Raw genomic sequence first — 288,358 nt, 5'->3', positions numbered from 1 at the left:
CTTTTCGATGAAATCCAAAATAAGATTTTTGTACACACACGTATGCCACTTCAAGCAAAGTAAATTTACATAAATTATCAAAATACATAAATGTACACATAAAGCTTGTTTCTTGGGGGAAATTGTTAATAGTTTGCCGAATAGACTGTCATGTATTATGATTTTATATTTTTAGATGAAGCACTATATCGTTCACATCTTGGCTTGTAATAGTTTCGCAATAATGGTGCCCCCCCAAAAAAAGAGGCATCACAAAACAACGAACACTGGCCTTCCCGCCTGTAATTCCTGCCCAGTCCTTTAGGGGGATTTCCAAATTATAGCAATTCAGAAAGGGGCATTTGAACGCATTTTGAGCTTGTTACGGGGGCATTTGAAAAAATCAGAGAACTTTTTTGGGTCCCCTCAGAGGTGTTTGTGAATGCAGCCTAAGGAATGACATTGTGAATGATAAGCGGCGTGCTCATATTCACAACGACATACGAACGCCGCCTTAGAGATGCTCTCTCAAAGTAAACTACACTACATTGTCTTTGCTACAAATAAAGTGTATAGTATCATCTGAAAGAAAGCATATCGTGTTATTCTGTCGGTAACATTTTGTCATAACTGTTTCATAGGCAGCGGGCTAATTTCCATAGAATCGCAGAATACTTTCTCGCCACAAGAGGGCACCCTTCAGAGGAAATGCTCTCTCGGGGTAAAGCAACAGTTCAATAACATTCATCCAGAATTGCACAAGGAAAGTGTATCGCATTTTAGGGCACTTCCTTTGATATCTGCGACATGTTTCTAAAGAATATTTGACTATGAACATAGATATAGTACATGGATAAACGGAAGGGTACTCTTGATATTGACAAGGCCAAAGGGTAAAAATCGTGAGACAGAAATACAACACTTTTTATCATATCGTTTGTCAATACATTTGACAAACGCAATACATTTTATCGATTACCAATTGTAAATAAGGTGTGTTTCAATGTTTCAATGTATGCTCTCCTTTGCAGAGCATGTGCAATACTGTGATTTTTAAGAATACCCATTGCTTCTGTTGTTCGTTAAAATAAAACTTTCTGGTACAAATTAGTTACCTTTTGCCACTTTACACTGTAGTTTCCACCCTTCTCCACTAAAGTCTGATGGCAAGTAGAGCTAACGAAGCGTGCAGAAGAGTTCTCAACACGTCGGTCTTGAATTTTATCGAAATATCGGTATCGAAATTTCAGCTGTCAGCGCCCTTTGGGTCAAACATAACAGAACTGAACTGTGTACCTCTTTCATGCACCACGCCTACTGTCCGATGAACGGTGAAGTCATTCTTCTAGTATTAGAGCACAAAGATTGATGAAAACTAGGTCAATATGAAAAAGAGAAAAGGTAATCAGTAAATAGATCAAGTACGATATGATTTGAATCTGATATGCCAATCCGCACAATTATAACTCTTGACAGGTGTAAACTTCCGAATACCCGAACTGAGAACTGTTGATGTTGCATTGTTAGCTCTTACAGAGGTCATTCACTTTGACGTCAACTTTGCTATTATTATGTAGTGCCTGCACTTGTTACCTAGTGAAAAGTAGGTCAAGAACTCATAAACAAAAACATAAGATGATATTGATATTGACGTAGCAGTGAGAGCGGGTTTAATTACATGTTATATCCATAGTTACAGAGGATGAGACGAGTTTACATTTCAATTGTTTGCAAATAACCACTGAACAGATTGTATAAAGGAGGTGTCTTTGCCAACGCAAAAGGTGAAGAGAGTAAGGGACAACACCTGCCAATATGTAACATCCTTGTCTAAGATCTAGAGAATGCAGAGGCGGAGAAGGGGGAAGGATAGAAGAAAGAAGGGACAACACCTCGCACTATTTAACATTCATGTGCATTTATAAATGGTGTTAACTTTGAAGACTTAGAGCCACTACTCTGTTTCTGTATCCCGACATCCTCTCGCTGACTATTCCCCGAAGTGAGAGGGTGAGCTGTAATACATGATGGAGAATCCGGGTACCTCTCGCTGACTATTCCCCGAAATGAGACGGTGACAAGTAATACAGCCAACGTGTCACTGAATGGTATATCGAGGAAACAAAATCTAGCAAAAGGATTCCACAGTTTGAGACTATGGTTTGGCTATGAATAAAAAGAGACACGAAGATTTTACTAGAAATCCGGGTTTCAAAATTTATTTTTATTCGAAAGATATTTTTTTCTGATCTTCTTCATGTGTTGCCGCCCGACCCCGATTTAATGTTTGGCCCTTTCTCACCAGTACTCGATACTTATCTAATGTCAATATACAGACATGTAGAAATGCATTGTTCTTGTGCTTTATTCAGAGTCTATGTCTTTCAGAATTCCTAAACTGCCATCATAACGTCATACTGTTCTAATGAAAACACACTAAATCCAAGAACATCTAACAAAAACAAAGAATACGTTGATAGCAGGGTCCTAAACAATTCAGGAACATCATCCTTTGGCTTGTTTACTGACCTCAGATATTCCACTCGCGCCTGCCAAGTACACGCACATGCAAACACACAATGCTTGTCTTGTGAAACTTAATTCTTCCGACGATACAAAACATCCAACTAAAGAAATCTTATTTCAAAAGATCTACTTCTGTTACGTTAATTTTGGATGGATTACAAGTTTCCACTGCCGTAGTCGTAAATTCGCAACAGTCTTCAGCGGTTATAGTTGGACAAATGTTTGCCAACAGAGATTAGTGGTATGCCGCCTCTTAGTACAACATTTCGCATTGTCATCATGACACACAACATATTTTAAGTATGCCTACTCCTCAAACCAAAACAATTATCTTCATTCCTATCATATAGATAACTTTCGGAACTAATATCAGTAGCAAATAGAAGAAAGTATGATAGAACCTAACTTGTCAGTTTCAAAACTTCAACGGGACAATAAGGTTTCATAAGGGAAACCTTCTGTAATTACCCGGGGAGGGGATTCCCAGCAAGAGTCACTTACCAGGGGAGGGGAATCCTAGCAAAGGTCACTTTATATAAGAAACAGTTCAAGGGAGCTTACTTTCCAACAATAACGCATGATGAAGTAGGCATCGCATGATGTATTTCCCGATGCCTCATCTGATTTAGTGAAATTAAATCACGCCTACGGCCGAGTGGCTGTTGCTCTTTGACGAGAAATACGAAGACAACTGTATCTGTTCTATTAAAATAGATGGTAGAATGCATCACGCCATAGCGTCATTCACTCTGATTTTAAGGTCTTTGTGCGTTTGTGGTTTTAGATTTTGTCACGAATGCCTCGTCATTACGAATGCCTCGTCATTAACAATGCGCAGTTTCGTAAGTAAATGTAGATAAGAAAACACTTACGAAAATACATACATACATACATACATACATACATACATACATACATACATACATACATACATACATACATACATACATACATACATACATACATACGTACGTACGTACGTACATACATACATACATACATACATACATACATACATACATACATACATACATACATACATACATACATACATACATACATACATACATACATACATACGTACATACGTATGTACGTACGTACGTACGTGCGAACGTGCGTGCGTGCGTGCAGGCGTGTGTGCGTGCATGTATGCATACAACCGAATATTCACAACAATTGAGATGTTTCAGCCAGAACTATTACATATACTTTGCCTTCTAGTGATTAATTCATGAGCACTTGGTATATTAGAGATATATATCACATTTAACTATGGATTAGTATCGTAGGAAGCAAACGAATATGGAATCGGAAATTAAAAGTCATAAAAACTACAATAGAAAACAAAGTAAATGATAAACGATGTGAAAGATTGAAAAAGCTCCGATTACGTCGGAGACAGTCACGATTGTGTCGCATTGACTTTAATGTTTCATTGCTGTTGCTTCGGAGGGAGAGACGCTCGCAAGTAGAAGGAGAATGGCAAGATTATCATGAGTTTTAAAGCATTTAGTCTCTTATTATACACGATCTTAAATCTTGGTATTTTGATTTAGTATGTACCGATAAAGATTCATTAACTAGACTTGACTCTCTGAGACAGCCAATCACAGATGTTGAATTTATCACGCAGTACTGTTCCTCATAAGACTCACTTCGAGTACATGGTTGCATTTTTCTGACATGAAATGAGCACACATACAATTACCACATACCACATATGGACAGTTATCTAAGACAGATAAAACGTGTTTATTGTCTGCACCTGAAAGGCGTAAGGATCACATTTTCTTTCTCAAAGGTTACAAATTTACTTGCATATTATTACTATCATATCTTCCTATTAAGAATAAATGTTAACAAAGCATCTACTTCCTTGGTCTCTTCGGCACCGAATAAAGAAATTCAATTTTGCCGTCATGAAATACAGTAATAATCATACGAATTTGTGCCGAGGGACGATTGTAAGGAGTATGCTAAAGTAACCCAGCCTGCATTTCAAAAAGTTCGAATGATTTACACCAGCGGATGTGCATTGTTGAAGCCTATGGAAATGGACATTATAAAAATTAAAATCATAGTTGATTAAGAAAGAAAGAAAGAAAGAAAGAAAGCAGGAAGGAAGGAAGGAAAGGGAAAAACAAAGGAAAATAAAGATGAGAAGAGAAGGAAAGGAATGAGGAAGGAAAAAGCCTATATTGTTTTGTTAGGCTCCAGCTAGTTTCCGAAGTTATGAGACAACTGTGTTAATTTTGCTGCATCTTTGTAAAGGAGATAAGACCCTTTAAATAAAAGAAAATATTATCTTTCATGAAAATATAGGTTGTTTTCAATTGTCCTTTAGGTCGCTCGTTGTAGCAAACGCCTTGAGCGAAAGCTTGTTTGGGAGTGCCCGCGCCACCCATAGATATTCAGACAGTATTTGACCGATGTTAACTTGGCTTGTGACAAGATAGTTAAATAATAACACACGCCAGCAAGGGCAAGATCACGATTTGTTGCCCGCCCAAGGGCTGGTGCCCGAGCCAAAGGCGAGGGTATCATCAATATTACCGTCATGAGCACCAGCCCGAGGGCAGGCAACAAATCGTGATCTTGCCCGAGCTAGCGTGTGTTATTAATTTTATTACACCGAACAGACACTTGTTTTCGAAACTTTGCTCAGAATGCAGTCAAGTGTCGATCGAGACTCGCCACAGTGAAACGTTCTATTTGTTGCTCTATCGCAATGCTACATGAAGTTGAATTAACGTCTAAAAACGAAGACAGTGTTGTTCAAGATTTTCTCATTTAATGTACTAAACGTCGTCGTGAACTTCAGGTCGAGCTAATTTCTTGAACCTTTACAAAAGCCATTGCTTTACAGAAAATAGCAAGCAAATTTACGCGATGATGTGGTACGCGCAGAAAGTACGCGCGGTATTCCAGAACGTGGTAGCGGGCTATATCACTGCACGCGACAGGGCTATATCAGCGCACGCGACAGGGCTATATCCACCTTAGCCATGTTCTATCACTTTTTGTTCTATATCACGTGAGTGAGGCTCAGCCAATCACAGTACCTGAATTATACGTGAGGTGTAATAAAACTCAATGAAATCATTTTGTGTTAAACCTCATCACAAAGCAGGAACTTGATGAACATAATTTCGCCAAACTTCAGACAGATTAATGGGCATATTTTTGTTTGTTTCTTTTTTGATCTATGGCAAATTTTAACAGAATACATTGCGAGATGACAACGCATCATATGTGGGATATTCACCAAACCTATGTACAAATACCCTGAGTACGAGGCGTCTGTACTCTCCTCTTCACTGAAATACTGAAATGTGTATAACCAAAGAGTCGCAGAAAGATCATAACTTACGTCCTGCCCACACATGAATATTATAAAGGAAGCAATACTCAACGAACGTTTACTGGGCAGCGTGCATTTAAGCATGAATTATTTGCAGCTTTTCTGATGAGCAAAGTATGTATCTTTTCTTATGTTAGTCGTACTTATACAGATGATTATAATTTCGTTCGTGTTGATTTCATTGGTGATACTGCAGCGTGTGATATAATTGGTTTCTTTCTTCGTTTCATCTGAAATTTTCCTCAAGCAAAATATAAAAGAATCAGTATAGAACAGGAAGTAGTTGTTAAATATTTGATTAGAACAAAAGTGAATTTCAATTGGGCGTGTGAAATTCAATAAACTCGACGTGTTACTGCTCAGAACTTGCATTTTTGCATAAATCAACTGCCTATAAAATTCAACCCGAAAAGGTAGGTCTTGGATCGTTCTTCTCTCCCTTCACTTGATCGGGTAGACATCGCGAACGTTGTTCGGACTACAATGGGTCGGCTAGCCATTGCCGTGATGCTGATCGTCATTCACGCGTTGATGTTCAATGGGGTGCTTGCGTGGCCAGATATAAACCAGTGTGGAGAAGTTTGCACAGCGTGTATCATTTGCCAGAAGGATGTCTCCAAGAGGTCTCCCAATGCAGGAACGCTTCGCATTCCCGGCGTGGCCGGCAAGCGAGGTACTAATAAGTTCGGAGTGGAGAACGCAGAGAAAATACTCTTCGATTCTGAAGCGGAAGCTCCGGCCCGAGGTAAGTCAAGTTATTGAACACAACTTTTCAAAGTAAACAGTGCAGATCGAGAGTTTGAACCGCTAGCAATGTTCATACAAATTTGATTAATTCTTTGAGCGCTGTAACTTTTTCCCCGCCAAAATTTTAGTGCAACATTTTAACCAACTTGTATGAATTTTTCTGTAATTTTTTGACAATTTTGGACCAAATGGACATCACATTTCATTGGCTACAGTTTGTTGCCAAAATTTTAACAAAAATCTGAAAAAAAATTTAGTGGAGTATATTTTCTTAAGGTGAGAAAACTTGACTTTGGCGCTCAAAGAGTTAATTCTTTTTAATCTGCATCGTTGCGTTTTTCGTTTGATAAAGTGGAACTAGCAGGGAAGATGAATGTTGTTCTTTAATAAGACAAAATCCATCATGTACAATTAGTTTGGCATAGCACAACTGTTATCACGTCACAACTACAAGATGGCGATATCTCAAACACGATCGCTTTAAAGAGTGAACTCTTAAAAAGCAAGAACTTATATAACGACTTTAGGCAAGTTTGCAATTGTGTTTATTTTACATTTTAGCGGACCAGGAAAAATGCGCTGGAGAGATATTCGGATTCTCAAACTTTTACAATACTGTTTTGGTCTGCCACTTGTAGTGGCTCATGTCGCAGCTTATCGAATAAATGAAATTTCACTGGTTTATTTTTGTGACCGATAATCATATTTTCCCAGAAGAGTTCACACAGGTATTTGGCATTTTGAGTTTGGAGTGTTGGTAAATATTTGGTAATACATTTGTTCCTAGAGTATCAAATTTTGCAAAGTGATTCCTCATTTATATTATGGATTGTAAAAGGCAACGTTTTGATGTGGCATTGCATGTGACCAACTCACTTTTTAAACCTCCACATACCATATACTTTTGAAAGTACAGCCCTTATGTTTTATATGGTTGCGGTACTTTACTCAAAGGATGAAAGGCCATATTTAAGTTAAAAGTGTCAATGTTGGTGCTAATGTTAAAAATAATTTAAGTAAAACATTTTGACGATGTTTTATGAATTCAATATATCCTTATACTTTGTACCTTGACTTTATGCAGTAAAATACGGGCAAGTTTGTTGTGCGTAATCGATCCTAATTCCGCAAGGGTAGTGATTAAAAGTTTCAGTCTGACGTTCAAAAAAGTGAATAAAATCTCCCGTTCTTTTGAAATGTTGAAAAGGCAGAGAAAAAGAAGAATGGAAATCTGGTGATTTACATGCATCTAAATACATTTGCACTTTTTACCCAACTTATGACTGCTTAACTTCCTTTAAGATAAATTCCACTAATATAACAATTTTAGTTTAAATTTTTGAATGTTGAGCAAAAATGTGAAGAAGTGATACAGGGCAAACACACTATGTCTTTTTGGAAAGTTTGAGAAAAAGTTTAAATCTTTGAATTTCAATGCGCTACATATCTTCATTTTGAGTGTTATGTTAACCCATGCTAGAATAGAGATTCGATGTGCCATCTACTGAAGCACGAGGATTGTTATGAATAAGAGACGTGCGGACGGCATCTTTTCGTTAATCATTTTCCTGTCGGCGAAAAAAATCTGATCAAGTTTGTCTCTCAATAAATATTTCAACATTCAATTAATTGGCAATATGAACGTACGAATGAGCTATGTTTCATGAAAATTATATCTCAGAATAGCTAACATTTTTCTCGAAGTGTTACCCTTTTCGGAAGGTGCAAATTTGTACCATTTGTGTTTGACCTGATAAAAGTGTAAAGGAAAGCCTGAATTCCGTAACACAGATATCAGACGAGTAATTAACGATGCATTTATCTATTACTACACCACACTACACTACACTACACTACACTAAGGGACGGACCATTAGATCTTGGAGGGGGGTGGTCAAAAACAGAAAAAAAAAAATTTCAGAGCAGAAAGTTAGGAAAAAAAAAATCTTCAAACTAGTTTGCAAAATAAAAAAAATAAATAAGAAGACAAAGGCGTAAAAAAAAAATCTGCAAAAGTCTTTAAAATTGGAAATTTTTTAGATTTTACCGACAGTAAGCAACTTTCTGTATTTTTAATACATCCTCCCGGCACATTTTTAATTTTAATTTATACATTTATAGTGACTGTATCCCTTATACTGGAAGTTGTGATTATCTTATCTTTTCAGGACTTTTGTATTCTGATCACTTGAAAATTATGAAATTATAGAGCCTGTTTTCTACTTGTTTCCTGCGTACAAACCAAGCAGGTACACTAGGTAAAACATTGAAACTATGGTATGGTTGTCAAGACAGAAAGTTGTATTTGCCTTTTAAGATCAAGGTAAACAGATGCAGGCCACATCAGTTTCATTTTTTTCACAGCATTTTATTACAATGATGAATGCAAGAATTGGTGAACAAGTAGAAACACGTCAATAATGATAAAACAACATATCAAGTCATTATATATTATTTTGCTTTTAAAAAGGCATTTTCAATTCTTTTTTCTCAAAAAACAGCCTCAAATAACAACAGCAACACATGTTTTAACATTCAACAATACACTACGTAGAATGCCATCTATCCAACAAATCCCAACACAAAAACACATAAAAGGGTTGAACTTTGAAAGTTTCGATAGCAATTACTGAATAAATCTGCATGGTTAATCGTTTTTGTGTAGCAAATTTCAAAGAATTGGACAAGCCCTTTCAGAGAATACAGATTTTTTGACCATGAATGGCATAAATTGCCCAAAAAGACAAATATTGAAATTTCAACACATCTATACACATCCAATCAATTTGGACATGCTGCTACAGAGAAATAGATGTTTTGATCAAAAAGGGCAACAATTGCTCTAAAAACACAAATATGCAAATTTCACTATATTATTTACCTTATTTTAGCTTCTCAGCTTGTCAAAATCAATTGCAAATCATGAGATATGCATGATGTTTGGTTGGGTGAATGTAGGCATTTCACCACGCAGTAGTAAGGGAAGCCAGGAAACCAAATAGTCAATTTTCAAAAGTATACGAAGCTACTGAGGAGCAAGAAGACCATGTTTCAGAGGAAGATGTGTAATCCGAAAAAAATGCTCCCAAAGTGCCACCAAATAACACCATTTTAATCTCTATTTTTCAAAGCTCCAACGGCAGGAGGGGGACACCCCCTCCTGACCTCCCCCCCGCAAAAATACTCCCAAGTGCCACCAAATAACACCATTTTAATCTCTATTTTTCAAAAGCTCCAACGGCAGGAGGGGGACACCCCCTCCTGACTCCCCCCCGCAAAATACTCCCAAAGTGCCACCAAATAACACCATTTTAATCTCTATTTTTCAAAAGCTCCAACAACAGCAGGGGGACACCCCTCTCCTGACCTCTTCCCAGTGTCCGCTTGTGTGGCCGCTTGTGGTGCTTGGCACCACATGTTTGCCCTCTTTATCTTCAGACAGCGACGAACGAAAAAAAAATTATAAATCTGAAAATTTACTCTGAAAAAAAAAATTTGCACAGCTAATCTCAATTGGAAAAAAAAATTTCAGAAATTTACAATAGTAAAAAAAAAATTTTCACAATTTCATTGTGACCACCCCCCCCCCCTCCCAAGGTCTAATGGTCCATCCCTAAACTAAACTAAACTACACTACACTACACTACACCATACTACACTACACTACACTACACTACACTACACTACACTACACTACACTACACTACACTACACTACACTACACTACGCCACACTACACTACACTACACTACATTACACTACACTACACTAAACTACACAACACTACGCCACACTCACCCAAACAAACCACACCACACAGCACAAAACCACTGTATCCTAGTCGATACTGCCCTGCACTGCATTACGGGTACTAATAGTAGCTTACAGCTGATGTGACTCAATACGCATGCTATTTCTCACCAGCGTCTGAGACAAAGGACGCCAATATCTGAACAAATTTAACAACCAAGTGAATTGCACTTTGCAAAGTAATAACACGTGATTTTAAACTTTTTAATTACACTTGTCAAATATATCATACAGCTGTATATCAAGCTGTTCTTTTTTGCTCTCAACAGGTTTCATCAACGGCTTCCTTGAACAAGCTTTAGCAAGAAATAACGAAGAATACGGAGTAGAACATTAGGATCATACACAGCAAAGTCAACGGACAAGACCAAATACGGAACAACTACTGGAGAAAGCGGGAATTATCTTATCTGTTCTGAAGGATCAAAGCTTAGCGGTGCAAATTGTCCATAGCCAGAAGGGACTCTATATATTTCCATTTTACAATCAATCAATCGATCACTGAACCAACAAACCAACCAACCAATAAAATGGTTTGGTTTTCTAAAGCTGAAAACTCGAATGCAAAGTAATGTTCAATGGCGCTTTATATCGTCAGAGCAAAAGTCAGGTGAACCTTTAAACATTTCTATAATCAATATGGTTTACTCGTATATACGACAATGTACTTTTACGGCTTTGATAAACTTGTAAGTTCTAGCTAGTATTAATATTCTTATGGCGATAACATCACAGTGCCGATTTACACACAGTGGGTATATGTGTGTTCGTCAAACATAGGAAAACATAAGAAATTTATCGATGTGTCTGCTGCTTTATAATTACATTACCAAGGTGCATTTGCCATTTTTATATGATTATTATATGCTGGCGTTTTCATGTTGGAGTAAAGCTGAAAAAGCTTAATCCTCGTATGTATTGTCTTCGAAATTTCAGATCTTTTAATGTCAGGAAAGAGATATTTCTTAATTTTATAATGCCGTTATCAGCAGTGAACTAATAATTATCCGATTTTCTGTTGGGGTTGTAACATCCTGAAGCAAGAGAAAGCCAGGCTTGACAAAATCATGAAAAGGGCGGAAACAGTCCTTGGAAATTCATTGCGTCAAATTGACCTTATTTACTATATCCGACTTAAAAACGAATTAAACCTCATTTTGACCGACAAGACTCGTTCAAAATTTGGTCGACAAACGCAGTGTTAGAAACGGCAGACTGAGGCCACCGATAGCTCGTACCAAGCGCTACGCAAACTCTTTTATCCCACTAGCTGTTAATCTTTTTAACACAAATTTTGAATCGTAAAAACTGAACAGCAACTTTCGTTGTTGTTTTCACTTTTTATTGCCTTTGAATCACATATATATATATATATATATATATATATATATTATATATATATACATATATACATATATATATGTATATATATATTATATATACATATATATATATATATATATATATATATATATATATATATATATATTGTATTCTATTGTATTGTTTGTACTGCATTGAATTGTATTGAATTGTATTGAATTTTATGAAATTAAAGATTACCTGTGCAAGAATTGAATATTTACGTAAGCATTCATTGTGATATTGCTTATGATGGTGCTGTTTACAGCGGTGCTGGCGATTGTTGTGCTGCCGCTGCTTATTGACTGTGCGTACATGATGATGACGATTGATGCTGATGACGATAATGATGTCGATGACAAACGACGACGACGACGACGACGATGATGATGATGAGTGATGATGACGACGACGACGACTACAATGATGATGACGATGATGATAATAATGATGATGATGATGATAATGACGATGATGACGATGATGATGATAATGATGACGACGACGACGACTAAAATGATGATGGTTGTGATGATTATGATGATGATGATGACGATGATGATGATGATGATGATGATGATGATGATGATGATGATGATGATGATGATGATGATGATGATGATGATGATGATGATGATGATGATGACAAACGACGACGATGATGATGACGATGATGATGATGATGATGATGATATACAATGAACACGGCAAAAAAGAACTTACTCCGCCAGCTTTTATATTAGAAAAGTGTTTAAAGTATTAAGTTAAAGTACTTAGTTTAGTGCCCGACAACTCTCTTCGAGATGCATGTTACAAATCGTTGAATTTATATGTCGCTCAAAACTTTACAGGACATTATCATGTAAATCACTTCTATGGCCGTATCTGTCTTACGCAGAGAGTGTTCGAATGCACTGCTATAGACCTGCACTCATTTTGATACAGAACAGGTCCCAGAGAAATCTTACGTACCTTTAATAATTTCTATATTCAATGACGCAATCTGACAAAGACACATAGATATTAAACTTTAACATGGACAGACCTATTTCTGAGCTAAGGCTTCACGTAGATGCGAATCTAGCAAGCTCTAAGACGACGTATATATTCCTTTTGAACATTTTTACTGTACGATACTTTCAAAGACACGATTGAAAACAAAAAATATAACTGACACGTGGAAAGTCGTGCCGTAAAACGTTGACGTGAGTATATATGCCATAATTGATCTTATTGTTAATTTGAATATCGTTCGATGGCCGCATCATTCTTTGGTGTCAAATTGCAGATAAGAAATATTTAAGTATGAGAAACACTAAGGGTAGAATCAGAACTCAGGGTTTATCTATGTAGACACTGTAGCTGATTGTAGAATACTCTTGTAAGGTGTTGATAGGCCTGCATAAGTGCATTTGTGTATCACATCGGTTAGAACTTGCCGACCACCCTTCAAAATTGGAAAGAATGAAGCGCCTTGTACTTGACGTAGATTTGATTGATTGATTGATTGATTATTATTCATTCATTCATTCATTCATTCGGTATACAAGGCATTCGGCCCTTGAGACAAAAGTTTACATAAGCAAGTATACACCATCTTGATTTAGAAATACATATTTCAAGCTTGCAAAAACTTTTCTCGTTTTTGAATGGCAAAGTAAATTAAATCTACTCAGCTGATTCAATTGACTTTCTGTGATTCCATGTAAAACTTATAACGAACAGGGGGATCATCAAGTACAATGGAATAAATCATTTCCTTGACTCTGTATTCTGGAAATACTAAACACAAGTGGCATTCATCTTCCACCTGTCCATTGTTACATATGGAGCAAAACCTTTCAGTCCTGGGTACTTTTGTTCTTTTCCCATCTACACTGTTCAATACGTAGCGAGTGGCTAGATAGTCGAAAGCGACACATTGCAACTCAAAATATATTTCTGTTTATCGTATACAAGGCATCCGAATTCAAATGAGCAGCAGTACTGTTTATGAGCTCATGAGTTTTGAACAAATTTGCACAGAACCAGAGCTCAGCTTGTTTGGGGAAATTTTCGATTAAAACAACAGAACAACTCACTATTGGAGAAAATATGGGTATTACTTTACAGCATCGGCGAGCTCGTATTACTGCGTTTTCACGACAAATTTCATGGAGAGCGATAGACACCTCAAATAATGTAGATTTCACTAAATAAAATCGTTCAAGACCAGACTGTAATGGACGTCATAAGAATTTCAATGCATTAAGGAATAAGCCTTGGGTATTGCCTTAAAAAACACTTGAAAATACCGCTAACGGTTGATTACAATTTTTTTTGACTGCATTCGCATGGCCAAAACATTTAAATGTTTCGTTATCATCCCTGGTGTCATGCGAAATCAACAAAGGACTTAATTGGACGCCGCGTGTCAAAAGGAATGCATCGGAAACATGGTGTAGAAGCAAAAGTAATAAAAATATATGTGATCACACGGTTTACCATACATGCTTCTTATCATGGTCATAGTGTTTTAGTTGAACACGGGTGAATGACGCGTGCCGTTCGAAAATCAGCACATTCGGTCATGATATGACCCAATTATAGAATTTAATAAACTATACAATAAAATTATCAATTGTCCTCCTCATCAAACTTTCAGCGTTAGAAGACCTAGATATGCTCAATGGGTGGCAGAGATCTGATCAAAATAGGCACATTCAGTGATGATATATAGCCCAATTACAGAAAAGTAATATAATATGCAGATGATGCAATATTTAAAAAGTTCTGATAATCACACTTTACAGCAGATGGAAGACGACAGAAAGGTTTTAAAGTTAAGCTGAAATTTACACGCAAATCTTTTTGGGTAGAAAATTGAAACCGGTGAAAAAATGTAAAGAAAAATATGACTGATTAATACAAACGAATGCTTTTAACCCACACGGGTCCTTGAAAAGTCTTGGAGCAGGTCAATTCTTTGCAGGCAAAATTTTGATAAACAAATATCTGTAAATTTACATATATTTTTTATGAAGCAGCTTACTGAAACTTTGTTGAGTAGGTTTGTCAATTTGGTCGTCAACTACGCAAAGCATTGTGTATTTTCTTCGTGGGTCGATTCAGTAATGATGATGGATGACTGAAATCAGTGTTAGCTTACGATGTAGTTCAATATTTAACAGTTTCTGTTCGTTTGTTACATTTTGAAAAAAATCTGTTATTTTGTATAAGACTGTAGAGAACCACAGGTAGTACAAGTTTTTTCCTAATGGCTGTAAAGATCTGATTTCTTGAATAATGACATATGTAATCAAGCAATGTAAATCTTGATGATGGAAATAAATCTATATAATAAAAATAATAAAAAAGAGCCAAGTATCTTCCATGATTAACAGAAGTATGATCAAAAGTAGCGCATCCAGTACTCACAGATAGCAATTTACAGCAATTCATTAAATATGCAAATGTGCCAATAATTGCATGTCGTGCTCATCAAACTTCAGCATATATAGAAGACGAACGATATACAGCTTTCAGAGGGTCTGACAAAATTATACACAATACACCCGAGATGCTTAAATCTTCTAGTCAAGAGTAGGAAATTGAAACGGCAAAAAATAATGTTTAGTATGACTTATTCTGATCCCTTCCCCTCATCAGTAAATTCATGCACGTCGTTTCACAGCTGGATTAAAAGCTTTCAGTCCTGCAATCAAACCAATGAAGATATACAAAACAATTATAGGACAAAGTCTGTGAACGCAACAGAGACGACGCAAATACATGTCATTCCACAGCGAAAAAACTATCATAGTCTTGATTTCTGTTAAGAGATAATGTTTCTATGTGATAAGAATCATTTGGGTTATTTGAGATGAGATTCTACGGAGTGCGAAAATCACGGACTGCTATGAAGCTTTCTTTTGGCAGTTCTGAGAAGATTTTGCGTGATTGCGGCGATCATGAAGAGCTGCATATTTATTGGAAAAGTCACGAGTTCACATTTGCTGTAAATGACGTACCTTCAAACCCCACAGTTCTTGTTTTCCGTTTTTATCAGAATACCCAGCAGCTAGTAAACTGATATGGTGTAAGTTTGAGTCAGTACTATCGAGTACGTGGAAGACTTAGTTCCAGATTGCAACATGGCTAAGTTTCTTTCAAATATTGATCATTATATACTTATCAACGCCTGAGGTAATAAAATGGAAACCCTCACCCACGACAATAGTACGTTTGCGTGATACAAGAAAACTGTCATAAATGTCGATTCAGCCACGTGGGGAACAGGGTTTGGAGTTTCGTGATGAAATCATCTGTTTTCACGTGTTAACGTTTCCAGCTTCGTGACACTTATTTAACTGGGAATAGAGAAACAGCAGATCTATGCGTTTCACACCCTGTTCATCGCCTCTGTAAGATAAACTTTGCTTCAGTATATGATGATTTATTTTGACGCTTTGTCGTTTAGCCTTTGTTCAAGACACATATAATTCATGATGAGCTCCAACAAAGTGAACGAAATGGTATTCAATATGTAAATTTCGTTGTCACCAAATATCAGTCATAGATTTTTGTATTTCTGTTTTCTTTCTTTCCACCCACTGATTGTAAAAATGCCCTTTTACCAACTTACCTATGTCCATCATCTAAATACCCCATCAATCCACCAACCCATCGACCCGTCCACCTTTCTCTTCCCTCTATATCTATTTATCGATCTATCTATCTACCGATCTATCTGTATATCTATATAATATATAACATGTAATTAGATCGAATATAGACCAAACTTTAGTCATAACTAACACGGATCTTATTAGATCTTATAAGATGACAAGGATCTTATAAGATGACAAGTGAAATTCAACCTGAGTTCTACTAGTCAGTCATCTGAAGATAGGGTTAATCCATGCAACCCTGAGTTGTGACGAAGTTTTTATCTAATCTCTCTCTCTCTCTCTCCTCTCTCTCTCTCTCTCTCTCTCTCTCTCTCTCTCTCTCTCTCTCTCTCTCTCTCTCTCTCTTCTCTCTCTCTCTCTCTCTCTCTCTCTCTCTCTCTCTCTCTCTCTCTCTCTCTATATATATATATATATATACAGAGACAGAGACAGAGAGGGGCAGTGATAGGGGATAAATAGATAGATAGATAGATCGATCGATAGATAGATAGATAGATAGATAGATAGATAGATAGATAGATAGATAGATAGATAGACAGACAGACAGATAGATAGATAGTAGATAGATAGATAGATAGATAGATAGATAGATAGATAGATAGATAGATAGATAGATAGATAGATAGATAGATAGATAGATAGATAGATAGATAGATAGATAGATAGATAGGTTTCGATTCATGCATCTAGGAATCGTCTGAACAGATCATGCGTAAACGGATGAGTCCAATATATACCATTACGATACTACTGAAAATGTGTTTCAGATGGTGTGAAGAAAGTGGTAAATATCTTCCGCTGTCAGTGGGCTTAACATAGAGATCTCTTTCTACCTTACCATATATGATACCTGTAGTTACGTAGTTACTATACCTGGTACATCAACAAATGTTAAAAGCAACCTAGAGACACCAGATGTTATCTACAACTTTCAATGATCCCACTGAATAATATGTCATTTAACTGCAGGAGAAAGATCGACCGCTGGAGGAGAAATTTGAATCTCCAGCGTGATGTCCAAGACTCTAAACCAAGGAACCTAAACCTTGGCATTCTTGTGGACTCCCTAAGATACACAAGAAGCATACTCCGCTTCGTCTGATTATCCAAAGTGTACAGCCCTCACCACCTACCTTGCAAACTTTGCTCTACCGATATTTTTAAATTTTCAACATCGTCGATAAAGAAAACCAACCTTCACCTTAAGTTACATTCCACGACAATGCTATTCCACTCACCATGGATGTGAAATCTCTTAACGTTTTATTCAATTTCGACCCATGACGCTGCTCTTTACGCCTTTTTGACGGGCTGACTCTGGTATTAGCAGACGACAGTGACTGCCTCAACACAATTGAAAATCAGGCAAGCTGAAAACAGTCATCATTATCAATATCTTTCGATTTTGCTGTACAAATCCAAAATGTCTCTCAAGAAGTCTCTCCAGTTTCATGTATGAGAGGACGCCATCGAAAACCCACCGACAGAAAAAAAATGTGCAGACTATAATCCTACTCCTTACAACACGGAGAAAGAAGACTTGGAGTCTGTAAATCATATAACTTTTGATGGCGTCACATTGTCGGATAAACTGGATCCATATAAATATATATATATATTATATATATATATATATATATATATATATATATATATATATATATATATATATATATATATGTCCGTGTCTGGGTCTGGGTCTGGGTCTGTGTCTCTGTCTGTCTGTCTGTCTGTCTGTCTGTCTGTCTGTCTGTAATTAGGTTACCCCACATTTTCACCACAGTTTGTTGGTTCGTATAAATGAGAATGCAGGCCACATCACACATGTTGAAGACGATGTTACATTATTCTAATAAACTGTGCGCATGAAGATCACCGTTGTTTAAAACAGCTTGTCGTGATCATCTAGCTGCAATGTGACCGTTCCATGTGGTGTTCCTACTGTACTTCCACAGAGGATTAATGGAACCAATACCACGACCTTCAGAAGTTCAACGGAATCTGTGTACCCCAGTTGTGGAAAACGAGTACACGGACATATTGTAGGTTCAGAGATTACTTTGATGAAGTTGAACTCATGATTAAAAATGCGGTTAACTCATTTTACGCTAGTGTTAATCGATTTATTCATTTTCAGGAGGAATTTCGGATAGCTGCATGTACTTTTATTCGTCCCTGGCACTTAGTTTAGAAAATATTAACCTCGTTGAACCCTACGGGCAATCAAACAGTATAGCTTCATATGTCTACCAAGTCCTCTTGGGCATTTGACAGCAAAACATCTGTCTACGTCTCTGTCTGTCTGTGTGCTCTCTCTCTCTCTCTCTCTCTCTCTCTCCTCTCTCTCTCTCTCTCTCTCTCTCTCTCTCTCTCTCAGAGAACAAGAGATACAAGATTCTAATGTGCTTACTTTAATAGTTCTAAAAGTCTTTTAATTAATCATTCAACAACATTTTAAATGCATGAACAATTTCATTATTGTTGCATTTCATTGCGCAAGAATACATTCAAATGTAAGTCTTAATGACATATTCATTCAAGGCAGTGTATTTGCTGATAATCGATTGAATGTTAGCGTGTTATCATCACATGAGATGGCCAGGGACACTTAAGTTAATCGTGTCGAAATGATTATGTTCCGCTTGTAGGATCAGCTCTGATAAATGCTCGTTCAACCTATGAGAGTTATGTCGGTTTCTTCAGGTTTCTTCTTCGCGATGAAAGTGGAAAGCGTTAATTTGCCCTTTTCTTTACAGCACATTTCACCGTCTTGAAAACAGCACATCTGAATGGATAAGAATTGAGAGGCAGGTGTTAGTATAAAGTTTTCACTAATTAATATGTCAGAAGACGTGTATATTCACGGGTTCTCAGTTGTTCTCAATTGTAGTATGAATAAACTAAGCTTATGTTAAAATACAAACTGCAATGTTGACAGATAATACGATTGGAATTAATTTGGGATAATTGGATCTTTGTATTTTTCAAATTTCTCAAAAGTGTTATGTGCCCTATAGCTGAATGTTTCAATATTACAAATTACTCATAAAAACAAGTGTATAAGGTAAAAAGAAAAGCAGATGAGCCTACATTTGCATATTAAACCGAGATTACTTCACTATCCAATTATCCCGAAATAGTTTCATTCGTGTTAGATGACTTTGTAAGAAAATTGATAACTGAATCCCGTTCTGATTGAAATGCCAACTTAGGTACTTTACCAGATCATGGTCCAGACGGTCGGACCGTGGCCACATGAACGTCACAAGCGGCCACATTGACCGTATTCTTTCACTGCTAACACGGAACAACGTACGCGTGCGTAGGCCCGTTCGACCTGCGCTCTGTCGTCTCACGTATAGTTCTTTTAACCGGTTCCATTATGCAGTGTGCTAATAGAACTTCTCAGCCGTAGGGTACACGCAGGGTATGTTACACATTGAACACTATGGCAGGTTACACCTTGACCTACGTTTTCGATGGATGACAAATGCACGAGACATTTTTAGCACAGCAAATTTGCGGAATTCTTGTATATCAAACCGTTGTACAGCTCAAAATTAGTATGCGTTTGTTGTTTTGAGTGTGTACACGATGTTTGATACAGCCACAGCGATGCATTGCGGGATAACCGGGAAAAGGTCAATTGATACATATAACAAGGGTATGCACTGAAATCATTTCAAGACAGTGTGTATTTACCGATGATATGGGTCGAACACATTTGCAAAAACGAAGTATGAAATTTGAAATAGCACAGTAACAAACTTTGAGTTGTGAAAATGACAGAAGTGTGGTTGACATATATCACTGAGGACAAATGTTTCGCTGATCCTGGATATGTGCGCAGCGGGTATAGGGATTCAAAGAGATTATAGAAGGACAGATATTGTGGCTAAACAGACTGATGCAGATAAACACACAAACATAAGCTCAGATTATTAGAAGCGCACACGATAAAGTTTACACCACTGCCTAAACTTGACAAATACCAGCGTTTGGAATTTACTACTTGCGGAAGTTTTCAAACCGAAGAAAACTGTAAAAGAACGATAAGGTATGGGACAAGATAACTATATTTATATCCGATGTCATGGAATTGTTCACAAGCCTTTATTTAGTTTTCTGTATATTACTTTTGCCAAAACAAAAACAAACAAGAAAAAAGACTAGTGCATTCAATTTTGAACTCCTCAAAAGCAGAAATGTTCATTTATCAAGTTCACTTTGACAGTAGCTGAAACCTGAAAGCAAGCCATTGCTTTGATTTTAGCAATAAAAGTGACAGAAGAAGTGAGAGAAGTAATCAACAGACAGTCTGCGGAAAAAGAAAGTCATTGACATGACAGCTTTTTCCCACACAGATCTAGACGTGGCCAGATGTGATTATCAGAGCCAAAAGTCACAACTGACCACTTTTCGTAATATTCATAAGTTTACTTTACCTCTCTGCTATCACACTAATAACATCCGAAAAGTCAAAGGTTGGCTCTTATGTTAGATTAGTAATACTCAATAAATTTTAGCTGACAACATGTTCCATTACGAGAAAGCTTCATTAACTTAGGAATACCCTACTTCCCTACTTAGTTATCAGAGGATCAATTTCACAGACCTGCCTTTCCTACAATGGTACAACAATGGCACCAGCTGGAAGAGATAAATATAGCAATGGAACATTAACACCTTTGGGGGATTAAAAGTCTTCTGTTTGTCACCCGAGTTGGTCAGGCAAGGACCCGGGTTTCAGGTACCATGCAAGTTAATGCAGTCTTTCCCTAATGTTCTAGATAAACTACCAAAACAGAATTTCCTTTACCTAGCAAATTAAATTGCATCGTGGACCTGCGTCACAAACCACGAGGTAAACAGCATGTCAGAAAAAGTTATTACGATCACGTTCAGCGCTACTAAAAACTTAAAGTAATTGCATTGGGATTTTCCAACCCTACAATGCGACCATACAAGAAACCGCTCGAAAAACATTTGCTTCATGGGGATTTCTCAGACACTCGTCTTGGCCAGCATGGTGGTGCCTGCACAGACAAACAGAGCCCACGACAGGAAGTCAGTACATTGTCAGCTCATAGGTTTTTAAAGCAGTCAGTTTGCCATGACGTCTCAAACAAAACTTTGTAGTAGTGTAAGGCGTTTTTATACTTTAGAAGACATTCATTTGCAACATCATGTCTAACACTAACACCTGACCGGTACATAGGCCCGGGGGTGACACAAATGGTCAGAACAGCCTTTTTGACCAACCAGGTATCTGTTTCGGGAAAAGTATCGAGAGCATTGGGCTGTTCTAACATTTGTGAAGAAACATCGAGAACAGTGGAATCAGTGGATGTGTTATCATCAGTACCAAGCCAGTTTCTGTGTGGGAAAAGTTGGAATTGGGGTTGACAGACTAGACAAACAGATACAGAAAAAAACGGAAATATGCCATGATTAGAAGTGAATTCAGCTTTCCTGGTGAAAAATTAATCTAACCTTTGGGTATCCAATGCGTGACGCTTGATTTCCACAGGTAAATGGAGGCATGGAAATACGGTCCTCGGTATCGCACCGGCCGAAGTCAATCTCATAATTCATTTTACAACACTGTTGGAAGAATTGTTGATTTGCTGTCAATTACATCATAAAATCACAATAAAAGACAGACATCAAACGAGAAGAGCCTCGTTGGCGAAGACCTTTACTTTGGTATTGTTAAATTTCAAGAGTTCTTACAATCTGTTTCACTCTCACCCATGTTGTAATTCTTTATAAATTATCAAATGGACGTCAATGTTGATCGGGAGATAGGAATTACGATCGCCGATACGGTTCCATGACACAGAGAAAAAGGAATTATGATCACCGATACGGTTTCATGCCCAGTGGCATATCACTCCATCCGGGTCAAAGTCATTTTAAAGTTGTGAAAATCAGCTCAAACGTATCACTGTAGAATACTAAATGAATGTGATTAAGTCCGTGTAATATGCGCTTCGAAAATGAAAGACTTAAACTTTTGCTCAAACTTTCAAAAATTTCAACCATACTCGCCAGGACCAAAGTACCCTAAATTTACCGATACTTGAAATTCACAATGGCCGCCATCCCTGTGTTAACTCTGTGGTGAAAAGTACATTTTCGAAAAACTATGAAAGTGAAAATTTTACTTACTCCGAGAGTTTTAAAATGAGCCACCACAATTGCTAGATCAGAAGAGAATTGTAAAACTTTGAGAGTCCAAATATCTGTCCCCGAGGCGCATTCTACCCTAACACGTACTCAGGGACTCGGAAACGACCGAGAATCGATTATCAGTTGTCATATAAAGAGCTTGGCTTTGAATGACCTACGGAAGCGTCTCTTGTTAACGTGTACCGCCTGATCAATACATTTTTTGATAAACGTGGCGATATGCCGGTTAAAGGGAGAAAGGGGTGACCGTGGTCATACGTTTCAGCATGAACTCTCGACCTGCAACATGCAAACATGACAAGCATTTGAACTTGAAATGGCAATTTCATAAATGGATATTACTTTGGGTGCATATCATGAGCCATGAATGTATGTTGAATCTATTATTATTTCAAGAGCTAGTTACAGCGAAATGCTAGTAATGTCCAGTACAATTTACTTCATGTTAAACACTACAAGGCATGATCAACGGGAACTCATGACTTTTAAATCTTGATATTTTATTGCGTTATTTTCGTTTTAATAACAATTATTGCACATGGTATATCGTTGTCAACAGTGAAAGGCTTCTCAATCAAGTCCATCTGATTTCGATAAAGAACAATCACAACGCTTCGGACATGGAGTTTTGATCCGGTGATAATTTATTTCATTTTCATAAAATAATAATACTCATGTTTGAAGACGCATGGTTACAAACCTAGGCATACAAAAGAGGCTTTACTCATGTACCCATCCGTTACTAAAGCGCTAATAACTCTTTTAGTTACCGGTTAGCAATGCGATATACATCCAGTGTCGACTATTCCTCACGTTTGCCTAGTGAAAAAATTAGTAATATACTTACAATTATCGATTCCACTGATGATCCGTCTTGACCCAGTGAGATAATTAGGAAAGAGAGTGCTACAAAGTTAAGCGATCTGCTCAGACCTCTGATCATTTTCCTGTAATAGATAAGGTCATCATTGTTACTTGTCCAAGGATCCAAGTGTTGGTTTGTTATTTATCCAACAGGAATCCCAAATATATTGAAGTGGTATACGTTATGTCTCATGTATCAACGGAATTTCCCGAGGTCAGCCTTGGTGTAGAACCTACAGCATGTTGAAATACCAAATATGTCGCTTGTAAACGTAATATATGTGTAAAGTATTTTTATTTGACTTGACTTTCATTAGATTCGTATCTACAATAACGATGTATGTGACAAACACGCAAAGGACATTCAGAATACATAACAAAATTGGATTTTAAGAATCTTTTATGAAGCAGACAGAAAAGGTATACTTTATGCATGGGTATCGATCATACATGAAAACTAAACTAAAAATTGCAAAACGTTACTGCCATAAGGGGTTCAGTTCCTACTCATATGTCATGAAGGCAATTTACAGTTTTCATTAAGTCACTTCAAAAGTTGTGCGACTGACTCCTTTTCAATTGCCATTCGAGTACTTTTCAACATTTATGAGAAGAGCCAGATACTTGGAAACAATTTGCCAGGAGATTGGCCAGGATAAACAGTCTTCTTTAAAAATGTCATTGATGATGACTATGTTCTTCTAACATAATTGAAAATTCAATGAGGTGAATCTGCGTTAGGAACATAGTTTAATTTGCATGTTTACAAGGGTGTTCGCACTGTGCACTATTGGCAGGTGGAAATCTCAGCATACAGTATAACTGAACGCGATTATCGTTTGGAGTTGGCTTCCCCGGACAACTCTCTCTATGCTGTAAGTCACAGAGCTATTCTTTAGTATTCAAAAAATGGAGTATGATCGAAGTTAAAAACTTTGTTTTCTTTAAACTTGACCGAGCAGCTGACAGGATTTGAACCCGCACACTTAGAAACTCGTTAATTCGTTAATTCTGCATGTTTTGCTGCACGGTCACTTCAAGAAAGAGTGACTGTGGTTGTCTGTAACACGAATTATATCGTCATCGTAACTAACTTCATAGTTTCGGGTCGGTGTCACGGACTGAACTAGACAACGGATTAAAAAACTGACAAATCTGTATGTTATTGTACACGATTGTGGAGAGAAGTGTGCTTACTGATGACAAAGTATTATCAAACTAACCTTTAACAACAAGAGTGCACGTAAATAGCAATGGTGAAATGTTCATGGCTTTACGGTCCAGGGTAGAGGTACAGTTACCGTAATAACCTTCGAGAGACTTTCGTTGTCCGTCCGGCATTGGAACAAGGAAGAGTTTATCTTTTTTGGCAAGTATTCTATTCTTGAAATTAAAAGACAGGACTCATACAAAACTATGATTGTTATCGGAGACTTGAAATGAATGGAGAACCTTACCTTCCGAGAGTAATTCACGCCCTGTATTGTCGACAGCACTATGCCGCACTTTTGTGTCCCGGTCTGTCCCAGATATAGTCTGTATTTATCGATTTCATTGACTCTTAGTTTGCCTGGATTATGGCACTTTCATCAAAATTAGTTATTAAAAGTGGTAATATTCATTGCCAGCCGTGATAAAGAAGCTCTTACTCGCACTCTGTTGACAAAGTGATTTTGAAGATTGGACTTTGTACTCGATAATTGTCTTTCTTGGTGTTAGGGACAATATCCGGACCAGCTCAACATCATCCTGTCTTTGTACCACAAGGGACCGAGAGGTGAGGGAACAACTGCCATGTCAGAATAAAATCATAAATATCGTAATGAATTATTTGATGACCTTTTTGTCTGAACTGATTACTTTATAACGGCACTATTAAAGAACTTCAAATAATTCATTGAGTAAGAAGGGTTTTAAGCTACCACTTACAGACCTTTTACGTGACAACTGGGGAGTACTATTTCATTCAGTGACTGCATATGTGATATTTTATGTAATAGATATGATTAAATTTATTGCACTGTCTAATGAGTGATGTGAACTATTAAACATAAATCATTGTTGAAATCAACTTCAATAGACGACTACATCAAGGAAGACTATATATACATTATATATTGTAGTATTAAAGTATACATATATTCTCGTGAGAAATTACAGTGCTCGATGCTAAAAAATAGAGCGTTACATATATATACATATATATATATATATATATATATATATATATATATATATATATATATATCATAATACAAATTGTCGAATCAAAGAAAAAAGACATATGGGCTTCAAATGTAATTTATTTATTTATTAACTTATCATTTGACGAACAGATACACCAAAAGTGTCAATGAGACAATGATACCTACCATGGAAGTGCTTAAATGTAGACACAAGTCGTTCTCTTGATCAACCTGTAATGAAAAGTTTGCAATGCATGTGGAGATATATATATATATATATATATATATATATATATATATATATATATATATATATATATATCCGCCCAGTAAATCGATGTATTCATTGCTTCGCTTCGATAAAGTTTGTGTGAGCGATGTATGATAGTATGTGTGCGAGCGTGAATGCTTCACGAACTCTACAGCGAGTGGAGAGGGCGCAGTCAGAATTGTAACGACTTTAGGTCGGTTATTGAACCAATCTTTTTTTGGGATTGGGGATTTAGCCGACCGGTCTAGTCTGTTGCTTTCACCGCTAGGTGATTGGGTACCTTACGTTGTGAGTTCGAGCCCGATGAAAACCATCGTGTGTGTGTGTATATAAATATATATATATATATATATATATATATATATATATATATATATATATAATATATATATATATATATATATATATATATATATATATATGTTTGTGTGTGTATATGGAATTGCTTGAATTTAGACATATATGTGTGTTTATGTATGTCATATATGTTATATATCTATATATCTATATATCTATCTATATATCTATCTATCTATATATCTATATATCTATATATATATCTATATATATATATATATATATATATATATATATATATATATATATATATATATATATATATATATATATATATATATAAGGGTAATTCCTTCAAAATGGGGATGATATGGTATGACGTCTGGGCGAGAGACACATATCTGAATGAAGCACTCTATTCACGCTAAAGTGGAAGAACCGGAGCTGATAATAAAACATATAGCGGTGAATTACAATGGTCTTGTTTTGATGTGATCAGTTCATGAACAAACATCGGACAGACGTCTGTAGTTAGACACTGACAATATGGCTTACTTTATGGATATGGTTACCGTAGTGTATTTTCAATCAAAGGCCACGCCGATATTCATAAATGTGTGTTACTATAAAGAATTGTCAAGCTTGCGTAGACATTTTGAATTGCAAAATTGAAAACCTTAAATACTACAACAGAAAACAAAGTAAGTGATAAGCAATATAAAGAGAATAAAACAGCAAGTTGAGGAAAAGGTCAGCTTTGTATTGAATCTACAGTACTTTAGACGTTATTGATGGCTCTGTAACAGTTAACATGGAAGAAGAAATATACAATGGCAAAAGCACAATGGCAGTGTTTATTTATTTATTTATTTATTTATTTATTTATTTATTTATTTATTTATTTATTTATTTATTCATGACAGAAAGTCAAGGGTCTTGGCAGACTGTCGTCCGTGTAACTACTTCCTAAATTAAAATAAAAGATAAAAATACTAGGGCAAAGAAAAACAAAAATTATAATAAAAAAAAGCCGCCAGCCCTTTCAACATTTTTTCCAATATAGAAAAACTAGATGAAGTCCAGGTTTCATTTATAAGATAGGTAACGACTGACAGTGTAATGCGGGTAATGGCAAAAAACCTGAAGAATTTAATGCCATCAAGATCAAAGACGCTCTTTATGAAACGCGTGTAGCGAGCACAATACTGATGCAATGTTAGTTGTACTTCTAGCGGCACGTGGTCGGGTTCAATTCTACGTGTTAACCAACTTTGAAATCCACAACATAACTAAAGATGTCTAGTGAAACTAAAACATAATCTACAAGGCTTGTACCATTGTGGGCAATACATGCATAAGTTCCCTCCCTGCCTGAAGTTTTGCGACCGTTCACAAGTCTAAGAGACGCTGCTTTACACAAACTACGTAAATTATAACCTCCTCGTTTGATTTTTTATCACAAATACGACGATCACAGATATCTAAATCAACGTTGTAATTTTCCAAAAATGGCGCATACATTTCAGTGTCAGTGCAAATGAAATCTTTCAATTCCACAGCTCATTAACATAAATTTAGCATTTGAGTAGTCCTCTGAAAGACAAACTATGCCACTCTCAATTTCAGCAAACATAGCCTGCATCCACTTGAGTAAGGTGAGCCAACAGGTGGTATGTACAGACTTATAAAACAAGGCCCTCTTTTTTGAAAATCAAATCTTATCCAAAAGATATAATCTGATTTTCTTCCCCTTACGTTGTCTGCTTACTGAGTAACTACAATAACCATCACGTGAAAAACTCATGATTCATTAGCAAAGGTTTCAACCGAATCTATGACATCAAAACCTCTAACATCTTCTATATGTGTCCGTGGTTATTCCATTTATTGAATAAGCCTTTCACATTCAACATTAAAGAATTGGAAATCCTGAATTCTGATACCGTTTCTTTATATCTAGAACACCCCGACAAATCGTAATCTTGAAGAAAGTTAAGGCCTTGGCCTGAACCCTATTTATTAAGTTTTCAATAATCCATCGCTTTCCAAATCATGCATGGAAACTTCATCTTCAATTATTAACTTGTCGTACGGTAGTATACATTCCTTTTCTTTCTTTCTTCGCTTTGTCAATATATGGTTTTCAGGTTCCAATTTAAGAGTCACTTTGTGAATGTTTTTGTTTCAACAGTCTAACAGTATAGATAACCGTTTCCCGTTGTCGAATTACGAAAATTTAACAAGCTATAAGTAGAGAATTATCAAAATATATACGATATTAAAGGCGAAGGACGGGTCGTATGAAATGAAATGGTCGATCCTATCCGATGCACTTGCTTACTTAAAGGCCCGTTTCACGATCCCTGGGATCGCCTTTGTTCTAGTATGTAAGGGGATTATGGAGGTGTGATAACCTTTTTTTCCATTGAAATTGTATTCTGGTGGGTATATTATTGGATAAGACAATCCGGCACCAACACAGGCCTTTAAACGCTGCCAGAAGATGCAATCTGTGCCCGGCTGAAAAGCTACCCACTATCAATGCAGATGTATCAATGTAATACTTCATAAGGCGTTCGGAACTAATCCCTTAATTCAGGTATGAAAATAAACATTACCTGTCGAATTCCCGTACCGCCAATTTATCAAGTATTCACAAGCAAATGCAAAGGACCGGAAGTTCAAACACAAAAGAGCTCCTCTCTCTCTCTCTCTCTCTCTCTCTCTCTCTCTCTCTCTCTCTCTCTCTCTCTCTCTCTATATATATATATAATATATATATATATATATATATATATATATATATATATATATATAGCGGATGAATAAATTTGCACACGTCTACTGATCTGCTTGTATATTTTCTGTTATTCTGTTTGTAATTTTGATACAACGTTTCGTCCTAAAAGTAGGACTTCATCATGTTGAAGATGTCTACAAAAGGAGAATACAGACTACAGACGAATACAGAACAATGTAAGGCTAGTGTTGATCTTCAATAAATGCTAAACGGATTTTATAGGCTGAGTAAATTAGAAAGTTACAAGGCGTAGAAGATACAGGGTATGACAATTCTTACCGTTTACGTGTGGCGCAGATGGAAAATGGCAATTCAAAATTGGCGGTAATGGTTATTTATAGTGCCTGTCCGAGGGCGCTGTGAGCAATTGTTATTTAAATTACTTTTAGCTAAGAATGTTGAGGCCGTTTGGTGACAATGTACCCAGGTTTGAAATCCAGATGGATTCTAACTTCTGGCGTAGCGTGTCATCTAGTTTATTTATTCTGATAATCACTATTATTGAAACGTCGTGAATGGTGTGTTGATTTTCGTTGAAATGAATCGCGATGGGAGTGTTAGTTTTGAGTCTTATGGTTGATAGATGGTTATTGAACCTGAGGCGAAATTCTGTTTTAGTTTCTCCAACATACTGTTTATTGCATCTGTTACATGTGATTAGATAAACAAGGTTTTTGGATTTGCAAGTAATGTTATGTTTGATGGTGTAAACGGAGTTTGTTACGTGACTTTGAAATTGCGTGGCGTTAGTGGAGTACTTGCAGATGTTGCAACTGTATCACCCCTATTTGTAACAATCAAGCCTATTTGTAACAAATTTAATTTTCAAAACAACTTTGTCGTATATGTTGAAATATTAATAAAATATGCATATTTGTATGTTTGAGGGCAATTTTCTTTTTTTTTCCTTGTCAAAACTCATTTTTCCGAAACTGCTTTTGTTACAAATTGGGGTGATTGTTACAAATAGGGTGACATGTGTCACCCTATTTGTAACAATCAACCCTATTTGTAACAAAACCTAAATTTCAAAGAAACTTGGCCGTATTTGATGAAATCTTGATGAAATATACATATTAGTGTGTTCGGGGGCAATTTTCTTTGTTTTCCTTGTTGAAACTCATTTTTCCGAAAATGCTCGTGAGATTAAATTTCGTTGTGCAGGTTCCTAGGAATAAGAGCCCTACTTGTAAGATATAATCGAGTTGTGCAGATACATGCTAAAGGTTTGTTTCGGGGCGATTTTCACCATTTTCGTCAAAAAGGTTAAAAATCTTGTTTCTGACCGAAATCATACTAAACCTATATGGGGTTAACTTTGTTACAAATTGGGTTGATTGTTAAAAATAGGGTTGACGTGTCAACCCTATTTGTAACAATCAACCCTATTTGTAACAAAATTTAACCAACTTGAAACAAACCTAATTTTCTACAAAACTTGGCCGTATTTGATGAAATCTTGATGAAATGTACATATTAGTATGGTTTGGGGCAATTTTTATTTTTTCCTCGTGCCGTTAGATTAACTTTCGTTGTGCAGGTTGCCTAGTATAAGAGGCCTACTCGTAAGATATAATCGAGTTGTGCAGATAGGTTTGTTTCGGGGCAATTTTCACCAATTTCGGTCAAAAATGTTAAAAATCTTGTTTTCTGACCGAAATCATACTAAACCTATATTGGGTTAACTTTTGTTACAAATTGCGTTGATTGTTACAAATAGGGTTGACGTGTCAACCCTATTTGTAACAATCAACCCTATTTGTAACAAAATTTAACCAACTTGAAACGAAACCTAATTTTCTACAAAACTTGGCCGTATTTGATGAAATCTTGATGAAATGTACATATTAGTATGGTTTGGGGCAATTTTTATTTTTTCCTCGTGCCGTTAGATTAACTTTCGTTGTGCAGGTTGCCTAGTATAAGAGGCCTACTCGTAAGATATAATCGAGTTGAGCAGATAGGTTTGTTTCGGGGCAATTTTCACCAATTTCGGTCAAAAATGTTAAAAATCTTGTTTTCTGACCGAAATCATACTAAACCTATATTGCGTTAACTTTTGTTACAAATTGCGTTGATTGTTACAAATAGGGTTGACGTGTCAACCCTATTTGTAACAATCAACCCTATTTGTAACAAAACCTAAATTTCAAAGAAACTTGGCCGTATTTGATGAAATCTTGATGAAATATACATATTAGTATGTTCGGGGGCAATTTTCTTTGTTTTCCTTGTTGAAACTCATTTTTCTGAAAATGCTCGTGAGATTAAATTTCGTTGTGCAGGTTCCTAGGGATAAGAGCCCTACTCGTAAGATATAATCAAGTCGTGCAGATACATGCCAAAGGTTTGTTTCGGGGCGATTTTCACCATTTTCGGTCAAAAAGGTTAAAAATCTTGTTTTCTGACCGAAATCATACTAAACCTATATGGGGTTAACTTTTGTTACAAATTGGGTTGATTGTTACAAATAGGGTTGATTGTTACAAATAGGGTTGACACGTCAACCCTATTTGTAACAATCAACCCAATTTGTAACAAAAGTTAACCCAATATAGGTTTAGTATGATTTCGGTCAGAAAACAAGATTTTTAACATTTTTGACCGAAATTGGTGAAAATTGCCCCGAAACAAACCTATCTGCTCAACTCGATTATATCTTACGAGTAGGCCTCTTATACTAGGCAACCTGCACAACGAAAGTTAATCTAACGGCATTTTCGGAAAAAATGAGTTTCGACAAGGAAAACAAAGAACATTGCCCTAAAACATACTAATATGTACATTTCATCAAGATTTCATCAAATACGGCCAAGTTTTGTAGAAAATTAGGTTTTGTTTCAAGTTGGTTAAATTTTGTTACAAATAGGGTTGATTGTTACAAATAGGGTTGACACGTCAACCCTATTTGTAACAATCAACCCAATTTGTAACAAAAGTTAACGCCATGTGGGTTTAGTATGATTTCGGTCAGAAAACAAGATTTTTAACATTTTTGACCGAAAATGGTGAAAATCGCCCAAAACAAACCTTTGGTATGTATCTGCACGACTCGATTATATCTTACGAGTAGGGCTCTTATCCCAAGGAACCTGCACAACGAAATTAATCTCACGAGCATTTTCAGAAAAATGAGTTTCAACAAGGAAAACAAAGAAAATTGCCCCGAACATACTAATATATATTTTTCATCAAGATTTCATCAAATACGGCCAAGTTTCTTTGAAATTTAGGTTTGTGTTACAAATAGGGTGATTGTTACAAATAGGGTTGACACATCAATCAACCCAATTTGTAACAAAAGCAGTTTCGGAAAAATGAGTTTTGACAAGGAAAAAAAAAGAAAATTGCCCTCAAACATACAAATATGCATATTTTATTAATATTTCAACATATACGGCAAAGTTTTTTTGAAAATTAAATTTTGTTACAAATAGGGTTGATTGTTACAAATAGGGGTGATACAGCAACCCCTGTTTGAAACATATTTTATACATCTAAAGTATACGTATGTATATATATATATATATATATATATATATATATATATATATATATATATATATATATATATATATATATATATAAGAAATTTTACGAGTCTTGCCTTTATTTTTTCTGATATTGGAGGGAAAATTTGTGTTCTATAAGCCATCGTTTCAGCATTCTACCAGACTCCTGATCCGTTTGACTAACTTCGCAAAAATTGAACATTGATCTAATAATGCCAACAGACAGCGTTTCTCTCCCATGCCTAAATATACTTGGTAAGTTTTTCCCAGAACGGAAGATAGGCAACAAGTGCTTTTCCAAAGCATTACGGTATTTGTACCGTCATACGGAATAAGCAAAACCAGGGCACTTCGTAGATAGCACAGCTTATACGGATTTCTGTTCATGATACCAAATAAGCAAAACCTGCTCAAGACTACTTCGTGTATAGATAGCACAGCTGAAAGCAAAGTGTGAGCTTGACGCTACATCGTCATCTGTTATGACAATTTTGAAATTGCCATCTGTCTTTTGTAAATAAATAATAGGTACCCTGCATCAAAAGATTGTCTTTTATCCCAAATATCTCGTAGTAGTGAACTGTACAATGAATATCTATAAATAATAGACTGAGCAAGCCAGCTACAAATTGTAAAATGCACCATTAATAATATAACAAATCCGAATTCACATACAATAAGCCCAATTCACATGTTGTTTTTTATTCATTACTTTATACTTATTTTCTCCAAAGTCAAGGTGTGTTTGATTGTTATTGTTAATTGGAAACACTCCCTGTCAGACTGAACTAGATGCCTGCTCCTGATAAGGCGTCAGTATTCCAGGAAAAATAATGAACTGACCTAGATTTCTATATAAGGGGAGCCTTTATGGAATATGTTAAAACCTTCAGTAGACGTGCTTTGATTTACGGAAAACATGGCTTAATTATTTATCTTCTCTGCAGAAATCTAAGTTAACTCACTGGCATACGTTTTCTTTACTTTCTGTGCTGAACACAATCTTGCTTCTTCATCACTTGGTCAGTAACCAGTCTATGTTTTTTATGTTGGAACCGCGTCACTGGTGGGCGTGAAGCGACGATATAGAATAGAACTCCATTCTAAAAGAAACTGTTCATTGTCAACTCTGCACTTCTTCCGGGCCGGAGTTTGTTGTAAAGCGTTCTAAGCTGCAAAAAAGTCAAAGGGCAAGATAAAGTTTCATGTCATGAAGTCTGAAAACGCGAGACCAAAACATTGAATTATTTTGACACTATGTTCATTTTGCTCTCCGCTACCAACAACATATTAACTTATTACAAAACCTAAAGATAAATAGAGAGCGTAAACCCCAAATATCACATCATGTGATTTATGAAAGTAGTCATTGCGAAGCACAGCTCATCTATCAAAATTCAACATTGCCTCAGAATATCATAAGGGATGATCCCATAACATTTCAATAAACAAAACAAAAAGAAAATAGGGTTAGCGTTTTCCCGGACCCTAACCCGGACAAGTTCAAATCTAATCCGTTCCATTGTGATCCAAAAGACAGAAAGAGTGCAACCCATGCTACGTTGTTCAAAATATGGCTGAAATTTAATGAAATTTAATGTCAAACACTCAACAACTGACCCTTTAAAGGGACGTTATTCATGAGAGGAGAACTAACAAATATTTGCAATGACCATGACACACAGTACAAATTGAATTTTTTATTGCTCCTTCCTCCAAAAACCGGGGGAAAAGTTTGATGAGCGCCCATAGACAAGACACAGCTGACCAACCGCAAATTTCATAGTATTGATCTTAAATGTATAGAAATGTTCCGTCGACGTCGGTTCTCTTGTTTCCATGAATGATTAGGGAAAATATCTAACCACATGAACGTGACAAGTGGCTTGTTTTCCAACTGAAGCCAAGTTGCGCTGGGGTGTGTATGTAATCACGTGACCAAAAAACGTTGTAATCGTGTTACTTTACAATTGACTGCATTTTTCGGAACTTGAAAACACTTTGACAGTCGACTAGTGCATATACATGAACCACGAAAACTCCCTGAATGTACGCACGGTGTAAAATGTGACTTCCAACGGTAAATTATGTAGAACCAAGCGATTCGCCAAGACATCCTTTTTTCGTTTGGTCAGGTCCCCTGCCCAATTTCTACCGCTGGCTGCGCTGCTCACGAAAATAGGGACCGGCGATGATTAGCGCCACCAGTAGCAATGCTGTAAATTCCGACACAGGTGAGTATCACATTCCGCCATATTTTATCAGCAAGAAAATTGTGAAAAAAGGGCAATTTCGAACTGACTCTTTGCACCTGTCTTTCGTTCGGCCAAAGTTACTGGACAGTAATTTACAGGAATCGTACCTTGGCCACTGTCCCTCCATCCACGAGTAGGGTTATATAGTGGTTTCCCGTGCAAAAAGTTATCATAGCGGGCTTCACTGAACATCATTACGTTAGGGAACGAGCACAATTAACGGCAGGGGGGCTGGAAGAGAAAATATGAGGTGCGTATATTTTTACAGCCCCTTCCCCTAACACCGGCAAAAATTTTAGTGCCCCCCCCCCCCAATCACCGGCAACAAATTTTTTGTGGCCCCCCTCCCCAAAAAAGAAAGATGACATAGGTTCAAAGTTGTACACATATATATAATCCTTATAACTTTTAATATATGCTTTAGTGAAAACAACATTCTTGCATTCTTGAAATAAATAATAAACAAATAAATATATAAATAATAAACAAACAAATAACATATGTTCAAGCTTTACTACTTGTAACACCTACAGCTACTTTTCAGTATTGTGTTGTGCTGATGAAATTACCAAATACCTTATAAACAATCTACAAGTTCATTCAGTGCTGTTATAACCAGTTTCAATAATAACCAGTTTCAACCTAGCCTCTGTATCATTACCAACCATTATTATTGTTGACAAATGAAGTCAATTTTCAATAATAATATTGCTCATTTTACACATAACAACTGCATTGTGAGGTTTAAGACTTGGTATTTCATCATGCTACAAGAAGTTTAACAAGGAACTCCAGCTTCAACAAGAAATGCTGAAAAATATTCTCTGTCTGTCATGGCGTAAAAAATTTTGGTGGTCCACCCCTTACCTTCCCTGGAATTTTCATGGCCCATCCCAAGAACACTCATGTTTTTTCGTTGCCCCCCCCCCCATTTTCTCTTCCGCCCCCCTGCCGTTAATTGTGCTCGGTCCCTTACGCAAGATGGCGTAGCTTGAGCTTCACTGAATCATTGTGTCCCGAGATTCAGTGACTGAATGCAACCATTGATGTGAATTGTTGCAGTATTTATGAAGTCCGCTGCGTTATGCCATGGATATATAAAAATAGCATCCATGGTTATGCAAGCAAGCACTTCTTCAATCTACGTCTGGTATTATTATTATGCGGATGTGAGGCATTGATATTCAAACTTTCGGGTGGCAATGTGCTCCTCGAAAGTGAAAGACTTAAATTTTTGCTCAAACTTTCCTTATGGAATCGTTAAACCATTCTCTTTCAAAATCAAGAATAAAAATAGGGGGTCACCGCGCAAATTTTGGTACTACAGAAACAAATAACTCAAGATTCACCGATATCTTAAATTCAAAATGGCCGCCATCCCTGTGTTAATTCTATGAAGAACAATACAATTTTCAAACTTCGAAAGACTAAGCTAAAAGTTTTCTTTCACCTAGAGTTTTAAAATGAACCCCATAAGTGGTATATCAGACACGAATTGTAAAAGTTTGAGAGTCCGAATATCTGTACCCAGGCGCGTTCTGCCTTAATGATTTCTATATGTATTAAATCACACGGATCACTCTACAGCGTCATACCGCTGTGTGAAATGCCTCGTAACGTACTCAATACAATAAATCAAAACGTAGTGGCAAAAATCAAGCGCATATTTTGACCTGTACTTGTGTTGATGTGTACGTTTTCCAGTCATGAGTCTTGAACGACCTTACACATTCTTCAATATTTATAAGCAGATATCTTATATTGTAGGGCTCTCAAAATATAATAACCTAGTTACCGATATCTGCCGATTACCGAGGTCTTCACGAGTATAGCTCCCATTCTGTTTCTGTTGACTTTTAAAACGCTTTCCGCATTAGAAAGATAGCTGACCAACTATCATGTCTGCCCCGTACCTTTAAGTGGAGTAAATATCAGTTACGTTTCAAAGATGTCTGAAAGAATCATACAATCTTTATGATAATAGTCAGTGCACACAATGAAATGCCAGTACCTATGCGACTTTGTAAAAATCTTTTCTGAAAACGCGAGGGGGCTCGCTCAAATACAGCTGGAGTGTACTGTACATCGGGGACAGACATTAAGACTCCCGAACTTTTAAAATTCTTTCTCGTCTACCACTTGTGGGGACTCATTTTGAAGCTCTTGGAGTAAGTAACATTTTCACCGTCTTAGTTTTTCGAAAATAAACACTTTTATTTTTCTCCATAGAGTTAACACAGGATGGCGGCCATTTTCAATTTTAAATATCGGTAAATGTAAGGTATTTGATTGTCTAGTTCCAAACTTTGCAAGGTGACCCCCGATTTTCATTTTTGATTTGGTGAGAAAATGGATGAAAGTCACATTGAGATTTTTGAGCAAGAGTTTTAAGTCTTTCACTTTTGAGGCGCATACTACCTTTATCATTCAGTACAACGAACGGCGCCACCTGTAGGCTGCCGTCTCAGTTGAAAAGCTCTGTAAACTCATGGTAAATGTTGGTGGTTCCATAGCCTAGTGGAAGTTGAGAATGTTTGTACATGTCCATGAATATCTCAAAATTTTGAACATATTTCTCTGGATCGTTTCCGTGCTGTATATCGTAGGTAAACTAACTTTTGAAAGACCTGAGAAGATGGACAGAGCTGAAAATAATCACAATAGTACCATCTTGAACTTGAAGGGAAGGCTTTGTCATTCAAAAGAGGTAACTCATCACAATAGTAACATCTTGAACTTGAATAGTAGACTATCATATTCAAATGAGACACTTCAAGCACTGAGATCACCTGCAGAAATCCCAAATCATCTGTTTTGCAAATTAAAAAACCTTGGCATTTTACGAAGATATAGAAGGAAAAGAGGTGGCAGAAAACACAGAGACAGACCCTGGGATGTCAATAGAGGAGTGAGGTTTTCAAATCTTTGCTATCCTAAGATAAACACACATCTGAAATGTGATGCTACTGTAGCTGGTGCAAAATTTGCTTTGGTTAATGTGCGTTCAATCAGGAACAAGGGAAATGTTTTCTGTGATCATCTTCTGGAAAACAACATAGACTTGTGTTTGTCACGGAAGCCTGGTTACAAGAATACGAAACAGCTGTAAAGTCGGCGTGTTGATTTCTACTCTACGAACACGATTGGAACTAATTTGGGATAATTGGATTTTCATATTTTGCAAATTTCTCAAAAGTGTTAGGTGCCATATAGCTGAATGTTGCAATATCGCAAATTACTCACAAAACAAGTGTGTAATATAAAAAGAAAAGCAGATATGATACCAGTTGTAAATTAAATCGACATTACTTCATCATCCAATTATCCCAAATTAGTTCCAATAGTGTTCGATATAAAAAATCATACAAGACATGAGCACATTACACTTGTCAGAAGACTGAGGAGACGTGCAGAAAGAAAGTGGAGGCTGCATCAAACCGTAATCAGCAGACAAACTTTTAAACAGTTTAGAAATCATTTTTGCCGGGAGCTTGATTTTGCTTGTTCTGAATATTACAGAAACAAAGTCAATGACTGTCATGGTAATCAGAAAAAGCTTTAGAGTGCCATTAACTCATTGCTAAAACATAGGCGACTGGATGCCGTATGTTGTGAGTTCGAACCCGATTGAAAACTTGCCGTATATTTTATTACACCTTCACCAGATCACTCCACAAGTTTTGAGTTAGCTAATAGATTCAACAGTCATTTCCTAGAAAAAGTTGACAAAATCAGAGATGATTTTGATTGTCAAATGGGAAGATATGTACCGACAGAAAGGTGTACTTCTAGAGTAATTACTCAAAAAATTTGAAGTTTTCCAATCAGTCACGGTGATGAAGTAAGGAAGTACATATTAAGATCACCATCAAATCATTGTAAGAGTTACCCCATTCCAACCCGGTTGCTCAACGAGTGCGTCAAAGAATGACTTCCTATTATCACCTGTATGTTAAATTGTTCTCTTCAAAATGACATTTTTTCTGATAGCTGGAAAGAAGCTATTGTAATGACTGTTGAAAAAAAGCCAGGTGCTGGTACAATTCTGTCCAAATACAGACCAGTCAGTAACTTAAGCTTTGTATCAACTGTGTTTGTGATATTCAGAATTGGATGTTGGAACATAGGTTGAAAATTAATGATAACAAGACAGAAGTTGCGATTTTGGTACCAAACAACAGCTCTCCAAATTAATTTGTGACCATGTTCAAATTGGTATTGAGAGAATAAAAATTGTTAGCAAGGTTCGTAATCTAGGAGGGTATCTTGATTCAACCTTGTCGATAGACCACCATGTCAACCAGATTTGTAAAAAAGCCCGTCACAGCTTATACAGCCTCTGACGTATTCGTCAATATTTGAATCAAGATACTACTGCTTGTTCACGATCCCATTCGCTCCCATCTCGACTACGCCAATTCAGTCTCATATGGCATACCAAATCAGCTTTTTAATAAATTACAACGTGTTCAGAATGATGCAGCGAGAGTGGTAATGCATCTGAGAAAGTATGATGGTGTGACTGACTCACTGATCCAACTACACTGGCTTCCAGTAAAGGCCAGGGTTAATTTCAAAATTATTTTGCAGGTCTTTAAGGCTTTAAATGGTATGGCACCACAGTATATTTGTGACTTGGTAGAAAGAGTCAGGGTCAGTAGGTATAATCTTCGGATAAATTCCGGTATGAATCTTGTAGTACCAAGATCTTTCAACAAGTATAATGATCGAGCATTTGCAGTTTGTGGTCCAAGGTTATGGAACTCACTCCCACTTGAATTAAAGTGCATAACAGAAATTCAACCTTTTAAATCCAAATTAAAAACATTTCTTTTTAAACAATTTTATCAACCGCACTGATTGGTTTTAATATTATTGTGCATTTTATGAGATTTCTGTTTATATCTTTTTAAAGGGTTTTGTATTTTTATTGACTGTATACTTTTATTGTTTTATTTGATGTAAAGCGCTTTTGAATATTTTATTGTAGAAAAAGCGCTATAGAAATCTATAAAAAATTAAACATTACAGCAGCCCCGCTTGCTAACACGTATTTAAATCAATAATACCTAACATATGCTGCGGCACAGGGACTGTGACTGCCGGAACACTCCCTACATTTATGCCCACGACTCGATTATCTAACGTAGTGAATAGCGTCATTATATTTGAAAAGGGAAAGTATGGAATATTTAAAAGTCGACAAATTTATCTGCCATGGAAGTGTGAATACGGCCGCTTAATGATCGAACACCTAAAAAGTGTTCTAATATCTCCTGCAGAGCTCTACAATATAAACTGGCAACTTCTGTTTCACATTTTATGGTTGGATAAACTTGTTTACGTTCTATTAGAAACCAATCAGTAAAACTCCAAATGAATACAAACTCCTCGACAACAACAGCCACCTGTTTCTCTTGCATTCGTTTGCAACATAAATACCCTTTGTGTCCTCAACTGAAGGGACCAGCGGCTGTAGTTTGTGATGATTTTCTCACCATTTTTACTTTCTATGTCAATGAGTTCTTGGTCTACTTTCCCAAGTATGCTGAAGCACGTGCCATTTAACTTTTCAATACAGCGTCTGTAGGCGTAAAATTCATTGTCATGTTTACATTGAAATGCGCGTCCGGACCAGAATTTACTCGTCAACAATAACAATGCCGTTTACACGTGTATAGGCTGAGTTGACGGGCTGAATACTGTGTATCTCAACATACTTTGGATAGTCCAACAAGAAACTGTTGCAGTAGTTGACATCACAAACAAAATATAGTGAACAAAAGTCATCAACAGTTAAAGATGGCCTCGTCAAAGGAAGGCTTATGTTAAAGGGACATAAGCTGTAACTTGTGGCAAGTTTTTCAGTATTCTACTTCTGTATGTCAACTATCATGTCTGACCCTAATCCGTTTGTCATGCTGAAATTTCGAGTATTCTTTTTGTCAACACAGCTTGCACATGTGTAGTGATCATTGTTTATTGTTTACAAAGGAATTCTAGTCCGCACTTGAATACAGTTTGTAACAATAACAATGGAGATTATACTCATATAGGTTGTGTTGATATGCTAAATACTTGGCATTAAATTACAGTTTGGGGATTCAATGCAGAAAGTGTAGGGAAAGCACAAAAAAAGTCCTGAAAAAATAGCAAAAAGATACAGCTCATTCAGCTTTAATGCGAAACGTATAATAATTGTGGAGTGTACGTCAGACGTCGACTTTGCCTTCTCAAAACAGAAAGATTTTGTCCTAAAGATTCAAAGTTCTACGGTTGAAGATTGATGACATGCGTCTGTCAGAAATAGCTTTACATCTTTGCAATCTTGATTTGTTTGCTTGTTTGTAGACTTCTTTGTTTGTTTGAAAGATTAAGAATTCAATTTCAAATAATATATATGAGTTCGGTCTGTAGTGAGTTGAGTCTGCGCAATTGATAGAAACATGTCTGCTCAAGGTAGTTCGCTCCTCGAATTTGACGGAGACTTTAACTCTTGCTCAGATTTTCTGTAAAAGAAGCTGAACTTACTCCCTCCTGAAATCACGAATAAAAATCAGGAGTCAACGTGCAAAATTTGGTACTAAAGAAAATACCCAATATTTCTCGACATTTGAAATTCAAAATGGCCGAAAATTTCACGGGGAAAAGTCCAATTTTCGATTTTCACAAAGTTTCTAAAAACTAAGCCGCGGAAACTTTACATACTCCGTGAGCTCCATAGCAAGTCCCACAAATGGTAGACCAAAAACATATTGTAAAAGTTCTAGAGTCCAAATATCTATCCCCGAGGCGCGTCCTATCGTAAAGTGTGAATCGTGTTGGCCAGTAGAAGAGTTGCATCTGGAGTTGTTTGGCAACCAAATGGCTACTGAGCATAAAAATGAAAAGAATTGTGTCATTCCAAATTAAAATTAATCAGCTAACTTAAATCCAGCCCAGATATCCGTACAAGTAGATACGATTTTGACTTTGAATGTCACACATCGAATTTGAAACCACAGCATTCACACGTCCACTTGACTCCTTGAACGCTATTCGATCACGACGCAATACAAACACGTTTAAATTGACGTCATATTACACCCTATTTAAACCTCGAAGAGTCGTCTAAGTCTCATCACATGGTATACATTTAAATCGAATAAGGCTTTTAGAAATAAAATAATTTGTGGTAAAAAATGTCATTTTATAAGCTTAAGCGTGTTTTCGTTTTTTTAGCGCGCCAGTGAAACGATTCGATAGAAAACCCATTAAAACGGGTGAGGCTTAGGGCAAGAAAAGTAAAAAGGTTGTTTCTCATCCTAGACATATTGCAAATATGATGCGGTGACGTCACGCGGCGGGTCTGAATTGACGCGCTTTAGGATGAGAAACAAACTTTGTATTTTTCTCGGCCTTACATAGACGGTATCAATATCTGTTTTCCTTTACTGTACATAATATTTAGATTTGTGAGAATGAGGTCGTTTCCAGGGACACAGATGGTAGTCACAGCTTTCCTCTCGGTCTGGTGAGCAGGGAGCTCTTTTCTGAGTGTGGTGAGTTGGCGCATTAGTACTTTGATGAACGGGACGACAAGCACGCTGATATTTTATTGTAATGATGGCGGTGAAACGAAGATTCTTGATGACGCTAATTGTGTGTTTTCTGGGCTTTTATGCTGCTTGTCTGGTGTTTACGATCCAATTCAGCGAGTATCTTCCTGTCACACGTCGGACATGGCTAAGAAAAGCCCCATCGGTGCTGACGAGATTGATACCCATGCGCCACACCACAAGATGGGATCAGATTGACATTCGAGGTGACTACAACGAAACACTAAACTGGTCGATCGTAGTCCTAACCATGAACCGGCCGGCAAGTCTACGAAGATTGCTGAATTCCCTGCAAGAAGCTGAATACGACGGCGACACCGTGCAGTTAGTGATCTGGATTGACTATCGCGACGAAGAGGCACACGACGAAACTCTTCGCATCGTGAACACCTTCCACTTCCGACATGGGCCGAGGCTGATTTACGAGCGGAGGGAAAGTGCCGGCTTGGCGAGAGCATGGTTCGACGCGTGGGTGCCGAGGAGGAAAGACGAGCACGCAATCGTCATCGAGGATGATTCTGAAGTTTCGCGTTATTTCTACAGATGGTTGAAACAAGCCTGGGCTGCCTACGGGACATATCCTGGAATTGGAGGTATGTCGCTTAACCGACAAACAGTCAGGGCTATCGTCACTCCCGGCCCCAATGTACCGATCACAAATGACTACAAGCCCTTTCTTTACAAGTTGGTAGGAACCTTCGCATTCGCGCCACATCCTGTACATTGGAAATCCTACGTAGAGTGGGTGAGGAGATCTTTCTACACGATGGAGCCGCTGGTTGACGGCTTGAGAACGACTGACTGGTGGCTGAGGATCAACAAAAATGAGAATATCTGGGAGCAATGGTTTATCTATTACTGCTATCAGCACGACCTGTTTGTACTCTATATGCCTTTGCCGCACAGACAAGCCCTGGTTGTCAATTACGCTGAGCATGGCGAACACCACCCGAGTAAAAAAGCCGGCGGGAATAGATCGGTTGCTGCGTATGAATGGAGTGAATACCTGCAGACCTTTCCGAAGAAGCTGGTGCATTACGATTGGGACACGTCACCAATGACTTGCCCTAAAATTCCCGAATGCAGGTATTGGGAAAAACCACCCATTAAGCAAGATTGACACTTCATTCAAAAGACACTTGATGACAATGATATAGTTTATTTTGTTTGGGGTATTTTTGGTGTGTTTTTTTTTTTGGGGGGGGGGGGTGTACAACCTTTGACCGCAAGCATTTGTTCAGGCGTGCGATGGTATCAAATAAAGAGCGCATCGGGTAAATGTGCATGACACATAGAAGCAGGTTTGGAGATTCAACATTTTACTGCCAATAATGTGTACTCTTTTCATCCAGTATAGGATATCTATATTTCTATTACCAAGTGTAGTTGTGCATAATAAAACATGGCGGTTCTTATTAACGCTCCATATTTTTTTCAAATTTTTGTTTTGTGGTTTCCCTACACTTTCTGCATCGAATCCCTAAACTGTAATTTAATGCCAAGTATTTAGCATATCAGCATAACCTATATGAGTATAATTTACATTGTTATTGTTGAAAATAGTGTTCAAGTCGGGGCTAGAAATCAGTTGTAAACAATAAACAATGATCACTACACACTTACAAGCTGTGTTGACAAAAAGAATACTTGAAATTTCAGCATGACAGACGGATTAGGGTCAGACACGGTACTTGATATACAGCAGCAGAATACTGAAAAACTTGCCACAAGTTACAGCTTATCTCCCTTTAAGGTAGTTCGCGCCTCGAAAATGAAAGACTTAAACTTTTGCTCAAACTTTCCTCAAGAAATCTTTCAACTTTTCTCTTTCAAAATCAAGAATAAAAATCGGTGGTCACCGTGCAAATTTTAGTACTAGAGAAACAAATAACCAAGATCATTCTATCGATATTTGAAATAAAAATGGCCGCCATCCGTCTGTTAACTCTATGGAGAAAAAAATAAAAATTTCGATTTTTGAAAACTTACGCCGATGAAAAGTTTTCTTACACCAAGAGCTTTAAAATGAACCCCCAAAAGTGGTATATCATAAAAGAATTGTAAAAGTTTGAGAGTCTGAATATCTTTCCCCGAGGCGCGTTCTACCTTAAAGCAATGGAAGTTTATGCACTTTACCTGTCAGTTCTATAAATTTAAAATGTCATGTTATGACAAGTTTTGTTGTTCCAATTTTTGCATAGATACTGGTTTTAATCGCTTTCACGTGATTTGACACTCTGCTCCACACCTCGTGATGTGTTACGTACATTTAGGGACCGTGGATAATGAAAACACGCGTATAGTCAACGCAATTTCTGTTTTTAGGGGGAAGGAGTGTGGCTGTGTTTTGATTACAGTGCGCAAAAAAATCGAACTACATGATTTTATATCACAATAGATCACTACACGTTTGTATGTATCGCAAAATATCGCGCTATATTGTTTGGCATGTATGAGGCAAGTGCCGTGTGCGATAACGGCGCTATCACATGCATTCTTTTGATATAGGCCTACATGTAGTTGAATGCATGTGTAAAATAATGTAACAGTCGTTTTGGATATACTGATTCAATTCAGTCATTCTGATGATTGCGACATTGTCAAGTTGGCATAATCTGTGTAAAAAAGGAAAGAGTTGCAGGTGATTCGTCAGATTAGAAAGATTCGGTGTGTTACCACATTGTTCTAATTTGTTGCAATTTCATAGCGACGTAATTACCGATTGTGGGTGTGCTGATAAAGAATGAGGCTTGGTTGGATTTTCAGACTTCCAAACTTTCGTTTAGGGGGGGGGGGGGGGGGGGGGGGGTTGAGGCCAAACACAATTAGCTGCTTTTACCGTGCGCGTGCTTTAATTATCTACGGTCCCTTACCGCTATTGATTGCATTGGAACAGTTATGTTGATAATGTTTCTTTCCTTTGCGACAAAACGTCTCAAATACTCGATGATCAAAAGCGAAGGTTCTTTATCGGCACATTAGGCCTATAAATTTGATAAAACTTTTAATGGAAAACAAACAATTACTAAGTTAATGTTAAAAGTGACGAACTGAGGCGGGGAAAGATGATTGAGGTACTCTGCGCCTCGAAAGTGAAAGACTCAAATTTTCCTCAAAGAAAATCTCATCCATTCTCTCACCAAACTATGAAAAGAAAATCAGGGGTCACGGTGCAAAGTTTGGTACTAGAAAAACAAAATCACCCATCATTTACCTATATACGAAATTCAAAATGGCCGCCGTCCCTGTGTTAACTCTATGGGGAAAAATACAATTTTCGATTTTCCAACAACTAAGACGGTGAAGATTTTTCTAAGAGCATAGCATCAAAATGAGCCCCAACAAATGGTTAGTCGGAAAAATGTAACGAGACGCATTCGACTGATGATTCATCTATCCTCTTTTGTGATTAGATGCATCTTTAAATTATAAATTTGATAACAGTGCGTGATTCAATGTTTTGTGGCTTCAACTTTTTCTAAATAATCAAGTCCTGTGTATTAAACAACTATACGTTTGGAAAAAAAGGGAGAACTGAAAAAAAAGGAAAAGGGCGATTAGAACTATATCGTAATGATGAACCCTTCAAAATGTGGGGGAACTATCCTATTAAGGTCCTGATATTTCTTGTTGTTTGCTCCTACTTCCACAAAATACATGACAACCAGTTTGTTATGTCAGAAAGTTTACTTGCTTCACAGGATGAAAATTGCTCAAACGCTGAAAAGGGGAAGACAGCATGGTACCAGCATTCAACTTTTACAAAAGTCCGTACAGCCTGCTGCATATTATTACTTGTGTTAGTTCATTATCAAGCTTGTAGAATATATGAAGTTTTTGACGGCTTTTCTTGTGAAAATTGAAAAATTATTTCTCCTCTCGAGTTGACACGTGGATGAGAGTGGTTATTTTGGATTTCACATTTTGGTTGATTTTATCAGCTTTTCGTTTCTCCGTTAATACCAAAATTTGCAGTGCATGGTGACCCAGTGTTAAGGTTGATTGTTAAACAAAATAGTTTAAAGTTTTTCTTGAAACTTTTGAAGAAAGTACTTTCGGTTTCGAAGAGTGCAAATTAGGCCTACACGGTTAAAGGTATACAGTCGCCAGTGATCTAAATATGCCCATATATGGTCAAAAGGGACTTCCTTGGTATTCAAAATGCCGATGTGAGGGCGCTGTTTTTAAAAAGCAGCCGCCCGCTTAAAATCTGTGATTTGTTAGATTTTCTCTTTCCATGGTAGCTGTGGCAAAATTGGAACAGGTGACAGTATACCTTTAAACACAAAATGTTTCATTTAAGGCCACAATAGCTGCGAATGCGTAATAAATGAATCTCACAATATACTCAGTTTTCAAGAGTTGTCTTTGAATAAGACCATTAAAGACTGAAAAAGTGAATAACACTGTCATAAGTGTTCAAAAAGCATGCAAATTCAATTTTTTAACATTATTTTAGATTTTCCAACATTGTCAAAGACTAATTGTGTGGCACAGAAAATAGAGATTAAGAAAATAAATGTTGACAAACGTGTGTTGTGCATTCAAGTAGATGGTATAATGCTTGTTTCTTGTATGATCACGATGTATATGTGCCTAATTTTACGAATGCGGCACCCATATTTAACCCGTCGAAACGTGTATAGGTATGGTCCAAATCAGCGAGCAGTGATACCTACATACATATTCAGTCAGCACATCTACACGAACCAACTTTGGTTTGAAAATAAAATCAAGATGCATAAAATTCGCAGCTATTGTGGCTTTAAAGTGGAACAGTAGATCACTCAGACATTTCTTACCACCAGACATTTTAGAGGATACTCCGGTGACAAGGGACTATATAGTGCTAAACTTAAAAACATATGCTGCATAATAGCATAAATTGCAAACGTGTGCCAGTAAATGTGTTCACGAGAGGGAACTAACCATTTCAACAAATGCATGAAATATAATTAATGCAACACTGCATTGGGGACATGATAAATATGTACACGTTGAGAGCATCTTGGCTGTTGTTATGGCTTACTGAAATGCAGCTTTCCACACCTGGTCGCTTCGCTCACGCATAATAATAACGGTAAGGTGCGCCCGCTAGCGGGGGCGACTGAAGCTAACCGACGAGTCGTTTCGTTCCTCGCCATGTCTGTCGTTACCACTAGCGGCGCACTTCGCCTTCGGTTAGCGATGCGATGAGATTTTGAAAGCAAGTCAGTTGGGCCATAACTTGCAAAATATTGTGTTCGCCAAACAAAGAAATATCAGAAAAGATGATATCTTAACGTACAAGATATAAACATTACAACAATAATTCAAAAGAATATGTTAATAGCCTGGTGTGTATCATTATTTGAGTTGATGGAAACACATTGAAAGTTATTAAGTTTTCTATTAAACGTGACATTATCTAACTCGTTATACTAGGAGGAATCGTTCACCTGTCGTTATTGAACTGAGCTGGGTCATTAATGTGTGAGCAACTCCTGTACAGAGTTTGCTTATCACTGTGTCTACTCAACATTGAAATCGTGCATGTGGCAAACAGAGCTCATTGCGACATGTGGGAGGGTGTTAGCACCACTTAACGGTAGAACGCGCCTCGGGGACAGATATTAGGACTCTCAAACTTTTACAATTCTTTTCTGATCTACCACTTGTAAAAGTGGATTTTAAAGCTCTTGGTGTAAGAAAACTTTTCACCGGCTTAGTTTTCGAAAATCGAAATTTTATATTTCTCCATAGAGTTAACACAGGGATGGCGGCCATTTTGAATTTTAAATTTCGGTAAATCTCGGGTCATTTGTTTTTTTATTACCCAAATTTGCACTGTTAACGCCGATTTTTATTCTTGATTAAGGAAGAAAATGGCTGAAAGTTTCCTTAAGGAAAGTTTTAGCAAAAGTTTAAGTCTTTCACTTTGGGCGTGTTTTAATAAACCAGTGTTAACGTAGTGGCAGCCACATTCTGAGCAGCGGAGGTGCATGCATTATAATTGTAACACGGGCGATGTACGAAACTCATTAAATTTACCTCAGAGAGATTCACTCGATTTGAGTTAACGTTCGCAAATTTCCACTCACCATATGCGTCATGGTTTGACTATGCAAACCATGTATTATCAATCTTTTTTGTTCTGAAATTAAAATGCCTGTAGGCAGTGTAAAATTATATGCTTATAGAACTTGAAGATCCTACTCCCGCACCATTCCACAGTGGCATAGTTGTATGATGTTCGAAGCATAATTTCGTCGTGGATTATAGCACTTCAATCTCTCGTGCATTGGGGGATTTGGACTCAAAAGTAATGAGTTACCTTTGCCATTCATGTGATGCAATTATCACTTGTCATCGGATCGTACGTGGCCACTGAAACAATCGAAGCGTAGAGGGCGCATTCGTAGCATGCGCAATGATTTCGCGGTATTTTGGACGGCCGACTTCTTGATAGGCCAAAGACGTCTGTAGGTTTTAGGTTCGCTAAGGTCACGTACCACAGTATAGGATTTCATTATTTCAAAGTAGTTTTCTTGCTCGTAATTTTGGCTGCCCGATGGTACAAGTTGACCACAGTGAATCTGACACTAATTGAACTAAGCATGGCTCACGAAAGGTGTAAACTGTCATGCGCTGAATTAATTGGAATAAGCTCAATGGTATGTAATCCACGTCCTTATTAAGGTAATAGGCGCTTCGAAAGCAAAAGACTTAAACTTTCACTCTTTCTCTTACCAAATCAACAATAAAAGCAAGAGATCACTGTGGAAAGTTTGGTGCTCAGAGAAACAAATTACCTGACATTTACCGATATTTGAAATTCACAATGGCCGCCATCCCTGTGTTCACTCTACGGGGAAAAATAATATTTTCGATTTTCAAAAAACTAAGACGGTAATTTTTTTCTCACTCCAAGAGCTTCAAACAGACACCTCACAAGACATGGATCAGAAAAGAATTGTAAAACTTGAGAGTCCGAATATCTGTTCTCTAGACGCATTCTATTTTAAAAGTTAAAGTTCCATTAGCTGTTACGTCGGTTGCATTTTCCATATTTTTATTTTTTCTGTTTGCATATGGGATTGAGGAAATAGGCACGTTTCCAAAAAGTCACTTGTCCTTCTTCAGTGCATACACTTAATCTAGAAGAAAGACACAAAAATATGAATATGATGGAATATGATGGAATATGAAATATGAATATATGGAATATGATGTCGAGGCTGTTGAAACTCCCTGCGGAAGAAGAGAACTTCCTTACAAGATGTAATTTAGTCGCTCTGCTTCCATGATAAACATACAGAGAACAATAAGAATGACAATCATCGAAAATAAGAGTCCGTGTCCCTCTAGGATGAAGCAGGCTAGATCAAGAACAAACTTATCTTAAATGCTACCCGTTAAAGGATTTCATGTAGACTGACAGAGCCGTCGCTTGAGGGCGCTCTCTACGGGGAGCGTAGAGAGCGCCCTCGAGCGACGGTTCTTCCAGTCAAGGGTTTTTGTACCGTGTTTAATACCAAACAGTGGCCTACTATTACGACGACATTTTGTGATCGTATCGTTATGAACATAAATGAGGTAAATTGGTCAAAATTTAATGCACACTACATTGTTGAGATTGTGATAGTTTTCCGTTTTTACACCAATGAAGTAAACTAAGTTGCTCAAAAAAAAAGATTCGAAATAATTATCTTGTTCTAGTTGCAAGTGAATCAAACTCAGAACGTGTCTGTACAATAATCTCAACATAGAAAAAATATCAAGCGCTCTTCGCTAAATGATTGAGGTTGCTTTCGGCGTCGGTGTCAGCCTTATCATTTGAACTGACTTCAATTTATTAATCAACCCTTAGAAGGTTTATAATTGTGATGGTACAACATGAAATAAACGATCAAACAAAACGTCACACTTTGAAAAGAAAGTGCATGTTATATACATGTTTGCAAATGTAAAAAAAATGTTCGGTCGCCGTTGGTTCTCTATTGTCTCCATGTTTGGGGAAAATATCTAAACACATGAACGTGACGAGTGGCTCGTTTTCAAACTGAAAACCAAGTTGCGCTGGGGTCTGTATTTAAACACGGGACCACAAAACTTTGTATTCGTGTCACTTTATAATTTGACTGAATTTTTCGGAACATGAAAATACTTTCAGAGTCGACAAGTGCATCTACACGAACCAGGAAAACTGCCTTGAATGCACACACGATGTAAAATGTGACTTTTATCGGTAAATTACGAAGAACCGAGCGATTCGCCAAGACATCCCCAGCTTTGAGGCTTTGCCATGATGCTATATGATTAGCGCCACTTCCGGCACAGTTGAATATCGTATTCCGCCATGCAAATTTCATTGCAATTTAATAAGCGTGTACGAGAAAAGTGTGAAAAGGGCAATTTCGAAGTGACTCTTTGACCTGTCTTTCGTTCAGCCAAAATTACTGGACAGTAAGTCACAGGAAATCGTACACTGGGTCACTGTCCATCCACGAGTAGGGTTATATAGTAGTTGTATCCACAGTCACCTGTGATCTATTCAGCTCTGGGACTATTCACCTATAGACGTGTGTACATATGCCTGAGAAAAACCATGCATATGTACACACGTCTATAGGCGAATAGTCCCAGAGCCGCATAGATCACGGGTGACTGTGTTGTATCATAGTGGGCTTCGCTGAACAACCAAGCAAAAACATGTACATTACGCACGATGGTGTCGCTTGAGCTTCACTGAATCATAGATTCAGTGACTAAATGCAGCCATTGTTCTGAATTGTTGCAGCATTTAAGAAGTCCGCCGTGTTATGCAAGCAAGCCCTTCTTCAGTCTACGTCTGCTATTGTTATGCGGACGTGAGGCATTGATATTCAAATTTTCAGGTGGAAATCCGACGGGTGGGGTCAGCGTATCAATGAATGTCACTGTCGCTTTCAAACAGTGTGGAACGTTAAACAGTGGCCGTACGTTGTGTTCGTAATCAGTGTCCGTGTGTATCGTATCTATCAGCGCACCTCAGCTGACATTGAAAGGTAAGCTATTCCAGGAATATTTTAGTCTTCATAACCGAGGTGATACTAGTATGTATGCGACTGCGTAAGACCAGAAGCCGACTGGCAGCCGCAACATTTAATGGGAAGTGCGTTCGTTGCATAGCTTAACAGGTGGCCTGGTGTGTTGGTACAAATAGTGTGCGCTGCCGATATCTAACTGTAATTATGTAATTGCTATGTCTGTAATATCACAGTCCCTCCCTGTAGTGATACAATTGTAATGCTACTACTATACATTTTATACGTGGCGATGCGATCCTCGCGCCACGAGTTCCGGAACCGGAGTTGACAACCAGAAGCCACTCAAATCGTCGCACACCATATATCGCTTCTGTCGTAACATGGCGTCGTAACATAAACAGAGCACAGCGCACGTACGCGTCTAAGCAGCTGTGCACGGTCGATCTCGCACAATTCAGGCGAACGAAACCGGACAGACGCTTTCGAATGTCTAAACATCGACGTCGATGTGTAGTGAACGGCTTTGATCAAAAGGTCATACCATCGTGGTAGAAGCGAGACCTTCACGGCTGTAAGCGTTCTTTCTCTATTGTTCCGCATACATAAGTAAGATCGTCGGATTTAAACCCGCCTACCGCAGACCACGGTATATGGTTCGCGCTAATATTTATTGCAGGAGTCATCGTGTATAGCCCCTTTGCCAACTGTAGTAAGTCTAATATATGGGGCAGGGTCGTACACAGGATAAAAATTACCATAGCTTTCGATGAAACCCTTGAAAAGGTGACCCAGATGGCCGTCGATGGCGGCGAGTTATGTAAAGGTCGCCGACTGGTGTGAAAATTGCGTTTGTTTAGGGCGTAGGTAGGATCAGTGTCAAAACTAGAGGTAAAAATAAACCAGAAACATCAAAATTTGGTTGCATTGTACACACAGCAAAAGCTCCACCAACAAAACAAGAAAATGTATATTGCCTTGGCAAGTTGTTCCTATTTTTGATAACATTTTGAAGAGAAGCCAGAAAGGTTCGGGCGGGAATAGCATGACTTTAGGCCAGATCGTTTTGTCCAAACAAATAATATATTGTCTGCTCTACGAATTGGTCCCTCGTAGAAAGGCCTAGATGAAAACATTTATCATTATGGCAATATACAATAACGTCTATTGTGTGAATAGAAACATGTTGATATCACAATACATAAAAAATATCAGCCGTTATTAAATCCAAGGTCTATTGTATGAGATCTGAAAGTCGTTTGTCAAAGGAGCGGCGGATCGGAGTTGACTGCATACAGTGTGTCAAAATCTTTATCCTTTGAATCGACATCGCTTCCTCTGAATACGTGAAGTAAGGACAAGTGCCAGTTTGTGTTTACATCTCAACACCTTAACATAATATGACTGGGGCCGCTCATCGTTTTCTGTGTTTATATTATAGGTACTGTGTAGTAAAGTGTAGAATACGAGAGAGAGAGAGAGAGAGAGAGAGAGAGAGAGAGAGAGAGAGAGAGAGAGAGAGAGAGAGAGAGAGAGAGAGAGAGCACAAATCCTGACTCTGAGATACGGGCAGTTAAAGACAGAGGAGGACAGAAACAATGCCAGAGCTTCCCCTGCCCCACTTTCCTTTAAGCTTACAGAAGGTGGTTTTCTGTTTGCGTCACATCATGACAACAGTTCAATACATTCCTTCTTTGTGAAGCAAAGCTCTACAGTAAATTGTTCATAATGATACGATAGACGTTGCGCTTCAGGGGATACTTTCATTTGTCTCGATTCTATGGGATAATCTATATTTAGAAACTTGCGTGAGGCAATTAAGTCTTTAGCGAGGGCGGTCTCGATGTGAGTTGAGTCGATGTTACGACACTGTGAAAACTTCAGTGCGTTTGATCTCACAGAGTTTGAAAGCGAATGTTCGCCAATCATCAAGATATCAACCAATTTTATGATGAGACGTATTTAAGTTATGTGTGATCATTAACGAGTCGAAACAAAGGCAACGATTGGAAGTTGAGGCCTATGTGGATAATTTATGTGGTGATCAGAAGTAGAAAGGGGGTCTCATATATTAACCACCTAGCTTTCCTCTAAAAGTACCGAAGTATATCAGTATATGTTCACAGCTATGTGGACACACGACTATAAGCAGGCTGGTTAATTATGGATACTTCCTTGCCATATTTTCTCAAGAATTTTTGTTGCATTCATTGATGATATTATGAACATCCATTCTGCTTGTTAAACCGATGCCACATACACAGTACAGTACTTTCCCAACTTGCATACAAGAGAACATATATACATACTTTTTACATATTTTGTACTTGCGAGGTTGACCTTCTGATGACCCGCATAGACGCACGCTACCCCGCCATAGATAGCTGCGTTTCCACAGCTAGCATGCATACATCCTTCCATCCATCCAACCCTCCATCCATCACCCATGCATACATACATACATGTACATACATACATACATACATACATACATACATACATACATACATACATACATACATACATACATACATACATACATACATACATACGTACAGGCAGGCAGGCAGGCAGGCAGGCAAGTAGATAGACAGGCAGACAGACAGACAAGCAGATCAGACAGATTGATTGGCTGAGAAGCATAGGTACTGGACAGTTGTGAGATAACGTAATATTATAATATCGTATAACCATGGTTCGATTTAATTTTTCAGCGAAGACATGTCTACAGTACGCAGCAAAATTAAGAAGAAACGGAGTCGTAATGTTAAAGCTCTGTGCGTGGCCCTCAACGTCCTCTTGGCGGTAAGTGAAAAGAACCCTCGAACAAACAAATCTTGATACAGCTGTTTTCCTGTCTTTACGAATAAAATCCTGCGTAGTGATGAGAATATTTTCATTCTCACATACAGATCTGCATACTTCACATGAAACGCAAAATAAATACAAGAAAAGAAAACTACAATAAAGAAAAACTTAGACTACCTCAGCTTCATTTATATTTCTGTGATGGAAAAACTGAAAGGAAAAAAATACATAAAGCTCAGAAAGCTTGTATGTAAAATTGTAGTTGATAGACTCGCGTTTGAGATCACCAAGGCCTTACCAATGGAAGTGAAACTCGTGCATATACGTGACAGTGACAGTGAATAGCTTCTCAATGGCGATTGTACTGTTATTGTGATATTGTTGTTTGCATATGAACAAGACCTTGTAAAACCCCTTTCATGGTCTTTCACGAGGACGAGAGACAAGATTAGCTTTGTCGTTTCTTTCTTGTTCATGACATAAAAATCAATGGTATGACTTGAAAACAATGTCTATTCTGTCGGTACAAAGGCGCTAATTTTAAGAATGAATGCGTAGAACATGGGTATTTCCTTTAAATGGTCATCAAGTTGTTTTACAAGGTCATCGGCATTCATAGGGTTTTGTTCATGCGGCGTTTGAATGGAAATGAGAGAGAAAGAGAGAGACAGACAGACAGAGAGAGACAGAGGCAGAGAGAGACAGGGACAGAGACAGAGACACAGAGAGAGGGAGCAGGAACAAGGGAAGGGAAGAGTTTTAAATCATTTGTTCATGAACAGAGAATTGACACTTTGGAAAGGAAATCGCATGCTAAAAGTTCGGTCAAAGTCGCTTTTTCTCCGTCAACAATATAAATTAAGAAATTACAGTTTTTTAATACTTTGAGAATTATTTAGAAAATAAAAGTTCTTTAGTAATACACGCATTTGTTCTCTCCGTCAGCTGATTGGAACAGCTGCGATAGTTGTAGGACTGTGGATATGGTTCACGGTATACAATGACCCATCAGGCAACAAAGTGCTGGTTTTCGTCGATGACACATTTTGGATAACAAACTTCCTTTTCGTCGGTATCGGGGCCTTTATCGTCATCATGACGTTCATCGGATTCTTTGGTCTTTTCAGGGAGCATAAATGTTCAGTTCTTGTGGTAAGTACTGGACTGTCTTTTGATTTCTATTCCCTGACATTCCTTGCTATTATCCTGCATGGATAAGGATGAAGTGTGACGAATTACGAGAGGTGGTCAAATATTACGAGTGGTTGTAATCCGTCATACCACAGGGTATATAACACTTTCTTTGAAGGGTTTCCATCTACTTAATAATATAATTGATAAAAAAATTCCGCGTAAAATAATGATGACAAGCAAATCACGTTTTGATGATTTAGGAAGAATGAGCGCAGCTATGGCTACTAGCCCTCTCACTATGTATGTATGTATGTATGTATGTATGTATGTATGTATGTATGTATGTATGTATGTATGTATGTATGTATGTATGTATGCATGTATGTATGTATAGTTACATGTCCAACTTGTTCCATGGTTGCCGTTGTATTAATCATCGATATGTGTTTAGCTTTTTAGCAATGCACAACCAACACCAAGTGAAGTATGCGGACTGATTTTAACGAGGCAAACACGTTAGGTCGTCATACACTTCAATATTGGTCACATATGCCATACTTGTATATTTCCAAGGATATTTGGGTCATGAATTCATGACTAATTTATAACCTTTCTCGTTGCAGTATTTTTTTCTTCTGTTGCTGATATTCATCACAGCTATTGCATTTACCACCATGGCCTTTGTATTCTTCTTTCAGGTAAGTTAGCTAGAGAGATTGTACTTCCCACGTCTTAATGATTACTTTTCAAATAACTAATGTAAGATGATGAGATAACAAAATGAAATAAGCCAAATCTATTGTAATTGATTGCCTCCATCCCCATCACAGAGTGGAGAGGCCCAGGTCATTGCATTGACAAGTAACGAAGGTTCGCCATCTCTGTATCTGATTTATTAGCTATAATCACTCTGCGTTCATATATTAAAGGTATACAGTCACCTGTAATCTAAATATGCCCATATCTGGTCAAAGGGGTGTTCCTTGGTATTCAAAATGCCCTTGTGAGGGCGCTATTTTTAAAAAGTGGCCACCCGCTTAAAATCTGTGATTGGTTAGATTTTCTCTTTCCATGATATCTGTGGCAAAATTGGAACAGGTGACAGTATACCTTTAATAAGACACTCATCTTCGAATTCTTCTGTCACACAGTTAAAAAGGGATCTGTCCCTTGAACTTACTAGCGGTGTGTTACAATACTACGGTACCAATGGAAAAGATGACGTCACGGAAGCGTTGGACACGATACAAATCAGGGTGAGTCAATTCATGTGATAATTGGTAGTTTAAGAAAATCAGACTGAGAATATAGTATTTCAAACAATCATTCGCAAAGAAACTGCTGTCTCAGAGGCACGTGTATGGTTTTAGTGATTGTTTTCTTATCTAAGTGTTTTTATGTATATATAGAGACAGACAGACAGACAGACAGAGGGGAGAGAGACATAAAGATAGATAGATAGATAGATAGATATTGGTGTCCTCACGGCAAAATACAGTGCTCGATGCTAAAAGCAGACCGTGAATGAATAATAGCACCTTGCAAATTACTTCAGTACAAAGTAATTATATTCCTTACTTAAGTTTCATGAAACTAGCATGAGTCTGATGATTGCTAGATGCATGGAACTAAAAACTCAAGTAGAGATATAATTACTTTGTATTTGAACTATTTTTGTATATATATATATATATATATATATGTATGTATGTATGTATGTATGTATGTATGTATGTATGTATGTATGTATGTATGTATGTATGTATGTATGTATGTATGTATGTATGTATGTACGTATTTATGTATGTATGTATGTATGTATGTATGTATGTATGTATGTATGTATGTATGTATGTATGTATGTATGTATGTATGTATGTATGTATGTATGTATGTATGTATGTATGTATGTATGTATGTATGTATGTATGTATGTATGTATGTATGTACGTATTTATGTATGTATGTATGTATGTGTGCATGTATGTGTGTAATTCCTTTTAAAATAAGTTCGGCGTTTTGCTTGTTTTTTCAGTTTGATTGTTGCGGGGAATCCAGCTACTCAGAATGGATACGAAGTGAATGGTACGAGAACGAAAAGATGAGATATTTCACTGACGACGAAAGGAAGCCCTACCCTCGATCGTGCTGCACCGTGCACCCTGATGTCAGTAGGACGAGCTCAGATACTGGTACCGTACCCAGGCTTTGGAACGCGACGGCGTGTTATTCAAATGCCACGAGTAAATACATAAATGGGAGGGTAAGTTGTGATTGGTTCTGACAGGCCATATGTTTTACTAAAAAGGAAACCCCCCGTTTGAATAGAAAATAAGTATTGCTTGTATATGGCCTTTATTTTACTGTATAACTCTGGTCAAAAAGTAAACTAGACAATTAAGAAAGACAATCAGAGGCAGACAGAGACACACAGACAGACAGACGGGAAGACAGAGGGGTACAGACAGACGGGAAGACAGAGGGGAGGAGGGAAAACAAACTGATAAAGAAACGGAGAAGCAGAAATAAAAAGAGAAAGAAAGACTGACTGACACAGTTAGAAAGACAATCAGAGGCAGACAGAGACACAGAGACAGATAGACGGGCAGACGAGAAGACAAACTGAGAAACAACAAGAGATAGAAATAGAAATGAAAAGAAAGAGAAAGACAGACAGATAGACAGAGATAGACCAACCGGGGAGATATACAGGCAGGCAGGCAGACACGCTGACAGACGGGCCGACAGAACAGGTAGGGAGACAGACAGACAAGTAAACTAGGAAGAAAAGACAAAAACAAAATGAGATAGATTCACAGGCACTGACACACACAAAGACATTACACGTAAGAGACGAGATTTGTTATACACCCTCAAGGCGTTTATAAAAATGGAATAATTTCGGTTTTACAACGCTTGTACATGTTGAATCAATAACATTTTATGTTTTCACCCTTTCTGAGTTACAAGAGATTACACCATCCCATTCCATCTACATGCCTCTAGATTTCCCTATATTTCGAATTTCACAAAATTATATCGTTGAACACTGAAGTTTCACGATGAACTGCAAAATGAGTCCCGCCAGTGAATGGCTGACCAAAACACTATTGTAAAATTTTCAGAGTCTGAGTGTCTGTCCACGAGACGCATTCAATTATCACAGGGTATAAGACTGAGTGAACATTTTTGGTAAAACTTTCAAAGCAAACTGGTAATTATCCAGGTTATCTATTGAAGTAAATCATTAGATCTGGACAGTAGTGATCACCTCATACTATCCAGTATCTCGTACCATACAGAGTGTCACGTGTTAATTATATTCAAACGTGAAATATTGTAGACTATTATAACACTTTAACAAAGTTTACCCGCCTTTTTTGTAACCTAGGGATGCTTCGATGTTGTGTATGAATGGATATATCCATACGTACTTTTATTCGGCGGTGCAGGAGCGTTTCTTCTACTCATGTTGGTATGTATTGAATTCAGCAGATAGACCGGGATGACAACCTTGGACTAACACAGCCATACTGTTATTTTATTTATTTATTTATTTATTTATATATTTATTTATTTATTTATTTTTGGGTGGGTTGGTTGGTTGGTTTTGAGTAATTTATGATCTCCATTGTCTTAATTTGTCCCCTCGACGTAGCAGTTTTGAACCTCGTTCCGGGCAGTTTTTTTTGGATGCCTATACCATACTTCAACGATCACGCTTATAACCCGATGACAACTTTGAACCTGAGCTTGCGTTCAACGTTGTCCGTTATGGTAATGAGAGTGCGTGGTACAGAGCATTCATCAATTTCTACCCGGAACGAGTCCCCCAGGTTAAATCAATGAACTCCCAAAGCAAGGTATTGCCGACAAACACAACGACGTTGAAGTTTCTCCACTTTATTCAAACTGATCAAAGTAGGGCAACTTTCTATCGCATGCATCCATATCGTAATTATGTTATTACCAGCAAATTCAAATCTTCCCTGCATAATGCTGACATTTCCCGCACGCTCACCGACTCTTTACCTGCCCTCGAAGCCGCTGCAATATTTCGCTGCAGATTGTTCGTTAAAGCCACTCCAATATTCTGTCGCTGAAATATATTATCTAAATCTTCCGATATATACACATAAGCAATGCATATGCAAATTAAATAATAATTACCAACAATGCCTTTCGCTGCCAAGAAAAGAGAGTGTGTATGACCCTCAGAATCTATATGTTGTCAAAGTTAAGTTTATTTTACACCATAGTTTTGCATTCTTCCAACTCTATTTGCCCTTGACCTTCTTGCTCAGTACCACCTGTTTTTTTCTTTCTCTCTCCTACCAATTTTCTAGCTTGCCGATTTGCTCGGTTACATATTCCTGCTTCGCAAAGTGGATTTCGACGACGACGAGGCGGAAGAGTACGGCGACAGAGGCTCCTCCCGTCACGTGGACAGGCAGCTTCCACCTCTGGACGACGACTACGCCGATAACATAAACATGGAGCACATGAGAAAGTCGGCAGTCCCAGCCATTGACTTCACCATGGCTCGGAAATGGTGACGTCATGTATGACGCGAGTCTCGCAAACCATACAGCACGTCAGGTTTCCAGTCACGGCGATTCAATGTGTTGAATGTGCAATGTGGAGTTTATGGATAAATAAGTTTACTGTATGTTTGTGAACGAGATCATACAAAACTATCCCGATGTTGTCATGGCAACTTACGTGACGTAGTGTGTGACAATGCAAGACAATCTAATGCAATAGGACATAAAAAATACAAGAAAGGAAAGCAACCGTCATGAACGTTTAAAAATTACCTGTTCTAGGAAAATGTTTTTTTAAGAAACACGTACTGTATGTTGTAAATATCTTTCTTATTTCGTCCATGTTTATTTTCTTTCATTCAATCTGATTTAGTATGTCGGATATTTGTGATTACTTACAGCTTTTACGAGCTATATTACTCTTTTTTGCAGGTTTGTAAATCAATTATTCCTCTATTAATGATTTTGGAGGGGGGAGTGTATTATGACGGAGTCCCAAAATCGGGCAGTGCGAACCGATAAGGTGTAATGGATCTTTGTAGTATGAGGGCGCAACTGTGAAATTGTGTTCCCACCATGCTAAAGGGAGAGTACTACAATTATAGTTTTTCACTGCAATTTTCAGTTTTGCTTCTGAGTACTCGCGAAGACGGCTTTTCGATATATCTTACTTTGAATCAAAAAATATTATTTTAAGTAACGTTTTAACAAAATGCCATGTGACAGACACAAAGCAATACCTTGAAGAAGTAGGTCAATTTGTAAAAGTCAACTTTAACTTATTATCATATTTATATTCCTCGTCCTTAACGACGGGTTTCCTGCAATAATCATTACAGTTTCAGTAGCAACTATTTGCACAGTCAATAGAAAGGCGATACAAGATGAACATTTTCATTTACTCTGTCAACAACTTTTGACATACAATACCGTAAACCGTAGAGAGACTGTCTGTGATTTGACAATAGGTGTTACTTGTCGTCCGTCCGTCAGTGTTTTGTCTTCTCAAACCGCTGACCCTAGTCGCTCACATTTGAATCACAGTTAACTTGGAATAACCTCATTTAGATACATTGAAATTGTGATTAGGAAATTTGTGGGATAGTAGGTCGGTCTGGTGGTGTTGATTTGGTAAAAACTTGATCGTCTTCTCCGTAACCGCGGCGGTCCGATAGTTTTTGAATCTGGTTTGTGAGGTCCTAGGGGCTGATGTCATTCGAATGACGATAAAATTTGCACTTTTATGTCGTTTAGATTTACATTTGAAGTGAAAAGCAGTTTCTAGCTTCAGAAGGTGTCCCTCTAATAATTTAAATTTTGATGTGTTGGTTCTTTGTATGACTTAATATTAATTCCAAAATTGACCGAAAAACGATATTTTTCAACTTGAAGTCTACAATATTGCCTGATTTGCTTTAATCATCAGAATACCGTTTTACAAAAAGGCTAGCGCTGACCCCTGGCTTTAATTTTTGTTTGTACCTTCAGGATGTTCCTGTAATTTTACGACAATAGTGACTAAAATATCCTTTTTTTTACTTTTGAACTTTTTTATCGATCAAGAAATAATTTGAACAACGATTCCCAGCCTCGGTTAATATTGTACTTGTAAATAGGCGATTTTCCGCCGTCAAATTCCATGAAATAACAAACACTAGTATTTCTCAATGAATATGATCAATAATTAGCATTTTCTGTGATTTTTTAAATTCGGATAGAACTTGGTCTATTAAGTTCACCCATATAAATGTGAAATACAGCAGCGGACTGTATCAGCGGCTGCTGGGCTCGTTTGTAGATTGCTGGAGAGGCAGGTCAAAGGTCATTTGTCGCCTTATGTGGGTGAAAAAGAAGGGGTACGAATCACGCTGGCGTGGTACAAACACAGACGGAAAGGGTATTCATCGATTTATACCAGGGTTGGTTGTGAGCAGATAAGTATTTTGATGTCTAGCAATTTCAGTTAGTGAAATGAAAGAATAACTTTCTTTGACATATATGTCCGTAATAAGCTCATTGTACTTTTTATTCCATTTTATCAAGTTAACTGCGCCCATATGTGGATCTTCGAAGTTCTTTTATTACTACAAATAAAACAATATAAGATATATTATCAATAATATTCTTTCACTGTTCATTTTAGCTGAACGCTAAGCCTTGGCAAATTATTCATAAACTCATTAAAGTTATTGAGGCATTTGCACCTCTAGATAGAAATATTTAAAAATCTTGCTCTTTTTATATGATCTGTTCCACAAATAAGAAAAACTTGGGTTCATTCCGTACTCGCCAAATAGAATATTACATCTCAAATATTCGGCATTTCAGATTCCACTGTGACCGTGACGGTAAAAACTTGAAACTTGTTTAAAACAAAGACGGTGAAATCTTAATCTCACCGAAAGTTCAAGCTATAGACGACGTTGAAAATAATTCTGAGCTGAGTTCGGAAATTTGTTTTCGAGGAGCATTCAGTTTAAAAGACAGCAATAACGAGGTTTTCATGGCACGGAGCTTTACAAATGAAAGTTTATTTTCACCAATTGTATCGGCTTCTCAAAATGTACCATACTTCACCTGTGTTACTAGTCAAGCGTAAATCACCGCGGATATTCAGTTTTCTAGTATTTTCACTTCAACGCGACCAGATAGAGAAATCTATGCTAACTTTTGCACATGCCCCGGCTCTTCTCTGTAAGTCGTAGTCCCACGGGGAGTAACGAAAGTTTCCGACCTACAAATAGCAACATCTCATATTTTCGAGGAAAAGAAGTGCAACGGGAAATAGATTGTTGTATTCCCGGTCTCCGCCTTCCATTTTTATCGGCTTTGTTGAATTATCATCTTGAAAATAACAAAAACAATAACAAAAAAGCAAATGTGTAGAATGGGTTCGATTCGGGGATACGATCCTCACCGATTAGTTGTCTCTGAACGTTTTAAAGTGGTCAATTTAAGTGTTTAAACTTAAATCCTATGCATTTTTCACTCAATCTGTAAAAACAAAAGTCAATCTCAGAATTCTTTTGGGGGCGCACTAATAGTACTCCCTGATTCACAGAATGAATTCAGCAATTTGTAACTTTCATTCAGTTTACCTGTTCATTTGAGAGACCGTATTAAAGAAGTGTCAACAAAATGGGTTGTAAAGTATATTTCATCAGTACCCACGTTTCCGGGGGTGCCACAGCGTTACTATATCTTGGCGTTATGTAAGCTATTTCAATCAGCTGATTTTAGAGGCAACATGGCGTCCAGTGTGCCCAAAGTCAAGCTGCATGGAGGTCTAAACATTTCACGTATTCTGAATGGAATGTGGCAAGTGTCTGGAGCCCATGGGGCGATAGATCCGCAGAAAGCTGGTAGGTGATTATCAATTCAATCGTAAACTCATTTACCCTCCCTTACCGGTCTGTGTGTTCAGTATACTATCCCTATAGCCATAGCTCTGCCATGGTGGTGGTGGGAGGGCTGTACGTAGCTGTAGTGCTGTAGCCACAGGCGCGCAGGCGCTCCTTAGCTTGGTATTCTGCTAAGGAGATCAATTTTCGGATCGATCTATTGATCCCGTAGTCGATATGCCCGCCACTGCAACCTAAATACTCAATTAAGGTTGCAGTGGCGGGCATATCGACTACGGGATCAATAGATCGATCCGAAAATCGATCTACTTAGCAGACGACCCAGCTACGGAGCGCCTGTGGAGTATACTATCCCTATTAGGCTATGCATAGCATAGCCATAGCTCTGCCAATGTGCCATGGTGGTGGTGGGAGGGCTGTGCGTAGCTGCAGTGCTGTAGCGCAGCTCAAGGTTTTGCCTGGGTATTTTGGTCGGACAGCAAACCTGGTTTTGCCGTCTGACTCAAATACATTGTACCCAGACAAAACCTCGAGCCACAGCACTGCAGCTAGACTGTGTGTTACCTATAGCCGATAATACACAGGCCTGCCACGCAGAGCTACTCTATTCACAATCCCTCCCTCACAAGGAAGGGGGATTGGGCAGTGGAAGCATGGACGTAAAAAAAAGTAGGAGGGAGAGTATTTTTCTGTCGTTACTCAGTCTTTTCCAAAGCACAGGCGTAGCCACAGACAAGCAAAGAACCTGGAGAACAGAAGTGCACAAGCGGTACGTACACACCGAACGTTTCCAAGTTCGTTTTCTTACCCCATGCTACCTCACTCAATGATGCAAATGTTATTGTTTGTACGGCCGTGATTTGATAATGTCGTCTGCTCTTAATATGTCCACATAGGTCACTTTAGTAATCAGTTGTTGTCATTTTGCAGTCAGGAGGGGCTATTCCCTAAATAATTACTAACATTGTATTTTAAAATTTGCATACATTTACAATTGTAATTCCCGTGACAGTGTTTGTAATCACAGAGGGACTGTGGTTCACCCATAGACCCAGGAGGGTCTATGGTTCACCTACAACCTTGCAATTATTTTTTAGAACTCTTCATCTTTCTTGAATTGCACAGTACCAGAGATGGTGAAGTATTATGACGCTGGTCTGACAAGCTTTGACATGGCTGATATATACGGTCCCAGTGAAAATATGTTCAACCAATTTCTACAGAAGGTACACAAATAGCCATAATAATTTCTATTCTTTGACTTCACCTGTTGTATGACTTTATCAAATCTTGTGTTGACTTGGTTGACAAAGTCATATAGCTTTAATACCTAACACTCCATTTGATGGCAATACTCTTGCAGAAGGCTTATAGCCTACTGAAACTTAATACCAGAATTGGTCATTTAACTCTTTAAAAGCCCCAAAAGCAAAGCAATGCAGCACAAAATACTCAATGAAAATGCTTGTGTCTAAAATCGAAAATGTTATTAAAATTCATAGCTTATACATCATCATTTGGAAAAGGTGTGATCTGATTTTTGTATACATTTGTGCAGTAGACGGTGGCTGGAAGGAACCTTTGTAACAGCGCCCTCACTGTGTGGAGTTTGATAACGGCCATGTCAAATGCTTCAAACCAGCACATTTGCTTGCGTGTGAGCCATTCAAAGGTACAGGAAAGGCCCTGATACAACTGTTTAGTCTCCATTCATCAAGTCTTGCATAGAAAAAAATTAATAAAATTGAATAAAAGCTTGCTCGGAGAAGAACCCTGAAATTCGACGCAATTTTACCCTGGTCCGTTTTCTCCCCAGTTCAAGAAATGCAGCACTACCTTGATGCTGGTTTGACGACATTTGATATGGCTGATCACTATGGGCCTGCTGAGGAGTTTTATGGAGTATTTCTCAAGCAGGTATAATGAATAGTCAATTTTAAGTCGTAGAACTTTTCACAGGTGACTTAATCCTCCAAAATATGTTTATTCTGTGAACTGAGTATTCTTTCATTATTTACATTCCATTTATGCTTTGTACAAATCATGCAATAATTTTCCAAGTAAGTTCAATTGTCAGAATAGTCCAGTTGTGTGTAGAGTTGAAAGACCATAGCAATAAATACAAGAAATCTTTTTGCAATGTACTGTAATTAAATTTTGCAATTACCAGTTGTGAAATCTATAGAAATTAGAAATATTTGAACTATCGCCTCTTTGAAAGCAAAGTTCATCTTACCATATTATCCAAGTAATGATATGTAGACTTGCTTTTGACTTTTCACTTATATTAGTGACTGTTTCTGTAAATATATCCTTTGCTACTGTGCAGAGAGTCTTTTCTGGTGTGGTTTACCTTGAACTACCTGATACTTGCATTCACCATCGTGAAATACTTCCAACAGTACACATTTCAGATTCTAGTATATGATTTTGCTTAAAATGACTTATTTTCCAAGAATTTTTAAGTGCCTAAGCCTTCATTCAGCTGTATAAATAAGAACACTATGAATGCATTGTGAAATTTGCATGGGTAATGTGATTGATTGTAATCAATGTTATTTCTTTCAGTTGAGAAGAGAACGTGGTGAAGACAGCGTGAAGTCTGTACAAGGACTGACAAAATGGGTTCCAAGGCCTGGACCAATGACAAGACAGGTTAGGAAAATCTGGTTTCTTTTGTCTTCACCAAGTGAGGAGAGAGAGACAGAGAGAGAGACAGAGAGAGACAGAGAGAGACAGACAGAGACAGACAGACAGACAGACTCTACCAAACCAGACGAGAAGGCAAATACCTGGTAGTAAGAGTTAGAGAAGGCCAAAGTAAGCTAGGAGTACCCAAGTTTACTATTACAATGTATCAAATTGTACAAGCTAAATTGTGGACCCACTTACCTCATATGATTATCTTCTCATAGATAGTGGAACAGAATATTGACCGATCTCTGCACAGAATGGGAGTGGAAAAACTTGACTCACTTCAGTTCCACTGGTGGGATTATAATGATAAGAGATACCTAGATGCTCTGGGACACATGGCAGATTTACAGAATGAAGGAAAAATTGGTAGGAAATAGTGATATTTCACACTTTAATTCCTCTATCTCTTCAACCTTATTGCAGTAAATATTTATTTATGACATAGAGAAATGTTCCCCTCTCGTTGTACTTTTGAATACCAATATTTTTATCCATAACATTCATGGAATTTACTTTTGAGAAAATCTCAAGAAATAAGCATGAACTTGAAAAAACTTTAGTACAGAAATTGAATAGGCTGAACAGGTACACAGGAAACTCAACCAGGACAAATAATAACATGAACTATGAAAATGTAATGGCAATCCAGTATGGGGGGTAAGGGTTGGGGTTTGGGGGGATAAAAAAGGAACATACCGTCACTTTCACAAATTTTTACTAATATACATGTATCTCTGTGTTTATGTTCAGTGGTTTGTACAGTAACATAATAACGTAGTAATATGGCCTGACATGTGTTTCAGCATTGAATTTCAGGGCTGCTACAGAGTTGATATGATAAATCTCCAAGTTTTGAACATTCTTAGAAATATCAGATCTGTTATCAAACAAAGTATGACAAGTGACAGCCATGCACAAATTTCAGATCCTAAGCTTTCAAAAGTCAGTCTCCGCAGAGCCGAGTGCTGTCATGTAAAATAGTTACTGATATCATCAAAAGGTTCAGACACTGTTACACACTTGTGTGTACAGAACTGCACTATGTACACTCGGATATCTTTACCGCACTGCTACAGCCTTGTGCCATCTTTGCTCATACATAACCCTTTAACACAGCTCAGGGTCTGGTACAGTAGTGAATTCTTTGCTGTTCAGAAAGTAGAAACAGTTCATCTCTTTCAATTATTGACTGTGTATCCGTGATACTGTTTTCTCTTTCTTTCACATGATTTATATTCATCCACAACCCTTTGATTTGTCAACCAGGTGAACTGGCACTGACTAACTTTGACACTCAGCGAATGAAAGAGATTTCCGACAAAGGTATAAGAATTTCAACCAATCAAGTGCAGTATTCCATCATTGATAGAAGACCCGCTGTCAAGATGGCAGAATTCTGTCAGGCTCATGATATCAAACTACTGACATATGGAACCATAGGTAAGTAAACCTGTAGGCGCAAGGTTCATGCATTGACTCGAATACCTTTTGTATATGTGTCACCTTTGACCTGACCTCAGATGAAATAGTTACGACCTTTGACATTGCAAGTCGCAGGTGCTCATTGCTTGCAGGTAGAAGAAAATGTTATGCAAGCATGTAAGAATATTTTTACAATACATGACTCCAATCCTTTGATGTTTATTGTGGAACTAACTCCTGTAATCTGACATCACACTGACTGTCAATTGGTGTAACAGCCAGTGTAGCTAATGTTACTTTGAAACGTTTTCTCTTAGTTTAATTTGGAGAGTTTAATATTGAGTCTGTGTTTCATGTACAGATAGCTATCATACCAACACATAAACATATCAAGTTTTTATATAAACCCTTTCACCTCATTGAACAATATTTAATTAGGTTATGTCTCTGAACACTTCTTAGCAGGTCACAGTAAGCTAATAGACTGATTTCAAGACTTAGAAAGAAATTAAATCTCCACCATCTTGTTTTTGTGAAAAATGTTATTAGTTCCAGAGACCAGCTCTGGAACTGTTAGTTTTTGCTCACTTTCCTTCTTTTCTTTCTTTCTTTCTTTCTTTCTCTATTTCTGGTATTACTACCATAAAACATGCTATACACAAATTTTACCTTCATTACCCAGAATGCATTGCAACACGCTCATGACGTCATCGCTCAGCTCGGACCGGTTTCACGAGCATTTCTTGTGTGTTTATTTATTTATTTTTTATTTTGAATTGCACAACTATCATATTGCGTTCAGTCATTAATAATTTTAGCTTTCTTTTGCTTTGTTTTTCGTTGCTTTTTGATTTTTATTTTTCTCTAAATACTCGCCTTATGTGGCACTATTCTTTTACATCATACGCCTTCCATATGGTTTAGACTCACGCTGGTTTTCGCCCGAGTGCTCATGGGTTGAATGAGATTAACAATGGCGGCGGATACGAATGCTTCCCTCGCATAGAGAGAAAAGTAGGTTTTGCGTAAGTTTACAAGCGCGGCTGGGCACATCGTGTACCTAGGTGAGGTGAATGTGCTCGAAAACGAAGATCAATGCAAGTTTTGGATTCAAAATCGGCTGTTTTCGGCGGATAAACTGCCCGCTGTATTTCTAGGAGCCACCAGCAGTTTTTTCTATATCAGTCTGCAGGGCTGTGGTGGGAGGTCGTTTAACACTGGTAACACACAGCCCTGCCATGCAGAGCTAGGCATACCATAGTGAACTGTCTGTCACCACACCGGCATGCGTTGGCTGCACGTAAGAGCAACTCAACTTTCCAAGATCAAATGGTCAGTATCTTGTGAAAACAGCAACATAGCAATGAAAATTGTTTTAGTCAGTGGTAAAAACTCTAAGAAGCATTAATTGAAAATGCATTATAATGGCCTCGGTTTTCAAGTTCAACAGCCTTGGTCCGATGTCTCCTCTCGTCTGATATACATTTCCATGTGTTGTCGCCCCGGTATGTATCTCTTTCGTTTTTCAACGTACATGTAGGCATTTGTAATCTGTGTACTGTAATTCCCTGGACTGCCTTGCTTTGAGTTGTATTCTGTGTTGTATTCTGTTGTTACTGCTATCAGCCCTCACTATAGGTACGTGTTTGCATATTAAAATCCCAAGCACTCTTTCATTCTGCACCAATCTTTGTCACACATTCTCTTTTCTTCCACTGCTTTGGTCTCTGGAACTTCACTTTTGCTAGCAAATGCTTTCTACTTTTACCCACAGAGTTGAGAGAAAGAATGGTGGCTATTTTGAATTTCACATATTTGCAATTTTGTGGTTAGTTGCTTTTGTAGTCCGTTTGCACAGTGACTTACAAGGTGAACATTTAGACTTCATTGCAAGATAACAGTTTAGCAGTATAGACAAGAAACTCACATTTTCATGAGTACTACTATCTGTTTTATATTTTATGTTTACATTACAGGTGGTGGCCTAATAAGTGAGAAATATCTAGATGTTCCAGAACCTGCAGGAAGGCGAGAACTCAACACTGCATCTCTGGGTAAATACAAACAGATGATAGATGCATGGGGTGGTTGGAAACTCTTCCAAGAACTGCTGAAGGTGCTTGACGGCATCGCAAAATCTCACAATGTCAGTATTCCCAATGTAGCCACCAGATACATCCTGGACCAACCAGCTGTAGGAGGCGTCATCATTGGCTGCAGACTGGGGGTCAAAGGTGCTGAGCACATCAGTGACAATCTGCGAACTTTCACCTTTGACCTGACCCAGAGTGACACTGAGAAGATTGAGGCTGTCTGCAGGAGGTCACAGGATCTCTTTGCCAGGATAGGGGACTGTGGGGATGAATATCGGTAGGCGTGAAGTGTTCAAAGATGTGATCAGTACCTGACTCTGAAATGGATTTCTGTGACACTGCATTCATAAGAAGTATTTTTGTTGACCGCGTAGTTGCCTAGACCCTATACATCGCTTACAGCCTCCGTGCCTCCAACCCCACTCCATCTAGCCTCGAGGTCCACTCTAGCACCGTAGCGTTTAAAAACAGGTCATTTGAATGTGAATGGTCTCCAGGAGAGACGATGATGTCACTGGCGTCCCTTTGAAAGTCAATCAGCCCAAATGTTCCTCTCATGATTGGCCAATGACTAAATGGGTGTCGCTCATAAACTAGCTCATAAACTGAACGTTCTCTGGCTAGTTTATAAGCAACACCCATTTAATCATTGGCCAATCATGAGAGGAACATTTGGGCTGATCGACTTTCAAAGGGACACCAGTGACATTATCGTCTCTCCTGGAGACCATTCACTTCAAATGACCTATTTTTTTATGCTATGGCGCAAACCGCGTAGAGGCTAAAACAAAAAGATTAAATGAGGATAAAATGGCACCTACACAAGGAAAATATAATTATGTGAAGTGTGATCTTCATATTTCTAACATAAGCAAGTATGTTTACACTAAATAGCTGTACATGGTATTTATCTTATCTGTACAAATTGAATCAAACTAAGATTTAATTGTCACTTGGGTAACTTATCTTCTACTATGAATACATGTACTTATTTTAATGATCAGAAAAAAAAAATTTCTCTGTAATATGGCAAATTTTCAAGTCTAGTGAAAAGTGGTGATGGATGTTGTACTGTAATAACCTATTTCCAGTAAGATTGCAGTAATATTGCACTTTTGTGAAAAGATTGAAGGGGAAGTTCACCAAGGATGGTTTCGTACATACGTGCTAGCTTTAATGTCACTTACACTGGAAAAGCTACTTTTGCCATTTATAACTCGTGCAATTTTTTACAAAAAAATGATAAAAATAGTACAGTAAGTTGCATGTTAGGGCTTCATCAACTCCATGTAATTTGAATCATGGCGAAAAAAGCTCCAGGCTTGAAGCTTGCATCATTTGATATGGAAGGGCCCATCTTCCGATGGTTATATGGCATTGTCCACTCACCCATGCTCAAACCAGGGTGTGCGTATTTACATAATTGTTTATAATAAACTGTCCACTGTCAGATTTTGTGTTGCTGTTTACTACTAACCACCGAATCTACCACAAGCTTCAGGAATATATGGTTATAGGAATATAGTCAGAACTATCACTCCACTCCATTGTTAAAGGCTGGGAAAGCTTGTGGTAGATTCTGTGGTTAGTAGTAAACAGCAACACAAAATCTGACAGTGGACAGTTTATTATAAGTGATTCATCGTTTATGCAAGGATACTCAGTATAAACAATAGTTATGTAAATACGCACAGCCTGGTTTGAGTGTGGGTGAGTGGACAATGCCATATCCATAATATAATAATAAAATATAATGGCAAAAATAGTTTTTCCAGGGTAAGTGACCACAAAGCTAGCACATATGTAAAATCTTCCTTGGTGAACTTCCCCTTTAATTAAATGAAGGTGCTATAAAATCTCAAATCTTGCATTTATAAATGTAACTTTCTAATTTTTTTCATTAATTTTTATCTGTGTTGACAGAATGTGTTGTATCTGAAAGAAAAGTACCTTACTTGTACCAGTTACAAGTTCTTGATGAATGAAGAGTGACAAGATATATCCTTATGTTTGCATACTTGTTGACCTTGAAAAATCTGCATGGTTGTCCACAGAGTGCGCTGTTGCATCAGCCTTCATAACAATCACAAATGAATGTTGTGTAATAATTGGTGGAATCGTCAAGAACACATTCATGATGAAATCATTAGACCCAATACTTTGTCAGAATCTTGTAAAACAACCACTTTTATTTAAGTGTAAAAGCTTGTTTCAACTGTATGCTTATAGAAGCATAATAGGTGCTTCAAGTTGTCCAGAGTATCTATTTTCAGGCAACAAAACGTTAGGATATATCTTGTCATCATTACTTTGAGATGCGCCTTTCATGTCTTTTTCTCTTTACCTTCAGAGATGTGTTCAACAAAATCCTTACCACAGTCTTCTCACAGTTCACACAACCTAGATTGTTCACAATAGAGTATCATTGATCTGAATAGACTCTGAGAGTAAATCTGCCTCACTTTAATACTTCTGAAGAAGTGATAAAAGGGAAAAGAATGTACTATGCAGTCCTCAAAAGTGTTAGTGTTGTGGTATCAGATTTGTAACAAATTAATGAAATAAATACAATTAAAAAGTTGCACCTTTTCCGAAAGGGGGCCTTACATGCTTGAAACAAATTGGGCAGTCAAAACCTTATTTTCTCTATGGTTTCTCGTTGGTCAAATGCCAGAACAGAAGTATGAATTTTGATTTGGATAATTTCATCACAGTGTGCCTTGATGCTGATGATTGTTGCTTGTCATGTTTTAAGCAACAGCACACTTCTCCATTGGAGGTTCTACAATGAATAAAACTAGTCACCAAAATATAAACACACTAACATAGAGTGATGAGGACCTTTTCCCACAGTCATGTGTGTCATGTCCAAGGGTATTGATGAAAACTAAACTACAGGACTAGAATTCATCCACCAACAATAACACTACACTTTAACATGTCACAATATGTTATGTTTGTAATATACATCTCAGGATATGCAGGTAACTTCGTAAAAATTATGTTGTACACACGACTGTTGATTCGCTATGCTCTAGGTGTAGAGATGAGCTGCTTAGACCAAATCAAATCTGCAATCACTTTTAATCATTGGACATTACTGAACCTTGCAAAATCACTCAAAAAATTCTGCACAAAGTCTCAAAAACTGCTCAATTCTAGGATATCCCTACCGAAAAGGTGAAGCATCTGCTACATTATATATTCAGTGCAAATATTCTGTTTGGAAATGCAGAAAACAACTCATTGATTTGTTAATGAATTACACTCATGTTTTGATATTGGCAAATCACTATCAATTGTGAGATACTGGGTATCAAAGTTCCTTAAATTTGTCTGTGAAGATGCACCAAAAACAGCTGAATTCTATTTCCTCATGCATTAGAGAAGAAGTGACATCAACTTAGCCTGCTTTTCATTCAAAACATCAGCAGTACATTTAAGAATGAACCAGTCATTGTTTTGTAGGGTGATGTACACTTTACGGTCATTCATTGTCATGCTTAAGTGAGAATTAATATTAGTGCATCAAAATTTTGAACAAATTTCAATATTTTTATGCAAGTCAGACACACATCATCTTGATGTTTCTGTCTACTTAGAATATACTACAATTTCATCGCCATTTGGTCCATCAACAGCAATTCTATCACCGTTGGCGGTCACTGCTATGTGCCAGGGGTCTATTAATTCATGTTGGAATAGATGACGTTTCCATGCTCCATCTCTACTCCACATCGAAATCCTATTATTGACATAATCACAAACATATACATTGTCAGCACCATCAATAGCAATGCTAAGTGGGTGGTACAGCTGACCATCGCCGGGACCTAGCTGACCGTATTGGTACAGATAATTGAACTCCGTATCAAAACACTTGATGCAGTGATTCCAACAGTCAGACACCATGATGACATCCCTACTGTTGACAGCGACAAAGTAGGGGTGGTTGAATTCTGTTTGGCCATCACCTTGACCACCAACCTTTGCAACATACTGTCCCTTCAGGCTGTACTTGAGGACACGGTGACCTTTGACGTCTGTGACTATTACAAAACTCTTGACAAGAGCAATGCATGAGGGTTTTGTGTCTCTACGTAGAACAATTAGTCTTATAATTTTATACTTTTGATCGAAAACAACAATTTGCAAATTACTGTCATCAAGGAGGAGCAGCAGATTGTCCCAAGTGACCACTATACACTCTGGCCAGACTTGTTTGGCAAACTCACTACCAAAACCACTTGATAATATTAACGCTTTTTCACATTTGTAATCACGGTTCAGTATCTGTATAACACCACTCTCCTTGTCACACACCAGAAGTTTATCGTTGTGGAAGGCCAGACCGCATATTGTTTGAACTTCTCTTGCCCTTGATAAACATTCACATTTTTTCTTGACCAGTGTCCTGAAAGGTCAAAGGTTAAACCAGGATAGGTGTTGCACTGAAGAATGTTAGGTAGAAGCAGGTTGTTCTGTAAGATGTGATATATTGTAATCCAACCGTAACTGATGGTATTGATATGAATAAAATTGTACAGCTTTTACCATTCATATTGCAATTATTGTTATTATTATTATTATCATTATTATTCCTTTTAACAACTCAATTTATACAATTAAAAACCCATAAATTAATTACTTTTTAAATTTGTAACTATGACAGATTTCTGCATGTGCACATCATATTTTTACGCTCCCATATGCATATGTATATATGCAAATGGGAGGTATTCATATAAGGTGGCAAAATGGCGTCTGTGTGTATGTATGTATGTATGTCTGTTAGTCCGTCCACATCAAAAACTCCTAAACCGTAGCACCTACTGTCTTAGTATTTGGTGTACAGGTGCACCTAGGGGTGGAGATGTGAATTTGTTCAAATGAACATGTCAGTGCCAAAAATATGCAAATGAGGGGGAGAAAAAGGAAAAATCCTGCAAATGGCTAAAACTCAGTAAGCATTGGTCAGATTTGGTTGAAACTTGGTATGCAGATTTCGTTAGGTATTCTAAATTATGTGTGCAAAAATTGGGATGAAATTTGCATGTTTGTATTTTTAGGGTATTTTTTCCGTTTTTAGTCAAAAAATCTTGTTCTCTGAAATCGCTCGTCTCATTGCTATGAAATTTAATATTCATGGTCCTCAGAATGACCTCATTCATGCTTGTACAAATTGTATTAATATTGTCATATTTGTAATTTTGGGGCAATTTTCCCAATTTTGATAAAAAATTTTTAATCCAAAAACTACTGATTTGATAGCTTTGATACATGCATTTGGCATACAGGTCTCTAAGAATAATCTCAATATAATGTATTGAAGGTATGCTGAAACTGGCAATTTTTTTTATTTTGGAGGCAATTTTGCCTTTTTTGGTCAAAAATTTTTTCTCCTAAAACTTCTGATCTGGTAGCTATGATATCTAGTGTACAGGTTCCTAGAGTTTATGTTAATTAGATATATTTAAAATTAGGATGAAATCTGCAATTTTGTATTTTGGGGGGCAATTTTTCTCATTTTTGGTCAAAAAATTTGTTTCTCAAAATTTACCAGTCTGATTGCTTTGATATTTAGTAAACCGGTCCTTAGGGTTTTTGTTAATAAGATATATTGAAATTAAGTTGAAATCCGGAATTTTGAATTTTTGGGGCAACTTTGCGAAACTTTCAGTTTTACTGGGATATCTTTCATTTTGTATTTTTAAGATTTTTTTTGGTAATTTTATACCTACTTGAACTAAGAGTATATAATGTTGTGATTTAGTAAGCATTTGATATGGTAAACTGTATTTGGTGTTGAAATGCGTTAAAAAAATCCTGGCAGATTTTGAAAAAATTCCGAACAAATGCCAATAAAAAATTCAGCCAGAGAAGGTTTGACAAAAAGAAAAGGTGGGAGAGTGGGGAAAAAAGAATGTACAATGGATCGGATAAAAAAGATAATGTACCTCATCGATCTTCCAGACACCATCCCTTATCAAATGGTCCACCCCGATGTATTTTTGTGCACAATTAACCATGCAGTGTATTTTAGTTTAAGATGTCAAGTTAGGGAAGGATTTGAAAGGAATAGTCAAGTTCACCACAGTTAAAATTCTTAACTTTATCTCTTGTGTCATCATCCTTGTGTAATTGGTTAAGTTTGTAAGTTGTTCCAGATGTGGATGCACCAGGTGTACTGGAAGAAAACAATGTTTATTTTTCCCTGTAGGGTTTCTGAGTTAATGATTGTATTTTGAAATCTCTCCATGTATCTTGTGTTTGGGCAAAATGTAAACATTGGTTGCATGTTATGTATTTCAGTCTATGTCATATATTGTAAATGAAAAATCAAGAACAGTTTACTGTGTGCTTGTAAAAGATAACATATTTGTCAATACATAAACTGCCTTGCAGATTGATTGTCTTAAAAATTATCACAGAAGTAGAAAAGGAAAAGAAACTAATCAAATTGCTGTAACATATTCACTCTCAGTGCCTGTATAGGCCTATACTTAACTATTTTATCATTACATTCAGCTGTTTTGTTATATCTTTATCTCTCTCCATGGCCCAAGGCACACTTGGGGTCAATGTCATCACTCTGTGCCAGTCTGTGTATGTCAGTCTGTCTGTATATGTATGTCCATGTTTCATACAATTGTTGACTTGTTTTGATAACTATATGGGAGCGAACAGTGATGTTGTCACTATTTTACTTATATTATATCATTTGATAGTAGATAGCATTCTACGAACGAGTAGCGTTAGTAAAAATCATATTGCCATGGCAAAACTCTAGATTTTGGTGAAAAAATTCATTTCTGTACTCCTTCCCTATTACTCAGGTGAAGATTCATTCATATGCATTTGAAATGATGTCAGGCATAGGTTTTTCAATGAAACACATGATAAAAATGACATAGTCATGCATTTTTGATCATTCATTTAAGATTTACAAAATACCTGAAATCAAATAGATATCTCTCACTTTGAAACTGTGAAAATTACTATTTTGTCTATGCTGTTATCACACTTTGCGGTTAGTCATTCATATGCAATAATGATCATTTGGTTTATTTGCAAAAAAATTGTCATGGCAACAGTTGTAGAAGGGCTACCAATCCTCACAGCATTATTTTCTAATTTTAAACCTAGCTCCCACCTGACTTTCAGAAATTTCCTTATTTTTTTAGCTACTATAGTCTATAGAAGCTATTGGGATGGGTATCCGTCCGGCGTCAGTCTGTATGTATGTATGTATGTATGTATGTATGTCCGTTTGTGAGGCGTCCGTCCACTCAAATATCTTGAGAACCGCAGTACTTACTGATTTGGTATTTGTTGTGTAGATGAAAAATATGATTTTGAGAAACTATTTTTTTTAATTTTTTGATATTGTTGAAAATAGGCAAATTAATGCCAAAAATGGCGTTTTTGGTAAAAAATCTTCTTCTTCATAACCGCTGGTCAGACAGCTTTGTTATTTGGTATACAGGTCCCAAGGAATAACCCAACTTAGGTTTGTTCAAATTGTGATGAAATGTGCAAATGTGTATTTTTAAGGAAATTTTTTTGTCATTTTTGGTCAAAATTTGACTTACATTGTATGTAATTCTTGTACTGTATAAACCCTATCAATTCACCCAGAAAAAAATAATTAATATGATTTTAAATAATTGAATTAAATAGGAAATCATCAAAGCCAAAATAATGTCAGTGTAGAATTATCAGAAAGTTCAACTTTTTTGACAGTTCATAGTGAAATGCTTTCCATCTTGGAGGATTAAAACATGTATAGGTAACTTTCCTGAATCCCAACTTTGACATATTCTGAACCGTCATTTATTGTGCCCTGTATGTTATCTAAAAGAAATTGCTCATAATAGTTTGTCATAATAGGATGGTCAAATAAATAGAGACAGGGAAAGTTCTAATTTCTATTTATGGTTGACTTGGTAAGGATAAAATAAAATTACTTTTTGAGGAAAAAAATAGAGTGGTCAATTAAAAGAGTGGTCAAAGTGATAGGGTTTTTATGGTAAAGCTGGGCTGTAAGATTCCTCATGTGCTATTTATAGCAATTATGCAATCTGTGTAAACAGTGCAATGAAAGTGTTACATGATTTCTTGTAATGCTTTTGATGACCTTGAACTTCTTAAGTTTCAAACATTTGTCTCTTCAGTGAGCTTTCTCTGAGTACATAGTCTCAACTTATTCAACAGAACTTACTTACAATGGTAATTTGACAGATATGCTGTTTTTTTCATGACGTAAATCTTGATTTAAGCAAGTCTTGTTTACTTTAATTAGAATGTATTTTGTAACTCTCGTTTATTAGCTACTATGGACTAATATAGTCTATAGAAGCTATTGGGACGGGTATCCGTCCAGTGTCCACTGTCAGTCTGTATGTATGTATGTATGTATGTATGTATGTATGTATGTATGTATGTATGTCCGTTTGTGAGGCGTCCGTCCACTCAAATATCTTGAGAACTGCTGTACTTACTGATTTGATATTTGTTGTGTGGATAAAATATGTGATTTTGAGAAACTGATTTTATTTATTTTTTGATATTGTTGAAAATATGCAAATTAATGCCAAAAAAGGTGTTTGTGATAAAAAATCTTCTTCTTCATAACCACTGGTCAGACAGCTTTGTTATTTGGTATACAGGTCCCTAGGGATAACCCAACTTAGATTTGTTAAAATTGTGATGAAATATGCAAATCTGTATTTTTACGGAATTTTTTTTTCCATTTCGGTCAGGCCATCCTGAAATGAGCTATCAAAGATATCCACCTTCTTTATCAATACATGTGTCACAAAAAGTTATTCTCTACATAACACAGCAGAGCTCTGTCGACTGCTTGTTTTTTCAAAACCGCTGGTCAGACAGCTTTAATATTTGGTTTACAAGTCCCTAGGATGACCCTAGTGAGATAATTTCATACAGTCACGAAATACTTAATTTTGTATCCATGTCTATAGTAGCTTCAGGGACTTTGGCCCTATGTTTATAATCCCAGTCGGATTTCAGATTACAAAACAGACAGCGAAGCATGTCTGTCTTTATAGTTACTGGCTCTGTGCTAGCTGGTTCACAGCTCAGAAAATCTGTCATTGTGTTTACAAGCTTGTCAGGTCGTAAACATACTGATGGAAGTGTAATATAATGGTCAAACCATGAATAGGCTTGCTATGTCACCACTTGAATCATCCGGCCTGGGGGTTGTACTCAAACCCACAAACTTGATATCAAAAGTATCATATCTACTGACTGAGCTAACCAACCTTCTTATTCATAGAGAAGAAATGTAAGGTTATAATTCTTATGTCTCTTTTTACAACAAGTTCCTATCTGTGGCCCCTTGACCTGCGGCCTCTGACCCCTGAATTCAGAACTTTTAACCTCTGGCCTTTTGCGCAGATTTTTATGACCGTAAATTTTTTGTGATACTTGCGGTCATTGGAAGGCATGAGGCTCGTAGATTTTAATCTTATATGTTAGATATTCTTTTGTCAGAGCATGTTATGTCACCACTTGATAAAATGCTTTGTTTGTTTGACATCACTATTCTTTTGAAATGGTGCAGTGTTCCTCCATACAACAGAGTGCTCAAAAAGTTTTCATGCAGGGCACAATGGTGTTGAATTGTTGGCAATGTCAGGTGAACTACAAACTACTCCCATAACTTACATTTCCTTTTTCAACTCTTGGAGTTTTGTTATTGCTTGATTTTTTCACATAGCGACAGCATAAAAAGCAAATTCTTGCCGTTTGACTGCAAGAATTTTGTTTTTCGCAGACTCATGGTGAGAAAATAAATTCTCATCCATGAGTGACCGAAAAATGAAATTCTCGCTGCATTCTCACATTAAAGCAAGAAAGTGTTCATTTCTAGCCATTTCTCACAATATTTTCCACAAGTGAAAAGAAGAGTAGCTGTTGGCATACCAGCGAATGTTCTTTTGAAAAATGGCGTCCCTTAAGGTAGAAAAACTGGTACCAAACCTTCACGACAAGAAGCGCTACGTCCTTCACTACCACTCCCTCCAGCTATATCTCTCCCAGGGACTATGGTTGTAAAAGATCCATCACACCCTTGATATGAAGCAGAGACAATGGATGGAGCCATGCATACGGCTGAACATTTAGTTCTTCAAGAGGGCAACCATCACCTTTGTGAAGGACCTGTACCAGCCGATGAACAGCTCAGACTTTGAGAAGACCATGGAGAACCTCCTCAAATGAGGTGGGGCTTGTGTGCTCTAATGAAGCTCAGGCACCTGATTGCTTTGCCAGCCTACAACCATTTCATGCATGGTCTTCCATGAAAAGCTCACAGCAATCCACAGCCACAAGACCTAGCTCAACCTTAACTGCCCAATGTACAGCAAATGCCTTCAGAGTCAACAAGCCCACCATTGTAATTTGACTTGCTCCAGTCAACGGAGAAACACTAAGCACCTCTAGGCTGCTGTTTAGGCCTGTCACGACAGAAACAAATTCCCATTTGGTCTATTCAGCACTTAGCGTGTAATACTCATGAAACTTGGGCTCATCAGCCATAAGAGGGGTTGCACCCCTATCTCTAGCGCAAAGAGCTGCAAGCCCTCAGCCGTCCAAGTAAGCTATCTCAGCCTAATGTTCTTGGCTCTTTGTCTGTCCCTTCCAAGTAATGAACTCTCAGCTGAAAATTTAGCTCTTATCGCCAGCTAAGTATATATTTTCTGAAAGCCTAGATATTGGCAAATACTGAAATTGAATTCTTTACCTTTCTTTAAATTGAGCTGGCATGTACCAAAAAATTTAGTAAAAGGCCTCACATTTGGTATATGTCTACATTGCACTCCTGATCCCTAGATAGCTGTTCATACAGTGATCATGATGCCCTCACAACCATGAAGCTTTTGCCTTCTATGAGAGGGAGAGCCAGTACAAGAAACAGCCAACATTATGGAGGACAGCAATGACTATGAGTCATTTCCTGTCATTGTCAATGAACTACATCATAGGCAGTTGCTGATATCCGGACTGAAGAAGCATTGTGTTTATTAGTCCCCACGGACACCGTCCGGGGGGACTTATAGGTTTGGTCATGTCCGTCCGTGTGTGCGTCCGTCCGTGCGTCCGTCCGTTCACGCAGATATCTCAGAGATGCCTGGAACGATTTCATTCAAACTTGGTACAAGGATTACTTCATATGTCATACAGATGCACGTCGATTTGTTTTGTGATACGATCCAATATGGCTGCCAGGCGGCCATTTTATTACGATTTTTTCATGTACAGAGCCATAACTCAGGCATGTTCCAACCGATTTTATTCAAAGTTGGTACAAGGACATTGACCAATGTCATAGATATGCACGTCAATTCGTTTTGTGATACGATCCAATATGGCCGCCAGGCGGCCATTTTATTACGATTTTTTCATGTACAGAGCCATTACTCAGGCATGTTTCAACCGATTTTATTCAAAGTTGGTACAAGGACATTGACAAATGTCATAGCACACCAATTGATGCCATCATTAGATTTTTTGATGCGCACATCAATTTGTTTTGTGATATGATCCAAAATGGCCGCTTTGCGGCCATTTTGTTACGATTTTTTCATGTACAGAGCCATAACTCGGGCATATCTCAACGGATTTTATTCACAGTTGGTACACGGACATTGACCTATGTCATACATATGAACGTCAATCTGTTTTGTGCTACGATCCAATATGGCCGCCAGGCGGCCATTTTATTACGATTTTTTCATGTACAGAGCCATTTCTCAGGCATATCCGCATGTTTCAACCGATTTTATTCTAAGTTGGTACAAGGACATCGACCAATGTCATAGCTATGCACATCAATTGGTTTTGTGATGCGATCCAATATGGCCACTGTGCGGCCATTTTGTTACGATTTTTTCATGTCCTGAACCATAACTCAGACATGTATCAAGCGAATTCATTCAAAAGTATTTTTATCACAGACCTAATGAAGAGGACTCTATCCTCTCTGAGGACCTGTAATCAAAATACCCATTAATAAGTGGGGACTGTGTCATCAACGATGACTTGTTGCTTTGAAATTTTGATTGGAGATATGCAGACTTGGTTCTAATGGTAATAAACGATTGTTTATAAAACCAAAAGAAATTTACATTAAGAAAACTATAAAAATCTTAAGTCGGCATCTGAGGTTTTTAAGTTGTACCGATACCTCTATCATATGCTGTTGTTTCAGAAGTTGCTCTCTTCACCTTCCTTCTCTCCTTGCCAGGCCTGTCAGGTCGTGTTGCAGTGGATGCTGCCGTCTCACTTATTTCTCCACTGATCAATTCTTGTTCTGTTGGCTTAGTTTTCATTTCACCACTGTTTCCACTATCTTGTTGGAACCCTTGCACTGAAACTTTCTCTAAAGATGAACAATGGAAATATTGTAGTATGGTCATCTAAAGTTGTCATGCAAAGGACACTGTTTATTAAAATATCAGAATTAATGCATCTTAGTTGTCTTTCTTCCATAGCATTAAAGATGCTCACCGTTTACTCTTTCTGTGCGTTTTGAATACTGCTGTTCAAATTTGTTGTCTTCCACTCCTTGTATTTTTGACTCGGGCTGTTTCTCTTCTAATTCCGATAATTTTATGATGTCAGTCATCTCCTCTCCAGTCAGAAGATTGTTTCTGTTCTAATTTTGAGAGTTTTGTGCGGAGGTCAGTTATGATCTGTTCCATCTTTTCCAGTTCAGAAGAGTGTTTCTTACCTAATTTGGAGAGTTTTCTATGGAGGTCAGTTATGGCGTTTTCTTCTCTTTCAGTTCAACTGTAAATTTCTCTGTTATGGAACGTAATTGATATATTAACGATTTCTCAGTGCTCTCTAAATTCTTTGTCAACTCTATATTTTGTGCTTTCAAAGTGGCCTTTTCTTGACTAACTTCATCTAATTGATGCTGTGGAACTGAAAGCTTTTCAACGATTTGCTCATTTGAAAAGGTATTAAACTTCTAGCAAGTAAAGTGACATTTTCATGTGATACTGGTAGTGAGAGAAGTTTAGTTCCATCCCTTGTGAGGTGTTCCTCCATATCAGCTGCATTAATAAAAAGGAAAAGAGAGACAAAGTTATAACACCAAGAATTAGGGACTAGTCTGGTCAGTTTCTTCGGTATGGTTTCTTCTTCTGGTGGTAGAATCATGATAGGTTACCCTGTTTTTGACTTTAGTAATAGGGAAGTCACCATGCTTTTGAAATATGCAATGGGGGGGGGGGGGGAGTCAGTTTGTTTTTGAATTTCAACACAGGACCATACTTGCCTAAAATGCATCGTGCCAGCCTCAAATTCATCATTCAGTTGCATTTTTTGGTGCACCCTTTTGGAGCTTAACTTTATTACATCAGACACATTTTTAATCACACCTGAAGGGCGCGTGACTCTGTATATCACACATATATATCACAGATATCTGTATGTTTAATATTGTGCGGTACTATAATATATCTGAGAATATATCAGTCATATCTTGATGTTTGCAAATTGAAAGTCTAGCTGTTTGCAAAGTGTACTGATCATTATGAAATCTGAAGTTCATATGAAAAGCATGACAAATTTGATACTTTTTGGTTTTCTCTATGAGAATTCAGTATGTGAAAGCATCATGCACTAACATTTCACAATATATTTGATACAGTGGCATATTTTAGAAAGTGAAATATGACAAGGTATTTTTCTTTCTCACTGATGCAACTATTTTCCTTTGGTTTCTGTAAAAAGGTGGTTTTTTTCATGAGTAAAATAGTAGTTAAAAAAAGGCATTTTTGTCATTATTGGCTGTGCTTTTATGGTTTCAAAATAGAAAAGGTCCTCACAGACACTGCGCACATCATATTTGGCTACAACTTATACAAAAAGCTCTCTTTGGCTTCTCAGAAGATTTATTGGATGGCTGGCGAGTCTAAACACCCATCAAGTTTTTGATTAACTGCTTTTCTTTCTTTGATATTAATGATTGTCATCCATTTATGTACTACAGTTCAGGGCATCTGGTAATGCATAGAAAGAGTGAAATATATTCACAGCTCATTAAAAATACTGTATTCGAACTTTAAAATTGACACCTTGAAATTCTATCTTACAATTCACATGCCAACAATTTCATTAAAACACAGAAAAAAATTGTATATATATATATATATATATATATATATATATATATATATATATATATATATATTACCCGTTTTACTATTGTCGCACGGGGGGGGGGGGGGGGGTGGGGGTGTCACCCTGTGTTTGAAAGTTGGAATAGGATGGTGTCAGCCACTTTTATGGCGACGGCAAAAATTTATCCACCATAAACCCCCCCACCCCCCCACCCCCCCAGGCCAAAGAAACTGGCAAGACTGTAAGTCGTATTGTGACTTCTTGCTCACACGCAGAGTCAGAGGTCCTGGAGCACTCAACAGGACTATAATCTACTAGTATTACATTGTGTTAGTCAATGTTTACTTCTTCCATTATATCACATTGACCACATATTCTTCTTGTGCGACCATGCTTCACATGCTCCTTAAAGAAGTAAAATTAGAATAGGTAGATTTCTGGCTGAGTAAGTAAAAACTTTCACTTATAATACATGCCTCTTTGACACGTTGAAAGAATTAAAATTGTTGGTTTGGTGAGAAAATCAAAGAAAATTATCAGAGCTGGTACAAGTTTGTTCGGACTTCCGGCAACTTTACTTAACATGGTAGCTTTCTTGTTAGTTTTGAATATGTATCAATCCTTATATTGCTACCATTTTAAATGTATATTCACTCCAATAATGGCGGCATTTTTTGTTAGCAATATTTCTACACTTTAAAGAATAATATCCATGTAAACAGCCCCATTTAACATTGTTTTGAAATTGGATAGCAGTAACTCCTACTATATACCGTACTTACAAGTATGGACATTATTTTTCAGTAACCTGGTAGCCACTATAGCTCATTGTTACGACTTGGTGAATAAAGTAATGAGCAATATTGCTGCATGGCTCCTACTTATCAAATCTAACTGAATTGATTGTTTTATCAGTTTCATGATATAAACGTAAAAATTAATGACTGCCAGACATTTATGACAGAAGGTATATAAAATTTGAATGGAGACATCACAAGGACTGGTCAGACAAAATGGCCAAACAATCCATACTAATGCAAGAAAATTGAACTTCAGGTAGAATGTGCCTAAGAAAAAGATATTCAGACTCTCAAAGTTTCACAATTACTTTTTGACCTAGGGGCAGGGGCTTAGTTTAAAGCTCTTGATGTAAGAAAATTTTCACAATCTTACTTTTTCGAAAATCGAAAATTTCATTTTCTCCGCAGAGTCAACACAGGGATAGCAGCCATTTTGAATTTCAAACATGTTTAAATCTTTGGTAATTTGTTTATCTAGTACGAAAATTTGTGCGTTGATCCGTATTTTAATTCTTGATTTTGAAAGAGTGTGGTTGAAATATTCATTGAAGAAAGTTTGAGCAAAAGTTCAAGTCTTGTACTTTCGAGGCGCATACTACCTTAAGTCAAATGTAGCAACAAGATTCCAGAAAGTTCCAAGGAACCAACCGTCTTAATCAAAATTGCTGACATTGAGTCTGAAGGAGTGATAGTTTTCAACTTGCCAGGTCATCAACAAGCTTACATTAAATCAGAGTGCAAGACATTTGATATATATCTAATAAAATACTAATTTATTTGCTGAGACTAAAACAAAATAACATTAATTGTTACCCAGAGATGTTAGATCCTCTGTTCCTGTATCAATTAGGAGATAACTGTAACACCCAGTAATGCTAGAACTTCCTGTTTGGAGGATAGGATATCTTGAACACTATCTGTCACTTTCACCACTAATTGTATCATGTCATGATGTTTCCCTTTCTGTCTGGTACACTGCTTGGCCTGGAACAGTGAACGTATCACAGTCTCAGTGGATGGCTTGAGTTCATAGTTAGGATCCAGTCCAAGCAATAAAAGCTTTGACGATTCCTTATCTGCAAGAAAAATGAAAATATGTCATGTAAACGTGGGTATATAACAATTCATATGAGTGTGTCAGATTTTCCTCACTGCCATATTTGTCATTTCTATTGCCATGTAAAAAGTCATAATTTTTCTAAAATTGAGGATTTTTATCTCCTTGACGAAGTCATGAGTACTGTAGTTTGCATATTAAGACGATGAAGTTAATTTATTATTAGCTGAATATGTACATGGCCCAATTATGTAGGCAATGGGGTATATGTAGGATAAGAATCGTTTGAAAGGCTTTTGCATTTCACAAGTGACTGAATAACTTCAGTGAAGTTGATTTTTATTGAATCCAATATGTCAAAAGAGTATTACCTTTTCATGATGATCATCCATACAGATATCACTGGGATGTTCTTGAACATAACTAACTTTCCATCCTTTAAAACATAATACAGCAGCATTAGTACATTTATAAGCTGAAACCCTTCAATTTTGCCTCCTTACTGATGTCACATTGACTAAAGAAACTCGCAGGTTTGGTATACATATATGCTTATATACTGACAGTACTGTACAATATGTGTGCATTTCAGAGGTACTACAATATGGTCCCCTTTTCCGCAGAAGTAAATTGCATTTGTTCAAATTCCAACTTCAGGAACAAAGATTTTATTCACAATTTTATAAAATAACAAAGCACACCATATATCTGACGCATGTTATTGTAACATGGGACCAAGCGTAACCTGAAAATTGATCAATAAAAGTCATATTTATAGACATTAGAAAGTGAGATTTATAATGAATGTGTTGTCATCACTTACAAGTAAATGCATATAAATACAATCTTACAGAATATCTCAATTGAAAGAGCTATAATCACTCACTTTTGATCATTGCCTTGTAAACTGACAAATGTAGATGAAACATCCACCCTTGTTGTTTACACATATTTGGCCTACAAATGTGGACATCAATTGGTCAATGCGCTTATGCCATAATGTCTACAAAAGCACTAGTAAATTTCCAACTTTCAACGAAATTTACTGTGCCCTTAAATGCAACACCCAGCAGCCAGCATAACATTCTTCCATTCTACCAGTCACATATTGCAACAATATTTTACTCACGTCTGAACTATTCTGGGCTTCCTCAGTTTCTTCTGATTCTGTCAGGGCATCGTCATTGATAATCATGGGCTGAATTCCGCCACCATCTCCTTCGGAAAAAAACGCATTGCAAGGGTTTAATTGGACAATGTAAGACTTGTATCCACTGGTTTTACAACAACATTGAAACTAAGGGAGTTTTTTCCCAATCAATTATGTTATTTATGCATCAAATACACAGCAAATAAGTTACCCACTTCTTCAACATAAGTATAGATTGTGAGGCAAAATATTTATATCTGTTAGTTTAAACTTTCTTAGGTGTTTGATTTCTTGAATCAAATGCTTCGATTATTTTTAATGTATCAAAATGCTTTAGTAGAAGGAAGAAACTGGTTCCGATATATGATTAATTCATCTTGGAATTCATTCTATAGACTCGTTTGCTTTAATCAGTGCCCATTATCCAGCTGATCATTAATGCGATCAGCTCATATCAACATTGAAATCACATTTCAAAATTTGGGTGTCTACGTTCATTTAACATCAAAACAAAATCCCCTGGCAGTGTTATCATTCTATTATTGTTGAACAGACTTTATAAAAACTTACGATTGATGAAGAAAAGCTCAACTTCTTTGAACCTTTCTTGGTCATATGTCGCTCTTAGTCGCAAAGTTATTCCAACTTCAGCAGCAGCCTTCTCATCTCCTCCGTTATCAATAGTGGTTCAAACGCTTTTGCTAGACCTCCTGATCTACAAGTCTGCTTTAACCTGTAGAGATTGTAAAGAGTTAAAAGCTTCAACAAGATTGCCAAAGACTTTGATGTAAAACTGGACAGATTCACATCACCAAGTTTATCCTTGCAGATCTTCTTCATTTCTTGAGAGCAATCTCCATCACCATTACTTCTTACTTCTTGTACTCTACGCTTCATTGCCTCATGAAAGAATTGCGATGTAGCCTCCCTGTTGTTAGTTTCATCCCCATTCTGTCTCATTCGTGGTTGTGCGGATGATGCATTCACATGTTCGTCTACTTCTGTACAATGATGTGGATAAACAGTGCGATCCAGTTCTATTTGTATTTCGACAGAGTCTATTATGTTACAGAAATGTAGAAAAGTAAAACAGAAATGTTAGCTACAGAAGTACCGGTGGACATGGACCCTGAATTACAATGATCGGAGATTTGAAGAGGATAAATTTAATAGCTATCATGCCATTGTTCTTGGCCACCTTGGATGAGGGTAAACACTGACAAGATTGTGAAATAGTTGTTTTACATTTTACCCAAACAGACATACTGTGTAGGGTCGCCATCTGTCGCCATCATCCACTTATTGTATGTTATTACATTTTGTCAGCTTCCATTCAGTATAAATAGTCTGGAGATTTTACTTCATTTTAGTGTAACTATATTATTTTGTCTTGGGTATATTTCTTTGCTTTAATTCCTATCTTTGAAATAATGTGTAGAACTTTGCTAGAGATCATTATAATGTTAGGCCAAGCCATTTGTCTGACATTTACCAAGCTTATGTATGTAAATAACATGTTTAATGCTCATCTCACTCACTCAAGCAACCAACGATTGAAAATGAAAGAGAACTTGCCCGCTGCATATTGGCATTATTCCATAATGTATACTTTTTAAAGTTTAGACTCGGAATTGAGGACAGATATTACACTTGTTTGGCAAAAAATAACAAATTCTTGCCTCAATGTGCTATAAATTAAGTAAGGATCTCTGCAAGCTCTAACTCCAACCATGACTAAAGGCACAGTGTTGGTTCAAAACAACAGCGAACTCAAAGATAGAAATACCAGCCACAAGCTGAAAAGCAGCATTCTCAATTAACCCACAAATTAAGTTAAGGTAGAATGCACATTAGGGAAAGATTTCCCGACTCTCCGACATTTACAATATTCTTTCGGCCTGCCATTTGTGGGGTCTCAGTGTGAAGCTTTATGGAGTAAATAAACATTTTACGTTTTGTGAAAATCGGGAATTTTATTTGCCAAAAAAGAAATAACCCAAGCAAGATAATCATTTGAATTTCAAAAATCAGTAATTATTGGGTAATTTTGATCTCTAGTACAAAAATTTACTCGATGGCCCCAGATTTTTTTCTCGATTTCGGCAAGTTTGATCAAGCCAAAGGAGTTGCATATTAATGAGGAGTATTATTATTCACTTCAGGAGCCCTATCTCTACCTCAATATGTTGACAATAAACTTAAATACTGTGATGGTTCCAACAACTGAGAATGGATATTCAAACACCTTGCTTTCAGTTGTGCAGTCTCAGGTGCAGAGTTTGCAGAGACCCCAACAATTGCATTTTTTCTGTGAAGGCTCGTGTAATCAGACGTGGTCTCTTTCTTTGTTCAATTTGGAAAATACTCATGATGTAATGACAGTGTTACCACACGTCTTTTACTCCTGGTGATATCACAAGTATATTCCTTTGCTGAATAAAGGCAAAATATGCTGAAAAATTATAACAGTAACATTTCATAATATACCTTCTCATCTTTTTTCAATCGTGCCATGTCTTTGGTTACATCTTCGGTTCGTTTCTCACTTTTTAAGAGAGATGCGAATGTAGCATAACTTGCTGATATAACATCACTTGTACACATTTGCTCTTTCAGTGCCTTTGCTTTCTGAAATGCCAATGGTGTGTTTGCTAGATGTTGAAGAATTTTCTTTGCTAGGTTCTTCTCAGGGTTCTCCACAATCCATGTATCTCCATAAATGGCAAAGTATTTTTTGATGAAATATGCTACGTCTGAGTTGTCGTGAAGGAAGGTTGGTAGCCCAAATACCATTGCCTCTAAACCATGAAAACTATAATTCCTGTAAAATTGTGTAGGTATACAAAGATGGGCTTGTTGCAGTGATTTCAATAATGATTTAGCTGAGCACCCTGTACACAATGTTGGCAGTACCTGACTTGTTTTTTTCTTGTCAGCAAAGAGGTCCTTACCAGGCTTCAAAACATGTTGATGTCCAACCTGTATCCTCCATTCAGGAAGGTTACATTGCATGTTTTAATATCCTTAGCCGCTGTACTAATAGCAGTTGCTATTGACTTGCACTTTATGATATCTTCGTGTCTATCTATCTGGCCGTATGTCAGTACATTGTGTTGTGTGAGATCCGTGAGCTTACTGGGCTTTTTAGTCCGAAAATCAGTATTTGGCATTGGCAGAATTTCTTCATGTGGAATTTCTGACAAGTCTTTACCCGCAACCTCTACCCTGTAATGATTCTTGAAATACTGATGGATCTTTGGGCCAATTGAAAATATCAGGTCAGCTGCACTTGCCATTCGCAACATCTCATCTTCAAGTCTGACAAACCATATTCCTCTGCTTGCAGGCAGTTACTATGAGGATGAACATGATTGATGAGTACCAGTTTTGATGTTGGGAACAATGTTTTATGAATGCGTATTGCTGCATGTCCTGTCTTTGGCGCATATCCAACAACATACTGGATATTTTCTAGTTCTCTCAGCTCAGGGTAGTGAATTTCATGATATTGCAACCACTTCAACGCTGGGAGTTTGTCTTTTGGATCAGCCCATTCTGATATTGTGCTGGAATCAAGGTAACACAACAGCTCTCAGCATCTGTCTTCTGATCATCACTGACTTTGACTTCAAGTACAGTAGAGTAGGCTTTCAAAGATTCTCCTGCCTTGGCTTTCCTTGCACAGAAATCTTGGACAAGGATTCTGTGAAATGCTGTAAGACCTAACTCATCTTTATTCCAGGCATCAGCAACAAATACTGCTCCAGGTTTAAATCCAAAAGATGAAGTTTTGCTTGAGGGAAGAGACTTTCATGTATTGCGGATGCAGCGATGCTTGTCTTTCCATGCAATCCCACAACATGACCAACATTGTCTAACTTCCCTAGTCCTGGATAATAGTTTTGATGATTGAGAAGCCAGTTGAATGCAGGGGGATCTTCAACACGGTAAGACCATTCTGGTCTAGTTGCCGAAATCAAAGTAACACCATACTTGGTAGCATTTTCTCTCAGCTCCTCACTCACTTCATCATCAAGGACAGTGCAATAAAGTTGAGAAGGTTCATAGGCTGCTTCGCGAATGTATTTTCACAGAAATCAGTGATTAGCTCCCAAGTTGTTGAACCTTTTGAACTTGGTTTCCATGATGTTGATACAACCAACACTGCGGAAAGTCCTTCCATCAGTTGCAACAGTTATCATTTCCATGAATCATATATGAAGTTGATATCAGAAACTTGAGATCTGTATGTCACATAATATTCTGCCCACTGACTGAAGCAGGCATTGACTATAAGTGAGAATTTGGTGAATCAATAATCGTAACTGAAATGACAATTGATGGCTCTGCACTTTCCAATCAGATTATTGAATGTGTTCTTCATTGTGAATGGTGGTTAATTCCCGTTGCTGTTTGTACACCTGAACTCTGTTAAAGTAAAGAAGAGGATCACACTTTAAAATAATGTCTACTGGACGACTTTGATCTCATCACAAGCTGTTTCTAACCTATATTTCCTCCTGTGACAGACTAAAATCAATAATTAATGTAGAATTAACAATCTTATATAGAACCTTCCCTTGAATAGGGCCTTCTATTTCTGAAACATGATATCATGGCCCTAACAAAATCTGTTTCTTTCTATGCCGAACAGCGTGTGTCAGAGAATCTGTCGTCTTCAAAGTTTCTGCGTTTGGAAAAAACGGGTTACTTTGTGTCAGCGAAGTCCTCTTTGTTGTTTTTTGCCTTTGTTCATCATCTGTTCTTTTTTGCAACCTCCAGGACGTCTTCTGAGGAGTCTCTTGCTTGCGCTGTGGGTTATGCTTGCCGCCTAATGTCTCTTTTTCTATGTTGATATGTACAGGGGTAAGTCTTTCATCCTAAGTGTCCTGTGGCTATTTCTCCATTCTCCTGGTTTTTACGTGATGTTTGGTGATTCAAGATTTCTAATTTTATTGTTGTAATTTTCTTGATTGAAAAAATTGCACAAATGAAAGTAATCTGCATAGCAAATAGTATTGACAATCACAGCTAGTATTGCTTGCAGTGTAGACAATCATAAAGAGAAGATTAAATCCAACTTAATGCATTACCAGAATAATTAGTTGTAACAGATGACACTATCAAATGCAGCAGACAGCACTTAAAAAGTTTAAAGAAATCTATTGGTAGTCTTTAGGAAATTCTGACATAAATTCTCTCATTGAGAAATGCAACCTGGGTTAGAACATTTTAATCACCACCAATAACATTCAGATACTCAAAAGTAAAGCAGATTCAGCCTCACTGCGCTATGTAGAGAATATCAACTATTTGTGACATGTGTGTTGATGAAGAAGGTGGAAATTTTTGACAGTTCATTTCAGGATTGCCTGACCAATTAAATTGCAAAAATAGCTGCAAAAATTCACAATTAAAGATTTCATCATGATTTGAACAAATCACATTAAGATCATCCCTTAGAACATATCTAGCACATATCAAAGCTATCAGACGAATTTTGAGAAATAAATGTTTTGACCAAAAATTACAAAAATTGCTTTTAATACAAATTTGCATATTTCTGTACAATTTTAACAAATCTGAAAAGGGGTCATCCCTAGGGATCTATATCCCAAATATTGAACCTGTCTGAAGAAGGAGAATTTTAAGTAGGAGACTCACGTTAAAGACATTTTTGAAGAGATTTATGTTTTATTTCAAAATTTGCGTCCCTGCCATATGACCTTTACATGGGTGAACATGTCGATACAACATTGTATTCGGAAATACTTACGATATTATCAATTTTTGTGTCCTACGCGTACTGTTATGTTTGATTGTCTTAACTGTGCATGGATTAGTCAGGATAGAGAAGCAACGTCAACACATTACGAAAGGGTAGATTTTATTGTATTTTCATAGATTTTTCAAAAGCCTTTGACTCTGTTCATCATACTTTGTTGTGGGATAAACTTATCAGTTATGGTATTCACGGCAATTTTCTTTCTGTTCTCAGATCAATGTATAAAAACTTGCAATCTTGTGTAAGTACTCCTGCCGGTACTGATTATTCTGAATGTACAATCGGAACACGGCAAGGATGTATGTTAAGCCTGTTCTCTTTCCTTGTTTATTAATGATCTTGTGTCATATACTCGTAAAATTGGTTGTGAAGGTGTTTATGTTGACGAAGAAGCGCAAAACCGTACCTGAATATTTTGATGTATGCTGATGACATAGCAGAAGGATCTGATTTACCAATTCACACTCAGAGACAAATTAATCAGTTAAATTTATTCTGTTCACACTCGGGACTAAGTGTCAACTTAGATAAAACCCAAATTATTGTTTTCCGTAGAGGAGGTCCTCTTAAGAATTATGAAAAGTGGTTTTTGGACAAAAGACCGATTAAAGTCGTGCCACAGTACAAATATTTGGGTTTAATTTTCTCTTCCAGACTTACTTGGAGTCCAACCGAGAAAAATCAAGCTCCACAAGGTCGAAAAGCCATGTTTCAATTGAAATCTGTATTAAGAAAATTAGGTTGACTGTCACTGCACGATTCTTTTAAACTTTTTGATACTTATCCGGTCTTATTGTATGGTAGTGAACTATGGGGCTACGACTATTCTCCCCTGGTTGAGCAAGTTCACTATCAGTTTTGTAAGTTTCTTTTAAATGTCAGTGGGGAAAACGAATGATCTTGCTGCAATTGGTGAGTGTGGCCGTTTTCCCCTCTATGTCATGTATTTTAAAAGGTGTGTAACTTATTGGTTGAAAATTTTACAGATGGATTCTCATAGATATCCATACAGGTGCTATATTATGTTAAGTAGGTTATCTGAAGAACGAGCGATAAAATCTATTAATTGGGTCTATAATGTCAAAACCTTACTTTACCGCTTTGGATTTGGCCATGTATGGCTAAATCAAGGTGTGGGTTCAATAGACGATGTTCCGCTTATTGCGAGATCTCGCAAGACTTTAATACATGCCCGTAGACACAGATTTCCAGCTTAGTAATACAGGTCAAATTTTGTATGGAACTAGAAAAAGCGCAGAACTGAGCAAAGATTGCAACTTCATATATTTTATGCAGTGTTTAACGTAATTAGCGACTTGTCCTGTTTACGCAGTTTGTCCTGTGTTGCGAGAACACGTCCACTGCGAACCACATATTCTCGCGATATCTCGGAATGTCTCGCGCGGTTCGGAACATGGTCTATTAACTTGTTTTTATCTGAATTTACCCAGAGACTGAAAGATTGTGCTGGGCAAAACTGGCACCAGGATGTAGAATCGTCTCCTAGGTTACGTAGTTACTGCACCTTTAAGACAATACTTGAACCAGAGAAATATTTGAGCAGTGTACACATTTCTAAATTTAGATTTGCGCTTTCAAGATTCCGATGTTCATCACATGTTCTTGAAATCGAGAAAGGACGCCATGAAAACACTCCTGTAAATGAAAGATATTGTAAACTCTGTTTGAAAACTAATAATCTCTGCGTGAGGATGAATATCATTTTCTTTGTATATGCCAAATTTATAAAGACCTCCGAAAAGAAATGTTGCCTCACTGGTTTTGTATTAACCCTTAATTTGACAATTTTACGTCACTCTTGAGTACAAGTAATGTAACACAACTTAATATTTTAGCATCATTTATTTATTTTGCCATGAAGAAAAGAGCAGACTCTCTCTCTGTAAGCGAAAACTGATTTATTTCTTTTTCACTATGGGCCTGTGGCCTGATGTTATGAAATAAATATTGTACATTGCAACGTCAACAATTATGTCAATTTTTCAATTTAATGAAGTGCGCATGCTCTTATTTTACGGTGTGTTACATCATAGACAGACGCGTTTCTCGACTGTCTATTGTTCATGTCATGGCTGCCAAGCTAGCGAGGTCGAAAAAAGAAAGCAAATAAAGTCATGGACAACCAAAACTACACTATAAGACTGTTGAACTTGGGGTCATGCTACGGTAACGTGGTACACGACACGTAGGATGTGAATTTTTTTCTGCAAGGACCTCATCAGTTCGGACGGTGGGTCAAACTCAGTAAAGTCCGCACAGTATTCTCAAACTCTGAACATTATAAATATTACGTCACAGTATATCACTACAGGTTAGGGGCCTACAGTGTCGTTTATATTTAAAAATTGCAATGTCTTACAATTTGACAGTCGACCGGGCGACAATCTACTTACATTTGTATTAATTTTAATGAAATCTGACATTCAGAACTGTTACGTCTTTTACCAGTAGCATTGTAAACTGTCTGGTCCATACCTGATAAAGTCCGACATTCAAACGTGTTCCCTGTCCTAACTTATAATGACCGAAAACCCCAAAACTACCTCCACTTCTGTTAATATTTTGCATGTGAGTCGATACCGACAAAGTCCGTCGACATTCAAAGTTGTTCCCGCTCCGGACGAAATTTGGGCCGAAAAATAGTCTTTTTCTGCGAATGTCGGTAAATACCATTCTGACATTCAAAAACTTCCAACAATCCCAACTTATTAATTACTCCTATATAGTAAAATCTTTTCCCGGTGCACGATTGTAATCTCCTTTCTTATTTTGCCCCGTTCTCGCGCTATAGGTCGAAGAACGGCGTGATTTTGGGTCTCCAGGTTCTCTACGATTTCAGGAACATTGTGATATGGTTCTCTACGATTTCAGGAATATGGTGATATACAAATTGTGTGATAAAAATCCCGAAATTTGACTAAAATGCGATTCTTTAAACTCCCGTTTCAGTCTCGCGAGAGAGATGAAAGTTTATTATTCCCTCAGGCGTCGGCACCCCGTTGGAGGTTCCGGTGGTAAATGGTTTAAAGCGATTTTTGCAAAACAAAATTGGAGTCGGTAACCCCTTATTTGTATGTTATTAAATTAAGTATATTTTCATGCGCTCATTTCTTCGATTTCGGCAGAAATTGCACTTGTCTGTATTTTTACTCTGTCCGTCGAGCGCGTGAGTGACGCTCTTCCATTTACTGCCTGACACCATTTTCGAACGCTATTGATACGTGACCCCCGGCCCCCGTCGCTTACCCTATGGTTTTATGATGATGAAGAAAAACAAATAAATGGCTTAGAATTGGCACATCCTGATTGATTTAACCTCTACGGTATATTACAAATTTGTACGTTTATTATTATTTCGCAGTTTGAATGCAGAATTACCTGCGCCTAACGACGAAAAGTATAAAATTTGACTTGTTACGTGTACATCGGTGTGCGCTTCCCTGGCGTGTTAACCATAGGTGTCATTGAACTCTCAACAGAGTTTACGCGCGGAAATGTATAAATTTGCAGACGGACAAGCGGGAAGTTTTCGTATTCTGCGCGCCAAACATCACAAGTTTACTATGACCCAGTGACCTGCTGAGGTAAGGTGTTCAGTGGGGCAGCGGAGCTTGGGCCGTGGTGGGGCGGGGATACATACGTAATTCTACCGTCGCGTGTCGGCTTTCATACGACTACTGAAGTTTTAAAATTCTGACACAAAATGTATTATTATCCAATGACGATTATATCTTTGCATTTTTCACAAAGATATTTTCTAACTCTTGCTGACTGGTCATGTACAGTACGCGTGCATATGTACGCGTTTCTAGTAGTCAAGTGAACATATATCGATCACAGGTGCGTACAGCGTCACGGTTGCTTGGATAGTCGGTCGAAAGTGTGAGGCCGAAGGCCGAACCTCGGTAATGCTTTACACCAGTCAGTCCCGAGGTTCGGCCTTCGACGCAGCCTCAAATTCGTTCCAGGGCCTTCGATCGACTATCCAACTTGAAGCAACGCTGCACCCATGCGTACCTGTGGTCCCGATAACATTTGATGGACATCTTTCGTTGTCAATGAGCTGAGTACTGAGAATGGTCGGCCGATATCGTTTTTTATAGCTTTGATATACGATCCATCAAACTTGCATCCTGATTTAGTTCACACACTGTGCTTATAGTAAAGCATTGCATTGTACCATGGCCATATTTGTCCCCACTGGAGGTGAAGGAAGTCAGCATAGACCACCCGGCCCATAGTCAGAGGTGCTCGCAGCGCCCGTGTTGCCTGGCTAAAAAGTCTATCGAAGGCTGAGAGTGTGAGGCCCTGTCCGATAATTTGCATCCATATCTGCCAAACCGCTTTCGAACGATGACGTTATTTATTTATTTATTCATTCTGACATCCAACAGGCATAGCCCAATAACTGGATGCAAACAGAGAAAAATTAAAACATGAGAAAGACAAATTACAACATGCAGAAACTAATTTTAAAAAAGGCACTAAACAAATAACAACAGAGACTGACAAACATCAAAAACTCTCGACAGTAAAATGACTATCAGCAAGAGATAATAAAACAGATGACACTTGTGTTTTAAAAGTACTAAGACTGGTAAACAAATCAATATCAAAACGATAGACACTATTTAAAAGTGACATTGCCCGAGACGAAAAAACAATATTAGACAGGTTAACGCGGTGAGTTGGAATCCGGAAAAGGTCAGAAGACCTGAGACGCCTTGGGGGCACAAAGAAGTGAAGGAGCTATTAATATCCGGACAATCGGTAATAAAATTGACACACTTGTGAATAAAACAAAGATCTAAAACTTGACGACGAATAAAAAAGAGGCGAAAGTTTAAAATAAGAACATAATGTAAAATAATTATCAACATTGTACTCCACACCCTCCTTAAAACAAAGAAATTAATAAATTTCTTCTGAACTCGTTCAATTTTGTCAATGTACGACTTCTGGTGTGGAGACCACACTACTGAACAATACTCAAGGATACTCCTAACAAGTGCAATGTAAATACTTTTGATGGCAGTGGTATTAGTGAAGTCGCAGCAAGTCCGTTTAATAAAACCGACCAATTGATGTGCTCTTTTGATTGTGCAATTGATGTGATGTACAAAGCTTAGATTTTTGGAGAAATAAACACCAAGATCCTTGATGACATCACCACGTGTGATTGATTGCTTATAAAGCTTATAATTGGAATGAACTGGAATACGCTTGTTGGAGAATGAAATAACAAAACGTTGATGGTGGTAATTGCATGTTTCTATTCAAAAATGTTCCAAAATAGTTGAGATTCAACACTTTACTGGCACTTTGATCCCGGCTTTTATCTCAATTGTGGAAACATGCAACAGGACGCTTATGAGAGGTAGCCTAACATGTTCGATAAAATTCATTCATCGGTTTATTGCCTCTATTTTCAGCTGACTTTATGTATATCAGGATATCTCGGAAAACTAAAATATACAGTCTCACTTTTTAATGCATAAATCTCACAAATACGGTAAGTTTTATGTAGAATTAAAACCTGTAAAACGAATGAAGTTTCAGGATAAGTAGTTTGGAAAATGGGTAGGTTGGATCACCCACTGGGATCGATTTTGTTATCATCAGTTTTAATCCAAGGACATGTCGACAAATATAATGAACTGATCCTTTTCAACTGATTAAATGTATAAATTACAACTCACAAAAAAAAAATAAGATGATGAAGCAAAGATTGAATGGGGGAAAGTTCTGACGCATATCCACGAAATCCAGGATAGATCTTTGTACTAATATGGTTCATGGTGAGTTTTATGTAGAATTTCAAGCAAAACTTATAAGTTTCGGGATGGGTTGGAAAATTGGTAGGTTGGATTACCTACTGAGTATACATGTAAGCTTAGATTTGTTACCATCAGTTTTTATGACAGTAGGGCTACATGCCAACAAAAATATATGACAGAAAGTCATTCTCATAAAATTAGGTTCTAATGAATTGATCAGTCTTCAACTGATCAAGTATTAGGCCTATAAGCCTTACATGTATAAATATAACTCACAAAATGAAAAAAATGGCGATGATGAAGCAAATATTGAATGAGGGAAACTTATGACACATTTCCACAAAGCTTTTCAGGATAGACCTTTGAACTGTCGTTTGTTGACAGTTATAATTTCCAACACTTCAGTGTCATTCCAGGTCACAAATTCAACACTTGACTCGTTCCTTTATCATTGACATCTGAAGTGCCTTTTTGGGGTGAGGGTGTGCTCTAACATATCCACTTCTCAATCATTTTGGTAGCGCATAGGCCTAAAGCTCATAACCTTACACAACATAATCAGGAACTCTTTCATTCAGCAGGGTTCAGCGAAGCATCTTGTGAAGAAAACAAATTATTGTGCCCGTCTCTGATAATATAATGCATTTGATTCGATATCTAATAAAGTCTGACAGAGCCAGAAAACGTGTACCAAAATATGGCGTAATGAATATTAATGACAACACCCATTTAATCATAGGCCAATCATGAGAGGAACATTTTGACTGATTGACTTTCAAAGGGACGACAGTGACATCATTGTCTCTCCTCGAGACCATTCACTTTCAAACAAGCTGTTTTACATTCTAGAAAGCTAAAAGTGGACCTCGAGGCTAGACGGAATGGGGTCGGAGGACTGAGGCCGTAAACGACGAATAGGATCTAGGCTTACAGCCGATTAGCAAGTTGGCAACGTTTGCAGAACACTTAAAGTGGTATGTACAAAGGTTGGAGAGGAAATAAGGACTTGTAGGTAATAAAGAAAGCAGTCAGATGGTTTGGAGTCGAAATCTTTATTTGAAATATCACATTCAAAATTAATAAAATAAAATAAACCCGTGCACAAAGAACCCCCAAACATACACACAGTAAATTTTGTGAAAAACACATTTTTCAAAATGTTCATATAGAGCTAACAGAAATTACATAATAAGTAGGGTCCCAAACGTGACATTTATGATAAAAAGTTGATTCGAAATGAGTATCTAGAAACGTGTGTCTCTACCTTAAAGATGTTTTGACCAAAAATGACAAAAATTGCCTTAAAATACAAATTTGCGTATTTCATCACAATTTCAACAAATCTAAATGAGGTTATCTCTAGGGAACTGTGTACCAAATATTAAAGAAATCGGGATGGCCGAAGAAGAAACTTCGAATGTAAAATGTTTACGGATGCTGGACAACAGACGACAGAGGATGGATGATGCCACACATCCACCTCCACCTGTTTGATAGCTCTACGTAGCTGACAGAGGAGCTAAAAATTAATAATAAGTGTATGGTTTATACTGAACAGCCGGCGAGGAATGTTGGTCGCCTTATAATAAATTTAAAAACTAGAGATGCTATGACGAAGAGTGTTTACTTATCACCCTGATCCAGATATTCTCTGAGCGAGCACTTCCTAATTAATCGTGGCCATCGTTGTGAAAACTAAAACAATGCTGAATTTCTGGCCTTTTTGTCAAAACAATTAGGCCTAAACCAAAATATCAAGAAATATGAAAATTACCAACACCTATACACCTCATAAAATGTTTGACATGTTCATTGTTTATTTAGCACTAAGCAAGCATCAAAAAGCAAACATGACAGCTTTGTTGCCTATCCCCTCGCATAGGTCATTACATGGTCACAAAATTGTGCAGTGCATGATGGGCAACCAATCAACTTGATGTGCACAGTTGTTGCCATTGCCATATTACATAGACTAACTAAGGCTTATTGACGGTTGACCATGGCCGGATTAAAAATTAATGTTTATCTACATCAAGAACTCAGAATGTGAATTTAAGACTTTGCTAAAATAGAATGTTGTTATCTATGATGATATGAAAGCTATAATCGCCGAATATTTTGCAGAAATTATACCGAAGAACCTATATTGTAACTTCAAATGCTATCTAACAATACTTTTGCTGAGAAAAGTTGCTATATGGCAAGAGCCGCTCAATACTTGCAATATTTCATCAATATTTGAAGAATCCTGAGTGAGGATTTTGCCTTAAATTTTTTCAGTGTATGACCCGACTGTGAGGACATAAGGACCATACTCATGCAATTGTTTTACTTTTAGGTCATTTTTGTCGTGCACATTTCTACATTTTCTTCTGAGAGCAGGTGGAAATGCTTATAATTTCTTGGTTTTCCAAAACCGGCTGTATATATGTAATGCCTCTATTATTGTTGACAGTTTGTAAAATCTAGACTCCCAATTTACTCCCAATTTAGTCTATAGTAAAAATATATAAATAGTTTACAAAAAATCTCAGGAACAGTTTGTTTATTTTTCTCGCTTGCCTTATTGTGTCATGAGTACTTAACAGCCAGCATTACTGTGGTTAATGGAATGCAATGAACTTTGTTTGACCGACTTCAACTATGAAGGTTTTAAGATCTATTAGTTGTCACGCCATCCAAGAGAATTATTTTAAATGTTCTCCAATGTGGGCTTTGATTTCTAAAATTATGTTCAAAACTAGTCAAATCAAATCCTGAAGGAGTTGCAATGAAATTGCTTTACAAAGATCTTCATGTTTGCAGTCGCACATTTACCATTATCACAAAGCAAATTACAAAGATGCCATCATGCCCATGGCATTAGATTACAACAAATGTATTTTCATCTGATTTGCTTTATTACCAATTATAGCTAGTAGTATAGTATTGTTTATTATCCATTGAATGTACACGTTTCTAACATTTATTGGGGCCTTCAAGCAACAATGGGAGTATTAACAAGACTAGAAAAACCAAGCATTGGTAGTCAGAAGGAAGTTTAACGTGTTGAGACTTGCCGCTATGCTTTGACGCCATTGTTTAACCTTGCAAGGTGTGGAAACTTCAGATATATCACAGATTACACATAGTACATGTGTGTTAATTAGATTATTTCAAACAAGATAGGGAGTTTACTTACCATTATCCAAGAAATGAGATACAACTGTGGAATTTGAAGAAACTAAGAAACTGTTCAAATGTCTACCAAATTCCTAAAGGATTATTAAAATTGTATAGTGGCGTAGGTTCCACCTGTGCTTAGGTCCAAAGGTCACATTTGTCACATGTCCCAGTTGTGTTTGTAATGGTCACAATGCCAACTTTCCTTGTATGATTCCATAGAAACTAAGAAATGCATGACTTTGTGTGATGAAATGTGACAAATTTTTCTATATTTTGTTAAATTATTACTAACATTGGAACAACGGGATGACATTAAAAATGTTATTCATTTTTCATTGAATTCATACCTACCAAAACTTGAAATCAGAAAATGTAAAAAGTACAGGGGAACCAAAAGAATTTACGGTTACCACTATAGATAGAGCAACACTTTCAAGTCCCCCTCTACGACCCCCAAAGTTTTCGAATCCCCCTGAATTCCTCAAGGCCCCCCCCCCCGTTTTTTTTTGGTGAACGTAGATTTATTACAGAGAATACAAAACTCTGCTGCACATTTAATTGCACAGGTGAGGAAACAAGAAAACATATCTCCTATTCTGATCATATTCCACTGGATTAAATTAAAGATTTTACTCCTCAACTACAAGGCTCTGAATAATTCTGTGCCTGACTGACTGCATCATGCACTCATCGAATGCAGGAATTACCCTTCCATCTCTCCATTCAGGAGATGAATTATCTCTCAAACTTCCGCAGACATGACTCAAGTTTTATGGTGATTATTCATTTTCATATGCTGCCGTTACGTTGTGGAATGGGCTGCCGAGTCATATTCATTCTGCATTAAGTACTGAAGTTTCTAGTATCGTATCATATCGTATCGTATCGTATGTAGTAGATCCGGGATGTAGATCAAACCTGTATCGTACAGGCTCTAGACTGCCATCTGCTTCTGATCATGGTTTTGTGTTTGTCATGCTGTGTCCATCTCCCCTAAGCTTGAATTTTATCAAAATACTATTTTTTTATTCACAGACTTGTACCAAGTCTAGTTGAGTGCGGAGAAACGGGGAAGGTGCAAGACACATGAGCGAGTAGAATCAATCTCTTCTTTTTCCTTTATCTATCTACTATTGAACGATTTTGTGGTGAAAAATTATTAAGACTTGCTGATGGTCAATTTAACACTTTTTATTTTCCCCCTACACTGCATAGAATAAGCGATTATGAGTATGTTCCATAAACATTTGAATGATGAATTGATCTATTTGTTTGTGGAACTTTCAACTATGAAATTGAATTACTCAAAGAATGTGATATTCACTTTTTTACGAACGAGATTTGCTTTCAAAGCAGCAGGATGTTTACAGACCTGGTCAAAAAGATGATCGATAGATTAAAAAAAGAAAAACTGTTGAGGAAAATATACTGTGTGAGCTGATATGCAGCAGTAATGTAACCACATGGATCAAAAGATGAGTGGAGGAAACTTGTAGGATAAATAGCTTCCCCAGGAACAGAAAGTGGAGTTGGTAAGCCATCCATAAGTTTGACACTTATTAAGGAACGAGATGTTAATAGCTTAGATATATGGCATACAGATTCCTAGGGTTATCTTCATTTTAATGTATTGAAATAATGATGAAATCTGCAATTTTGTATTTTTGTGGCAATTTTTGCCATTTTCGGTCAAAAAATGTTTCTCAAAAACTGCTTGTCAGATATTTTTGATATTTGGTATACAGATTCCTAGTGGTTATCTCAATATGATATATTGAAATCATGATTAAATCTTTAATTTTGTATTTTGGGGGCAATTTTGCATTTTTGCTCAAAACATTTGTCTCTCAAAAAACTACTTGTCTCATAGCTTTGATTGACATGCTGTCAGGGATGATCCTTATTATGTGATATATTGAAATTATGATGAAATCTTTGTGCATTTTTGCAGCTATTTTTGACATTTTTTATCAGGCCATCGTGAAATCAGCTGTCAAAGATTACCACCTTCTTCATCAACACATGTGTCACAAAGTTATTCTCTACATAACACAGTAAGCTGTATTGGCCATTAGGTCGCTTGTTAGTTTACAAAAATATATTTAAAACTTTGTTTGACCTAAAAAGGCATTAATGAAAGAATTAAGCAGCATTACCATAACTTTTCTACATGCCACATAAAACAACATCACTGAATTGCAGCCAATGTTCCAAGCCAAGTTATAACTTGTCATCAAAGATATACTTATTTCTCCAGTTTCATTGAACTTGTAGTTTGTTGAAATGAGGATGAAAAATTCAAAACACTGTTTCTGACCAGCTGAACTTTCTTATTATCAAGCAGCAACAGCTGTACTAACTGCTGCACCATTTTTACTGATAGCATGATCTTCTGTAATCAACTGAGAGAGTAAACTGTTACCGGTTGATATTTTTCAGATTAACAGTTTGCATTGGGAAATGAGATGAAAGTATTCTCGTTGAAAAGTAGCAAGAAGTGAAACTGGCTTGCTCTTCCTTTGTTAACTTGAGATGTACTTTCTTCAGTGATGATTACAGAAGATTGTGCTGTCAGACCTGTTTGAGGCATCTACAATTACAAACATCAAAAAGCGCTAAAACAGGATATCAAACGATGACAAACACTAACATATCAACAAGAAACAAATGTTTTATTTTGAATATCATGTAGTTTGCAATATTTCAAGAGAAGTGTGTGGCTCACAATATTTTAGAACTTTGAACTAAAATTTGATAGCTTGTTAAACTTTACATTATGGTTAAATGAAAACATAAATATACACACAAAATTGTTTTGCATATATTGCAAAAATGCTTACATAATGCTGATTTCTTTTTCTTGGAAACAATTCTTTGATTTAATACACTTTACAAAGTAATTTTTTTGTAATATCTATGTCGCAATGAGAATATTAACATAGTGAGAAACGCTCATACTTTTCAAATGATTTTTGTCATTGTGCTTTGAGTTTTTTCATACACTTTTATTTAGAGCAATAAAGTGGTGTTCACATGTGAACACCATGAATATGTGTTTCACTTATTCAACCAACCAATATCTATGAAATCCGACAAAAAGGAAGTTCAAATCACAAACTTTCCATTCAAAATAGTGAAACTTCTATTTCTTTCTCAAAGTAGGTAAACAATTAGATATGAATGCATTTTTTCTGTATTACATATGAAATTTAGCATGTCTTGCTAAAATGCAAGGATCTAATAAATTAACATGAATCTTTTTTATTACAAAGATCTTACAACTACTAAACTTTAACTCAAGTAAGTTAAAAAATTTTGTAGTAAATTCAGTTCAAGATAAATAATTTAGAATATCTTAAATAGTTTAATTTACATCTAGTTTCCAAGTGATCACGTTAAAAACAATGTTTTGAAGGAGAATATACAGCAAGTTATCCAACATTACAGCGCTTTAAAACTAACACTATTTCCTAAGTCTAAACATACTGTAGTGAGGAGACATTTTAAATTTATGCGTCTTTCAAACATATCAATGAATATTAAATGTATATACTTAACACACTGCTTTTGGCTTTCCATGCACTGATCATAAATATTCAAACAACTAACCTTGACAATATCTGGTTGCAAATGTGACACTCTCAATCTTTTGACATGCTTTTGTTATATGTTAAACGCAAGCAGAGATTCATTTACTTCTGCTCACTGGAAACAACTATGTCATTGGCTATACTGAAAGAAGTCTGCCGTCAATCCAATTTTGCAACTAAAATATTAATACCTCAATTACTTATATCACAGGGTGTCTGTTATTAAATTAAAAGATGAAAAACGAAGGATATAAAGGTAAGGCAAGAATAAAGATGACTTGGTCCATTGAACTCATGAGCTTCATAAAACAATGAATTGTGAGATATTTCTTCCAAAACTTAAGCTGAAGTCATCTCATGGATTAACTTTCATGAAAAAGCTAACTTTGCTACTAGACCATGATAGTTCTGGTAACGGTACTTGCTTTACGTCTCTTACTGGTTCTGTTCATCGAGAAGTCATCCATATCTTGGCTGTTGGAGATCTCATACTCTGACTGTAATGTGACAAAAAGTACAGTAATTAAACTCATTCTCAAAGTAATATCAATATGATTCCATTCATATTACAGTAATCACATGATTGGTATGTTAAGCTGAAATGGATAACTAAAACTAAATTTAGTATACATGTATGTGACATATTCCACAATGACAAACATATATAATACATATAATACTGACTAGATACATAATTATAATGTTGTTCAACAGTGTCACAGATATTAACCTTTTTTATCTATTAGAATCAATGGAATTCTGTCTATAAGTGTGACCTATAGCCAGGAGTACAAAAAAAATATTTATAAGACTTTGAAGTTACTGTGTTATTATGGATATATACACATATTCTGTGAATACTTCAACAAGCAAATGAAACTTGTTCCTGCAAATATCTTTCAACTTACTGTGGAAGCACAGAGTTTTACAGTAAGGCACTGAAACATATTGCTAATTAAGAGAAAACAAATCGTGGTTTGCTGATAGAATTTTGAAAACCATGCAAAGATTTTTTCTTACTGCATCCAAAACCTCTAGCAAAAGATGGATGTGCTCAAAAGTGTTTGGTTTATTGTTCATACTTACATGATCAGCAGTAGACACTATCTTCCTGCTCTCTTCAAACTTGCGTTTTTGCAGCCGCGGACTGTGACGGACCTGTGAAATAATGTTGAGTTACAATTATGAATATAGTGATTGTCAGTTCTGGCATGAACATTGACAAACAGAACAATCTGATGGAATTCAACTTCTAGTTTTCCATGACCATATACAACTCTACACATCAAAAGACTTGAAAAAGTAATAACAGAATGTTAGCTGACAATAAATTATTGTGAAATTGATGAATTGCATGAGCTTTCTAGCAATGCTGAAAATTATCAGTGTAAGTTCGTTACCACTCTAAATTTGGAGGGTCGTTTTCGAACGACTGCGCATGCCCAGATCTCAACTCGATTACGTCACTGACTTCGAAGTCTTCGTGTTTTGATTTTGACATCGGCTAATTTCGGCCTTTGTTTTAACGCTATGCAAGGCCAAGTTAGGAAAAATTCGGTCGTGGTTAACCTCATGATTAAACTCACTACAACATCATGGCAGCAAAGAGAGCATGATAAGTCGTAATTTGCCAACTTTTCGAGCTTTCTGTTTGACGTAGTGCGATCGTGACCTCAATGTTTTCAGTATCGGCAGTGACACAGGTCAAGCACCTGCAGTTCAAAAATGTCCCATTTTCGCGTACTTATGTGTTTGTGAGCAATGTCATTCAAGTTATTCAATTGATAAATATAGATGAACTAAGGTTGGCAGTTCACTGAGCTACGTTGATGGGGGCGTTGGGGGACATTTTTGAAAATCGGTTACCCTTCCAAATTGTATTCGTTTAGCCTGGTCAAGCCAGCGAAATTGATGATCGCCGAACTGTGGATGGTTCAAAGACTTTGGAAGTGCAGATTTTTGATAAAGAGCTATCATTATTGACTGAATGTTTCCAAGTTGTCTTTCCCGGGGTTGAGGCATTTATCAAACTTCATAAGATTATTTCCAAATAGCCCACACTAGGGCAGTACGTGGGTAGGGTTGACATTGACTTCGTACTTTCCACTGTCCCTTATAAAGTTAAACCACATCGTAAATATGTTAAGCTTCAGCATGCTCGAGATACAGGTTTTAATACAGATACACTGCTGTTACTGTGTTAGTCAAACACGTGTATGTCACACATTCAGAACCGACCTAGACACATTGGGCACGGAGTGAAATCAGTTACTTTGCACGTCGCCTTCAAGTTCAACTTAATTCGCATTCCGAAACTTCATCATTATAGTACATACAGTGATAATACCAATGAATTGTCCCCGGGAATTTACCAATGAATGGGCGCTCAGTTATGAACACGGACGAAAATGTACGGCAAAGCGAACATTTAGGTCTAAATCAGCTTAAAATTGGTGTGTAAACAACCTATTTACCCGATTCCAACTCGTCCGATTCCAACTCGCCCGATACTATTTTGCAATTTTTATGAGTACTTGGTACGTAAAAAAGTTTTATTTCTTAAAACAGCCTACAACAAATATTTCTAACATTGAGAACCATAGGTGCGGCTAGGGCTTGAAATATGTGCCAACGCGGAAAAGTTTTTATTTGCGAATTTCATGTTTTGCAAATCTCTTGAAAGAATAAATTTCGTTCGGTTCTTTACGTATAGGGAAAGTTACTGCAGTTACTGGCTCATGTCTTTAGGAACAGTAGGACCGTCTTTTACGAGTTACTGGCTCGGCATGAAAATAGCTGGCCTCTAGCTCTGCATGGCAGGGCTGTGTGTTATCGGCGTTATACGGCCTCCCACCACATAGGCAGAGCTAGCTGGCCTCGGGCCATCGGGTTTGCGTAGGGGCCTACATGGAATCATGGAGGAATCTACATGATGGAATCTACAACTACATCTCAAACAACGAGCAACTTGGCATCGGGCGAGTTGGAATTGGGCAAGTTGGTTCTGGGCGGGTTGGGAAAGGTGCGAGTTGACTGTAATTCGTTACCCGGCTGCACTGTGGCCGGTCATCGTCCATTTCCGCGTCAGATAACGTAGGCAACACGTACGTACATAGATTCCCACTGTAATCTGTTTGATGCATTCTGGGATTGAATACGCATGCGCATATCAAAGTTCACCGAGGTCATCCAATCTGCGATTGCGCAAACGACCCTCCAAATTTAGAGTGGTAACGAACTGAGTATAGCACGGAAGTTAATGTACCCTAAATTTGCAATTTTAAGGTTTTTTGTGATTGAATGACTGCACAGGCAGGTATATGAAAATTGGCTTGACGTATAAAGTCAAATTTTTTTTGCATAAGTTATTCTTACACTGAGCCATTAAAGCATCATTAGCCTCAGCAATAAGTGGTATTTTACGTTGATTTTTGAAAGTCAACGGTGAAATCATTTGTTTGTTTTCATATACTCTTTTCAAAAGTTAAAATCCCAGAAAAGGCTACATTGAATATGAAATCTGGATTGTAAATGAATCCAAATGATTAAATGGCCAGGTTTTCCTGAAACATTCATTGTTGATGCTTTCTATGCCAATTCTTTGTTTGCAAAAATATACCTTAGCAGTACAAGTTTGAAAACATTAGCTGTTAAGTCTTCATGAAGTGCTTACCTGTCGTTGTGATATGAGTTCCTGAAGTCTCTTTGGCTTTTCTACTTTCCTGCCATGGCCAGGTTTTCCTGACACGTCCATTGTTGATGCTCTCTGTGCCAATTCTTCCATCTGTAAAGTGAGATAACAGATTAGTACTCCGAGGAAGAACCAATGCATTACAATGTCTTGGTATTTATTACCAAAATTGTCCTCTAAGTTGGTTTCAATCCAACGCAAGTTTACGGTAAAATGTGCCTTAGGGACAGATATTCTGACTCTCAACTTTTTTATAATACCATTGTGGTGTACCACACGTTGTGACTCGTTGTGAAGCTTATGGAGTACAAAAATTTTCACTGACTTAATCTTGTGAAAATCCAGAAACTTTATTTTCCTCCATAGAGTTATAACAGGGGTAGTAGCAATTTTGAATTTCAAATATCAGTAAATATTTAGTAATTTGTTTCTCTTGTACCAAAATTTGTTTGGTAACTCCAAATTTTTAAAACAGAATGATTGTAAGTTTGCTTGACAAAAGTTTGAGCAAAAGTCAGAGACTTTCATTTTTGAGGTGAGAACGACTTTCAGTTGAAGTACAATTTATTCACTCAAGGGATTGGTTTTAGCTTGAGCTTGCATTTCATGAACAGTTATCAATGTTCATGCAATGCCATTGGTGTACTACAGGGGAATTTCAGACACAAGCATATTCACCCAAGGGAATATTTAAACTGCCGAGAAAGAACAACAATCATACTTTTTATTTGACCTATTACAAAGGTGTTAAGTCATATTTTATGATTGCTATTTTGGAATATGAATTTGTTGAAACCAAGAAAACTGGTGTAATGAATGATTACATAAGAACAGGAACAGGCGATGCAATTTTGCAGTATGGATATTTTAAAAAGTAGTCAAGCACTAAGACAGGCAAAGTTCACATAATAAATGCATAAAGTGTCCTCATCTCTGTGTGCATGGGGTTTCTTTTGTTGTACACAGTCAAAACTAATAACCAATTAGAGATAATATTTAATATCATTCAACAGTTGCTATAGTTCAACTGACATTCATGGATCAATTCCTAATTACGTATAAACTTTAATGTTTATCAAATAACCTCATCATCTTGTTTCCTTTTCTGTGAATCCCTTTCTTGCGGTCTCTGAGAGTCTTGCTTTGGTGAATTTTCCTTGGTTTCCATCATTTCCTCGGCTTCCTCTGGTGTACTAGCTCTCTTACAGTACATTTTGTAACCTTCTTCCAAGACTTTCTCTTTCCTTACTATCTTACCAAGCCTAAAAACAAAGAAAAATGAATTAATAAATAAACACACAATATGTGAAAATACCTTTTTTTTAAGAGTTTTATTATCATTCAGACTTTCTTTGGATAAAAATTTCACAGTAGGAAGTAACTTGCTTGCTATTCTCTTATGAATAATCTATGAAATCTGTTTTGAGGGATATCATTGCAAACTCCTTTAACAATTGAAACTAAAACCAGTGAGCATTGTTGAATATGACTACCTTTTCCCTTTATTGGGTGCAATGACAAATTTCTCCTTCTGCAGTCGGTTGACCAGTCCATGAGCCACACTGATTTCAACTCCTAGTCTTTTAGCAAATTGTGGTACAATGAGTCGGTTGATCTCAGTGCAGGCCAGTAGTGCTCTACGCCACAAACACATGGCTTGGATGTTGACTGGCTTCATTCCATACAGGGTATAATCAGTTGGTTTTCTATCAGGTATGTTAGCCTAATAGTAATTGAAAAAAAAAATCTACAGTGACACCCCTTCTTATCAAACTTGTGTACAATCCTTTGGTTTTTAAGATAGGGTAGTTGAATACCTTTTGCTACAATGTTGATAAATATTCAAAGTTTATAGACCTCATGCATTTGAGTATTATTGATCAAGTTCCCTAAATCCTATATTTTTATAGATGTGAAATATTCAGAACTAAACACATGGCTAAATTTACTACAAATGTATTAATCCTGCTTGAATATAACAAAGGTAATTTAAATGTACAGGTTAGAACCTTTCACTTAATACTATCATGCTAATCAATCTAAGGGAATTTCATGCCATTGTCACAAATGTCAGAGAAATTCAAAGAATATAATAATATACCGATCGAGACAACAAGACAGGATTATAGTGATGCTTTGTCAAGACTCTGTAGATATTTTACTTTCTAATGAAATAAGCCATTTTTTTTGAGAAATTGATCTATTTCTCAAAGTGTTTGTTTGTAACCATGGTTACTAGGAAACTACTAACACTCACATCAGCACAGAGATCACAGATATGGACATCAGGAACTTCATCTTCTTCCAGCATTCCAAAACAAATGGCATGTTGCCAGTAGTTACAGGCTTCACAGTTTATCATCAACCCATCCTCCTTCAAATGAAAGTGACAGAGAAAGTAATAGCAAAATTTCTATTGGGAAGATGTGGAGAAACTAATCATGCTTACATTCAAATCACTGCCAATGCATGATTGATATTATGTTTAAATAACATTACACATTGTGCTCTTGAAAATCACATTTCGGCTATGTACTTGATGACAAAGTTTCGAACATCTGACTGTGGAAAGTGGTTCAGGGAGAGTATTTACAGAATTACCATCCAGTTTACAGATACTGCAGTAACACTTGTTAAAAAGTTGTTTAATGACATTTTTCACCACATAAAAGACTTGCATGGTCATGAACAAGAGTTACTTGATTTAGTTATAAGTCAATCTGTTACAGTGACACAGCGGGAAAACTTAGCCACATTTACATCTTCGAAACATTTTTGTCAACAATACAAATCAACAGGTGGTTGAAATGTGCTATATTTTTAGCAGTAGATTTACACCCATGAACCATTGTGATACATTAGAAAAAGAATTCATAACTCACAAGTTGAATTTTTAATACTTACATACCAGTACTTTCCCTTTTACAATTGATTTAAAAGTAACTGTTCTGAAAAATTTCACCACTCACATTGTGTTCTTATACATGACGTATGACGCACAGAATTTGACAAATTACGACACAATGATTTTATGAAACAAGTATATGTCATGCCTAAAATATATTTTGATGTTTGCCTTTTACTATACTGACATACATGTATCATAACACTTACAAAATAACATATCAACAGGTGGTTTCATAATGCTCATCTTTTTATTGTCGTCCATAAGTGAGCCAAATACACAATACTGATCTGTACGACAAAACCCATTCTTAGAAAGTTTTGAGAGAATCATAATATTGTTCCTATTATCGTTTCATCAGAGTTGTTGGAACACTGCCACCATTTGAAGGTTCCTGTGAAATGAGATCTGAATACTGTTAAGTTGAGATATCTGTGACTCACCTCATTACATCCACAGGGACACCTGGTTATACACTGCTCATCATTATCCAAGTTACTGACCTGTGATGCTGGTGTTGAAGCTGTTTCTCTAGCTCCTTCAAACAGAAAAAATTCCATGATTCATTTTTGTTATTGAATTGTTTATCCAACTAAAGAGTATTTAATGCAATAAAATGATAAAAATGCATTATTTTAACAATATGATAATGTACATTGCAGACCCCTTCCTTATATCAACGTCAGGAAATTTTTCATAAAATAATTCATGATGATAGATTTCAGCTGCTGTATATAGTCGTAAATCCCTGCTTCCTGCATATTGAATTCTCTCTACTTTACATATCTTTTGCCTTGTGTTCAGGTGCAAATGACATGACAGTGGAAGGCATTGTGGGTAAAGTGTCGACTTCTGACCACAGCAAGAGTTTGAGAAAGTGACTTTATAAATATCTTTATCACTGAAATGATTGCTTTTATGGCAAAAAGTTCTGTTTGTTTGTGGAACTAGCTACACTTACTCATAAACTTTTAGGCATTTCTGGTATGAAATTCCTGTATTACCTAAAATTTAACTTATGTGTTTTACCCTTAGAAATCTGCAATATTGAAAATACATTCCACCACCCTAGACTTTTATGACTCACTCAGTTGGCAAAATAGAATTTAAGGTACCAAGCATTAATTATTAACATGACGACTATTAATTGTGTTGTTCCTTTTTGGAAGTTCAATCAAGTGAGTCAGTTTGTGCTGAGATGAAGTTGATCACCTTTCTGTGCCATTAAATTGTGAACAGTACCAAGTGCAAATGTGTTACCTGGTTTTGCAGGACTTCCTATTGGTACATCAGCACATACTGCTGGTTCCTCAGATTTCTTCTTTTCTGTCTTCAATGCCTCCTGTGATTCCTGATTGAGGGATTCAAGTTCCAGGGCCACTCCATCTTCCTCCTTTCATGAAAATAAAAACTTTTTGAGATGATCCAATGCAAAAGTACATCAGAGCTAGAATTTCGTGTCTATACTTCTTCTGATATAGCCAACACAATGAGGCAAGAGAAAAAAATCCTTGTTCTGCAGAATATTTGGAAAGCTACAGATGGGTGAGCAATTTTTTTAATTTTTTTAACAAATCAGCAAAATCTTCTAATTGCACTGATGACTAGTTCTAGATTTTACAAACTGTCCACAATAATAGAGGTATTACTGTAACATAAAGGCAGTGTTGAGAGAACAAAGTCCGAGCATTTTCACATTCTCCTAGAATAAAAAAACAATAAAAATATGCACATCAAAAATACCCTAAAAGTAAAATAATTGCAATGCAGGAGTATTTGTTGCAATTTCAAAAACAAATTAGAAGCTGCGATTCCGAGGAAAGATTTCATTTTCCTTCCTGGCCTAGCTCTTACTTGGGAGGATTCTGCATAATATATCAGTGAAAATTATGATTGATTAAAAAAATGCCATGGCAGTCCAATCACATTTAGAAAACTGTCATAATGGAACAAGTGCAGGTGTTTTTAAGTCACCTGATTATAACAAAAAATTTTTAATTTGTCCCGAACAAAATTTTACTGTCTTCACACTGACACTGTAACAGTTGAATATCTCTGGCAAATACCAAGTATCCATTTAGTAATAATAAGGTAGATATTTGCACCATGAACAGATATTTGGAACATTTAGTATTTACCAAGGCTTGAGATACCAAAACCCTCATCTGCATAGTTTTGTCACTTACTGATATAGCATAACACCACATTTAAACCTTCCATATCTGTACCTGTAGTTCTTTTTCATAAATCTTTTCTATGACAATTGCCACAAGTAGACGGAGTGATTCATGACATTTAATGAGAATCTGATACATCTATCTGCCCCTCTCAATCAACAAGAATACTATACCAGTTTCCTCTGGTAAGTTCAATTATTCCTTACCTCTTGCATCTCTTCGTCTACATCTTTTTCATCATCTTTGTCCAGACCTGACGTGCTGACCAGTGTTTCATTTCCATCTTCTACAACATCTTCAACTTCCTCATCTTCATCTTTTCCTTCTTCTTCTCCATCTTTCATTTCAAACTGTGATCCGTCGGTTGTTATGCGTAACTTTACACTGTTGGAGACAACAGGTACATGTAATTGCTGCCAAACTTTAACCCACATGAATGTAAAATTACACTTAAAATTTCCAATCTCTACTCATACCAGTATATTCTCAGGGGCTATGTTACCAAGAGACATTATATGTATTCAGTAAAACCTGACACTGGAACATTTTCAAGGATACAACAAAAATCCAAATTCAATAGACATGAAGAATGGGTCACTGCATGTCAAAAAATATGCCATGTCAGATATTCTGAAGCTGATGTTAAGAGCATTACTTTATATCAAGGTAAAAGATCCTGCAGAAACAACTTATGAAAAAAGACAACAATGCAATAGGTATGCTCTTTTTGCTTCTCGTCTTTGGGGCCAATATGTGGCTTTTTTCATGGGTATTTTTTGCTGTTACTGTTCTGAATTCAAAAATGCAAGAAGATCAAACACTTACGTGTGGAAAGGCTAGCGTTGGAATAATGAAAAGAGAAAATGGAGAAGGAAAAGAAATAAAAAGGTAAAATTAGTGAAGGTTATTCTGTATATTGAAGTATGATCCTTGAGCTTTGACACAGCTATGAAGAAATTACAAGCTTCCTTGCAGAACAAGTGCCAAATAAGTCATGAAAAGCTTACTGTATCTACAGGTCCATGCAAAAACTGGATTGTATGTTTTCCTTAGACTGCATTCACAAATAATAGTGAGGGGGAGCCTGAGCAATCGTTATTGAAAACTTTTTTCGGATCCCTTCAAAACCCTCAAAAAATTTAAAATTCCCTTGAATTCTTCTAGCCCCCACCACCCCCACCATCACACCCAGTATTTGTGAATGCAGCCTAATAAGCTAGGAGATAACCCACAGTCGGTGCTGAGCTAGTATTCTATCAACTAGTATGCAGACATGCAAGTATGGAAAAACAAAAATATGCAATAGCATGGTGTAATCCAGTGATTTAATACTTTTAAATAAATATAACTTGGCCTTTTTAAAGAGTGACAACTTAGTACTTACTGTTTGGACATCACCAACTTTGATGTTCATTGGTTCAATATCATAGTTGAATTTATCAGACTCTGCAGCTTTGAAGCCTGGTGGTTCATAGTCTGCTGGTGTTACTGTTTAAAGCAAGAAAAGACATTTCCTCACTGCATCTAGTGTATGTAGTACTTACATTAGTTTTACAATCTGACTCTACATGCAAAGCAAGCATTGGGCAAAAACATTCTACATTAAATTATTGTAAATTTGCATGAAAATATTTGAGTCTAGACTTTCCCCTGGTAGACTAAATGTTTCAAATCACTTTTTGTGCAAAACAGCATTTAGATGTATATGAAACTTGTTTAATTGGTACAAGGTATACAATTGGATCTTGTCAATAGAGAAAATTAGGAATTCCTCTGCAGTAATTACCAATTTCATGATTGTTGTCTGATCAAATGCAGAGTTAAATTTGTAACTAAGCAGAAACACAAACTTGAAAAGTTACCTTTCAGGTAGCAATATTTGTATTTGAGTAATTTTGTTTTTTGCATTACTAGATAACAGCAATATACCATGGCAAATGCAAAATCATCCTAATTTTGCATCAACAGCTGGAGTAGAAAAGCAATCAATTTGATGCAGGTCAATTCCTTCAGATCTAAACTGATAATCACTATTGCACAAAGGGATCACTCTACTGAATTATGGTTATTCTGAAAATGATATATGAAAATGAAGTTACTCTGGCAGAAAAAGATTCACTTTGCTCATTGACCAATACTCACAATCATCATAATACAGAAGTTTCATTGTCATGAAGACATTATCAGGCAGTGATTTCAGTGACTGTGTCAGAACAATGATTGTTCTCAGCAGGATAATGGTAGCTTTCTTGGTTTGGCTTTCACTGTATGCACTTGCTACTTTCTTGTCATTCCTATTGGGAGAAATGCGTACAAAATTGCATAAAAAGTTTGGCTTTTAAAGTCAAAAGTAGATGTTATTGATCTCTTTATGGTAATAATGGCAGACTGCCAGAAAGACAGAAAAATGCTCTTGGACTAAATCCAATAAGAAATTGGTGATGACAGTAAGAAAGCTAATCGGCAGTTTTTAGATTGTACTTAAAAGTCTTCAAAACTTTATACACAACAACTGTTTGGCTCATTTACACAGAGAGAAAGTTGTGTCTGATGCAACAAAGCGTGAAACTTTTTTTCATTTCCAAGAAAAATACTTTAATGATTAGAAATTTTATGCTACAGAAACTACACATTTGAGCATCAGTTTATGAAGTAAAGATATAAAACTATACGACATGCGAAGACATAATACTGTTTTACAGCTATCCACTAAAACTTCATTTTCATTCATTGAAATCAATTTGCTTACAAGTTATTGTAATAATGCCCTATGAATTTTTTCCTGCATGATTATCAATTTCTGAAATGAAATGAAAAGCCTGTATAATAAATTAGTTAAGGTAGTATGCACCTCAAAAGTGAAAGACTTAAACTCTGGCTAGAACTTTCCTCAATGAGACTTTCAATTATTCCCTTACCAAATCAAAACTAAAAATCGGGGGTCACCGTGCAAAGTTTGGTACTAGAGAAACAAATTACCAAAGATTTACCGATATTTGAAATTCAAAATGGCCGCCATCCCTGTCTTAACTGTATGGAGAAATATCAAAATTTCTGAATTTTAAAAAGTAAGCCGGTAAAAAGTTTTTTTCACCAAGGGCTTCAAAATGAACCCCCACAAGTGGTAGATCAGAAAAGAACTGTAAAAGTTTGAGAGTCAGAACGTCTGTCCCCGAGGTGCATCTACCTTATTTAACATTTGTCTTACCTGTAGATTGTCATTCCTCCTTTGTTTTGGTAATCAAATTTGAATGTGTAGGATTCAATCAAACTCTGTAAATATATCAATATTTGTTACACAACTGACTCAGCTCAATTTGGAGTTGGACAAATACTTATTCATCTATTCAAAAATTAGCAACATTTGATCTGCATCACTCAGGTTTATTTTAGGTATCTACTGTAGATCAACCATTGTTCAGAAAGACATTTTTAGAACAGTAATCATGACCTTCTCAGTCTTAATAGTTTTCTCAATAGTTTTCTTAATAGTTTTGTTTCTTTCCGGTTTGTTGAAAGGCCAAATAAGCCAAAAGTCACACCTATTTTATGTCACATTTTGTCAAAAATAAATTTTTCAACAGAATGACAGTGACTCATACCTCAGGAGTTTCTGGATCGACAAATATCTGGTGAGAGAAAAGGAAATTTTTGGACACATCATACTTTAAAACAAAAATGATCTTAAATATTAATTTCCTAAAAAGTGGGTACATTGGTTATTCAGTGATCCACAGGAAAATGGGGAAATTCAGCGTGTTCATTTTTAGCCGGATGCCGGCCAAATTGACCGGCTACTTTCGTAGTTTGGCCGGCTACTTTTCACAGCTGTTTTCAGCACTGTTTCGCTCTCTGGCATGGAAATTCTGATTTTGATAACAATAATTAGATTTTTTGTGGTCTTGCAAGCCGCAGATAATATTTCAGAAGGGCCGATGTGGCTATATGTACTCTAGCAATTTACGCGGTGAACTTGTTGCTATCACTGTAGTACCGCGATCAGCGAACGTGTTGTTGCTCTCTAGGTCAACCTCGCTCGCCCGATCACAGCCCGAATTATTCCGACGTTCACATCGGGTATAGCCGAAAATTGGACTAACATACAATGACGTTATGCCCGCGAATAGCCGACCATTCCGAATGAAGCCGACTTTTGTTTCGCTCAAACGCGGAAGAGAAAGTCGACGCTTGAGAGCTTTGGTTTTCTGCGTAAGAGTAGGGCCTAGTCTGATGGGTTTGGTAGGTTTTTGATCAAATCTAAAGCGACCACAAGTTACTGAGTCTCTAGTTTTCATACTTTCGAAACGCCACGTCAATCCATGCATGGTCGATCACGATGTCAATATTCAACTCAAGTCGATCGACATCGCGTTTTGTGGAGGGGCCGTGGTTGTGTGCATCGCGGAAGAGAAAGTCGACGCTTGAAAACTTTGATTTTCTGACTTTGTCTGTTGGTTTTGGGAGGTTTAGATCAAATCTAAATAAACAAAAATTACTTGGTCTCACTTTTCGTACTTTTGAAACGCTATGTCGACCACGGTGTCAAATTTCAGGTCGACCGATATCACGTTGTGTGCACTGTGTTACAATTGACTACCGGTGCTTTGTACACACACGGTGTAGTACAGGCTGGCGTTCAGTGTCGTTAGTTTGAGGTTTTATCAAACATGAGCTCTGAAATTTAGCTCTCTTTTTCAATTATATCAACATCAGCAAAAAAACAATAATCAGCTCGCGGATTCGTTTTATTGTGAAATTAGTACAGTGAATTAAAATCACTGAAAATTGTGTTCCTATAATTCATTGAATTGAATAAACTGTTTGATTTTACTGTATCTTCAATCAATTTTATTTAAAACAGTAAAACACTTTGTAAGGCAAGACTGGTCAGGATTCTAGCGGATCGTTATCTGGGTTGTGAAAACCCTACGCCCCATTCTATGTTGTAATTCAAAATGTTTGTTCAAGTCATGAGCTAAACATAATTCTACACAACAGTCTGGTGAAATTTTGCTATTATCCTTGTCAACTTAATGCAGTTGACAGGCCCGAGTGATATCAAATAATTTTTCTGACTTTGTTTTAAACTTTATCCCTTGAAAACATGTTTTAATTGGCAATGATAATGATTATTCTGTATGCTGAAATGGTCTTTAATATTGTACAAGAATGCATAAAATAATTCCAAAATATCTTCAAAATTTAAAAATTTCTTGTCTACAGGGACGGGGGACCCCGTCCCAGAAATCCTCCCCTGTGTGTATGTTGAAATAGCCTTTTATACACTGTATAAGAATGCATGAAATTGCTCAGAAATGTCTTCAAATTTAAAAATAATCCTAAACACTCTTCATACAGTACAAGAAGGCATGAAATTACTACAAAATGTCTTCAAATTTTAAAAATTTCTTGCACACAGGGAGGGGACCCCCTCCCTGAAACCCTCCCCCTGTGTGTATGTTTGAATAGCATTTTATACACTGTATAAGAATGCATGAAATTGCTCAGAACTGTTCCCCACCACCCCCCGCCCGCCCAGGGAACCTGGTTGCACACAGAGCTAACCGCCTACTTTTCTGAATTTTCCGCCTACTTCAAAAATTTTTGAGAACCCTGGAAATTAGTGAGCGCAAAAGTATATTAATCTTTATAGTTTTTTTGAAAAACTCCAAATGCTATACTTTCAGTTTCTAGTTTCTTACACATGCATGGCATTGTCCATATTTCAGAGTGATTTGAAAATTTTATCAAAAAGGTGAACTTACCCAAGAATGACAGCTCGTAGCTGTGTGCATAAAGCAAAATATAGAAGAAATGAGTACATACAGTGACCGTTACAATTCTCCTTTGAATTTATCAAATATAAATGACACACTGTCACAGGAGTGGGTATTTCTCTAATTCCTGTGTAAACACTCTAAAAAGATGTCAAGCTTTTATTCACTGCTGCGACATAATCAGTGCAATTTTCAATAATTTTAACAGGTAACAGGTATACGTTTTAAAATTTACAAGATATAATTTAAACTTACATATTTCTTATCCAGAGCATCAAAACATCCTTTAACCCACTTGATAAGTTTACAGGCACCAGGACATGCACTGTCATCTCTGAGAATCTTCAAATTAAGATCTACAACAAATAGATACCATACATTTGAAAATAAACCTTTTGTCAATTACGGAGTATCAGCATGCTAGACCTAACTATTGAAATCGTTGACAATTAATATTACCAAGCAGAACATTCGTGATACCATCTGTGCACTACAAAGATATAATGGCTAAACAATAATACTTATGAAATCCAGACATCTGAGTACCAAGCTCTTTAAAAAAAAATTGGTAACTACTATCTATAAGACAAACTTAGAAAAGGTTAATTAACAGTGTAAAAACAAGACTTAAAGAGATCAAACACAAAAATAAGTCGTAAAACTAAGTCTTTTACCGAGAGCTGAACTGTAGATTTTCAAAGTTTATGTTTGTTTTTTCCATCTGCTCTGATATGATACAACTTCTCAACCATCACAATTTTTCAAGTAGGATAAGGGTTTTTTGTAAAATTACACACTAACTTCCGATAATACTGGAATTTTAAAGTCTATTCAACTTCTTTTTATGTGCAAAATCTGAGAGATTGATAGAGAAGAGGCAAAGGCATTATTAAATTATTATTCTCATATAGATAGTACATATATTCTTGGGAGGCATACCTTCAAGGCACCTATCTCCAAAGGCATGTTCTGGGAAAATTGCTCGTAGGTAGGTTATATTAGAAATAGCTACAGCAAGGAGCTTCTTGACAAAAAGTGCTGACTGTGTTTCTAACAGCTGTTCTTGCGGAAAGATACTTGACCACTAAAGTAAATAAGCATTAAAAATGATGAAAAAGACTCGTTTGAAAAGTCATAAAGGATTTAAGCAGAACTTGTATTTGATGTCCCTGTAAGCTGTACAGAGAGAGAGCACTGTGAACAACTTGGACAATGAACAAACAAAGTGACAATAAACATACAAAACACTTCAGCCTTTCTATTCTGAGCTAGCATCTAGCTAGTATATTTGGTACTGACAACCAATACAGTAAAACAAAGATCTTCTTAGAATGCTGTTTTATGGGAATTTGCGCTATTTATGCAACAAACGTTGAAATGAGATCCAGATCTAGAATCACAACAAATATAGTACAACGTGCATGACAATGCATGCAGATGTGCGTTTCTGTTTTTTGAACGCTACTTTGAAGGACTTTTTTACCAGTGGTGTACCGTTTAGCTTGTCATATTGCTATTTTGTGAAAAATGTCCTAAATATTTCTCATTTACCGATCAATGCCATGTATAACTTACATTTCCTGTTTTCTCTTTATTCTTCGAACGTACCGCGGTCGCTACTGCCATGTTGAACACTAAAAATTTTGATTCGAAATCAAGAAACAAAAAGTTCTAGCACGTTAACCTATACTCATTTAATGCAACTTAACAGGTTGTACTTTTAGAGCAAAACGTCTACGCTTGACAAAGTTAAATTGAAAGATTGTTACGATCCCACTGAAGAGAATTCAAAATTGTCTACGTAAATGGAAAATGGTTGAAACTTTAGAACAACGCAAAATATACATCGTATTGGCGGTACTTTGCAGAGAAACAATAAGTAAAGAATAAATAATGCGACAAGTTCAAATAGAAAATGTACTGTTATCTTACCAAGTCACTGTACCAAATTAAATTATAGGTCCGGTTTCAGTTCCTTCCAACCGAGCCGACAATGTGCGTCTTCGGCTCGTCGATATGTGTTGTCCTCAAACTCCAGAATTTGCAGCCGAGCTTGGCCGCAAGTTCAACACTTCGTATGAAGCAGCGTTCACCGATACTCAATTCTTCTTGAAGATTGGCAAATTGTAATGTGTTAATGTTTTCGTTGTCAGAAATTGTGTTCGTGAAAGTGAAATTATTCTTACCAAGAACGGAAAACGACGAGACGAAGTTTCTGTAACTGCACAAACACAGAGTTGGGAGTTGTGACGTCAAAGTTTTTGAAGTGTCGTCTGCTCTTCAGAACTGCAGAACTGATTTGCCGGGAACAATAATGTCGAAATTTTGTGATACAATTTGGATTGCAAGTAGCTCAGCAGTTAAACACGTAATGTTGCCCTCGTTACCGCTTAAACTTAACTGAGGTTTCTGGCCAGAGAACGGAGAAACAGTAGAGTATCGATATAAAGTAGTGAAATTTCGAATGTCCGTGGGGTCGATATGCGGGTCGTGCTCAGGTAGTACTCCCTAGATAAGTGAAAATTCCTTCAATTTCTTTGGGCCAGTTAAGTTGCTGTTACTTGATGAGTTGTGCTAGCGTACGTATGGTTTCATTTGGTGTCCTTTTCAAGGTAGGGGATCGGTCGCCCCGTCTGGGGCTGTGCAGATTTTTTGTTGATAAATATTGCTTCTCCAAAAATTTGAAATGGATGTCAAGCAATTGTGAAGCAAGTTCAGCATTTGATGCATGTTCCTTGTCCACCAGTTTTGTAGCTTTCCAATCACTACAAAGGCAAAATTTTGTCACATTAACTTTGGTCGTGTGCCTTTGTTAATGTGAAGCTACTACAAGTTTCAGTACAGTTGTCATTCAAAAAGTTTGGATTATGCACAAGGGATATATTGTGCATAGCAACAGACCTGTTGTTACATATCCCATACACACAGCCATAGACGGAACTACCCCCTCCCTTTAAACAAAGCACTAATTTCGCTTTCATGATTTTGAAAAAAAATACAAAATTACTTGAGTACATTGTACAAACTTTATTAAAGTTCAATTCATAATTTTAAGTGTATGACAATATGAGAAAACTGCACAAATAGATGACAGAGAAACAGTAGAGCAAGGGAAAATATGAAAGAGCAAATACAATTTGTTAGCCATGATTCTAATAAAGAGAAAATGAGAGTATTTTGCAAAACAGGCAAATTAGATTATTATTGCTAATACAATTGCAACAAATTTGCATGTTTGCATATTTATTTGAGTTCTTCATATTATTTTGGCCTCTAATGGACATGAAAATTTATTTTAACCCTTTGAGTGCTGTTTTTCCCAACAAAATTTTAGTGCAACATTTTACCAATTTTTATGAACTTTTCTGTAATTTTTCTGATAATTTTGGACAAAATGAACACAATATTTCATCAGCCACAGTTTTTATCAAAATTTTGGCAAAAATCTGACAAAAATTGACTGAGGTATATTTTATAAGGGCGACAAAAATTGACTTTGGCGCTCAAAGGGTTAATTCTCCTAGTGTGAAAAGAAAGACAAATTTGTCTTCTCGTTCATAAATAACAGTTCTAAATATGTGTAAAAAAACAAGAATAGTTGGGTAGACAAATTTCAACCTCTACAGTTCACCCCCCAAAAAAAGACTGGTTAACATTGGCAGCACAGTATCATGAGGTTTCTTTTCCTTTGAAAATACATGTGAAAATTCTGAACCAATATTGAAAACCTCCTTTTACTCAAAAAGGACTGTAGTTGTTACTTTTTGATGATGTTTTCATAACTTTTATTTTGTGTGTCGATTGGAAAGTCTTGTTCTACTCTGCAAAGCATGCTGAAACATCCACTTTTATAGTGGCTGGTAAATGGAGCATCTACAGGAGTAAAACGCAGTAATATTTATAACATATGAAAATTCCAGTCTGGACCAGAATTTCCTTGTCAACAATAACAAGGCAGTTTACATATGCACAATGCTGAGTTGACAAGCTGAAAACTGTCTATCTCAACATGCTTTGGGGAGATAGAACAAGAAACTGTAGTTGACATAAAACCAAAAAGGGTGAAAACAAAATCAACAAAATCAAGAAACGACATACAACATGTATACATGTAAAATGCAGTGTTATAGTTTGCAGTTGAATTCTAGTCCAGTATCCCTTTTATACAAAACATTTGATAGGTACTGGTAGTCTATGAAAGGATAATCTTTCAGATCTTCTAAAGAGAAATCTACCTCAGGGCAAATTGTAACCTCGTTGTCTTTGGAATGATAAATGTCAAGATGTTGAAATTACAAATGCAACAACAGATTTTTCTGTGACATCAGACATTTTCCTGTTTTACACACTTCAATAAAAAACCCACTCTAACATAGTTTTGATTGTAATCATACATTGAAAATTTCTTTGCCAAAAAACTGCATAAGGTACCACTACACATTCTGATCTGTAGACCATAGTTTTGAAAATCACGGCAACTGCAGTAAAAACATCAGTATCGTATTGTATTAAAATGATGCTACCAACCTAAGTGATCTTTATCATAACTGTTCACAGCACTGCATTTTAAAAACTTTTGGTGTGAAAGTGCTTTTGGTACAGCTCGATTATTTGTTTACCAAATAGTGACAGTGAAACAGTCTGTAGATCTCTTTGATGTATAGATATTTAACAGATTTATTCCTTTGGTATCATTACTTTCCACATAAATCTTGCAATATCAATGGTTTTACATCCAGTGCTATGTGAGTTATTACTCATAATACTCGTACTACCGAAAAAGACACATCTTGCATTTAGTAATCTAATCTTGCCATAAAAACAATGTACAATCTTTCTTCCTTTTTTATGTTTTTTCTACTGATGAAAAATGGATTAAAGCATATGAAACAGGGGTGTTATGGCTTTGGGTCAGTTTTGAAGTGAAAAAATACAATGAAATATGCAACAAACTAAGTGTTGCTTCTAGACAGCTATGATATACATTTCTAAACACTATAATATCATTGTTTGGTTGTTGTTCACAGAGGTAAAACTAGTGTCGAACTTATAAACATGAAAGTCTCCATTACAAACTAATTTATGGGTAAAACAAAAACTTTATATAAGAAAATTATCATAATTTTGTACTTGCTATACAAAATATAAAATACCTCTTAAAATATGTAGCAAAACACTGTTACTTTTTAAAAATTCCACAACTTTACAACTGCAAGGATGTGTTTGAGTTGATGAAAAAAAAAATCTTCACTGATTTCCTGTCTTTATGGGGCAAGTTAATGTGCATAACGTTATGCAAAAATTCAAAGCTTTACTTAAATTTTCATTTGCCATTTTTTGCAATTTCCACCATCATTAGCATAATGCAACTACCATCCTGCACTGAGTATCATAATCATTTGCATATCAACATGTTCAGTTGTCTCACTTTGTACGATCTTTGCCCCATGTAACGTAAATCAGTCTTTAAACTAAAAGATTCTGCCATATGTGGGTGCTCTGGTGACCTTCGACCCTGAACAAGGGTCAGAGTTCACAGAGCACCAGCACATGGCTGAATTTTACAGAAGAGACCCCTAAATTTAGGTACAAAAGGTATGTTTTGTGTCTTCAAGGACATATACCTTTGAGCATGCAACACTTTGCTATCACAGAAATTTAGACACACATTTATCAAAAGTATCAAAAACTTACAAAAGTTTTTGACTCAATACAAAAGTATTAAGGCATTCCAATGCAGTGAAAACAATAGAGCATACGACCTGACTGAACTCACTACCCTGACTATCTGGTACTTGGAAAGCAATTGCTTGTTTGACCCCATGAAATGAAAACACAACACTACACAGTGGCATTACTTTTAATTTTTGTCAAGATAATGAAGGAAATAAATATAAACGTGATGTTAGCCTCTTTACATTATCTGGCATACAAGAAATGGCATTACAAAATACAAGTATACCTGCGGTACTCTGAGTAAACGCATAAAAAGAGTTAAAATATAACACTGAATGGCACTGCAATGTATGAAGAAGTTACCAGTATTTTCTTGACTACCGAGAGAACAATATACCGAAAGACAAAAACTATTACAAAGACATTTTTTGAACTTCACACTCCAGCCACAAATGAAACAGGCCTATCTTATGTAAATATTGGATCTAATTCCACACATCAACAGCACACACAGTTGTTGTGAGAAATATTTTATAGGGGCAACACTGTTTTCATATTTACAAGAAAGCAAATTTTGACATTTGTACTTCAAGTGTAAAAACAAAGACTGAAGCACACTGCTTTGACTAGATGTACACACTGGGAGGCACAGTCAATGGGATGAAAAGTTTACCCTTGAACTCTACGATAAATGGTAGTACACTGATAGTATACAAGGAAAAAATTGAAAGAATGATAGGAGTCATAAGAATGATTTTTGAACAATTCTGTGTATAAAATAACTTGAACATTAGTAAAAATTAATGACTAAAAAAACGTGTGAGTACAGAACAGTGTGAAGCTTTGGCTGGTAGATTATAATTGGAAAATATCCCTATTTGAATTTTTATTTGGGACCTGTTATTACCAAATTTCTAATGTCTACAAAAGCTACTTTGTTTCAATTATGGGACATTATTGGCCATCTTAAAGTGTCATACGCAATTATTCAAATATTCTAAAAAGTGACAGAGATGGATTACTCCATTTGATATGAGGGGTGGAACAGTGAGACGTAGCCTCTTAGAAAACTTTAGCACCAATGAATTGTGACTTTACTGAATGCTGTGGCTGTGAGGGGAAGTGTCACAGACTTTTAAAGTTCAGGCCTTTTTGTCGATCAACTATATCTGTCAACTGATTACTGAAGACTTCAAACTCTCCCTGCGACCTGGCGCTGTGCTGTAACAACCGCAATACTTTCAGAGGATAGAAACTTAAGCAATTCACAGATCGATGAAATATTTTTACCGTCTGGTCATTACTGGTACATTTTTTACTGACTCATGCAAATTTGGCAAAGTTTAATGTACATGGGCATTGGAAAAAGTTACTTCAGCAGTCAGCACTGGCAAATGTTCTAATTGGTCAACAAAGCCTTGTGACATGGCAAACGACCAATCGGAGCATTTTTGATTTGGTGGTAACAATGATATGCAAATTTGAATTTTTTTTATGCAATTCACTATGCTTTATGATTGTCAAATACATCGGTGAATATTGCCAATGCATTCTCACTCAAAAACTATATTTTTTGTAAACTTCAAAAAAAATTTATACAATTGCTAACAGTGCACTTGCTTTTCATATCAAGTAGATGTGACTGATTATGTTCGGATAAATTTGTTATTGATATGTATCTTTGCCAGAAATTGAAATTCTGGAAGACACTAAAGTATGCTCTAATTAATGAATATAAAATATTGACGTAGACGCCATACCTGTCTCCAATTATATTCTCAAATGATTCATTCAAGAACCACAAAATGAAATTGTAGTCAGGGTTTGGGACTTCCCTTGCCTCTCACAAAGACCAAAGTTATTGTCCCCCTAGCTTATTGAACATGTACACCATGGGTGCCTTTATGAAACTATCATCGACTGTAAACTATCTATTATGCATATGCAAAAGAACTACGAAGTAAAAACTCTCTGCCAGTGACAGTGAAATCTGCACCATTAATTTGAATTGGTTAATAATTTACATTCTATATACATATACATCTGCTCCACAAATATTATATGCACACTATGTGGAAAGATTGTGCAATTATGCAAAGTACATACACAAGACTATCCAATAGCACTACACTGTCTATACACTTGCTCCTGATCCCCCAAGGAAGGGCCTGCATTTGTACATTTGCTCTATACTGCCCTCTAGGTCAGCTCTGCTATAAATTGGCCATCAGTCTACTGAGGCAATATAGACATGTTATATTACCCTCTTCTGCATTCCCGAAACTGGCAAAAATGATACACTGCCCTCTATGTCCACTCCACACAATATGATATTATGACTCTCTATGGTTAGATGGGTAATACAAAAATTTTCTGGTTTTGAGGTAAATTCATTCAGGGCAAGAAGTGTGGGGACAAAATCTTACACAGCCCAACAAAAACTGATACATTTTATGTTAATACTTTTGCAACAGAAAGAAGAACTTTCTGTTCATTCCCAAGTTTTTATAACAGAATTCTTGCATACAAAACATCATTCTATACGTATTTTTCTTCTGCCTTTAGCTGTGAGTAGAGACAGAGGGCAAAGATGACACCAAAAACCTACAGGATTGAAAAAAATAGAGATTTGTTGTAGAAATCAATTTTTTAATATATTTTCTGGCATGGTAATGATCACAAAAAACATCACCAAAGGCCTTGATCATTTGAGTAGCCTGAATTAAAGTAGAACATGTTTTGGGAACAGACATTTGGACTCTCAAATTTTTACAATTCCTTTCTCATCTACAACTTGTGTGGGCTCACTTTGAAGCTCTTGGAGTAAATAAAGTTTTACTTTTGTGAAAATCACAAATATAATTTTTTACATGGAGTTATGACAGGGATAGCGGCCATTTTGAATTTCACACATCAGTAAATTTGGGGTAATTTGTTTCAATAGAACACAATTTGCACAGTGTCTCCCAAGTTTTGTTCTCGATTAAGAAAGATAATGGTTGAAAGTTTCCTTGAGTAAGGTTTGAGCAAAAGTTTAATCTTTCAATCTTGAACCACATACTAATTTAACGCTGATGTTCATAGACCTGATCTAGAAAGAGTATAAAGCAGCATGGTTTTGACTTGAAGGCAAAATAGCTTGCATGAAGAAACACAAAAACAATTTTTAAAATGGGAAATTTTCTATAATCAGAAAACTGCCTTACTGAAAGATCGAACTTTGCTGAAACACTAAGTGAGCCTTCAGTGGTGCACTTGTTATGACAGAATGTGTAAATTTTACCAATCTTACCTGGATACAAGCGATTCCGATACCCACACCTCCAAGGATAATGAGATGCCGTTGTAAGAAATCCTGTAGACTCTTGATGCATCCCTGGTGGCAAAACACAGTGATACAAATTATGAAATATAAATACTCTGTCGAAACCTGACTAACCCTAAGTGTTCAAGTTTTTAAAATGGCGGGGAGCTTTACATGTTTGCTGTTTTTTTCCACTATTTTTGTTTTGAATGTCATATATAATTTCTTGTTCTACTTTCAAAGTATTTGAGATACCGTACACAGTGTTCAGCTTATCAGCTAAGCCTGTACACTCAGTGTGATAGTTTTTGGACAGGGTAGTGAATTTCGGCCAAAGCCGTTTCATAAATGACGAGCACTACGAAATCTTATTATCATACCTTTCGAAACTTTATTGTGTTTATCCTCAAACTGTTAACACCGACAGAAGTGGCATTTAGGGGGTCAAAGTTGCCAAATTTTTTACCCATGTTGAGTGCGTAGTAATCGGACTGCTATCGCAGTAATCGGACGTCGTATTTGGAATATGATTATAGGGGCTAAATACTGATATTTTGAAACTTCGAACCCCGATTTTCAATTTCGATGTGTTTAGAAAACTATATGGAAATATTTCGTGATAATTAGTTACGTTTAATCCATGGACGACGCAACTATATTTCGATGTGTATAGCGCTTAGATATCGGACACGGGCTGTCTCTGTGTGTTGCGTTCGACACCTTGTATCGTACGGTGTGGCTAACTTCGCCAAGTTTGTAGCCCGAAATAGCTTCTACCGAAAAAAACCTATCCAAAACGGGACAGCAGCGTCACCTGACTTAATATGCGGTAGCATGACTTGTAAAACGCTATCAATACGGAGCGAAGTGAGTACAATGAACAGCATGTCATTAAATGTCCGAAAACTGAGGTCGTCCGAAAACTGTCACTCTGAGTGTACTCATGTAGACTGTATTCATATTGTTTACAAGTAAATTTTGTTTGGTTCTAGAATTCAAGTGTCAACAATAACAGTATTTTAAAATATAAAGATGCTGTGTTGACAAGCCACATAGCCACTACAAGTGTTCCAATAAAAGTTACCATAAGTAGGTCGCAAGTTGGCATTGAAATATTAAGGTAGAACGTGCCTCGGGGACAGATATTCAGACTCTCAAACTTTTACAATTCTTTTCTGATCTACCACTTGTGGGGGTTCATTTTGAAACTCTTGGAAGAAGAAAACCTTTTACCAGCTTAGTCTTTCAAAAATCAAAAATTTTATTTTTCTCCATAGAGTTAACACAGGGATGGCGGCCATTTTGAATTTCAAATATCGGTAAATCTCGGGTAATTTATTTCTCTAGTACTAAAATTTGCACAGTGACCCCTGATTTTTATTCTTCATTTTGAAAGAGAATGGTTGAAAGACTTCTTAAGGAAAGTTTGAGCAAAAGTTTAAGTTTTTCACTTTCAAGGTGCATACTACCTTAAGGAATGCCCAAAGTAGGCAATTTTACTTACAATGCGATAGATGTTTGAAGGGTGGTCTCGGACAGCACAGAAATTGCTCTCTGTCTTACAGCAACTATCAGGAGTACTTCTGTTGTAGGACAGTCCCTGCAGCTGCCAATTGCTCCATCCCCAGTCATGGTACAAGTGAGCTCCACAACAATTGAACTGTGTGGTTGAAATGAGCAGTGTTATGATGACAAAACAGTATTACTGTTGTGGAAGGGGGCTTAGAAGACACATAGAAGATACAAGTAGGGCTTATCCATATATGGGTGAACTCCCTATTTCCCCTTCCCAGTGTAATGTCAATAATACCGTTGTGATGCACGTACAAATGAAACGTGGTAATTCACATTGAGACATAATTTCGCCATCCTATAGGTGCAACACACTAGTGAATACTGATGTACTTGTATAACAACGAATGTATTCATGACTTACAAACCATACTCTGTACCATTTTCCTGATATTGATACTGACCAAAAAGACCATCAAACACAGAGTGACTTCTACACATCAGCAAACCTTACAAATTTTGTCACTGTAATGTACTTCTAAAATGAAAATATTAAGTCATTTTTCTTAAGATTGTCATACTTCTTTTGGAAACAAATCTTGACACAGTGCATGGCTGTTTCCTTGACTTACATTTCTGTGCATCTCATCCACTGCATTGGTGAGCTTTTCATGGCCATCTATCCCATAATACTGCGACAATGTACTGTTCAGATTGTTCTCAAGTTCACTTTCCAGCTGCAAGGTAACAATACACATACAATTTTTTACTATTTGGTCTAACACTTGTTGAGGCTTATTTTGAAACTTACGGAGTAAATGTTTTCACTGGCTTATTTTTGTGAAAATCATTTTGTATTTTGGATGTCAGGAAATATTGGGTACCTTTTCTCTCAAATCTTGTACACTGACCACTGATTTTTGTTCTTCATTACAAAAGGGAATTGTTTGAAGTCTATTACGGAAAGTTTCTGCAAAAATTTGAGGCTTTCAATTTTGAGGCCTGTAGGTTCTACTCTACATTGGAACTGAATAACACTTCTTTGTTCTTCCAGGAAACCCTGGTTCTTGCATATCGGCTTCACAGTGTCGCTGTCAACCATAGGGCTATACCAAAGTTAAGGTAGAACACACCTTGGGGACAGACGTTCGGACTCTCAAACTTTTACAATTCTATTCTGATATACCACATGTGGGGGTTCATTTTAAAGCTCTTCGTGAAAGAAAACTTATCACCGGCTTACTTTTTCGAAATTCGAAAATTTTTATTTTTCTCCATAGAGTAAACACGGGGATGGCAGCCATTTTGAATTTCTAATATCGGTAAATCTTGGGTAATTTGTTTCTCTGGAACCAAAATTTGCACAGTGACCCCCTATTTTTTTCTTGATTTTGAAAGAGAATGATTAAAAGATTCCTTGAGGAAAGTTAAAGCAAAAGTTTAAGTCTTTCACTTTCGAGGTGCATACTACCTTAAGGCTGTCCAAAACTGGCTGTTTTAGTGGAGACAGCAGTGGCTTACCTCATTGCGATAGACGTATGCCAGGATTCCAACTACGAGCTCCATCACAAGAATGATCAGCAACAAACTGGTGTACTGTGAAGAAACAAGAAATTAGTTGATTTCCAAGTGTGACAATGATACAGTGCATTTGAGGAAAATTTAAGGATGGCAATTGAATCAGAATCTCTTTAAAGGCACATTAAGTGTAGTGGTACATAATTGGAGGAAAGTCTATTTCTGAACAAAACAGCGCCCTCAGTAGTTCAAAAAGACAAACTGTCACTCTGCCCATACCTTCAATGGGCATTCTATCACCGTACTTATACAACACACCAACAACAACTATTTGCACTGTGTTGTGGATTACATTCAAGTGCTTTTACATCCGGTGGTGTCCAAATTTACACATTCCCCTCCCGGCAATACTTATTTAAACAATACTTTAACGCGTGCATGCTGACAGTATGAATGTCATAAGTGGTTGAAACTGAATTCCTTGGAAACCACAGTTTAATTTCGACTACTTTTTCCACACAGGATAAAATTTCGCTGAAACACAAACTGCTGCCTACCAGTACGAGACAAAGCTTCTGCTCTTGAACAGCTCCGCAGCATCCCAGAGTTCCAACGATCATGACGCAGATACCGGTGACCAACAAGAGATACGTCGTGGCTTCGTATGTGCTGGAGCTCAAGACGGCAACGTAATGGCTCTTGTCAACAAGGGTCCAGATACCAATGGCTAACATTCCAGCCCCTGCAAGCTATTAATGTACAAAATGTTTAGCAAGAATTTTCACACTTAACGGCAGAATAAGTGAATGACTGATACAAACCAACTTTGTCCACACAAGTTGTGAAAATAACATGCGATAATCTAAACACATCTTCTGTTTGGCAGGACAATTAACCTAAATTAGAATGTTTTGATCCTATGAACAAATTTAATGTTATTCGAATATGATGATATTTCACTGGCTAAATTTACAAGAGTCGCCCATTACAAAGAACTTCTGTAACTTACAGAAATTGATGAAAGGGCACAACCTCATCATGAAAACTGAAGTCATGATTTATAAATTACTTCGTTCATACAGGCAAAATTGAACGTTTCAGCGACTTTATTTGTGATTTGTAAACACAGGGGATTAATAGTTTGGGTCCGCTCGTGTCCATACTCACAAAATTAAGCCATTGTTTGATATTTAAGACGTCTTAATGCGCCCTCTCGAGTTCAAAAGGTGTGTATGGCCAAGCATACTGCATAACAAGATGGCTGAAACGAACGACGTCGTACTGGCTGTAAAGAATGTGAAGAGGCTCCCCACCAAACTATCCAAAATGTTTTTGTGTCGAGTTTGTGTTTTATTCGTTTCTAAATTGTGTTCCTACATTCTTATCCGATTGTTTGTGTTAATAAAAATGTTTGTTTCGCCTCGCCATAAGCTTTCCTCACACAAACAAAACATTACCGTCCACACTAATCCAAACTTCCCTACAAATATCCGAGGCGAAACAAACATTTTTATTAACACAAACAATCGGATAAGAATGTAGGAACACATTTTAAAACGAATCAAACACAAACTTAATGACTCAATCGAATATTTTTGTTCCCAATTAATAAATCATATAGACAATCTCAATTCTCGGTTTATGGCAATTTTGTCGACTGATAAAAGTCTTTTCATCTTCAACATTCCATTCTAATTTCACCTACGGTATATAATATCCTAACCTCCTGTGACTTTCCTTCTAAACGTTGATTTGCCTTGTGCACCAAAGAGATGCTGTATTTTATGCCAAACGATGAAAAAATATGTGAAGAAATAACCATGTATCAGTCAGTACGGCAGGCGAAACCCGGACGGCCATACCGATTGGAGACAGAGCAGAGTAGATCGAAACGCAAACGGGGTGTTATTATAGGAAAGGCGGTGACTTATTTTACAGCTGAATAAAATGCTGTCTCTGGTTGTGTAAGTCTGTTGATCGAAATATATATTTGTTCCCAGTTGATTAATCATGGGGGATGGCAGTCTCGATCTCCCCTTTATGGTTCGATATTTACTGACTCGTTCCCTCTCATTTTTGTCAATCAATGAAAGCATTTTCGTCTTCCATATTCAATATTACTTTGACCGATGTTACATCCTGACCTATACTGTCATTAGTTTTGACCAACGTACAAAGATATTGCCCATGCGTCCGGCTGATGAGATGTTTTGCAAAACGGTGAAGAAATGGGGGCCCGGGAGACATCGATGTCAGTCTTTCCGGACTGTTTACATGTAGCTAATAGGGGATATCAAAGGAGATGAATCAGTTAGTTGAATAAAACATAACTTTTCGGACTTATTTTATGTCAATTTTGTCAATGTCGGACTTTTGATTCAAGAGAAACCAGAATCACCTACAGAGATGTCTGTATTAAACACGACGAACAATTGGGAATAGTTTGTTTGCTACTGTCGGTCTCAGTCGTGGTGTCTCTCCCATAAAATTTCGAAGCTATAGGTCTACACTTGTCGTTTCGATTCACAGGTAGCGGTACAACCGATGACCAGATATTGTACTGTTCTTAAAACTAGTCTAAGCAATTTTACGACACTGCACTATTTGCCATCGTGTCTCCCCGTGAACGTCCTTGAATCTATGGACGTGACCATTGTTTTACTGCGCCCATTAGAGTGTAAACCCCTGTTCGTTACCAGCAGAATACTTTTTAAAGTTCTGTACATCAGTGTACACTGTGTGTATAAGCCCTAAACCTAGTTTAATTCAATTATGGAAAGGTATTAAAGAATAAAGGGTCTTACAGTTGCTAAAATTGCGAGAAAAACGGCACTTTTTACTCAAATAGTCCTATTCACAAGCTCTATGTTTTAAATCACGTCCATGGTGTGCTGTTGATTTTCATTCTTTCGTGCAATTTCATTCGCTTGAAGCAATTATCCTTTCATTTGACTGCTCTGTGGGACTCTTCTGAATATGTGTTTTGGATAAAAAGAACTCTACAGTGAAAGACATAAACTTCGACGGTGATAGGTATACAATATCGGTTCTCGACGGTGATAGGTATACAATATCGGTTCGATGTGTGAAGATATACAGATTACAAGTTATTTTAGAAGTTCTCAAAACCAGTAAAAATAATTCTGCGCGCCACTTATGATAATTTCTTCTTGTGAACGTCCTTGAATCCGTGACCGCGACCATTGTTTTTGAAGTGTTCGACGGTGGATGATCGGTAGATTAATGAAGATATATGTTACTGAACTATCGTGTGATTGTTTAATAGCATGGTTAGGTAATAGACGGTGTAGTCTGTAGAGGCGATACGGCGAAATTCCACGGCCCAAGGGAGCGTACATCGCATGGTTTCTTACAACGAACCATAGACAGAGCCGTCGGTTTCCATAGCTACTACGTGAAATCCGGCCTCACCGATGTCCCGGGCCGATGTCCCTGTCCTGATTCGGAGAACAACTTTCAAGCTGCGTGTTGAGGTTCAGATGTCCGATTTTTTCATATTCAAAAGGCTTATTGATTTACAGAGAACGCCCGTCTTGTTTTTAGCTTTAACTTAGCGCAAGATGGCAATTGAAAATTCAAAGCCAAATAGCCAGTGGGAAAAAATAGACGACTCGCTCTCACCAGCGGTCGAGGTCGCAATGAAAAAAAAATCGAAGTCTCTGAAATCGGTATCATTGCTCCGCCATGTTTATTGTTGGTTGTACGGCCAGTTTAAAGTCACAGACTTTCTTCAAGGTAAAGTTCATATAATTGCCATACCGCGAAGTTCCCTGTGCATTTCAATATGTCTATTTGGAAGCAAAAGCGCCACGGACATTCGATCGATGGTGATGAACTTTCTCCAGGGCGTGACATGTCACCAGTTACGAACTTTACCGGTTTTCGATACGAAATATGCAATATATTATCAGCGTTGTTCACGTTGTGTTTTGAGTTTGATATGGAATATAACAGGAAAACACTAACAATTAGAGTGACGATAGAGACCATGCCCGATACGGAAAAATTGACATCAACTACTTGCAATGAGCAGTGACCTGAAACTTCAGACTGATATATAAATGTCGACAATATAAAACATTGAAATGCCGGAGAGAGAGAGGGAGAGAGAGGTTTACGCGGTCGCGACTGATTATACTCTTTCGGATATGACTTCGGTGTAGACGATACACAGACATCGAAAATGTACACCTACTTTCCAGAAATTCGACTAATCTTATAATAAAGAGTGGAACAAATCCAAAAGTGTTGGTGGAAGTAAATCTTCAGATGTTGGTTTTCTAAAGTTAGATACTACTTACAGAAATATGGTCGTCATAGTCTTCTTTTAAAAACTATTATCTTCAACACCACGTTTCTTATGATCGGTGATGTCATTTTTTATTATTTTTACAAACTTTCAATGCATCAAACGCTATAAGACTATCTCATCTGCCTGTCAAGGAGTTACAATATATTTCCAAGGGCTGGCACACGATGTCAACTTACGTGTCGTCCGTCGAGCGGCCGGTGGCAGTCTCACAGATTGTTCCGTTTGTAATCGCGGCCACTTTGATTTTGATGAGACACCAACGTGCGTTTGAGGTTTTTTTGTTACGAAATTTGTCGACCTCACAAAATTTCACAGTCCATGCTTTGAAGCAGTCTCAACATGGCAAAAATGTCTCGCTTAAATTTCATCCTCGTCGTTCCAATTAAATTCGACCACTAAATTATTTCGGCAGTTTTAATTTCCTATTAATTCAACGTTTTTCAAATCGTAATGAATTTTTTCTGGTCGAATTGATAGGGTTTTGGTATCAAGCTTATCTCTTCGTCGGACCAGTATACCGCGAGATGTAGTACTGTGTTCGGCAGCCATGGCGAAAGTCAATATTGTATATTGGTTGTTGTTGTTTTATGTTACAAATACCTGTCGCGTGAGGGCGTTTGAAACGCTTCTGAAGCGGCTCAGTCTGTCCACACAGCGATTTGCGGATAGAGTTAATCCCTACAACGGCTCTGGTCGGGCCGACTAAACCGTCTCAAATCTGAAACGCTTCAGAACCATTTCGGAGTGTCCACACATAACTTTCTGTGTCAGTATTGGCCCAGAACCGTTTCAGAGACGTTTCAATGGCCTGTGTATGAACGGCATAAATAAGTAACAGCCAACAGTCTTGTTGACATTATTGAAATCTGTGGATTAAGGTAGAATGCGCCTCAGCGACAGATATTCAGACTCTCAAACTTTTACAATTCTTTTCTGATCTACTACTTATGGGGTCTCATTTAAAGCTCTTGAAGTAAGAAAAACTTTTACTGTCCTATTTTTATAAAAATCGATTTTTTTTTTTTTTTTTTTTTTTTTTTTTTTATTTTTTTTTCATAGAGTTTACACAGGGATGGCAGCCATTTTGAATTCAAATATCTGTAAATCTTGGATAATTTGTTTCTCTAGTACTAAAATTTGAACGGTGACCTGATTTTCATCATTGATTTTGAAAGGGAATGGTTGAAAGATTCCTTGAGGAAAGTTTGAGCAAAAGTTCAAGTCTATCACTTTCGAGGCGCACACTACCTTAAGATGAGCAAATAATCCATTTGATTGGATGTGACGTCAACACTGCTGGCTCTGTTCAACCTTCCACACATTACATCAGCCATATGTTGATGACAGGACTTCATAACTCTGATAAGTAACTTATTCTCAAAGGTCTATGGCTTAAGACATTCAGGTCATGCTGTTTTCATCACTTGTTTATTCTCTTCACTGCCTGAGCCCTGATGACCTTTTCTGAACTGCATATTTTTGAATGAACTAGGTCACGGGGGCCAATCTATTTTTGGGGAGTGAATGGTATATCCAGGGTTAAACATCAGTGAAGGCATCATATTATATGAGTCTGGTGTTTATGTATCCTTAAAGGTCAAGGGTCAAATGCATAAGACATGCCAAGGACGGAAAGAATATATATCATGGACATAACAAGAACATTCAAAGTTTGTGGGACATGACTTGAAACTACCATTCTACAGTGAAAAGCAAACATTTTCTTAAAATGAAGTCATCATTTGCCTTTGTTTTGAGATTTGTTCAACCCTATCTATTTTCCATGACATACATACATTCATGTATTCTATCTCAGCAAAAGTATTGAATACATTAAGTTTAAAGTAGAATGCGCCTCAGGGACAGATATTCAGACTCTTAAAGGCGGAGCCTCCCTTTAAAAGGGCGCCAACCTATGGCGGCGTTCATTGTGTAAGTGGACACCAAACAGGCAACATGAGGGCACACGCTCCAGAAAATGCCAATTTTTAGTTTTTTCCGACCGCAAAAACGCTGACAGACTGCCAAGCGGTCAGCACAAAGCTGCTGCCGATCGAACTCTGTGGTTATATTCAAATTCTAACATGACTGGAAGACGTTTTTTAAGGAAATTCGAGTGTGGTGCTGGGGAATAAATGACCGTTGGCAATTTGAACCGACCGTCAATCAAACGGTTATATAAGCTCTATTTGCAGGATTAGCAAAAGGTGACAAAAGATTGAAATCAGTTTGTGTAATTAATGTTATAGAAATCAAACATCATACTGGCCATGTGTTTGACTGGGAGGAGAACTCCACTAATGCGAAAACCTGGGATTGAAAAGTGCGGCTTTAAATTTCTGCAATACTTTTCTGATCTACCACTTGTGGTGGCTAACGCTTTTGAAGTAAGAAGAACAAGTCATCGTTGATGACACAGTCCCCGCTTGTCCATTTTGTTATAATCTTTGGTGTCTAGGTAGCTGTGGTCTAGGTAGCTGTGGAATGACATTGATGCAACGGGTGCATCAGGCCTGTGACTTGCATAATAAAGTAATCTGAGGAACGTTCAATAAATGACTCATCTCTGCCGGTAATGACCACTGAAGGAACTTTTGATTACATCACACATAACAATGCCCTCACTGCCTCTAGTGTCATGACGGCACATACTATAAACATGGTTTGGTGGAATTTTCGAAATGGTATGGGATCGGGTATGTTGTTGTAATCAGCCATTTCGGATCATACCGGTATAATGAAACAAATTAATGTGCACAAGAATGCAGCCATAGTGTTTTATCTTCGTATCACGTTTGAACAAAATCAGCTAGTCCATCTAGGGACAGTGACCTCTATGTTTATGTTTCAAAGACATAAAAAAATCACACCAAAATTGAAATCAAATGGCTGTCTATTGACCATATGGATCATAGCACAAAATTAGTACACATGCATATGTATGCCATAGTACTTTATCTTTGTACCAAGTCTCAACAACATTGGTTAAGGAATATTTGCATATGATTAAACCTCAAAGACATGAAAAAATCCAAAAATGACCATCTGGCAGCGATATTGGAAAAAAATGACAACCTGGCAGACATATTGGAACATGTCACAAAGTAAACTGGCATGTATGTGTATGCCATAGTGCTTGATCTTTGTGCCAAGTTTGGACAAAATGGGTGTAATGACCTTTGAATTACGCTTCAAAGACATGCAAAATTCCAACAAAATGGCAGTTCTGCAGCCATATTGGATCCTATCGCAAGGTTAATTGATACATGCATATGTATGCCATAGTGCTTTGCCTTTGTGCCAAGTTTGAACAAAATCGGTTCAAGGATGTTTGAGTTATGGTTCAAAGACATGAAAAAATTGCAAAAAAATGGCCACCTGTCGGCCATATTGGATCATATCACGAAATAAATTGGTGTTCATATGAAGGGCATAATGTTTTGCTTTTGTGCCAAATTTGAACAGAATCAGTTCAAGGATGTCTGAGTTATGGTTCAAAGACATGAAAAATCGCAACAAAATGGCCGCCTCACGCCCATATTGGATCATATCACAATATAATTCAATATGCATATGTAGGCCATAGTGTTATGCCTTTGTGCCAAGTTTGAACAGAATCGGTTCAAGGATGTTTGAGTTATGGTTCAAAGACACGAAAAATCGCAAACAAAATGGCCGCCTCGCGCCCATATTGGATCGTATCGCAATATAATTCAACATGCATATGTAGGCCATAGTGTTATGCCTTTGTGCCAAGTTTGAAAAGAATCTGTTCAAGGATGTCTGAATTATGGTCCAAAGACATGAAAAATCGCAACAAAATGGCCGCCTCGTGCCCATATTGGATCGTATCGCAAAATAATTTGACAAGGATATGAAAGCAATAGTGTTATGCCTTTGTGCCAAGTTTGAACAGAATCTGCTCAAGGATGTCTGAGTTATGGTCCAAAGACATGAAAAATCGCAACAAAATGGCCGCCTCGCGCCCATATTGGATCGTATCACAAATAAATCGACGTGCATCTGTAGGTCATAGTGCTATGCCTTTGTGCCAAGTTTGAACAAAATTGGTTCAATAGTGTCTGAGAAACTGTTGATGACGGACGGACGGACGGACGGACGGACGGACGCACAGACGGGACCCAATCTATAAGTCCCCGCCGGACTTCGTCCGCGGGGACTAATAATCACCATCTTAGTTTTTTGGAAATCAAGCATTTGACCTTTCCCCACAGAGTTAAATGTAAGGCAGGGATGCGGCCATTTTGAATTTCAAATATCGGTAAATTTTTGGTAATTTGTTTCTCTAATCCTTATCTTTGCACGGCAATCCCCGGTTTTTGTTTTTAGCTTGGTAAGAGAATGGTTGAAAGTTTCCTTGAGGAACGTTTGAGCAAAAGTTCAAGTCCTTCACTTTCGAGGCGCATACTACCTTCACTATTTTGAATTTTGGCTGAGGAAGCTCTATGCCAAACCAAACATAAATCACACAAAAAAAACAATTCAATTTCTCTAATATTATTTTACAAAGTTTATCTCAAACAATTTCAAAGAAATAATGCTGTTGCAATATTATATTGTTGTGTAGTCAGGTCAGCTTACAAAATCAGAACAATCATCAAACATTTGCAAATCTACACTATCAACAGATTCCAGAGCAAATAGGTCATCTGGACAAATTTAGAACACAGCTCCATTGCAAGGCATGACTAAGGATATGATATATTCCTATGATGGAATCACACTGAATTACACAGAAGATCAATTTGGAATGTTTAAAGTTACTCTCGATGAAGTCAGAAAAAGAATTGTCTCTGAACAGAGTTTCCAATGGTTCCTCCTTTTTGCATATATCACATTGTGTATTGATAATACAAACTTATGATAATCACAAATGTATTTTAATCAAACACTATCCATTTCTCAAATAAAGCTGCCAAACAAGCATTGTAGACACATAAATAACATACACACATTTGGGTGTTGTCACAAACATCTTACTCATCTATAAGTTTCACTACTCACCCAGAGCAGAAAGTTGAAAATAAATAAGGTGTACTTGAGGCATGATATGCTGCAGCATTTGTCGTCTTCTTTGTACAAGTAAGAGTCTCTGTCAGCCATCTTGGATGTCTATGACGGAGTGTCTTGGGACCTGCAGAAAAATGACAACAATTTCAACAGCCATGAATCACACGGGTCATAGATAGCTGCTATCACTGCCCAGATAAATACAGTTTCACTGGCCAAATATATTAACATTATGTATATGGCTTCAAAGTTCATCTGAATAATTATCATTCTTTGTTTCATTGATAGACAATAATATTACGATATGTTTAACCCTTTGAACACTGTAATTTTTCCCAAAAAAATATAAGGTCAACATTTTATCAATTTTTATGAATTTTTCTGTAATTTTTTCCATGATTTTGGACCGAATCAACATTAATTTTTATGGGCTGCACTTTTTGACCAAAATTTGGCGGTAAATCTGAAAAAAAATATTGACTAGATCTGAAAGAAATTGTTGGCGTTGTTTAGTATAAATGCAACAAAAATCGACTTCGGCACTCAAAGGGTTAAAAGAATGGACAGGTGACCTTCAATTTAAAAGCAATGCAAATATTTGAATGCCAATTTTATTGGATTCTTCTCAAAAGGAAACAAGTTTCCATTAGTTAATAATTCAACGGAGCATATAAGCCCACATAGATTGTATACAGCTGTCAAGTTCTGCAAAACAAAACTACAAATTTTGAATTGACGGCCAGCGATTCTTTCCATGCATGATACACGCAGACACTGATGTTTCCGTAGTTCGAGTCACACAGAATAATTAACATAATCACATTATCACATTATCAGTGACTAAAATCCAGCATCATGAAAACAATTACTTGATTTCATTTGGATGAGCAAAAAGATACATGAGTTTTGACCTTCTCATTTTTCAGCTGAAATCTCAAATTATGATAATTAAAACACCATCTGTGCATTTCTCTCTATATTTGTATCACAATTTGGATCAATATGCTGAATATGCGGTTTCCATGGTAGGCTAGGAGAACAGACAAAGGCTGTAATTGGTCTACATAATGAATTTTCAAGATATGCATAATAGAATAGCAGATGTGTTGATCAATCATCCCAGAATGCATTGTGAATGCTTCAGGGGCATAATGAAAGCAAATTGGTGAAAATTGAATCAACAGGAAATGACTGGATCCTCTCACATTCCAAGAGAGCTAATATCACGAGAGCCAATAAACTCACGCCTTTCTTTCGGAACAGTCAGAGCTGTCCTTGATGTCAATTGTGCAGCTAGTTTGCTTTGAGGGTACAATCAGCTGGTCTTAGCTACATCATCATTGGGTAGTACATCTCCCACAGGATCACTTGAAACGTAACAAGAATTTCACCAACAATAGCAGAGTTGATTTATTTTAACTGGCTTGGTATTCCAAACTAAGGCAGCCAGCCACAGTACAACACACAATTACCACAAGAATGATCCGATCAGTGTCTGTCATTATTCAATTAGATCCTCTGAGATTTCCATTAGCCGCGGAATGTGGTTTCTCAGGATTTCAAAGTGATGTGTGCCATCTCTGAGAGATCTACAATTTAGATATCTTAATTTTCTAATGTGTGTTGTTTATTTCTTTTAAACAACTGAGCTTGCATGCATGGCTGATCCCCCACTTGTGCCTTCAGCAAAACGGGGAAAGCACCTTCTCTAGATACCAGTGTATTTCATAACGGTTCGTCTTTTCTCTGTATTTGCTGTATAATCATTAGGTCAACATATTTCACCAAAACTCGAAAAGTGGAAAAAAACAACAAAAATACTAAAGGACACTCTATCAAAACAGTAAAATACACATCTTAATTAGGAGCCAAATTTGGATGTGAACTCAGCATTGGGAGATATATGTTACCATTTCGGTAAATATATACTCATTGCCTTGTTAAATTTACAGATATGTACCCCGTATATACATGTATGTATGTATTTCCATTCACTACAAAATATTTTTTTATTCATACATCTGCATCAAACAGCAAAGTACTCGAATACAGAGGAGGAAAGCTTTATCTTTCAAGCTCTCTCTGCCTTGTTAAAATTACAGATATGTACCCTGTATACATGTATGTATCTTCCATTTCACTACAAACTCTTTTATTATTCATACGTTTGCACCAAACAGCAAAATACATGAATACACCAGTATCACTGCAATGGCACAATCCATTGCAAATGATACAGCGACTGCCTCTATCTATTATTTGTACATTTTCAGTGGGTGATTCATGATTCAACACTGCTTGCCATATGCAATTTCCATTCAACTTTACAATATGAGTGGGAATAATCGTCATGTATGGAATTTGATCGGCAGCGTCCATTTTGCATGCGTATATATACAGACGCCTGCATTCATCCTTGGGAGTTCTTCCTTTCACATGCATGCATGCATGATCCAATCACAGTGTAACCGTGACTTGTAATCATCAACGTTAATAGAATCCATCCATCTTAAACCCATGAGTGATTATCTCAGACACGCCAAGCCATACAAAAGTGTTTCTCTGTTGACAGCAGCACATATTAATCAGAAAATTTATTGCAACTGGTTAATTAATATGAAAAATATTCCATTAAACCTACAGGTATATGATCAGTGATCATTAAATTGTACATGTTAAATTCATATACATAAAACTCTTTTCATTTTTGATTTTTGATTCATTGAGCACTAAGGGAAATTTTTGGTTGCTATTTAGAAGTACAAACAAATTTTCAAAACAGCTGGTATGTAATGTTATTGAAATGAATTTTAGCTTGTCTGGACTAAAACTCATCGTCAATAGGATAATATTAGTCAAGCCATATCACACATATACTGGCTGTGTTGACAAGTTGAACAGACAATTTTTCACATGACACTGAGAATAAAACAAATAACTATATTTTACTGGCAGAACACAAATTCTGGAAAATCAAAAGTTAACAGGTAGAATGCACCGCAGATGTAGACATTCAGACTCTCAAACTTTAACAATACTTTTTTGGTCTACCACTTGTGAGGGCTCATTTTGAAGATCCTGGATTTATACTCGATGAGCTTAAAGTTTTCAATTGATTATTTTGTGAAAATCAAATCTAATATTTTTACCCATAGAGTTAAACAGCCATTTTAAATTTCAAGTGTTGGAAAATATTAGGAAGTTTGTCTCTCTCGTACCAAATTTTGCATGCTGATCCCTGATTTTTATGTGTGATATCGAAAAGTAATGGTTGAAAGTTTCAATACAGAAAGTTTGGGCAAAAATTTAAGTCTTTCAATTTCAAGGCGCATACCCTGAACTATCAACAAATGCACTTTCTGCTATCACGACGGCTTCTTCAGTCAAAACAATCTTTAAAATGCCCTAAGCAACTGAGTAGCATTTCCAGTCGTGGAATTAAATGCAAACACTTGGGAAACCCAAAAGATGGTTGCTATTTAGAAATACATGAGAATTATCCAAACAGCTGAACCAGTTTCCATGCAACTTGGGATGCACTATTTCCTGTTCGTTAATTTTTCAGTATCGATCGATTTAAGTAGCCATTACAGCCATTGATAACATTACCCATGCTCATAACATAAAATGATTCAATGACATTGTCACACAAATATTGCAATGATACCGTGTGACAATCTTCAAAATATTTTACCTGTATCAGAAAGATAGTGACAAAACGATAGTCAGTAATATGCCCTTGAGGTAGACAGTGCATGGAAGAATTGATGTACACGTATATCGTGTGACTTTGGTTACATATTGTCAGAGGCATTAAAGCCTCAATAGCTGCAAATGTGTAATAAACCAATCTCAAAATATCCCCCATTTTCCAAGAGTTTAAAGACTGAAAAAGTGTATAACACTGTCATAAGTGTCAAAAGTGGCATGTGAATTCAAAGGTTTTAACATCATTTTAGATTTCCTGCCATTTTCAAAAACAAATCATGTGACAGAGAAAATACAGATTACAACAACAAAATGTTGGCCATTGTGTGTTGTGCATGCAAGTAAATGGCATCATGTTTGTTTGTTTTTTTTATGATCACGATGAGTATGTGCAGGAAATACTGCATTTTTTTTCTTTTCTGTTGGGGCCCCATTTTTTGAGTGCAGTACCTGTTTATTATTTCATCTGTTAAAACGTGTAGGCACTGTCCAAATCAGCAAGCAGTAGTATTTCTATATATGTCGTTCAGTTAGCACTGTGACATTTACACGAACCACCTTTGGTTTGAAAATAAAATCATTAAAATAATGCATAAAATTCACAGCTATTGGGGCTTTAATGCAACTCTGGGTATGAGCAGGGAAAAAATAACAATGCTAATTATAGATGGAATTCCCATTTTGGTACTAATGAGCAATTTTTAAGTTGTGAACACATTCCGGGCTTTCAACATTTTCTCAGTTACGTAACTCTGCATGCCTGTAGGCCAGACAGCTATCAGGCCAGGAAATTTACAATAAACAGTTCACTGATAATGAAAGTACAGTTGACATAAGATTTCAATCTAACTGGACTTCCCAGAGTCAGCCTTGATAGACATTACACAGTAGGACTGTTTGCTAACATACTGAAATGTTACTAACACTTATCAATTTACTGGTTACCATAGCAATGTTCTAATGATGATTTGATCAGTAAATAATAGATTTTTTGAGGTATCATTGTTTTCTACGAATCTTCAGAGTAATATTTGCCTGATGCGTATACATGTTGCATGCAGCAATTGCAAATATTTTTTTTTGTACAGAAACACACACGTACCTATTTAACACAACATTAACCCTTTGAGTGCTGTAATTTTTGCCACCAAATATTTTAGTGCAACATTTTACCAATTTTTATGAATTTTTTTGGAGTCTTGTGATAATTTTGGACCACATTGACATCACTTTATATGGGCTACAGTTTTTTATCAAAATTTTGGGAAAAATTGGAAAAAAATTGTCTGGATCTGAAAAATATTGGCTGGGTTATATTTCATAAAGGAGACAAAAACTGACTATGGCATTCGAAGGTTTAATACTCATTTCAATTAACAGTCATTTTTACCAGCATGCACAGGGCCCATCTCTATGGTCACAGGTTCTCCACGAGGGATTTTGAAGGGTGGGTCAACCCTCTGTGTTTGGAGCAAACTTTGCAGTTTCACGACAGAATAATATGCAAATTATATATTGTTATGTAGATTAGCAACCTTCTGTTTTCTCAAGCTGTGGAGAACTGAAATATCATGTGGTGTGGGGGAGGGAGATACGCCTGTTTAGCCTGTCAACATAGCCTGTATGTGTGTCATGCCAGCATAATCCAACACAAGACATCTACCACTGATGGAATACCTCTGAAAAAACTCAGCCATGCAATTCATTCCACACAATAGAGTCCAGGGAGGTAAAGCGGAAATCCCTGGAGCATACATGTACACTGTTCATTTGTATCAAGCCATGGGGTAAAGGTACTCTGTCAAAGACGGCATTGGATTCAGCTTGCTGCAGTTTTCTGATTAGCATACAAAGAATTCCCCCCAGAGCTGCCACTGGGTGATTCCTCCACGGAAGTGCCACACAATTCACGTCTGAAACACTAATTCATCATGTTAGGTTAGACTAGCTTGTATATCATCCGTTCTCTGGAGGGACTGGGTCTCTTTCATCCAAATGCGCAGACTAAGAGTAACGTTATAGTGTCTTGATGTATTTACTTGATTTATGAACTTCAAATAATCTGATCTCAATCATAACATTATATCTTGCAAGACCTCGAATCCTTCCATGTACAGCCATCAAATTCAGGTCCTCTACAGAATAATAAAATCTGAAATTTATGTCCACAAAAATAAACCTTCACATTTCTTTTTAAATTTGTTGATATAGATCAGGATGGAAAATTTCAAAACTATATGTGAGACAGGAAAAGTGGAAAATATTGAAAGTAAAATTTCTATAATCTTTGGGGAAGATTCTGAATGACGCTACGAAAGCTTTTAATGGTAGCACATAAAACAAAGATGTAAATCTTCCAAGGTTTGAGCACAGATTCTCGACGGGCTGTATCAGCCTGATTATGGAATCGTGGCTCAGAGTTCAACATACTCCTTGGAGAGTTGCATTATTTACAGTATACAGACACTCACACTGTTGCATCCATTTGCATCTGTCATAATTTTTTGAGAAGAAATATTGCATTGAACGTAGAAGTTCTTCACACCAACAACTCCAATGAGATGGGATATAATATTTTTGTCAAAAAATACGCTAATACCGGTAAAATACATACGCATTTTTAAAAGGTAAAATATAAAGGTGGTTGATTTTATTCTGATCAACATTTTACAAAGTGGAAAGTGCTCATTGTTGAGAGGTTCCATTCTGCTCTGACAAGAGAAATATGTCGGTTGATGATTTATTTAACCCTCTCACCACAATGGTTTAGCCCAAACCACAGACCCTAACCATTGTTATCTATGGTGATTGTGGACCCTCAGGTACTGGGGGTGAACACCTTAAATGATGTCAAATTATTGCGAGTACTAGGAAGCAAGTAGAAAATTAATTAATCAAAATAAGTTCGTTATCTGAATTTAACATTGAAATTTGTCATTTTCCCAACCTGAAAAAATATAGATGCCTTGTGGTGGATGGGTGAGTATTTCATACACAAGAGTACGGTATTTGCAAACCAGGAATTGACGGCAAATTCAACACTGTGTCTTACATTCATATCAACTCTATAAAATCTATGATATTTATTTCATAGCATAGATGTACCCGTAACACTGGGCAAAGGGTCTCACCTATGACATCATTGAAGCCTATGTGATTTACAATAATGACTGTATACTGCATATAAAGTGGTGTGCTTATGGGAGAGAAGTTCGTATCAAAACAAATGAAAACGTATTTACAGAGCTGCCATGCCTGTCAGACATAGTCATTCAGTTTTAATGATATCGTCATTTCTCAAACACATATTTCAAATATCGTGTCACTGGGATGACCTGATTGGTTAATTTGATATTATTCATGAAGAGACGATAAGTACAGGCTCACTGATAAGGATAAGGAGTTTTTATCAATATGGTTGCAATATAAATAGACGTTTTTTGAGTGCTCCCTTTGCTGAGCGAGAATTTCAGGGGACAAACTAGCAACACATAACATCTGCAAATGTTATAATGTCCTGATTTTGAGACATTATATTTATGGTCACCTTGAAATATTCGGAATCAGGGGTAAAGAAAATGTCAGTTCTTCTCACTGCTCAGATTGCGAAAGAAGACAGAAAGACTGCCACTGTGATGGCATAATTTCTAGTTTCTATGAGATACAAAGTGTAGAAATCAGCTGACAATTCAGGCCTTGGTGAACAGTTCAGTGAGTAAATTTACATGTACCCAGGTACACACAAGGCACTCATCTCATCATACAATGACATTAATCATCATCATTTGAGTTAATGGCTGATTTCAAGATTTCATTCCACTTCTTGTTCTTCTCGTGAAAGAGTCCATGTAATACCATAATACAGTAACTTTTCCTTTATAGTTTATTTCAAGCACTTCAGAGTAAGACTAATATTAACGTTCAGAGTGCTGATGACAATTTTTGTCACCTTTACAAATTACAATCCAGACAATTTTTCTCAGGTCAAAATATTTTTTTTAAGATTTTCCCAAAAATTTTGACCAAAAACTGGAGTTTACAGATAGTACTGTCCATTTGGTCCAAAATTTTCAAAATAATCAAAGAAAAATTCATAAAATTTTGTAAAATGCGCTAGAAATTCGGCAGGAAAAATTACAACTCCCAAACTCCCAAAGGGTTAATAATCATGATGATGAAAATGACAATAATAACACCAACAACAACAAATGAATAATATGAGGCTTTCAAGTTTGTCAACTGTCTATTACGGTTCTGGATGATATGACAGAATATTTTAGGAAAAGATTGTTGGGCATCCACTACAGTCAATTTCCTATAATGAAAGCTACATGTACAATGTCTCTGACCTGGTCAGTAACGGAGTAAAGGTCAAGTGTATTTACTCGGTCTAGTAGGTTTTAATAGATAAATATTCCATTGAAGAGATACAATTCAGTACTTGTCAGGGTACATGCAAGTCTACAGGCCAATTGGTGAAAAATTTCATCATCACCCATTAGATATCCTTGCTTCAAGCTGAAATATCTAAAGTCCAGCATCTTTTCAGAACAATAAGATACATAAAATATGACTCGCATGAATTTGGGTATATTAAAGGTATACAGTCACTTATAATCTAAATATGCCCATATATGGTCAAAGAGGTATTCCTTGGTATTCAAAATGCCAATGTGAGGGTGCTGTTTTAAAAAAGCGGCCACCCGCTTAAAACCTGTAATTAGTTAGATTTTCTATTTCCATGTTAACTGTGGCAAAATTGGAACATGTGACAGTATACCTTTAAACTGTGCCAGTCACAAAGATTTGAAAAATCTATCACAAAAATTATCATTTGACATTTCTATATAGGACTTATTTTGTCTCATCAATGTAAGCTGCATAAATTGAACGACTATTACCTTTTACGATGCATTGACACTCCATCATGCATTTGATGTGCTCCCTTTCTCATTTCTCTTTTCACAAAACGTTCACGCTTTTCATTCCAAGACAGTGGTTTTTCTGAATTTTAACAAACCTCAATGCATAAAAGCCACTGCGTAAAACACTCACTCATTATTCAAATCATTGTACGATGGCGTAGACCTGTTCAGAATTTATAAACCACTGACAAGAATCAACAAAAACAGCACGTATTTGGAGAACACAGACTCAACCTGGCTACACACAAAGGTAAAACTGACTGACTGGAGGCTGCTTTGCTGTAATTTCCGCAACTGCACCATACAACATGAAGGGGTACTTTTCAACATAAATCAAACAGTTACATCACTGAGATCTATCGTTATTATTCATTGTACTAGATATTAAACATTGCTAGAGGCCCTTTACAGATACAATGCTGTGTGCTTACTGAGAAATTCAAATATTACACCGCAATAATTATTATGCAAATGACAATTACATTTGAAATATATCTTGCTTTTCAAGTTATGCAAATTAATTGAAACTGGTGGACTTTGTATTGGCATGCAATTTATAAAAAGTTGAATGTTGGAGTCTTAAACTGCAGCCTATACTCCATTCAAGGACAGGTAATGGTTGCGGTGCAAATATTTTTATTAGACAAGCAACTGATTTGAACTTGAGATAATATTTGAACTTCAAAATGGCTACTGTTCTCCATGTTCAAGGGCCACTAGTCGTAACTTTTGATGATTATTTCACCTTTTAGTTTTGAATGTGATAAATTATTTACCCTTACCTCCATATAAAAATAAACTGCCAATTTTCACAGAAACAGGCAAGTGAAAATTTCAGTTTCTTTACAGATTTCAAACTGAATCCGTTACTGTTGACTGCCATGGCATTCTGGGATTTCGAGGGTCTTAAAATCATTTCTCAAGGCACAAGTATTATGGGCTATGGAGGATTTCATTTGATTTCACGGCCAGGAAAATCAGTTTAGACGGCCGTGAGTAAGATAAAATGACAGCAAATGAACACGGTAAAGAAATCATGTCCTGTGGCTAGTTGGCAAAGACATTAATCTTGTGAGAATATGCCTGTATTTCAGATAAGTGTGTTCACAATACAGACCGTACAATTCATTTAGCAAGATAAATTTGTGCATTTTTTGGATTATCCTGGAAACCATATCAATGATATCAACGGTTACTGTCCTTTGAGTGTGTGTGTGTGTGTTTTTAATGACCATTAAAATGACTGGTTCAACAAGGCTGGGGGGACTGGGTACTTTTAGTGTAGTTCAAATACACATCAATCCAATTTAAGTCGGCGATACAGCACCTTCTTAAAAGATTTAATCACGCTAATGGACGACTGACCCACATAGGACGCTTAAATGCAATTTACCTCCGTTTTACTGTCAGAATCGCTTTACTTAATTCTACAATTTCATACGCACAAAACGAAAATTTCGTCACACTGACAAAACTATTTGCTACAGTTCGCAAAGTCAACGGTCAAATACATACAGTCATGTTTTGACATAATACATTTAAATTAATTATATGAAATTTTCTAAAACGCTACTCTAAAAAAACCCCAAGATTTGTCAACAAGCGTATCACTGGAATTATTTTTAGTACAATGTTGAGTCAAGTAGAATATTGATTAAAATATTCAACTGTTTTTTGAATATTTAGTGTTTCCTAGGAAATGTTGGACATCTTTCTTTCATAAAGCTACAGTAAAATATTATGAATGAATTAAGTTTAGCAGTTACAATCTACATATTTATTGCAATGAAGAATAAATACAATGGGGTTATTAACTCTTTGAGTGCAGTAATTTTTCCCACCAAAATTTTTGTGCAACACTTTAAAAATTTTTATGAAGTTTTTGGCAATTTTTTTGATAATTTTGGACCAAATGGATGTAACTTTTCATTGGCTACAGTTGTTGATCAAAATTTTGGGGAAAATCTGAAAAAAATTTGTCAAGGGTTAAAAGGGCCAGAAGCTGTAACTTTTCATGATTTTTTTGAAACACCCACTATTTAGTTTGTCAAAAACAGCTTTTGTACATTGTAGAATGCACTGTCATTGCTTTCATTTGAATTCTAGTCTGGACTTGAATTCATTCATCGACAATAAGAATGCAGTCCACACATGTACAGGCTGAGTTGACAAGCTGAATACTGCCTGTATCTTTTGGGAGTAGAACAAGAATCTGCAGCTGATATTAAAAACAAATCATCGCAAATTAGAGGTCCCGGTCCATTGAAGGACAAGTTGGAACATAACAGAGCTTCAAGTTTTCTGATGGGCCTTTGGTTGATTTGGTATTTCAGTGCAAAAAGAATCTGACATAGATGTTCAATCTCTTGTATCAACATACAAATTTCAAAGGAAGCATTCACAACTTGTCTTGTCTACTGATTTATGTATTATGCAGCAACAATACTAAGCACTGCACAGAATGGAAATTTCTCAGTCCATCACACATCCAGCACAGTGAGTCAAAAATGTGGATGTTTATTTGTTATTTTCTGTTATCTTTAATCTTATCAGGCAAACAGCAATCACATACACAAACACTGCTAACAGATTTATGACCTAATTGAATTTGGATTAGGTCAAAGGTCATTTCAGGACACTAGTACCAATAAAAGACTGCCCCTACAACGGATAGATATACTGTAGAATGTCCTTTCTCAAAGTATCAACAACAGTAGGATATTTGCATGGCCCACTCTTTGCAACATTGCCATGACCAATATTAATTATGATGCAGTTTTTTACTATCTCTGCGGAATTGTGGGTAATATTTTACCAATGTATAAACTGGCAAAGCAAAATATGACAAGATAACCGCTTGTTCACAATTGACACCAACAAATCTCATGGTTTGTGATGATTTTCCAACTTTAAAAATTTACATTTAACGAGAATGAAGGTGAACTTCACTAGATGGTAGGCTGGCAGGTTATCAATATGGAACAATGTCCGGAAAACAATCGTCGGTGTAAATATAGCTTTACCTTTGCATAGAATTACAGGCATTGACAGATAATCTCTTCAATGCCCATAGACTGACCTAGCCAGCCCTGTCAGCTGATTAACCATGTATTTCAATCACTTAGAATACACAAAATGGCTATAATAAAGTACTGAAAGACAGGATAACAATCTCTGTTGTGTAACTATGTCAACCCTTGGGCTGTGACATTTCTTTTTCAGCCACCAACTTACAGCAACGTTCAAATTCACCACAAAGTGCTTTTGTCAGGGACATCCTGACTGATCCACCTCAAATATTTAAACTGGGCACATTAAATGTAGATAGTAGTTCCTGTCCTCTGGGAGTTATCTGAACTTGTAAAAAGTTCATCTGAGATCCCTGTGGGGCCACTCTGCAATTACGTTGATGGAACTGTACCATACTATATTTCTTGTGTGTTATTTTATCAAGGCGTATCAACCCATCCATTGGAAGGCACTTCCTCTCATGAACACACATATCACGTCAGAGATCTACAGACCTTATATGTACACATTTCTTTCACTGTACTCTGCACTTGTCTGACCCAGTACATGCAGTAAGCTGGTCAATCCCAACTTGTTTTCAATAGTGCAGTTGGACCGGTCCATTTTAACACAGGGATCAGAGGGGGTTCAGTCACCTTGCCAATTACATTTACAAGAAAATCCACTTCGTAACTTGGTGAGAGCACAACTGTAGGTGGCATATTGCATACATGTGTTATACACAATGGAATTACTTCATGTTTTCAATAAATTAAATATCTTTGTTGTGATAGCAGATGTTTTGCTGAAAATATCTATTTCAAGCAGAGGGCAACCTACCATTCATTACTTGTACATTTATATCATGGTGTTTCTGCTGACTAAACCATCTTAGATTTCAGAAATTAATCATGCCACATTCTTTTACATTCATTATTACAGACTACATTTATGAAATATTTAAAGACAGAATACTAATCTAGTCATTAATCCAAGTTTTTTTCCAACAGATAGTTTGAAAAAAATTTGCAGTTGTTCTTGTCCTTATGTAAGTGTTAAGGGGCCCATCATACAATTCAACATAATTCTAGCAGTTACCTTTCTATTACTTTTCACATGAAGAATACCCTATGAATATACCATTATCACGAATGGGAAACACGGATGCAGTATTTCAAAGGAATATGATGTACCCTTGATTTAACCATGATTTGACTCTGGAGGAAATTTTGTCATTTACATATCCTATATTTGCATATAATTTGCATAAGAATAAAACAATCCTGGAGCACTGCCTGAATAAAATGTCTGAAACATTTTGTATATCTACTTCATTGCTAAAATGTCTCGTAAAAATAACAATACAATTACAAAGAGTTAAGTAACCGATAAAAGATCCAAGTTTTTGAGAGAAATATAGGTTGTCTATACCGGTAGGTGTGTAGACAAATTATGATAATTTCCACAGAGGTGCAATATCTACTCTTAACTATTTCCTATACATGTAATAATCAGCAAACTTGGTGTTTGACTTTCAATTTTTCACTTCAGCACGACACACATTGGAGATTTTACACATTTTTCACCACTCTAGCTGGAGTAGAAATATTGTCAATGGTATATTTTGACAATGCACGCAACATGAAAATTCGAGGTTATGACAGGAAAAATACTTACACTCCGATAGTTGATGAAAGCAGAATAAAAAGGAAACTCAAAAATGAATGTTAGAAGTTAAACACCTGCCTCGGGGGTATAAATCTGCCAGTGTGTGGTTTGCATCCATTAATATTCTACGGCAAAACCAGTTCAATTGACTCACAACTACAAATTCCATGTAAATAATCTATGACCTTTATTGATTTTTGAAAAAAATGGAGTTGAAATTATTCAGGTCTTCAGACAAATTGCTACCGTACCGATATAAAACAGCATTCGTTTCATCAAAAATTGAGTGAAATAATTTGAATATGGCGTTGGAAATTGGACAGGCCTTAAGATCACATACTTCATAGTACTCCATATTTTACTGTTTATTTGGCGACAGCTACAGCTACACGCAGAGTCAGACATATTGGCCGCTTTAACGACTTCCCAGTTAATATCAGAGTAGAAGTTTACTACTAGACTACGCTAAAGGATGTCTATAAAACTGCTAGAATTACACTTCAATTTCTAGTGACATGTTTTAATATCACAATCCTATTACAGAAATGACATAAAAATAAGGTCAGAATTTCCTGGATTATTTCTTTCAACACCTGTGCCTTTTTAATCCTATTTTCATTTCCTAAAATCACAGATACCATTTTCTAATGTCGAATTTTCTTGCATTCATGCTATTAAATATTACAAATTACTTGTTTTGCTTCTTGACACAGATACAGAGAAATACCAACCATGATAAAATATTTTGTGAATTATACAATCAAATAATCTGGCATGCACATGAGCATTCGATAGAAAAAAATTCTGTAATACAACTTAGGGTGGAAAATAATTATGGTTGTGAACATAGAAGGTCGTGTTCTCTTTACATCAATTCCAATGGCTTCAAGTGATAGTACTCACAGATTTCAAAGAAATCCCCAACCCGTATACGTATGATAACATCAGTCATTCTAGCAAACACCTGGAACACATAATTAACCCTGTCTCGGTAATCAGTAGTGCTGTCTCCATTTCTTCAGTATGCTATCTGTTATAAGCTTCATTTTCATTATGTTTGTAGTGACAACATATTTCTAGGGAGTTGTAGTCCAAAATTATCGCAAAGAATACAGAAAATTATGATAAAAGCGGAAATTTTTTGCATCAAAATTTTGGCGGGATGTGTGAACTGTGCAAAGGTTAATACTATGCATATTTCACTATAACCTCTGCTGACCCCACTACTTTGTATAACAAACAGATCTCTCCAAGCGACTGGGATCGTCTAATTACACCCACATTTTTTACCGTCAGTTGTGATTATGCGCTGCAGACTACATCCAACTCTCTCGGTAATATCGTCTAAAAATATTAGAACACAGAACAAGTCTGATGTAAACCAGTGATATCAATACTCTGGGGAGATAAGTAACACACGCAGATATGCAATTAGTCGTTTTTTAACAAATAGGGATTGTGCTCCATAACTGGGGTATCATATTCGTCCTTGGAAAATTTTGTAATACAACTCCTAATACAGAATGTCTAAAACCGCAATGTAAATTTACCGAGTTACGTTAACAAGGAACTCTGTGGCTAGCACAAAATAATAAGTTTGCCCAGCAGATTTCGACAGCACAATTTTAAGTGCTTTTGGTTGAAAAGGAAACAATTGATATGTAAATGGCTGGCTGGTAATGTTAGAAAGATGTTCAAATCCTTCATTCAAAATATAGCGTCAATGACACTGTAGCTCCCATCCTGGACTATTTAGTGTTTGTTCTCTGGTCAGATATTTGAACATGTGTGAAAGGGATAAAGTGCATGAAGTGAAAATACTTAAATGAAAGTACTGGAGACAGTGAAATATGTTTAATGTAATTATTCAGAATATAAAATGGAAAAAATACAGAATTAGATATATCGAATACTGTGATACAACCATTAACTCAACAAGTCATTTACAATGACATAGTCCCCACTTGTCATAGGAGTATTAGTCTTGATGGGGCAGGAAAATGTGGTCATTAAGAAGTATCACTGGAGTGTATATGTTGAGATCTATGGGCACATAGGTCTATGTCGTTGTTCCCAATTTGAAACACATGAGGCATGTCTAAGTTATGGTTCTAAATCAGGAAAAAAGATCAGACCTCTAGCAGTATTGGCCAGCCAAGAAATACATATGCGCATTATAAATGAGGTACAAGATGTGACATCTTAAGGTCTAATATCCTATCAAAATTGGAGGGTATAGAACTTGTGGTTACTGAAATATGCATATATATGTATAATCAAGGTCAAAGGTCATCGAGGTCACATGACATTTTGAAAAAAAAATTATATTGCTAATTAATCCCTATATGCCAAAAAATCAGATCTCTAGCTCTATTCGCTTGCCCAGAATTAGATGTGTACATAATTAATGAGGTAAAGCGTGTGTTGTCATAAGGTCTCCCATCCTACTAAATACAAAGGACATAGCACTTGTGGTTACTTATTTATTGACATAAACATATATTTTAGGTAAAAGGTCATCGAGGTCACATGACATTTGGTCAAAAAATTTCTCTCCTATAGTTATCCCTATATACCAAAAATCAGACATCCAGCTCTATTGGCTCGCTCAGAATGAGATATGCGCATAATTATTGAGGTACAGTATGTGGCGTCATAATACATGAAGGGTGTAGCACTTGTGGTTACTGAGTTATGGACAAATATGTATATTTGAGGTCAAAGGTCACCGAGGTCACGTGACATTTTGTCAAAAAAATTGTATTGCTAAGTTATCCCTATATACCAAAAATCAGACCTCTAGCTCTGTTGGCTCGCTCAAAATTAGATATGTGCATAATTAATGAGGTACAATATGTGGCGTCATAAGGTGTCCCATCATACCACACATGAAGGCTGTAGCACTTGTGGTTACTGAGTTATGGACAAATATGTATATTTGAGGTCAAAGGTCACCGAGGTCACGTGACATTTTGTCAAAAAATTGTTTTGCTAAGTTATCCCTATATACCAAAAATCAGACCTCTAGCTCTATTGGCTCGCTCAAATTAGATATGTGCATAATTAATGAGGTATAATATGTGGCGTCATAAGCTGTCCCATCATACTATATATGAAGGGTGTAGCACTTGTGGTTACTGAGTTATGGACAAATATGTATATTTGAGATCAAAGGTCATCAAGGTCACATGACATTTTGTCAAATATCCGAGATATCTGCGTGAACGGATGGACTCACGGATGGACGAACAGACGGACATGACCCAATCTATAAGCTCACTGGACTTCATCCGTGGGGACTAAAAATTGTGTCACTGCATCCTTTTTGCAATATGAATACGATGAGAAACTAAATTTTTATTTTTCGTGGCCTTATACATGGGAGTCTATGGAGATCTGCCTTATACATGGGAGTCTATGGACATGTAAACTAAAACTATGCAAATTTCACCACGATTTGCCCAAATTTGGAAAGGTCACTCCTATGCACTTCCATACCAAGTTTCAAATCAATCGACTTGTGGTTTCAGAGCAGGAGATTTTTTGACCAAAAATGGGAGAAAATTACAAAAAAATTCATGAAAAATAGCAAGTCCAAGATACTGACCCAAGATGTGCACAATCATTTCATGTCAGCCCAAAGTACTTACATGCTAATTTTTCATGTAATCTGCTCAGTGGTTATTGAGTTTTTTCAATTTGACTGTTTTTACATTTTTCACTTAATTTGCATATTTTTGGCAATGACAACTTCATTTGAACAAAATCTCATCTACAGCCCATCATCCATGTACACACCAAATATCAAGATGAAATGTACAGCGGTTTTGGAGTTTTTGATGTTGACGGACAGACATACAGACATACAGACATACAGACATTTCCCCAGCCTATAAGAATAGCTTCCATTGCCATATATACATATGGCTATGGGAGCTAAAAAAAAAATTGGTTGGCAAGGAGTAGAAAATGCAACGTAAATTTGCAATCGACTGTGAGATTTTAACAGAGATGTGACAATTTGAGCATAAATTACAGATGGACACTGAACTGCCTCATGGCTGCCTTCAATTATTCTGCCTGTGTTATACAGTTTTCACAGCAAATTGACCAGAACAGCCAAACTTACATTGCAGGGCTTCATGTAAGGTAAATAGTTGATAATGATAATTACAAAGTGAACTTCTTTTCAAAAACATAACTGTCTGTTGACTATCAAATTATTTTCTGTTGAGATATTTCTGATTAAGAGGAAAGCCTGCCTCTGTTTTACTCTACGCCTCAAAAATTTAACTTTTTGCTCAAAATTTCCTCAACAAAACTTTCAACCATTCTCTATCATAATCAAGAATAAACATCAGGGGTCAAACAGAAAATTTCATTCAATCAATTGATTAACCTTTTGAGTGTCGTTTTTTTCCCACCAAAATTTTTGTGCGACATTTTACCAATTTTTATGAATTTTTCTGTCATTTTTTCGATAATTTTGGACCAGATAGACATCACATTTCATTGACTACAATTTTTTATCAAAATTTTAGCAAAAATCTTAAAAAAAATTGACTAGGGTATATTTTATAAAGACAACTATTATTGACTTTGGCACTGAAAATATTTAGTGAGCCCTCTACACCTACATGTATACATATATGTACATGCACAATGTGTAAATTTTCTCAGACCCTACAGTAGACAGGACTTCCTGGAGTCAGTCAGTGATGAGTAAAATGGACTTTGACTCAACAAACTAGTTTTAAGGGGCAATGTCTGTAATGTATTTTTGATTAATGTTGGTTTTTTTATCGCATTTGATATGAAGATAGATGGCATCACCAATTTTACTTGTCATCATAATATTGGTTTGCATATAAACATAATGAGCAATAAATCTTTCAAGTTCCTTTCTCTGTGGCCTGAGGCACTTGTCCATTTAAACCTCTCTATCACTGCCTGGTGAGAATTCTTGTTTTCAACTTGGCATGCGCAATGTCCTTGATGGTATCGAAAAGCTGTGGGGAATTTTTGTCAGCATTATCAAAAGGCCACAGACAGTACCAAAGGAGAGGTGAAAAAAGTTGTAAACATCTCCGAATCAGAGACTTCAAAAGTAGGGGATCTAAATAAACTATCGACTCAAAAGGAATGGTTTAGATACTCAGTCAAGTGAAACAAACAGGAGGGAATTTTGTTTGCTCAGCAAACTTGTAAACCTGGTGAGTGGAAAAGCAATAGATTTAATTATATCTAATCAGGGTTAAAACCCTGTATCAAACATTGAATAAGAAGCCTTGTGGCAGAGAAATAGGTTTTTCAATTGTAGTCAGTCTACTTATGCACGTTCGGTTCATTTACCTCGGTGACCTACACTTGATCATTTCAAACATTGCGCGGCACTTCACCCAATTCACAAGCGTGAGTTGAATCGACCTTGTTGTCTTCATGGACAGGCCAATATGCAGGAGAATGGGGTGGCAACATAGAAGTGTTGTCATGAAGGCTTTTAAAAGTATGACTCAATAACTATGGTTTCCTCAGAAAATATTCAAGTATAAAAACCCTGAAAATTCAACTCTGCACCTTCTCAATATAAAATAAGGCACAAACTCCTCCTCTTTTTGTGCATAAAAAAATATTTGAGTTTTTTCATCATCAATTCTTTTTTTAATAAGGTGCATGGTAGATCTCATTTAAATTTCACTCAAATTCAAAAATTTTATTTTTCCCAATAAAGTTAACACAGGGATGGCGGCCATTTTGAATCTTAAAAATTGGTAAATCTTGAGTTATTTGTTTCTCTGGTACCAAATTTATGCAGTGACCCAAACTTTTATGCTTGATTTTGAAAGAGAAAGGTTGAGAGATTCATTAAGGAAAGTTTGAGCAAAAGTTTAAGTGTTTCACTTTTGAGGCACATATTACCTTAAAGGGCAAGTTATGCTAACTTTTACTTTTGATAAATTTTTCATTATTTTTATTTTGTATGTCAACAGCAACTTCTTATTCTATTCCCAAAAGAATGTTGAAACACCCACTATTTAGCTTGACCACTTAGTGTCTATATTTGTAAGTGCATTGTTATTATTTACATTTAGTCCGGACCAGAATTCACTTTTCATCAATAACAATGTGGTTTACACATGTACAGGCTGAGTTGACAAGCTGAACACTGTGTATATCAACATGCCTTGGGGAGTAGAACTTGCAATTATGGTTGACATTCAAAAAAAAAGAGGTGAAAAAAATTATCAAAAGTTAGCATTACTGGCCCTTGAAAATATTGACAATATAATCCATCAATATAATCCATCAAGACATAAATGAGATATACTAACGGTATGGAAAGAGAATTGCTCAATACACTTATCATATGAAAGGCATCTGTGAAATACCAGCCATGTTATCGACATCAAATATTTCTGTAAGTACGCTTAGCTATCTTCCATGACAGCTGAGAAATGACCGGGTCATTTCCTGACCTGGAACCCGATGTATCCTATCGCTAATATCAATGTAATTTGTGGTTTGAGGACGGAAGCTGTGATCAAACTTGTTGGGTTTCCCTGTGCAACACGAAATGATCAATAACATGTTGTTTTGTTTTTTTCAACATGGAAGCTTTCCGGAACAAAGTCTGATTTTTTTCGATTATCTCTGTTATCTATCAAGTTGTCACTGTTGTACATGTCAATCTGAACATGCCGTAACCATGGTTACAAAAAGCTATGCCGGAAAGGAGAACGGCTATAGTGCTGCTCATCTTAGCTGGTGTTACACATAACATACACAATTTTACAACATATTGCATGCATGTATTTGCACACGTAATTTGATTTCTAAAAATACTTTTGCATTGCGTCAACAACGTGCATTGCAAAAGGTAATAATTTTACCACACTAGAAATCATAAATAACTTCACAAAGTCATTTGAAACAAGTCAAGAAATTTATGTCAAAATTGATGCTGACACCTAAACTTTGAAATTTCACCCCATTTTCACGACAAACAAATGACGATGGACATCCACAGATTTCAAGATCTCTCTATAGCACTCTGGATCTCACAGATACCAAAGAGTGTATTTCAGAAAAGACATATGTTTGTTATATCTTTACACTTCACCTGTTTGACCAGCAAATAATAACGTAATCAATTTTACAGATATACTTTAATGCACCAAATTTCACTGTACTGTGTATTTTACCTTGACACAGTGAGATTGAAAAGACTGCCTATTTCTTCATTGTCAGCAAAATTTATCATTCAAATGCTTTTCAGTACTATTCACTCAAACTCCTATTTAACTGCAGCTGTCACCATTGAGGTGGATACTTGTCATATGTGGATGCTACTGAAATTCAAACTGAATACAATACAGAGTTCAATGCTATGAATCCATCATATCCAAATTATATTCCCTCCTAGGTAAATTAAACTCCTTGTTTTGCATCTAATTAAATTTTTTCAAGTTAGACAGGTAAGCAGTTCAAAAACACACAGAATTTTCTTTTCCACCTCCATGATTACTTGTGTCCAGTGAAAACTTTGTGTCAAAGGTCACGATGGCCTATCCACAGCATAAAAATGCATTGACCATGCAGATTCAACAAGACAAGTTGAAAATTCATCAAGACTCTTTTGCTTCGCCTAACAACAATTTTCATCCCATAAAAATCTGCCGTTCAAAATCTTGTGGAGGGAAAAAACACACATTTATAGTGCAAACGGAAACTAATGTCTCTGTAGAGAAACTCTCCTTGCATATAGCATATTCCCGGCAGCCATAATGCTTTCATTTTTCAACTATTTTGGTCAGCGCGACGGCACAAATCATCAAAGGATATTTTGAGAGTCTAAAATCATTGCAAATTTGTACTCAAATTTCCATATTCCTCATCAGAGTAGGCATGGTTCAGAGTATAACATTAAAACAAATAATTACAGATATCAAGCACTTCCATCATTTGTGTAAATACTTTAATGCTATAAGCACACACCTCATAACTCATATTTGTTATGGCTATGCGAATTGTTTGGTAATCACACAAATTTATGTCTTTACAAAACACTGTTGTCAAGATATCATTGTATGTTTTTTTAATTGAGGTATTTTCTTTCTAACTGACCCACAATATATGCAATATTATTCAAGTAGCAGAGTAGAAGTGTGTGTGGATTTGTAATTATGATTTTTATGTTTTATGCAACTAAAAAATGCTATGTAAACAGTATGCATGTATTTTCCCTTTACAGGCAAGAGACTTCCTTTCAAAGGGTAACACTGATTTCTTTCAACAACAAACAAGTCAAGATTTCTTGAAAATCCTCTTCTCAATTCACAAATTTTCAAGTTCTTTGGTACGGTTGATTCTGGATAGAAACATCTGCCTATCTCAATCAGTACTGACAAATTTTTGTATCAAATTATCACCCAACAGTACATGAACATGACCTTGTCATTTCTCAATCAAATGAACCAACCCACTGAACACACACTAGCTGTCATTCACCTTTGCAAAACACTTTTAAACATAAACATGCTCTGATTAAAAAAATAATATTACAATTTTCAAAATTTCTATGCCATGATTAATAAATCTAAGAATACACATGTAACAGAAGGATTTCACGAAACGCCTGATACAGAAGTCAAATGTTCTTGTATGGGTCATAATTCACACGTTGATTTTGTTACAAGCCTGAACATAAAGAGATACACAGGACTGTTTGCAAGGCAGTACAAGTTGTGCACAGAGAAATGTCACTAGCTTGACATGGAAAGGTGAAAATAGAGGTTGATCGGCAAAGTGGAAGTGGTAGCAATATAATTACAGTATATACTTCTTCCTCTGTATTTATATGGAGATACTGTCAATTGTACAAGCATTCGGAACACACCCACCATAATGCAACTTGCAAGCCCATCACTAAAGGCCACATGAATAAGCAGAAAGCAATTTAAAGAGTTGAAAATTTCCAGTTGTTGTAAGGAATGGTATGTAGTGACTTAAGTACAAGTAAAATGCAAACCGTCTCTGAATACACCATTGACTAACACAGGGGGTAGGGTAGATACAGGGGTGGGCTATGTAAACCACTCGTGTGGCCACTTGACACTATTTTACTGTTAGAGGTCAACCATGGGGTTTTGCAGGGTACGCAGTGGGATCCAGTTGTCAACCGCTGGATTTTTCCTGTCCACCGCAGATTTTTAGTAATCCACGGAGTAATTTCCCTTCCCCACACCTATTTCTATCCTACCCCTGTAATATATGGCTAGTGGTTTTCCTTTTACTCAACGGGAAATATCACAGACCACATATGGCAACCCTGGCTCTGATATTTAAGCTCCATTAAAGCGGAAAAACATGACTATATAAAAGTTCCTATCAACTTCTTGTTGCATGGAATCTTTGGAAGAAATTAAGGAGTAATTTGTGTGACATGTAGCCTTGACACGATCAGTCCTAACGAGATGTAGATCTGCTCTGGTTTACATTCTCCATGGGCAAGAAAGATTTAAGTCCAGGGTGTCCGGTTGCATTGAGCTGAAGGTAATCTAATCCATACTCTCAGTGAATTTGCCATTGAAAATAACTTTCCACAAGTCCATTTGATCTGATATCTTATCCAATTAATGCTGATTATCAGCACTGCAGTTTAAATATTGTTGCGTCGTTTTTTAAATATCAGTAACAGTTCAAAATATTTCAATGGTTGAGGTTCCAAACTTAGATTATTACATTTTTTACTGCGTTTACAGTATATTTTGGTATAGAGAAATTGTTTACAAGATTCAACCACAGTCCCTCCTCTCGCAGGTACTGTGATTCAACAATAGCCTGGGAAGACTTACCCCCCCCCCACCCCTCAACTTTTATGGGCAAGTATCTACAACTTTTGGTTTTTCTTTTTTTTTCAAAATCAATTGCAAGTTCTTGTTCTAATTAAAAAAGAACACATGTTGAAAGACCGACTATTTAGCCTATCAATACAGCTTCCACTCAATATGTAAAATGCATTGTTATTGTTTATATTTAGATTTTAGTCTAGCAGCATTCACTTGTCAACAATAACAACCCAGTCTGTATGTGTACAGGCTGAGTTTGACAAGCCCAACAGTCCCACTGTGTATCTGAACATGCTTTGGGGAGTGCAACGAGGAAATGTAGTTGACAATTAACAACAAAATTAGTGAAAAATCATCAAAAGTTGCAGCCATTGGCTGTTTAAATGCTTACAAATGTAGTGATATGGCATGAAAGAGTTTATGACCTATAGTGAGTCAGACATTTTGTTTGTCTGCAAGTCTGCAGCCTTGCAGTTTTATGGTCCAACTCTGCTTTTAAATATAGCCAACAAGTAGTCAAAGTGAATGTTACGACATTGATGCTCATAGTACTGAGCCCCTGTCCTCAATGGCATTTTCTCACAACTTTTAAGTCAGGGCTACTCGCAGGAAAGGGAGTGACACTTTTACGCGAATTTTATTTGTGGCCCATTTGCAAGTGTTTACGGGGTCGTGTCGGTATTTGAGTTATGCGGGCCCCACTCTGCAGGCGTAAAACTTGAGCAATGCCTATCTACTGGCACGTATACAGGTCGGTGTATACGCCTTTCTTGATACCCATTTGAATTTGAAAAAGGCGTAAGTGTCCTTCCTGCGAAGAAACACCACCTAGCCTTTCTGAGCAGAGTAGTGCTTCACCGCTCGGGTGTACAGTTCTTTGAAATTGAAAGTTTTCATTAAAAGGAAAGCGTGGAATGCTATCATTTTATACCAGTATACGCATGTTACTTAATTTTTTATGAGTCATTCTACAACAGTACAATGACTGGGACAGCCTTCGGCGCGGGCAACGACTCGGCTGAAGTCGTTTCGACGTGTACGAAGCCCAACATTGGAAATATTGCACACTGTGTCAGTTAATTGCATCTTTCCTTTGATGCTTTTGCGATATGAATAGCGTAAGCCTTTAGTTACACAGTGCTCGGATGTTCTCTATTGTTTTTTGTATCGCTCGATTTACATGACTATCTGAAACATCCGAGGCACAATCAGTCCCGACATCGGGCAATGCACACCTATGTCACAATCAGTTGTCGAAGGACAGGACGCCACGACCGACACCCAGGCGTCTGCCTTGTCGCCCAGTGTAGTGGCTTGTGTAGACTGACCGTTTTGTTCGGTAATCGAATTAACGGTTTGCCTTCGTAAGCGTTTTACAAAAGTGAAATAGGGTATTAGAAAGACTTTCTATTTCTGAACGAAGTCGGGAAACCAGCTCAAACAGAACGTAAAGTGGTTTACGTAGGATAACGTCAGTGCGGTCGTGTTGTCAACGTTTCCAGGGGTCCCAAAATTTGACCCTATGCGATAACGCGACCTCGGCGAAGATCAAGCGATTGCTATCATTAGGAAATACAACCTACCTTTTTCGTTCGGGAAAGAATCGAGCGAATTCCGCTAACTGACGGCTGACTACAAGTTGTAGTTCCACAACTCTCACTGCAGTCTTCCCCTTGTGTCCTTGAGAATCTCCAGCGATGAATGGATTATGCAAATTGGGATGACGTTTCTCAACATTGAGCAGAGCGCACGGCGGTGGCGCTCCTCCGTTGGTCGTATACGCCCACCTGCCTACATGTTGCACCTCGCAATGTTGTACGCCCATTTACTATTGCCGGAATATACGTGTCCAAATTCACTTCGACCTCCAAAATAGAAGCCCTATTGAGACAGAAATGTTTCAAGGAGGCCGGAAACCATAACAGAGTAAAAGCGATGAATTCGTAGAATTTATGCAGAGGAAGCAAGAAAGACCGTGGGCTTTTCAAAACCAAGGGCTTTAGGGCCTAGGCCTACGTTGTAGTCTAGACTTGCTTCAATTCTTATATAAATATCAAAACAATAAATTGGAAGAATAAACTTTTTCAGCAGACTTGTCACGTTGGTAGTAGGCTGTTGCGTAGATCGTGGGGTGAACGCGATGGCCCAACATCAAGCCATTTGAACTGTAAAAGCCAAGCAACTGGGGCCAGTCGAATTTTTAGTCGTCACAAGAGTCTATATATCCGTGAGTCATAGCCATGTATGCCCTTTAGCCTTTTCCTATTGAAATACAAGATTTACACGAGTGGGCATTTCAGCTCATTCTCTGTTAACCATTCTAATAATTTAGACAGTGGCTTTTGTTTATATTATATTAAGTAAGGTTCTCATGCAATGTCCTGATATGTCGTAGTCAATCCACGCGGTCACTCCCACAAAACGGTCGGAGTGACCGTGATCGAACCAAGCGCCTGTGTCCTAAATCTCGTCTCACCATCACGTCTACTAGATGGCATATATTGTAACACTATTATTAATACTTTGCACAGGTGAATCATAATATTTCAACAAAGTATGGTTTCTGCAAAACTATTGCCATGCCTACGCAATGTGCTAATTTTAAAATCAATGTGAAAATTCATTTTAACACTAATAAATTGATGAAAATGATAAATTGATGAAAATGACGTCATTTTTACTTATAATTTGTCAAAAAGGAAACCTGTGGCGCTGATCTATCTTCTCGAACAGACTTTATAATAAATCATGCTAGCATACAAGACCAAGAAAACACGAAGCTGTTTCTACATTGTCCTCGACACTTTGCAAAAGTGATGCATTCGTGCGATTTTACCCTTATTTGTGTAAATTTGCCCTGAATCCTTGTGTTGGCCGTTTGTTTTTATCACATCCATCAGCTTCGGAAGGAAGGAAATGACAAGGCTCCCGGTCATGAAGTGATGCGCACCACGGCAGTTTTTGCCAAAAAATATACGACGTGCATTTACTTATCGATTTTATATGTAAATGGACAGATAATCGCCAGTTACAGTTGAAACCGATACTACAACTGTTTAACATCACAGTTCAATATGGCCATGATGTGTACGGATATGATGGCTATTACGACAGGACATTTCTAAGACAATGTCCTGATTAGAATGCATGCTTTTTTGGGCATAGGCCTACCTATCATGTATGATGTGATGACGTCAAACTCTACCGATAATTTGACTGTATGGTGATTATTTATGCCATGACAAAATGTTTTCAGGTAATCCCTCTATTCTTTTGACGAAGTTGACACAATTTCATGACATTTTTTTCCACAGTTAACTGAACATGCTGAAGAAGTTTAAGAGCACACACACGTATTGTTTTAATATTGGAAGGTTAACCACGGGGGAGTTCAGTACACGATGTTTTCTATGTAGTTTCTTGTGTTAGCTCTTTATTTGTTTACGAATACATAGAGTGTTATAACAGCATTGCTGAACATGAAGATGTATGTTTGTGTGTTTGTTTGTGTGTGTTTGTTTGTTTGTTTGTTTGTTTGAAGTTAAGGAAAAATGTACAATGAAAGCCATGACAGTGCGCACACTCTGCCCGAATTCACACTCTACTAGGAAATACATTGGGTATAACTTTTTGGGTGTATTTGTCAGAGTTCGTTCGGGCTTTCATTTTGCACTGTATATATATGTTATATTCATGGCTTTATTTCAAATAGCTGTGTTGCTATTTACTCTATGTACGTATTCGTAAAAAGACAACCAACAAAGCAGCGAGGCCGAGTTTAGGGCCTATGGTTCAATGTGGGGACGAAGTCGCATTTTAATAACTCTGATAAGATCCAGGATTTTAGCACTGTCCCTCAACAAAGTTGGGATACCGTGATTTTAGTCACTGGGTTTAGGCTCCGTGGTCATCCTACCTCGCATTCATGACAGTCAAATTAAATTATTTTTTTAGGAGGCAAGTTTGGGTTAGACTAGCCTGGAACCTACGGCTGTTATCCTGACAATACATTTTACCCATGATGCACTTTTAAATTCATGTGCGTCAGAATTTTGTTCCGACGTTTGAAGAAGAAACTTGAACATACTGGATTCAAATCTAATGTATTTGTTACGATGACCTATATTTAGAAAAAAAAGCTCTTGGACATTGCCAGAAAGAAAAATATATTGTGCCTTGGAAAAGACCATATCACGTCTTTGGGCTTATCATTCGTTAAATTACAGTTCTTTTTAAATGTTTTATGAATGTACGTAGAAAAGTTTTCGATTCGTATATATTTTCTCAATGCTTTTATTTTTCTCTTTCATATTTACAAACCTTCATAAGGTCCTCATAAGTGACTTGCTGAAAATTCTCCCAGAAACAGACGCCTTGCATGTTACCGAACTACGGTGTGGATATTATCACCCAAACAGACCCATTGAGCTCATAGAATGACTTTTAAACCGAGTCAATAAAAGATTTATGAATCCTTGTTCAACTTTATGAATCGCACAACTTTTTTGTGAACATATAATGTTGATAAGCTTTGGGATTTTTATATGCTATTATCCTTCAACACGATTGGAACTAATTTGGGATAATTGGATCTTTTGCTTTCAACACACCTAGCTATCAGCTTCGGAAGGAAGGAAATGACAAGGCTCCCGGTCATGAAGTGATGCGCACCACGGCAGTTTTTGCCAAAAAATATACGACGTGCATTTACTTATCGATTTTATATGTAAATGGACAGATAATCGCCAGTTTTATCAGTTGAAACCGATACTACAACTGTTTAACATAACAGTTATGACCATGATGTGTACAGGATATGACTTAGTGATAGGATAGTTCTACGACAATGTCCTGATTAGAATGTATGCTGTTTTTTGGCGTACCTGGTATATCTGATGTCATGACGTCAAACTCTACCGATAATTTGACTGTATGGTGATTATTTATGCCATGACAAAATGTTTTCAGGTAATCCCTCTATTCTTTTGACGAAGTTGACACAATTTCATGACATTTTTTTCCACAGTTAACTGAACATGCTGAAGAAGTTTAGGAGCACACACACGTATTGTTTTAAATTGGAAGGTTCACCACAGAGGGAGCTCAGTACCAGTCTCCGATGATTTCTAGTTTCTTGTCTTAGCTCTTTTATTTGTTTACGAATACATAGTGTTATAACAGCATTGCTGAACAAGCATGAAGATGTATGTTTGTTTGTTTGTTTGTTTGTTCGTTCGTTCGAAGTAAAGGAAAAATGTACAATGAAAGCCATGACAGTGCGCACACTCTGCCGAATTTACACTCTACTAGGAAATACATTGGGTATAACTTTTTGGGTGCACTTGTCCGAGTTCGTTCGGGCTTTCATTTTGCATTGTATATATATGTTTTATTCATGGCTTTATTTCAAATAGCTGTAAAGACAACCAAAAAATAGCGAGGCCGACTTTAGGGCCTATGGTTCACTATGGGGACGAAGTCGCATTTTAATAACTCTGATAAGATCCAGGATTTTAGCACTGTCCCTCAACAAAGTTGAGATACCGTGATTTTAGTCACTGGGTTTAGGCTCCGTGGTCATCCTACCTCGCATTCATGACAGTCAAATTAAATTATTTTTAGGAGGCAAGTTTGGGTTAGACTAGCCTGGAACCTACGGCTGTTATCCTGACAATACATTTTACCCATGATGCACTTTTAAATTCATATGCGTCGGAATTTTGTTCGGACGTTTGAAGAAGGAACTTGAACATACTGGATTCAAATCTAATGTATTTTGTTACGATGACCCATATTTAGAAAAAAAAGCTCTTGGACATTGCCAGAAAGAAAATATATTGTGCCTTGGATTGGAAAAGGCCATGTCACGTCTTTGGGCTTATCAAACGTTAAATTGTAGTTCTTTTTGAATACTTTATAAATGTACGTAGCAAAGTTTTCGATTCGTATATATTTGCTCAATGCTTTTATTTTCCTATTTCTTATTTACATACCTTTATGTGGTCCTCATATGTGACTTGCTAAACATTCTCCCGGAAACAGACGTCTTGCATGTTACCGAACTAAAGTGTGGATGTTATCACCCAAACAGACTCACTATGCTCATAGGTTGACTTAAACCGAGTCAATGAAAATATTTATGAACCCCTCCCTGTTCAACTTTATGGATCGCACAATTTCTTTGTGAACATATAAATGTTCATGAGCTTTGGGATTTTCATAAGCTATTATCCTTCAACATGTATTGGAACTAATTTGGGATAATTGGATCTTTATATTTTTCAAATTTCTCAAAAGTTTTAGGTGCCCTATAGCTGAATGTTGCAATATTACAAATTACTCATAAAAACAAGTTTGTAACTTAAAAGAAAAGCAGATGAGGTTACATTTGCAGATTATATCGACATTACTTCACCATCCAATTATCCCAAATTAGTTCCAATCGTTTTTTCACACTGATTTTATTTCTCATCAATAAGCTCAGGTGGCTCCAGGTGCTATTGACAAATACGTAATAAATGCTAAGATAGGTGATTTGTTGAGAAACCCCAATAGTTTTACAATATCGAATGCCTGGTAACTTCTTTACACATTGGAAAGAACACTAGTTTTTGTTTACAAATGAATGTAAGACTATCACTGATTAGGTTTAAAGAAAAAGTGCAATGCGGACGTATATAATGTTGATTTCAAGGTATGTGAAAAAGAAATATGCATATCATGTGTTCAAAACTGGCAAGTGTCAAAAGAAAAAGTTTGATTGGAAAAGTCGTGAAACTGCTTGAATATTTTAAAGCTTGAACACAAAGAAAAGGCAGAAACCTTTTTTCGCATTGTGGAGTGTGCTGCAAGAGGGGCTGACACAGATATCTTCAACCTCACTCACAGCTCATACTGATGGTGAGGATATAAAACAAGGTGACGCTAGTAGTTTCTGTTATCAATCAGAAATGTACTGGTAAGTGAATGAGCACAGGGGCTGCTCTCCCAAACTTCAAACACCCCCTCCCCCCCCTCCCCCAAACACACACAGGCATATTGCATGCACACTGGAGCTGTATTCCACATACATTTTATATACAAATTATTTGAGTTCAAGATTAAAGGGAGAGTATAACTCATGAAGATTTTTTCACTATTTTTCGATTAGTTTACGCCCATCGCAGGTTCTTGTTCCATTCCCCCAAGCATGTTGGAACCCCACTATTTAATATATGTCAACATAGTGTCTTTTATGTGTAAAATGCACTGTTATTGTTTACATTTGAATTCTTATCCAGACCAGAATTCACATGTCAACGATAACAATGCAGTTTACTCATGTACAGGTTGAGCGCACAGGCTGAATATTGTGTATGTCAACATGCTTTGGGGAGTGGACAAGAACCCGTAGTTGACATTAAAAATAAAAAATAGTGAAAACGAAATCATCAAAAGTTACAGCTACTGTCCCTATAAGGTTTATTCTTTCTTTGGAAATATGCCATTAAAGTGGTGGCTTTGGACCTTTAAAGCCAGGGCTGGCCAGAAACAAGATTCAAGCTCATAAAGTCAACGATTCAAAATAATATATATCATAGCCCATACAAGGGACTATGTGCCAAAGGGTAGGTGACCATTTGCCGGACGTAAGGAGGGTAAATGGTACCTAGCCTCGAGGATACTTAGTCCCTTGTTTGGGCTATGTTTTTATTACATGCTGCTCTTACATAGTTTTCACTCCAAATTTTTGCATGTACAAATGACAATTATATGCTTTATTTCCATGTTTAAGATGAAAATCTGTTGAAAAAATGGAGCGGTTTTCATCATCAAATGGCGTATTGATGCATTTAAATCACTGTTATGTGGTACATGTATATAGAATTGTTTGCAGATAATTTTGTAAAAACAGTAATTCATATGTAATTCCCAAAGTTATAAAGTTGAAAACAGTTCTGGTTCACTTTTTGTCAAGTGATGACTATGCAGCCCGCGATGTCATCGACAAGTTACCATTGAATCCTATGGAGCATGCGACGTTCGATATACGAGTCATGTAATAACAGCAAAAGTTTCAAACTGAAATCTCTGAAAGCTGATAGATGTGGGAGAAGTCAGAAAGAACAGCGCAAAGAAATCATTACTACATTTTTTTTGCTTTTCAAGCATTTTATTTACATTTCCAAAATATTGTACATATTTATCGAGCATAACACAGTAAACTCCTAAAGTCCCTATTAGCTCAAATACACTTCAACTTATATACCCTAACCTTACTAAATAAAATTGTGCCATATCATTTCATGTCCTATACCTAGCCTATACAGCATAGGTAAAGTTTCTCAACTATGGGAGTTCATTACAAATTGTTGAATGTCTGATATTAAGAACTTATCTGATCTTGTATGTCAATAAAATGACAAGGCAGAAGTACTGATAACAATTGAATATGGAACTACGTGGTCAGCTAGAAAATGTCAAGGAAACTAGGTACTCTATAGAAAGCACAGGAGATAAAAACACCCTAGCATTCTGTTATTAACTCCTACTATGGTTCAACCATACTTCCCCCTCTACTGTCTATGGTTAAACTCAGTGGTTTTGTTAAGGGTGGGGAACATTTGAGTGATGATTTTTTGGGAACCCTGGTAACATTTCTGCTGTCCCCAAATCTGATTGCATTGATATACCAAGGGGAACCCGAGTACAATGACTGGGGAACCTGGTAACATATACTTGCTCTACAGCCCTTCACAAAAACACTGTAACCTTTGAGAATAAAAGCACTGTTTTCTGGAATCAACTCAGTCTGTACATAATATAGGATGCAAGTCTTGAAAAAAAGTTTCAAATTAGCATTAACATAATTTGATGTCAGCTTGTATGATTTTCTCTGCTCTCTCAGAATAACAATTGTCATTATCATGTCATTTATATCATGATGGCAAGAAAATGTTTAAAAAGTACTGACACAACAAAAGATGGGCAATATTTTGGGTTAACTGTTAGCTGACTTGCAGAAACACAATGCACATTGGCAATAGAGCAATGGCCCAGCCAACTGTAGAGGTTGGACTGAGATGGTCATTTCCGTGGCGATTCAGAAACTTGCATTTGCTTACAGCTATGCAATTTTAGGGTGTTAATTTCAAGTGGCCTCTGTGCCACATGTGTAAAAAGATATACCAGCTGACCTGCTTACAGATGAGGTCAAGTCAAAATATCTGAGTTGCGAGTGAATTTTTACACTTCTTATATAACTTTATCAATCTGCAGACTTGAGAGACGTATGCTGACCACTTTTCTTGTGAATGTGCCGTAATTCATCTGCATAGAGTGTATTTCTAATTTTTCTAAGATTGCTTAAGTTAGATTTCACATCAGCTCATGTCATCTTGAATACATAAATTCACTACTCTTAATAGCTTGACATGATTAGGAAAATAACTGACAGCAAGAAAGTGCTTCATTTGTTCTTACAAACTGATAAAGACTAGACTAGTCTTAGTACAGAAACTCTTAAATAATACGCCAAACTTAATAACTAAAATATACCACACTAATAGAAGTCATTTGACAACTAATATACACTTGTTAAAGTTAGATAGATAATATTAAAAGAGAACTTAAATAGCAGCCTCTGCAAGTAATCCCGAAATTTTTGCATCATTTGTGCGTCACTAACATTTCCAAAATTGGCCTGAGATGGCGCTGTTCTTGCAAACTGCTTTTCTAATGCAGTTACAGATATCATGCAAGCCATAGGCAAGCAAACCATACAGGTCTGTCTGGGAAATAATTTTTAATTCCCTAAAAAACTAAATGTGTCATTCTCCTCTTTGCACAGAATAGATGGTTCTGATGGACTTGTGTAAATGAAGGTAGCCTGCAAGAACATTTCTTTGAGACTGGTCCCGGGACCCACAATCCTGAAAACAGACCACTGGGATTTGCTCATTGGTGACCAATCCAGAAAGCTTGTGGTATGCAGTTACATCAGGCATTTAGCAAGCCATTACCAAGGCAGACCTTTGGTTGAGAAATATTGTAGACACTGGATTAGCCAATGATTCACATGATTGAGTGTTCACCCTTTCACCACCATGGTTTGGCCCAAACCCATTGTTATCAATGGTGATTGTGGACCTGTTTACAGGGAATTGGGGGTGAACAGGTTAAATTGCCCACATTTAGGACTGAGTACAAGAATTTAGAAATTCTCAAAAGAAATTTGCAAGAAATATAAAAACTGGTGTCACATCTGTCATGTACTTTTCTAGCTGATGCTTCAGGTTTCCACAGAAAATTTCAGCAAGTATTTAGTGGCTGTATAGTTTCACGTTTTGCATTTAGAAGTTAGATTTGCATTGCAGGAATATTTTAGAGATGAAACTGCGCTGACCAAAGACAAAAAACTCAACAAAAACTAAAACTGTATACCACTGAGATGTTTCTCACAGTTCCTGGACACATCTACACTCAAAATAATACAATACGAATCTGATTTGAAAACTTTGAAGAATCAACGGCGGGGTGGAATTGTAGTGACGACAGTGACAGTAAATGTCTAAAAAAGTCGAGCATAACAAACAGTACCAGAGGGCGCCCTTTTCAGGTCCTCTGGAACTAAAAACAAAAACACACACAAATACTTGTATATTGAAAGATTAACATATAGACACAGCAAAATAAAATACACTCAGACAATAACAAACTAAACTTGTTAAAATATCTCAATCAATATTCATAATGCTGTACGGCACACATCAGTGTATTAGAAAACTTGATTCATTGTACGTGATATATCATTCAGAAGATAATCTTCAAAGGACTCTAAACTATTCATGCATCGCAGCACATGTTGCTAGCATTGGTCCAGTGTGAGAGTCAGTAGCTGTTAATTTTTGATGATTTTTTCACTATATTTGTTTTGTATGTCAGTTGAAAGTTCTTGTTCTACCCACCAAAGCATGTTAAAACACCAACTATTTAACTTGTCAACACACCACCTATACATGTAAAACGCACTGTTAGTGTTACTGTTTACATTTGAATTCTAGTCCGGACCAGAATTCACTTGTCAACAATAACAATGCAGTCTATATAGGTACAGACCGAGTTGACAAGCTGAATACTGTGTATCTAGATATGCTGGGGAGTAGAAACTGTAGTTGACAGTGAAAAGAAAAGCAGTGAAAAAAAAATCAAAGTTACAGCTACTGGCCATTTTATAATTGAAGGATAGATGATAATGTAACTTTAATTAATGTCCAATCAGAGAACACTTGCCATAATTTTGATCAGACACAGAAATAGTAACTGTCCATGACTAGACAGCATCAAAAAGTGTTATTGAGTTCAAATTTTCTCAGTTCTGGTTCCCATAAAATCATGTTCCACACACTATCTGAAGTACTTGGCAAAATTTCATCCAGTTTGAATCACATATCCTGTGAGGTTCAGACACACTGATGGACGTAAAGGTGGTTAGATTGCAAGAGATCAACCTGCTCTTATGAAATCACATAATTTATTCTAGTGATACGATTGGCTGCATCATGTCACATGATTGAGGTAAAGCTGCACATGTGACGTATTTCAAGATTCATGATTGGCTATCCTCTTGTGACCCTACTTATCAGGTGTCCAGAATAACAGAAACCCAACTTGTATTAAATAAATCTGATACCTAGGTGTTTAAATTTGATAAAAATAGGCTATACAGTAATTTGTAACAAAAAGTACAAAATTTATCATATCTCAACAAGCAATTTAGCCATCCATTGGAAAGATTAATTGTATTCAACACAGTCGACATTTCTACCATGGACCCAGTGTAATCTAGACATATCTATCAAAATATCAATAAAAACCACGCTTCAACTCCTTAAGTATTGATATGGTTTGGATCCCTTAATCCCTGAAAGTCCACTTTGGATTCTTAATCAGACTGATTTCATGGATTCACGGATGGACTTGACAAAACTCTGCTGGGTGTTGATTCGTTCGGCAAAAAGTAATGCATTTCAACATTGCTTGATACGCATACATAAATACCATGGTGCATCGCTCAGTGTGGGACTCATTGAATGAGAAACTGTCTCTTCACATTTCGGAAAAGTGACAATCCAACAAGCTTTGTCAAGAGTTGCATAATGTGTGCATTCTCATGTATCAAAATCTCTCCTTGGCAACACTCAATGATCAATCTGCTCTCTGCATCAAGTAGAATTATCAGTTTCTTGGAAATTGCATATTGAAGTCATTGCCATTGTTGGTATGCTGTTCGAAGTGGTAGCCATATTGCCCTTCAAAACCAAGCACCATGGGGAAGAAAATTGGGTTTTTAACCCTTTGAGCGCCAAAGTAAATTTTTGTCGCCTTTAAAAAATTTACCCTGGTCAATTTTACTCTAATTTTTGAGAAAAAATTTGCTAAAAAGCTGTAGCCGATAAAATGTGACATCTGTTTGGTCCAGAATCAGACAAAAGTTACGGAAAAATTCATAAAAATTAGTAAAATGTTGGACCAATGTCTTAATGGGAAAAATTACAACTCTCAAAGTGCTACAATTGATTTGTGACTGTATGTTTCTGAATACACTTTTCAAATCATTTTCTTTGAATGCTATCCAGCTGTGCTTGCTGCGTTTCTCTTTCTCAAAAGCTTTAACAAAGATTTTGGAGAAAGAACACTGGGTATATATTATGCTAAAGTACAATCTAACATTATCTTAGGGAGTCTGTAGTTTTCCCCCATTAACCCTTTAAGTGTTGTAATTTTTCCAACTAAAATTTCAGTGCAACATTTTACAAATTTTTATGAATATTTTGGTAATTTTTCTATGATTTTAGACCTTGTTGACATTACTTTTCATGGTCTATAGTTTTTGATCAAAATTTTGGGAAAAATCTAAAATAAAACTGTTAAGAATCTAAAATTATTGGTTATATTTCATGAAGGAGACAAAAATTGACTTTGGTATTCAAAGGGTTAAAAGCACCCTTAGACAAGTACTGATTTCTACAACAGGGAGGATATGATCAACTATTCTTCAGGTACTGTGCTAGGAAGTCCTTTCATAAGGTATGCATGATTCAACATTTGTGTTCAAAAATACTGTAATGAGATAAGCCTTTAGGTAAAGTTTGAACTTGATGATGTTGTAATGTCCCTCAATATTTTCATCCCCATTTGTGAGTGGACACGTCCTGATAATACTGCTGAATTAAACTGCTGGGTTATACCACAGCAAGGTTTTAAGTAAAAGGGGTGTGGGACTGATATTCAATTGATGACCACCTCTTTGTCCGGCATATAGCTACAGCATACATCAACACATGTAACACTTGTTTCAATAGACAATTTTAAACCAATTTTTCAAGAGTTTCTTCCATTTTCACCCATGAAACTATATCACCATGGACACTATCACCATGACAACCAATCAAATTCATTCTGATCGTTAACTGACTACTACAGCAGCAAAACCAGAAGCCTTCATAATTCCAGGGTCCAGGTAAACCAGAGAGGGTGTCAGAAAAAATGAAAAAAATATTGGACAGTTGGTAGGTGTTGAAACGTGTTATTCGTTATTTGTTGACATGTCACAAGACCTTATCCACACCTAAAATTATGAAAAACTGATCTTGAGCTGTCTTTTTTGTCAAATAAATGCTTATTTAAGTTTGTTATTGTTCCATACGTCAGCTGCTCCATCAGGATAAGAATATTGCTTCTCATTCTTCTGTCATATTACCCGTACCTAGACTTTATTCAACGATGTGTACCCAGTTGCTAGGCGTTCTACCAAACTGGAATACAAATAAAAAAAACCCAAGCAGCAAATTAATACTCCTGTTCTATCCACACAGGTAAAGGTATATCACAATGACACACAAAGTACAGTTTGTAAAATTTTATGAAAATATGCCGCATTAAAAAAAACTTTTATTTTCAGTCAAACAGCTTCATTATAATTGATACGCAACATATGGAAGTGCTTGTATAATTTAAGAGAGAAATATTGTGTTGATAATGTAATTGAAACTGTTATCTGTAGTGTGTAACCAAAACGTTGAATCCAGAAGTGTATTTTGTCTCTCCTCTGTCACTGAACTGAACCAACATATGGCAATTTCACAGAATATGACTTATGTTTTAACCCTTTCACCACCATGGTTTGTCCCAAATCCATTGTTTTCTATGGTAAAGTTGGACCTGTATACAGGGAACTGGGGGTGAAAGGGTTAAACTTTTGCTCAAACTTTCCTCGAGGAATCTTCCGACCATTCTCTTTCACAATCAAGAATAAAAATCAGCGGTCACCTTGCAAATTTTGTTACTGGAGCAACAAATTAATTAATTAAGATTTAGCGATATTTGAAATTCAAAATGACTGCCATCACTGTGTTAACTCTATGAAGAAAAATGAAATTTTCAATTTTCGAAAATTAAGACTGTGAAAATTTTTCTTACACAATGATGAGCTTTAAAATGAGCCCCACAAGTGGTAAATCAGAAAGAAATTGTAAAAGTTTAAAGGTCCAAATATCTGTCCCCGAGGCGCATTCTTCCTATAGAGGCAAGGATAAAAACATGTCTTTCATCTGCTGATTGAATACCCTGATAATAACAGAGCCAAACTGACCTGGATATCAGTCAATTCTTTCATAAATCTCTTGGTGAGAGGTGCACCTTCTGCCATGGTGGGTATTTCAAGTGTCTGGCCTCCATACAGAATGCTGTCCACAGGACACACAACACAGGCCGTCCCAGCACCAAATATCTCCAGTACCTGCGAAACATGTTTGAAAAATTCAAATGTTAATTGGTATATCGCTAATAAAACCTGTGAGAGATCAGACAAAATAATGCTAAAATGAATAACTTAAATATTTCCATATTTGGATGTAATATTTTGAGATAATGTACTTCTCCCTAATACTCTAATCTAGATTTCCTATATTTTTATTATATTATAGCTTTGTCAATACCAGTGAATTTTGAGATGTCATCCACCCACCCCCAGATTATTACTGATCATGTATCCGATTATCCAGTATTGTAGCTCCAGATATTTTCTAAATCTTCAAATTCACTGGCATTGCCAAAACTATAAAATAATAGCAATAATATACCCCCTCCCGGCTCATAATGGACTCATGGAAAACTTTGCACTCCATTATGTACACAGCTTCACCTCATACACAATGTCATGCAAAATTTGCTTTCGTCCATTATAGGCTGGGTGGGGTACATTATTGCTTTATTATTTATGTAAAAAAATAAAATCAAATGTTACAATATGTTTTATGAGAGTTAGACTCTATTTTGAACACTCTCTGTCCTTCTTTTTCTCTGGAATATTTCTTACCCGTTTATCTTTCAAGGCTTTCATGACCTCAGCCATTGTAAATGTTCTTTCAGTAACTTTGAACTCATTCTGTAAAAACAACAGTAATTAGCAGCGATTAAATGTCTACTGTGTTACACAATGTAATGTTGAAATGATTGACAGCTATGAGTTGAAATTTCATGACGACAAATGTGGTATATCTTTCTGCATTTTCCTCCCTGCTATATTTTTCCAAAACATTTTTTTTTACACAATGTACGTTAATCTTAACCATTATCCTGGACTCTCTGAGGTGCAAAGCTAAGTGGATATTAAGTCATGACTTCGGTAACCTGGTACAATGGCAAACAAATGAGATAAGCAGTATATCACTTTGGTCAAACTAAAATATGTTTTTTGGAGCGTGGCTATGATGGGAAAGAGGTGTTTCAGTATCACTTGCAAACTGTAGTCTTCTGTTTTTTGTTCGATGAGAGTGTTGCCAAAAGAAAATAGCACACTTTTGTAAATGTAGAAGTTAATTTTGGAATTTTCAAAAAGCCTAAAGGTGCTTAACTTGAGAGAATAGTAGGATTGGTAGCCAAATTGCCATCATATTTACCACAATAAAATCAGCGGCATGTTGGATATTTAGAGTACACGTGGTTACAGGCTGCAACTTGTACAATTGTGTGAAACATACCAACAAACAATATGAGAGTTACATAAATGTGGATTGTAAACGTATTTATAATGGTAACCCGTTTTAGTACTTAACTTTGTGAATCAAACTGGATAATTTGAAATCCATCTCTGAATGTAACAGTTATGTTACCGGTACTCACCCAGTCTCTGGCTAAATCTAATAAACTTTTCCTGGTGATGCCAGGCAGAATGAGGCCATCCAGGGGCGGTGTTACAAGTTCCCTTTCTGAAAATAAAATGAGAAAAAATACCTTACTTTTTGTCTTAAAGTAACAACCATTTCTTTCAAGAGATTAATGTAGACTAGTAAAAGAGTGACTTGGCTAGTACAAGTAATATTCAACAAAAAGTAGAAAACAAAACTGTCTATGGGTACCAGTAATATATTTAAAGAGCCAGAAGTGGTATCTTTTGATGAATTTTTTCACTATTTTTGTTTTTAATGTCAAAAGAATTCCTAGTTCTACTCCACAAAGCATGTTTAGATACACAGTATTCAGCTTGTAAACTCAGCCTGTACAGGATTCGACTGCAGATTTGCTGACAAGCGAATTCTGATCTAGATTAGAATTGAAATGTAAATAATAACTGCAATTTACGCACATAGACGCTGTGTTGACAAACTAATTAGTGGTTATTTTGATACGCTATAGGGATTAGAACAAGAAACTATAGTTGACATTGATCCCCCTAAAATAGTGAAAAATTATCAACAGTTACAAGTAGTGGCCCATTCACACACTTACAGTAAAGTGTGCATAGAAAAACTATGTGGTCAAATCATAGAAGGCAAAGCAAAGTACAGTTTTAGAGGGAGTGAAAGAAATGGCCAAGTTGCCGCTTGGTGGCACCCTTCAAGTACCAAATGCACGAATACATGACTACAAATACTTGTTAACACTTGAGTATTTCACAGAGTTCACACAGCATTTTGCATCACATAACCCTGTCTTTACGTTTTTATTGCTAAAATGGCATACATTGGGTTGACCAGGAATAAGAACACAAAATTTCTGCCTCCACTCTTAAATGGGCACTCTGTCCTTTTATGCACTTTCCTCCATTTCCTAGCTTTTGTTTACGTCATGGATTATAAACAGAACTCCTCCGGTGTAGATGTATATTAGCTAGACATATACAGGCCTCTTAACACAGTATTAGGATGAACAGGATAAATATAAGGATACAAATAAACAGACAACTTTCTAAATTGCTTTGCTCATCGATGACTTTCATGTACCATGATTCTGCTAAAATATCAGAGGCACCATTTTACAAGTGGTAGAGCCACAAACTGATGACGTCAAATTACCGTACACAATACACAGTGCCATAATTACAAGGCGTCTATGTTTTGTGAACGGCCATTTGCCGTCATCAGTTTGTGGCTATACCACTTGTAAAATGCTGCCATATCCGATCTTACCTCCTTGTGCGTTTTTCCAAAACATGAAGATGTTCATAGTTCCAACCTCTGTCAGTTGGTGGTCATCTCCGTAAAGCCACAACACTTGCTGACATCCCTGTTTGACAGCTTCCTGTTGTATCATGATGGTTGGCCCATAATTTCTGTCAAATGCAGATGACATCTTTGCTGTCAGAATTTTTTTTTTTTCCATTTCTTCAATATTAGCATTATGTATATGGTAAGTCTCAGGAGAGCAACTTTGCGAGCATATTTATTTATCTATTTATTTATTTATTTATTCATTCATTTATTTATTTATTTATACTTTTATTGAGCGGCCCAGTTACTTGTACAGTAATTGACACATTGACACATTGACATATGTTATATCATACAAGTATGTTGATGGCGCAAATACAGAGATCTCATTGGTCGAGACATGAAAAGAACCATGGTATATTTGCAATATACCACGGTTGGCATACCCGCAAACTCTCGGCAACTTCAAAAATTCTTTTTTGACATTTTTAATACAGAAATTCAATATACTGTTATTAAATAATAGCAATAAAACACACCTAGCGATGGTAATACCGCTCGATTTTGACCAGTTCACTTCATATATGCACCCACTATCGCTCATGCATACAAGTTGTGAACTGGTCAAAATCTCGTGGTATACCTTCGCTGGGTATGCTTTATTACATTAAACGGGAAGTTACAGGACCGTGGGCGCACAATAGGGGATTACTTGATGACGCAGCCATTTGCATACACTGGGCGGAAGTTTTTGAATTCTCATAGTATCGCTTTGACCGTGTGATAAATTTGAATGATCATGATGGGCACTCGTGTGACATATTCAGAGGGGTCAAATGGTCGTACACGGCACACATTTTAAACATATGCGTTCTCCGACAAAAGACGGAACAATCGTTCAGTTTATTTTCGACTCAAGTTTAGTCGCTACATATTCAAAGATATCATATACAAGATTCAATGACAATGGACGCCTGAAACGTTTGAAAATTATGGGATTCTGGGACCAAACACGGCACGTCCTATCAGTAGCGTGGCTTTTTTACGATAATCTAGCTTTTACAGTGGAAGTTCCTGTTTAAATATAACGCACAGTGTTTTTAGTTCCAGACAACTTTTTTCACATATTCCCAAAAGTTTTTGTCAAAACTGAAGCCACTAAAAACTTATGTCCACTGGTCCAAAACGATCAAAATAATTACAGGAAAATTTCCTAAAAATTGGAAAATTGATGCAAAAAAGTTTGGTGCGAAGAATTACAGCGCTCAAAGGGTTAAATAGTTTATGTAAGTGTTTCTTTTTTAGAAGCATGCTATTCAATTATTGAAAGGTAAACCTATTTATTGAAGAAGCAAGACATTATAACACTGGTTGGAATGAGTACCGGTATATCCACCATATTTATACTACAATGGCACTAATGAAACAATTACCATAGTCATGACATTTCTCTTTAAACAAAATACTGCCCTCTATGGATACATATATATGCAAGCCAACTATGATAACTATGGTGCTGCATTGACAATTTTAAGTTTAAGCCTAAAGCCCTATGAGCTGTATGTTTTTGCAATTTGCTTACCAATACTTACTATTTCAATCCTTGTTGATTGATTAACTCGATTAACATGTGTATGTATGTGGCAGTCATATTTGAGTTGCAACCCCAAAATTATTTCGTCGTTAAAATCTGCGTTATGTGTTTGTCACCAATGTTTGAAAACCGTTCTGTGGTCATGCTTTGGCGAGTACTTTTACACAAGTTGCATTTGATTTTGAATCCTCTTATTGAAACAAAATGCAAAAAGATGAAGCTAAATGGGGCTTTACATGCTAAATATAATTACAGAAGCAGTAAAATGTAGATATAACAAAACAACTCTTGACACTTACCCTCCAAGTTTACTGTCACCAACTCCACCTTTGAATGCCCTGATATACTGTGGATCAGCTAACAGCTTGACTGGATTAAAACCAGTGGGGAAGTACGGGCCAACCGGACTGAGGATTACAAATAACAGGGAATCTGCAGCAGTGTTTACACCCAAACTCCCCTGTAAGGAACAAGCCATGGAGAGTTTAGTTACTGGGAATGCACTTCCAGACTGACATTTTGGTTGAGGTTACGGTAGAATGTGCATCAGAGATAGATAGATACTTGACTCTCAATTTTTTTTAATAATTTCGTGGTTTGGTGCTTGTCACAATAGTGTGAACTCATTTTGAAACTAAATTTAGACCATTTTGTTTTCATAATATTGTAAATCTAATTTATACCCATGAGTTAATATAGAGCTGGTGGCCATTTCGAATTTCAAATACAGTAAATTTGAATAATCCGTTTCAGTCCATTGCACCAAAATTTGCACAATGACCACTGATTTTCATTCTTGATTGAGAAAAATAATGACTTAAAAGTAACATTGGGGGAAGTTTTGTACGAAAGATTACAAATTTAAGTACTGGAACAGCTCTTCACTGATTTAAACAAAGTATTTGCAAAGGTTGGGAAATATTGGTAAATGCTTTGGGAACGCCGTGGTAACATTTCTTGTCCCCTAATCTGATTCTGCTTTATACTACCGAGAACTCTGGTACAATGACATTCAACCTGCTTACCACCCTTAACAAACACACTGAGGGACGAACTATTCCAATGGAATATTTAATGCATGGTGGAATCATGAATCTGTATATTGATTGCCAGAGACTGTACTGACACGTAAGACCAAGTTCAATTTTTAAATGAACCGCCAAATGGGTTGAATGTTTTAAAAGCCATCAGGTGCACGACAGGATTGCATGAACCAATTTAAATCCTCAAAACTTTGGTATCCTGAACTACGGTAGCTCTGAAAAAGTAAAACTTCAGTTCAGGGATTGACCTACTTGCTGTGCAGAATTTGGTACTGTATGTTACCCATGATAGCATGTCAGAGTTGTGACCTCCCTACTGTATTTTTGATTTGGGCTGTGAGTAAGAAATGTCTACACAAGCACAGTACTCCACAAAACCATTGGAATTCTTCCAAACTCAAAACAGCACATCTGATTGGTTGGATTTGGGTGTAATTTGCATATCATTCAAATACTGCAAAAAACTGAGTTTGACCCGTGAGAACTGAGGGATAGGATGATAACGGAGTTTAGTAGTTTTATCAGGGAGTGACTGCACATCTTACCGTTGTTCCAATGTGTGTAGGCCTGATGTAGAGGGTGCTGGTAGTGGAATAAGGAACCCATTCCTTGTCTATGCTGATCAGTTTTTTCATACACTTGATGAATTCATCACCATCAAATTCCTATCAGAAAAAGAGAGAGAGATAGAGAGAGAGAAAAACCAAGGAAGCTGCAGTGAGTGACACTGTATCTACATGCTGTAAAATTCTCTTCTACCGGTACATATGTTTTTGAACGTGAATTCTTGCTACCTTGAATAGTTTTTTATCTTATGCCAAGGAGTGAAACTGCATATTGAAATGCATTATGGGTAAAAAGTTGACTACTCACCACAGCAAGAGTTGGCGATAGTGATCTCATAAATACTTTTAACACAACTGCAATCACTTCATGGCAAAAATTCCCGAAACTAGCTAAACTCAAGATCTTTTCATCTTTTTAGGTATTTCTGGTATGAATTAAATTCCTGTATAACCTAAAACTTTAATTTGACTTCTGTAGTCTTGTGTTTCACCTGTAAAAATCCCCATGCTGACAACATGGGGAACTGCCTGAAACTTCTATGACTCACTTAGGTGGTAAAATCATATTTAAAGGTACAGAGAACTCATCAGCAAATACATAAGACTGGTTCCTGATTGACCAAGTGCGGAATAGATTTCACACAACTATACACACTTATGCAGAGAATGTAGGTCCCTGCTACGTGTAAAGTTATCCTGTGAGCGGAGACAGCCATAGATGTCCAAAATAGCCTGCTATAAAAACAACCATTCGGTCTAAATGGGGGATGGCTATATTTGTTTGATCTCTACTTTGTAAATAGAAGTGTTTGTGGTGTGATACAGAGAATTTAATCGCATAATGCAGTCGATGACAAATGCTTTCCCAAACAAATTCTAGTCTATTATTGCAGAGCTATTTCTAGTCAGGATAAATTGATCAGTATTCTGTGAAGGCTGAACTTTGAACCCTGAACTTAATGATGTCATGAAGGTCATACGACTTTCCAAATGACTCACTGGAAGACTGGCTCTCTGTGTGCTTCGAAGCATTCTTTTCATATTCATCTCGGGCCTGAACATGCGGATTTTGTTGTCTTCGCCACGGTATGCTTTCATTCCTTCAAACAGCTGAAAGAATGTGAGAGACATTATGATGGATTAGCCAGAGTCTAAGTACAACAAATGGCTTTCATAACTGTACCATATGTCTGTACCAATATGCTGTCACATTACATTATTACAGTATGAATTTAATTTGTATGTCAAGAGTGACAATACACACTATGTATACGCACAGTCTGTTGACAACGTGAATACAGTGAGAGAAAAGAAACGACAATTCTGTTGGACAAATGTTGAACAAATACTTTTAAAAGTGATGGAAAGTTTCAATTTACACTGTTTTGTTACGTAAAGCACAAAGAACAAAATAAATGACAAAAAAAAATACGACACCTCAACAGAGTAATGGAGTGCTGAAGCGGCTGGGTGTAATGAAAAATTCTGGAATGGTTTGATCTGTGGTTTAGCCCATCCTGTTTCTTTGTTCCAAGCAATGGTCAGCATGTGATCTGAGAACTCTTTGCCGAAGACAAGCTTGTCCGGATCAGGTTTAGCCCTCAGTTCCTTGGCAAGTTCAATTTCAATGTCTTCCGCCTGGCAAGGTGGTCAAGTAGAAAAATGAAAAGACGTTAAGATTGAGTCATGATGCTGATAAGGTACTTATCGGCACAAATTCAATGTCTTCCGCCTGGCAAGGTGGTCAAGTAGAAAAATGAAAAGACGTTAAGATTGAGTCATGATGCTGATAAGGTAACTTATCCGCACAAATTCAATGTCTTCCGCCTGGCAAGGTGGTCGAGTAGAGAAATGAAAAGACGTTAAGATTGAGTCATGATACTGATAAGGTAACTTATCGGCACAAATTCAATGTCTTCCGCCTGGCAAGGTGGTCGAGTAGAGAAATGAAGACATGTTAAGATTGAGTCATGATACTGATAAGGTAACTTATCGGCACAAATTCAATGTCTTCTGTCTGGCAAGGTGGTCGAGTTGAGAAATGAAAAGATGTTAAGATTGAGTCATGATGCTGATAAGGTAACTTATCGGCACAAATTCAATGTCTTCTGTCTGGCAAGGTGGTTGAGTGGAGAAATGAAAAGATGTTAAGATTGAGTCATGATGCTGATAAGGTAACTTATCGGCACAAATTCAATATCTTCTGCCTGGCAAGGTGGTTGAGTGGAGAAATGAAAAGATGTTAAGATTGAGTCATGATGCTGATAAGGTAACTTATCGGCACAAATTCAATGTCTTCCGCCTGGCAAGGTGGTTGAGTGGAGAAATGAAGAGACGTTAAGATTGAGTCATGATGCTGATAAGGTAACTTATCGGCACAAATTCAATGTCTTCTGTCTGGCAAGGTGGTTGAGTGGAGAAATGAAAAGATGTTAAGATTGAGTCATGATGCTGATAAGGTAACTTATCGGCACAAATTCAATATCTTCCGCTTGGCAAGGTGGTCGAGTAGAGAAATGAAAAGACGTTAAGATTGAGTCATGATACTGATAAGGTAACTTATCGGCACAAATTCAATGTCTTTCTCCCTTGGCAAGGTGGTTGAGTGGAGAAATGAAAAGATGTTAAGATTGAGTCATGATGCTGATAAGGTAACTTATCGGCACAAATTCATATCTTCCGCTTGGCAAGGTGGTCGAGTAGAGAAATGAAAAGACGTTAAGATTGAGTCATGATACTGATAAGGTAACTTATCGGCACAAATTCAATGTCTTCCGCCTGGCAAGGTGGTCGAGTAGAGAAATGAAGACATGTTAAGATTGAGTCATGATACTGATAAGGTAACTTATCGGCACAAAATTTGATGACAATTGGATTAAAGTTCAACAGAAGACAGTTAAATTCATGGTCATCTGATGATTTGGCCAAGTTGATACAAGTTGAAATAATCATATTGCGTACATGAAACCCAAATTACAACGTTTGCATGATTCAATGCAATGACAATTTACAATCAACAGTGTTTCTCCATTCTTTCACAAGGGTAAATGTCCCCTCTCCTTGAAAAAAATTGGGGTTGGGGTTTGGTTCTGATTGAGGGGAAACCATAAATTATGCAAATTAATTCGTGCAAATTAAGAGAGTCGTTGACAGTTTCATTGTTGAAAGTTTCAGCAAAAGTTGAAGTCTCTCAGTATCGAAGTGCATGCTAACTTTAATCTACTCTGCAAAGAACCCTAAAATACACGACAATTTGACTACTTGAATTGGGTTGGAAGGCAGATTGTATCTTCAGTTCTCTTACCTTAAAAGATGAGGAATTCCTGAGAAGATTGAGACACGCCAGTCGTATGGAACCATTTTGCAAAATCTGTATCATGAAAGGAAAAAAAAATCGAATTACCCTCAAAACACCACTTTCAGAATAGTGAAATAGCTTCCAGTATTATAAAATCAAAGACTTTAAATTTGTGACCTGTAAGAAAAGAATTCATCATCATGATGTATGACATCATTGCAAATAATATGCTAAGTCTGTGACATTGCATGATCTAAATCCAGAGACAGAAGAGGGGGGAAGTACAAGCCCCTCTACTGTCTATGCTAGGTCTAAGCAAACTCCTAAGAGTCTGTTCCATATGTATTAGTACCTGCAACCAGCAATTCCAAAAGCTTCTCTCCTCTCCTATGCAAAATATCACAGACTTTTCCATTTGACATGAATTTCATTGATTCATGATTTCATTCATGAAGTGAACTGACACCAGGACCAGGCCCAGAAACAAAGATACATTACTTTATCTAATGTTACCACAACAAATTCATCAATTAACCTTCATACCGTACTTCACCTATGGTGCAGGTGGTACTGAATTTTATTCCATGTGGTCAAGGAGTCAACATCCATCATGCCTGTGTCATACCACCAAAAAGTGTTTCACTCATTTGCATTAATATCCCTAGACTGGACCTACCGTAGTCACTTGGCTTTTCTCAGCACAGCTCAGTTACTGGCTGGCCAAGCCATTGTTTTTATCCCACTATCTATGGAACAGTCTGCCAGAGTATATTGCTTCAATTTACTCTGTTTTAATATTTATGACAACGCACAGCCTTGGGGCAAGTTTAAATATCCAAGAAAAATCAAGGATATTGTACATGATCTACCATTCCGTGTTTTTTACGTCTTAATAGAATGCAGTGCACTCGCTTGATTACACCCGGGTGACCACTGTAAACAACAGCTTAGGGTCAAGTCTACCGTACTTTTCATCTCGAAGTTAATTTTTTCATTTTTCTGCATAAATCTCAAGATGACAGTTTTTCAGAGACACTTTTTATTCTATACTATTGCTCAGTAGAGACAGCATGCTACTAGACACTGAGGGCGCTGTTCTGACTGGCAGGTGAATTCCAGCACCCTGTCGCCTAACATGATGCACAGAAAATGAAATTCATAAAAAAAAACAATAACTGCATTCATATAAAGAGAATCAACCAAAAATAATCTGATAGGATTTATATAACAAGTTTGTTGTGTTTGAAGTTTTGCAACATTCACGCACTTCTCTTTGCGAATATAGCACATATTTAACATAAATGCACAACACAAGATGTCCTTAGTAACCTAGGTGCTTTCTCACTACAACCAGTAGGGTATCATTAATCTACCACAGTTCTTCCATCATAAAACGACTGAGGATATACAAATATGTGCAGTATGGACAATCAGCTGAGAGAGTAACTACACTATCAACAGGTTCACTCCCTAGTTCCAAGTTCCCAGTGTACATGCAAGTTCCTAGAGCCCAGCTTTCAAATCATGTAGACTACTACACAACAGCCCTACAGGAAAAAAACGCAGTAATGATCACATCCCACAAAATAGACCCTGAATGCCTGTGTTTGAACCATGAGGATTTGTTACATGCAGAGAATGACAAGTTTACTATAAAACGTTGATTGGCGATATTTATGCCCCGCAGAATTGTCGACTTATTTTTATGTAACACTTTTATTGAGCAAAAATTGATGTAAATCCTGTATTTACTAGCAAGCAATAAATATTATTATTATTATATTATTACTTTAGTTTGACATTGACTGCTTTAGGCAAAAATGTAACAAAGGTACTGAATGATTATCAGAAATTTACTGAAAATCTGAAGTTTCATTTACAATTTCTGGGACTGACTTTCCTGCGTTTCGCTCATTTTACACTCAAAATTTCAGTTTCCTTCTCTTATATGCTCTGAATGGATCCTTCCTAAAATCATGATAAAAATTGAGCACATCTGCATGCGGTGAGGTGGTGGGACCATTGCACAGCGAGTGTAAAAATCTAATGAGCACGTGGCATATCTACATTGTGTTCAATGACAAAACGGAACTTCAACGTTGGACGGAGGCCTTATCTCATAGATCAGACATGAGCTGAGAGTCGATGACCCTAACCATGTGCAATCGACGGCATCCTTGCAGCAGGCACTGGGGATAAGCGGAGGTAAACACACCACACAATGTTATCACAATAACTTATTTCAATTATTTGGTTTCGCTTGGGTCGCGTCATTATATCAACACAACACTTTGTGATCTAGTGGCACGCAGCTAAAAGGCAATAACGTTTTATGAATAAAAGGCAAACAATGTACAAAGGGCAGGTCGGAGAGCTACGATCCTGCAAATTAAGGCACAGATGTAATTCATATCAGGGGTGAAATACTCAAACTTCTTTCGTTCTTCCGTCAGCTAGATGACAAATCATGCTCCACGCCATTACAAACACTGCAAACAAATTGAGTCACTGTGGAATGTTTGCCTAACTGCCGCAGAACTGTTTGGTACACGTGGCTTGAAAAAACAAAGTTGGGAATTTCCACGTATGGTAGCGACGCCCAGGTATATATAAAAAAATGCAGCTGAGGACAATGATATGTAAATTGTTTACACAAAGTATAGAATAATACATAAATTGTTGAAATACAGATAAGCCGTCTGCTTGCTACTTATGATGTGAAATATGTCACCATTTTATGGTTGATTTGTAAGTATTTGATCAAAATCAACTCAATCCAACCAGTTGTTGACAAGAACCTTATACCTTGACGAAACAATATTCAAGTACAAAATTCCTTGTGTCAAACTAGTGTAAATGAAAATTATTTGTCTTGTTTACCTTTGACACATGAAATCTGGGATTACAAAAGAATCTGTGAATTTTCAGAATTGTAAATAATTGACTGAATGTAAATTAATCACACAATACATCATATTTGTAAAGAGTACAGTGGCAGAAAATAACCAAGTGTTTGTCAGGAAAAAGGCAATAGCAGTATGGTCCAGTCCTATAAATTGTTGCATCAGAGTGAAATAATTAATCATAAATAAAACAATCTCAGACTATTAAATTCAAAATGAAAACAGAAAACTCATGATATTATGATTTTTTTCATTTTTTGATGTACTGATCAGACTCGGTAAAATCATAAATTGGTCAGAAAAATTGTTGACCTGTATATGAAGCTAACTTTTTTATAATGTACTGTAAAATTCTATAAAAATATAACAATAAGAATATGAATATTTAAACCATTCTCTGATGGATGTATAAAGCTTAGAAAGGGCTATGAATACAACTGGGGAATAAAAAATTCCATAGCTTTTTGTGGAATAACTGTTATGGATATTGTGTCCCATATGGATCATGAATTCTGGAACGAGCTGCAGATGGAATTTTATGTTTCCAGGCCAGCATTTGAACAAAAGGTACAATGAGGTTGACAAGACGGCCAATAAAACTAACACCACTGAACAAAATGCACAATAGAACCACTGTGATCTGGTCTAATTTTCAACAATATTGTAATTTGTTCTGAAGGCACACATGGTGAACACAATGTGTGTGTTTTTTTCACTGCGAACAAAAGAGCAGTGTTAGGGATAGAGTTAGGGGTGAGTAAGCCATTGTTAGTGGACAGTGGATGTTTGAAGCCATGCCAAGGTTATACAGTTTAACAGAAGACAATAAACAGCAGGTGCTCAAGGGGACAGTTTTGTAGCGTGGCATGTCTCCGGGTAAATTTCAATTCATACTTAGGTTGTCAGGTTCAGGGGTCATCAATACAAGGGCACTTGGTATGGATCACTTCCAGGTCATTTGGGGGCATGTGTTGTGTGTAAACAACGAGTGTGTGGACTGAATAGAAAGGGATGTGTAAGGGATGTGTGTGTGTGTCTTAGTGTGTGTCAGAGAGAAGAGAGAGACAGACAGAGACAGAGAGACAGAGGGACGAGGGAGAGGTAAATTAGTGAGGGGAGAGACAGGTGAATATGTGTGAGGGCGACAGACAGAAATTTAAGACACTGAGAAAGAGAGACAGAGACAGAGAGACAGAGGGAGAGGTGAATTTGTGTGAGGGAGTAGGTGAGGGAATGGGGAAATTCCGAGAGGCAATATAACAATGCAGATGTGTGTGCTTTGAGAGAGATTGAGAGATTAGATCTAGACAAACAGAAAGTGAAGATAAAAGGAGGTGCTGAGCTGTTGACAGCTAGCTGCTTGTGTCACTGAGAACTTGTGGAATCATTAGAAGTGGTGTATTCTGACATTTAATAAAAATCTTATCAAAAGTTCTGATCCTTTGGATAAACAATTTAACCAGAACCCATTGTGAGCTATCCTTGGTGGTACGTATTCATTCCCATCATGCAACTGGTTTGATGAGGAAAGGGTGGTTAACCACAAGCTACACTCATTTTGAGAGTGATAAGCATTGTGGTGGCAAAGAATACCAATGTTTCTGACAAGTAGGGCAGGGTAGTGAGAGCGCTTTGTCCCAGAGCCCCTGGAGATGCCATGCACGGTATATGGACCCGTGGTCTGAACAGCGGTCACTTGAAACATCACGCTGTGAACAAAACTCCATTTGTTGCGAAACAATCAACCAAGAGACCATTGTTTACTATTGTTGCCACCTTCTTTTGTAGGAATGTATGTACCCGCCACACAGGGCAACCTTAGAATAAGAGGAAATTATATTTGAGGCCTACACTAAATTCTCGAGATCACCGCAGGGCAACGTCTTACATCTTTTGTGCATTAATGAACACATAATCACCCTTTGTCCAAAAAGACACACCTTTCTCTATTTTTGTTACAACATGACATCACCTCGCAAAAATGTCAATAACAGTGGTTTCCACGGCAACATAACAAGCAAAGTCACTCTATTGTTGTATGCGAACAGCATTGTATTGTATTGTGTCTGTTATCCCACACTGCCCTCGCAGGGCTATATCATTTTCCTTATGGTTAGTGACTGACATACAGCTCCACAGCTTCAAGAACACAACATCATTGGTGTGTTGTTTAGAAAATTGACCGGACTGACTGTACGATACACACAGTTCCACTGCATCATTTTGGACGTTGCCTTCCTTTGAAAATCACGGTAAGCCATCAGCAAAAAAAATTTTCTTTTCAATATTTATTTTTACAAATATTGTTACACTTCCTAAATTGAAATTTGGTCTCATTACAAGTCCTAGGGTGACACCTTTACGGTATAAAGTTTCCAAAGCAAAATTATTTCATGATGGATTCTTTATTGAAATGTAAATTTTTCATTATGCAATCATGGCTTTGCTCAGTCAAGTTTGCACGCTTCAGAATAATGAAATATATTTGAGTAAAAAATCATAATAATGAAATAAATTTAATGAGCATTGCTTAGCATCAATTTTACTTTTTTTTCAAAAATATTCAATGGAAAAAATATTGCAATTATTTAATAAATAATGCAAATACACATCTATAAATCTATATATTTTCATGAAGGAAATACAATAATTTTTATGTAATCTCAGTGTTAATTTGACATCCTTGCAGTTTTAACAAAACCACACTGAAAATATTCACTGTGTATCAAAAATGAATAATGTTTCATTTTTATCAATTTTGCTAACAAATTTTCCCTAGCATTTCACATCATTGATCAGATACATGTCCCCCATCACAGCTGACATTCTTTCTGAATATTCTTTGACCTGTTCACCCTAATTCCGTGTAAACAGGTCCACATTCACCATTTATCACAGTAGGTTTTGGGCCAAACCATTGCGGTGAAAGGGTTGGAGAATGCTCTTTCACGACTGATCTGCGATACATTCCTATTGTTTTCAGTCGGTATGTGGGGACCTGAACACACTGAGGGTTAATGGAGGGTTCAAATGCATGGCATTACGGAGATGCAGGAATTTGACAGGTGAATTTCAGATGAGGCTGAGCTAACAATAGCAACAATAAGGTCAAGGATACCCGATCTTTTCAATGTCATAATTCATCCACTTAATTTCAGGAATGGTAATTCAAATTTGTCCAGCGTTCACATTTTTCCATAATTTTTAATAGCGCTCAAGAATCGTATGAAGTGCGGATATCAGCAGTGTGTGTGCTAGTAGGGTTTGAAAATCCCAAATTGGAAAAATGTCTGTAACAACAAATGAACTAGCTCAGACATTGAATCTTCCTTCTAAGGTGACGTGAGAAACTACACAAAGGGTCTGTAAATCGGCTTACGCCAGTCATTTAACTTGTGAATTGTGTGAACTCGTTTGCCATGCTCGGATGGGGATTTTTTCTATATGTGATGCATCCCTGAGACGCAAAGATTTGCAGAAGTGTAAATTTTTTTTCATTGAGGCGTCATTTTTTTTACGAGACAGAGGTGTATTATCCAGACTTGAGAGACTGACAGTAAGAGGGGGGTTCTATTACCGGTTGCTATGGTAACAGTCCAATGAAACTTTAGAATGGCCCCACTTTGCACGATTCATCTGTATACATATATTCAGTGAAAGTTCCATGTATAGTCCTGGATCGCATGTTTCTGTATTATCGTGGCGTTTTCAAAACGACTGATGTTGATGTCATGATTGGCTCTGTCAGACTGTCAAATCATTTCAAGGCAAATAAGGAACTGTACTCGCATTGGTTTCCATGCCCTGATGTGGCCACAGACCAATACGCTAAAACTGATCTATCTTCTCTCCTATTTCAGGCATTCAGCTTATCTGTAAGGTGCACGGACTTAAGTAGGAATAAATGCCTGTTTATTTTTAGATAAGCGACAGGGAAAGCTAACACTTTATTGGACGCTGGGAAGCTTCTTGGCCCTTTTTTTTATAAATGTTTCCCTACTGCTACCGGTATTCATCAGGGCTCTGGCGTTTCCATACCATACCCTATAATGGTTGATATGTTAAAAAAAAATAATTTACAATGCAAAAGACTGAAACCGTCTATATCTACATGTAATAGGCAGAGAACAGACATAATTTATTTGTTTCTATTACACAGGTACATATTGACTGTCACCATTTAGATCAGAATTAACATAATTGTTTAAATGGAATGAGATTGACTATTAATTGCACCATTGGCAAACATCTGGAATCAAAGAGTTACGGAAACACAGTGCTCTTATAACTCTATAATTATCCCCCATGAATGAATAAATATGGCATGTTGACTTTTTTCCAATATCTTGGCCAGTCTGTTATGTACAGTTTGCTGTATATGTGTAATGTCTACCCCGGTAATTTTTAACAAGTAATTTCAGCTTGACTAAAATTCATCGTCAACAATAACACAGTTGAACAATGCAATATGTTGTCACGGCCGAGACTTTTTATTTCAGCACACAATGAACAGAAGAATAGTCTCGATACAGCTCAGTTGTTATTTTTTCATCAAAAACAATAATGAACACAATTCCTAAGCAACTCCTCAATATCAAACATGAACCAACTGCAAGACCTGTTTTGTTGACTTCGTGACAAACGAAACATATTTTTTAACTAGATTGTATGACAGAAACAGAACAAATATGATTGAAACATTAAACAAGGACTTCAAAAAATTTGCAAAAATTGACGAAAAATTGTCATTATCGTTTAATGAAATACGACTTATGTCACCCCTATAAGTCAAATATATCAATGCCATGACTAGTAACAAAAAACAAACTTTTTTAATCAAAAGTAAGACAATTGACCCTAAAACTTTAAAATATGCAATCTTTACCTTTAGGTAATCATTAGAAAGCTACAAACCAAGTGAGTTTTCAGGAAGATGATATTTTAAAAAAGAATATGCAAAAATCTGAATAGTATAAAAATGCAAATGTTATGCTTATTGCAATATGTTATAATAAGAAAATGCCAGGAAAGCTACATCTCTGATTTCAAAGTAGGGTCCATACTCTCAAAGTCACTTAAAATTCAAGGACTTTGAAAGTCTTTCTCAGCAATTTTCATGGACTTTTTGAGGTTCAAAATACCATTTTTACTATACCATGATATATATGATTTTTATGCCATCGTAACTGATCATCTCATCACTTTTGCAAACTATGAGCAGATTATCAATTTTCCAGGACTTTCCAGCCCTAAATTTCATTTTCAAGGTCATGTTGTTCCACGATTAACTTTTTTTGACCCTAGGTTTCAGAGAAGAAGTGTAATGTTGATGAATGACAAGGGACCCATGATTCACGACTGGACAATAAACCAATCACATGAGCCCTGCATCACTAACAGCATCAAGGAGCTGATAAAATGTACATGTTTTATAGAGTAAAGTGAAAACAAACAAATGTTACAGCTATTGTCTCGCAAGTTAACCTCAGGAACTCATTTCCTTCTCAGTTTTCAGAGACTAAGAATCTGTAACTCTTTACATCTTTCATTATCAGTATTTTTTATCCTAAATATCGACTTCAGTTTCTTGGTCTACTCAACACAGTATGTTGCTAAACTACTTGTACAAACACTCTGAACACTGTGAGTCTCTCATTGGAGGGCAGATCGTCCATGTAGCCGACACGAACACGAAGTGTCTGTTACCGGCTACCAAAAACTATGAAAAATAGTAAAGAATGAGCTACAAAATCAGTATCAGTTTTAAGTTGCAGGTAGAATAAGTCTGTGCCTTTGTAAAAAATACTATAAAAATAGTAGAAAGTGAAGAACCAGCTGAAAGTTAGTTGAGGAGACCTTAACCGCATATCATTTGCATCTCATTGTCGGCTACATGGACTGTGTGCCCTCATTGGCCTTTTTTGGTACTCTGACACAGTGAAACCATTCATTACTTGTACTGAACACTGCATTCTCTACTTTTAAGGTAGTATGCGCCTCAAAAATGGACTTAAACTTTTGCTTAAATTTTTCTTCAATGAAACCTTTAACCATTCTCTTATCAAATCAAGAATGAAAATCAAGTGTCACTGTGAAAAGTTTGGTAGTTGTGAAACAAATTATTGACATTTGAAATTCAAAATGGCTGCCATCCCTGTATTGACTCTATGGGAAAAATAGAATTTTTCGATTTAAAAAAAATAAGGCTTACTCCAAAAAGCTTCAAAGTGGAATCCCACAAGCAGTAGACCAAGAAAGTGGTGAAAAAATTTGAGTCTGAATAGCTGTCCCCAAGGCACATTCTACCTTTACAGGTAAGAGAAAGTAAGGAATTGTGCTCGTCTCTCATGATCACCACAAACAAACTGATCCATGCATATGTGTAAATTCTATTGGAAACCACAACTGCCTGGGTTATAGCAATGGAAGTATGTGGCAATGCAGTTCCTGGTTTTACTTATCAAATAGGTACACGTGCTAGGGTTGGTACAAACAACAAGCAAACTCTAATCACACATGTGGGAAAACGTTCTGCTGTGAAAGAAAAATCACCATGTTAAAACCGGTAATTTCCTTTATCTAACTTCTCACTACAACAGGAACATGTAAATACAGTTTTAATGCGCGACTCTAAAATAATCTTACTCACTTCCCATAGTTTAGTAACAACAAAGAATGATTTCAACAATGTGTACAAAAGTTTCCAATTATGCAGCAGTTCTTCCTCTTAAAGTTTTATTAACATTGCCAGAGTTCCATGGTGCATTTCAGAGCTTTGAATATTTGTAGAAAACATCCCCCCTTCTCAAATCCATTGCCAAAGTCCTACTTAGTTACTTCAGCGCTGACACAGAGGTGAGATAGTTCTCACAAATATCACAGCATTTTGGTTATCTTGGTGAGTACAATAACTTCTTGTTTCTTCTCTATTCAATGCAGCTACGGGGTTTTGTCAACTGTATATTCAACAGACACAGCATTTTTAAAATTCAAAATTAACCGTTGTTATTTACAATTGAATTCTAGTCCAGGTCAGAATTCACTTATCAAGAATAACAATGCGGTGTCACATGTGCAGGCAGAGCATGAGTTGACAAGCTGAATACTCTCTGTATCTCAACATGCTTCGGAAAATTAGATCTGCTTCAGAAAGTAGAACCTGTGACTGTAGTTGATATTGAAAAGACAGATAGTTAAAAAAATTACTAAAAATTAAAGCTACTGTCCTTTTAAAAAGGAGCTTCTTCACATAGCATAGAGTAATCAACAATTGTGACAACCTTTGAGATACTGACACCTTCAACCATATGTCTTCTTGCAGAATTTGTCACTTTTCTATATATTCGGTGACTATGCTGTTTAATCAATTATATTCTTGCAACTCATTGATGCATTTCTTTTAAGGGTGGTAAGACATCATTCATTGTCATAAAAAAGGATAAATATAAGTTTTATCTCTACAGCAAATATCAGATGTCATTGACAATTTAAACAAAATGGTTTTGTCTCCAAAGGAAAGATTACATTCATAGGATATTCCAGACTCACAAATTACATCATTAGAACTTTTCAACTTGATTCGTGGGCAAATGAGCAATATTTCTAATGATGTCAAGTTTATACAGTCATGATAAAGAAGTAGAACCCCTGGGGAGCATTGGGGAAAAAATGTGAAATGCTCTGAAAACTTGTGCAAATATTTTCTTTTGCTTTCGAAAGAATGCCTTTTGTGTTAACGGTTGTTGGGTGTGGTATAGTTAAATTAATCTGACGATGTTGGCTGATACAGCATACAAAACAACAGTGAGTGCTTCTCCTTTTAGCCTCCTGATATCATATAGAAATAAAATCTTACGGACGTTATCAAGATTTTGAAATTTGAAAAACAAATGCAGATATGAGGCACTTCAATGCTGACCACGTGATTGGTTAATTTGAATTTAAATTTGCAATATCTTTAGGGGCGTCTTTGGATGGGTGATCGTTATAATCTTGCAAACTGGCCAAAGACAATAACTACAATTGTCAATTCCTTGCAGATGTACATTACCAAACTTGAAAGTATGAAATATTTGTACAGCTTGATTAACACACTGAATTCGTGTAGACATAACACGGCTGGGACGGAAGTGTTTCTACATTTACAAAGAGAAAACACTATAAATTATTGTTATCACTTTAAACACTGTAATAACAAAACCATTCAAAATGCCATCTGAAGTAGCTGTAATGACAATTTTCAGGGTAGGGGTTTATTCTGTCACAATTTTTAGACTGATGGCTGCACCAGTTGTTATGTATTGACGTACATCACTTGTACGAGACTCTGCCCGTGCTCAACACTCACACGTAGCAGCGCACACTTAGCATGTGGCCTCTCCCCCGTCTTCAGTGTTTACTTTTGTACAGTGGTTTTACAAACGGATCGTTTCCTGTGCACAACAATGAACAATGAGGGCAACTGGTACCATGAGAGTCCTCAAGCCAGTACAGGTGGCTCAGAGTGGCCATAAATCAGCAGTAATTCTACCTCAAAATCCACCATAACCATGTAAATTCATCGTTGAATTTGCAAATTAGAACCAAAAGGTATCAAAACCAAGCTAGATCAAAGTACCCAGCCGCTTATCAAAATCAAATCCATCAGCCCATTTTGTTTTTTTGTTTGTCTACAATTTTATCAAATAATACAAACAGATCGTTGGAAATGTTGGACATTGTGAGCTCTGTTAATATTAAACAAGAGATTATTTATGGTGCACAATGGTCCACTGCACCTAATGATGATGGTATTTTAACGTAAATGTTTTCCCGTCAAACGCATGGTAAGTACTTCTACCTGTTGTTGAAATGTTGCGAGTGGCTTTCTCGTTCTAGGCATGCGATGAGAGGAGCGATCGCCAACTGTTTTGACAAAGCGTTAGCTGTGTCAACAATTCATGGGGACCACTTCGACAAATAACCTTGCCGTTAACTAACATGCTCAGTACAGAAGTTAATTGTTATCGACAATCCGTTGAACGAACTACACATCAAAACTCGGGCGGCTATTCATTTACCCCGGCATGTGTACGTCATCAACGGTAACCAAAACATCCGCTGCATAAATTAAGGACTGGTTTTATGTAAGACAAATATTACAAATCCTCTGTGAAAAACAAAACAAATAAAAGCTATGATCTTCCGCTCTACTGTTTGCACCGGAGCTGCAAACAGGGAAGGCATTAGGCTGCTGGAGAGACGAGTCTGACCAAAGCTACACTTTGCCAAGAACAAAATTGAACAGTTATGTTGACCTGAGGCCCTTAGATATTGTCTGTCTATGTTTTTTGGGCAGTTCATCATGCTGCACCTTAGAAAATTCACATTTGAAATGCTCAAACCTTTTCACAAACACTGTACAAGAATCAACCAACGTTATCTTAATCCCCTGCTGATCGGATGCTATCGAAACCGATGAAAGACAGAAATTTCCGGGCAGAAATTATGGATGTAGGGGACGTTTTCCACAGATATAGTTTTCCCATGATTGATGACCCTCTTCAGTATTCTAATACTTTTGTTATTTACTCAACATTTATGAAAATAAGCAGACGGGCCTCTGAGATGTTTTTGCGCAAAAATAGATAAAAAGGGGGTACCCATCGGGTCACCAGTATGGCAACACACAGCATGTGACCTCTCAGACTCACGGTGATATAAATCAACAGCCTTTGATCTGCATTCGGGCATCGCAGTCATCGGCCACTCAATGGCATAATCAGTTGTTCTGACCAAAAATCAACATGGAAACAACACCGTTCCTCTGTTTGGCGCCATTCTTATGAGAACAGTCAGCCTGACAAATGCTTTACAGTCTCAATTTATGGTTAATGATTAAACAAGATTTATCAAAATATGGCCAGTTAAAAGGGTTTACCTGTCTGAAGCCTTCAAGAGTGAGCCATCCATATATTATTTTCTGTTTACCATTGATCAGAACAGATTTTTATGCTTGATTAAAATCTCGAAAGGGAACTTCCACCACAATGTGATTTCAAATCCCACTACATTTTAATTTCCACTATCGAGAAAGGTTCAAAAAGTTACAACTGGGTTACATTGTTTTTAAATTGAAGACATCTAACATTGCACATCTTTACCATGCCTATTCTGCACCCCTCTATAACTTTGAATTATTATCCGGTAGTGTGACAGTGACAATATCAACTGCACAAATTATTAATAGAATTTACAAAGCTAACACACTTGGAAAATTAATAACAGCCAAGGCGCAGAAATCTTCACTTTATGTCATCTATAGCAAGCCGGGAGACGATACACTTGTGGTCTAAATTTGCCAGCCAGTGGTTTGCCATCATTTCGGCTGAGACGAAATATCAAAGCTTATACATCTAAAAATTTCACTTATTTGATACAAATCAAGCATGAGCTGTGTGTTTGACATCTTTGGCACACAGCCATACAAATTTCTATCATCGCAAGAAAGGCACCATTCACAAATTTTCCATAGTTTTCTGTGTACAGCGTATGACACATAACCCTCTGAGCGCCAAGGTTAATTTTGGTCACCTTTATAAAATATACCCTACTAAAACTTTTTTCAAGTTTTTGCCAAAATTTTAATAAAAACCTGTAGCTAATGAAATGTGATGTTCGTTTGGTTCAAAATTATCAAAAACATTTCACAAAAGTTCATAAAAATAGGCAAAATGTTGCATTTAAATTTTGGTGGGAAAAATTACAGCACTCAAAGGGTTAAAACAGGCAGAAGATGAGTAATGTCACACAGCTGGTTGCATTATACTTCAACGCTTGGGGAGAGCAGACAAATGGACCGGTTTTGCCCTTTCATAAATCATGGTTTGCCCATGGTCCCTCTATCGCGTGGTTTGGCCCAAAATCCATTATTATAATTGTGATTGTGGACCTACTTACAGGACACTGGGGTGAACACGTTCAGACACTGAAACACCAAGATTTAAAAGAATATAAACTTGTCACAACTTTGTGAAATTCATATGTTTCGATAACATATGCTTCTTGCAGTTAAATTAACCAATTTGTAGAAAATATCTTGTCTAAACATTTACAGTAAAGACTCCACAGAACTATAGTTTATCCTAAGTGAGCAAATACAGTGTACAAATTTGACAGACGATCATATGGCCTCATCATTAATCGACTGAATGATGCGTAAAAGTCCAAACTACCCCGGTACTACGACTATAGTATGAGAGGATACCTCTTGAGCTTGTCATGTGCTGGTGCAGCGAGATATGCTACATTCTTTTCAGGAAACCTGTCACTTTTTTGCTACATGTTATGATGTCCATATACCTCTCTCACTGACCGATGATGTAGTGTAGATGTACTGCATGCATTCGTGAACACAATTGTTTGTCATACTGCCATCATATGGGTGATTTCTGTATTGCTGTGTCTATCAATATAGAACTCATTGCTTTAGTTTAACAAACATACCGGTACTGTCCACAGTTTTGGTTTAAGGTAGAACATGCCTCGGGGACACATATATTCGGACTGATACTGAAATATTTGTAATTCTTTTCTGATCTATCACTGGTGGGGGCTTATTTTAAAGCTCTTGCAGTAACAAAAATATTCACCATCATATATCTTACATTTTAAAAAATCTAGAATTTCATTTTCCTAATAGAAAGTTAATACAGGGATGGCGGCCATTTTGAATTTTAAATATCAGTAAATGTTGGGAAATTTATTTCTCTGGTACCAAACTGTGCATGGTGAACCCTGATTTTTATGATTTGGTTACAGTGTGTTTAAAGATTCCTTGAGGAAAGTTTGAGCAAAAGTTTAAGTCATTCCCTTTCGAGGCGCATACTACCTTAAAGTAATGTTATCTTGTGCCTCTGAAAAGTTGATCAAATGGCCTACTAAAATTAGATATATACTGTACATGTAAGTTCAGTTGTGGTTAAAAAAACATGAAGTATATTTTACAAAGTTTTTGTGACAGTGGCGTTCTAGCAGTAGTTTTATCTGTGGCTATGATTGTTGTTACAAGTATATCATATTACATTTCCAGAACACAGGTAGCTGATTTCCTACTAGTATTTGCCCACACCTACTCATCCATACATGGAAGATTCTGCCATACAGACAGGCCATGAAACAAAAAAGTTCCTTTCAATGGCCGTCCTTGTGAATGATATTCTTTATCTGAAGAATGACCTTTGTTTACCCTTGTCTTGATTGGACAGCTTTGGACAATATTTCAGTGTGCACAATTTACTATGAAAACATTGTAACATTTTACCCAAATGGCCATAACGCTGGGGCCTTGACCTAAATTGCCTTCCTGATCATTAGGGCCTATATTTACACAATGGACTGATATAGATCCTTGTACAGTCTCTTTTTGGAAACTTGACATTTCAATATAACACTCTAAATTCCTAGACTGAAACCATTTTTCAAGGGTCTGGCCACGTCTTTACAATTCCTTAAAAGTACAGTCTCTACTGTACTTGATATGTATGTGAGCTAGATAACACACAACACACAGCAAAATGAAAATACATTCATTGCAAAAAATTGAAAAAAGTCACAATAATGACAGCAACAACAATACCAGCAAGAAGATCATGATTCTTTATCTTTGAGAAATCATTCAAATATTTCTTAGAAAATATTTTATAACACCATCGCCAAGCTATGGTAAATTTTCATCCAATGATTTTACTGGTTGTATAGTTAAACATTGTCATCAGAAATTACTAGCCAGAGGAATATTTTGAATAACTGCATTAAACTTCAAGGAAAAATATAGTTCCTACTCTGAACAATGGTATGAGTGAGAAACGTTCAAATCACCGGAATTCCTGGCTTGTGTTTTCAACATTTCAAAACAATTGAACTCCACTCTGGCTGGGTCAAATTTTGTGAAATTTTCACATTATGCTCTTGAAATACCTAGTTTATTATGACAAAAAGACAATACTGATTGGCAATAAAGCTCTCACATTTTGAGAGTTATCAGAATTTTAATCACTTTTTTGGAATGTCAGTCTTTCAACTCCAGCCTTTTAAGAATGACAATAGATAATGCAAAAACAAATGATTGTTTTTATACAAATGATGCTCTAGTTTTAAATGAGCTATTAAAGGTCATTAAGTAGTATCAAGTCTTTGTAGATTCTCTGCTTTTTGAAAATATGTAGTATAAGGGGGTTTGTACTGAGTACTGAGCTGCCAAAAACAGCACAAGTTGGTGTCACAAGTCAATGGTATTTCTGTATTGATGTGTATCAGGTTCATCTAATATCAAAGCTATACATAGTATGGACTGGGTATTGCTTTCACTGCCACACCATGTAAATAGACAATGAACCAAATGCAGCGATAGCTGATCATGTTAGCTTAGATTAAATAGCACAAATGTGGCTCCTTTTCAGAGGGATTATGATCCGCATATAATGTGATTACATTTTTTCTGTATATTTATTTCTATTTATTAAAAAAAAATAGCAGTATTTGAAAAGCAAATTGAAGTCGTCAGCGTTGCACACTCAGCCAAGTTCAGTAACATCACTTTCCAGTTGATAAAAACTCTCAGTTCAATTAATGAACATTACTTAAAATGAGTTGTGGTATGTAAAACAGCCTATGACAAGCACTGAGAACTACATATCCCTGTTGTATGTTGTCACAAGTACGACAAGTACTCTCAGGAATGCAAGCTGAGATTTCACTGTAACACTCTACTTAATACCAGTATTGCCTTCTAAAGATGACATGCCAGTGGTAGGCCCTCTCAAGTTCATGACCTGACATAACCATACTGAAGATATGTCACAGCTGAAGAGCATTGGGTCACGGTCTGCGTGATTCGGTTCAGCCTTCTAAGGGTAGAATGCCCCTCGGGGACAGATATTCGGACAATCAAATTTTTATAATTCTTTTATGATCCACCACTTGTGGGGGCTCATTTCAAAGCTGCTTGAGTGAGAAACATTTTTGGAATCTTAGTTTTATGAAAATCGTAAATTTTTCTTTTCCCAATACAGTTAACACAGAGCAGGAGCCATTTTGAATTTCAAATATTGGTAAATATTAAGCTCTAGCACAATACTTTGCAAAGTGACCCCTGGTCTTTAATCTTGATTTGGTAGGAAAACGATTGGCAGTTATATTGAGGAAAGTTTGGGTAAAAGTTTCAAATTTTCACTTTCAAGGCAAGGCATATTACCTTAATGAAACAGTTTGGATTTTTGCTTGGCCTTCTTAGCTTTTTGAAGCAACTGGAGCCCCTCAGATCAGATTATGTTATTCTATAAAACTGTTCACTGTGGAGCTGTTATTCCTAAGGCTTGCAAAAAACATACACAAAAGGTATTGTTGAACAAAATCTATCAGTTGTTTTCTATACATTTATTCCTTATATTTCAAGCCAAAGAAATTACTTTGACCTCTCCATATGTTAAAAGACTTGATAACACAGATTACTACAGATTAGATGACAACACAACTATTGTAGTGGCATGAGGTTCCTCAATACTGAACTCTTGCAGCATGAAAATTTCAGGACTGAAACACAATACATGCACAAAGTGACAGAGAAATATTGTTTATAAAATATGAGTATTTGTGTATTCAAAACATGCCTTGTCAGGTAATTTGAGTGCCTGTCACCAACCTACATTCGCCTATTTGCTACGCATGTTTTGTAACAACGGAAGACAGATTTGCTGGTAGGATTAACCACAATATCCAGGAAAAGGCTGACCTACTTTTCACCCTTATTGTCATCAACCAAACTTTGGTGGGGACGTCCATGGCACTTTTTCATTTCTGGCTTTGGACTAAGATGGGAATGGAGGATGTGACAAGTCAGTTTTAACTCTTTGAGCGCCAAAGTCTAATTTTGTCCCCCTATAAAATAAACCCCCAGGTAATTTTTCTCAGATTTTTTGGCAAAATTTTGAGAAAAAGTGTAGCCAATGAAATGTGATGTCCATTTGGTCCAAAATTATTTAAAAAATACAGAAAAATTCATAAAATTTCTAAAATTTTGCACTAAAATTTTGGCGGGAGAAAATTACAGCGCTCAAAGGTTAAGGTTGCCTTTTGCGCCAATTAGTATCATCCAATTCAGAAAGGCAAATCAAACCAAGCAACTGAAAATCCGAGAGCCGTATCATAATTGAAGTATAGTGTTATTTTGGCTCAATACAAAATATCTCAGCCAAGTACACGGTAAATTGACAAGGTCAGCAATACAGAATGCCAGACTTTTTTTGGCACTTTTTAATAACTTTGGATGAATTATTTTCTTTTGGCATCAGCATTGTCAATCTGTTCATTAAAGTGTCTTCTTGTAAGGTTTTTGTTAATTGACCTTGGAACGTTGCTTTGTCATCTCAGGCTCTGCATGCAAACGTTGCATTAACAGTCAACAGTTTTGGACCGACAAAAACTATAAACTTTCAAACATTTTGCAGACAGGGAACCACATTTTGCAGTCTCTGTGTCCATAATATAATGACAGGCATTTTACATGTAACTTTCATTGAGACCACATCGAAATAGCCATTCAGGTCAGTTGGCCGCTGTGTAAGGCAGGCCTAGCATACTCGCTTTGATATTATTATGAGACTGTATAAAAAAGTGGCCGGGGGCAAACTTTCTCCAAGACTGCAATAAACTGTTCCACAGTGACACATCTTCCATTTTATTTCAGTTTTGATCTAAAGGACACGCTTCATGATGTCATTAGGGGGGTGTTAGAGGTACTACAATACCATCAGCCCAACCTGCATCATGCCTGTTAAATACCAGCAGAAGTTCACAATCCATGCAAGCTAAATGAACACAACAATGCACTATTGTTATGATTGTTATATCAGATTATAAATAGATGACAAAAAATTACTCCTATGAACAGTTTAAAAGGCTCTCATTTCACCGCACTAATCTCAATTTATTATCATAGTTTCAAACCAGTGATATATTTAGCTACGTTAGGATGTACATATACACTTGCTCCAAAAGTTTATCACTATATTAACTGTAGTACACTTGATTATCTGACTTAAAACCTATGTTTTGCCCACAAGCTATTAATATATAACCGGTAGTTCTTATATGGTATTTGCTGTTGATTTCTCTTTAGGACAATTTTATTCATATGGTGATATTTGAGATATATTGACAGTGTTCTCCCAGGATTTTCTGGAAGAGTTGTGGCTAATTTGCATAACAACAATTGTAATTGTTATGGTAATGAGTTTCTATTGTTTACCAAAAATGAAAGAGTGGCCGCCACCAGTCTATAATTGTTCTATGGAGAACACTGATTGAAATAGGCAATATTTAGAATGTTTTGTGAACATGAAAAACTTCAAAATGTTTAAATTTTATAACTCAATCACAAAATATAACCATCTTGAAGTTTGAAATAATGCTGAACGGATAATATTGGGAATATATGCTAATTATGCATTGTTATGTAAATCGGATTGATCAAAGTGCTCCACAACTTCTCTCAAGATTCTTCTACATTTTGGCCAGCCAAGAAAGGTGACACTTTTACAATTCAACGGTGCCATTCATTACCTACGGTATAGCACGGCACTTGACATGCCTCCACAAAAGGGCATTATGGGAGAATACGGCAGCACTCGAGGTCATGGTACAGGGTTCTCCTCAAGAGCATTTTCAGGGTGGGTCACCCCTGTTTTTTGAGTAATCTATTCATATGCTAATAGCATACAACAATACATTTTTGCAACAAAGAATATATGCTAATTGTGCATTGTTATGTAAATTAGTTCAGTTGTTTTTCCAATGCAGTGGGCAATATCAGTACTGATACAGGCTGTGATTGGCTGAAGTATGAACATGTCACATGCTGGAAATTGATAAATTTGATTTTACTGTTTCTGGGGTCTCCAGTTAAAATTATCGGAGTGCTTGCCACTCAGGTTAGTAATTGTTTACTTTTACACTTCTGACATATTTGGGAAATATTTTGGAAATATCAAAGGGTGCCCTTCTCCATAGGTAAGCCACTTGCAAAACACATACACATAAAAACTGTTTTAGATAATTTCGAGTTCTGAGTATGTCACTACAAGTCGCTTGGCTATGGGATTTTCCCATAGCTAAGGCACTCTAAATTATTACGTGAAAAAAACAGTCTCTACGAATCCATGATATATCCTCATTGGGTATTGTATGTTTAAGCAATAAAGCACACCCAGCGATGGTATACCACTCGATTTTGACCAGTTCTCTCCATATATGCATGAGCGATAGCGAGTGCATATATGGAGTGAACTGGTCAAAATCGAGTGGTATACCATCGCTGGGTGTGATTTATTGCTATTATATCATAACAGTATATTGGAATTCCAGCGTGGAACGTCAAAAACGGATTTTTCCTCAAGCTGAGAGCACGCGCGTATGCCAGCCGTGGTATATCGCCAATATACCACGGTTCTTTTTCGCGCCTCGACCAATCAGATCACTGTATTTGCGCCATCAATATACTGGTATGATATAATATGTCATTAAAAATCGTGATACTGCCTAATACAGTTGTCACGTCATCATTTTATTACGGTAATATTGGATAAGAACCTGCCATAATCGACACAAGACAACACTTTGAAGATAGTTGGCTCAATGTAATTTAATGATACACTATCAGAAACAGCAAATGAAGATACCATAGCTTTGAGATGTCACGGTGACACCTTTCGGCTTGGGGATGGACTAGAAACAGAGGGAACACGCCGGCTGATTATTAGAAAGCATGAGCACAAGTGGTTATACTTGCTACTCTGCGTATAACATTATATTTTGAAAAGTAAATGTTGAGAGATAAGTGAAGCTATCTGTACCTGCCTTTCTGCTGCCACTTGAAAACTTTCCACTACCATGCCCACCGACAAGTTTTCTCCCTTTCTGTACTTCCCGCTAGGAAAATTCAAAGTGGACTCTCTCCCAGCTACAAAAGCTCCCATAAACCGCTGGCCATCTTTCACATAATTTCGCCACCTTTCATAAAATTTTGCCCTTATCTTACGCAGACCCGATCAACTGAATACTATCCCAACTGAATTCTTCCCTGCTACTTGGTCTTGGTTAAAAGTTGTGTGTTAAGTATAATTCTTCTACCTGTTGATGCACGAGAGGGACCCCAGTTGATGGAAAACATTGCCTACCAGTCCCCTCCCCGGTACCAATGCAGAAAAAGAATGGTCTGCCCATTGATACACCAAGAAACTGCATAAATTTATTGGTTGGTACCCTCTATGATTGTACCTAGTACTTGGCATTATTGTAATTTTGATATAAAAACCCATGAGTGAAATTATAATACCAGGATTCTGGTATCATTGGAGTTTTGTCAATACCAGTGAATTTTGTGATATCAATCCACCAAGATTATTACTGATCATGTACCCCATTATCCAGTATTGTGGCCCTAGATGTTTTCTACATCTACAAATTTACAGGCATTGCCAAAACTATAAAATGATATCAATAATGTACCCCCTCCCGACCTGAGGTATAATTGATTAAAGCAAATTTTGCACTCCATAGTGTACTCGGCTTCACCTCATACCTGTACATCATGTTGTGCAATTTCCTTTTATCCATTATGTTCCGGGAGGGGGTACATTATTGTGTAAATATTGCTCTATGGAATGTACTGTTACATACCGGTATATGCAATGTTCTATGGCATTATCGTGACATTTCCCTCACCTCCCCCACCAGTGATAGGTAATGGATAGACACTACATTGTCCTGAAAAGTTTGAAGATAATTCACCAGAGACACAGGCTCATCAGACAGCCCTGTGCAGCAATATGGACTCCATGAAAACCTTGACAACTTGCATTTAAACCTGTTCACCCCAATTTTCAATAGCAAGGTCCACATTCACCATTGATAACAATGGGGTTGGGGTGAAACCATTGCAGTAGAGGGGTTAATCCACATCCACAGCAAAGACAGGAAAGGGAGTGGTTAATTATTGGCTTTTGATATTCAGAATGATGTGGCAACCATATGCTCTACGCTAATCAAGTTGAAAATAATTGACAGAGCACATCCTATGGCAGGGCTGGTGACACATCTAAATCACATTATGATTGCCAATTTTTCAAAACACCGTCTATCATATGTACCTTGAACTTTCTAATGATTAGTTTAACCCTTTTCCTGCCGAGCGCCCTTGTCCGTTATCCTGCCAAGTCAGTAGAAAACGGCCCCCTTTTCCGTGCCTGCAAAAGATTGGCTCTCCTGCACGTTATCCTGCCAGGCATTTTGGCAGAAACCGCCCATTTTCAGGGTAGTTTTAGCCGTACTTATACGTGTTAGACTTCGATAATTTCTACATGCCCGTATACAGGGGAAGGTGCTCAAGGGTTACTGCAGAAAAAAATTGGGGTCAGCGGCTTTGTTTGCCCCAGGGGGTGCATCATTTTATTGCCGTTTCATGCTTACTTTTACAGAAATAAGCTCCTTCAGTATTGCGCACGTCCGCTAGGCACAAACATAACCTCGCTCGTCTGTTAGTCAGAGACCCTGGGGGTCATGCTAGGGGTGCGGCAGCACCGGCAAACCTGTCCTTTTTCCCCAGGGTAGGGTCAATTGAATACGTACCTTCAACGACTTGGCAGTGTAGCACAAAAACTACGTTTTTGCCGTTGTACTAACGACATGGCTGAGCCATTGAGGCAAGCACAGCTTCCACGTAGTTTCGCCAGCTCGTTTGGGAGTTGGCTTACGAGTGTTACCGTTCATTACCGACTTAATCGAGCGGTCCTCAGTCAGGTACGGGTTTGTACCGCCATGGCTTGGGCTGCAGCTAACCAGTGATAACCAGTCACTACACCCAAGTTGTCAGTCTCACTTTTGCGATGCACGGGTACAACGCAATATGCTTCCATTGTTCTAGCCATCGACGTCTCCATGCCTGGCAGCCATTGTATAGCTAGCTGGTTTGCATAACAAAAGCAGTCCCTGCTCAGTACAGGCGGTATCCCCGTAGAATTGACCGCATGTACCCTGAATTCTCGGTACGCAAATAGCGTACGTAGCAACCAAGGTCATCGGCAACAGGATACGTTTGCCTGCAAACCAGAGCCAATACTTCGGACGATGGAATAAATAAAAATCCAAAGCATGTCCATTGAATGGCACGGCCAAGGCAGTGAAGGACGTTGCCTGGCTTGAACTTGCAGAGCTGAAGCCCAGCTTAGTACGTCGGACACCAGTTTGTAATGGTATTTCCGAGTCGTTCATATCCGTTCCATTGGAGGAACAAGTCGAGCCGTCCCGTCAAAAATACGTTCTCATTTTCAGTCACGCACAACTGAATAAGTGACTTTCGTCTCGCACCATCGGCACCATCTGCCAAGTCGTTTGCAAGAGGTAGCCTTCTAGATTAGCATTGCCGAGTTGGTCAAGCTCGGCAGCAATCTCTATAGTGCCAGGCAGCCAAGTACGTCCAACTCCGCCAGAAAACGTCACCATGCTATCCTGCCAAGTCCGCTAAAAAGCGGTAAAAAAAACCAGCCCCCCTCGGGTGTGGGGGACTGGCGGACAGGTTTCTGCACCTTTCCCTGTCTATCGACTCCCTGCGAACCCATTTCGAGGAGAAAAGGCGTTCCTTGTCAGAAAACCTGTCCTCGGATGACCCCTAAACGCACAGGGGATAGCAAAACGTAGTGCCGTCGACTTGGCAGGAAAGGGGTACCCAAAAGGGCCGATTTCCACCGGGTTGGTCGAATAACGGTCACCAGTGCTTAGATTCTGGCTACACCGAATTTCAAGCGGATTTTCACCGACTTGGCAGGAAAAGGGTTAAGTATGGATTTTATTGATCCCATAAGCTGACCTTTGACTGTAGTAACAGAAACTTGGCAACGGTAGGACAGCCAAGAAATGGACTCGTATTCAGCAATCAGAGGTTATTGATTTGTGATAAAAATTACATCTGCCGTGTGGATTGACCTGATACTTTGACAAGTAACCTGAACAGCGAGGTTATCTTGTGACATGATTGCAGATTCTCAAACTGGTCATTATCTCCACCTTAACCCTGCATTACTACATGTAAGTCTGGGTGACGAGACCAGTCTGTATAGAAGTGAATGCTCTATGTGAATACATGGTGTAGGGGTTTCTACCACATCCTTTGTTACACAGTCAGTGTTTGTTGCTGTCATTGCAAAGGTCTGCACGCACAGAGTTCACTAGAGATAACATAACCTATACCTGGGGTAATATGAGATGTCATGGGGTTATCACTTCTACTTCTAAACTTATCCTTGCATATCTTCATGGTCAATCGTTTTGTGTAGTTCGATCATTATCAATTTGTGTTCTACAGTAAAGAGGGTGTATATCGATATTTGAAAAATTGCTTGGAACGAATCACCTGCCTAGCCAGTACTACAGGTACTTCAAGGTATCATCGCTTGGAAATGTGTCCCTACCCCTTGTTGACTCTCAGAGCAGTCCGCATAGGATTTTAGCAGTTCCATCTATCGGAAAGCTATCCTGGTATCACCTTAGCTATACTCCTACAGCGTCACGATGGGGAAAAAGAACCATAGTGGTCTGCAAGAAGAGATGATAATTCTCCATGCATATCACGCATTGGCCATCAATGAGAAATATAAAATTAAAACAGATCGGTGATGCGATATACTTTAAAGAAAATGTCCCTTTCACTTCTTGCTTCTGACATGCTGGTCCAGCATAACCACAGAAAACACCAGGGCAGCGAGCCACATCGGGAATGGGTTAGCTTGACCAGTGTCACCACTGGAGCAAACCGGTCATGCTGAAGGTGAGAGGGTTACAAAACAACAACTGATATAGAGATACAGATAGATAGATGTCAGCCGTATCAATCCACTGTCTGTATTAATATACCTAATCACAGTCTAATGACCATGAAGAGGTGCAATTTGATATGATTATGATAAAAGAAGCAACAAGCCATAATTATAGTTTTCAAAATTTCTTTCTGACACCTCCAAAATAGAAATGATCATGATTTCAAAACAAAAGAACCAAAGAACTAAAATTCTCAGTTTTCAAGATTTATTTTCAATGCCTCAGAGATGCAGATGATCATTGTTTTAAAAGAAAAGAACACAAGAGCCACAATTTAAAGATTTTCAAAATTTCTTTCTGACACCTCCAAGATAGAAATGATCATGATTTCAAAACAAAAGAACCAAAGAACTAAAATTCTCAGTTTTCAAGATTTATTTGCAACCCCTCTGAGATGGAAACAATCATGGTTTTAAAAGAAAAGAACACAAGAGCCACAATTTAAAGTTTTCAAGATTTCTTTTCAACACCTCCAGCAAGATGAATCGATCATCATTTCAAAACAAAAGAACCAAAGAGCTAAAATTTAAAGTTTTAAAGAATTATTTTTCACACCTCCAACCATATGGAGAATGTGGTGTTCTGCTCAAAGTACTGGCACTTGATTGATAACTTTGAAAGTAAACTGACCCTAGTAGACTGACCACTTTGCTCTCATCCTATTCTTTTCTTCGTGCAGTTGGACCTCTGCAAATGCACACTAATATCACAACAATATTTCAAAAGTTCCCTGCTCGCAAATAACGTCATAATGGTCCTACTCCGGAATAAAAAGGACACACAGTGTAGTGTCCTGCAGACTCAGTACGCCCAAGAGATCACATAGCCTGGAATGCTATTGAAAACTAATTCGAGCCTGGACTAGAATTCATCAAGCAACAATATATTCTATTGTGCAGAATGTATTGTGTCTGCCAGACTAATACTTGGCTGCTCAAAATATTTTAGGGGGAAGGACTCATTTTCTGAAAGAAAAATAATGACAATGTCCAATGATCTAAAAGAAACACACATCTACCGGTATTGTCCGTATGATTAACATGCAATATTCTAGCATGTAACATAATCCATTTTGTCACAGAGGTGAATACTTCTTGTACTGGCTAGCATGTAAAATAATACCTATTCACTACAGAGGTGAATATTTCATGTTCTGACACGGTTAAACTTAGCTAACTTAAAATCTGCTCTGTTTTATTTTTTATTTTTTCTCTCATCAAAGAAATTTAGCAGCTAGCCCCGAAAGCGATAAATTATTCACGCAGGATGACAACTTGCAGGGACTGTCAGTTTGCAGCTGGAACAAACCCAGACAAACTGAAGTAGCTGTCAAGACGTCAAGAGTTCTGTCAGACTGATACATATTTGAAGCTACAGAGTTTACTTCATAATCAGATTACATCATCAGGTTCCATGAAAGATTTCTACTATAAGTGACAGTATTGATGATAGAAAGCACAAGTTGCATATGATTTACATGATCAGCATTTTTGTTTTCCACAAGAACTCTTTTGTGTCTTGTTGTCTGGTGGAAATCTCTGACTGCTGATAAATGTTTCAGCCGTTCCAGAATAAAAGGCTTATCAGGGCATGTCAAAAATTTCTTTTCAGAATTATCTTGCAGGGTTGAAACTGACAAACTGTAACCCATATCATGTCAACCTGTACACCGCGGTGACAACTTGCGCACCCAAAGTTTGCTAAGTTCCATTTCTCATTCGACATAAACAGGAGTGAAAAGTGATACATTAAAATGTGAACACTGCAACTTTAGAGGTGTCTGATCATGAGGTTGACATGTTTTGTACATCTTTGCCCTTGCAATGCTACAGGAAAGATATATCTGTTCAACGGCAATGAGATAGCAGCTAGCGTAATCCCTGTAAGGGTTAATACCGCCCAGCAATCACAAAGAACATCATGCATCCGGTCTTGCATTGTTGTTTCTCTTTGCCCATTGTTAAATATAAACTTGAGCACAGATATGTGAAGGTACTGCTGGGAGGTTTTATCACAAAATAGATTATCATCTGGAATAATCAACATGGAACGGATACCTAAATCGCAGCGAGATTAGAGTAATGTCCACACCTTATGAAATTTACACAGTTCCCATATGGAGAAACAGAAAAGTACTGCTTTGACATCACACATCTGTTGTGAAATTCTTTGTCCGTATCACTTTCAAAAACAATACTTTCTCGTTACAGATACTTACTAACAAGTCACTGCCCTACTAACATTTTCTGCCAGTTTTGTTGCCTGTGCAAAATCCTGTGGAATTTCAGAGATAATGATATCTCTGAGAACTAACCTTGTGAGGCCATTACTAGAACAAAATAGTTCCTATCATAAAGAATACATGCTTGGTGTTGGTTAACAATCTAATCTGGTGTGACAGAGACCAAGAAGTGTGATCATGCAGTCTTATCAGTATTGTGGTATTTCAGTACCTGAATTTCAAAATATGGTCTTCTTTATTTATACCAGTAACCAAAGCTTTCCTAAAGAAGAATCACCTTAAATAGGACAGCAGTTCACTCATTTTTCAGACTGAAGCTTTGAAGTATATGCAAGTTTCAATCAATTCTCTTTCCAGTCTACAAATTATACTGTCAACTATTAAATACTCAGTATTGTCAACAAATAGAGTATACCATTGTATATTGTTACCTACTAGAAACATACGACAATGCTTCAAAAAAGCTCTAGACCTGCAAAAAGCGTACTAAAAATATTTTGCCCACAGAAATTTACCAACTTCTAAACTGCTTTAGAATATTCTCTTGAATACACCCCTACGAGTTGACTTAGTTGCCTGGACTTTTTGTTGACTAAATGTAATCTTAAATAAATCATTATGAATTCTTGAAAGAACTTACAGCAAAAAATCAACCTAGAAAAGACGATGGAAAAATGACTTGAATTTTCTATAACTTGAGAAGTAATTTACATCATACGTTATTTTAAAACATGCTGACAGAGTAGTTGACAAAGTGCAAAACCCCTACTCACACAACAGACAAGACAAGGCAAGAAAACATATACTCTGATCTGTTATCAATATAATATTAAAAGGGTTAAGGAATAGGCTGAAGTCAATGTCAGATACAAATCTAAACAATGTGTACACAGCAGGTTACATTTAACATTATAATATTGCAAATTAGTTCATGGATTGACGTCGTTCGTGTAAGCCTGTTTCTTGAAATAAGAACTGTTGTCCTTACTAAATGTGACATTTCATAAAACTTGAATACAGTCCTGTTATCCTCTACTTGTGAACTTACGTGACCTCATACAAAGAAGCTATGAGATGAAATTGGTATCGTAATGCTTTTAGCCATATCTAAATTATAGCAAGTGACACAAACGTTGCTTGCTAATTTCTCTCCAGAAAACAGAAAAGTGAAAAACAAATGTTATGAGGGTTTTCGGAAGTAAAATACAAGATGCATTATTTACAAAGAGTATACTAGTATCTCCCACATAGTAAAAATAACTTTCTCTGCCAATCAGAATCCGTGAATGCAGACACACCCTCGCCGAGCCCCAACATGGGTACAGTCAAGTGGGTATATATTGCATAACATATCCATGGTAGATTCCTCCGTCGACTCGATGGACATTGCACAACAACAAACTCTGAATAAATTACTTGCGTCTGTTGATCGCACCTCCCGTGCGACAAAATTTCGAAACCTGCAACTGTGACCTATAAATACTATATATATCTGAGATCGCTTTTCCTTTCTGAACCAACACGCTAACAGAGATGGTACGATTTTGATTGGCCGACTAAAATGGCTAGAATATTCATGTCGAGCAAGCACAAAACGCCTCGGTAGAACTTAAATTGTACCCCGGTGAAGAGGCAAGACAAATTAAAATTGGCGACATTCAATTCGTTTGTTGCGGGTTGAAGAAAAAGTTAGCGAACGAATCCCAAACAAAACAAAAAGTCAAGCTGAAAAAGGGAAAAGAATGTCGCCCCAGTGCGACCGTGAGACCAACAACAAATGTTTACCGCGCGTAGAAACTTTCATTGTCTTCTGGAGATATTTAAATCCTTGAAAACTATCAAAATTTTGAAATAACGAAAAAAGTCGAGGGGGAAAAATATTTGTGCGTGCAAAGTTAAATGACTACGAACCTGCCTAGTCGGACTGAGTAGGTGATTAGATAGTCTGACAGCCGCCATCTTGGATTAAATGTTACCGTGTCGATACGTTGCATGCTGGGAAAAATTATTTGGCGCGACATCCCGTTTTTCGTATTTTTTTGTACATTTTGATTTAAAAACAGAATATCTCTTGACAAGAGCCATAATTTTTCCGCCAAAAAAAAAATAAAATTTGAATTCTCCATGTTTGGTCAAATTGTACGAAGTAAATAAGTTCATAAGTTTACCGTATTGTATGTATGCACAGGAAGAAAATATTCAAGATGGCTACTCGTGTTGTATGTTGGCATTGTTGTTCTTAATATATTGTAATAGACCTCCGTTCACTTCGAAAAACTGTACGTTTGTGTGAAGGGCATGCCAAGCTAATATCTGCTGACACTTTACCAGTTCGTTTCGGATTTTACTGTTGAATGACAAGGGCTAGCTTGGTTGCGAAGTTGTGTAAAAAGCAAGGAGGTAATTGGAGGAAGTCACAGCAGCGCGGCATCGGGAGAAAGAGGATACAAAAGGTATTGTTTGTGCTATTGTTCATCGCTTTTGTTGTGGTCTGCTTACAGCGGCATGCGTTCAATTAGATTGCATTAGACTACAGCTCAGCAGGAAACCAATCGGTGTGGCACGAGACGGCAAAACCTGCCATTTTTCGGCATATTTTTACCGGTAAGTTGGGTCAAAAGCAGTGTCGATGTGGTAGCATCACTCACGGAGTTATGCGTTGGAATTTGAGAAGGGGCATTTCCATTCTCGTAGTTTAACTAATGCCTACATGTTTATGTTAAAGCGGGTGGCCTCACGCCGCGTGACCTGAGCTACTACTGCACGATTTTATTCACTTGCTGTCACTGACAACATGTCTCTACATTGTCAATCAGTTTTCCCGGCCCCAAAACAAGTTTTGATGTCCTTGAGATTTGTCCTTAGCGCGAACACCCACACTATGTTTTGGATTTGGCATGCGATCGATGGCAGACTCATTGTGACCGAATAACTTTATGACAGCCCTTTTTTCCGTTCAGAAAATGTCTGGCCCCATTGAATGCTGCCAAACAAAAGTCTCTGTGTTCGCCCCTCTCATTGTACACAACATAGCGGCCATTGAATGACACGTTGTTGTTTGACATGCATTGCTGTAGTTAAATTTTTACACTGCTCAATTGTCGAGTGGCGCGGCTGGACTTACGCTCTTCGCGGTACGCACATGCCGCTTCCGGAGCTTCCGTGGACATAGGGGCCGCGGCTCTGCCGTCCGCTCGCACGCGAGTCGTAATGAATTTACAAGCCATCGTATCGATCTATCGTGTTTACTTCACCAGAAGGGACCGAACCTATTGTCGATTGTTCTCGCCACAAATGGAGAAATGTCATTTGTGTTATGAGCTTTCGTCTGTTATTCCCTTTGCTCACATTGTACGTAACATTTTCAAAACAGGTTAGAGTACACACAAAAATACAACCACTCAATGAACCCACGATGCCATGTTAATATGTAACTAGAAGCATTTTCCATCGCGCCAAGCTGAATGACATCAATGATAAATTATCAAGTTAAACAGAATATGCCTCACAGCGAGATATAAAACAGCACAGACAAAACTTGCAGTGTCTCGTAAAATTAAATCGTATGATTTTGGTGCTCAAGTAGATTACATGTTGTTTTTACTTAAATGACATCTACTTAGAACCCAATTTTATTATTATTACCATTTTTTTGACGGCGTATCGCGTTAACATTGGATATTGCCCATGTTTTAGCTTCATCACCCATTAAACATATCCTTTGGTGTACATTTCCAAGCAGGGTGTTTCTCCTGACTGTATGAGCAGTGGGTATATAAGACACATCGGGTAACTGATGCGCTTCATCGAGCATCATGCCGAATATAAACTTATTATCCTAATTACTTCCTGGTTTCCATGTATAATTTCACCTGCGGTATTTTAACCCTGAGAGCTCAGTGCCTGAGAATCGCCCAAGGGCAAAGCATTCTGATGACATGTGTTGTACATTGTGCGGTGCTCAGCCAGTGTGTTGAAAATGCCCCGAGGGACTTTTTTTCAGGGAAAATATGGGAGGTTCCCCTGGGTGATTTAAATACCTTCACAGGACCCGGAGAGAAGGATGCAAAATTAACAGTATTTCTTGATTGTATAATTAGAACAGACAGCCCGGTCTGTAACAAAGATCGCCAGCTGAGCCCATCTTGTTATTTGTTTAGTAGAATTTACATCAAGATAAAGAGAGAAATTATAGCCTCTATATTGCTGTCATATCAGTGATCGCTTTAAGATTTATTGATAGGATTCTTTGCTGAATGGATTATTGCATTTCAAAGGCATTTGCGTCATTTATCAGCCACTCTAGTGTAGCTCTCAACCAATCAGCTGCTACTCTCACTGATACCATGTCAATTTCATACCTGATATGTCAAATCTGTATAAACCAATCAGACTTGTAAAACAACTGCTGATTAAGCCATGTGTGAAATTTTGTTTATTTATTTATACCAATTCGTTTGTTAATTTAATTATTTATCTATCGTTGTTTTCCTTTGCATTTCTAGTATCAACATATCATAGGTGATCAGAAGATTCGGTTTTCTTTATTTACATCTTTTGTATTTTAGTAAACAACACTGCAAAAAAGGTGGACACTGTTCCAATGTCTTACATTATCCATCTTGTAATAATTTATGGGGCTAATTACGGTAAACTGTATCTTATTTGTTTTGCTGACCATAGAGGAGAGCATGGGCCATTAAGATGAAATAATGAGCTAATTTTCATTCAGTAATTAGTTAATTTGTGAATCTTAATTGGCCAATTTATATCGTGCTAACAAGTAAAAATGCAAGTTAACCATCAGACTGTTGCAATTTGCACCTAAATATAACTTGCCGAAATAGATCAATGAAATGTTTATTTTCACAAATGTTGGTTTCGTTGACATTTCTCATCTCTGGAAAGAGCATTTGGAGTAAAACAATCAATTAAAGGTATACTGTCACCTGTTCCAATTTTGCCACAGTTACCATGCAAAGAGAAAATCTAACCAATCACAGATTTTAAGCGGGTGGCCACTTTTTAAAAACAGCGCCCTCACATGGGCATTTTGAATACCAAGGAACGCCCCTTTGACCATATATGGGCATATTTAGATTACAGGTGACTGTATACCTTTAATCAATGATATCTCTCATGGAAGCTATCATTCATCTATGACACTGATCTGCCATCTGTTAACTGTTTAAACATTTCTTACCAGAGCCCATTGGTCAATTTTTAGCCAATCAGCGGAAACAAACATTATCGTATGACCAATTATCATGCTTTGGCATTTGCACAGCTGAGTTGATTCAATGGAATGTCTCCACAAGAAAATAAGAACTGATAAAATGATGACCATATTTGTCCATTATTTTGTTGCATTGATGCCACCCATTTCTTTTGCAATTTCCATGGAAATTACTGGTGTTATATATATTGTATATCTGGGACAGTATTCAAGCTTTTTGAGTTTCCAGACAGTTACCCAAACCTTATGTTGTGGTATCAGTATCAAGTCTTTCAAGACCAAGTTTAATAACGTTGCTCACCCGAAGTATTGCGGAGGCAGTGAAAATGGCTCAAAATGGGTCATTGTCATTTTGACCCGAGAGTGAATTCCCGAGTACAGCGCATAATTGTTTTTCTGAAACAAAAACTGGTGCTTGCGTACCCGAATCATGATGAATGGACTAGTTGGGTTGTGAAACCACCATCACATTGGCATGGCTACTGGAAACTACGGCTGCTGACCAACTACTGCTCTGTGAAACCACATCCTCTCAAATGTCCAGCAGTGATTAAAAAAAAAATACTGTGTAAGCGTGACTGTAGTGAGTTTCAGCAATGCCGTTTGGTCACTGTAATACGAACGATTGTCAGCTGACATCACTTTGCATGTAACTGCCAGTATTTCACTCAGAACAACACCGTGTAAAAAGAGTTATTGTTCAGTTTCTTTTTATTTATGATTGTCCTCCGTGCCCGGACCCCGAAGGGGTCCTGCTCAATCTCCAGGTCATCATAACCAAGGCATGTGAAAGTTAGAAATAGTCATTTAGGCATAATTTTGATGTAATTGTAAGTTTACCCTAGGCAGAGAAAAACCGGTCGAGCTACAAAACATGGTGGGAAGATTCTGTCTTGCAATTCCATTGGAAGTTGTCTTCACATTCTCTTCGTGCCATTTATCATAATAGCTCAGTGTTCTGTCAAGGCCAAATGGATTAATGGACCTCCCCCTGGACAATGCTACAGCTTGATGGCCTCTGGTTCTTGTACCTCACTGGAAAATCTCTATTCAAATTCAACGGTTTGAGTAATACTACAAATGCAATGAAATCAGACTCTGGGCTATCATATTAGGGGAGTGTGCGCCCCTTTCATCAGAATTAGCCATATAGGTTTCCCAGGAGCAAATAAATGGGTTTGGGTATTCGGAGTATCCAGACAATTGTACCCTGTGCTGTAGAGGTACAGGCTGCAAGCCCTGTGGGCATGGTTGACTCCACGCTTTTGCACATGGTGTTCACAAAGTCTATTGTAACTGTTTCAAAACTACACGAACAGGGAAGCTGCATTCCATGACCTCATTTGGGTTACATGAATTACCTCCAACTTGTGTGTAGGTATGCGTTGCAGCACAGAGGCTAACACAGTATCTGCTGTGTATGGTTTCAGCGTGCCTCAAAATAGGGCAAGGAAACCAGTCATTTCAACCAGTATTTTAATCCATGTAGGATATGTTTAGCGAGCCCTTCTGGTGTAAAAGAGCCCCAAGCTACAGCATCACGTTCATAATATCCATTGTAAGCTGAGAAGGTAGACCTTCCATTTCATTGTAGTATTTTTCCCCTCTAATGTTTTCAGATAGAGGGCTTCGAAGGTCATCGTAGTGGCACGTTTTGGCCCCAGCTGTTCACACCATTTCAAGGGCAGCACCATAACCCTGCCTTTCTGTCATGTACTGAAATATGGCATTGTTAATGAACTTGTGCCGTTCAGGATTTAAAAAGATCAAGTATATACTATAATAGCTTACTGTCTGTACATAAGGATATAAAAGTTTGGTCATTGTTGAAAAGGTTAAATCATTTCTCTGCTAACTTTTGTGAAATCTTGATGATAACTTATGATTAGAGTAAACTTGAACTTTATTAAGTAATGCAAAATATTTGTTTGTAACTTTGTACATAAGGGTATGGGCTTCCGTTCTGGTAGCTTCATGGGTGTAAAGATGTTCATAAAATGATATCTATGTGAGCTCCACATTGGAAATTTTCCCCATGCACCAGCAGACTTTGGTACAGCCCTCTTGTTAACTGTAGGCAAAAGCAGACCTCTATAATACGAGACAGGAGTGAAAGGTTTGACAAAGTTATTGTACTCTTCTGTTCTATCATTTTAGGCAATTTGAATTGTGTCACATAAACATGAAAAATAAAACCCCCCCCCCCCCAAAAAAAAATAGAGCAAAATATATAGCTATGTAAATTACTGATGCTCCATAAAGGATTGTTGCTGACCAGAAGAATCTTTGTTTTTATTGAATGCGGTTATCTTTGCATAAACCGCACTGTTTGAGTCTGGGCGGGTTGGGCAGAGTGAGTAGTCATTGGTAGCCAAGCCAGGAAGCGTATCGGCCAAAAGATTTATGGCGATGGATAACACTTTGACTAAAGAGAGTGAACATACCACGCATAATAAAGGCTACTGTTTTTCCCAGTCCCTGTGGCTGAGCAACCAGAACATTTTTCTTTTCCTCTTTTGCGGTCCCCTAAATTAAAAACATCCGCGCCAAATCCCCGACACATTCCTGAGGTCACTGGTGTTGTCCCGCTCCGGATAATCAAAGTGGTGACCTCAGTGTGTACATAACCTCATTCATGTACTCCAATGGTACGGTCCGCCACTGCAAAGCATACCCGGCAGAGTCCATCCAGATCACAAAACAGGGGGGAGAGGGACTTTTAGAGGGGCTTCACAAAGTATGAGGAACCAAACTTCTTGTGGTTTTTGGCGGTTGTAATGGAAAGATTTGCTGATAAGGAAGTTACAATGGAGAGAAAGTCTTTGCTCATACATCTCTGCAGATGCCTGCATTGCACACGGTGTGTAAATTAAAATTATGTTTGTTACGTGAGTAATAAATTTGTGAGGAGGAAAATGATGTTGTTTGATCAGTTTATTTTAGGGCCACTCACTTTTGATCATTTTGTGAATCGGAGAACTATATTTATGTTTGAAGAATGAATGATTTGTTTTATTCAACTTTCAGACAGTACAATGAGTCCCATACTTACACATTTTCCATTTTGAAAAAAATTGCCAAACATAACCTATCTTGCAAAGCTTCACAATTTTTTCCTGTCATGGTCAAATAGTTTTCAACATTTTTGATCACAGTCGATCAGTATTTGGTCCTGTAATGTATATTACAATAAATTTTTCTCATCATTGTGTCTAAGTGAAATGTAGTTTGAAATTTCCAGTCGCTAGGTTTGTTCAAAACAATGTGAGCTCATACCAGGAAATTCCCAGAAAAATGTATTAGTCATTGAAACTTCTCCTTTCAGAGAGAGTTCTTTTTATGTACTTTCAGTTTTTATCCCTGACTTCCGTCGTCTCGTCTCGAGTTACGTGAGAAACTCGCCAGTAGTTTCACAGGAAACATTTCATTTTGTGACGATAGTATTACTCGGTCAGGACATGAACCTTAACAGTCAAAGCATTTAAAACATCAATCGCAAACTATTCAACCCCGCTGACTTCTTTCCCCCCCCTCAGAAATAAACCAGTCCTCCCCAAATACCAAACATGAAACAAAATCTCTATTGTGTAGAGCACTACAACGGGTCACGCAACAGGAAACAGAGGTGACTAGGCTAATAGTGGTAGATAACCTTGTTTTGAAAGGCATGGTTTTTTTTGTGTAAACAACGCCTAGTGAAAACAAACGATGGGAAAAAAACAGTTCCTTTTTTATTCACAACTGTTGTTATCAATACATAACAGAGAATATTCTGATATTTTTAAAGTTTGTGCATTTTTTGATGACGGTTTCCTTTTCGTGAAATTGTGTTTATGATTGTGTAAATTGCATTTATGTCCTGTACAAGTGAGATTACAGAAAAATGAAGTTTCATGTTTAAGCTGGTTTTTTTTCTAAGTTCAGAGCTTTAGTTTAATGTGATTGGTGATGTTCCATGCTTTGTATCACAATTGAAACAAAAAACAAAACGAATATAAACAAATCTTGTACAATCGCTTATACATACAAAAGTTTGCAGTCTTCAAGACACTTTTCCTGATATTGAGGTCAAATCCACAGTATACAGGGAGCGTGAACCCTTTCCTCTGCATAGTTTGGTGCATGCCTATTGTTTCTACAGTGGTGATGGACTAATACACAAATTTCTGGGGGTAGCAGGGTTACATGAAGTGAAGTAGTTCATTTTTTTGAATGAAGACTTAGGGCTAACTTTGATGAGATTTTGAAGTTGCTTATCTAGAATGAATGGAAAGAATAAATAAAATCTTACAAGACTCAGAAAAGGTTGTTTACTTTGGAAAAATTATACTGAGTGGACATCATTTCCATACAGGGGACAATCGTAGTCTTTTCCTGAGAAATTCAAACTCACCAAGTACAAAGTATAGGAAATGACAAATCAAAATATCCGCCATGTTCATAAATTCTGAAAGCATCATGGCATTCACCAGCAACTGTCAAGTTAATATAACAAGTATATGCTCCTCAAAATAACTGGTATTGGTAAATAAACAAGTCTCCCACCCCCTCTACTCATGCTACTAGTTCAGATGAACACAAACCAGACTTCCTACCAATGGGAAGTTCAATTACAGACAAGACATATCGTCATCGTGTCATTCTGTGTGCATCAGTTGCACCATAGACAGTGAAGCGGTCTGCCACTCCACTCTCAACATACAATTCAGCATTATGCCATATCTGCTCCAAAATTAAAGGGACATAAGCTGTAACTTGTGGCAGGTTTTTCAGTATTCTGCTTCTGTAAATCAACTACCGTGTCTGACCCTAATCTGTTTGTCATGCTGAAATTTCGAGCAACACAGCTTGTATGTGTGTAGTGATCATTGTTTATTGTTTACAAATGAATTCTAGTCCTGACTTGAAGACAATTTTCAACTATAACAATGGAGATTATACTCATATTGGTTGTGTTGATATGTTAAATACTTGGCATTAAATAACAGTTTTGGGATTCACTGCAGAAAGTGTAGGGAAACCACATAACAAAAGTTCTGAAAAATAGCCAAAAAATACAGCTTATGGAGCTTTAAGCAATGGTGTCAAAATATTTCTGAGCCTGTATACTATATTCATCTTCAATTTTGCAAACATTTATATTGATGGAGATATTGAGAGTTTTCTCCAGCTCCTTAAGATTTTATACTCTTTTGATAAATCATGCATCAATATTTTGACATTTGGTGTTTGTAACATTTTCACAAACAGCAAAATTAAAATGATACAGATATAAAGAAGTGGAAGAAATACTATATTTAGAAATAGTTGGCCTGTAAGAAACTATTTGTTCTCAAAGATTTATCCTGTATACTACCTCATACTTTACATTTTTCTGTCAACTCTGTAATTTATTTTTCTCGAAAGAGACTTAAATATAATGTTATATGTACAAAAATAACATATTTTAATCAATCAACACTAGATGAATGTGATTGGTAATTTAAAATTATTAATATATTAATTTGGCTTGAAGTGAAACCATGTAAACTTCATCAGATGTATAGGGATAAAGTTGCTGTGACAAAGTTTAATTACCATGACACCGGCCAATCAGATTTGCCATGACAAATGATTACCATGACACCAGCCAATCAGATTTGCCATGACAAATGATTACCATGACACCAGCCAATCAGCATCTGGATTGTTTACGGCTTTTTTTGTATAAAGCATGCAAAAATTGTTTACAAAGATAATGAGTGTGAAGTAATAATTACCACAGCAACAGGCAATCAGAAATCATATCAAGAAAGCATTCCAGTTCCTGTAACAATTTATGTTTCATATTAATATGAACAATGCCAGGCTATGGCATACCACATGTAGTTGTTCACAGTTATCATCACCATGGAAGCACAGTTAGCAACAAATGTGCACCTTTATCAATAGGGAATTATACTGTTTAGAAAGCTAATCAGATTCAACGAATAATTACCATATCAACAGCCAATCAGAAATAACTTCTGAAGGTAACACATGCTTGGGTGGCAAGGACAATGAAACATGACAGTTACATGAGATGAACAGTGTACGAACACTGCTTGATACATGATATTGATTGGTCATTACCGGTATATTGTACGTTTAACTCGAAAGGCAGAAAGTTCATAGCTTTGGAGCACAATTTGACTTCTAGATACCACAACTTGACAGGTATAAAGTTCATGTCTCCAGGGTCATGATATTAGAGTCTAGTTAAATACCAGAATCGAGAAGGAAAATATATGAAGTTCATATCTGTCATTATTACACCTCACCTATAGTACTGATCTCTTGATTGGCTAAAACTCTGCCACTCAACATTCCAAAAAAGTGATGTAACATGGTTCGATTTGCTATTGCCCTCAACTCTCGCCTGCTAGCCATTCAAATGCAAATTCAAAGTGTGCACATTCATCATAGTGTACATTCGCCAGCAACTCTTGCACGAGACATTTGAAATGCCTCTTTTCGAAATTTGCGCGTCCTTTCAACCTGATGCGAACAGTACAAACACTGGATTTTGAGATGATTTTAAATGTTCGGTGTAATAAAATGAATAACACATGAAGACCGGGCAATATCACGATTTGTGGCCTGCCCTCAGGCTGGTGATCCTGACCGAAATATTGATGATACCCTCGCCTGCGGCACGAGTATCACCAATATTTCGGTCATCATCAATATTTCGGTCAGGATCACCATCACTTGGGCAGGCCACAAATGTGATATAGCCCTCACTGTCATGTGTCATTATTTAACCGTCGTACTGGATCATTGGTTATATTGCCTGGCAGAATTTCTCCAGGTTCCTCCTTTTCTCCTTTCCTCCAGCTAACTTGTCACATATTTAAAGTTTTGCAGTGATCTGAATTCCCTGTCGCCTTGGAAACAGGAAAGTTGTCAGTGGTTTGTGATTGGCTTGAGGACATCCACTCAGAAATGTCACTGTGCACCATCCTGTCAGGCAGTTGTCACCAAAGGTACTTTGAATCCCAGACAGTTTGCCGCAGTGCTTCTAAAATTGAAGTCATTCACACCATCTTACAATGTAGAGTAACCAAAGAGAGAAGACGCACAGACAAGTAGATATTGCTCACTTTTATTTCACACTTTGTGGTGTGTTTCAATGAAGAAATGCATCTTTACGGGCCATCAAGCGGTAATTGCCTGTAAAGCTACACGTAAATTGGATAATTTCATTACTAAAAACAGTAAATATGAGAGCGGTTGTAATTGTATCTCAGTGACCAAAAGTAATACGATGTGTTATCTTGTGTACTGAGACTAAAGGTAAGTCAGGCACAACATTTTAGCACACTTGACATGATGCGCAAAAATTTCCAATCGCAATAGCCAAAACAAATAACGGACAGAGGGAGAAACAATAGCAGCGATACAGGATTCTTCACTTCTAAGGGGTAGACCAACCCTCTGTATTTACATAATATTCATATGTTAATAATAAAACAATAGAGCTTATTTCCATGACAAAGAAATATGCAAATTATGTTCTGTTATGTAAATTGGCAGCCCCTTTGATTTTTCTCAAGGCTGGAGAGAACATTGGTGATATGAACGCTGTAGCAAGAGCTAGAGCCAATCAGGTGCTTTGAAAAGGTGAACTCACTTGTAAGTGCCTCTGCAGCTGTTAATTTCATAATATGACAAACATTTATCTGTGGAGTGGCAGTGTACTTTGTCAGAAGAGATAAATGAATCGCTGAGTGCTTGTCAAGAAATTGAGTCGTCAAGCGCTGATAAAATAGTCCAGAGTGGTCTTTAATTTCTATTTACTTTCCTCGAAAACTGACAGTCTATGATTATGAATTCTCTATCCTAGACGGAGGAGTGCTCATAGGAGTCTGGTGCAAGACATTGACACGCTGAGAAAATGTGGTGGTTTTGTTGAGGGGAGTAAGCAGGTATATGTTACCGGGGTTTCCCAGTCATTTTGCCAGAGCTCCCCTTGGTATATTGCGATGCAGTCAGATTTAAAGGGCAGCAGAAATTTTGTCCGGGTTTCCCCAAATCATTTATCAGTTTTCTCCAACCTTGGCAAAAACACCGACATTACCAAGAACAACAGAGCACAAATATTCAAAGGAACATGACAACTAGACAGAGAGAAGAATTGTGGATTCAAATTTTGAAATGTTTTCTTCGAGGCATGGAAATGAAATCTGATTGCAGCTGACAAACGTTTATTTCAAAGGGAAGAAAAAAATGAAATAAACATGCAATTTTGGTGATAAAATACCAGCGATATGAAAAGAACAAATGATGCGTAGTTGATGACGTCACGGGCGCGGCACAATGGCCAGGATTCTGATGAAGAGACTCTTGATGAGTCTGTGTGTTATCATGGCACAGGATGACTGTCATTGTGTAGACTGGGCTGTTTAGATAGCACAGGGAGGCAAATAGCAGCTGCCCGTGTATGAACACAAGGTCGGCAGAAATGAAGCTAGTTTAAGCAGCTGTGTTCGAACAATGATCTTCCATTTCGGCGGAGGGAACAAGAAATCTTATACGCCCTTCAAGAAAGTTACACAGACACTCGTCTGTCAATCACCTGTCATCGAGGCTTCATCTTCTTTTGTTAAGAGTCTCTATTGTGGAATTGTCTTATTGTCTGTTCAACATTCGTCTTGGCTTGCACACGTCGCCAGTCAATAGGACGTGCGAAAACTCATATACGGAGAGAACTGACAGGTATCTAGTTTCCGTGACAACTTACCAAGATCCTGTACCCGCTATTACTTTATTATGTTCAGTTTCTCACAGTCTCAGTGTCACTCATCCAACACATTTCTGTTTTCCAACTGAAATCCAGAAAAATCTGCTTTCTATGCATCTTAAATTTCACAACCAAAAACTTATGCGACTGTCAGCATAGTTGTTTGCAGTCAGTCCATTAATAGAAAAAACTCCCATTTACACTATTGTTTTTTAACTGCTGCAAGATTAAAATCATAAATTAAAAAAAAAAATTTGGAAGTTTATGATGAATGACATCACTGGCAAATGTATTCTAGCTAGTGTGGACTAAAATTCTGTTGTCACCAATAACAATGGACATAACAGACACGCAGCCTAAGGTGACAGGTTTAACACCAGAAAATCTGATATGATTTTTTCTTGATATTGCATGCTTTCAGGCCAATGAACGTTCTCTACTGATATGACTCATTATCAGTCGATTTGCATACTCAGAAAGTGTTCATTAACCCTTTGAGTGCTGTAATTGTTCCCACCAAAATTTTAGTTCACAATTTTTACCAATTTTATGAATTTTTCTGCAATTTTTTGACAATTTTGGACCAAGTGGACACCACATTTCATTGCGTACAGTTTGTTATCAAAATTTTTTACAAAAATTTGACTGGAGTATATTTTTAAAGGTGACAAAAATTTAACTTTGGCGCTCAAAGGGTTAATACGCTTTGTGGAAATGAATATTTTTACAGAAGAACCAGAAAATGCATAAGACAAGAAACTGCATTTTACTCATGGCACAAAATAATAGAAAACAGATCAAAAGTTAATAGAGGAGCTCTGTCTCTTATCTTATGGACATAGTATATTCTGAGTATTGCAATTATATGTACATAGCGTGGGCACCACGAGCATACTGTATACGTTGCATTCAGAATTGAATCGGTTGCAGTCATTTTTTGTCTCTTGTCTGTAACACCTGCTGTACTTTCACATTGAGGACTGACAAGTTGATATTGTCTGTTTGTTTATTTGCAGCGTTTTCATCCTATGCACCAAAGCCTGTCTTCGTTGAAACTTTGCTTTCACAAATTTTTTGATTTAATTATAACATTCAGTTTCATCGTAGTTCCATTTTTAATAGAAATGCAAAAGTTTTAATTCCAAAATTGATGAAAGCTATTCTGTGAATAATTGTATTCTGTTTAAGTTAGAATGCCCCTCAAGGACAGATATTAGGATTAGGACTCAAATTTTTAAATTTCTCTTGTAATCTGCTACTTGTGGGGTTCATTTTAAAGCTCTTGGGATAAGAAAAATTTTTACCGTCTTAGTTTTTCGATAATTTAAAATTTTAGTTTCCCAGAGTTAACACAGACACATCGGCCATTTTGAATTTCAAATATCGGTAAATGTTAGGTAATTTGTTTCTCTGGTACCAAAATTTGCATGGTGACCCAGATTTTTATTCTTGATTTGGTAAGAGAATGGTTGACAGTTTCATAAAGGAAAAGTTAGATCAAAAGTTAAAGTCTTTCACCATCGAGGTGCATTACTACCTTAACATAAGCATACACCTGGCTCAGCCAAGTGAAGTATTGTGCAGTGTCATGTCCAATTTAAACTAAAACAATAGAGGAATGCCCTACGTCCCATGAGATCCACCACACCTTGATGGGAAATAATTACACTTTTACAAAATATCTCTTGAGACCATCTAATTGAATTGCCGGAGTATTTTGTCGCAATCAAATTTACTTGCAAACAAGCCTGGAATAATTTCCATGTTTTTTAAAAGACAAAACAGAATGACTTTCTATTTCTGCGTTGTACTAGACGTATGTACAAAAAATGCACTGTTCATCTCAGATTGTAGATGAAAGCCACAATTGAAAATCCCTCAAAGGTCAATTTTCATAAATTTATATCACAATTATTTTTTTCAATATTTTTTCTTTTGATGCTGTGATACCAGTACGGTGAGGAACACCTACATATTCCTGCAGATTTCTACTTAGCGTTTCTTATAACTTATTACTTGACATGTTTGGCAATGAATATGTGAAGGCGAACTTAAAATATACACATACCAGAAAAAAAAATTGGAAGAGCATATATATTTGAGCTCTGTACTTGTAACTTTTGATGTGTTTTCAATCATTTTTGTTCTGTCAAGATGCTTGGCGTTCAACTTGTAGATGCAGCCTGTGTGTTTAACCCTTTAAGTGCTAAAGTCAATTTTTTTTGCCTTTATAAAATATAATGCTGACAACATTTTTTAGGTCGGGGCAATCCTTTTCAGATTTCCCCATAAATTTTGATCAAAATCTCTAGCCAATGAAAAGTTGTGTCCACATGGTCCAAAATTATCAAGATATTACAGAAAAATTCATAAAAAGTGGTAAACTGTGGCACTAACATTTTGTTGGAAAAAAATACAGCATTGAAAGGATTAATGTCTGATTGTTTTCGACTTAATTTTAGTACAGACTTGAACTTGATTGTTGACAATAGCATTTCATATCGTATACAACGCATTGTTTTGGAAAGGAGAAAACTAAATTTTAGTATTAGATCATGCTTGATAAAGAATAATGAGGAAGACATTGTCAAAAATTGTAGCTTGAGTTTAACGGAGCAGGTTTTTCAGCTGTACCCCCTGAGCAATTCACTAATTGCGCACGGATTTTGAAGGAGAACAACGGACTAAAATCACATAAAACAGTCAATGTCAACAACCACTAATGTGAGAACCAGGGATTGAGGACTGCCCCTTTAACTCATAAAGGAAATTGTACTGGATGATGTAAAATTGGTAATGCTGGAGAGAAAGTAAGGAAATGTGAGACAGTGTGATGAAACATATCGGAAAATTGATGTCTGTAGGGCACTGCACTGTGTACCCATTACACTGTTTTCACAAATTGTCACTCGCTGATTGACCAGGTCCTTGGCACGTCATATTTCAAGGAAGCATCAGAGATATACAGTTGTGACAAGTGATGAACAAGAACAGTGATAATGGCTGCCAGAGAGCTATTCAGTCAAGAATCATATTCTGACCTCCCCGTTCTCCTCCACCCCCCCCCCCCCCGCCCCAAAAAAGTGATAAATGGAGCTAGAGTTGTTCTTGCATTTGTATTTATTTCGCATTAGATATATCTCTCAAGCTCAGCAACACACATGACTGTAGTTTACATTTACATTTACATTCTTCCTTAGTTTTTTTTTTCAAAAATCAGCATTGCTGCATAAAAAGAAATTGTATGTAACTTTTGCAATGCTATTTACTGGTTGTTTCGGTGTCGTACCACCTGACCCTACAACCACCCCCCTCCCCTCCCGCCCACCGATGTAATGGTCAACCCCTTATTTCTTGGAACATTGGAGTTGGAAGTTACAAATGCAACAAAGCAAGCAGTTTGTTGATTTCCAAATCCAAGTTCATAACTTTCCTTTTCAGTGGTCAGTGCAAAACGCTGCAGCTATCGTTGTAAAGAGTGTACAACAACATCATGTGCAGCACTGCTGGAGTATGACATCAAACCTTGTCAAATAATGACTCAGTGTTATTTGGAGTAAATAAAATAAGCTTACCAGGTCCAAAGCTACTGTCTATGCCAGGTCAAAGAAACAAACTGAAAATTACAATAACAATACAGTCAACTGGTATCACTCCTATTTGATAAATGGAATAACCCTGCGTTTTAAATCTATCATCCCCCTCTTTTGATAAATGGGAGAACCCTACTTTCCTTCTCAGTTAAAATTCCGCGCGACATCTTTTTCCAGTCTCCTGGTCTCTCCAATGAACTTTGGTCCGCTTTGTCCATTCACACTCCACAGACTTGCAGATGAGGAAGGCGGTACCTATAGTAGGTTTTTAAAAAAACATTAGCATAGACCAGACCTTACTCCTTACTCAATGGGTAATTTTTATAGATAAGATGATATCTTACTAGGAAATAGCCGTGCACAGAGCTTAGACCAATCACAGTGCTTCAGGTGTTTTGGCACAGACAACTGCACTTTGTCACAGGTCAGGTGTGATGTTGATTTAGAGCAGGTAATGATATGGTCAGGGCTATGTCTGAGACGGTGCTGCAACTGCCACTACAAAATTCCTGGTTTTTTTCTGTGAAACTTCAAAGTACCACAAACTCTCTTGAGGCACGCTTTTAGAACAGTTCCTTTGATCGGATGTTTTTGTGGAGGCTATTAAAAAGTCATGGGTATTTTATTAGGAACGCAGCTACTAGAATTGAGAAGGGATTAACAGTAGGTGTTGTGACAAAAGCTCCTATTGTGATGCAACACAGGCCAGTGTATTGTGATGAAAGAATGCATTATAGAGGATACAGTAGGTAACAATGGGAGCCTGGTGTGACAATGTGTTAATTGTCAGCCCCAACAATAGGCTTTTCTCAACAATAATGCTACAAATGAATTCATCTGTCTGGGGAATGCATGGAAAAAAGAGGGCCCTGGGAAAAAAAAATAGAACAATACCTGCCCTGGTTTTGATTGACAGTTGACCACAATTACCTTTGTATGGAGACAAACAATTTTCAGATTGGTGATTAGACAAAGGGTCTTTGTGTCAAGAGCTCAATTGTTCAGGCTGTGTTTCTGTTGCTGGTACAGGCATGGGAAATGAGGGGCCGGGGCGATTGTGTTATTTGAATACAATAGTGAGAACCAAGCCACGCTGATATTTTGGTGTTGTTTTTTTTCGAGGGACCGCTACGTTTGAACCACACAGCGTTTGTCACGTTTGTGTTCGGATCATACACCCTGCCATTTTTGATTGCAGCCGGAATTTTGCCATCGCATCGAACTGTCGGATCTTGTTCTCAGTGTCAAGGTGATCAGACAGGTAACTGAGTGTGTTGCATTGATTAGCGCTCATGAACTTCATTGTTTGCTGCTCTGTGATATTATTAACAATAGATACCTGTATCTACAATCCCGCACAGACCAGAGTGCTTCCGTTTTTTGTCCATCATGATCATAAGCACGTAGGCAGCTTGGAAGGCAAAAAGTGGTCTTTTGTCAAAGTGGTCTTTTCCATCCTGATTTTCTCGGGGAAATAAGCATCATTTTGCATCATTCTCTATTTGATTCGCTTCATCAATTGGAAATCTCAGAATGTGTCGTGTGTTGCTACGTTATCAGCTCCACAACTAGGGTACTATTTTTCAAGTCGTGCGCTGAAATCACAACAAATAATACAGATTGCAAAATTTCATACATTACAAACAGAAAACAAATGACGTTAAAATCTGCATTTTATCTTTCTGTATTGTATGTTTCCCAGTTCAAGTGTCTACTGGGCACTGAGTTAGTGCACTCAAAGTCGCTGGAGATTCCACATCTTTCCGGGAAAATTTCAGGAGTTTTTAATTGAAATTTCCGGGTAAAAAGACCATTCTCCAGAAGGGTGTGGAAGCTTCAAAGACACATCCTCTGTGAGTATATCACATCAGACAGTATTGACTCTGGAACGACATTTCCAGGCTTTTCCATGAGTGCTACACATTTTTTTCCAGGATTTTCCAGGAAAGGTGTTGAGTGCCAGAACTTTCCAAGGGCATACATGCCCCTGTCAGTGGGAGTAGAAAGCATGGTGGCTGAAGCGGTGGTAATTTTATTGATGATCAAAAAGAAATGGAAAACTAAAATACTTAATCCAAAGTGAAAAAGATGCAACGTAACTTCTCAAAAGAGGCAGTTTCCCATTTTTTTCCATTTAACTAAGCTATACAAATGCAACTTGAAAAGAGTTCAACACAGGCACAAGCCTTGCTGGTATTTTACCTGTAATTACCTGGTCATGACCATGGTTTAGCCCAGTCTCATTGTTCTAAATGGTAAAGTTGGACCTCTACATAATGAGATAGGGGTGGAAGACAAAGTACAGTAGTTATCGCCGTTGAAACCACTGATTGTGTTAGTATGAGACAGGGTGCTGTGATTGTAAGTTATCAAATTTTCATACAATGGAGCTTTCTGATCAGATTTGGCTTTGACTTGTGAAATTCATCAAAGAATAGAAGATATTATATTCCTCTCATGAAATCATGTATAACATATGATAACATATTTACAAGCAGTTGTGTGTATATACCTGGTTCATCAGCTTAGCTTTATCTGTCCAGTTGATATGTTATTCTCACTACCAGCCAATATATTTTTTATCATTCGCATAATGACTACTTTCTCTTGATTCCCCAGTGGTTTTCCATTAATATTGAACTGTAGTAAAAATTTCTCCCAATCCAACATTACTGAGTACTCTAAAACCCAGCCCTGCATTTCAGGCACTGCCAACCCAGGGCAGGGAGTGACGCGGACAGGTACACTGCTTGTAGTAACATAGTGCAAAGATGTTTACACTTCCATTGAACATTACTCTTAACACGCATCTTGTTTATCAGCCGTATCTCTGCTACCTGTGCCATTGTTCTGTGGGTCAATCTGTCATTTTAGGGTGACCCCCCCTATTGACGGAGAAGCTTGTGTAACGTACGCAACCCACACACTTCAGAGCAACAATGCACTATTGCCAAGTGGGCCAATATTTTACGAGCTTGTCTGCTGGATAACTTTTCGCTGCAATGTATGACTGTGGATACTATTTGCGCCATCGCCAACTTTGACAGAATATCTTGGTAATTTGATACGGCAGATGGCACCTCGTTTCCTAGCAACCTCTCATCCACACTTCAACTTTGCGATTGATCCTAGTCCTCATCAACTTTAGAACTAAAGGAAACTTTTTCAACTCAGGAACGGAAAAAAAAAAAGGATTTTTGTGTTGTGCCAAAAAGTCCCTTCAGCCATTCTATTGGAGGATAGCAAACTTTGTGTATCTTATCAGTTTTGGTTAAAGGATGCATCTGACATAGATGAGAAATCGCAGACATGAAGATAGCACATTGTACTGAATTGTCTATGTGTCATTTATCATTCAAACACAAGTCAATATTTAATGTCTGCATTCCTGCACTCTCTCAATGTACAGTCCCTCCCACAGTTGCAAACTCAATGTATTTTAGCACAGTTTATGCATGTGTCGGTTGTATTTACTCACGCGGACGTTATACAGACAGCAGTCTTGTCGTAATTGTCGTATTTTGTCGCCAGAGCTGTTGTGGTTTTTTTGAGTTTGCGTCGCTCAGAGCAACAATAAGTGTTCATGTGTCAATTGAATCACACAGAACGGTTTCACCATGCATCGCATGTGTGTGGGTTGACATCCATTATTGGAAAGTTCACCCCCAGTACCAGCATATTTGAAGAAAATGATGACACTACTGATTGTCAGTGCTGTTCCTGATTTTGTGCAAAGTATCTCAGCGTTGATTAAATGATGGCAGCTCCTCACTAATTGGCCGCACACGCGAGACCCTGACTTGATTCCAACGCACTTTTTTAGCGAGATTTGCAAATTAATTAGCAACTGACTGCTGAGACACAGATGAAAATGGCAACCGCGGTCATCGGTAGTTTTAATGCGTAATATTTGTCTGTCTCGGTATTCTCACGTCGAGGTTCTCTGAAACACTATTTAGCATAACTGGCAACATAGCTAGCATTTCAGAACGGTCGGACCCTACACATATTTTTATCAATGAAAGACGTGACCCAGAGATGGCAAGGAAAGAAGAAAAGTTTTTTGAAAGTTTGCCAACAAATATTTATCATTTATGGCATGATACGCCGGTGAAAATGACACATGATGCTGAGAGAAGCATTGTAGACCAAGAGAAAAATACGAATAGCACCCTGGGAGCTATAGAGTATCGCTGATTGTAACAGCTGCTCTTTATGGCAAAGGAGAAGAATCAAGATCCCCAGTTTCCATGGCAACGTCCGTCCCAGGCTGCACTGTGCAATCTTCTCCAGTCTTTCCAACAAAGGGGAGAGGGGATCTGAGGACTTGTCATCAAAACTGGAATTGTTCAAAGGAAAGAAAAGGTTGAAATCTTTTCTGCCTACACCGTCCGAAAAGGGAGCCCGCAGGGGAGTGAGACTGCAGCACAAGGGAGACTTTGTTCAGAGCGAAAAATTGAAGTACAGCATCTTTTCTTATATTGTTGCTTAAAAGGACGGATACGAGGGCAGCGTATGAAGTAGAGCGTTTTTTTTGTCACCTGCCTAATGACACCTCAGCTATCATTCCTGCAGTTGACAACTCTTTTATCGAGTTGTGTGAACAAAGAGAGGGTTGGTTAATATTTTGCTGGAAATTTGAGGAAGGCTTGGCTAATACATGTAAGAATGAAATATATGTGTACCAAATGTTTGCGACGTTTTTTTGCGAGTTTTGTGCATATGTTACATGCATCAAGGGAAATATTTTAGTAATGTTTAAATTTTTTTTTCCCAGAAATTTGCAATGGAGTTGAAAGTCAATGTAATACCATGTTTTTGCAAAAAAAAGGGAAGGAAGAAATCACAATTTATGGGTTACAGTTTTGGTAAATGCAGCCCAGTCCAAAGACATTTCCAGTATTATACCAACATTTGTATGATGTACGACCGCACTGATCACAGTCGTAGGTTTGTTACCGAATATAACAACGTTTGTGCGACCTGCCGCACTTGACAGAAATCCAGACCTCGACCCCCCCCACCCCCTCAAGTCCTGCTGTATCTGAGTTTTGTCTTAACACATTTCTCTATGGCATATAATTTTTGTGGCTTCATTCCTAACATTGGTATTATCATATTCATATTCCCCGACACGTCAGACTAATTTCCAAAAGTTTGTCACAAATTTTTGGACAAAATACTTATTTTTATGAATGCTAGAAATGATATTCTGATGTCATCAGGAATCAGCCCTGGAGAGATCAATAATATTCCAGTCGAAAAATATCCATGGTTGGAACTATAGCATTTGATCAATATGTCCGTATAAGTGCTTTGTCACAGTTGATGTCGAGAAATATAAATTCAGACTTTTCTGTGAAAATTTCACAATTGCAGAAGAGAGTATTGGTAATGATATAAAGGGACAAAGAACAGGATCTGAAAACTTTTTATGACATTGTTAAATTGGCATAGCCAAGAAAAAGGAAGTTGATAGTGGAAATCCCCAGGTCCCAGCATTCACTGATATACAAATGCAGAACACAACACAGGCAAAGAATTTTTTTCTCGTACTCTTTGCACACTTTTGGACCATTCATCCGGAAAGTTTACAAAATACTTTGCTGTTTCATTCCTAGAAATTCGCAAATTCAGTAGGACTCCGAGTTAAATGCGTAATGCAGATACGAGCTTTTTTATTTGCAATAGTATTCCTATATGTAGAAGTTGTACACACTTTTATAGTGCTGTAAAATTTTCTATGCGAGATTGTTGTTCTCTGCTTTTTTTTCTTTCCTCCAATTCAAATTCTATGACACAAAATTCAAGATATCAAATTGGAATTCAATTTTCTTGGTTTTTTTTGCAGCATCATATATCGCTCTTACTGATATGAATATTGTTCGTAAGCTTGACTTGAAATTTGTGCAGTTTATCGATTTTTATTTCAAAAAATAATTTCAAAGAAAAGTGAAAAAATCTTATAGCAATTATTTGTTTTTTAATCAGTTGTGTTATTGAATTTTGCTGTATGTATTTAACAGAGGAAAGAGATTATGAAAAAGTGTTGCAGATACAGTTATGCCTAAACAACATAGCAATAGTTCAACTATGTTACAGGTTCTCCACAGCTTGGGAAAAAGAGAGGGCCTGCTAATATACATAACAATGCATAATTTGCATATTCTCTTGTTGTGGAAATGTATTCTTTTGTAAAGTTATTAACATATGAATAGGTTGCTCCAAAAACAGAGGGGTGGCCCATTCCTAAAATTCCCCTGTGTATCATGTATGATACAAACAGTTACTTCAACAAGCACATATCTCCACAGTCGATGGTTTTGACTGTTGTAATTTTTTTTCATGAACATGACAAAACGGGATTAACATCAATGGGATTCGTGTCAGCAGTGAAATAGAAGGTCTTTGTCTGTTTTGATGTTTTGATTTCATATTTACTCTTGACATTTTTCTTTTCACTGGGTGACAACATATGTGGTAGCATTCTAACAACGTGCATTGCCGTCAACCAAAGCAAAAGACAAAATTTCTTTTAATCATGTTTCCCGAGAAGAGAAAATTCTGTTTAAGTGGGAAATACACAGTTTATTAATTTTGTTTACTATTTCCTTGTTTTTTGGTAATTAAATTGTGTTCTTGGCAGTTTAAATCTTCTTCCATCATGTCAGGGTTTACATCTTTTTGTGTTTTTTTTTCCACTGGTTTTACCAAACTAAACAAAGTCTTGATGAAAAAATAATTATTTCCTTCTCTTTTCAGTGAACTCAGTCACAGACTTATTGGTAAAATATTTTTTTAAGGAAACAGTAGTTTGTTGGAACTGAACAAAAAGCCCTTCAAATCCAACGCGTAGGTAATTTTTCACTCATCTTCCGTGCCACATAATTTCTTTGTTTTATTGAAACCTGAAGCGAAACTGAACAACAGTGGAACAATGCTGGCTGTTATACTAAGCCGAGATTACATCATTTTGGGTGGATACTTTATCCAGGTAGAAATTCCTCGCCTTCTATTGATCTCCAATTATTATCTTGGCAGGGGAAAAAAAAACTGTAAACAGTAGAGATTGTGTGTGTACGTTTCACTTCCTCTCTGGACTCCATTCACGTTGCCGGTTGTGTTGAGCGGAAAATAGAATAAGGCTCATTGTGTCTGTGCAAAACTCCAAACACAGTTCTTTCGATCGTTATAAAAGCAGAACACAGAAAAAAAATGAAAGAGTCTGGCATTCTCTGCAAATCAAATTACAAAGAAATGATTTGTCAATTTCATAATGCGTGTTTTGAATTATTCCAAACATCAATTTTAGATTTTAACTACCGTTTTTTTAAACAACTATTTTAAATTGTGATTCTGTGATCCCCTCCCCCCCTCCCCGATGGACTTTGGTGGGATTTATTTGTAAAAGGAGTTGATTATCTTATTTTGTTTCCCCTTTTCCTCAGTGGCCGTGCACATCAACGTCTGTCACCGGGACATACCAATTCACCGAGTAAAGTAGGGTGAGGAGGTTAATTGGGATGTTGTAATGTTGCTGCGACGCCAATTTATTAGCCTACTCCATGTTCCCTTTTCTGTCCCTCCGATGCCCCCTCATTTGTATTCAGGGCACACATTTGCCAGCCCATTTTCACACCATGTCTTTTGTTCCTTACAAATCATCAATACCAAATCATGTGTGTTAAATGTAAAAGCCGCACTATTGAATCAGTAACTGGTCTCCCCCCCCCCCCCCCACTTCTCTCCGCAACTCGATTGAAATGGATTTTGAATAATCAAAATCTTTTCTCTATGAAGATTAAATTTAACCGCAAATTTCCAGCATCACCTGCTGTGAGGTTTTCTGTTGGCACCAAAATTTTGGCATTTCTCGGTGGAAATTTTTGATCTCCCGACAGAATGTGGCCGAGACATTCGACTTGAGGGGGGAGTGGGGTCAAGCTTGTGAAATCTTTTGCTTCCTGCCGCAAATTGAAATAGATCACTTAGATTAGCTTTCGTTCAATGGGAACTGGTTGGAGTTCACCTCAATGTCACAAATCCACACCAAATTTTGATATCCTCAAGTTACCATGGAAACAGGTCAAGGACAAGGTCAAAATATTGCTGTAAATTTTTTTCCCCCCCTTATTTTTTGTTCAGCGCCTTTGGGAATAGAATATGGTAATTGATATTTTATGATTGCCCCCTCAGTGGAATAAAAAGCGAATTTTATTATCTTGGTAGGTTTACTCCATTGAAAAGTTGATGCTGAAGGTACGGCTTTTCACGCTGACAGAGCGCATTGTGGCTATACAATAGTGCTCTGTTTTCTCCAATAATATGTGAGGCACCCAGCCTTATGGGTTTTCACACTCCACCTTCCCTCAGCATTTTTTCTCTCTCTCTCTCCTGATTCTAAAAAAAATTGTCCGCGCAAATATATCATGTCTCTCCTGCAGATTTGCAAATATTTGACCAAAAAATATGTCATTCGGTATTTTCTGACGGAACGTTAATGTCACAAGTATTTGAACAATACGGCAAGGCTGTTAAAAAAAGAATGGAATTCTGAATTTAAAAAAAATGATGAGATGGCATGGAAGAATAAGTGTGAATACAGCCTCTGTGCAGATTTATAATATTTTAATCAATTCAGATTGTGTGACCGTGTCAACTGTTTTAATTTGTGGTCTGTTTGATCTCAGAGTTCTGTTTTTGCTGCAGTGTAGGTTTTGTTAATGTGGAGCTTTCTCCACAAATCTCCATCAACCATAGTAGCACCAGTTCCCGGTAATCTCTCATTGTGATAATATTTACATGTCTTTAATCTCATGGTTCATTGCCATGGTATTACGACAGACAGTCCTTCCTTCGAGCACCTAGGGTGTTGCCTTCAAGTTTTATTATCCGATTTATCATCGCCTTGGCTTTGACCTTCAGAGTCCTGTCTTCCTATTGGTCATCGCCATGGTATTTACCATAGATGTCTTCCATCCTATTCGTTACAACTAATTTGCATTTATGTCTCAATTCCTGTCTTTGATGATTTGTTGTGTATGATGGTTTTTCTCAAGATTTTTCCAAGAACTTTGTTGTGTGGTCATGCATGAGAAAGCTCTTTTTGAAGGGAGTATAGCTGTCACCTTTGATAGTATTTTCACAGTTTTTTTTTCCACACAGAAACCATTACATTGTCTTCTTCCCTGAAGTTTTGCAAATACCAATTTACAGCCTTGTTAGAACAATAAAGTGAATACATATCATAAGCAGTGTGGTTGTTTACAAATTAATTCTAGTCCAGGCAAGAATTCAGTTGTCGACATTGCATGTGGCACACATTGACAGGCTGTGTTGATATGCCGAATACCTGGTATTACGACATGAGTTGTGGGCAAGAGAAAGAGACTGTATTTTACATATAGGGCAAAAATGCTGGACAGTACATTAACCCTTTCACCCCCAGTTCCCTGTATACAGGTCCAACTTTACCATAGAAATCAATGGATTTGGTACAAACCATGGTGGTGAAAGGGTTAAAGAATCACTTCAAATGTTGATTTAAAAATTGTCACGTTATAGGTCCTGACACTGTAAGTCTCTCTGCTTTTTTGTTTTCAGGGAAAAAAATTTCATTCATGGAGTAACATCTGAATAGGAAATTCCAAATCAGACAGATCAAAGTTTTTAGAGAGCGAGAAACCGTGAAGCGTACATTTGACATTTCATTCAGAACATAAAATATGGCCGTAAATGCAACGGCAAACACTCACATTCATTCTCAGTTGTCAAGGAATTTCTGACAGCTTATTTGTGATGTGCGGACCGTGAGCAGATCAGTAGCCTCTCCCGTAAATGGTCTTCTCTCTAATAACCACTCATCTACAAACGCCAGTTGTAAACTTTGGTATGCGACCTAACCTTATTCTCCGGGCGACTGCCTAAACATTTGGCATTGTTTATCCGCCGCTAAAAATAACCGCTTCCTCGGTTATCATTCCATGTACACAGTGAAGGCGTTATGATTGCTGCAGTTTTTACCCTATATACAGGCAATCTTTTTTGCTGAAAGTTTTTTTCTAAGAATGGCGCGCTGACTGGTTAGGACAAGAATATTGTTTGACATCTTTTTTTGCATGTGTTGGGTTTTATGACATCATCATGTAGTATCCTTATCTTACAGAGGTTAGTCTTAAATAAACTGTGCGGTTTTGGCTCGACAATCGATATGAGTACCACTGGCCTGGTGGAATTTTGCTGTGGTGTACCAGATATGTCATCTGCAGCACGCCCTTTGACCTTTCACTTCTGACATTTTCCCGCCAAAAGTTGATCACTATATGTTGTATTTTTGTTTACATTGTCATTGTGATTTTTATGACAGCGTGCAACTTACCGCTTCGGTAAACAACTTGTTATGTTAATCTTTAACATTATAATTCTTTTATGCACCACTGATTTCAAACAGTTGAAAAAAGTGTAAAAAGCGATAGTTGGATTGTCTAATGAATGAAGTCAGGCGCGACAGAACATAGAGGAAGAAAAAATACAATTGGCTATAATTTGGTCTTCTGTTTTTCCTGCCCAAGCTATTGTGTTTCTCAGTGTGTTGTCAACGACAATTGGATGAGCTGTCACTGCAGTTGGATTAAATTGCCATAAAAGGGTGAGAAAAGTCAGGCATTTGTCATAAAAGGGTGAGAAAAGTCAGGCATTTGCCGTAAAAGGGTGAGAAAAGTCGGGCATTTGCAGTAAAAGGGTGAGAAAAGTCGGACATTTGCAGTAAAAGGGTGAGAAAAGTCAGGTATTTTGCCGTAAAAGGGTGAGAAAATCTGAGGTGTTGTAAAAAGGTGAGAAAACTGTGTTGTGATCAAAGAACAAAAGTGCAAATAATTCAGTATTATTTTATTTTTGCCTGTGCAACATTTTTTTTTCACATTTGTCAATGACCGTTAAACATCAAAAACCTCCATGCCATCTTATGACCATTAATGTCATCATCAGCAATGTCATCACTTATGACGATGACATTTTTTGACTTTGTCATGTTAACTTAATCTTCACTACATATCAATTGTTTTTTTGTGGTCATAGTGAATTGAAACATTGTCACAAATCTTCCCCGTCACTGCAGTCATCATTATTATTATCATCATCATCGACAAGAATATATTGTCAGTACTGCCATTCTTGTAATTGTACCCACTCCATCCCTCATGACATTGCCTCAAATTTCCCTGTTGCAAGAAAACATGTGAAATGTGTCACTATTGTGCCAGACTTTTAAGGTAGAACGCGCCTCGTGGACAGAAATTCGGGCTTTCAAATTTTATCAATTCTCTTCTGACCTACCACTTGTGGGGGCTCATTTTAAAGCTGTTGATGAAAAAAATTTTCACCGTCTTAGTTTTTCAAAAATCAACAATTTTATTTTTCCCCATAGTTAACACAAGGATGGCGGCCATTTTGAATTTCAAATATCGGGAAATCTTAAGTAATTTGTCTCTCTAGTACCAAAGTTTGCATGGTGACCCCTAATTTTTATTTTGCTTTGGTAAGAGAATGGTCAAAAGTTTCAATAAGGAAAGTTTGAGCAAAAGTCTAAGTCTTTCCCTTTTGAGGGGCATATTACCTTAAGAGATGTTTGGATAAATCTGTGAGTGAGTGTAGAAAGAACGCTTGATGCTGATGCGGCAATACCTGTAATAATAAAGTCAAACATATAATATTTCCAGCATGTAAATGTGTAAAAACAAGAGCAGACCACACAGAATATGACAAATTTCTACTTCTGTGGTTTCACTGACTTGTTATTTGCACCTTGGTGACAATTATTCATACTCTCAGATTTTTACAATATTTTTCCGACAGCACTTGTGGGGGCTCATTTTGAAGTTAAATAAAGTTTTCATGCCCTTGGTTTGTGAAAATCAAAAATGTAATCTTTTCCCATAGAGTTAAAACAGTGAAGGTGGCCATTTTGAATTTCAAGTGTCGGTATATATTAAATTATTTGTTAATCTAGTACCAAAATTTGCATGGTGACCCTGAATTTTATTCTTGACTTCAAAAAAAACCAGTTTCAAGTTTCCTTGAGGCAAGTTTGAGGAAAAAATGAAGGCTTTCAATTTTGAGGCGCATACTACCTTAATATCCTCATAACATGGCTTCAGGTGGTGTGCTTACCAAATATGATCTCAATGTTATAGTAAGTTGTTTTCGCAAAATTTGAAAGATGATGTAATCGGGTGACAGGTTTCTCTTTTATTTGGCGAATTTGTCGCCCCTCTACAATCTGCTTCAGTGAAAATGTCACAATTATGGAAAAAAAAAATATTGTATTGTTACCATGTGTAGCAAAGGGATATAATGACAAAAGAGAGCACAATAGCGCAACTAATTGCACCATTGTCACTTTCAGAGTTGTCAATTTCCGGGCTGCAAATTGTTACATTGTAGCAAGTCCACATCATTAACATGATGCAGCTGACCAATGTCAAGCTTCCCTGAAAATTAGATTTTTTTTCCCAAGGACTGATTAAATCATAGCTTTCTCAGTACCAGCCATCTTCCATTTATTATTACAATAATTTACTTTTGAAAAAAAGTGCCTTTTCAGGCTGGAATAATATAATGCGATAGTTTTTATCGCCGTATTATTATGAGTATTTCCTTCCATTGTTAAGTAATAATATTAAATTTAAGATATAAATTCTGATTTTTTCAGAACAGTAGTTTTATGGTCGTAAATCTGTGGTGTCATGAGCAATAGTGCTAACAAATGCAGTTCCACAGTAGCAGAAGACATATTTGTGGCGGAGTTTTTCCATTGTATATCATCATCTCAGACTCAAGGAATATTTGAAATGCCATTCAATACATTCTGGTGCCTGACCTTTGACCCTATCGACAATGCTTCATACTCTAGTAGGTATTGTTTGGTTTTCAATGGCAATGGGGACTGAATAAGTTACATATTCAAAGTGGGGCGTACCATTCACCGCAGCCGGGGAGGGATGGCTAGGATGGGACTCACCAGGCCGGCTGCCGGGGATGAGGAAACGGCGGTTAAAAAATCCCAGTATGTTTGCCAACGCCAATCAAGTCAAAATCGTTGATTTTCCCAAATTGACAACTTACTGCCGAGGTAATAGGGTGAGGGAGGGCTATCCTGCTCCACCGTCAGGGGCATTTACATGGCCATGCGCTATTGTTGACTCTATACAAAGGTATCTCTTTTGGATTGAGGCCGGCTTTTGTTATGGTGTGTTTAGAATGGGGAGCAGCTTCTACACAGTGAATGGCAGTCTATTTTATTTTCTGCATACAACATAAGGGCTACAGCTAAACAATACAGCTCACAGCCGACTCGCCAGCCCCATTGAACACTTGGCAAACACAGAGTCTCATAAAAAATACCTTTTCCAGCTCCACACCACACTGCCAGAACATAGCCAAAAGACCTGCCATGTATCAGCTCTCATCACTTTATTGTTTTACTTTCTCTGGATGAACTGTCACTCCTAGAACTCCCGGGAAAAAGAAGGTAATGTACAAGATCACGTCTGTTTCACCTCGATCTGTTTCATCCCTGTTTTGCCGCTGGAGAGAGTCCTGTAGTGTTTGTGTCAATCTGTGTGTTCTTGGTGTGCTCTGATGTGTGTGTGTTTTTCCTCACTTGGCCAGAGTCATCAATTTTTGTGATGATGTCATCAGGGTATTGTTCTGGCAAACTTGGTAATTTCAGCCACTGTTCGGTCATGACATGCCTGCTGTTCCGTCTGGGGGTGTTTATTACTGTTGTGCAATGTGGTACGTCAACAACACAGCCTCGTTCATTTCAGTGTCGTAGAACAGACGTACTTGAAATCATACCCGTATCACTTGTTTTTCTTCTCCCCCCCGTACGTTTGTTTCCGTAGCTATTGTAAATCTGTCACACTCACACACACACACATTCATTACAGATATCAGCATGCAGCGAAAAAGCAGAAGTTGACAATGTTTTCTCATGTACGTGTAGGTTTCATTTTCAAAATTCACAACACATGTTTGTACCAAGTGAAGCAATTTTTTTCACCTTTTGAAGGGAATGGCAGGAAATATGTACTCAACTTTAGTGTCACCACATCTATATGCTAATGAGGCAGATTTTTTCCCATGTAAAACGGATGATAATCAATTTTTCTCCTTTGCTTAATATCATCAAAAAATAGGTATTTTCAAACTGACTTATTGGATATTTTCGGCAGCGTAAAATGTGATTGTCCAGACAGTTGTCATGCGGAGCCTGTTTTGAAATCATGGGTTTCCCTTTCCTGAATTTTCAAACAGAAAAACTTTGATGTATGTGGGTGTGTTTCTGGTATCTGTCTTCAAGCTGCCGTCTGTTGACTTCGCTGCTCTTTCCCAGCTCATCAAGAGCTATTTCTTGTTTATGTTCGCCTGATTTTTTTCAATGAGGGCTTCGAAACATGTGGCCTGTTTGTTCTCGGATAGAGATGAAGGCCGCGGGGAAACGCAATCACAAGGCTGCACGCTTCAGACTTTGATTTCAAACTTGTGAACCCGAGCCAAATTTTTTTGTTTTAGTTAGTCACTAAAACAAAATCGCCCAGCGAATGACAACAGTTATAATCTGTGGCGCGATCATTTGTAGGTCAGCCCGTGGACGTCTCAGGACGGCATGGTGAGGGGAAGTTTTTGGCAACACACCAGTTTGTCCAGTCCGAGTGTTTGTACAACTCTCAGGCTGGCAGAAGGTCAGCCTTTGGTAAAAAGCACACACACACATACACACACAATAGTCAACAACTCCAGCCCACTATTCATTGTCACTCGGGACAATACAAGCGGCTGAACACAATGTTGAGAGTAAACTCAATGCCTTGTGAAAATTTCACAATATAAATGCTTACATAATTCTAATTAAGTCCATGCACATGTGTGTCTCACTCCCTGTGTCCACACTTCCCCGAAACTTGTGGATGTAAATTGGCCAGGTTAAACCACTTCCAAAGCAGGGGGTGCTAGCTTATTGTGTTCAGGTCATGTGTATCGGAATGCCACATGTACAAGCTGTTGACATTGTAGCCAAAAATCAATTTATACTCATTTCCATAATTTTCCATGTGTAATTTGTTATTATTATGTAATTTTTTCCAAAATTTTCCAGCATGTATGTTTTTTACAGGATATCATATAGAAGTTTCGACTTTAATCATATTATTTAATCCTTTCGTGTAATTTTCATTATTGTTAAATTTGTTTGCATGAGAAAATAACTAATAGTGATAGCAGTGTAAATTGTATTAAGGAGTAATTATTCTCGATAAATTACAGACTTGAAAATTATTACTTTGTGAATCTCTAATTGAACATTTCTCCGCTGTCGAACTGTTGTACTCATTTGGGATGGGAAATTCGTTGCAAAATTCATTATAAAATTCAGTAGGCCAGAATTATGTTTCTTTAGGTTTCCTCAGTGGCATTGAAACATTTTATCTCTATGAAAATGATCTTATTATCATGCAAATTAAATTTGCAACAAAAAAACCAAGATGGCTGATCCCAAGTTGCCATATATGGCTCCAGGTTTTCTTACACCTTATGTTATGCAAATGAGCCCGAGCTTTAGTGAAGTGGCATCATCTGTAAGTTGTAAAAGCGAGGTCACCGCACACGAGTAGTGTTAATAATTACAAATTGTGTGCACTGGTGTCAGACTAAAGAAATGCAAAAAATAAAATTGAATAGACCCAAGGGTAAAAAGACACATACGTGGCTTTCAATTATAGGATTATGTATTGTGGCCAATTTTTCCAGTATTTGCATTCCCAAGCGTGCCATTTCATTAAAATTGGACTCAAGACACATTCCGTTTTAATTTTCTTATCTTGGAGGAGGATTAGATAATTTTTATTTTCTGTGAAAATGAAGTTTTGCCCTTTCTCCCAGGATTAGGAAATAAAAATGATCTGTTCTGAGAAGGTACAGTTTGTAAATGAGGGTCTACATTGAAAAATTAGATTGTGCACCGTCGCTCTAGCATTTTGAAATTTATTCATGTCAGGAAAGGAAGCTATTTTTCTCTCTGCGTTGTTTGACTGTGGACGTAAACGAAGACGGATAGCATTGCTAATCTCTTTGAAAGTAGGGACAGATACGGACCAACTACTTGCCGATGAAGATGCACCGACTCAACCGAGAGAAATAGCCTGACAGACAAGTATTTGCCAAATATCAAATGGGTTGTGTCAGTCAAGTGAGCATCCCATGGTTGGCTGTGGGGAGAGGAGGGAGAAAGAAATGATTGGGAGGGAGAGAGAGGGGGGAGGGAGATGGGGAGGGAGGGAGAGCCTGAGGCAAGAAGAATGTGAGACTCAGGTTGTGACACACATTTCATTCCAATTCAAACCAGCGTAGAACTGCCGAGACAAATATTGCCACTTATCAATACATAACAGATAACTAAATCGACAACTACAGCAAGGGGTATACAGAGTGAGACAGACAGGGTGACACACATGGACACGGACACGTAGTGCGGGCAAGAAGTGTGTCTTGCACAGAAGACGGAAACATTGACGCGAGTACTATTCAGGAAACTGGATAGACAGGGTATTGTCTGATCACAAACAAATCTCAGACAGAGAAAGTCAAAAAAGAAGGGAATTTGAATTCAAACGTATTCAATTAACAGACAGTGCAACCAGCAGGTCTGTAATTTTGGTGATGACGAGTGCTCTGAAAGCGAAGAACTTCAGGACAGACACCTTTCCACACCTACCAGGCTGGATTTCTTGATTTGCTGACCAACTACGCAAGCATTTGGAATCATTTTGTGAGATGGAAAACTGCAACAAAAAGGCAACATAGCAGGTCCTACTTCACACATGCATTGTCCGGCAGCTAATTAACTATTGAAATAAGGGATTGTTGTACTGCGTTACAATGGAGACTCATGACCAAATCTCCCCAACTGCCCCTCCACCTCCCTCCAACCCACCCACACACCCAGCTACTCAGGAGCCTTACATGTAAGGGGTTTTGCCCCCAAGTCTGTTATTAAAATCACATCAGTGGAACTATGAAGTCCATTTTTCCATCATCAACTGCGTTTCATGGGATTGAAAGTGAGAATAATCAAATGACACCAATTACATTAAAATACTTTAGCAGATGTGACATGAAACTTTTATCACAATTATTGGAATTTATTCTAACAAATTTATTGTTTCTAGTGTGTATATGCATATATTTTATTTTGTTATATACTGTATATATATATATACATATACGAGGACACTGTATATATATATATATATATATATATATATATATATATATATATATATATATATATATATATATATATCAGAAAATAAATTAAGGTGTATATATTAACAGTATTAACAGAAAATAGAAACTGCGACTTGAAATTTTATTAACTTCAAATAAAAAGCGTCATAGTTTCTGCTGAAAACCACCATATATTAAGTTCCACATTTTTAGCAAGTGCTTTCATTCCTGTGGAAGACACCTGTGATATGCGTCTATGTGTGTGTCTATATCTGTGTGACTGTGTCTGTGTATACATACCGTAGATATACAAAGATCACACATACAAATATTGATATGCAAATACTGTAACTAGTAGCAACTATACTTCCAAAAAATTTGCTTTTTTGTCCCAATTTCAAAAGTGGGGGGAAAAATTGAAAGTAAAACAGATACTGAGATTGTAGCTTGATTTGAAAAAAAAAAATTCACAGCTTAGAGCTGATGGGAGTTAAATTCAGAAATCAATAAGAGGACACAAAAGACAGGCTGTAGGCTGAGCTGTTTGCCGTTGTTTGAGGATAAAAGACACAGAGAAATACGATGAACAAGAGATTTGAACAATCATCTGCCAATAAGTAATCCTGACGCACAAGGATGTCTTTGAACTAGAATGCCATAGCGTAATGCGTTAAACACAATGGACCCTGTGATTGCGGCCAACAGCGAAAAAGCCCCAAAGTGGGATTATAAAACACAGACTTCTCTGATTGCAGACAATTGCAGCGATTTTCCCCCCTGAAGACGTGTATGCCTTTAGACAAATAATAGCTGGATCCAAGCTCAGTTGATCCCCAGCTTCCACTTAATTTGACCAAATCAGTGGTAATTTCAGAGGAAATAATGCATATTAAGGGGAGGAAATGGGAAAACATTGAGGTGGATGGAATAGGTCGTAATCTTGGCATGATTTTCTGTGTCAAGGCCTAGGATACGGATTTGTTTGTTTGTGAGTGTGAATCACCGTTTTTTTCATACCTCTGAAATGTCAGGGCCTTTTCTTTTTCAAAATCAGAGTTACTATAGTGCAGTGTACAAGATAAACTTCCTCTTGCGGAGTGAGGTGAAATCACTCAATTGTGAAAATGTTTACAAGTTTTCAGTTTCCTCCTTGTCCGTGCATGATCCTGGATTAGAGCCTTAGTTTCTGGGAAATTTGGTGCCGCGTTGTCAATGAATATGTTTGAGTCTGGAAACTATGACAAATGAGAGAGAAAATTTGTTTATCAGCGTTTTACATCCTCAGAGAACAGCTTGCCAAATTTCTCTCGAATAGAAATGTTGAAATATTGGTCAGTTCTGATTCTGTTAACTCGTGAATGAGTGTGAGACCTTTTAGAAAGCATTTCACTCGTTGTACCCAGTTTGTTTCCTTTTTACAACAATAATTAATATTTATGAAATGCAGTATGGTAGCTTTTCGCAATGGTTTTAAATTTGCTGATAATTTCCTTGGACTTTTTTAGTCCTGCATTTTGTGGTAAGTCAGATTTTGTAACAGTTGCATTCAATGCCAGAGTCTCCAAAAAAAATTTTGTGAGCAAACCAAATTCAGGAGCAAAACGCTAGTTCTGTCTATGCCCAACCTTTGCAGTAGCTGAAAATCCACAGTGAATACACCGACACCTGTAAAAGAAGCCAGGTCCTCTGCCATACAGCAGCACAAGATTAATTTTGTAGTTTTCAGAGAGTAAAGGTTAAACAAAGGACTCCAGTGGACGTTTTTCATTCATTTTTCCTTTTTGCAAATTTCAGTCCATCCAAGCTTAATACAAAGGGCATCTTTTCCTGATCAAAATAAATATTGCATCATTTAAAATTTCATCGCACTTTTTGGACAGTCTTTTGAAACAAGCAAACACATCCCCAAGGTGTATTTCAAATGTAAAATTACTTTCTGAAGTAAAATATAGAAGACATATTAAGATAGGACCAAATATCTAATACAAATCTCTAATGAAATAATAATTTACTAATTACATATTGGTAAAATCATTTCTTTAATGATGAAAGTGTCAACAGTTTTGAATTTTGCTTTCATAAGTCAAATGAAGAATATTTACATTTGAACAACACACTATCATGCATCAAAAATGCATTCAATACTTAGTAGTTTTGGCTCCAGGAGATTGTCTGTGTGGTATAGTTTGTGGCCCATCCAAGGATGATAGATGTAGTTTGAGGAAACAGAATTGCCCAGTCGTATGAAAGTGAAAGATTATTCATGTCTGGAATTTCTGTTCTCATGGCATTGAGGAGAGTTTGCTGGGTGATGAATTATTCTTCAGAGAGGTGTAAGTTGTTTGTCTCTTGTTTAACAGATCTGATGCCACACCAGTCCGAAACCCACGGTGACAATTCCAATTTTCCGTGAGATTTTCAAGAAGAACTGTGTGGCCGCCATTTTTTTATTTAAGACTCTGAACTGTTCAGACCTCCCAGATTTCATGCCTTCTCTCATGCTAATGTGATAGTCATCATGGTAATTACAACACTTATTGTTCTGTGGTTCAGCCCTGTTGTTTTTCTAGCTCATTCAGAAAGTGAGGTTTTTTTAGGGGCGTGTACGGCATAGCCATCAATTACACCAGGAATAGCCCTACAGATGAGTACTGTCCCAAGCCGCCACCGGGAAGGACGGGGAACATTCGAAACACAAGTTTGCAAGTCCTTTTCCTTTAGTTAAAATGCTTTTCTTTTTTGAAGGAGCTAGAACAAATAAGTTTTTGAGCAGTACTCAGAAACAGTAGTTTGTTCCCCCTAACAACATCTCCTCAACAATTGCAGTTTTGCTTTGATTCGGTTATCCGGACCGAACCAGGATTTTGTTAAATTGAAAAAAACATGTGCGTAATGTTATTTGCGGTCAAAACTTGTTAAACAACAATTACGTGTCGTGAATGCCGAGCAGTGAATTATTGGGGCAGAGATTCTTCCACTGCGGGCCAGAAATGTAAACAGCATGTGTCATAAAGCGGAGCAAAAAGTTCAAAATGTGTCCCACTCGCCGGAACTAGCCAGTAAATCAAGAGCCTGTCTGTGTATTTTACAGGGGTATACAGACTGAAACTTTACTCGTAGTTCCTTACAGAGCTGTTTTTTTCCCTTCTCTAAAATTTCCATGTCGACATTCCATCACAGTATTCAAATTCAAACCAGCGTCGTGCGGCTACTGTGTAAAGGCCGAGTCCTCCGCCTGATTGGCTAGTTGAGTCAGGTCTTGAGGGGGTTTTGATTCTGTGAACAGGCTCGGGGACTTCATTCCTCCATTTAATTTAGAGTCTGTGAGCGTCAGGGGTCAAAGAAGCGGAAGCGAAGAGGTCACTCACAACACATGCCGCATTATCCAGCACTATCATTATTCGCTTCCTATTGTCATATATGCGTGTAGACTCTCTCTGCCTGTTCCACGGGCGGAGACTGGAGAAACAAGTCTGGGACGCACCACTGCGCTGACGGGGATGACAGCACACTTCCCATTGACAAGCCAAGGACGGCGTGACTAGATTTCGTTTTAGGAATTGTATACATCCACCAGCCATGACTTCACAATGCAGGATTGTTTACGTCCAGGGGGCCTACATCTGAAGTGTGGGACACTCTTTTCAAAGATAAATCAATACATTGCAGTTTTTCTGGATCTCAACTTCAGATTGTCTTCTGAAAAGTAACATAGAATTACTTTACTCCTCATGTCCTTATCAAACCTCAAGAATCATGTGCTGTTTCCACATTCTGCACGTTTTTGTTTTGCTTTGTTTCTTGTTCCCGGTGTCGAGCACAGAGGCATCGACAAAAGTTCCTGTACAAGAACGTGATGATTTGTGGCATGGCTTTCCCATCGAGGCATACCACTGTGACAGTTACAGACAGGGTGTAATTGGACAGGGTTGCATAATTCTGTAACATCCTCACAGACTGTCCCAAGTCAGGTCAAAGTGCCGCTCAACATCCACCGTGTCTCTACAAATATTCACAGTATAACTGACAAAGTAGAAATGGGTTTATGCCTGTTTTGCAGTTTTATCTGGTTTATGCATCTCTTGTCTCTCACCCTCTCCTAAACCCCTGTCACCCCCGGAGAAGGAATAATCCAGCCCTTCACAAAAGTTACTCAACAATTCTCTCAGATACAAGTCTCTCCATGACAATTCAAGTAGGAGAGCAATTTCTTCTTTTTTTCCTTTCATTTTCATGAATTTAACAATTTTGTTTTTCTTCACATACTTCTCTCATCATCCCATAATGTTGAGTTTGATGCTGTACAGAATCATCAGCAGTCAGTTGTGAAAATATTTAACTGAAACGAGTCATTTTCCCTTTAAAACACAAGGAAATTCAGAATTGAAGTCCTATTTTCCCAATGCCATCCTGCCATTGGTGCCATTGCACCATCCAAAGCAATATGGTATTAAAAGATTTTAATTTGAAAACATGAAAAAAATGGTATATTATTGCAAGGAGGAAATGTTTCATCTGTAAAATTAGATGTACAGTCTGCAAAGACAGTCGTAGCACTGACATTTTTTTCAACTCTTGTTGCAATTTCTCCTTTCCAGCGTGGTTTTTTTTTCACCCGTAAATTTAAATGACCCTGTAAACACACACCGGGACAGCGATAATCGGAGAAGAGACGTAACAAACACTTCGGGAGGGGGAAAAAAAAGTAGAGTACTGCAGGCATGGAATGACAAAAGAGGCTATTTTGTTTATCAATGCAGCGCACCCCCACCACAGGAAGTGAAATTTCTATAGACAAGCTTAGTCATTACACGAGCGCACAATGGCCAGTCTTTCGATTGTATTTGTTGAGAGGATCTGACGCATGCAACACTGGCCGGCACAGAAAGGAAGAAAAGTGCGCTTGCCACAAAGAGCCATTGTTGACACCTCCTAAAAAAGTATTCTGTAAGAGCCGGCCAACAATGAGCCTTTCACGCTCTCCTGATTAGTTGCCATGGCAACTGACATCTTTTTTTCAAGTCATCTGAAAAATAAGCTGGAGAAAAGCAAGGATTTTTTTGTTCACAACCTGACCAGGCCTCTGCCAGCCTTCTGTCATGCTATGAATAAACTTATTTTTACCTTTTTTTTTATCCCTGTCTGCCTGTCTTTCTGTCTTTCTACATCTGTCTTTCTCTATATGTCTCTCTCTCTCTCTCTCTCTCTCTCTCTCTCTCTCTCTCTCTCTCTCTCTCTCTCAAACCTGATTTACATATCATAGCCAATATATTTCAGTTCATCAGACCAGCCAGAAAGCAATTAACATACAAAAATGATACTTAACTTCTTTGACAGCCCTCTGTTAAAACACAAATGTACATGACATGGAAATTTGAAATACTAAACTGACATTTCTAAAGTGAACTTAATTAATAATCTCAGGAGTCAGTGGGCATTTTTAGTCCAGTTACCTTCATTACTGAAATTTGTTCTTTATCAATATTCAGCGTACAGGTTAATAGAGGTTAATGTTGGTGTCTGCAAGGTCAACACTAAAGTATCAGAGGTCAATAATGTGTTTAAGGGTCATAGTCGTCAAAAAAATAGGATTTTAACATTTCTATAAAGAAAGCCCATATGTGTAAGTGTACTTAGTCTTTGGTTAATATGTGTTCATAGGTCAGCAGTATTGTGTGAATGCTGCAGACCCAGAGGGCAACATATCCATATGGGTATTCAAAGTGTGCTGATATTTTGAATAATGCACAGCTCGGGGGCAATATACCTAATTGTGTTCAAAGGTCAATAATGTTCAGAATAATTTCAAAGCTGTCTGCAATATCCTTGCACTGAATCGATCCGTGATGCTGATCTACGGATCAAAATCAATGCTGAAATGGAGAAGTCTTTCTGTTTCATGTCCGTAGATGACATTGATGAGCTCCTTGCCAACTCTCAGGGGGCAATAATGGGGGCAATATCAATGAATAGGGTCACCAAGGGTCATAGATGCAAATGAGGGTAATATTGCTGAGCCAGCACCTGGCAGCAGAGGCTAAGATCACTTGCACTGGTAGTCTGCCAAAAGCTTGTGTTATTCAAATCCAAGTGAAGTTTGTCACAGACTCAGTCCTGTTCACGTGAACTTGCTTTCAAATCAGCAGGCTGCAGAACTTCGTCGACTGAAATCATCGTTTTGCCACCAAATTTGCCTGGCCTTTCATGTCATCCTGAAGCATCAAGCCTATTTTACAGGCAACATAATGACGTATACCAAAATATTCAGGAGACTTCAATAATTTGAGATTTCTGATACTGTTAGAGGAAATAACAGCAATTTTCAACACCAGGCCCTGTGTGAACATGTCAAATGGCTTTGATACAAAGTTTTATCACATGTCCTCTAGGTCTAAGGTCTATCACATGATTGTGCCTCTGCCAATCAGAATGTCTGTTAAACTGTGGTGAGACAAACTATATTCATGTAGACCTATAGAGTATAAGTAGAGAGAGCATGGGTGGAGGGAAATCACGTTCTATATTTATGCATAATTTATTTTAAATTCAGTAATGATTTCCTTACCTGATTTATAATAAATTTTCCGTTTTTTTTTTCTGTAATTTTGCAGGGTTACTATGGCAACAAAGCGCGGCATCACTACTGATGAGGATGGAATGATGAAACGGGAGAAGGGTGAAAGTGATGAGGATGGGGCAAGGGTCAATGGCCAGAATGCGGAACTGCCGGAAAGGTTAGTTATCCGGAACAGCCCGGAGAAAATAATTCGGGAAAAGAGAAACTTGTACGAGAGCCAAGACTCGGACAGCACGGATGAAACCGATGGAGTCCGCAGTATGGCGGCGAATGGTTTGAACAACAACCAGCGACAGAACGGCCCGAGTAACGTTTCGATCTCGCAGAAGGAGAGACAGTTGGAGGATATGATCCACCAGTTACAGACGCTGCGGGAACAGCTGCTGGCGCAGCAGCAAGAGAACAACGAGATGCAGAAAAGCCAACTGCAGAAGCAACAGCAGCAGATTGAGATCCAGCGCCAGCAACAAGAAATGATCCAGATGCAGCAACAGCAGCTGGTGCAACAACAGCAAAAGATCCAGATACTGCAGCAACAAATTCAGGAACAGTCGCAGAACTCCTCCAATCAGTTCGTCCGACTCATTCCCGTCTATCCGTCGGATTTAGCTCATCTTCCAAACGCCGCCGGAGGGCTTGGCTCACTGCCAGACGGGCTTCATCCAGGATTGGTTGTACGCCCTCAAACTTCGCCAAAAGTCGATCCGCGGCAACCGAGTGTTATTGTTGACAAGTCGAAAGGGATGATGTCTGGGTCGTCACTCACGCGACTCTCGCCGGACCACATCCCGACAACGTCATCAAGCATTGGGCCCCGCACCCACCCACAAGGACTGTTGACAATACCGACGGTAACACCAACTCCACAGGCCATTTCTTCAACTCTGGGCGCTAAGAGCGCCCTGCAGAATCTGCTCACCACTCCGCAACCGCTTAATTTGTCCAAGCCCTCAAAGGTGGGAGAATTGGAGCGGTCCACGCCGTCTACCATGCAACAGCTGAGCATCATGTCACCCAAGACATCAACCACAACTCCCGAGACATCAAAACTCGCACAGGCCCTCTCGCCAACTCGTTACATGGTCCACGAACCAGACATGGTAACCGAAGCCATACGCCAAGCCAGACAACTTAAACAAAAAACTGAACTAGAAAGGATACTAGGTACGTTTAATACCTTTTTCTCTCACCCTACATAGATTTCATTTCAAAAATGTGCACGGCGTTTTCTAACACCTTACAAATATTTAATAATAGAAAAATTTACCCAAAGAAATATCACCAATCTACAATGTATCCCTACATACTACCATTTCACCCTGGATTTCCTGTTAAGCTAATGAGCTCCTTGAAAGTGACAAAATCGAAACTTTTGCTCAGCTCTCCTCAAAGAAGTTTTCAGTCATGCAGTTTCAAAATCACGAGTAGAAGTTGAGATTCACTGTGCAAATTTAGGATGAGACAATAAATTAATTAAAAGAAATTTACCGATGTTTGAAATTAAAAATGGCCATGTAAACCTTATGTTCAATCTCCGGGGGGAAATTAAATTTTCAATTTTCACAAAAACAAGATGCTGATTACCCCATTTACCCAACAGGTTTCAAAATAAAGGTATTGTAAAAATTTGAGAGTCTAAAGCTTTCCTATGGTTCATCCTACCTGGCGGCCTATAAGGCAGAATATACCTTTGGGACAGATATTCCGACTCTCAGACTTTTACAGTACTATTTTGACCTACCATCTTTGAGGGGTCTCATTTGGAAGCTCACATAGTAACTGAAATTGCCACCAGCTTACTTTTTTGATGTTTAAAGTTCTATTTTTCCCCCATAGAATTAACACAGGGATGGCGGCCATTTTGAATTTAATAAACAGTTGGCAAACATTGGATGATTTGTTTTTCTTGCACAAAATTTGCACAGTGACAACAGATTTTCATCCTTGATTGTGAAAGGGAATGACTAAAAGCTTCCTTGTGGAAAATTTGAGTGAAAGTGTAAGTCTTTAAATTTCAAAATATATACTACCTTAAAACAACAGCAGGGCTATTTCAACGTTTGATGTTGGATATGTTGATTTATCTCCATCATCTTCAACTGTGTATTCAGACCCATGTATGTGATTGAGAGTTGAACAATTTACATAACAATGCATGATTTAAATATTCATTTGTCGTGAAAATGTATTCTTTTGTATGATTTTAACACATGAATAGATTGCTCAAAAAAACAGGGGATGGCATCCCTAGAACAAACTCCTTGTAAAGACCACTGCATGAGAAAACGACACTTTAGGCTGACTGGCCGTTACGGCTTACATGTTATAGCTTTATCAATACCAGTGAATTTTGTGACGTCATCTCCTCAGATTATTATTGATTATGTATCTGATTGTCCAGCAATGTAGCTACAGATGTTTTCTACATCTACAAATTCACTTGCATTGCCAAGACTATAAAATAATAGCAGTAATGTACCCCTTCCCAAACCATAATAGACTCAAGCAAACTTTGCACCCATAATGCACTGGGCTAACTGGCTTCGCCTCGCACATTATGTTACACAAGGTTTACTTTCATCCATCATGGATCAGGAAGGGGTACCTCATTGAGTAAATATTTCTGATACCAACCCTCTATTGGCATAGGCATTCTGAAGGCTGTCTCATTTGTTGCAATTCCTGCTCCCTTCAAAATTCACAAAAAGGGAAACACTGTATATTACACGGTTATTCACAAAATACGGCCCTGTATAGACGAGGTCAGTGAGTGACTTTTGACTCCGCTGAGCCCGAGTCCATATAGGGCCGTATGTTTGTGTATAACCCTATTATTATACACCTCCCTCCATTATCATCCCGTATAAACTAATTCAATGGGAAATTTTGAGGGATGCGGCACGCGTGATATGAGTGGAACGCGCGCGATTGTTGAAATAAAATTGCTACAAACCCCTGAAAATTGCGCGTCGCGCGTCTCCCGTATTCGGGACTCCGCGTACTATACAAAATACGGAAAGTTATTGGACGGTGACAAACTCCCATAGGTTACGGCAGTAGGTATATAATAACAAGTTAGTATGTGCCTCGAAAGTGAAAAGACTGAAGCTTTTGGTCAAACTTTCTCAAGGAATAATTCAATCGTTCTCTTTCAAAATCAAGAACAAAAATCAGGGGTCACCATGCAAAGTTTGGTACTATGAGAAACAAATTACTCAAGATTTACCAATATTTTGAAATTCAAAATGGCCGCCATCCCTGTGTTAACTCTATGGAGAAAAACATAACATTTTGATTTTTTGAAAAACTAAGCTGATGAAAAGTTTTCTTACACCAAGAGCTTTACAATGAACCCCCACAAGTGGTTTATCAGAAAAGAATTTGAGAGTCTGAATATGTGTCCCTGAGGCGCATTCTAACTTAAGCATATATTCCTTGAAATGAGTATTTATCAGAAACAAGAGTTCCATAATATCATTCAGTCCATCTTTGTGTTTGAGTAATCTTTCCTTTAGCAATGCTCCAATTCAGAAGTGATAGCATTGACATTTATGAACTCCGCCTGAAGTATTTTCTTGGCTAGGAATGTTCCTTGAACAAACACCCATCTCCATGTAAACGATATCTATCGTACTGTCAGTGATGTATTTCTTTCTAAATTGGATGTAGCAAGTTGTGCAATTATACCATTCATAATTTTCTGCAACCCCCCCCCCTCTCAAAAACACATCACAGCTTACAGAGCTGTTGTTATGAACTCAAGTCATCTGATTCAATAGGCCATTCATTTTGCAACATCATAGCCATCAGTAACATGGAATATGATTGGCTGATGGACAGAATGTCATAACCATCAGTTTATGTGATTGGTCAATTTAAAGAATCTCTGCCAATGACACGCAGACTGCTGTGTTTCGTTGCGTCTGTATGTATATCATGCAGATAATCTGTTGTAAACGAAATTGAACAATTTGGCAAATCTATGATCGTGTGGTAGAAGTTCTGATATACTAATATATCACCATGCCATTAGGTTGTTAAAGCCTTTTGACATTTCACATTTCTGAATTTTTCAAACCCCAAAATTTACCAGCGTGAAGTCCTTGAATCTCAAATGCAGTGACTGTTGAAAGAATGGGAAGAAAGCATTTTAGTGCGCTTCTGTATGAATATATACATGTGTGAGTTGAAAGCGGAGTTGTGGACTGTCACAAAAGAAGTTTACAAGTAATTGACATGGTGTCAATCACGCAGGGTTCATGAAATTGCTTTCTATCACATCGCCATGATTACGCCATGAAAGAAGTTGTCAAAGCTGAATAACATTACAGGCTGTGTTGCCCCATTGTGTAATTCTAATTGCGTTGAATGTCAAGAAAACTGCAACATTGTCCCCTAAATAAATCAATACCATTCTACCTGGCGCTCGGCTACGCCCTGCGTTTTTATCGCACGCCGAGCGTGTCAAGTGTCAGGGATGATGTCATCGTCTCGTCGTTCCATTACTGCGTGCAGTTTTATTTTTCATAGAAAGCGGTTGAATAAGTGGCATGATCGGGCCAACGATATAATTCCGCCGCCTCATATATCTGTTTTAGCAGTCACTTTCTCTTTATGAGCTGTTCTGTTCTTTCACAAAGGCAAGTTGGCATGAAAGTATTAAAGCAAGGAGGGTATACGTCCCTTTTCACTATACAGCCGTATTGTCACGATAGTGTATTTTCATTTCTCAAAGGGCTTTTTTTATTGCAAGGCAATAAACCAAAGTTTGTCATTAACCTCAGAGCATGGAAAGAGTTGGCGTTTCCTCCACTACTGTTCTCAGCCACTATTACTTTTCCACAACTAAATAAGCCAGACATGCGATTGGAAATTTAGTTTTAATTCTGACTGGTAGAGTGGACGTACTTGAGTTGGATTCAAAATCAAACCCAACATCTCCACTAAATTTTACATCTATATCACCCTTTTTTTTCAGCTGCAAATGCTTAAAAGTGTGTCAGTTACATCCAAAATTTGAGCTATTTAATTTATGGTGTTTTTTTTTTGCATGATATGTAAATGACAACGATTGGAATATAAGTTACCATGCAATAAACAAAACAAGCTCGTGAAGTTTTAATCTGATATGAAGTGTGGAACGACATGAAAATCATGATATATTGACAGTTTTTGTGTTCACTTCTGTCTAGTTTTATGATCATGCTGTTTTCATAAATTGGCAAAGTCTACCCTATGTACAGGGAAGTGAAGGCATTTTCCGCCTTGCATGGGCTTGATCCTAAACTTGCTTTCTTGGACCTATGTACAGAGAAATTAAGTGATTCATCACTGTGGTATTATCTTAAAAACAAAAGTATTCTTTTAAATTTTTGAGATATGCCTGTCCATACTGAAAGATGTGTTTGCTACTGCTGTAGTGTAATCCCAATTATTGCAATTTGTGAACATTTTCAAACAGGCAGTTTCAGGCACTTTGCATTTTCAGGCAGTGCATCGGTACAAGGTTTAATATGCCACTTAACATTTGACCAGAATTTGTTCATAACATCGTCCACCACACCATCACAAAATTCTCTTCAACTTTGCCACCAGTGCGGTGTAAAATTTGAACAAACTCAACAACGCTGGTATTTCACCTCAAAGGTCACTGTGTGTGACTCCTCACGGGTACTCACTGGAGGGAATGAATCCTTTGAACATCGTATTTTATCATAATCTTATTGCTTTCAAAGATACGGTATTGGTTTGACTTTTGTACACAAACAAAACATATTTTATCATGATCTTATTGCTTTCAAAGATACGGCATTGGTTTGACTTTTGTACACAAACAAAACATGTTTTATCATAATCTTGTTACTTTCAAAGATACAGTATATTGGGTTCGACTTTTGTACACAAACTAAATAGGGGCTAATGTGCAGTGTCTCAGAAACTTTTACCCAATTGGTTGGCTGAAACTATAGCTACAATTGAATTATTTCTGAACAGCTAATCAGGTAGAGAATAGCCCTAGTTATAAACTCCTTAGGTTGCTGTAAATTATGACAGTCTGCCAATCAGATACAGCTTTCCAAGCTGCTGCACATGGCCAGCAAAATGGAGTGAAATGGTTCTGTCAGTTGATATCTGCTGATACAACTCTGTGGAATACAGCACACTGTCTGTAGACAGCAGCAATGAGATTGAGCACATCTGACCCAGCAGTGCAGAATAAACAACAGTTACAAAAGAAACCAACCCTATTGTTATGTAAATCATTTACACATACCTTTAAGGCCAGGAGAAAGTTTTACTGTTATATGCAAATCACATTTCATGTTCAGAAGTAGGTTGCAAGCTGATTGGTCAGTGATGTCTTTTCATGTGGATATCAGCCAATGAGAAATGACTTGGGTCAAAGAAACATGCTTGTTTCCTGTTATTCAGAAATCTGATGTGTAAGACACTGACTATTGTATCTTCCAAGCTATTTTCAACCTGTTTTGTTGTAATATGATATCAAAACTGGTTCTAATAATCAAATCCTTTGGAGGTAAAACATTACCAGCATCCTACACCACTGAAATGGGTAAGCATACCCTGCTAGCATGGTACACCCATCAGGATTGGTCCACGTACCCTGTTAGCATGCTACACCTGTCAGGATTGGTCCATGTACCCAGCTTTGAATAATTACAATCTACCAATCAGCTATAACCTTCTGAGCCGCTGCACATTGGCCCAGAATGCATGAGGATATTTTTTTTCTTTTCATGCGTAAATTATGCATTTTACCTGTTTGCAACCAGACTATGGTACATGCCCACTGTTGTCAATAGGAAGAACTGACCCATGTATGGGAACATGGGGGTGATAGGGTTACAGTATAGCCTCCAGCCCTGGGAGTAAAAATCTGGCTGATAGATATATTAGGTCTCCAGGGAAAGATTACAACTATGACGCAAATAGTAACATAATGAACTGTTGCCGTTAAACATTTCACCCTCCCACCTCTTTCTCTCTCCTTAGTAGACCAGAGAAAATAATAAAGCTGGAGTGAACCCTTTGAGCGCAAAAATCAATTTTTGTTGCTCTTATAAAATATACCTCAGTCAATTTTTGTCAGATTTTTGCCAAAATTTTGATAAAAAGCTGTGGCCAATGAAATGTTGTGTTTGTTTGGTCCAAAATTTTTCTAAAAAATTACAGAAAAGTTCATAAAAATTGGTAAAATGTTGCACTAAAATTTTGGAGGGAAAAAATACAGCACTCAGAGGGTTAAAATAGTTTGGGAAAAGTTTAATGAGTGAAACGCCTCCCATTACTATGCACCTCTGTCAGACAGCACCGGTCAAGACATGCCAGATCCCATGCAAGTTACACAGGTAATAGAGTATAACAAAGAACATGCATTGAAGACTTCAAGCACATCTCGATGTGTTTAGATCATTTTCCGTACAAGGGATAGATTGATTCGGCAGTAAGGGCTTGGACAGATGGTGTAGCCACAGAAAAGAGAGAAAAATAATAATAGTACTTCAGATGCAGTGTAGTATAACATGCCAGCAGTATTGCATTCCAGTACTACCAATAATTTACCAACTTGTTTTGAAGTCTTATAAGCTACATGTATCTAATATTCTATTCACATTTCTTCCAAGTGTAGAACACCTGTTTCTATATTGAAGGAGATATTTTTTTTTATGCTACTCTCAAATTTGTCTTCAACAGATGTTGGAGATAGGTGAGTTGAAATAGGCTCATTGACCTACTCACCCCCAGTTCCCTGTAAGCAGGTCCACACTCATCATTAATAGCAATGGGTTTAGGCCATACCATGGTTGCGAAAGGGTAAGATTTAAGGGGGAGAATTGAAAAATTTTAAGGGAATGGCCGCAAGTTGAGAAATAACACATGGTGCAATAGATTTCTCAATACAAGTGGATTTGAATTTTTTTCTTTCACGTAGACATCCGTAGCGTATGTTAATGGCCCTTGGGGCATAAACAGCAGCTCTTGTGTGTTCTGTCAGTGGGAAGTTTCTTGTACTCCCCCATTGGTTTCATACATGGAGGTGTGCATGTGCTGGAAGTGTGACAAAAGCTCGTATTTGCCGCTGTGCAGGTAAAGCGGGGAAAAAAATACTCCTCTCCCCCAGAGAGACAAATTCAGAGGACATGTCAAAAGATATGATTAATTCATCATTTTATTCGGAGCTATTCTCTGCGCAGGCAGGATTTGAAATTCATGAGCTTTCTCCGCGCATACACAAGTGCACAGAAACGGTCCAACACTTCCTTCTTCCCACCGTCGCACAGAATACATTGAAGGCTGCTCACAAAAGAGGATTTGGTTTGGTAATTTGCTCTCTCGCTGACAGATCAGCACTTTTGTCGTGACCTTTTACTTTGCGACCAGCTGAGAATCACTTGTGTTCTTACTCCCATTGTTCACTCCATGGTCCTGAAAGTACTAATCATACCTGTCCCAAATCCTGAAGTGATGGTTATTCGCCGAATGAAATCTTCTTAGCGGGTACTTCAGTTCACGTGAGGTCTGCGCAATTTGGTTTGCAGACATTATGTTTTATGGTATTTATTCACTTTAATCGTGGATAGCAGAGAGCCATCACTGTGGTGTAATGTTGGACAGCTTTTCATACTCCGAGTTTAATTACATGTTTTTTTCCAAAAGGGCAAGTAAACCTTCACTTCACGTTTTTTGAAACGCTTGACAAAATTTTGTTACAAATGCGTCAACGTTTTACACCTGTGAATAAAGTCAAGGCGAACGTTACAAGTTCAATCACTTTCATTGGATGTAATATTTCATCCAAGCAAATCAATGGATGATATGACAGACCTAAGCTGTGCTGTGTTATTCACATAGTCAAACAAGAATTCACAAAGCTGTCACCTGTAACAGTAATCTTCTTTGAAATCAAATTGTCTTGTCTTCAACATCATCATGGCATGATTGAAATACTTAACCACACAACTCATCACACCAGTGGCCACCTGCCAGGCTTTTCACCCTGTTTTCCCTGTACAAAAGCCCCCACTTTGTATGTAGCAGAAACGAGGGCTATGTAGCAAAAGTTTGGTGGCGGGAAGGGTCATGACACACTGACCATTGTGATCACGCATGGCTGAATGAGCTTCCACTGATTTCCACAACACATTAACCTTTGCACCCTCAGTTCCTTGTAAACACGTCCACACTCACCATTTGATAACAATGGGTCTGGGCCAAACCATTGTGGTGAAAGGGTGAGATACAGTGGGGTTTTGTAATATGCTCAGCATGCTCAGTATCAACTGATCTAGCAAAGAGGATAGCACCAAAAAATTGCTCACCCCATCCATGTTCTTATATCAGCAGTACTATACCCAAAAGCAGTGTGTTTACTCGCAAACTGCAATATGTGCTTGAACTTAAAAATTCCCTGAAATTCACAGTCACATATTAATTTTCATATTCTGATACCCAAACAGAATGTTAATGAACATAAATATTTACATCAGTGTTGAGTTTTTCACTCACACATGTCAAAGAATTACTTGTCACCTTTAACCTTTTGACCCTAATCCCCTGTACACAGGTCTGCAATCATCATTGATAACAATGGGTTTGGGCCAAACCATTGTGATGGGGTAATATATGGCACTCAGAGAGTGTCACATTAACATCATCCAAAGATGTTTTTGATGCCATGTCTTTGCTGTGAAATGGAATTCACCCTTTCACCACAACATTTGGGTATAGACTGGTTATATTAACTGGCTAGAAACTATAACAGTAACATTTGTTGATTGTTTTCACAATTTTTGTGTTGTATGTCAATAGCAAGTTCTTGTGATGTTCTGCTCCCCTAGGCAGGGTAAAATACCCACTATTTAGCTAGTCAACACAGCTTCTGTATCTGCAGAATGTATTGTTATTACATTTGAATTCTAGTCCTGACCAGAATTCACTTGTCAACAAGAATGCAGTCTACACATGTACAGGCTGAGTTGACAAGCTGAATACTGTGTATCTCAACATGCTTTTGGGAGTAGAAAGAGAAACTGTTGTTGATGTTAGCAACCAAAATAGTGGAAAACATCATCAAAACTTTCCGCTGCTGGCCCTTTAACCTTTGAGAGCCAAAGTCAATTTTTGTTGCCTTTATACAATATGACATCAACAATTTCTTTCAGATGTAGACAATTTTTTTCTGATTTTTCCCAAAATTTTGGTCAAAAAATGTAGCGCGTGAAAATTTATATCCATTAAATCCAAAATCATGGAAAAAATTACAGAAAAATTCATAAAAGTTGGTAAAATGTTGCCCTGATATTTTTTGGGGAAAAATTACAGTGCTCAATAAGTGCCGTTGGACCTGTCCACTGTAATGTAAGGGATGGAAGGGTCATTGCCATTCAGAAGTTCAACTCGAATTGCCTCAGCCTGGCTCACTACCTCACCACCAGTCTTCTCTCATTGTTTTTTTCTCCTTTCCAGGTCAGAGCAAAGAACAGGCCACATCTCCGAGCACTGCCAGCACCAGCAGCTCACTGAGCAGCAGTTCCAGCAACGACAGTAAGGTAAATCTTGCCACAGATAGGGAAAAAATAGCACTAGAGGCACTGGCACATCAGTTATGCTTGAGAACATCCACCACCTCCTCCTCCTCCTCCTCCTATGCCACCAGTGACGTAGAGAAATCGTATCAACCACCGCATGTTTACTCCACTCTCGGACATAGTAACCAACAGGTATGAATCGGCACTTTTCAGAACAATGTCACGAGATTATCCATTCTTTGCAACGTTTACCTCCAGATTTGAACTCGGCTCTGTCAAGTTTTTTTCATTACAAGTGTCCAGAGGGTTATTGACACTGCACTGCGTAGTGAAAATGGACAGTCCATTTTATTGGTTTTACATGAATTGGAAAAGTCAGTGTTGGCCTGGTCTGTGACAGGCCTGTATGCCAAAGACTGAAAGAGACACTTACAGGGACAGCTTGTCTCATATTCAAAATTCTCTAACGTTGCTAGACTCTTTAAAAAAAAACCTTAAAAAACAGTAAATCAGTCCGGTTGCTGCAAATGTCCCTTTCCAGTCGCCTTTGTACAGTTGTGATACGTTTAGTTGGCAGCAGTGGGATTACAATCCTATAGCATGGTGGTCTGTGACAGAAAGTCCCACAACCACCATAATTGATTCAACTTCTTGTTTTATCAAACATCTGAGTGCTTGAAATTAATCAAAAGTGAAGCCCCCACCGCCCACAACAATGTCTCCGAGCAGTCCTGCCTCCCAACAAAGCAGTAAATCAACAACTTTTTAAGCCTTTGAAATGTTACCATGACCACGAACCCAACCATAAATAAGACGCAAAAGCTGATCAAATCCAAAAAAAGCCTTGCTGTGTATTTCTTTACGATTATATGCTTTTGTATCTAATTTAAACAGAGATTTGTTAAAACATTGAGATCAATACTGTTTGTCATGCGTATTGTGCCATTGTTTGCAAAACGTCAAGTATTGTCCAATTGTTTCCCCCGAGTGGTTTGTACCAAAACATGTTTATGTCCTAATTATCTGAAGTCATCTCAGTAAAAACACTGCGTCAGTCTTTTGTCGTTCTGTCTACACAAGTTGAATTCTCGGCATTTCAGTTTTTGTTTCTGTAACAAATCAGCAATGCTGTATGCCGCACACCCCCCCCCCCCCTCCAAGGATAGTATCACCACCAAATTTAGAAACAGCCAAACACAGTATAACTAAATCAGAACTGTTTTCACAAAATCATTATACACTTCACCTTAGCAATGAGTTCACAGTTTCAACTACCTGTTCGAAGATAAAAGAAATACTGATACAAAATGAATTCCTGAAGTTATCGATACAACCCTCTGCTTTGATTACAGCTACTGTCAAGCATTTTGTGTCGTTGTCTGCAAAATACAGGTGTGAAAATCACAGGACTAACAAATATTTTGATTCTCAGATAAATTATTCAAGCGAGACCCCCAAATTTTTGCTCAGTCTGCTGTTCGGCATGTTAGAGACAGGCAAACTGAGACCTAAATAAAGCTAGAATTAAAAACATTCTTTTGTTTGTAAACAACCATATCTTAAACAGTTAGCCAGTTCCCTTGTTTTCCTCCCATAACAAACAATTCAAATGTTGATAAAATTGATTTGTTGAGCAGTGTCAACGACGAGTGGATAGGTTCTAAGTTCCATGCTGTCAACCATGCTATTGAAGCATGTGTTTAACTGTAGACGGAAGCTTTCTGAATAAAACCCAGCACAGCAGTCGTATCACATCATAGAAAGCATTTTTCCTTCCCTGAACCTTTCGATTATGAAGTGCTGCTTCTATAAAAAAATCCATTTTGAAAAAAAAAAAATATTTGAAGTATATTTTGAACTTTGTGAGCTGCAGTGCATGTACCATCATGTCAAAATTGAGAAAAAAAAATTTTAACGAGTTTGCAATGTTTGTGGTAGTGCGCCCTCTATCAGATTGATGGTGCACATGCCACATGGACAAACAAACAGTGACCACACCGAGGAAAGCACCAAGAATGGATAATCTCTATGACATGTCACATCCATTGTTATGTCATTTCATTCATCGTGGTTTGTTGTTTATTTTCATGAACAGTTAATACATTGCATGAGTTTTGCTGTGAAATGCAGTGAGTTTACAGCAAGGGTCAAAGGTCAGCTCTTCGGGGTTGATAAACCTTGAGCGTTTGCCATGTTTTGCAGTGTAACATCTCTGTCATTGTGTGTGTACATTTCAAGCATGCCTGCACATCTGCATGTACGTTTCCTGCCATGTGATAAATGTACATTGCACGGCTTGCATCATCCAGAGATTTGTTCGGAGGCTGCAGACTACTACCATAGTATCGAAAGAAAAACCAAAGTCGAGCTCGCATTCTCCTCCTAAATGTAAGCCAAAAAACAGATTTCTGCTGACAAAAGTGAGAGTTTGAAGTTATTTTTGAGACATAGTCATTTACAAATATTTTCATGTATCAACAAATCTAGGATTATGTATCTACTCAACATGAACTGCTTCATTTGTACCACTTCATTGTGTGTGTGCTTCATAAAGCATCAGCTGATTGGTTGACTTCCAGCCATTCAGAATGGCTCTACCAATCAGAAGTGCTGTTCTCTGTCATGTCATGAGCAAATTTGTGACTCACTTTATTCTGACAGAACATCAGCAGATGTGTGGATTATTCCCTCAAAGATATTCATACCGGAAATATTTGTTCAGTCAGCCAGTTACTCATAAGACAAGCGTACACAGATTCCGTGTTGACTCAAAATACTCAAAATTTCGGTACAAAGGTTTGCTGTTTACTTTTGTAAAACCCTTTGAGCGCAAAGTCTATTTTTGTCACCTTTACAAAATATATGCCATTCAAATTTTGTCAGATTTTTGCCAAAATTTTGATACAAAATTATAGCTAATTAAATGTGATGTCAATTTGGTTCAAAATTATCGAAACAAATACAGAGAAATTCATAAAAATTGGTAAAATGTTGCACTAAAATTGTGGTGGAAAAATTTCAGCACTCAAAGGGTTAATTTGAAGGAAAGGAAAGGAAAATAACCCCTTTCAGCAAGTTGTTTGAAGAATTTTAACCTTTTCTCCCTGGATGCAAATTGTATTGGTCCAATAATAACATGAAAACAATAGGACAGTGCCATTTATGGTTGTAAATAGGTTGCTTCATAACCTTGCATACTGGCCCTCTCATCATGGATCAAAGAATCGTATATCGACCTCAAATGTTAGATTCTGTCATGTTTTCTTAGTTAGAATAGCAACAAGATTTAAACTGGTCTCCCCATGAATGCTGAAGATTTCTTCTAACTGTCAAGTTTAGTCAAAGTATCGACAGTAGAGGGGGTATGGTCAAATGGATATTTTATGTGACAATTTTTTTTTGGTTTTCTTTCCCAGTTATAATGTCATGCGTAGACACATGGTTTGAACACTGTTGTACAGATCAACGAATTATAGTGATTCAGTATACTAACCTGTTCACTCCCATTTTTGCATAAACAGGTCCACAATCACCATTAATAACAATGGAATAGGGCCAAACCATTGTGGTGAAAGGGGTAAAAAATATTTTCAGATTTCTCTCAACAGTTCACAACTGTACAGGCTGAGTTGATAGTGTTAGTACTCGGGATTTCAATAATCTGAAAGGAATAGAATAGGAAACTTTGGTTTATACGTGTTCCAAAAATAGTGAAAAATATTACGAGTTTGAGCTCCTGTCCCCTCGCATTGGATTCCTGACATGTGTCGTGCCACATCAAGGCCTTGAAAATCAGATTCAGATTGCAGAATCACATCCAAATTGTTTGATGCAGTCTAAACTCTACACTATTAGTTCCAAATTGATGTAACGGCAAAATTTACATTTTCCACCTAATAAAACATTATTCAAGGCTGATGAATGTAGATTTTGATTTACAGTATCTTGAAGGTCAGTGTGGTCTTTTTGAGCCAGCATTATTTGCACCGTGAGGTCAGTCAAGCTCAAGGGTATTTTAGATTCAGACTCGTGTAGAATCAGCAAGGTCAGCTTAAGACATCAAGATCAGGTTTAGAATTTATCAAGGTCGTGAAAACTAAAATGTGCATTAACTGGTATGGTATAGATGATTTTAGTTCATGGCATCCCTTTTACCAGAAAGGTTTTTCCCCCTCTTTATGTAAAGATGTGTTGAGTTTCAAAAATTCAATTGCGTGCAGACGCGGATTCAGATGTGCTTTTCCCACTGACAGTAATGAGATTTAGATTCATGCATTTTCCAATGAATCAATAAAATTGGCATTCTGATATTTATAAAGGTCATTCTCCCGGTGAAAAGAATAAAATTCAAATTTATTCCATCTCCAAGGTTGATAAAAACTCTAAATTCAGATCCCCCATCCTCCTTAAATGGTAAGGTCATTTGAGGTCGTCACAATTTTTATGCCTGGAAGGCAGGGGTATTTATTAACATGCTAAGGTATACTGTCTGAATTCTAACAAAACGCTCTTATTGCCCACATAAAAGTTAAACTACAGAACCCCACAATGGTTTGATTGCCATTTATGAAACACCTCGGCATACATTAAACATGTAACATTTTGCCTCGGCATACGGCATAGATCTAGAAGTAGCGTACCCACTTTGCAGAAATTTCGAGAATTTTTTTCTGAAAACAATCATGATTTAAAGGTTTTTCGTGAAAAGTCAATTGGAAAAAAACAGACTCAATGTAATTCAATGTAAATATACTTTCTTTTTATGAAAAATGTATCAAAATATATTTCTTAACAGACGTTACATTGCATCTAGACTTACAGCATGGTATTCTGAAAACAAAATGGAAGAGAGATTTCTTTTATGCCAAAGAGTTACTGACTTCGTGAAAATTTTAGTTGTGAAACATAAAAGTATTTAATGAATCAACATTGCCAGTCAAATTATTTATGAGTAGTTCTCCAAGGTAAATTGTAACTACAAAACAACCGGACTTTAACAAACTTTTTTGCAAGTAGACAATTATATTGTTTCACCTTGAGAAAATTTCAAATTAAGAAGTTTGAATGATGCAGTCCAAAATCCAATGTATGTTTAGTTAATTTAACTGGTTATATTTTGTAGTAAAGTTTAAATCAAGAACGGATGAATGATTTCAAATCTCATCACCACTTATGTGTAGAATAAGACTTTCAATTTAACCCGCTGTCACTGACATGGTTTGGCCCAATTCCATTATTATCAATGGTGATTGTGGGCCTGTTCACATGGAATAAGGGACGAACAGTGATATGACTGGGTGCTCAGGATAGATGTGACAATTTGAATAGGAATTTACAGACAATACATAATGGAAATCTGCCTTACATGTAACAGTGTTCTGTTTTTCATCAACCATTTAACCTGTCTCAGGAGGGCGGTGAAACACTTGACAGAACCATATGCGTACATCATGAGAGTACTTGCACCCATATCCCAGTTGTGTCAGTGAAGCAAGGATTTGAAAAGAATGGCATTGAATGAGCTCAGAACATCCGAGAATTTTAAACAACTTTCTCGACTTTCTCGACTTCACAGGGAATGAAGGACAGAATGGTGATCGATCTGACTGAGGAAGAGGAGCGCAACAAGTTGGAACAGTGTAAGTGCTGGAAAGTGGAAACCCCGTCTCTGCCGTAGAGGGCGCTATACACCCACACTTGCTTGATATTTGGTCTGACTTTTTCTCTCTTCTTCCGTGAGACAGACACATAAACTCGTCCTTTGATGAATACATTTTTTTCCGCTTAAAGAGCAATATAAAGCCACCAAATATATAAGTTTATGGATTTATTCCCAAATATTCTGTAAATTTGAGATAAAGTGGGATCTCCTGGTTCCTGTAGCATTGTAGAGATTGTAGAGATGGCAGAAATGGCAGAAACAAACATACTAGTACATGATACAAAAAAATTCAAACTATGGATTTTTGTGAACTCTTTCATTTCAAGAATTCCAAAATATTTTTGACTGAAATTGTTGATAGCATACTTTTCTAAAGGTAATTCCTTTGAAGGTGGCATGCACAACGGAATTGAAAACTTAAACCTTTTCTCAGACCATCCTCCAAAACTTTGAACCATTCTCTTTCAAAATCAAGAAACGCATCCAGATAAACTTAAATTATTTCATATTTTAAATTCAAAATGGCTGCAATCCTTGTGTGAACTCAATGGGGGAAATTAAATTTTCAATTTTCACACTAATGTGCCTGTGTATACTTAAGATACCCAGTGATCTTTAAAATGAGATCCCCCACAAACGGTAGACCAAAAAGCATAATGAAAGTTTAAGAGTTAAACATCTGTCCCAGAAATGTATTTAACTTGAGGAAAACTTTGTCTCTGACTGCTTGCCATAGGTTTAACCAATGAGATGCATCACATTTGGCAGCCAGCTGTATTGTTCATCTGTCTTGGACTAAAATTTTGTCATTTTGATGTTTTCCTGTGAAGCACACTTCAGGGAAGGGCACATCACAAATTAAACTATCCTGTATCTTGTCATCTTCAGTGTCTCCGAGCAGCGCCACCATTGCCAGGATGTATCGAGACGGGAGACGCTACCAGCCGAACGAGCCGCACATCAAACGACCAATGAACGCTTTCATGGTGTGGGCCAAGGAGGAGAGGAAGAAGATTTTGTCCATGCATCCAGACATGCATAACTCAAACATAAGTAAAATACTCGGTAAGTTTGTTGTCAATTTTCCAGGATCAGTCGCCACTCTGTAGGTGTTTTTGAACGACATTCCATTTCAGAACAAAATGATCGAATTGTATTGTGTGGTGGTTTGAAACTACAGACGGGTATTCTTATCCTTCAGAAATCACTGTTTTTCATTTTAAAAAATGTTAAGGGAAATATTAATGGCGGTGTTGACAATGTCACACTTATCTGACGAAAAACTTCTTTTTTAAAAGTTTACTGGAATGATTGGTGCAGTGTACTTTGTGCAAGGACTTTAAAGTCTTCAGCATCAGATTTCTTGGTTCATTTCTTGATATTGGTCCTATGATGGACATATCAAGTATATGTGTGCAGTTTGGAGTAGGCTTAAGGTTAAGGCTTGGGTAACGTCCCTAGTGCTGTTCTATCTGTAAGCAGAGATGAGGGCGTGTTTTCCCAGCATGTTTAACAGCTTCTTACCAATGTAAAGTCAGTAAATTCTCCATCAGATTTGAACCCACAACGTATAGCGGCACCAAGTCACCCAGGGAAGACATCACAGTCAAAACTGTTTGGCTAAATCCACACCTTTCAAAAGGGCAGTTCAATAACCGTTTCTACAATATTTCTGACTGTGACTTCTCCACATATTGTAGAGTTTGTGAAGCACTCGCACATATATACTTGCTATCATACATTGCACACCAACTCAATTAAAGCTATGAATACATCGCTAAATAGAGCTTCAGATAGCCTTGGGGACAGTTCTGTCCACCAGCATAACCATCCACCCAGGGTAGAATGGAAAAAATGACGTCAAATATTATTACAAAATTCATAACCCCAAAATGCGTCTTGACTATGTTTTAAAGATCATTGAAAACATGTCAAAATATTTCAACTGTGTGCTGCCTGTTGAGACAACTGCCCTCGGTGTTGTTGATGTGATGTGAGAAAGAAGTGGGCATCGTAACTATAGGAGTTTACATTGTGACTACAGGAGAACATTGTGACCATGCGAGTTGATATCGTGATTATAGGAAGTGACATCTGAAGTCTTAGAGTAGATATTTAAGCAATAAAGCACACCAGCGATGGTATACCATGAGATTTTGACCAGTTCATGACATATATGCACGAGCGATAGCGAGGCATTTATGTCGTGAACTGGTCAAAATCCTGTGGTATACCGTCGCTGGGTGTGCTTTATTGCTATTATATCATAACAGTATATTGAAATTCTGGCGTGGAACATCAAAAACGGATTTTTGCTCAAGCTGGAGAGCTCGCACGTATGCCAGCCGTGGTATATCGCCAATATACCACGGTTCTTTTCACATCTCGACAAATCAGAGCACTGTATTTGCGCCATCAATGTACTGATATGATATAATAATTAATATATAGAGGCTGACATCTTGACTTTTGTCTCAATCAGGTGCCAAATGGAAAAATATGTCAAACCAGGACAAGCAGCCGTATTACGAGGAACAGGCGCGACTGAGCAAAGCGCATCTGGAGAGGTACCCGGACTACAAGTACAAACCACGTCCAAAGCGTACTTGCATCGTGGATGGCAAGAAGCTGCGAATCAGTGAGTATAAAGCCCTGATGAGGGCCAAGCGACAGGAGGTGCGGCACGTGCTCTACACGAGTGAGGCACAACGGATCGCCGTGCAGCAAGCTCTCGCGACCATGCCGAGCCAACCCATGGTGCGATCCATGTCGGCCAACTCACCGTTAATGGATCACCCGTACCTGAACTCACCAGAGGGGGCAGACATGCACCACAATATTAAGGAAGAACCTGCGGAAGACGCATGAGAAACTTCTTGTGAAGAAAATGATAGGAACTAGCAACTCTGGTATATTCGCTATCTGTAGGTAGACAAAAAAAATGTAGCAAAAAAAGTTGGTTTTGACACATTGTTGTGAATTGTATACAAATTGTAGCATGAAATGTACACTATTGTAATGTATCTAGAAATTGAAATGTGTTTACTGGAGAAAAAAAAACTGTATGTGTAACATACATGTAGGCTTTCAAATTGACAAAATAATTGTGAAGAATGTCAAAACTGACAAGATAATTGTGAAGTGTTGAAAAATTAACGAAGAATTGTGGAGAAACTGTGGGATCGTTTCGGTAGCTGTAGATAAATCCTTTCACTAAAATTGTAAAAAAATTGACTAGAGTGTATAGAAAATTTTATTAATTTCTTGTATGAAACAATGAGTACACACCAAAATTGCAACTTTTGGATTTTCTCTTTCCTGACAAACTGACCAAAATAACAAAACTAAATGTTTGTTTACTTCGAAATCGCATGCAGTAGAGGAAAAAAAGAAAACAGATTGCGTGAAACTCATTGACTGCATTGTGTACAGCATTCTCTGTATCAACGGTCAAAAAAATGTACCAGAATTGTAAAAAACACAAAAATCAAACAAAAATAATCTAAAATTCTTCTTAGCTATGTGTAAAATGTTATTTAATGTAAAACTGAAATCTTATTTTATATCTGATGAGGCAGGGATGTACTTACCTTTTCTTTATCCTGTCATCCCCGTGGATTCCACCAAAGTACATTTTTCCCACTGTTCCGTGGTTCATACCACTCTGAAATGGGGGTGCGCAGACATGCATTTTGTAATCAATCTAATCGGCCAACTGCTTGTACTTTTCACTGAAACTTGCGAAAACACCCAGTAACGTATTGTTTCTTCTGTGAATTCACTTCTGTTGAAGGAAAGGCTGCCAAAGAAATCAAGGACACCAATATGTCATATTGACATTGTGTTGAGGTTTCGAATTTCCAATCCTGACATAATTTCTGATCTTTGAGTGATAACTGGCCAATTCTGTGAATAATATAGGCATGAGGTTTTGTGAGTTTTATCTTCCGTGATGCTACGTCACACAATCAAATCAGGGCAGATACATAGGAATGACTGGTGTACCGGATCTTGCCAGCCCTGTCTGCCTGTAGAGTGGTCAAAATACAAAGTAAACATATTTCAACAATCATTTTACATGACCAAAGCACTCAGGGCAAACAAGACTCACTAAACTTGATGTCACGCCTGATTTTCAGTCATTTAATTTCTTACTTTCCCACTTGTTTCTTTCACAGCCTGTGTCCAAACTCATGTTTTATTTTCTGTATGCATCATATAATATCCGGATAACTCAAAGAGCAGTGAAACATTTCATCTTAGCAGAATTTTTTCTCCCAAGTTCAGTGTAATTTACAAGTATGTTGAAATGAGATTTTTTGTGGGCATTTCTGACACGCTTTTCACAGAAAACTTGTGATAAGAGACCTTGTTGGGATTTACTGCAGTTTATCGGAGAAATCATGTTGTAATTTGAAAGATAAAAGTAATTTTTTGGGCATAAGTTGGGCCAAGCCCGCTGCACAGAGAATTTATAATTTTCAGGTCCATGAAATGAATATTCATGTACATTTGAATATTCATGAATGATTTTGAATATTCATAATAGTGTTTATGAAATTTAAGTCTCTTGTCTGTAGTTTTCTGTATGGCCTTTGTATATAGAGAACACATCATTGCCAACAGACCTCTATATCAGGCCTGCATTTATTTTTCAAAGTCAGCAGCCTAAGTAAACATTCAGAGATCGTTTCATCTCAGCTCTTAACAGAGGGCGCTGTTTGTCTCACTGCTGCAAAGCTGTTACTGAAAAATAGCTTTAAAAATGAAGAAGGCTCTTTAAAAATGTCGACCACTTTCTGAAACCAGTATTCATAGTATTACAAGAGTACTTACCAAGCAATTATGTTAAAACAAGGTGTATACTTTCAAAAAGTATTTTAAGCCGTAACCAAAAACTTCATGCCTAAAAAGGACCAAAAACGTTGAACATGCTGACAGTCGTGTCGTTTCTCAATACCTTTTGTAACCAGATGAAAATTGAAAAAAAAATTTTCCTGCAAACTGGGGGGAAAATGCGTGTCTGGCAAATCAAACCAAACTCTGAGACAACATTCTGCCACTTGAAACTCTAAAGGGCATCTAGCAAGACTCAACTCTGCCATATAGAATTTTTATCGAAAAAGAAGATATATAATAGAAATTTTTTGAAAAGTCTAATATTCTTTCCTGTGTGAGTAGTACCATAGTCTAAATAAGACAGAGTCAATTGCAGAATCTAAGCTTCGACTGCCATGAAAAGATTTTTTTATGAATATTTAGTGATTTGTTTTTTGACGATTCGTACTGCCATAGTTGACATAACTTTGATCATTTTGTGACAAGTTGTCACTGAAAAATTTCTCTGTTCTGGGTATTTTTATAATAATTCCTGATCTCAAATGACAATAGTTGGTATTTCTAATACAAAAAGACAAGACGGATTGAAGGTTTCAGAAAAACTCTGGGTATTTCTGATTTACGGAGGTCAAATTCAATGGGTGAAGTTCATAGGAAGTCAAAGAACTGCACGTCCTTTTGCCAGCAAGGTCAAAGTGCACTGGGCCCAGATTGAACTGTTTTGCAAATCACCATAATCCTAGGGGGTCAACTTAGTTCTTGAAATTAGAGAGGCCCCTAAGAAAACCTCTTTTCATAAAAGAGATTGGGTCTTGTGTTTTTTTTCAAGTGTGCCCCCTTGGCTGTATAAAATGATGACATCATTGGCAAGGTGAAGTCCAAAGAGACTCAGATTGACGACCAAGAAGTCAGTTAGAATGTCTTTGTGACTCGGCGGGCCTTGATATCACCATGTCATAGTAACACTGCTACTTGAAACCTGTCAAACCTTGTCAAACCATAGCTTTCCCAGTGATTTTGTTCTTCCTTAAAAAAAAGCGAAAAGTATCGCAAGGTAGTCATCATATTCTGTCGTAGGCCATCTGAACCAAACATAGCCGTTTTTCCTACTGGCTGAGCAAGCCGGTTCAAACCAGTTCCTCTCAAATTTTACCACTCACGAAAAGCTCTTCCTAGCTAAAGAAAAATTATGCAAATGCTTACAGCTTTATTCTAGCAGGAACCGGTTTGAACTAATTACCGGCCAAAAATCAGAGCGTCTTTTTTTTAATATATTCGTTAAAGTAGAAAGTTATAAAAAGAAGTGTAAATTTATGTTGTGAGATGAAAGAGAAGAGGCCATTATATCGTGTTCCCCCAATATATATATTTTTTTCACAGTAAGGTTTTATTTGTAGTTTCCAGTAGACTTTCAGTCATGTGATCATTTCGAAGACTGCAATTATCGTATGGTCATTGTACTGCCAGGATGTATGTAATAGAGAACACCAGTGTTTATTGTCATATATTTGTAAATTTAGTCTCAAAGTTTTGAAAACGTCTATAAAAACTAAATTTTTCTAGCCAGAAAGTTTGTTTTTTTCCTGTGGTCTCACTGATGGGACTAGTGATGTTCTGTCTATTGAACAGTCATATGACCAAATCTGTCCAATCAGGAGTCTTGTTTAATATTTCAGTAGTAACACCAAATATGGCAATTTCATTAGCATAAGATTAACATTTAAATAATGTACCAACCTATCAGAACAAAGTGTTCTGATCATGTTTTATGAAAGCTGTATAGAGATTCTTTGTGATCTAATTCAAACTTGTTTTTTTGTGTGTTTTTTTCCTGTGGAGTAGAATTTTTTTTTTAATAATTATGATCGCAAAATATTACATTTAATTCAGGTACAAACTATTGTTTTTATTGAATTATGAAAGACAAATACTAATTTTGAGTATAATTAATAAGAATGCAAATTAGAAAAAAGTGCATACATAATGTATATTTTCTGTTAGTGACTTTGTGGCAGAGTTTATTTTTGTAGTATGGTTGACTATAAGATTAAGAACGTGGAAGCAGTCATTCGTAAATCTTAAAACAATTAGGTGCCAAACGTTACTTAAATAATTTTGAATTGATTAACTTCTTGAAGTAATTAAGGAGGGAAAAAAAACAATTTTAACAGTTGTAGGGCGTGTTAAATGCTATGTCATCTTTGTACTTGTAAATCTGCGTTTCTCAGTGAATTCAGGTCGTGAAAGTCCTTCCTGCGTCAGCCAGAGAAACATCCACCCCTTTGAGCAAAATGGTGGTGCTGCCGCGGTCAACAACTCCCTATGGTCGTGGCATTGACCACGTGCTGTTGTGAACTGTACCTTCAGAGGTGCGGGTTTTTTTTATTTTGCAATCTGTCGCATGCATACCAGTAGTCTCTAGAGTTAAGTAGTTCCATGCGTTGATATAATTTTGCCCGTTGAAATGTTCAGACCAGAATCAAGTAATATCTGGCTTTCAAAAGAGTGGTATTGCACAATCAGTATCTAGTGTTTCTCATGACTGTTCAGATCCTATCAACCCCTCTCTTACATAGTGGATTAGTCCAGTGCAGTCAAGGATGGGTGATTCCACTGCAAAAGAGGGGAGGGACTCCATATATGGAATGAACAGGAGTGCCCTATAGCAGAACAGATTGCATGTGTACACTGCAGCTCTTTTTTTTGAGGGTCTGAAAGACAAAACTATGGTGAGGAAGATAAATTTCTTTCTTTCTTTCTTTCTTGCTTTTCCATACCTGCTATTCAGCTTTACGTTACATATAGCTTTACTAGTCTGAAATATTGAAAATATCTCTGTCAGTTTTGTCAATATTTGTAACATTTCTTGGTTGTCCGTTATGAACAATTTCTATTTCTGGTGGTGGTTGGTGCTAACAACTTGAGAAAAAAAGTAAATTTCTTTTCCTTTCTCTTGAATCTGCTTCTGACAGCCGACCCTCCCGCACCGTCTTCTCCACGTACTGTTAACCTTTCCTAGTGAATGTGGCTTGCTTCTGTTTGGGAGGAGCCTGGGGGTGTGATTTGTGTCCAAAAAAAAGATGTGAAACTCTTCCATATTTGCATCGAAGAATGTGTTTGGCATTAAACGATTCTTCGTTTGCTTCCTCAACGGGAACTGAAACCAAACCCTCACGCTATTGGCTGATCACGGTCAGCTGACCTTACCTACATCTCAAGACCATCGTGTAAATAAAAACAACCCCCTTCCCAAAGTCTATGATTTTTGCGTAATGTGATGTAAAACCAGTAGTACAATCATTTACGTAGAAAATTCTCAGGAAAATAATATAAGATAGCAATTAAAAAAAAAACAAACTTGTAGATTATATTTGTGGTTATAGCTTACTATAGTAGTCAAAGACTCAAAATGTGTTTTGTTTTATCATTTGTGAGTTTGGCTCAACAGTGTTGGAGGACCAATTGTGAAGTAACAATGCAGAAAAAAACCAAACAACCAAAGTATAATCCCCTTCACTATGCAGTCGGTGTGATCCCAAGTTCAAATTTTCACATGATCATACCATTGTGTGAGTAAAAAAAGAAAATCGGTTGTAAATCAACGTTTTTCGTTGTGTCATTTTTTATTCGAAACTTAATGTCAGCTTTATGGAAATCTCTCGCTTTTGACTTTTTTTTTTCACTGTTTGCGGTTACCTACAAAATGTCCTTTATCAGTGGCATTAGAGATTTGTGTCTGCGTGTTTCTTTCATGTTCCGAGACTTCTCCAGTATGTGTGTGACATGGCAACAAGGGAGGAGGGGGGATCTGACTAACAGTGAGAAAGTTTTCTGTGTTTTATCTCAAAGAAACTAGACTTTCAACATTGTAGAGGAAACAAAATGTAGTGTTGAAGGGAGATATAGGTTTTTTCAAGTGTTTTATGGGGAAATTGTTTTATGAAAGCTACTTGTTGTACTTACAACCAGATGTCAAAAAAAATCATGTAATTGTCAAGCAATGTAGTATTTTCATGTAGGATTAGATTTTGCAATTGTCATTGGGGCCAGTCAGCTTGCTTTACTAGATAACTGGTTTATTTTTCTAGAATTCTGGTTTTATTTAAGTTACTATGGTAACGTGGATCACTGCCAATTTTAGAGTTTTCATAGACATCCTGTCAGCCAAGAGGAGTCATCTAGGTTAATAAAGTGCGCCACCTAGTGTTACTGCCATCACAAATATTGTGCATTTGTTTTTATTTATTTTATTCGCACAGCACATCAAACGACAACGCTTTGCACAGCTGTACAACTGCAACCGGTACTAAAAATGATTGAATTATCACCATGAAATGTTTTGAACCAGGAAGGCAGCAAAATGACAACTTAGAAGAACAGACATGATTCTTTTACAGTTTATCACAATCAACGTGGATATCGTTTCTTGCACACTGTACATTCTGCTGACTTTCTTGACTATAAAAATTGAAAATGATCTGTGTAAGCAATTTATATGCTACTGATTGTCAGTAGCGTTTAGTTTCCAGCTGTGCAATGTGTTGCATGTGAATTACAATACATAAATCTACACATTCAGAAAAGTCAAAGGTCACATGGTCAACTGTTCCATCGCACAGAGAAAACTCACAAAGCCAAGCACGGCCTCATTTGATTTTATTTTTCAGTTAAAAACAGCATTCTCCATTTCAGATATTTCATTATGTTTTGTGTACATGAGTTTCAGTTCAATATGCTGACTGGCACTTTTTCATCAATAACTGTGAACAAACACAGGACAATTGACCTTGTGACCTCCTATGCAAGCCTAGCACCACATACAAAAGTGTAGATTCGTATCCTCCCAAAACAAAATCTCTTGGACACGTATGCAAGTTGTATCTGACTCTTTTAATTGACCTTCAGGTTATGACTGAAACAAGCAAAACAGATGAGCAATTTCTAATGTTTATAAAACTTTCATGTAAAATTAACAGTGCAGTGTTACTGTACATACATGGTATGTCTATAAAGAATGTGCAATATCTACGTAAAAGAAACATTTTCATTCACAGATTATAGAAAAGAAAAAGAAAGTGAAATACCTAGCAAACCTATGAAGTGCACCTTTCTCTAATTTTGTAGAACAGCGTTCTGACTTATGTATTTTAAACGGAGTCCTTTGTCTAACGTAAACTGGCAACTGGACGTCAAGACATCAAGACCGTATTGCAAAAAACTTAAACCTGCTCACACAGAGGTTTGAACAGAATGATTTTGATGTGTTAGCCGCCATTTCTCCAGGAACAAAAGCTAAATTCAAGATTCAGAGAATCGCTGCATTAATCCTTTGATCACCATTGTCAACTTTAGACTCCTTCCACAAAGTAGTCTGCTTATGTTCTGCTGTAATTAGATAAAGTATGTATGATAATTTGTTATAATTTTGACCAAAATCTAAAACCAGTGTCACGCTATACATTTTGTGTCGAAAGGGGAATACAGTCTCAGTTAAAAATGAAAGAAGATATAAAAAATTTTGCTTCAAATTTTGGCGGGAAATGTGGCAGTCAAAGGGTTAAAACCTAAACTGATATGGGCTTGCAACAACACCATATAAAACCTTAAGATGTCCGCAATTATATCATACCAGTATACTGATGGTGCAAATAAGGCGATCTGATTGGTCGAGACATGAAAGTGAACTGGTCAAAATCTTGTGGTATGCCATCGCTGCATGTGCTTATTGCTTAAGTAGATACAATTGATCTTGTGTTCTATCATTTGTTTCTGATCCATTTACTGATGTACAATTTCAAAATGACCCATAAACAATTGCCACAATTGAAAGAAAATAAGGCCACACTGGATCATATCACCAAACAGAGTGACACGCACATTTCACTCATAGCTTTGTCCTTGCAAAAAGCTAAAAGAAATTTGTCATGGACATTAGAGAAAGTTTGGCTTTCACGTAGTGCCAAAACAATAATCCTCTGAACTTAATGTAAAAAGGACCATGAATCTGCATAAGCACAGACAATTATTTATCATGTTGAAAAAAGGTAACAAAGTTTTTTTTCTATCTCTGTAAAAGACGTGATGTAATCCTCTGAAAACGGAATTGAAAGATTAACAAATTTGAAATCTAATTTATAACCAAGAGTTACAGCTGATTCATGGAAATTAAAAGTATCACTTTTAATTTTCCCATCATCAAGAAAATTTTAAAAAATGGGCACTGGCTTATTATGTAATTTGTCGATCACAAATTCATCTTTGACAATAAAGACAAGCAATATAACTTGGATATCTGTATGGTTTAACATCTAGACATGACAGAAGATCTATGATTTTGGAAATAACCTCAAAGTTAACATACTAAAATAAGTATCCTATTGACAACACAGACTTCTGTTTTAATCTTTTGACAGTAAATTTGTAGTCACAACCTTATAAATAAAATTAAGCCTACTAATAAATGTAGTTAGGTGATATTATCAATGGTATATGACCATGTGCGACCCTGCTTGACTCTACATAAAAAAAATATTCAAACAACAGAGGAAGCACAGCCAAATTGCAATTTGGTTGCCGCAAAATTTTCACGATGCATCATACGTGTTAAGAGTAAGCTATTGACAGCCGCATCTACAGCTTGTATTTCAAGAAAATACCTTTTGCTGAGAGTTGAGTTCATGTCAAAATTGTAGGATAGCATGGAAAATAAAGTATTAATATCAATGCTACACTCTGAAATTTCCCCTTTTGAAATGTAGAGACAATTTTCCGCATTTATATCTAAATTTAAATTTCTGCCTTGGATTAGTTTGGTACGCTGTAGGTGCCACTGCCATACCAGTTTGCATAATTACTGGGCTGCACCTGGCGAATGGACTGCGGATGAACGATGCTGTACTGGGAGGAAATGGCGTTGGCTGGCATCACCATGATCTGTTGATGGCTATTGGCAGTACTGCTCGTGGTGGTCTGGCTGGTCTCGCAGCCGGTCACCTCCGTCACCAGGGCAATGTCCTGGTTACCCTGGCCGCCACCCTGCCCCTCCTCACCTGGGTTGCACTCCCCCGGGATGTCTTCCTGGGTGCTCACTTCCACAGCTGGCACCAATGACTGTTGGTTGGTACCACCCTGGAATGTAGGGTGGCTGGTATGCACTTCAGCTGAGTTGAAACTGGGATGGCTTCCTTGCAAAGGGGAGGTACAGTTTTGCAAGTACGCTGGAGACAGATTCCACTTAGGAAAGGCCGATTGAAACTGGGGAGAACTGTCTATTCCTGCAAAGAAAAATAAAAAATACTGGTAAAATGACCAGAAATGGCAAGTATTTCTTCTTTCCTCCACGATTTATATGAAAATTTTCCTGGTATAGAAATAGTTCTGAACATATTGACACATTTATTTAGAATCTTGTGCGGGTTTTGATTTTTTTAAATGTTACTTTTGAGTGAAAAAACCTAGATTTTTCTGTGATAACATAAAATCTTGCGGACCCCAGCCATTGAAACACCTGGAAGAGAACCTTTTATTATAGGGATTTCCCCACTACTGTGCAAAGAAACCCATATAATTTTCCATGAAGCACTTGGTTGGCAACGGCGCATTCTGCTTGATAGAGAGTGATAACGTTATACTTTGTGACCCCATCCCCCCCCCCCCCCAGGTACATGATATACTAGGCTACCGAAATTTCATTCACGGTAGCATGGTCATCTCACCGACTATACATTGCTACTGTTTGGTCTTTTTCTTCAGATATGCATTGTCCATGCCTGTCTGTCTGTCTGTCTGTCTCAACAGCTGAAAGGCAATATACGGTCAAACGACGGATTTATGCTCGGGTCGTGTGGCCAACAATGAAAACCGCGACTGGTGCTCGGGGGTTGAACATGTGCGTTTGTTCATTTCGCGCCATTTTCGCTACCTCCGCACATTTTAGAGCAGTAACTATGAAAGGCGCAACTAAAACTTTCCACTGAAACTTCAGGCGAAGGATGTATTAGAATCTTTCGAAGGGTATTTTCATGGTTTGATTGTCAATGAAATACATATTAGCACACTTTGCAACATTGCACGGAAACGTTGGAGTAATAATTTACGTCAAATGTTCCAACATCTTGTCCAAATTTAGGAACATTGATCCAATATTGTGACAGAAACGTTCGGCTTAAAGTTAGGAACACTGTCGATATCTGATTAAACATTTACAAAAGCATCAGTATTTGAACATTTTAATTGGGCTAAAACGCAATTAGACTGAGTTGCAAAATATCTGAAATCGTATTCGTTCAACTTTTACGTCAGAACCCAAACTATTCCACTACGTATGCTTACCTTGCGAAGGGCGATTACACCTGTTCAGAAGTTGTCCACGAGTTTCCCAGGAGCATGTCATCAAATTTGGGCTCCCATGGTTTGATTTCTGGGCCACTTGGTGCATCTGCTGCGACAGCGACGGGACGATGCCACCGTCCATTTGTCGGAGGCGTGGGATGCTGATGCCGAGTCGCTGCTCCATCTTGTGGCGTCTGCGCAGCGCCACTTGCCGCTTCATGACTTCTTGTCGTTGCTTGACCAAGATGCAGTCTTGGCAGGTACAGTTGCGGAACTTGCAGACCGCTTTGTGGTCCTTCAAGCGGACCACGAAACCATGGTTCCGGCAGCGAGCGCATTTCGGCTGTTTGCCCGGCGTAGCCGCTTCGGACTCACTCTCCTGCCTTGCTGCACCAGTGGCGGTTTTCTCTTGACCGGAATCCGACTTTTTCGGTCTGGACAGCAACTCTCGAGTCTCTACTTCGACATCTGTGCGTCCATTGCGATCAACCTCTGTCAGAGAAGTTTTTGTACCGTGGGCTGGCATTTTGCGGATAGCTCTCAAGTGGACAAATGTCTGCAAACTATGAACTCGCCTGTTTCTCTTATCACGGTCAGAACAATACTGATACAATTGACCACAGGTTGACAATTAATACCATGGCAAATTTCCCGCCCCGCCCAAATTCGAATTTGTTACATTGTACTCTTTCTAGTAGAACAAATTTTGTTACCGTTGGAATTTGTTTACAACGAAAGATACGCGAAAATCAGGACAAATTGCTTAATTTGTCCCTAAATTCGACCGAAATAGCTCATCGAAGAATATTCGATTTCCAGTCGTTGTCACTTTTTGAGAGTGGGAAGGAAATTGCGAGGCCTAAAATGTTAATCGGAGTCTAGATCTTCTATTGAAAAATAAGATTGCGGTAGAATTCTCTAGACAGGAAGTCAATACATTACAGCACAATAAATATGTCACCTTGGCCGGGTCACGGCGCGAATACTCGACTGTCTCAGTAGACGATATAGAGTAATCGATGGCGGTGAATTTTTCACACATATATACCCATAGTTATGCAGTAAAATCATTGATATGCATTATACCAGATCTGATCAAATATGAAACAGCAAAAAATGTCACTGTCTGCAAATCTAGACAGTCAATTTTTTTTTGAATTGAGAAATAATTCTGTACAACTTCATGGAAGTCTGAGAATAAGTCCAACTTTGACCCTGGGTAGCGTTGGTAGCGGTACTTACGTTTGACTTTCGATACATACTGTATTCAATACGCAGAAATACGCGTGTCCTGGGCCATACCAGGACGGATCCGGGTACCGTGCCGGTGCGCCCGGTTCTAACCACACTGGCATTTGCCCCAAACTAGTCTTCAAGTTCACCTTGGTTTCTGTGACGGCTGTCTCTCTCTCGCGAAGAACAGAGATCGAACAGTCCCTTCGCCTTCTACCTAACAAGTAAACACACTTATCATAAATATCACTGAGGTTGTCAATTGATGATATCAAATGAATAAATTTTGTCTCTATGTAAGTTGAATATATTCACTGGAATTTGTTTCAGATTTTCACGTAGAATTTATTTACATTGCCCAAATTTTGCTTATATTTGATTTACAATGTCACGCCCTACCCGAACAGAATATGAATCGTATCATATCAAAGTCTGGGTGATATTTTATCAGTAAAATATGATCAGCTGAAATTTTAAGTCATGAAAACGTACCGTGTTATCAAAATAAAACTACGGAAATCAAATGTTTGCTGTTGAGCGACTACAGATTTCATAGGCTGACTTTTATTTTAAATTTTTATGGCTTTTTTTGTTTTTGTTGTTTTTTTTTGTTGGGTTTTTTTTTGTTTTTTTTGGCGGGGGAGCGGTAGTAAGTTATCATGTAAGCCAAGCTGATTTTTGGTTCTTGACATTCAGCAAAAGTGATGATGCAATTTTCTTTCTTTTTTCCTCCTTTTTTTAATTCCTAGCGATGCTGGTTTGCACTGTTCATGCAATTTTTCATTCGCCGCACTTCTGTTTACTTATAGCGTTTTTGGACATGCAAAACAGGGATATCAACATGATCAAGGATAGCTGTACTGATGAGTATGTAACCAAAATCGAAGACACGACGCGCAGGTCCTGAAATGACGCGCGTGCGCTGACCAGAAACAAATCTCTTTTTTTTGACCTTCTAATTATTTTTCTTTCATATTTCTTGGGGAGAACAATGTACGCGCGAGACAGAGGTCACGGTGTCGGTGCAGGGTCAGACCTGTCGCTTTGTTCAATTAATTAACTAAACCATAGGCGCACGACGAAATTTAAAAATCACTTGTCTGTAATTGAATGGTGAAACTGCATTTTATTAACAACTGTGCAAACAGAAATCATGCGGACAGCTTTTGAGACATACTGTGAGCA

At 37.3% G+C, this 288,358-nt stretch overlaps 10 protein-coding genes and 1 long non-coding RNA gene across 22 annotated transcripts; 4 read left to right on the top strand and 7 right to left on the bottom strand.

Annotated features, from left to right (window-relative positions):
• Positions 1 to 42,599: 42,599 nt before the first annotated feature.
• On the top strand, positions 42,600 to 43,553 carry LOC139143903 (uncharacterized). The gene has a single exon (XM_070714507.1). The coding sequence runs from the start codon at positions 42,600 to 42,602 to the stop codon at positions 43,551 to 43,553; it is 954 nt and encodes a 317-aa protein (XP_070570608.1).
• Positions 43,554 to 50,947: 7,394 nt separating this feature from the next.
• LOC139134834 (tetraspanin-18B-like) lies at positions 50,948 to 60,865 on the top strand. The gene is made up of 8 exons (XM_070701897.1): positions 50,948 to 51,459; positions 54,153 to 54,243; positions 55,192 to 55,398; positions 56,004 to 56,078; positions 56,532 to 56,636; positions 57,416 to 57,643; positions 58,772 to 58,855; positions 59,727 to 60,865. The coding sequence occupies exons 2-8, from the start codon at positions 54,160 to 54,162 to the stop codon at positions 59,934 to 59,936; spliced, it is 993 nt and encodes a 330-aa protein (XP_070557998.1). The 5' UTR covers positions 50,948 to 51,459; positions 54,153 to 54,159; the 3' UTR covers positions 59,937 to 60,865.
• A 2,111-nt stretch (positions 60,866 to 62,976) lies between these two features.
• LOC139134815 (uncharacterized) lies at positions 62,977 to 72,662 on the top strand. 3 transcript variants are annotated; one of them, XM_070701882.1, is made up of 6 exons: positions 62,977 to 63,286; positions 65,103 to 65,203; positions 65,855 to 65,941; positions 66,202 to 66,349; positions 67,250 to 67,423; positions 69,382 to 72,662. In XM_070701882.1, exons 1-6 carry the CDS (start codon positions 63,172 to 63,174, stop codon positions 69,777 to 69,779), a joined length of 1,023 nt encoding a protein of 340 aa, XP_070557983.1. In that variant the 5' UTR covers positions 62,977 to 63,171; the 3' UTR covers positions 69,780 to 72,662. The 3 variants fall into 3 exon arrangements, with proteins under 3 accessions (XP_070557983.1, XP_070557975.1, XP_070557990.1); XM_070701874.1 differs by lacking the exon at positions 65,103 to 65,203 and adding an exon at positions 64,412 to 64,512 and having other exon boundaries at positions 69,382 to 70,048; XM_070701889.1 differs by lacking the exon at positions 62,977 to 63,286 and adding an exon at positions 64,411 to 64,512 and having other exon boundaries at positions 69,382 to 70,048.
• Positions 71,287 to 85,554, bottom strand: LOC139134844 (uncharacterized). The gene is made up of 4 exons (XM_070701910.1): positions 85,272 to 85,554; positions 82,036 to 82,586; positions 81,713 to 81,907; positions 71,287 to 73,912 (listed from the first exon to the last, which is right to left on the bottom strand). Exons 2-4 carry the CDS (start codon positions 82,151 to 82,153, stop codon positions 73,785 to 73,787), a joined length of 441 nt encoding a protein of 146 aa, XP_070558011.1. The 5' UTR covers positions 82,154 to 82,586; positions 85,272 to 85,554; the 3' UTR covers positions 71,287 to 73,784.
• Positions 85,555 to 86,603: 1,049 nt separating this feature from the next.
• Positions 86,604 to 101,550, bottom strand: LOC139134854 (uncharacterized). Its single transcript, XR_011552891.1, has 3 exons — positions 101,430 to 101,550; positions 87,236 to 87,723; positions 86,604 to 86,733 (listed from the first exon to the last, which is right to left on the bottom strand). It is a non-coding gene; the product is annotated as an uncharacterized lncRNA (long non-coding RNA).
• A 3,729-nt stretch (positions 101,551 to 105,279) lies between these two features.
• On the bottom strand, positions 105,280 to 114,197 carry LOC139134805 (uncharacterized). The gene is made up of 9 exons (XM_070701863.1): positions 113,983 to 114,197; positions 112,860 to 112,992; positions 112,043 to 112,137; positions 110,952 to 111,068; positions 110,188 to 110,417; positions 109,779 to 109,956; positions 108,677 to 108,787; positions 106,090 to 106,161; positions 105,280 to 105,500 (listed from the first exon to the last, which is right to left on the bottom strand). Exons 1-9 carry the CDS (start codon positions 114,118 to 114,120, stop codon positions 105,396 to 105,398), a joined length of 1,179 nt encoding a protein of 392 aa, XP_070557964.1. The 5' UTR covers positions 114,121 to 114,197; the 3' UTR covers positions 105,280 to 105,395.
• Positions 114,198 to 114,539: 342 nt separating this feature from the next.
• Positions 114,540 to 122,129, bottom strand: LOC139143896 (HORMA domain-containing protein 1-like). Its single transcript, XM_070714493.1, has 10 exons — positions 121,486 to 122,129; positions 121,129 to 121,187; positions 120,493 to 120,637; positions 119,809 to 119,909; positions 119,542 to 119,561; positions 117,379 to 117,406; positions 116,985 to 117,049; positions 115,919 to 116,070; positions 115,161 to 115,264; positions 114,540 to 114,566 (listed from the first exon to the last, which is right to left on the bottom strand). Exons 2-10 carry the CDS (start codon positions 121,177 to 121,179, stop codon positions 114,540 to 114,542), a joined length of 693 nt encoding a protein of 230 aa, XP_070570594.1. The 5' UTR covers positions 121,180 to 121,187; positions 121,486 to 122,129.
• Positions 122,130 to 122,565: 436 nt separating this feature from the next.
• Positions 122,566 to 165,825, bottom strand: LOC139134793 (CD151 antigen-like). The gene is made up of 8 exons (XM_070701855.1): positions 165,669 to 165,825; positions 140,922 to 141,051; positions 132,121 to 132,312; positions 131,567 to 131,641; positions 130,678 to 130,782; positions 130,038 to 130,193; positions 128,522 to 128,605; positions 122,566 to 127,833 (listed from the first exon to the last, which is right to left on the bottom strand). Exons 2-8 carry the CDS (start codon positions 141,018 to 141,020, stop codon positions 127,768 to 127,770), a joined length of 777 nt encoding a protein of 258 aa, XP_070557956.1. The 5' UTR covers positions 141,021 to 141,051; positions 165,669 to 165,825; the 3' UTR covers positions 122,566 to 127,767.
• Positions 165,826 to 172,211: 6,386 nt separating this feature from the next.
• On the bottom strand, positions 172,212 to 217,116 carry LOC139134777 (branched-chain-amino-acid aminotransferase, cytosolic-like). The gene is made up of 11 exons (XM_070701833.1): positions 217,020 to 217,116; positions 188,064 to 188,129; positions 186,197 to 186,397; positions 185,759 to 185,869; positions 184,739 to 184,858; positions 183,450 to 183,610; positions 181,536 to 181,678; positions 180,250 to 180,335; positions 179,444 to 179,512; positions 178,718 to 178,864; positions 172,212 to 177,881 (listed from the first exon to the last, which is right to left on the bottom strand). The coding sequence occupies exons 1-11, from the start codon at positions 217,065 to 217,067 to the stop codon at positions 177,840 to 177,842; spliced, it is 1,194 nt and encodes a 397-aa protein (XP_070557934.1). The 5' UTR covers positions 217,068 to 217,116; the 3' UTR covers positions 172,212 to 177,839.
• Positions 193,093 to 281,831, top strand: LOC139134738 (transcription factor SOX-6-like). Of its 10 annotated transcripts, none has more exons than XM_070701784.1 (6): positions 193,093 to 193,212; positions 256,593 to 257,722; positions 267,047 to 267,300; positions 272,684 to 272,747; positions 273,659 to 273,835; positions 275,253 to 277,890. In XM_070701784.1, exons 2-6 carry the CDS (start codon positions 256,600 to 256,602, stop codon positions 275,636 to 275,638), a joined length of 2,004 nt encoding a protein of 667 aa, XP_070557885.1. In that variant the 5' UTR covers positions 193,093 to 193,212; positions 256,593 to 256,599; the 3' UTR covers positions 275,639 to 277,890. The 10 variants fall into 10 exon arrangements, with proteins under 10 accessions (XP_070557885.1, XP_070557877.1, XP_070557921.1 ...); XM_070701776.1 differs by lacking the exon at positions 193,093 to 193,212 and adding an exon at positions 199,708 to 199,785; XM_070701820.1 differs by lacking the exon at positions 193,093 to 193,212 and adding an exon at positions 199,708 to 199,785 and having other exon boundaries at positions 267,047 to 267,129; positions 275,253 to 277,753.
• LOC139134784 (doublesex- and mab-3-related transcription factor A2-like) lies at positions 281,821 to 286,570 on the bottom strand. The gene is made up of 2 exons (XM_070701846.1): positions 285,941 to 286,570; positions 281,821 to 284,883 (listed from the first exon to the last, which is right to left on the bottom strand). The coding sequence occupies exons 1-2, from the start codon at positions 286,464 to 286,466 to the stop codon at positions 284,414 to 284,416; spliced, it is 996 nt and encodes a 331-aa protein (XP_070557947.1). The 5' UTR covers positions 286,467 to 286,570; the 3' UTR covers positions 281,821 to 284,413.
• Between the last annotated feature and the right edge of the window lie 1,788 nt (positions 286,571 to 288,358).

The sequence above is a fragment of the Ptychodera flava genome, chromosome 1, assembly GCF_041260155.1.
Source record: "Ptychodera flava strain L36383 chromosome 1, AS_Pfla_20210202, whole genome shotgun sequence".
Lineage (NCBI taxonomy): Eukaryota > Metazoa > Hemichordata > Enteropneusta > Ptychoderidae > Ptychodera > Ptychodera flava.
The sequence above is the reverse complement of the archived record's forward strand: the minus strand, read 5'-3'. Positions and strand labels throughout refer to the sequence as shown.

What these genes read in the sequence shown, in the direction of transcription:
- LOC139143896 (XM_070714493.1), bottom strand. Translation starts at nt 121,179, where the DNA reads ATGGCAGTAGCGACCGCGGTACGTTCGAAGAATAAAGAGAAAACAGGA. An exon ending in TCGATCCAGAAACTCCTGAG is followed by an intron (nt 117,050 to 117,378) that starts GTATGAGTCACT and finishes ATATATTTACAG; the next exon opens with AGTTTGATTGAATCCTACAC. An exon ending in GGAGGAATGACAATCTACAG is followed by an intron (nt 116,071 to 116,984) that starts GTAAGACAAATG and finishes TTCTCCCAATAG; the next exon opens with GAATGACAAGAAAGTAGCAA.
- LOC139134784 (XM_070701846.1), bottom strand. Translation starts at nt 286,466, where the DNA reads ATGCCAGCCCACGGTACAAAAACTTCTCTGACAGAGGTTGATCGCAAT. An exon ending in GTGTAATCGCCCTTCGCAAG is followed by an intron (nt 284,884 to 285,940) that starts GTAAGCATACGT and finishes TTTTCTTTGCAG; the next exon opens with GAATAGACAGTTCTCCCCAG.
- LOC139134815 (XM_070701882.1), top strand. Translation starts at nt 63,172, where the DNA reads ATGGCGTCCAGTGTGCCCAAAGTCAAGCTGCATGGAGGTCTAAACATT. An exon ending in GATAGATCCGCAGAAAGCTG is followed by an intron (nt 63,287 to 65,102) that starts GTAGGTGATTAT and finishes TTTTCTCCCCAG; the next exon opens with TTCAAGAAATGCAGCACTAC. An exon ending in CTGGACCAATGACAAGACAG is followed by an intron (nt 65,942 to 66,201) that starts GTTAGGAAAATC and finishes ATCTTCTCATAG; the next exon opens with ATAGTGGAACAGAATATTGA.
- LOC139134805 (XM_070701863.1), bottom strand. Translation starts at nt 114,120, where the DNA reads ATGAAAGATGGAGAAGAAGAAGGAAAAGATGAAGATGAGGAAGTTGAA. An exon ending in GCACCCAATAAAGGGAAAAG is followed by an intron (nt 109,957 to 110,187) that starts GTAGTCATATTC and finishes CTTTGTTTTTAG; the next exon opens with GCTTGGTAAGATAGTAAGGA. An exon ending in AAAGGAAACAAGATGATGAG is followed by an intron (nt 108,788 to 109,778) that starts GTTATTTGATAA and finishes CTCACTTTACAG; the next exon opens with ATGGAAGAATTGGCACAGAG.
- LOC139134844 (XM_070701910.1), bottom strand. Translation starts at nt 82,153, where the DNA reads ATGACTGACATCATAAAATTATCGGAATTAGAAGAGAAACAGCCCGAG. An exon ending in ACGCACAGAAAGAGTAAACG is followed by an intron (nt 81,908 to 82,035) that starts GTGAGCATCTTT and finishes GTTCATCTTTAG; the next exon opens with AGAAAGTTTCAGTGCAAGGG. An exon ending in AACAACAGCATATGATAGAG is followed by an intron (nt 73,913 to 81,712) that starts GTATCGGTACAA and finishes TTGACCTTTCAG; the next exon opens with GACACTGGTCAAGAAAAAAT.
- LOC139134834 (XM_070701897.1), top strand. Translation starts at nt 54,160, where the DNA reads ATGTCTACAGTACGCAGCAAAATTAAGAAGAAACGGAGTCGTAATGTT. An exon ending in ATAAATGTTCAGTTCTTGTG is followed by an intron (nt 55,399 to 56,003) that starts GTAAGTACTGGA and finishes TTCTCGTTGCAG; the next exon opens with TATTTTTTTCTTCTGTTGCT. An exon ending in CCTTTGTATTCTTCTTTCAG is followed by an intron (nt 56,079 to 56,531) that starts GTAAGTTAGCTA and finishes TCTGTCACACAG; the next exon opens with TTAAAAAGGGATCTGTCCCT.
- LOC139134738 (XM_070701760.1), top strand. Translation starts at nt 256,600, where the DNA reads ATGGCAACAAAGCGCGGCATCACTACTGATGAGGATGGAATGATGAAA. An exon ending in GCGCAACAAGTTGGAACAGT is followed by an intron (nt 272,748 to 273,658) that starts GTAAGTGCTGGA and finishes TGTCATCTTCAG; the next exon opens with TGTCTCCGAGCAGCGCCACC. An exon ending in AAACATAAGTAAAATACTCG is followed by an intron (nt 273,836 to 275,252) that starts GTAAGTTTGTTG and finishes TGTCTCAATCAG; the next exon opens with GTGCCAAATGGAAAAATATG.
- LOC139134793 (XM_070701855.1), bottom strand. Translation starts at nt 141,020, where the DNA reads ATGGCTGACAGAGACTCTTACTTGTACAAAGAAGACGACAAATGCTGC. An exon ending in TGGATGAGATGCACAGAAAT is followed by an intron (nt 130,194 to 130,677) that starts GTAAGTCAAGGA and finishes TCAACCACACAG; the next exon opens with TTCAATTGTTGTGGAGCTCA. An exon ending in TCGGAATCGCTTGTATCCAG is followed by an intron (nt 127,834 to 128,521) that starts GTAAGATTGGTA and finishes TCAATCCTGTAG; the next exon opens with GTTTTTGGTGTCATCTTTGC.
- LOC139143903 (XM_070714507.1), top strand. Translation starts at nt 42,600, where the DNA reads ATGCGCCACACCACAAGATGGGATCAGATTGACATTCGAGGTGACTAC.
- LOC139134777 (XM_070701833.1), bottom strand. Translation starts at nt 217,067, where the DNA reads ATGGCGGCTGTCAGACTATCTAATCACCTACTCAGTCCGACTAGGCAG. An exon ending in CACTCCATTACTCTGTTGAG is followed by an intron (nt 185,870 to 186,196) that starts GTGTCGTATTTT and finishes ACATTCTTTCAG; the next exon opens with CTGTTTGAAGGAATGAAAGC. An exon ending in TAGATTTAGCCAGAGACTGG is followed by an intron (nt 179,513 to 180,249) that starts GTGAGTACCGGT and finishes TTGTTTTTACAG; the next exon opens with AATGAGTTCAAAGTTACTGA.